This window comes from Erythranthe guttata, chromosome 10 (assembly GCF_056151865.1).
Source record: "Erythranthe guttata isolate IM_541 chromosome 10, IM_541, whole genome shotgun sequence".
Lineage (NCBI taxonomy): Eukaryota > Viridiplantae > Streptophyta > Magnoliopsida > Lamiales > Phrymaceae > Erythranthe > Erythranthe guttata.
In genome coordinates, this window is record NC_142542.1 from 19,896,390 (window position 1) to 20,162,641 (window position 266,252).

At 34.9% G+C, this 266,252-nt stretch overlaps 54 protein-coding genes, 4 long non-coding RNA genes and 1 other non-coding gene across 88 annotated transcripts in view; 27 read left to right on the forward strand and 32 right to left on the reverse strand.

Moving 5' to 3' along the window:
* Positions 1-6,698: 6,698 nt before the first annotated feature.
* On the forward strand, positions 6,699-8,812 carry LOC148767782 (uncharacterized). Its single transcript, XR_016034101.1, has 2 exons — positions 6,699-6,759; positions 8,540-8,812. It is a non-coding gene; the product is annotated as an uncharacterized LOC148767782 (long non-coding RNA).
* A 1,942-nt stretch (positions 8,813-10,754) lies between these two features.
* Positions 10,755-13,070, reverse strand: LOC105955227 (transcription termination factor MTEF18, mitochondrial). 2 transcript variants are annotated; one of them, XM_012978935.2, is made up of 2 exons: positions 12,945-13,070; positions 10,755-12,714 (listed from the first exon to the last, which is right to left on the reverse strand). In XM_012978935.2, the coding sequence occupies exon 2, from the start codon at positions 12,596-12,598 to the stop codon at positions 11,090-11,092; it is 1,509 nt and encodes a 502-aa protein (XP_012834389.1). In that variant the 5' UTR covers positions 12,599-12,714; positions 12,945-13,070; the 3' UTR covers positions 10,755-11,089. The 2 variants fall into 2 exon arrangements, with proteins under 2 accessions (XP_012834389.1, XP_012834387.1); XM_012978933.2 differs by having other exon boundaries at positions 10,755-13,001.
* A 932-nt stretch (positions 13,071-14,002) lies between these two features.
* Positions 14,003-16,269, reverse strand: LOC105955228 (myb-like HTH transcriptional regulator family protein). Its single transcript, XM_012978936.2, has 6 exons — positions 15,528-16,269; positions 15,260-15,425; positions 15,080-15,156; positions 14,880-14,977; positions 14,708-14,777; positions 14,003-14,628 (listed from the first exon to the last, which is right to left on the reverse strand). Exons 1-6 carry the CDS (start codon positions 15,972-15,974, stop codon positions 14,398-14,400), a joined length of 1,089 nt encoding a protein of 362 aa, XP_012834390.1. The 5' UTR covers positions 15,975-16,269; the 3' UTR covers positions 14,003-14,397.
* A 6,010-nt stretch (positions 16,270-22,279) lies between these two features.
* LOC105955179 (uncharacterized) lies at positions 22,280-23,405 on the forward strand. Its single transcript, XM_012978881.2, has one exon. The coding sequence runs from the start codon at positions 22,365-22,367 to the stop codon at positions 22,887-22,889; it is 525 nt and encodes a 174-aa protein (XP_012834335.2). The 5' UTR covers positions 22,280-22,364; the 3' UTR covers positions 22,890-23,405.
* A 21-nt stretch (positions 23,406-23,426) lies between these two features.
* On the reverse strand, positions 23,427-24,105 carry LOC148767783 (uncharacterized). The gene is made up of 3 exons (XR_016033989.1): positions 23,974-24,105; positions 23,635-23,733; positions 23,427-23,490 (listed from the first exon to the last, which is right to left on the reverse strand). It is a non-coding gene; the product is annotated as an uncharacterized LOC148767783 (long non-coding RNA).
* PIE1 (SNF2 domain-containing protein / helicase domain-containing protein) lies at positions 23,907-38,680 on the forward strand. Of its 3 annotated transcripts, none has more exons than XM_088824490.1 (21): positions 23,907-24,255; positions 26,269-26,361; positions 26,952-27,032; positions 27,127-27,234; positions 27,395-27,475; positions 27,561-27,649; positions 27,777-27,916; positions 28,002-28,063; positions 28,352-28,487; positions 29,000-29,068; positions 29,146-29,216; positions 29,305-29,439; positions 29,758-29,808; positions 30,140-30,208; positions 30,315-30,377; positions 30,451-33,514; positions 34,016-34,080; positions 34,213-34,283; positions 35,218-35,986; positions 36,973-37,460; positions 37,778-38,680. In XM_088824490.1, the coding sequence occupies exons 2-21, from the start codon at positions 26,302-26,304 to the stop codon at positions 38,184-38,186; spliced, it is 6,081 nt and encodes a 2,026-aa protein (XP_088680616.1). In that variant the 5' UTR covers positions 23,907-24,255; positions 26,269-26,301; the 3' UTR covers positions 38,187-38,680. The 3 variants fall into 3 exon arrangements, with proteins under 3 accessions (XP_088680616.1, XP_088680615.1, XP_088680617.1); XM_088824489.1 differs by having other exon boundaries at positions 23,929-24,255; positions 35,215-35,986; XM_088824491.1 differs by lacking the exons at positions 23,907-24,255; positions 26,269-26,361; positions 26,952-27,032; ... (5 more) ...; positions 28,352-28,487; positions 29,000-29,068 and having other exon boundaries at positions 29,146-29,223; positions 35,215-35,986.
* A 758-nt stretch (positions 38,681-39,438) lies between these two features.
* On the forward strand, positions 39,439-42,499 carry LOC105955180 (non-structural maintenance of chromosomes element 4 homolog A). The gene is made up of 7 exons (XM_012978882.2): positions 39,439-39,899; positions 40,228-40,308; positions 40,719-40,971; positions 41,073-41,163; positions 41,427-41,649; positions 41,744-41,835; positions 42,010-42,499. Exons 1-7 carry the CDS (start codon positions 39,734-39,736, stop codon positions 42,277-42,279), a joined length of 1,176 nt encoding a protein of 391 aa, XP_012834336.2. The 5' UTR covers positions 39,439-39,733; the 3' UTR covers positions 42,280-42,499.
* A 402-nt stretch (positions 42,500-42,901) lies between these two features.
* LOC105955181 (late embryogenesis abundant protein 46) lies at positions 42,902-43,753 on the reverse strand. The gene is made up of 2 exons (XM_012978883.2): positions 43,587-43,753; positions 42,902-43,470 (listed from the first exon to the last, which is right to left on the reverse strand). The coding sequence occupies exons 1-2, from the start codon at positions 43,671-43,673 to the stop codon at positions 43,117-43,119; spliced, it is 441 nt and encodes a 146-aa protein (XP_012834337.2). The 5' UTR covers positions 43,674-43,753; the 3' UTR covers positions 42,902-43,116.
* An 876-nt stretch (positions 43,754-44,629) lies between these two features.
* On the reverse strand, positions 44,630-45,206 carry LOC105955183 (18 kDa seed maturation protein). The gene is made up of 2 exons (XM_012978884.2): positions 45,080-45,206; positions 44,630-45,008 (listed from the first exon to the last, which is right to left on the reverse strand). The coding sequence occupies exons 1-2, from the start codon at positions 45,164-45,166 to the stop codon at positions 44,793-44,795; spliced, it is 303 nt and encodes a 100-aa protein (XP_012834338.2). The 5' UTR covers positions 45,167-45,206; the 3' UTR covers positions 44,630-44,792.
* A 3,563-nt stretch (positions 45,207-48,769) lies between these two features.
* Positions 48,770-52,233, forward strand: FAD2 (fatty acid desaturase 2). The gene is made up of 2 exons (XM_012978937.2): positions 48,770-49,085; positions 50,811-52,233. The coding sequence occupies exon 2, from the start codon at positions 50,825-50,827 to the stop codon at positions 51,974-51,976; it is 1,152 nt and encodes a 383-aa protein (XP_012834391.1). The 5' UTR covers positions 48,770-49,085; positions 50,811-50,824; the 3' UTR covers positions 51,977-52,233.
* A 3,946-nt stretch (positions 52,234-56,179) lies between these two features.
* LOC105955164 (VQ motif-containing protein) lies at positions 56,180-57,033 on the forward strand. The gene has a single exon (XM_012978865.2). It carries the CDS (start codon positions 56,258-56,260, stop codon positions 56,795-56,797), a length of 540 nt encoding a protein of 179 aa, XP_012834319.2. The 5' UTR covers positions 56,180-56,257; the 3' UTR covers positions 56,798-57,033.
* Positions 57,034-64,771: 7,738 nt separating this feature from the next.
* LOC105955230 (Plastid-lipid associated protein PAP / fibrillin family protein) lies at positions 64,772-67,768 on the reverse strand. The gene is made up of 8 exons (XM_088824504.1): positions 67,316-67,768; positions 66,551-66,672; positions 66,384-66,467; positions 66,216-66,312; positions 65,888-66,104; positions 65,662-65,714; positions 65,153-65,312; positions 64,772-65,042 (listed from the first exon to the last, which is right to left on the reverse strand). Exons 1-7 carry the CDS (start codon positions 67,568-67,570, stop codon positions 65,217-65,219), a joined length of 924 nt encoding a protein of 307 aa, XP_088680630.1. The 5' UTR covers positions 67,571-67,768; the 3' UTR covers positions 64,772-65,042; positions 65,153-65,216.
* Positions 67,769-69,165: 1,397 nt separating this feature from the next.
* Positions 69,166-70,463, reverse strand: LOC105955165 (uncharacterized). The gene is made up of 6 exons (XM_012978866.2): positions 70,328-70,463; positions 70,113-70,148; positions 69,946-70,000; positions 69,636-69,864; positions 69,487-69,541; positions 69,166-69,390 (listed from the first exon to the last, which is right to left on the reverse strand). Exons 1-6 carry the CDS (start codon positions 70,421-70,423, stop codon positions 69,316-69,318), a joined length of 546 nt encoding a protein of 181 aa, XP_012834320.1. The 5' UTR covers positions 70,424-70,463; the 3' UTR covers positions 69,166-69,315.
* Positions 70,464-71,054: 591 nt separating this feature from the next.
* LOC105955231 (Chaperone DnaJ-domain superfamily protein) lies at positions 71,055-74,399 on the reverse strand. Of its 2 annotated transcripts, XM_012978939.2 has the most exons (7): positions 74,068-74,399; positions 73,601-73,627; positions 72,323-72,403; positions 71,981-72,110; positions 71,582-71,894; positions 71,445-71,499; positions 71,055-71,339 (listed from the first exon to the last, which is right to left on the reverse strand). In XM_012978939.2, exons 1-7 carry the CDS (start codon positions 74,188-74,190, stop codon positions 71,265-71,267), a joined length of 804 nt encoding a protein of 267 aa, XP_012834393.2. In that variant the 5' UTR covers positions 74,191-74,399; the 3' UTR covers positions 71,055-71,264. The 2 variants fall into 2 exon arrangements, with proteins under 2 accessions (XP_012834393.2, XP_012834394.2); XM_012978940.2 differs by lacking the exon at positions 72,323-72,403 and having other exon boundaries at positions 74,068-74,378.
* Positions 74,400-76,311: 1,912 nt separating this feature from the next.
* Positions 76,312-79,109, forward strand: LOC148767784 (actin-like). Of its 2 annotated transcripts, none has more exons than XM_088824497.1 (5): positions 76,312-76,430; positions 77,332-77,409; positions 77,515-77,908; positions 78,023-78,636; positions 78,775-79,109. In XM_088824497.1, exons 2-5 carry the CDS (start codon positions 77,350-77,352, stop codon positions 78,838-78,840), a joined length of 1,134 nt encoding a protein of 377 aa, XP_088680623.1. In that variant the 5' UTR covers positions 76,312-76,430; positions 77,332-77,349; the 3' UTR covers positions 78,841-79,109. The 2 variants fall into 2 exon arrangements, with proteins under 2 accessions (XP_088680623.1, XP_088680624.1); XM_088824498.1 differs by having other exon boundaries at positions 76,347-76,534; positions 76,633-77,409.
* A 1,310-nt stretch (positions 79,110-80,419) lies between these two features.
* Positions 80,420-82,932, forward strand: LOC105955232 (actin). The gene is made up of 5 exons (XM_088824496.1): positions 80,420-80,575; positions 81,147-81,220; positions 81,307-81,700; positions 81,897-82,510; positions 82,680-82,932. Exons 2-5 carry the CDS (start codon positions 81,161-81,163, stop codon positions 82,743-82,745), a joined length of 1,134 nt encoding a protein of 377 aa, XP_088680622.1. The 5' UTR covers positions 80,420-80,575; positions 81,147-81,160; the 3' UTR covers positions 82,746-82,932.
* Positions 82,933-83,019: 87 nt separating this feature from the next.
* Positions 83,020-83,972, reverse strand: LOC105955233 (uncharacterized). Its single transcript, XM_012978943.2, has 2 exons — positions 83,500-83,972; positions 83,020-83,359 (listed from the first exon to the last, which is right to left on the reverse strand). Exons 1-2 carry the CDS (start codon positions 83,851-83,853, stop codon positions 83,273-83,275), a joined length of 441 nt encoding a protein of 146 aa, XP_012834397.2. The 5' UTR covers positions 83,854-83,972; the 3' UTR covers positions 83,020-83,272.
* A 497-nt stretch (positions 83,973-84,469) lies between these two features.
* LOC105955234 (putative germin-like protein 2-1) lies at positions 84,470-85,318 on the reverse strand. Its single transcript, XM_012978944.2, has 2 exons — positions 85,186-85,318; positions 84,470-85,107 (listed from the first exon to the last, which is right to left on the reverse strand). The coding sequence occupies exons 1-2, from the start codon at positions 85,298-85,300 to the stop codon at positions 84,572-84,574; spliced, it is 651 nt and encodes a 216-aa protein (XP_012834398.1). The 5' UTR covers positions 85,301-85,318; the 3' UTR covers positions 84,470-84,571.
* A 680-nt stretch (positions 85,319-85,998) lies between these two features.
* On the forward strand, positions 85,999-86,889 carry LOC105955184 (putative germin-like protein 2-1). Its single transcript, XM_012978885.2, has 2 exons — positions 85,999-86,123; positions 86,246-86,889. Exons 1-2 carry the CDS (start codon positions 86,006-86,008, stop codon positions 86,779-86,781), a joined length of 654 nt encoding a protein of 217 aa, XP_012834339.1. The 5' UTR covers positions 85,999-86,005; the 3' UTR covers positions 86,782-86,889.
* Positions 86,890-87,029: 140 nt separating this feature from the next.
* POLD2 (DNA polymerase delta small subunit) lies at positions 87,030-90,443 on the reverse strand. Its single transcript, XM_012978945.2, has 13 exons — positions 90,321-90,443; positions 90,079-90,208; positions 89,195-89,301; positions 88,953-89,079; positions 88,765-88,875; positions 88,556-88,671; positions 88,375-88,458; positions 88,134-88,274; positions 87,960-88,051; positions 87,746-87,873; positions 87,538-87,639; positions 87,387-87,454; positions 87,030-87,284 (listed from the first exon to the last, which is right to left on the reverse strand). Exons 1-13 carry the CDS (start codon positions 90,393-90,395, stop codon positions 87,228-87,230), a joined length of 1,338 nt encoding a protein of 445 aa, XP_012834399.1. The 5' UTR covers positions 90,396-90,443; the 3' UTR covers positions 87,030-87,227.
* Positions 90,444-90,464: 21 nt separating this feature from the next.
* Positions 90,465-93,603, forward strand: LOC105955236 (Cation efflux family protein). The gene is made up of 10 exons (XM_012978946.2): positions 90,465-91,084; positions 91,452-91,560; positions 91,752-91,791; positions 92,000-92,076; positions 92,301-92,389; positions 92,513-92,582; positions 92,692-92,730; positions 92,841-92,991; positions 93,101-93,190; positions 93,299-93,603. The coding sequence occupies exons 1-10, from the start codon at positions 90,652-90,654 to the stop codon at positions 93,398-93,400; spliced, it is 1,200 nt and encodes a 399-aa protein (XP_012834400.1). The 5' UTR covers positions 90,465-90,651; the 3' UTR covers positions 93,401-93,603.
* Positions 93,604-93,688: 85 nt separating this feature from the next.
* On the reverse strand, positions 93,689-97,055 carry LOC105955237 (zinc ion binding protein). Its single transcript, XM_012978947.2, has 8 exons — positions 96,808-97,055; positions 95,828-96,093; positions 95,512-95,734; positions 95,137-95,282; positions 94,954-95,041; positions 94,706-94,852; positions 94,185-94,334; positions 93,689-94,079 (listed from the first exon to the last, which is right to left on the reverse strand). Exons 2-8 carry the CDS (start codon positions 96,076-96,078, stop codon positions 94,032-94,034), a joined length of 1,053 nt encoding a protein of 350 aa, XP_012834401.2. The 5' UTR covers positions 96,079-96,093; positions 96,808-97,055; the 3' UTR covers positions 93,689-94,031.
* Positions 97,056-97,527: 472 nt separating this feature from the next.
* Positions 97,528-98,383, reverse strand: LOC105955166 (protein VACUOLELESS GAMETOPHYTES). The gene has a single exon (XM_012978868.2). It carries the CDS (start codon positions 98,375-98,377, stop codon positions 97,667-97,669), a length of 711 nt encoding a protein of 236 aa, XP_012834322.2. The 5' UTR covers positions 98,378-98,383; the 3' UTR covers positions 97,528-97,666.
* On the forward strand, positions 97,691-101,209 carry LOC105955238 (protein VACUOLELESS GAMETOPHYTES). 2 transcript variants are annotated; one of them, XM_012978950.2, is made up of 5 exons: positions 97,691-98,261; positions 98,545-98,853; positions 98,929-99,522; positions 99,628-100,873; positions 100,993-101,209. In XM_012978950.2, exons 4-5 carry the CDS (start codon positions 99,998-100,000, stop codon positions 101,038-101,040), a joined length of 924 nt encoding a protein of 307 aa, XP_012834404.2. In that variant the 5' UTR covers positions 97,691-98,261; positions 98,545-98,853; positions 98,929-99,522; positions 99,628-99,997; the 3' UTR covers positions 101,041-101,209. The 2 variants fall into 2 exon arrangements, with proteins under 2 accessions (XP_012834404.2, XP_012834402.2); XM_012978948.2 differs by lacking the exons at positions 97,691-98,261; positions 98,545-98,853 and having other exon boundaries at positions 99,411-99,550.
* Positions 98,433-99,353, reverse strand: LOC148767785 (protein VACUOLELESS GAMETOPHYTES-like). The gene has a single exon (XM_088824499.1). The coding sequence runs from the start codon at positions 99,351-99,353 to the stop codon at positions 98,667-98,669; it is 687 nt and encodes a 228-aa protein (XP_088680625.1). The 3' UTR covers positions 98,433-98,666.
* Positions 101,210-104,830: 3,621 nt separating the features above from the next.
* On the forward strand, positions 104,831-106,991 carry LOC148767786 (WRC protein). Of its 3 annotated transcripts, none has more exons than XM_088824500.1 (4): positions 104,831-105,449; positions 105,731-105,798; positions 106,135-106,208; positions 106,331-106,991. In XM_088824500.1, the coding sequence occupies exons 1-4, from the start codon at positions 105,255-105,257 to the stop codon at positions 106,867-106,869; spliced, it is 876 nt and encodes a 291-aa protein (XP_088680626.1). In that variant the 5' UTR covers positions 104,831-105,254; the 3' UTR covers positions 106,870-106,991. The 3 variants fall into 3 exon arrangements, with proteins under 3 accessions (XP_088680626.1, XP_088680627.1, XP_088680628.1); XM_088824501.1 differs by having other exon boundaries at positions 104,944-105,449; positions 105,734-105,798; XM_088824502.1 differs by having other exon boundaries at positions 105,056-105,449; positions 106,334-106,991.
* Positions 106,992-114,410: 7,419 nt separating this feature from the next.
* Positions 114,411-116,234, forward strand: LOC105955167 (homeobox-leucine zipper protein HAT14). Its single transcript, XM_012978869.2, has 4 exons — positions 114,411-114,839; positions 114,943-115,343; positions 115,473-115,552; positions 115,786-116,234. The coding sequence occupies exons 1-4, from the start codon at positions 114,539-114,541 to the stop codon at positions 116,084-116,086; spliced, it is 1,083 nt and encodes a 360-aa protein (XP_012834323.2). The 5' UTR covers positions 114,411-114,538; the 3' UTR covers positions 116,087-116,234.
* A 4,089-nt stretch (positions 116,235-120,323) lies between these two features.
* TBL1 (trichome birefringence-like protein (DUF828)) lies at positions 120,324-123,080 on the reverse strand. Its single transcript, XM_012978951.2, has 5 exons — positions 121,999-123,080; positions 121,550-121,742; positions 121,257-121,450; positions 121,017-121,175; positions 120,324-120,906 (listed from the first exon to the last, which is right to left on the reverse strand). Exons 1-5 carry the CDS (start codon positions 122,988-122,990, stop codon positions 120,573-120,575), a joined length of 1,872 nt encoding a protein of 623 aa, XP_012834405.2. The 5' UTR covers positions 122,991-123,080; the 3' UTR covers positions 120,324-120,572.
* Positions 123,081-126,899: 3,819 nt separating this feature from the next.
* Positions 126,900-128,318, forward strand: WCRKC1 (WCRKC thioredoxin 1). 2 transcript variants are annotated; one of them, XM_012978956.2, is made up of 5 exons: positions 126,900-127,323; positions 127,549-127,623; positions 127,765-127,831; positions 127,936-127,953; positions 128,046-128,318. In XM_012978956.2, exons 1-5 carry the CDS (start codon positions 127,010-127,012, stop codon positions 128,142-128,144), a joined length of 573 nt encoding a protein of 190 aa, XP_012834410.2. In that variant the 5' UTR covers positions 126,900-127,009; the 3' UTR covers positions 128,145-128,318. The 2 variants fall into 2 exon arrangements, with proteins under 2 accessions (XP_012834410.2, XP_088680631.1); XM_088824505.1 differs by lacking the exon at positions 127,936-127,953.
* Positions 128,319-128,411: 93 nt separating this feature from the next.
* On the forward strand, positions 128,412-128,493 carry TRNAS-GCU (transfer RNA serine (anticodon GCU)). Its single transcript has one exon. It is a non-coding gene; the product is annotated as a tRNA-Ser (tRNA).
* Positions 128,494-128,835: 342 nt separating this feature from the next.
* LOC105955242 (Aha1 domain-containing protein) lies at positions 128,836-131,783 on the reverse strand. Its single transcript, XM_012978954.2, has 3 exons — positions 130,012-131,783; positions 129,270-129,349; positions 128,836-129,160 (listed from the first exon to the last, which is right to left on the reverse strand). Exons 1-3 carry the CDS (start codon positions 130,906-130,908, stop codon positions 129,067-129,069), a joined length of 1,071 nt encoding a protein of 356 aa, XP_012834408.1. The 5' UTR covers positions 130,909-131,783; the 3' UTR covers positions 128,836-129,066.
* Positions 131,199-132,783, forward strand: LOC105955243 (DNA-3-methyladenine glycosylase (MAG)). Its single transcript, XM_012978955.2, has 6 exons — positions 131,199-131,582; positions 131,686-131,757; positions 131,897-132,020; positions 132,174-132,244; positions 132,354-132,411; positions 132,497-132,783. The coding sequence occupies exons 1-6, from the start codon at positions 131,199-131,201 to the stop codon at positions 132,658-132,660; spliced, it is 873 nt and encodes a 290-aa protein (XP_012834409.1). The 3' UTR covers positions 132,661-132,783.
* On the reverse strand, positions 132,733-136,329 carry SPC98 (spindle pole body component 98). The gene is made up of 3 exons (XM_012978952.2): positions 133,610-136,329; positions 133,110-133,520; positions 132,733-133,018 (listed from the first exon to the last, which is right to left on the reverse strand). Exons 1-2 carry the CDS (start codon positions 136,093-136,095, stop codon positions 133,217-133,219), a joined length of 2,790 nt encoding a protein of 929 aa, XP_012834406.1. The 5' UTR covers positions 136,096-136,329; the 3' UTR covers positions 132,733-133,018; positions 133,110-133,216.
* A 2,102-nt stretch (positions 136,330-138,431) lies between these two features.
* LOC105955245 (Protein with RING/U-box and TRAF-like domain) lies at positions 138,432-141,786 on the forward strand. 2 transcript variants are annotated; one of them, XM_012978957.2, is made up of 4 exons: positions 138,432-138,703; positions 139,960-140,208; positions 140,679-141,062; positions 141,186-141,786. In XM_012978957.2, the coding sequence occupies exons 2-4, from the start codon at positions 140,008-140,010 to the stop codon at positions 141,504-141,506; spliced, it is 906 nt and encodes a 301-aa protein (XP_012834411.2). In that variant the 5' UTR covers positions 138,432-138,703; positions 139,960-140,007; the 3' UTR covers positions 141,507-141,786. The 2 variants fall into 2 exon arrangements, with proteins under 2 accessions (XP_012834411.2, XP_088680633.1); XM_088824507.1 differs by lacking the exon at positions 138,432-138,703 and adding an exon at positions 138,712-138,801.
* Positions 141,787-142,462: 676 nt separating this feature from the next.
* On the forward strand, positions 142,463-144,867 carry LOC105955247 (Protein kinase superfamily protein). Its single transcript, XM_088824508.1, has 8 exons — positions 142,463-142,582; positions 142,808-143,029; positions 143,176-143,426; positions 143,506-143,632; positions 143,734-144,007; positions 144,086-144,218; positions 144,313-144,399; positions 144,505-144,867. Exons 2-8 carry the CDS (start codon positions 142,921-142,923, stop codon positions 144,631-144,633), a joined length of 1,110 nt encoding a protein of 369 aa, XP_088680634.1. The 5' UTR covers positions 142,463-142,582; positions 142,808-142,920; the 3' UTR covers positions 144,634-144,867.
* Positions 144,853-148,242, reverse strand: LOC105955246 (carbon catabolite repressor protein 4 homolog 1-like). The gene is made up of 10 exons (XM_012978959.2): positions 147,777-148,242; positions 146,818-147,445; positions 146,426-146,683; positions 146,266-146,352; positions 146,127-146,180; positions 145,943-146,025; positions 145,722-145,836; positions 145,489-145,627; positions 145,212-145,364; positions 144,853-145,070 (listed from the first exon to the last, which is right to left on the reverse strand). Exons 1-9 carry the CDS (start codon positions 147,935-147,937, stop codon positions 145,225-145,227), a joined length of 1,665 nt encoding a protein of 554 aa, XP_012834413.2. The 5' UTR covers positions 147,938-148,242; the 3' UTR covers positions 144,853-145,070; positions 145,212-145,224.
* A 1,355-nt stretch (positions 148,243-149,597) lies between these two features.
* LOC148767788 (uncharacterized) lies at positions 149,598-149,981 on the forward strand. Its single transcript, XR_016034106.1, has 2 exons — positions 149,598-149,658; positions 149,766-149,981. It is a non-coding gene; the product is annotated as an uncharacterized LOC148767788 (long non-coding RNA).
* A 911-nt stretch (positions 149,982-150,892) lies between these two features.
* Positions 150,893-152,442, reverse strand: LOC105955248 (large ribosomal subunit protein eL21z/eL21y). The gene is made up of 2 exons (XM_012978961.2): positions 152,117-152,442; positions 150,893-151,381 (listed from the first exon to the last, which is right to left on the reverse strand). Exons 1-2 carry the CDS (start codon positions 152,351-152,353, stop codon positions 151,124-151,126), a joined length of 495 nt encoding a protein of 164 aa, XP_012834415.1. The 5' UTR covers positions 152,354-152,442; the 3' UTR covers positions 150,893-151,123.
* Positions 152,443-152,549: 107 nt separating this feature from the next.
* LOC105955185 (uncharacterized) lies at positions 152,550-155,234 on the forward strand. Of its 2 annotated transcripts, none has more exons than XM_012978887.2 (6): positions 152,550-152,837; positions 153,010-153,060; positions 153,974-154,025; positions 154,112-154,170; positions 154,329-154,374; positions 154,859-155,234. In XM_012978887.2, exons 1-6 carry the CDS (start codon positions 152,712-152,714, stop codon positions 154,999-155,001), a joined length of 477 nt encoding a protein of 158 aa, XP_012834341.2. In that variant the 5' UTR covers positions 152,550-152,711; the 3' UTR covers positions 155,002-155,234. The 2 variants fall into 2 exon arrangements, with proteins under 2 accessions (XP_012834341.2, XP_088680638.1); XM_088824512.1 differs by having other exon boundaries at positions 152,623-152,843.
* Positions 155,235-155,272: 38 nt separating this feature from the next.
* Positions 155,273-156,989, reverse strand: LOC105955186 (BTB/POZ and MATH domain-containing protein 6). Of its 2 annotated transcripts, none has more exons than XM_088824511.1 (6): positions 156,783-156,989; positions 156,555-156,684; positions 156,203-156,375; positions 155,848-156,121; positions 155,576-155,742; positions 155,273-155,498 (listed from the first exon to the last, which is right to left on the reverse strand). In XM_088824511.1, the coding sequence occupies exons 1-6, from the start codon at positions 156,892-156,894 to the stop codon at positions 155,350-155,352; spliced, it is 1,005 nt and encodes a 334-aa protein (XP_088680637.1). In that variant the 5' UTR covers positions 156,895-156,989; the 3' UTR covers positions 155,273-155,349. The 2 variants fall into 2 exon arrangements, with proteins under 2 accessions (XP_088680637.1, XP_088680636.1); XM_088824510.1 differs by having other exon boundaries at positions 155,848-156,124.
* A 5,752-nt stretch (positions 156,990-162,741) lies between these two features.
* LOC148767789 (zinc finger protein GIS-like) lies at positions 162,742-164,099 on the reverse strand. The gene is made up of 2 exons (XM_088824789.1): positions 163,953-164,099; positions 162,742-163,494 (listed from the first exon to the last, which is right to left on the reverse strand). Exons 1-2 carry the CDS (start codon positions 164,039-164,041, stop codon positions 162,915-162,917), a joined length of 669 nt encoding a protein of 222 aa, XP_088680915.1. The 5' UTR covers positions 164,042-164,099; the 3' UTR covers positions 162,742-162,914.
* Positions 164,100-171,866: 7,767 nt separating this feature from the next.
* Positions 171,867-172,895, reverse strand: LOC105955169 (zinc finger protein GIS). Its single transcript, XM_012978871.2, has one exon. It carries the CDS (start codon positions 172,729-172,731, stop codon positions 172,042-172,044), a length of 690 nt encoding a protein of 229 aa, XP_012834325.2. The 5' UTR covers positions 172,732-172,895; the 3' UTR covers positions 171,867-172,041.
* Positions 172,896-176,386: 3,491 nt separating this feature from the next.
* LOC105955250 (C18orf8) lies at positions 176,387-183,575 on the forward strand. Of its 9 annotated transcripts, none has more exons than XR_016033992.1 (17): positions 176,387-176,674; positions 176,760-176,843; positions 177,924-178,025; positions 178,170-178,231; positions 178,313-178,577; positions 178,661-178,920; positions 179,314-179,467; positions 179,831-179,940; positions 180,030-180,117; positions 180,738-181,070; positions 181,148-181,222; positions 181,412-181,589; positions 181,769-182,015; positions 182,319-182,427; positions 182,532-182,711; positions 183,100-183,455; positions 183,548-183,575. XR_016033992.1 is itself a non-coding variant. In XM_088824522.1 (16 exons), exons 5-16 carry the CDS (start codon positions 178,413-178,415, stop codon positions 183,262-183,264), a joined length of 2,064 nt encoding a protein of 687 aa, XP_088680648.1. In that variant the 5' UTR covers positions 176,387-176,674; positions 176,760-176,843; positions 177,924-178,025; positions 178,170-178,231; positions 178,313-178,412; the 3' UTR covers positions 183,265-183,509. The 9 variants fall into 9 exon arrangements, 7 of the variants coding, with proteins under 7 accessions (XP_088680648.1, XP_088680650.1, XP_088680649.1 ...); XR_016033993.1 differs by having other exon boundaries at positions 178,336-178,577; XM_088824522.1 differs by lacking the exon at positions 183,548-183,575 and having other exon boundaries at positions 183,100-183,509.
* Positions 183,326-195,619, forward strand: LOC105955252 (P-loop containing nucleoside triphosphate hydrolases superfamily protein). 3 transcript variants are annotated; one of them, XM_088824521.1, is made up of 25 exons: positions 183,326-183,455; positions 183,555-183,674; positions 186,108-186,363; positions 186,458-186,555; positions 186,899-186,988; positions 187,538-187,590; positions 188,128-188,193; positions 188,282-188,335; positions 188,938-188,997; positions 189,261-189,339; positions 189,666-189,733; positions 189,825-189,887; positions 190,023-190,127; positions 190,672-190,776; positions 190,930-191,037; positions 191,114-191,260; positions 192,091-192,273; positions 192,462-192,620; positions 192,760-192,993; positions 193,346-193,483; positions 193,571-193,693; positions 193,775-193,825; positions 194,153-194,200; positions 194,286-194,489; positions 194,786-195,619. In XM_088824521.1, the coding sequence occupies exons 3-25, from the start codon at positions 186,116-186,118 to the stop codon at positions 195,320-195,322; spliced, it is 3,021 nt and encodes a 1,006-aa protein (XP_088680647.1). In that variant the 5' UTR covers positions 183,326-183,455; positions 183,555-183,674; positions 186,108-186,115; the 3' UTR covers positions 195,323-195,619. The 3 variants fall into 3 exon arrangements, with proteins under 3 accessions (XP_088680647.1, XP_088680646.1, XP_012834422.2); XM_088824520.1 differs by lacking the exons at positions 183,326-183,455; positions 183,555-183,674 and adding exons at positions 185,298-185,562; positions 185,839-185,873; XM_012978968.2 differs by lacking the exons at positions 183,326-183,455; positions 183,555-183,674 and adding an exon at positions 185,298-185,562.
* Positions 195,620-199,246: 3,627 nt separating this feature from the next.
* Positions 199,247-201,008, reverse strand: LOC105955187 (uncharacterized). Its single transcript, XM_088824577.1, has 5 exons — positions 200,717-201,008; positions 200,508-200,631; positions 200,002-200,439; positions 199,762-199,922; positions 199,247-199,607 (listed from the first exon to the last, which is right to left on the reverse strand). The coding sequence occupies exons 1-5, from the start codon at positions 200,898-200,900 to the stop codon at positions 199,483-199,485; spliced, it is 1,032 nt and encodes a 343-aa protein (XP_088680703.1). The 5' UTR covers positions 200,901-201,008; the 3' UTR covers positions 199,247-199,482.
* Positions 201,009-209,769: 8,761 nt separating this feature from the next.
* On the reverse strand, positions 209,770-210,618 carry LOC105955188 (uncharacterized). Its single transcript, XM_012978890.2, has one exon. It carries the CDS (start codon positions 210,542-210,544, stop codon positions 209,954-209,956), a length of 591 nt encoding a protein of 196 aa, XP_012834344.1. The 5' UTR covers positions 210,545-210,618; the 3' UTR covers positions 209,770-209,953.
* Positions 210,619-212,065: 1,447 nt separating this feature from the next.
* LOC105955253 (uncharacterized) lies at positions 212,066-219,137 on the forward strand. Its single transcript, XM_012978969.2, has 8 exons — positions 212,066-212,809; positions 213,465-213,824; positions 213,908-214,167; positions 214,973-215,114; positions 215,258-215,629; positions 215,767-215,898; positions 216,436-216,564; positions 216,665-219,137. Exons 1-8 carry the CDS (start codon positions 212,621-212,623, stop codon positions 218,870-218,872), a joined length of 3,792 nt encoding a protein of 1,263 aa, XP_012834423.2. The 5' UTR covers positions 212,066-212,620; the 3' UTR covers positions 218,873-219,137.
* Positions 219,138-219,435: 298 nt separating this feature from the next.
* Positions 219,436-221,300, reverse strand: LOC105955254 (DNA-directed RNA polymerase subunit beta). The gene is made up of 3 exons (XM_012978970.2): positions 221,203-221,300; positions 220,001-220,721; positions 219,436-219,888 (listed from the first exon to the last, which is right to left on the reverse strand). The coding sequence occupies exons 2-3, from the start codon at positions 220,581-220,583 to the stop codon at positions 219,677-219,679; spliced, it is 795 nt and encodes a 264-aa protein (XP_012834424.2). The 5' UTR covers positions 220,584-220,721; positions 221,203-221,300; the 3' UTR covers positions 219,436-219,676.
* A 339-nt stretch (positions 221,301-221,639) lies between these two features.
* Positions 221,640-225,117, reverse strand: LOC105955255 (Cation efflux family protein). 2 transcript variants are annotated; one of them, XM_012978971.2, is made up of 7 exons: positions 224,770-225,117; positions 223,219-223,391; positions 222,938-223,136; positions 222,668-222,846; positions 222,431-222,581; positions 222,163-222,296; positions 221,640-222,047 (listed from the first exon to the last, which is right to left on the reverse strand). In XM_012978971.2, the coding sequence occupies exons 1-7, from the start codon at positions 224,981-224,983 to the stop codon at positions 221,868-221,870; spliced, it is 1,230 nt and encodes a 409-aa protein (XP_012834425.2). In that variant the 5' UTR covers positions 224,984-225,117; the 3' UTR covers positions 221,640-221,867. The 2 variants fall into 2 exon arrangements, with proteins under 2 accessions (XP_012834425.2, XP_012834426.2); XM_012978972.2 differs by lacking the exon at positions 224,770-225,117 and adding an exon at positions 223,476-223,700.
* A 565-nt stretch (positions 225,118-225,682) lies between these two features.
* LOC105955256 (DEAD-box ATP-dependent RNA helicase 37) lies at positions 225,683-229,659 on the reverse strand. 4 transcript variants are annotated; one of them, XM_088824531.1, is made up of 7 exons: positions 229,609-229,659; positions 228,050-228,853; positions 227,884-227,967; positions 227,198-227,440; positions 226,677-226,844; positions 226,452-226,565; positions 225,683-226,353 (listed from the first exon to the last, which is right to left on the reverse strand). In XM_088824531.1, exons 2-7 carry the CDS (start codon positions 228,752-228,754, stop codon positions 225,853-225,855), a joined length of 1,815 nt encoding a protein of 604 aa, XP_088680657.1. In that variant the 5' UTR covers positions 228,755-228,853; positions 229,609-229,659; the 3' UTR covers positions 225,683-225,852. The 4 variants fall into 4 exon arrangements, with proteins under 4 accessions (XP_088680657.1, XP_012834427.2, XP_088680656.1 ...); XM_012978973.2 differs by lacking the exon at positions 229,609-229,659 and adding an exon at positions 229,098-229,413; XM_088824530.1 differs by lacking the exon at positions 229,609-229,659 and adding an exon at positions 229,315-229,389.
* On the forward strand, positions 229,535-232,028 carry SPP1 (Phosphatidic acid phosphatase (PAP2) family protein). The gene is made up of 8 exons (XM_012978977.2): positions 229,535-230,046; positions 230,118-230,213; positions 230,325-230,399; positions 230,508-230,638; positions 230,825-230,928; positions 231,012-231,140; positions 231,263-231,378; positions 231,461-232,028. The coding sequence occupies exons 1-8, from the start codon at positions 229,885-229,887 to the stop codon at positions 231,869-231,871; spliced, it is 1,224 nt and encodes a 407-aa protein (XP_012834431.2). The 5' UTR covers positions 229,535-229,884; the 3' UTR covers positions 231,872-232,028.
* LOC105955257 (fatty acyl-CoA reductase 2, chloroplastic) lies at positions 232,014-234,514 on the reverse strand. The gene is made up of 9 exons (XM_012978975.2): positions 234,235-234,514; positions 234,049-234,152; positions 233,753-233,955; positions 233,559-233,659; positions 233,314-233,476; positions 233,055-233,216; positions 232,882-232,963; positions 232,395-232,792; positions 232,014-232,326 (listed from the first exon to the last, which is right to left on the reverse strand). The coding sequence occupies exons 1-9, from the start codon at positions 234,512-234,514 to the stop codon at positions 232,164-232,166; spliced, it is 1,656 nt and encodes a 551-aa protein (XP_012834429.2). The 3' UTR covers positions 232,014-232,163.
* Positions 232,141-234,607, forward strand: LOC148767790 (uncharacterized). Its single transcript, XR_016033994.1, has 4 exons — positions 232,141-232,266; positions 232,467-232,811; positions 234,075-234,360; positions 234,479-234,607. It is a non-coding gene; the product is annotated as an uncharacterized LOC148767790 (long non-coding RNA).
* A 517-nt stretch (positions 234,608-235,124) lies between these two features.
* Positions 235,125-237,205, reverse strand: LOC105955258 (acyltransferase GLAUCE). The gene is made up of 2 exons (XM_012978976.2): positions 236,573-237,205; positions 235,125-236,323 (listed from the first exon to the last, which is right to left on the reverse strand). The coding sequence occupies exons 1-2, from the start codon at positions 237,032-237,034 to the stop codon at positions 235,346-235,348; spliced, it is 1,440 nt and encodes a 479-aa protein (XP_012834430.2). The 5' UTR covers positions 237,035-237,205; the 3' UTR covers positions 235,125-235,345.
* Positions 237,206-238,587: 1,382 nt separating this feature from the next.
* Positions 238,588-241,290, reverse strand: LOC105955260 (lipase (DUF620)). Its single transcript, XM_012978978.2, has 3 exons — positions 240,699-241,290; positions 239,830-240,174; positions 238,588-239,353 (listed from the first exon to the last, which is right to left on the reverse strand). Exons 1-3 carry the CDS (start codon positions 240,918-240,920, stop codon positions 238,826-238,828), a joined length of 1,095 nt encoding a protein of 364 aa, XP_012834432.2. The 5' UTR covers positions 240,921-241,290; the 3' UTR covers positions 238,588-238,825.
* Positions 241,291-251,489: 10,199 nt separating this feature from the next.
* Positions 251,490-252,758, forward strand: LOC105955262 (F-box/kelch-repeat protein At2g44130). Its single transcript, XM_012978979.2, has one exon. The coding sequence runs from the start codon at positions 251,490-251,492 to the stop codon at positions 252,507-252,509; it is 1,020 nt and encodes a 339-aa protein (XP_012834433.2). The 3' UTR covers positions 252,510-252,758.
* A 267-nt stretch (positions 252,759-253,025) lies between these two features.
* Positions 253,026-254,955, reverse strand: LOC105955189 (serine/arginine-rich SC35-like splicing factor SCL30A). 2 transcript variants are annotated; one of them, XM_012978892.2, is made up of 5 exons: positions 254,816-254,955; positions 254,456-254,572; positions 254,081-254,158; positions 253,453-253,617; positions 253,026-253,373 (listed from the first exon to the last, which is right to left on the reverse strand). In XM_012978892.2, exons 2-5 carry the CDS (start codon positions 254,563-254,565, stop codon positions 253,172-253,174), a joined length of 555 nt encoding a protein of 184 aa, XP_012834346.2. In that variant the 5' UTR covers positions 254,566-254,572; positions 254,816-254,955; the 3' UTR covers positions 253,026-253,171. The 2 variants fall into 2 exon arrangements, with proteins under 2 accessions (XP_012834346.2, XP_012834345.2); XM_012978891.2 differs by having other exon boundaries at positions 253,026-253,376.
* Positions 254,956-255,271: 316 nt separating this feature from the next.
* Positions 255,272-263,204, reverse strand: LOC105955263 (Cleavage and polyadenylation specificity factor (CPSF) A subunit protein). 3 transcript variants are annotated; one of them, XR_016033995.1, is made up of 15 exons: positions 262,750-263,200; positions 262,531-262,665; positions 262,360-262,439; positions 262,170-262,253; positions 261,953-262,040; positions 261,660-261,817; positions 259,501-261,505; positions 259,076-259,386; positions 258,643-258,922; positions 258,395-258,550; positions 258,023-258,195; positions 257,073-257,605; positions 256,350-256,489; positions 255,844-255,952; positions 255,272-255,701 (listed from the first exon to the last, which is right to left on the reverse strand). XR_016033995.1 is itself a non-coding variant. In XM_012978980.2 (15 exons), the coding sequence occupies exons 1-15, from the start codon at positions 262,939-262,941 to the stop codon at positions 255,504-255,506; spliced, it is 4,155 nt and encodes a 1,384-aa protein (XP_012834434.2). In that variant the 5' UTR covers positions 262,942-263,204; the 3' UTR covers positions 255,272-255,503. The 3 variants fall into 3 exon arrangements, 2 of the variants coding, with proteins under 2 accessions (XP_012834434.2, XP_088680659.1); XM_012978980.2 differs by having other exon boundaries at positions 257,073-257,149; positions 258,054-258,195; positions 262,750-263,204; XM_088824533.1 differs by having other exon boundaries at positions 257,073-257,149; positions 258,054-258,195; positions 262,350-262,433; positions 262,532-262,665; positions 262,750-263,090.
* Positions 263,205-265,116: 1,912 nt separating this feature from the next.
* The window catches only part of LOC105955265 (calmodulin-binding family protein), a 3,423-nt gene continuing 2,287 nt past the window's right edge, over positions 265,117-266,252 (forward strand). Inside the window, exons 1-2 of the mRNA XM_088824534.1 lie at positions 265,117-265,539; positions 266,019-266,252. The exon at positions 266,019-266,252 is cut by the window's right edge and continues 272 nt beyond it. Of these exons, the coding sequence (XP_088680660.1) occupies positions 266,055-266,252 (198 nt within the window). The 5' untranslated portion in view covers positions 265,117-265,539; positions 266,019-266,054. The remainder of the gene's footprint in view (positions 265,540-266,018) is intronic.

Here is a 266,252-nt window from a genome sequence, read left to right on the forward strand (position 1 = left end):
TTTCGAATTTTAAAGGTTTAGGTGCTAATTATGAAGTTCTCGTGCTTTAAGTGCTATGTCTTGGAATTGTGTGATTTAAATTGTAAAGCATGGGATTATGAACATGGATTTGTGGCAGAAACATATTTATGAGGCTGCTGGAATTTATTAAGATGAAATTAATGAGTGAAAGTGGTGAGAAACCAATTAAATGATGGAATAAAAGTGTCTTTACTTTAAAGACATGATTGTGCTATTTATTATGCATGTTTATGGTTGCATGGCATATGCATGTATGTGATTGTGTGTGTGTACGTGTGTATATGTGGGCAGAATGTGTGTGTATGTGGTAATGATATATGTGTTGGTTAAATGTGCAATTAAGTGGTTGATAATTGTATTTGATTGGGGTGGTTATTCACTTGATTGATATTTGTGATGTTTTAATGACTTGCACATAATTTGTAGTTATTCCACGACATGCATTTGCTTTTGATAAAATTGAAAGATTAATGGAATGTTTGGGTAATAAACGAATCGGATACGGTGGGCCGGTATCCAACTAGGGTTGAGAGGAGTGATACGAGTGATATGAGTGATATTGGATCCATAGACGGGCTCGAAACGGTTTATTATCCGAATATAGAAATTAATCTTTCACGGATCCGATAAATGAAAAAAAAATATTTTTACACGGATTGCATTCATGAGCATGTTTGTGACTTATATGCTCTCGTACCTTTTGACTCGATTCTTGTTTGATGTTGTATGACTCGGTGAAGGTGATCGGAATGTTATATATACTATATATATGTATAACCTATTTTCAACCCTCGGTAATCCCTCGAGTTTCTTACTGAGCTTAATAGCTCATATAGATATTTTCTAATTGCAGGTAGTGCTAGTGGTAACCCTCCCCCGGAATGGACCGAGTAGTGGATCGAAGTCTTGCCCGGAGTTTTTGGAAGTTCGAACGAGGGTTCTATAAGTGTGGCTAAGTACTATTTTGGTGATGTAATATAAAGTAACTTCCGTTTCGTTTACTATATATCGTACTCGTTTTTAAAGTACAGGACTTTAATCGTTAACGGATCCTCTTTTGGAACTTTATAATATATTGATCCGTTTATATTTATGAATAGTTCGTTTATTTCGTGCTTTTATCGTTCGTCGCCAAAATATTTCTAAACTCTGATTTTTATTTCGAACCTACGTTTTATGATAGTGTAGCACTCGAATAAACTCCTTCTCAAAAAAAAAAAAAAAAAAATATAATCGTCTCAAGCTTTTCAAAACAATGTTGCAAAAATTACTAGAATTCTAAATATTCAAGTATGGTTTTTAAAATCGAAAGTGTTGATTTTCTTGGAGATCCTATAAATTGCTTCCGCTAAACAACTTAATTCCGATAAACCGGTTCGATTTATCGCCTATAATAGAGGGGGTGCTACAAGGTGGTATCAGAGCACGGCTTATAGAAACTCGTACGAACTTCACGGGCTTAAAAGACTATTCGAAACACGGGAACTCGATCCATCCGGTAATATTATGTGATTTTCATTACTTTGTGTTTTATATGTTTTACTTATTATTTGCGCAATAATATTTAGAAATAATGGCAAGACGTCTAACACGCGGTAACCAAGGCGTACCCGACAATGAACCACAAGACCTCGGCCAAACCGTTCGTGATCTTTCAAACCTCATTCGAGAACAAGCCCAAACCCACCACCAACAAATCGAACGACTTCTCCAACGCAACCAACCACCACCTCAAAATCACGCACCTCAAGCCATATATGAACGATTCCTTAGAATGAACCCCTCCGAGTTCCATGGCGGCATCGACCCAACCGTAGCCGAAGAATGGATCAAGTCGCTCGAAGTGATTTACGACTATATGAAAATGACCGACCAGGACCGAGTTCATTGTGCCATATTCCTTCTACGGAACGAGGCTCGTCATTGGTGGGAAGGAATTAAAGAAGGGGTGAACCTCGAGAACCTGTCGTGGGACAATTTCAAGATCCAATTTTTCGAAAAATACTTCTCGAAAGACGTACGAGCTCACAAACTCAGAGAATTCCTCGAACTCCGTCAAGGCGACTTATCAATGATCGAATACATCCGACGTTTCGAACGGGGCTGCCTCTACGCCCCATTCATTGCTCGAGACAGTGAGGAAAAGAAGAACCATTTCATTCGCGGCCTCCAACCCGAAATACGTAGAGACATTCGTATGTCCGACGCCTCGACCTTCCGACAATTAGTGGATAAGGCCCTTATGGCTGCCCAAGACGAGAAGGAGATTCAGCAAAGCCGTCGACCCCAAGGAATTACTCAACGCCCATGGAAGAAGATCAACCTTGGCAACCGCCAATTCCGAGGAAAGGAGACCCAGCCCGTGCGACGACCAGCCGGACCACCACCTCCACCGCCGCCACCTAGAAATGCGTGCCCAAAATGTGGAAAAGGACATTTCGGAGAATGCATACCAGGGACGAGGACCTGTTTCCGATGCCGACAGCCCGGACATATCGCACGAGACTGCCCAACTGCTCCGAAACAAGTTCCCGGACGTGTGTTTGCTATGACCGAAGATCAGATCGAACAAGACCCCTCAATGATCGCAGGTACCATATTTGTCCTCGATAAACCCACGTATGCTCTAATTGATTCCGGTTCCACTCACTCCTTTATATCCGATAAAATAATTACATATCTGAATCTCACCCCTAGTCGAACAATCTACGAATATCGCATTCTCATTCCCTCTGGTGAAGAAATGTGTTCGAATCAAATAATACTCGATTGTCCGATCCGAATTCAAGCCCAACCCTTGAATTTTGATCTAATTGTTCTACCGATCAAAAACTTCAATATTATCCTAGGCATGGATTGGTTAACTAAATTCAAAGCCAAAATTGATTGTGCTCCGAAAACCGTCATTTTCCCTCTTCCAAACGGCGAAACCTTAAAATTCCAAAGTCAACCCAAAACATCGATTCCAATCATCTCCGCCGTCAAAGCTGTCAAACTTATTCACAAGGGTCATTTCGGCTACTTAGTGGATATTTTGAAATCCGAACCCAACGACAAACCTCAAATATCCGATATACCGGCGGTGCAAGAATTCCCCGACGTGTTTCCCGACGACATCCCTGGACTTCCACCCGATCGAGAAATCGAGTTTGAGATCAACTTGATTCCCGGAGCTGCTCCCATTTCCAAAGCACCGTATCGGATGGCTCCGACAGAATTAAAGGAGCTGAAAGATCAGATTCAGGAATTGCTCGATAAAGGCTACGTCCGACCCAGCCATTCTCCGTGGGGCGCACCGGTTCTCTTCGTCAAAAAGAAAGACGGATCCCTTCGCTTATGCATTGATTATCGTGAACTTAATAAAATCACAATCAAGAATAAATACCCCCCTTCCTCGTATTGACGATTTGTTCGACCAACTCCAAGGCTCCTCCGTCTTTTCCAAAATCGATCTCCGATCCGGATACCACCAACTCAAAATCAAAGACTCAGATATTCCCAAAACCGCTTTCCGAACCCGATATGGCCATTATGAATTCGTAGTCATGCCCTTCGGTCTAACCAATGCCCCCGCAGCTTTCATGGACCTCATGAATCGAGTCTTTCATCAATACTTGGACCAATTCGTAATTGTCTTCATTGACGATATTTTGATCTACTCTAAAAACCAAGAAGAGCATATGTCCCACCTCCGCACCGTACTTCAGATTCTCCGATCTCATCAGCTTTACGCCAAATTCAGCAAATGTGAATTCTGGTTATCAAGTGTGGCTTTCCTTGGTCACATTGTATCGGCAAAAGGAATCTCTGTCGATCCTAGCAAGATAGAGGCGGTGTCAAATTGGTCGACTCCAAAGAATGCAAAAGAAATCAGAAGCTTCCTCGGGCTAGCTGGCTACTACCGCAAGTTTGTGAAGGACTTCTCAAAGCTTGCCTCTCCGCTCACCCGACTGACCCGAAAAGACGTTAAGTACCAATGGACCCCAGAATGCGAGGCCAGCTTCACCGAATTGAAGAATCGACTCACATCAGCACCAATCCTCACGTTGCCGGAGAAAACGGGAGAATTCATAGTTTACAGTGATGCATCTAAACTCGGGTTGGGAGTAGTACTTATGCAAAATGGGAAAGTCATAGCTTACGCCTCACGCCAACTCAAGGAGTACGAACGGAATTATCCAACGCACGACCTCGAATTAGCCGCCGTCGTATTCGCGCTCAAGATCTGGCGACACTACCTCTATGGTGAAAAATGTACCATCTACACCGATCACAAGAGCCTGAAATACTTTTTCACTCAGAAGGATTTGAACATGAGGCAAAGGAGATGGCTTGAACTAGTCAAGGACTACGATTGTGAGATACTCTACCACCCCGGTAAAGCTAACGTTGTTGCCGACGCCCTCAGCCGCAAGTCAATAAACGCCCTCACTGTTCAGCCCACTTTAAGGGAATCGATAAAAACAGCTCAACAACACGACCCGCAAATTCTCAAAATTCGTGACAACCTCGAGTCCCATCCAAACTTTCGAATCTCCGAAGAAGGACTTGTTCGATTCCAAAATCGAATCTACATTCCTGACGACCCAAATGTTCGCCGACTAATCCTAACCGAGGCTCATCAAACTACGTACACTTGCCATCCCGGTGAAACCAAGATGTATCACGACCTCAAAAAGTTATACTGGTGGCCCGGAATGAAGAAAGACGTGGCTCGATTCGTCGCGGAATGCTTAATATGCCAACAAGTCAAGGCGGAACATCAGCGGCCCGGCGGCTTACTTCAATCAAACTTAATTCCAGAATGGAAATGGGAAGCCGTTACGATGGATTTTGTGCAAGGGTTTCCAAAGACCCAAAGGGGATCTGATGCCATTTGGGTGATTGTTGACCGACTGACCAAATCGGCTCATTTTCTCCCAATCCGGATGACTTTCAGCCTAGACAAACTAGCCGAAATATACGTCCGAGAGATCGTCCGACTTCACGGCGTTCCCGTCACCATTATCTCCGATCGAGACCCTCGATTCACGTCCAAATTCTGGAAAAGCTTACACGAAACCCTTGGCACACGATTAAATTTCAGCACAGCCTATCACCCGCAAACCGATGGTCAATCCGAGCGAACCATCAAAACCCTAGAAGATCTGCTACGCGCTTGCATTCTCGACTTTGGAGGAAATTGGGAATCCCGTCTCCCATTAATCGAATTCGCGTACAACAATAGCTTCCACTCATCGATTGGAATGGCACCATACGAAGCTCTATATGGCCGTAAATGTCGATCACCACTCCATTGGGACGAAATTGGCGAAAGAAAATATCTCGGCCCTGATTTAGTACAACAAACCGTCGAGATAATCCAAAATATTCGGGAAAAGATGCGTGCCGCCCAAGATCGACAACAGAACTATGCCAATTCCCGTAGGAGAGACTTAGAATTTGAAGTCGGTGACTCCGTGTTTCTTAAAGTGGCACCTTTCAAAGGGATTATGCGATTTGGGAAAAAGGGAAAGTTAGCACCACGATTTATCGGCCCATTCGAAATTCTCGATAAAATTGGCACCCGAGCCTACAGACTAGCCTTACCACCCAACTTGTCCAATATTCACAACGTATTCCACGTTTCGATGCTCCGCAAATATATCCGAAGTCCGGACCACGTCTTGAAAACCGAACCGATCGAATTATCTCCCAACTTAGCTTACGAGGAAAAACCCTCCCAAATACTTGATTCCAAATCTAAGACCCTTCGAAACCGAGAAATCCAATTTGTTAAGATTCTTTGGCAAAATCATACACCCGAAGAAGCCACGTGGGAAAGGGAAGAGGAAATGCGTAAACGTTACCCGGAATTGTTCGGGTCAGGTAACAATTTTGGGGACAAAATTTCTTTAAGGGGGGGAGATTGTAATACCCCATACTTTCAAAACCCCAAACTACGAACTTAAATTTTCCTCGAAAATTTTTACGTGAATTAAATTGATAACTTGCATAAATATTTTAGGTGCTTTGACGTGCTAGATTTGGTACCTTTATTATGTGTTTAACGAATATGTGATTTTGTGATTTCGTGAAATATATGATTTAGGTATTTGATAGTTTAATTAAAGTAATAATCAAAATTTGCATTTTCTACTATATGTGCATGCATATACATATATCATGCATACATATATACGTACTATACATATATTTATATATATATGATTATATTTTTATGTGTGTGCTTTATATATACATACATACACATATATATGGCTCGGATGATATGTGTGAGTAAAAAGAGGTGTTTAAAATAAATAAATAAAATTAGTAATATTTTGCATGACTTAACACTTGGCATTTTCTAATCATTTCTCTTAATCCACACTCAAGAGATTTGAAGAGACACTCTTCTACCTTTTCCTTACAACACCTAACCTCTCTACTTGGCTTCCTCCCCTCATTTCCACCGAGACATCACCACCACCATTGTTGTTCGGCTTCTTCCACATCACCACTCATTTTACAAGAAAAATCAAAAACCACCATGAAAATCCCCTATTTAACCATGGCTCTAGAGTATGCAAAAAACACCATAAAAACTACTTGTCCATTCACCGGAGAAAACAACACATCCATTTTGGAAGCACACACTATATCTTTCACCATAAAAGTGGCTTGGTTCGAAGTTGGGCATCAACCCTTGAAGTTTCTCTATTTTGCTTGTTCTTCATTTTCCTTTTGGTGATTTAGGTAAGAAATTTCGAGTTTCTTGCTGCAATTAGAAGATATCATATTATTTTAAAAGAGTTTTCAAGATTACCTAAAAGACTTTTAAGTATTTCGAAATTTAGGGCTTTTTGGGGAAAAATGGAAAAGAGGTGTTTAGTGTTAATTTCTTGTTCTTGCATGCATCATCTATGTTGGTAGTGGGTAGATACAAGTTTTATTGGCCAAAAACATCAACAATTTCAGATTTCAAAAAGGGGATTTCAAGAAAATGAATTTTGAACTTTTATGGGGTTGCATGTCTAGATCTTAATAAGTTTTGGGCCAAATCTGTAATTTTTGAGAAGTCCGGCCTAAATGTGTTTTCAAAACTGTTTTCCAGCATTTATTGAACAACAATTTCGGATTTAAAGAAGTTTTGCAAGAAAAAGTGGTTTTTGAACTCTTAGTGGTATTGCATGTGAAGATCTAGAGATTTTGGGGTAAATTATGTAATTTTCGAAATTTCTGCATAAAGTGACTTTTCAACTTCGATTTCTGCATCTAATAAAATAGAATTTCAGATTTGTTAAGGGTTTTTCATGAAAAAGTGGATTTTGAACTTCTAGTGTGGTTGCATGTGTAAATTTTGAAACTTTGGGGTCAAAACTGCAATTTCTGAAAAATCTCTCATTTCTTGATTTTGAATCTGTTTTCCAGCAAGTATTAAATACGAAAAAGTTTTCTTTACAAAAGTTTTCAAAATATTAAAGTCATATTGGAGTTTTGGATTTTTTTAAAATTACAAAGGGTTTTATATTTCCTTTAGTTTTTAATTTCTAGAAAATTCGAAACTTTGTGAAAACTTGAATAAATTTCAGAATCTGAAATTTGGATTAGTTAGGAGTTCTAGGATTTAATTTGAGAATTTTTGAAGATCTTTTACTATTATTTCGAATTTTAAAGGTTTAGGTGCTAATTATGAAGTTCTCGTGCTTTAAGTGCTATGTCTTGGAATTGTGTGATTTAAATTGTAAAGCATGGGATTATGAACATGGATTTGTGGCAGAAACATATTTATGAGGCTGCTGGAATTTATTAAGATGAAATTAATGAGTGAAAGTGGTGAGAAACCAATTAAATGATGGAATAAAAGTGTCTTTACTTTAAAGACATGATTGTGCTATTTATTATGCATGTTTATGGTTGCATGGCATATGCATGTATGTGATTGTGTGTGTGTACGTGTGTATATGTGGGCAGAATGTGTGTGTATGTGGTAATGATATATGTGTTGGTTAAATGTGCAATTAAGTGGTTGATAATTGTATTTGATTGGGGTGGTTATTCACTTGATTGATATTTGTGATGTTTTAATGACTTGCACATAATTTGTAGTTATTCCACGACATGCATTTGCTTTTGATAAAATTGAAAGATTAATGGAATGTTTGGGTAATAAACGAATCGGATACGGTGGGCCGGTATCCAACTAGGGTTGAGAGGAGTGATACGAGTGATATGAGTGATATTGGATCCATAGACGGGCTCGAAACGGTTTATTATCCGAATATAGAAATTAATCTTTCACGGATCCGATAAATGAAAAAAAAATATTTTTACACGGATTGCATTCATGAGCATGTTTGTGACTTATATGCTCTCGTACCTTTTGACTCGATTCTTGTTTGATGTTGTATGACTCGGTGAAGGTGATCGGAATGTTATATATACTATATATATGTATAACCTATTTTCAACCCTCGGTAATCCCTCGAGTTTCTTACTGAGCTTAATAGCTCATATAGATATTTTCTAATTGCAGGTAGTGCTAGTGGTAACCCTCCCCCGGAATGGACCGAGTAGTGGATCGAAGTCTTGCCCGGAGTTTTTGGAAGTTCGAACGAGGGTTCTATAAGTGTGGCTAAGTACTATTTTGGTGATGTAATATAAAGTAACTTCCGTTTCGTTTACTATATATCGTACTCGTTTTTAAAGTACAGGACTTTAATCGGTAACGGATCCTCTTTTGGAACTTTATAATATATTGATCCGTTTATATTTATGAATAGTTCGTTTATTTCGTGCTTTTATCGTTCGTCGCCAAAATATTTCTAAACTCTGATTTTTATTTCGAACCTACGTTTTATGATAGTGTAGCACTCGAATAAACTCCTTCTCAAAAAAAAAAAAAAAAAAAATATAATCGTCTCAAGCTTTTCAAAACAATGTTGCAAAAATTACTAGAATTCTAAATATTCAAGTATGGTTTTTAAAATCGAAAGTGTTGATTTTCTTGGAGATCCTATAAATTGCTTCCGCTAAACAACTTAATTCCGATAAACCGGTTCGATTTATCGCCTATAATAGAGGGGGTGCTACAGCTGCTAAATTATTGTCTCCAACAGTTATTTAACTGTCGGAGACAGTAATTTAACTGTTATTTGACTTTTTTTTTCTTCAAAAATATTTTAATTAATATTACTGTCTTGGTTGCTAATTACTGTCTTCAGCAGTTGGATAACTGCTGGAGACAGTAATTTAATGTTAATTGACTTTTTCTTAATATTTAAATTAATATTATTGTACTCGTTGCTAAATTACTGTCTCCAGCAGTTATTTAACTGTCGGAGACAGTAATTTAACTGTTAATTGAATTTTTTTATCTTAAATTTATTTTTCATTAATATTATTGTCTTGGCTGCTAAATTACGTCTCCGACAGTTATTTAACTGTCGGAGACAGTAATGTAACTGTTAATTGATTTTTTTTTTTGAATTTTTTTTCTTAAAAAAGGTTATTTTAATTAATATTACTGGTCTTGACAGCTAAATTACCGTCTCCAACAGTAATTTAACCGTCTCAGACAGTAATATTAATAATATTACTGTTCGGGAAGATAATATTCATAATATTACTGTCACAAGCAGTAATATTACTGTGTGAGACAGTAATTTAGTAGTCAAGACAGTAATTTTAATTAAAATATTTTTTTCTAAGAAAAAAAAAATCGAAAAAAGAAAAAAAAAAGATTCAAAAAAATAAAAAGTCAACGTCGGAATCTGACCGGAAAAAAAAATCAGAAAAAAAAAATATTTTTTCAAAAATTATTATTTTGGGGGTTAATGTGATATTTGTTTAAATCCGGGGTCACTGTGTAATACTAAGGAAGTTATAGAGCATAATGGATGGAACTTATAAGAATTATATTATGGATGGTATTTTAAGCTAAAGACATGTGGATGAATTTATTTGAAGGACTATTTTTTTTGTTAACCAATATTTATTTAAGTCTCATTTAATGGATTTATTTGGCATTCGCCCTAGAAAATAAGAATGTTACATAATTTTTTGAATATAAATTTCATTAGGGCCCTAAAAGCCCTAAGGCCCGCCTGAGAGGCACCAATCATTGAATCATTATGTATACGAGAAAGAGCAAATGCAGAACAAATGCATACTATTGTTAATAAAACAAAATCATACTAGAGAAAGAGCGAATGCAGAATAAATATTTTGTCAATAAAACAAAAATTATATTCGAGCAAAGATCAAATGCAAAATAAGCAATATCCGCAGGATTTATATGAAGATGTAAACCAATGAGAAACTGCAACACCGAAAACACAATATTATAACTTCTTAAATGGTATTTTTTAACATATTTAAGAACATAGATGGTTATAAAATTGTCGTTGAAGTAAAATGATCTACTTTTAGATTTAATTATGTTTAAAATTTGTCTTTCATTTACAAATAAATGGAAGTGTTTGTAATTTATGAACTTTAGTAGGATTTTCTATGATGTCAATTTTAAAATTAGATCTTAAAAAAGAAAAGTTTAAAATAGATTAAATGTAAATTCTTATTTAAAAAAATCAACAGACAATTTACGTTTACCCGATAATTCCATTGATAATTCACGACCCTTTGAATTGGAATTACCAGTTGAATATAACTTCATTTTATTGAATTTATGAATAAAGATATTTAAAAATAGTTTCAATCCAAAAGGAGAAAGAGAAATTAGACATAAGAAATAATGGAAGAAAACATATAATTTATTCAAATAAATACAATTTTGAACACAGTTTTTTTCATGTTTATTTATGCAGACAATCTAGAGAGCATGCTTCTTCTTCTTTATGTCTTAATATAGGACTTGTGTACTAATAAATTGGAACAAAACAGAGTACAGTTATAACGAAATAATAACTCGAAATGTGTGTTATCAAATCCCAAAAATAACTAATGGCGAAATAAATCCCACGAACGAACAAACATCCATTTCTTCGTTGTGTACCTGATTTTCTGTATAGTTCGTCTAATCCAAGATTATGCTGGTTGAACTCAAACCGAATAAAAAAGTAATTAATTATATATTCTCGTCCGAATTAATTTCTTTCTTCAGTCTCTCCCAAAACTCAGGCCCTTCGGTATGAGAATTTACGTAACGTGTCACAAATTTATCGTCCGAGCTCGACAAAAGAGTGCTTAAAGCCAACTTCGGATGCACCGCTCCTTCTTCTTTAAGCCACTTATACATCAAAAGCCGAAGCTTCAACCTAGGAATTGTGTACGAGATAATCTTCGGATGAACTCTCAAATCGGACAAACTGTACCCCAAATCCTTCACAAAAAACCCGACTTTCTTCTCGATGACATCACTCGACTGGTTGAGAATCTGCGGAGATGCTTTCAGCATCTCCACAACTTCCTCGCGGCTAAAACCGATGTTCACTAAGCAATCGAATCTTTCTTGAAGTTCAACTCCTTTGCCTCGACAGATTTTGAGAGCCTTCTCGAAATCATTCGTTTTCTCCTCAAACCCTAAGCTCGAAAGGAACTCCGTTTTCATCATTCGTACTTTGAGAACCCTCTTTTGCTCTTGTAACGGGTCGACTCTTTTCCCGAGTGCCCATTTCTTTAACAAGCGTGGATCTTCCTTCACCATTTGGCATAGCCTGTTTTTTCCGCAATTCAACGCACTCATTAAACTCTTCACACTTTTGAGCTCGCACGAGCCCAATAAAGACGAGTGCGAACCGACAATCTTACCGATTTCTTCGACGGGCATGTTGATTTCCACAAGAAAATCGTAACAATTGCACAAATTTTCGGTGAATTTCAAAACTGATATCGGCGGGAATTGAAGAAATACTGTCTGCACATCACTAATTTTCGAGCCGAATTTCAATAATAACCCGAATAAGCAAAATGTGACACGACCAGATGACTCGAGCAATAGAGGAGGGTGTTGTGCGAAAAGTTCGCCTAATTGTTCATCACTCAAGCCCAAATCACTTAGCAAGAAAACGAGCTCAAGCATACATTTCCAATCGTAAGAATCCTCGATCGAAATATGCTCCTCGAGCCAATCATACGTTATACCTATCTTCTTGAATTTTTCAAGAACAATAACAAATTCCTTATCAACATCTCCCCATAAAAGACGAGGGCTCGAAGCAATCACCTTAGCAACAAGAGATTGTTTCAACCCCAAATCTTGAAAAGATTGAAGCTTCGACTTCAAAACACCGTAATCGTAGCCAAAAACGGCTCTAGCTTCCTTGTAAATCTTCCCTATTCTATTTCTTGCAACGCCGTAGTTACACAAGACATAGTAATTCTCCAACAACAAGTGATCATCGTTTAAAAACATCAAATTACGGGGCAGAAAAGACGAGTACTCACTCGGGCTCAAACCTATGCTCTCGAAAAACGGCTCGAACTCGTTCACGGGATTGTACCTTAAGAATCGAGAAACTGATTTCCCAACTTCGGCACCACCACCACCACCGCCGCCGCCGCCGCGTATATCCACTCTCCTCAACAGCCTGTCGAAAAAATCGGGGGTGTTTTTGCTCATATTTTCAGCATCCATAATCTGAAAACTCCTAGTGAAATGGAAGTACTCCAACAGAGCTGCTTGTGCTTCTCGTTTCACCACACGTGATTTCTTAGCAAGTTCGCCGAGATTTCCGCCATTTTTCAAACTCTCTGTTCCACAAAACCTAAGATGCTGTAAGAGATGGTGGGACCCACTAACATAAAGATTGGATTTTGATGATGTGGAGTTGCTTTCTGGGCATAATAATGGAACCCATTTGAGAGAACTGAGTGTTCTAAGTTTCTGTAATCTGCTCATCGACAACTTTTTTTTTCTTTTTTGATAAAATTTGGGGATAAATAAAAAAATCGAAAATTAAAAGCTTAATAATTCATTTCACCTTGATGAGAGAGAAAATTTCTTGAAGGGGAAGATTGAAGACGAGCTGAAAAGGGGCATTTCTGATTTTTCCGTTCATCGCGCTGAGGGTTTTATAAAACCCTCGGGAAGAAATTTCAACGGGAATATGTTTTCGATCCATTTCCGTATCAGAAAATATGTATTTTAGTGTTTTTTACCCTTTAGGTAAGGTAAATTACGAAAGTACCCTCATGTTTGGGTAATTACCGACTTCCACCAACTATTAATTTTTTCTAGCACGTCGACCCTTATGGTGTCAAATTCAATAGAATCTTCTAGATTCCGTGAAATGTTTTCTAGTTTATAATTGTTTTGCCAAAAATACATTTTTGGATGTACTACAATCTGATGATCATCTTGCTTCAAAAAGTGGAGCTCGAATGGGATAAAACGAGTACAAATGGGGAATATTCCACATAATCTAGAAGATTCCACCGACTATAGTTGATGGGTGGTTATAAATTATAATTACTTAAATAGAAAGGGGTTTTCCGCAATTACACAATACTTAAATTCAAAGTTGCGTGCAATTCTATTTTCAAGCCGAAAATTAAGCCCGTATAGAATTTGGGCCTGGCCGATGATTAAAAGTTGGGCCGATCTAAATTAAGGTTGATTCCGGTTTGCCCTGTTTTTTTTTTCTTTTTTCCTTTTTACATTTTCAGTCACAGACATATATGGTTTCACCCCTCAAGTTTGCACCTATATCACATGTGGTCCCCTATGTTCACAAAAAATATATTTGGTCCCCCATATTTCGATAATTTAACGCTTTTGGTCATTTCCGGCAATTTACCGTTAGTATGTCAGTTAAGTTATTGATGGGCACACGCATGATTCCATTAGTTTTAACGTAAAATTGACGGAAAGGACTAAAAATATTGAATTTTTGAAACATGAGGAGCCAAATGTGTTTTTTGTGAACATATGGGACCAAATATGAAATCGATACAAACTCGAGGGACGAAAACTGTACTTTTTCCCGACATATATGCATGTCTTAAAAAAATTTGAGTACTAACAGAAGCTAAAGTATAGTTTGGGACTAAAACCAATCAATTAATTATTCTTCAATCCTGATACTTAAATAGTATCCCTTTAAGAATCCACACTCTAAAAGAAACTCGGAATCCTGTTCGACACCGACCGATTAACCACACAGAAAACGTAACCGCAAAAATAGAAACCCCGAGTTTACGAGTTGTGTGCTCGAGTCGAATGACAAAAACCTTTCTATTGTCAAATATACAATATGCCCACAAGAATATTATGTATGATTCACTAGGACGACGGAACAAATTTGCTTCGAAAGAAAGCTATCGATCTCTCATTACATCATTCCTCGATTACCGGACAGCTTTTTTCGACCTTACCCGAATGCATGCATGACTGCTAATGGTGTTTTTTTGTTTTCGGAGGAAAATCGAGAAATTCTAGCTTATCTTGTACGGGAAGAGAATTTCATCGTCACTACCATCGAAAACAAGAACCTCCGTATCTTCTTCGAGTGTGGTGCTGGATAGGTTATTATTATAAGGACCCGGTTTCTTGTCCGTATTTCTTGCTTCGGTCGTCGGATTTCGTTTTGTCTTTTGTTGCTTGTCGAACATCATTTTAAGCTGTTTCCCCTGTTCTTCAATCCTCAATTGCAAGTTCCTTTGTATCTGCATCGTTGTCGTTTTTGTTTATTTATCGCCGAACACGAAGTTCAAAAAAAATTAGTACTAGTAAAATTAGAACTACCTCTAATTGCTCGTGGAGACGCCGTTGAACGTCTAGTTGCAGCTGAAGTGCCTCCTTAAGTTGCGTACCCCTGCAAAAAAAAACGACCGTATATATTTTTTAAATGAAATTATTGAAAAAAAGAAAGTGCTCGTTTTTTAACGTAAGATGTTATTTTAAGAAATTTTGTTACGTTTTAATGTCGATCTGTGCTGCATTGTTCGAACTAGTCTTCTTCTCGGATTTTCCCGGTGCGTCAGATTCCGGTACGTATTTTGCATTTCGATATTTCTACAAATTAAAATCAAATTACAAAATTAAAGAACTGATTCTTATTATTATTTTTTTTTTTCAGACAAAAAAAAATTAATAAAATTATTATTTATTGCACACCTGCAAATGGCTTTTAACATGAAAGATAGTAAGTCCCTCAGTTTCCATCAACTTGAGTATTGCCTTTGGAGTTGCCTCTGTTTTTTTTATTTATTAATTCATAAAATTATTCGTACATTTCTGAATATAAATACATTAAATTAAATAAAAAATAAAAAATAAAAATTTATCATGACTTACTTTCTGGCCCACCGAGTCGATTCACGCACTCAACGAATCGATCGTGAAGATCTTGCGTCCATCTAATCCTCGTCTTACTCGAAGAAACTGATGCATGGGATTGGAAGCTATTATTCGTTGTAGTAGTAGTAGTAGTCGAAAAAGATCCATATATATTTTGTGGCACCTATTAAAATACACATATATAAGTAATTAAAAAAAGATTATATTAATGAACAAAGCAAAGTTCGAAATTATTAAAAAAAAAAAAATTAAAAAGGGTACTTACTTCAAGATCAAGATTTGCATCGAAAGGCAGAGAAGGGCTAATCGTATTGGAATCGTCGATATCAGATAGGAGTTTGTTTTCAATGTGGATTAACTGCTCACTCTCTGCAAGATTTCGATATCTTTGATTGTTTTTGGACAAGAAATCCGGTTCATGAGTAATTCTTGTCTGAGAATTATTACCGAAGAAGATATTCGATCCGGATTGGAAATTGGAATTCGATAAGCCCATAAGAAGCTCGGTTGCGTAAAAAGCAGAAGAAGCTGGTGTCGATCCAATTCTGCTTATGATTGTGCTCGATGAATTCGGATGCCATGATTGGTTTTCGAGCTGAGTATTATTAATGTTATTATTATTATAATTTCCGGAGAAATTATTATTATCGGGAAATTCGGAGGGGAAATCACCCGGAAATCCATAGCTCTGCTGTTGTTGTATTCCCTTCATTTTCAAAATCCTTGCTTTTTTTTTTTAATCGAAAATCTCGAGCATTTCGGGGAAGATCGATGATCGGAAAGATGAACAGTAGGAAATGGTTATGTATTTATTTGATGAAATTAATGAAATAAATATAAAGTGGTGAATATATGTGGACAATTCAATGGGAAAGAATTTAATTTATTCCTTAACTGGATAGGAATGAACAATAATCTCTTGACAAAACCAAAGCCAAACTAAGTACAAAAAAGCATATTTATTATTTATATATATATATATCATAACAGCAAACAACTGCTGTATTAAGCACTTCTTCAGAACCATTAATTTATTTATTTGTAAAAAAAAATTAATAATAATATCCTGCCTGCACTAAACTATGTGATTCTCATTTTATTTTTTATTTTTTAATACTTAGAAGATAATTAAAGAATATTGTTTATTGGCATCTTTATAACTAATTTTATGAGTATATGGAGGGTATATATTCAACATTAAGAGGGACTTTGCATTATATTCTTGTTTTATTGAAAAAAAAAGATGCAAAAGCTTAAAAATTAAAGTTTCGATCTTTGCAAGTTGCACTATTAGTCGAGCGCAAAACTCGAGTATCTGAATTAAAAGTTAGGAGAAATATAGTTAATGAATCCGAAAACTGATCATCGTAACATCCGACGATGCAAGCTGACAAGAAAACCAAGAAACACTTATTAATTAGAAAAGAAATTAAATTAGATCTGCAGATGACATAAGTTGAACAAGAAAAATGACATACTAAAAGGAACCATTCAAGATTTTGCTGTCAAACTATATACTAAATATAAATAATTAATAAAATCGTGTCGTTCGATCTGAATACGCAACGCCTTGATGCCGTCGTCTTAATAATATTATATATATAAATCAATAAAAAAATAAATAGAAAAATACGTATATGTTGTACTTTCCCTGTAGGCAAAATGGAGTTGACATCCTAATTAATGCATGAAAATTCAAGCTTGTGCAAATATATATTTATACATAAGGTTATGAATTTATGATCTAAATTTGATATAACTAATTAATTAAATGTATTTAATAATTAAATGCAGAGAGAAGACACATAATGGGACGTGATGGACATGCATATGGGGTTTTAACTAATATATATATATATATATATATATATATATATATATATATATATATATATATATATATATATATATATATATATATATATATATATATATATATATATATATATATATATGATAGTTTATTCAAATAAAAAAATGAAAGCAATACATCTACTGATTCTTCCACACGTTGAAAATAAAATAAAATAATAAACTATCATAATTAATTAATTAATTAATTAATTAATAGGTTTGCCACGAATATATTATTATGAACTTTTCCTGTCTTTTTTTCTCATATATGAAAATGGTGATTCATGAATAAGAAAAGACATTTTGCCTGTTATTTATAATTAGGTCACATTTACAAACTTTATATATGTTATTTGGCCCTTAGAATTGTCAAAGGACAATAACCCAAAAAGGAATGTACTAATTATATTGCATATATATCCCAAAATGGACAATTAATTTACTAATTAGCCCACGAATTAATATATTGATGACATTAACATAGATAGATAATTAATCACAAGGACTTTTAATTAGTTGTGTCTCAAAAGAATAATTATTATTGACTATTGTACTTTCATTGCATAATATGACAAAATATGCACATTAACTAATGGGTGGTAGTTACATAATTTGTTCACGGACTTAGTTATTTAGTTGTTCGAGTTGCCTCTAATATTCATAATATGCACAAACGGATTGAAAATTTGAATTGTAAGCGAAAAACTAAGTAAGAATGACCTTGACTAAAAAAAATTAACGGTCAAAGTCAACTTGATGCGTGTGGAAGCGCTGCGCATGAGAGACTTATGCCTGCAAGGCAGCCTTGGGTGGCGTGTGTGTGCCGATGAGCTAGTTGTTTCCGATACATCAAATAGATTGGCTAACAACGATTTTATGCATGACTACATGTGACATATATTCACTAGTATTTATTAGTTAATAAAAAAAAAAGTAATTACTAATTATATATACTATTCGTTTATCCGCATTTACGAGTGACATTGCACTTAGATGGTGTTTGGCTAAACTTATAAGATGTTAAAAAGAGCTTATAAGATGTTTTAGAGCTTATAAGCTCTTCCAAAGTGTTTGTTTTTTTGAAATAGATCTTAATTTTTTTTAAAATAAGCTGTTGGAGAGCAAATAAGATCTTTTTAAATAAGTACCTCTAGCCCACCTTTTTATTTAAGATCTTTTAATGAGTAAAAATAGGAAATAAGCCCATTATCCAAACACTCTAAAAATTAATCCTAAAAATAAGATGTAACAGCTTATCAGCTCTTAAAACATCTTATCAGACGTAAAAGTTTATCAACTGTTTAAAAAAAGCTTAGCCAAACACCCTCTTAATTGGAAATTAGAATCAGATCGGAATCTAGTCATTTACACTTGTTGAAAAAAAATCTCAAAAGTGAAAATTGAATTCAAATTTTGTTCCGATTTTTTTTTTTTTTTTTTCTGGAAATTCAAATGAAAATGTTTCGAAATACGAATTTGAAATCCAAAATCTTTTGTTTTAATTCACTTAAATATAATATAAAATACATAATAATAATAGAAGCATATCGATCAATGTCTTTCTCGCCCACCCATTTCAAGATTCAAACTTCAAAAGCTTCATTTCTTTTTATTTGATTTGATTTTATGAGAACAAAATTCACAAGAGGGGTCAAGAATTAGATGCTTTTTTATTTATTTTCGAAAATTCGATGGTACAATATATATTACAAAATTGCTTTTAAATCCATAGGAATTTGACTTAACAGTTCAATTTGTGTGTGTTTAGATTCGTCTGGATTTCGGACAAGAAGAATAATTGATGCAATTAAAATTCGACCCGTAATCCACATAGATAATGCATACCACGTTACCACGTTGACGAGTGATTCATCAACTAAAAACGAACCTCAAATTGTGCCCACTTTTTGTTTTCCTCCCGAATTACGGTCACCCTTCTGAAATAAGGTTAAATTACGAACATACCCTTATAGTTTGGGTAATTAAAACCACCCTCTAAAGTATAAGGGTGAAAGTTAAGACACTACATAGTTGAAAGGTGGGTGACTGTAATTATCCAAACATGAGGGAATATTTGTAATTTGGTATTACTTTAGGGGGTTGGCAGTAAAAATTCACATGATTATAGCATGGAATAAATCTTGAAAAATAGTACGATATATTCTTTAAATGTGTTTTCCATGGCATTTCCATGGTTCATGGAAGAACAATTCCATTAAAAGGTACTTATAATTAGGAAGAATATTACAATTTTCGATTGTTGGTACAAATTTAAAGACAAAATACTATTCTTTATTCGGATCAATTTAAGATGAAAACCAAATGTATTAATTTCGAGGATGATTTGCGTTTTGCACCCCAAGATTAACACTGGTTGGCGTTTTGCATCCTATCATTTGAAAATTGGCAAAGTCCACCCATACAAAATATATCTTATGGCAAAATTTACCCTACCTCAATTTCTTGAGATATTTTAGCCAAAACTCAATAATACATCGTGATATTATACACATCCGAAGAATTTTTAACTTTTCTAAATGTGTAGTTAAATAGATTAATTAAAATAAGGCTTTACAAATATTTTTTTTAACTAAAGTATAGAAACTATAATATACCATCAAGCATGAAAATCCCTTCAAATGTTAATATATCATGATATATTGATTTTTGGGTTAAAATCTCAAAAGGAATCAGTGTAGGCCTGTAGGGTATATTGTGCCATGAGAAATATAATTTTAGGGTGGACTTTACTAATTTTGAAATATTGGGGTGCAAAGAGCCAATTAGTATTAAGTATGGGGTGCAAAATGCAATTCACCCGAATTTCGGCATCCTAATGGTTTTAAATTCTGGTTTATGGTTTCCTTTGATGGGCTTTTTACTTAGAAAAGGCCTACTTGTAATGTTAAGTGTTTGATTTTTGGGCTTACGTGGTCCACATATTGCTTCCAAAACACAATAAATATTAGGGTAAATTACGGTCAGCTCTGAGGTAAAGTTAAATTAATAAAAAATGTTTCTTGTTTTGATAATTACGATCATTTTCTCAATTATGTATTGTCTTATACGTTCACCCTTACGAATTCAAATTTACCTATTGAAGGAGTTCGCATAAGTCGTTTTAAGTTGTTTTTGCGCATAATAAAAAAAAATTAATAAGTGTACAAGGATTATAGCATAATACATACAAAGTGACCAAAATACAATGTTTCTCATTAAAATATTTTTAAACTAGTTAAGATTGATAAATAGCAAAATTTATAAATATACAATTTATACATCATTAAATTCTAGAGTGACAAATAAGTTGGATTTTTTCTTTTCTCTAAAACAATAAATATTTGATCTCGAACGAGATATGAGATGATTAGAGCTCTAATAACTTCGGAAAAAAAAAAAAGTACTTTGAGCACGAGCTTGGGCTCGTTTTGGACTCGAGAAAGTTGGTCAATATATCGAGTAATTTTCACATCTGATTTACACACAATCGCACGCGCACACATACATGTATTATGGAGTATGAATTATTATATATGAATATTATCTCCAAAAATGTAATTATATAAATGCAATTAATAATTGAAAGGGGGGTGTATTCGATGAAGAGGAAGAATCTTGTAGCTGCTTCTTGGAGTAATCTCTGCAAACCTGTGTCAGCTTAGATTGTGTTCTACGTTGTCTTTAGATTAATCACTGTTTTATTTTATTTTTTAATTAATCCTTCAATTAATAATATTTTAATCGAAGTTTCCAACAAATCTTAGTCATGTTTGCTTATACATCAAACTTGAGCCATGAAATTAAAGACGTAGATTTATTATTGGAATTTGAACCCTTTTTTAAAACATATATGTAATATATTTATGTGACAACAACTGCATTTGTGATGGATCGGTACTGATTATTAAATTTTACACCTGGTCGAATACACCATGTGTTTTAAATCGTAAATCTACATAAATAATATTTTTATGTTAATTAAATAGCTAATCGTGATTAGAAACAAGCAAGTCATTACAAAAGATTGAAATTAGATTTAGATGACTAATGGTTTAACAACCTAAGACCTAACTAAAGGTGATTCGTTTGACTAAGAAAATAAACCAAAGTAGATAAATACAAAAAAATAAGGTTTTATTTTCACAAGAGTAAAATTGCAGAAAACATGGGGATTAAGAGGTAGGTAAGATCATGGAAGAATTATATTTTAGTATTAATACGCAGAAAGTGTATGTTTAATTAATAATCCAAACTTTTCTAAATAAAAAAAAAATAAAAAAAATAATTAATAATAATAATATTAACCCAGTGCGTGGCTCGTTTTAATTGGACTAATGTCCTGAATTAGCTAGTAATTTATCAATTAGTTATTTTTTTAATAGTGGAGAGGATCATTAATTTGTACTTATTTATTTTTTATTGTTAAATTAAACAATCAAATTGAGGTAAAGGGATCTTGATCTTTAGCTGTTTGTCAGATTATTACAACATTTTACACACACTCACACACACTTTTAATACACAGTGGCAATATATATAGTAAATTACTAAAATCCCCTGAACTTAGGCTAAATAATGAAAAACACCCCCTATCTATAATAACCAAAACACCCATCTGATTAACTGTTGATCGAGTTTTTTTAACAGAAAATACGTACAATCTATTATACCTTATGTTAAATAGGTGAAAAATAAAAGAAAATATCTGAAATTGTGTAAAGTCTATCCCCTAGAATTAAAAAAAAATCCATGAAAAGTCACAACGTAAGGGAATTGGTGTAAGACGAAAACGAACCTCATGGGGTTTTTGGTAATTACAAATAGATGGGGTGTTTTTCGTTATTTAATCTAAGTTTAGGGGGTTTTCGTAATTTATCCATATATATAATATAAAATTGTCACTTGGATTTGCGAAATCAGCGAAGAATCGGGCTTGTTTATCTCTTCGAGTTTCTCAACACTCTCGCTTTGATTCCTAAAGCCCAGCCGCAATACTTGGGCTGGGCCCACTCCCCAAATATTTTATTATTACATATATTTTATATCTTTAAATTTATTAATTTCTTCTTAATTAATTTTTAATTAAAAAAATCACCTACTAACTAGTAGCAATTTATAAGCCAAAGATCCTCTATAAAATCTACTCCAACAAAACAAGTTGTCACACAAAACACACACACACACACACACACACACACACACACACAAAAAAAAACACACACACAAAAAAAAACACACACACACACACATGGCTAATTGCCCTTCATCCAATCACATTTTCTCCATTAAACCTTCTTCTTGTTCATTAAGTTCCATGAAGCTCAAAACCCTACTTCAAACCTTCATTTTCTCCCACATGTATCGAATTATCGCACGTGCTCTCGCTAAAGCAAAATCGATTATAATCCAACTCCTCAACAAGCACAACTACTACAAGCAAAAGAAGAAGAACAAGCTCTTCTTCGACTCGTTTAGGATGCACTACAACTGGTGTTCGTCTCGTACTTTTCCCGTAGGATTGGAGACCTACTCCGACTCCGGTTGGAATTCCGTCATTCCGATCCCGTTCGAGTTTAGTGGAATGCAAGAATACTCCAACGAGCTCTCAAAGTACTTGCAGTGGCTTGAGGAGAAAGGTGGCGAAGAAGAATATTCGAGTAACGAAATCGATAAGCTCGCCGATTTGTTCATCGCAAATTGCCACGAGAAGTTCTTGTTGGAGAAGCAAGAGTCTTATAGAATTTTTCAAGAAATGATGGCTAGAAGTGTATGAATGAATGTTCACATAAAATTAATTAAAGGGATTTTGATTTAGAACTTTAAACTTTATTTGGTTATTTAATTTAATTTGTTGTTTCTTTTGATTTTCGTGCCATATATATTTGACTAAGAGAGTAGGATTTTTTTATTTTATTTTTGCCCCTAGTATTTTTTTTTAATATTATTTTTGAGTAAGAAATAATGGGCTCTAGCCGAATTATTATTAGATAAGGCCCAAATCAAACTCAATAATTTAATGGAAGCCCAATTTAATATAATATAAGCCCATATATAAGATCGAACCTAATCAGTTCAGTTAAATGACATATAAGGCCCAAATCAAAAAGTTGTTTTGATAATAAATCTTATAAGTTAGTTTTTAGATTTTTTTTAAAAAGTTGGAAATGCTTTATTTTTTTGAACCATTAATTTGTTTATAACTAATTATTTAAAATTAGAGTTATGCATTATTTGTTGAAATATAAGCTAAATTTTTATCTAAACACCAGTTTAAATAAGTGAATTCTTGATGACGATGCCCGCGAACCGATTTCCCGTTATTTTTTAGCTCACCCTCGTTTTCAGTACCGGCCTCGTTATTGCCCGTATCCACACTACGCAATCGGAATTTTATAGTAAAATTATCAATGCTACAATTATTTATTCAACACTTTGTATTTATATACATATACATATATATACTTCATTAAATAAACGGTGGACAAAATCTAAATATCTAATATTTGGTAACTCCTCACAAGTGATGTTGCATAGTATCTTTTCCCTTGCCCAAAAAGGCGAACACGCAACCCCCAAGAATCAATCTCAGCCGTTCATCACCGCCAACACAATGAAACCTATAGCCCCCCCAGGCGCAGTAAATACATACAGTAAAGTCTCCATATATACATACATACATACATGATACATATATATATATACGGTAACCCCTCTTCAATTCATTGGCTTTTTTTTTTTCCTCAAAAAATATTTTCTCATATATTTATTTTTAAAAAACCCTACAAAAATCAAATTTATATATATTTAAAAATATATAATTTATTTTCACCGGATATATATATATATTTTTTTTTTACCTACACGGAGAGATCGATACATACACATTTCTGTACGTATTTTCCCCGGATCTGTCGCTCGTCGGAGCCGGCCGGCGCTTAAACCCGAGCCTATTCGTGTTTTCCCTTTCCGAGAACCCTAGAACCACGCGAAGAGTCCTTTTTTCACTCTATCCTTTCGCTTTCTAGATCTTTCAGCCTGTGTATGCGCGCAGTTCGTTTTTCATTTCCGCAATAGAGGCCGGAATTCGTGTTTCGCCGGTGATTTTTGACGCCTGGAGTTTAGAAGAGCTTTTTTTGTTGGTGAGTTTTTGGCGATTTTTTTAATTTATTTATTTATTGTGGTGGTCTGTATGTATGTGTGAGTATATATGTGGTTTTTGGTTTTCCTGTTTTATTTTGAAATTAGAGATGAAGTTTCTTTTTTTTTTACCTCCGTGAAAAAGCGAAACTGTTCATGGGTGTCATGCTTTCAGTTTTGTTTGTTTTGGTATTCTTCCATTTTTGTTAACAATGTGTGCATGCAATGTTGAAGTTGTGTTTTTGGCTTAAGGGCAGTTTGACTTTTATTGGGCTGGAATGGGAAGTTTAGCTGTACTGGTTGGGTAATATTTTGCTTGTACTAGAGAGGAATTTAGATTAGTTATATTAGGTTATATTTTGGTGGCGATGCTATGAAAACAGTGAAGAATTGGGTGAGTTATGTAGGCTTACATGATAAAATTGGAGGGCTTGTCTTGCACCTGGGGTTGTATTATTTTCTTTGACCGAGAAATGCCGGCTAAATAGAATAACCAGTTGTATGGTGATAAAGTGGAGAGACGTTAGTTAAGAAAAGATTAAGGTTAGGTCCCTGCACTTGTGTGAACTTAGCTGTAACTAAATGGAGAGACATTATGCAAGAATGGTTCGGTGATGGCGTACGAGAGAGAGAGATATTGATTTGCAATCATATGTTAAGGAGTAAGATTTAATTCAAATAATAGTTACGTTGCAACTGAGATCCATGTAGTTATAATGTGAACTTACATAGTCGAAACCAACTTCTTTAGTGATAAGTTTCATTATGCTTCTTGAAGGTGGTAGTGCTCTGTTTTGTAGAGAAAAATAGTCAATCTGAAGGTTAAAAAGAATGGTGGCTCGTAGAATGTCATGTGGAGCTTATGGCCACAGATTTGTGATGTAGTGATTGGCTATCTTTATAGTTTTGGACTGGTGAGTGCTAGTTGAGATTGCTAAAGGATAAACTTGCATTTTAGAGTATGAATAATTTATGGAAGAATTTGAAAGTCACAGTGGTTGTTATAGTATGTGAGAAAGCTACATTAGAGCTTTGAGGAGGTAATGGAGTGCCTCTAGAAATTGACAACTCAAAAGAGAAATAAGATTTACTATTGAAAGTGAAAATGACTAGTTTTTACCAGTAACAGTGGAACAAAAGCTTTTAGAGATGTTTTAGTGAATGTTTTGCTTTATCAGTTATGTAATGGTAGAACTTTGTTTTCATTTTTACCATGTTATTTTAGTATTTTTACCCTCTACTTTATGTTATCATATATGAATGCTCCCATCAAAATGAAATGCCTTAGTGGCCTATATTAAAATTCTGGCTATAGAAGAAAACGTTCTGGTGACCTCTATTTGTTCTTCTCTTGCCTGGGGCACCTTGTCTGTGGTCATTTGCGAGAGTCCTTAATACTTCGGTCTCTTTGAATAATGCTCTTTTGATAATGTTTGGACTAGTACTTGTTTGGTTTTGGTGTTGATATTTATAATTTTATTTTCTTGGATAAGGGATGCAATTAGATACACATAGTTGGGGTTAAGCTATATTTTACCTTTTTCTGTGGCATTCAGCTACCAAGTTGCTTTACGATTTGCATTAAAATAGCCATGAATTTTATTTGGTCTTGTAAACAGGTGTGTAGCTCTTGCTTTTGCTTGATCACTATTTTGCAGAGCTATACCCTGTTCATTCATCTACTTAAAAGTGACCTGATGATAGACAATGTTGAAACTCATTTCATATGATAACAGTTTAGGGATTTGTGTGCGTACCATTTCCCATTTTGAATTTCCCAGTTTATGCCTGTTTTTCTTCCTTTTGAATTTCCCGTTTAGACTTATAAGATATAATCATTTCCACCAACTATAATACCCGCTTTTCCTGTTATCTTTCAACATTTCCTATTTTGCAAGCTGTTTCTTTATGTTAAGTTGAAACTGACATGGTTTATATTGACTCTTCGGATGTTTATATGCAATTGGTTTAAACACAAGTGTGCAGCTTCTTATTATTTTTCGTTTTCCTTGTAGCTTTAATAATGAGATAGGCATCTTGGTATAATCATGGCCTCCAAGGGTCCAAGGTCTAAACTTGACCATGAATCACGGGCAAAGCGGCAAAAGGTGATACTGTTTACTTTATTTTTGTTGGTGTTGTCATCTTCTATACCTCTAAAGTATTGGTACCTTTTGAAGTTTCACAGTTTGATACTTTTCGTGATTATATAGCATTAAAAAATTGGAGAGTTGCTTTGCGGAAATTCAATTGTTATGTAACCATGTACCCGTTTACTAGTTACCCGATATATAGGATTGAATAGCTACCCTTAACCCACTTGCACGTATTCTATCATCCAACAGTAAATAACAGCATTTTAAAGTTGTATACTAGTTTAACCGCAAAGGCCTTGCCTGAGTGGTATTTAGGTGGGGTTGGTAGTATTAGGTCAAGAGTTCATTTTCCTTAGGGGTTGGGTTGTAGGCGATTTTTTTAAAACTTGTATACTAGTGTAACTGGAACTTAATGTTAAAAGATACGAGAAATGAATCCTCTTACTTCTTTTTTCTGGATCAAGTAGTTGCTGAATGATAAGAGAAGTTGGAGCATATAGTTACTGAATGTCCTCCTATTATGCATCCGACTATTGGATACGATGGAATCTTCTGCCTTGTAGTTTAACTAGTTATGCTGACATTTTCCCTTTGAATCCTAGGCGCTTGAAGCTCCAAAAGAACCTCCGCGTCCTAAAACACATTGGGATCATGTTTTGGAGGAGATGGTCTGGTTGTCAAAGGTAATTAAGTATATTTTTATCCAACATTATACATCATTCTTATCATAGTCTGAACTTCCTGAATTTTTCTCTGCCAACCATCATATCAATGTAGGATTTTGAGTCAGAGAGGAAATGGAAACTGGTTCAGGCAAAGAAAGTTGCAATAAGAGCCAGCAAGGGCATGCTGGATCAGGCTACAAGGGGGGAGAAAAGAGTAAAGGTACAGTATCTTCTTACTTAAATTGCGAAGGTGCATGTAGTTTCAGAGTTTTTTGTTAAAGGAAGATGTGAGATTTAGTTTATCCTTTTGCATTTATGTATCATATATTTCATTAAATTTTTTGATTAGTTTTTTAATTCTGAGTTACAAAACTGATCAGGAAGAGGAACAGAAGTTGAGGAAAACGGCTCTCAATATTTCCAAGGATGTAAAGAAATTTTGGACCAAAATAGAAAAGCTTGTAAGTCAGTTCTAATAATTTCTGTTTAATAGCTTGACATCTCCACCTGCTGTCCCTAAAGATCCAGTTATCCTGGTTGATACAGGTGTTATACAAACATCAATTAGAGGTTGATGAGAAGAAGAAGAAAGCACTTGATAAACAGCTTGAATTCCTTCTTGGCCAAACTGAAAGGTATAATATTCTTTGGTTATTGTTTGGCTATATGTCTAGTGATGTTATGTTGAAAATTTACATTCCCTCCTTCAGAACTAAGTTGTATTCTCCTTCATCTACGATGCTTCATGTTCTCTTCTCTTAGGTACTCATCTATGCTGGCAGAAAACCTCGTCAGTACACCGACTCTTTGCAAATCATCAAACTTGTGCAGCACGCAAGACCATCGCAACATTCATCAACGAAGTGATCAACTTGATCAAAAAGCATCTGCATCAGATACTGGTAAGTGGTCAATTTTTTCTACCAACTGGTTTATTCTGCTATGTTGGTACCTTTTACTGATTCTTGATTATACCGATAATGCTAGGATCCCCATCTAATCTCCCAGCTGCAGATGAAGACTATGATTTGCAGTCTGGTGATGAATCAGTAAGTTTTTTTACTCTCAGATCTATATTATCTAGTAGTTTTATAGGTGCTTCCAGTGGTGCAATCATGCTGCATTTTTGTGGCTACTATTTTGTGTGTAGTATGTGGATATTTATAATCGTGTTGACTGTTTAGGTTGTATTTTGTAGCATATTTATAATCGTCTGAGCTCATCTGCAATAATCTTTATGCATCATTTTAAATCTACAATCACTTTTTGATACTAACACCTTCTATACTTTAGAATTGTACTTGTACTTACACAGCATCTCCTTCTGTTGGCTTTAGGAAGATGATGAGCGTACTATTGAAGAAGATGAGGCTCTAATCACTAAAGAAGAGAGGGAAGAAGAACTGGCAGCATTACAAAATGAAGTTGATTTACCTATCGAAGAGATACTCAAACGCTATGCTGAACGGGAAGGTATCTCAGTAGTTTGTCAATATTTTGTTCAAAATGTCATATGGTGAACTGTGAAGTTGTCCCAAATCATTGTAGACTGCCAATTTAAAAAGTTGGTACTGAATTCCTTTGGGCTTGAAAGGAAAGCACCCTTTGATCACACTCTTGATTACTTATTTTACCGTTTTTGGAAATTCAATAAACTATTGTGGGTATCATTCATTGCGTGAAAGGCGTACTAGGATCAACCAACTGTCTGAGCAGCATCTTTTCATTGGCCCACGACCTGTTTTTTCTTACACAATCCAAAAACTGCAATGCACATGCATTAGTCAATCTAGGTGTTGTTTCTTTTCTTCTTGGAAACTCCAAGAAGTCTTTGCATCAATAATATAGTTCCGGAAATAAATAAAAAGATAAGAGGGTAACAGTAGTTTGGATCAGGTGAAGTTTAGTTGTGGAATGAATTGATTTCTTCTCTTCTATAATGGTAATTTGTCAAACTATTGCTGATTAATGTGTTTCTTTTTCAGTTATCAAAGAAAAGAGTCCCATCAAGGACGATTATATACCTGAAGGAACCAAGCTTCAAGAGTGTAATGGTAAGTGCTTAACAGTTTTCTTTATATCTAGTTGCTAAAGCTCAGCTCCCTTCTAACTTTTATTCAATCTCATTCAGGAAGAGAAGATACTGGATGTGCCAATGAGGTAGAGAAAGAGGGCCCACCTGCAAAACCTGGTCGTCGTTGTGTAAGTTGTATGTGTTTTATGTCTACTCTCGACAATTGTGAAATAGTGTCTAATACTCAACTTAATATTCCTTGATTGGTTCACGCAGGTTGAGAGTAATGGTGTTTTATCTGTGTCAGAAAACCATTGTGCTGAGGTTGATAAACTGGAAAAGAGAATTTCTTTGAAGAAGCTTCTTGAGTCAGAGAATAAAAATATGTTGCATGAGATCAATGATGAACAAGTAAGAACATGTATTTGAAATATGAATATAAGTTTCAATTTGATGTGCTCATTCAATTAAAGTTTGCATTTAGTATCTTACCTAGATATAGGTAGATGTCTTCTCTTGATACTCTAATTCTGTCAACTTTATCGGTTTGTTTATTTTAAACTCTCAGCTTTACTTAATCCTAAGCTTTTAAAAGTTGTTACTCAAATCTCTTATATTAAGATTATTTTTAAGTTTTCAACTTTTCCTGGCTATTGCATGTTCTATTATATGCGTTTGTCAAATTTAGATTAGATGAATACTTATAAGAAATTGCTTCAATCTTTATAGGAAGATGCTGACTTTGTACTCTCTGCCGGAGAAGAAAAGGAATACGACATGGTAAGCATTTTATTGTTGTTTGATGGTTAGGATATTTTCATGGTGTTGTCAAAGAACTCCCTTTTTTTCTTTTCTTAAAGCATATAGAATCTCTGTACTTTTACATTGCGTTCCTGTAAACATTTTTTGTATTCCATGCTATTCTCTTACCTTCAAATAAACTGGCAAACACGTTTAGTGATTCTGTATACCTCCCACCTTTAGCTGCAAGTATCAGTATTTACATTATCTTCTCAGGAGTATTTGGATGGATTCGTTAATCAATATGTTGAATTCAATCTATGATTTGTTTGAATCTCTCTTTTTATTGACACCTGCGTTTGGTAACCAGGATGATGAGACAACTCTTTTAGAGGAGGAAGAATTAGCAAATGCAGAGTCAAATAATTCCTTGGATGAGGTTATATAATGAATTAATAACTTGGTCCTGATCTTTTACGCTCTTTAATTGTTCTGATCAACATGATATTGAATTCATTTTAGATGACAATCATAAACTGTTGCAGATTGCACTTCTGCAGAAGGAAAGTGAAGTTCCAATAGAGGAGCTGCTTGCAAGGTATCAAAAGGTAGGTTGACCAGTGCTTTAACTTGTTTCCATACAGTTTACATTAGATACTGATTCTCTTGCCTACTAATCAGGGTTGTGACAGTGATCAAGATGTTGAAGATGACTCTGAATCCTCGTCTGCTTCTGAAACTCAGGATGTTGTGGATTCAGCAGAACAGGGGAACTCTGAACATAAGCAGCCTGATGATGAATCTAATGGATTCCACCTGGACATATGCCTCCACCCGGAAGAAGATGAAGCTGAGTGTGTACGATCACCTGGAAAAGATTTGCAAAGTGAAGATATTATTGCTGATGCAGCAGCTGCAGCCAGATTGGCACAACCGACTGGTAATACATTCTCAACAACCAAAGTACGAACAAAGTTTCCCTTTCTTCTAAAGTATCCTCTGCGTGAGTATCAACACATTGGCTTGGATTGGCTTGTGACCATGTATGAGAACAGACTTAACGGAATCCTTGCTGATGAGATGGGGTTGGGGAAGACAATTATGACAATTGCTCTTCTTGCACATCTCGCTTGTGAAAGAGGGATATGGGGTCCACATCTTATCGTTGTCCCAACTAGTGTCATGCTCAATTGGGAAACTGAGTTTCTTAAATGGTGTCCTGCCTTCAAAATACTGACTTACTTTGGGAGTGCAAAAGAGCGGAAAATAAAGAGGCAAGGATGGTTGAAACCTAATTCATTTCATGTTTGCATAACAACCTATAGACTTGTTATCCAGGATTCTAAAGTTTTCAAGCGGAAGAAGTGGAAGTACTTGATTCTGGATGAAGCTCATCTGATAAAGAATTGGAAGTCTCAAAGGTGGCAAACACTGCTTAATTTTAACTCCAAAAGGCGTATTCTCCTAACTGGTACACCACTGCAGAATGATCTAATGGAACTTTGGTCCCTGATGCATTTTTTGATGCCACATATTTTTCAGTCTCACCAAGAATTTAAGGACTGGTTCAGTAATCCTATATCTGGGATGGTAGAGGGACAGGAGAAAGTGAACAAAGAAGTAGTTGATCGGCTGCATAATGTTCTCCGTCCTTTCTTACTCCGCCGACTTAAAAGAGATGTCGAGAAGCAGCTTCCATTGAAGCATGAACATGTTATCTACTGTAGGCTCTCAAGGAGGCAGCGCAATTTATATGAGGACTTCATTGCTAGCTCTGAGACTCAAGCTACTCTAGCTAGTTCTAATTTTTTTGGAATGATTAGTGTCATTATGCAACTTCGCAAAGTCTGCAATCATCCTGATTTATTTGAAGGCCGGCCAATTGTTAGTTCACTTGATATGAGTGGTATGAACATGCAATTGAGTTCTTCTGTTTGCTCAATGCTTGCAGCTGGGCCATTTTCATCTGTTGACCTTAGTGGCTTGGGCTTAGTGTTCACCCATCTGGATTTCTCCATGACATCTTGGGAGAGTGAAGAAACTCAAGCTATTGCTACATCTTCAAGTTTAATTGAACAGCGAGTAAACCTGGTTAATTTGGAGGCAAATTGTTTTGGACTCAAACATAAGAAAAAGATGCATTCGACAAGTATCTTCGAAGAGATCCAAAAGGCACTAATGGATGAGAGATTGAAAGAAGCGAAGGAGCGGGCATCAGCTTTTGCATGGTGGAATTCCTTAAGGTGCAAGAGAAAACCCATGTACGCGACTGGCCTTCGTGAGCTCGTCAGTATCAAACATCCGGTCGATGATATTTTTGGTTACAAAAATAATCCTTCGTCTTATCAGTACTCATCCAAGCTTGCTGAGATTGTGCTGTCACCGGTTGAAAGATTCAGAAAGATGGTTGATCAGGTAGAAAGTTTCATGTTTGCGATACCCGCAGCACGTGCACCTCCCCCAGTTTGCTGGTGCAGTAAAGGTGGATCATCTGTGTTTATTCACCAGACATCTACAGACAGATGGTCTCAAGTTTTCTCCCCTTTTCTTACTCCATTTCGCCCTGCTATTGTTCGAAGGCAAGTTTACTTTCCAGATAGGAGACTTATTCAGTTTGACTGTGGTAAGCTGCAGGAGCTTGCCATTTTGCTCAGGCGGCTGAAGTCAGAGGGTCACAGAGCTCTAATATTCACCCAAATGACAAAGATGCTTGATATTTTGGAGGCATTTATTAATTTGTACGGTTACACTTACATGCGCCTGGATGGTTCCACTCAGCCCGAAGAGAGGCAAACGCTAATGCAGCGGTTTAATACCAATCCAAAAATATTTCTTTTTATTTTGTCAACACGCAGTGGAGGTGTTGGTGTCAATCTAGTTGGGGCAGATACTGTAATCTTCTATGATAGTGACTGGAATCCAGCCATGGATCAACAGGCACAAGATAGGTGTCACAGGATAGGTCAGACACGTGAAGTGAACATATATCGGTTGATCAGTGATAGCACAATTGAAGAGAATATTTTGAAGAAGGCTAACCAGAAGCGAGCTCTTGATGATTTGGTTATACAGGGTGGCAGCTACAACACCGAATTCTTTAAGAAACTGGATCCAATGGAATTATTTTCAGGCCAGAGAAGAGTTTCTCAAAAAGATGCACAAACAGAGAAAGCATCCAACAACAGTGGTGATGTCACTTTGTCTAGTGTGGATCTGGATGCAGCTTTAAAGAATGCTGAAGATGAGGCAGACTACATGGCATTGAAGAAAGTTGAAGAGGAAGAGGCTGTGGATAATCAAGAGTTCACTGAAGAAGCAGTTGGAAAGTTGGAGGATGATGAGCTTGCCAATGAAGAGGAAATGAAGCCTGATGGTTCTGCTGAACACACTGTATTGAACGCAAAGTCAGATCAAGGCAATGTGGTGAGTGGAAGTCATACAGTTGAGGAAAGATCCCTTGCTGTTCATAGTCAAGAGGATGATGTTGATATGGCTGACGTCAAACAGATGGCTGCAGCTGCAGCTGCAGCAGGACAAGCAATCTTGTCTTTCGAGAATCAACTACGTCCAATAGATCGATATGCAATACGTTTTCTCGAGTTATGGGACCCAATTATAGACAAGGCTGCAGTTGAATCCCAAGCTCAGATTGAGGAAACTGAATGGGAACTGGAGCGGATCGAGCAGTTAAAGGATGATATGGAAGCAGAGATCGATGATGATGAAGAACCTTTGGTGTATGAAAGTATGTACTTTCTTGATAAACACTTCTCTGTTTTTTTGTGTTTTCTTTTGCAAAATTTGGCTGATTGCACTGATACTATCGAACATCTTCCTTCCATTTACAAAGTGTCATTTACATAAGAAATCAGTCAATATTTTATTTCCTTTGGGTATTACACATTTAAAAAAAGTTGTTTTGTGCGCCTTTTGAATTAGGCCCTTCCTATTCCTGTTATGGATTTTTGACTATGTTTCTTGGGTTTTACATGAACCGTCTTATGTAACTTGATAAGCCCAGCTTGTTAACTATCTTTCGTTTTCTTCCTCTTTTTTTTCTCTTTTTTTTTGGGAGGGGGTGGGTGGGGGGGTGGGGGGGGGGGGGGTGGTGTTGTGGGAGGGTTGAAACTTGCACTGTAAAGCGACATTATTATGTTCTGTGGGATAAAAGTTCACATCTAAAAGTTGGAAAAGTTCAAAATCCATTACCTTGATGTTTTATCCCAACTTTATGTTTATTGTTCAGGTTGGGATGCTGATTTTGCAACTGAAGCATATAAACAGCAAGTCGAAGTACTAGCTCAACATCAGGTATCAGATGCTGAATTTAGAGTATATTTAAGATTGAAAAGGAATAAAATGTTTTACTTTATATCCATTCCGCAAATTAGAGAAAAAATGCTTAGAGAACTTTTGCTGAATTAATACCTCACTGTTTGATAGTTGATGGAAGATCTGGAACGTGAAGCCCGGGAGAAGGAGGCTTTAGAATATGCAAATTCTGATTCTCCAAGGTGTGTATACTTTACACAACTCATGACTTATGTCTTATTAAGTAATCTTGTTGGCCGAAATGATTTGGGTATTGGTAGTGATGACTGATGCGGTTGACGCATGCTTATTTTGGACCGTAAGTCACACTTAATAGTTCAAGTAGTTTGTAAATTAAGTTATGTTACATCAGCAGTGTGTGATTTAAATTCAGTGAAATGTTTAGAATGTAAGGAAGATATAGTCAGTTATCTGTCTCTAATCTTTGAGAACTTGCAGAAAACACGGGCCTAAATTAGCTAGTAAACTTTGATGTACTTGTTGTTTGATTTATTTACAGGTTGGGGCCTTAGCCTAACCCACACTCCTTTATGTATTTTCGCTTTAAAAAATTAAATTAAATCCCTTTGTGTAATTCAATTACAAGGTTGAGTGAGTTATTATAATGGAAATTTAGAAAACATGGTCTGTAGCTGGTAGGAGAGATTTGACAGCAACTGAGTTGCAGTTCATTGGATAATGACAACATTTTAAATTAGTTGGTGGTCTAAATCATAAATATCGATTTCAATGCATATAGTGAATTACTGTAATAATGCAACTGTAAGATAAATGAACGCCCATGTAGTTTTGGAAATTATCATTTTGGCGATCCTTACGTATTTAGAATGCTATCAATGTTACTACTGCTAAATATGGGATGTAAGATTGTTGATTTCTTGTGAATAATTCCAACTTTCTTGGATCTTCTATTTATCAACTGAAATAGCATCCTAATTTACCCAGATGGAAATTATTTTTTTACAAAGACAGTATTGGGTGATGCAGCATTATTAATGAATTATCAAGATGGAAATTGTAAATCTCCTCTTTACAGAAAATATTGGTTATGGTCTCTCCTTTCGGTAGTCGTCTCGTGCTGCTTTGACACCTACAATTATTTGTTTGTTAAAGCAGGAATGAAGTTTTGGTGGCTCCTAAACCCAAGTCGAAGAAGAAAACCAAAAAGGCCAAGTTCAAATCTTTGAAGAAAGAAGCTCTAGTTCCTAGATCCATGTCTGTGAAAGAAGAGTCATCAGTAGAACTAATGTCCATAGATGATGATTTAATCTATGATGAGGTGATCACATCCCCAGACGCTTTATCTCCATGTTCAACTCAAGACAAGAAACGTAAACCTGCTTCGGATGATGACGAGCCGAAGATAAAAAAGAAGTCAAAGAAAACTAAGGCTGCTGAAGTAGGACAAGTGATTCTGTACCCCAAACCTGCAAGCAAGCCTCAAAATGAACTCAAAGAAATTTGTGATAACGGTGTTGTGGATCTTGAATCTAAGCAGATAAGTAGGAGCAAGAGTCGAGTAAAACTTTCTATTCCCATCGTGCCTCTGAAACAAGTTTTCATAATAAAACCAGAGAAATTAAAAAAGAAAGGGAGCATCTGGTCCAAGGATTTTTCCCCTTCTCCCGATCCTTGGTCACCAAGGGAAGATGCTGTACTGTGTGCTGTTGTTCAGGAGTATGGCCCAAATTGGAACTTGGCAAGTGAAATCTTGTATGGAATGATTGCTGGGGGATCTTACAGGGGCAGATTTCGTCATCCTATCCATTGCACTGAGAGGTTTAGGGAGCTAATCCAAAGATATGTTTTATCTGTTAGTGATGCTTCAAATAATGACAAATCTGTTGGTGTTAGTTCTGGGAAAGCTCTGCTTAGAGTAACTGAGGTATGTTTTGCTTCAAGTAATTTTTTGGCTAGCTATTGAATCCAAAACAAATTAATTATCTACTGTAGAGCCGTTGACTTAGTTCTAACTGATTTGGATTACTTAACGTTATTGCTTTAACAATGGTATTAAGTATGTGTCAAGGTTAAGGCAATGTTTGGAAGCGTTTTGGATCTTATTTTGATTTCATTTTGAGGAAATATGTTTTGGGAGAATAATTTGAGAATGAAAATAATGTTTGTTTGTATTTTGGAAGGAGACAAAATACACTGTAGCAGTCAAATCATGTTTAAAGGTGTTAGAAAAAAGTATTTTTGAAGAAAAAAATTGAAAGATGAAGTGATGTTTATTTGTTTTTTAGTGAAGACATTTTTTACTGTAGCAGTCAAATCATTTTACTGTAGCAGTCACATCATGTCTGAAGGAGGGAGAAACTTTTGAAATTGTTTTGAGAAAATAATTTGAAAAGTGTAATAAATCCCATTTTGTTTTGGGGAAACAATGAAAACAAAACAAAAATGCATCGAAACATAGCCTAAGAGTTTTGAGTCTTAAACAGTCTACTATTCTCGAGTAAATTGATATTCTCTTGGTCAGTTTTGCTTGGTTGTAAATTCTTTCTTCCACGATGATTGTTGTCGTTATATCATTTATGGATAGGGTTTTAATATCATTACTTCTGGCTTTATGCAAATAGCTTAACAAAGACTCTTAACTTCTGGTTCTCCTTGAAGCTATCTCTGTTTTAGTGTCCGAAAAAATTTGGCTTTTTTCTATTAACATATAATAGATTTACGTAACTTCTGAGTCGCAATGATGAGCCTATAATTATGTCTGGCTCAACATATCTAAGCAGTTGAATCTTTTATTCTTGTTCCATCTGATTTTATTCCCGTGTTCTATTAATTGTACCTTGACTTTATAGTAAATGCTTGGTTCCACATTTCATATCTTTCAATTGGCTTATGACTTGTTTCATGCATTAGGATAACATCCGGGTGTTGCTTAGTATTGCTTCTGAAATACCTGATCACGAACCACTTCTCCAAAAGCATTTCTTGGCTGTGCTTTCTGCTTCTTGGAGCTCCAGTCATAAGAAGAGCAACGCACTATCTTTTCAAAATGGATTTTATAAGCTTACTTCAGAAACGAACCATCAGTGCTCGAAAACACCACAGCGCCTCGAATTTACTACTTTGCATCAGTGTGGGAAATTAGTAGCATCCGCCCTGAGCAGTGACTCAACACGCCAAACCGATATCGGATCATCTATCTTCAACCAGAGGGAGGAATTTTTGGTGCCACAAGAACGGTTGGATTTAACCCTTGAAATTCAAGGACAAATAAACGACGATCCACCCCTTCCCCCTGTCATTAATCTTTCAATTCCTGGCCTAGACCCTTCCCCATCTTTGAAGATGTATGCTGGAGAGACGCGCCATATAAAATCTTCACACACAGAGAACCAATTCAGGTATGACCTTACATATTTAGATTTTCAATTTTTTTCTTTCAAGAAAACACCCAGCAAGGGTGGAGGTTTATGCTAGGTACCCCTACCTGTCCATAAATCGAAAATCATTAAGTACATCGTAGTTTCATGCAAATTGCTAAATAGCCCAAAATATTCAGATTCTCAAAATTGTGCAGTGTACATTGGTCATTGTTGAATTCAAATACATCAACTCTCTCATTTCTCATGCATTTTTCTTACAAAATTTGCAGTATTTGTGTTTATGCTGCCCAATAAACATCCTTACATGTGATGCTTTTTTCTTACAAAATCTGCAGACATGTTGAGGGTTATCTTGGTGGGGAATCACAGAGTTTTACGATGGGTGGAACTTCACAATTACAGCATCTGGGGAAGCACAAGCTCCCATTTGCTGAGTCAGGAAAGCCTTCGAAATCGAAACAGAGAAAAACAAGTAAAGATCAAAATAGTACCGATCAGCATTCTGTAACCGCTAATGAGGTATTTAGAGATATGCCAGCTGTTCAAGCGGACCCCGGTACGAGGTTTGATGAGTTCTTGACCTGCTTTTCTGATGCTGAATTTGTTGGTAATTTCCTCCTTGATGTTGATGGTGAAGTTGCTTCGGTGGGCAATTTAGAAACGGCCCCGTTTGACTTGGGAACAGATTTGACATCTGAACTAGATGATTTTTCTATGTTACCTGAATTTACGGATATTGGATAAAAAAAAAAAATAGCAAACGAAAAGGCACTTCATAGTTTGATCAGGTCAGAAAGGACCATGGCCATGTTTTTTGAATGGCTAAAATCTCAGGAATGAGAGAATCTCCCGGTCGATGATTGTATATTCATTACTCGAGGCTTGGGAATGATTGCTGTGCTGTCGGGGGATTAATCAAAGAGAGAGTAGCCTTTTTAGATGTTGGAAAAAAATTGCCGTTACGAAAAAGGTGAAGTCTAATATAATACCTGAGGGGGGTATAACAAAAGTATCAAATCTAGGGTTTAGAAGTTCGAGAAGGGATGATATAATGTCATGTGTAGAGAAGGATGCAACATAGTGTTTTCGTAAGTGGTCAGTTTCGTAAGTGGTCTTTAGTTTTTGCTGCTTTACTAATTTTTACGGCGATGGTAAAAATGTGCACGCAATTTTGGAAGAATATTTTTGAAGTTCTATTCATTAATCAATGCCATGCTGGCGAATTATCTGCCTGGAAATGCATCTAACAAAGTTTGGTAACCATTTACAGTTCGATTTTTGAATATTGCACCACCAAACATGAATTTATGATTTTTGTAGATTGTCCGATTATAGAACAAAATATGAACGAACATGTCTCTCTTTATAAATCTTTCATTACTTTTTAGTTTTTACAAATCTTTCAATCCTAAAAACAAAATACAAGTTAATATTATGAAGAAAATATACGGGACGAAGAATACAGACTTTGGAATTCTTGAGAAATTGTTAGGAAATCAGCTAGATAATCTAATCTTCACATAAGAAATAAAAATGGCAATCATACCTAAACCTAGTTTGCAGACTCAATGAACAAGATAGAAAATAAACACAACGCGAAGGATGTTCAGATTCGATGTGAATCCTACATCCTCGGGAGCAGAGACAGAATTAAGGAAGAAATAGATAGGAACTAATTACAAAGACAACTGATAAGAGAGACAAAAGTTAAGTGTATAACTGGAAAATATGTAGTTAATGCACCATTGAAATTGTAAAACGATAAATAATTTGAAATCGTAGAGAGTATTATTATATAAGGGTATTTTGGAAGTGTATAACTGGAAAATATGTAATTAATGCACCATTGAAATTCTTTTTTTTTTTTTTTTGAGAAACACCATTGAAATTCTAAAAGATAGATAATTTAAAATCGTAGAGAGTATTATATAAAGGGTATTTTGGACATTTATGGTAAGATTATTATAAAAGAAAATATATTGCGGTGCTGTGAGATGAGATAAAAGGGGGGAAAATAGCGCGTGTCCGTATAAAAGGAAAAAAACAATTTTGGGAAGCGCGTTCCGAAATATTTCAAACGAGGGGGAAAAATCGGAAAGGAAAACCCTTTTCCCACTTTTCGTTCCTCTAAACCCTTATTTTTTCTGATTTTTCACCATTACCCTATTCAAATTCCCCTCCAAAACTTGTCATCGATTTAGGGTTTTAATTATTTTTTCACCGATTCCTTATACTTTTTTTTCTCAATCAATTTTGAAGCCCTAATTTTATGTTTAGTGGAAGGTTGAGCGATGGCGCAAACGGTAAAGAAGGATATGATTGGTCGGGTTACTCGAAGCAGTTCGCAGAACATCAATGAATCACAAGATACGACAAATCACGGCAGAGCTGAAGATGGTGTTGTTGCACGCAGGATTCTTCGCTCCAAATACCTCAAATTTAAGAACCGGATTAAAGGTAATTTAAACCTCCCCTTAATTTAATTTTTTTGAAATTTTTAGACTGTAGTTACAATTTGGTCAGATGGTGATGCCAGATTTGGTTGGGTTTTTGTGTTCATACGAGGAGATTTCTGCTTTGCAGGAGTTGAATTCGCTTAATTTTTTTAGATTTACTAAACTACTAGCTTTTTTAGATTTTATTGACTTACTATCGAAATAGTTTCTTACAGGAAGGTTGTGTATTAGTCATTGATAAGTTCAGTGCAAATTGAAGTTGTCAATTCAATGCAAAGTTTATCTGTATGGGTAAAAAAGGTTATAATCAATTATATTTTCTTATGCAGATGAAAGAGATGATATATCAAAGGTTGATTCAGATAAGTTCAAATCAATTCTTGAAGAAGTCGATGGCTTGCATCGGCAAGGTATCGGTTGGCAAATAGCTATTTTATTGCCTGTTTCCTTTTATATACTTCTTTCCGTAAGTAGCTTATTGTTGTTGTATATATAAATGTACTCTGCAGTTTTCCATGTAAAAGGGGTTTACAATGTATTTATTAAGTTGTATTCTTGGCATAATTGTTAAATTTGCTGCCATTTAAAGTAGAAGAATAGTTAGGACTGGCCAAATTTGTGAATTCTTTTCAATTATCGTCAAATTGGTGATTCGATAAACGAATGATATAAATAATACTGGTTTGCGGTTATCAACTATTATATGCTGTTCATCTTTTAGTGTTGTAAAACGATTGTTGGTTGCTTTACTAGACTAACATTGTCCCATTGCCTTTTCTTAATCTACTTTTAGTTCTGACTTTTGTATATTTTTGTTCAGTACAAAAACCCAGGGAACAAGTAGCAGATGCTGAAGCCTTGTTCGACATTACAAACACATTGGTTACCTCTGTTAAGGCATTTAACAGTGAGGGCGTCACACCTGCAGATTTTGTTAGCTGTCTTCTTAAGGATTTTGGTCAAGAAGGTGGACAAAGCAGCAGCCAAGACGAGATTAGGAGTTTGATACGCTGGAAAGACATCGGTGAAATGGTCTCTCATGTTTTCAGAAGCACTCCTAGTTGTTGCACAATGTAATAATCTGTTTTACTCCTTCCACACTTAAATTGTTTTTTTTCTTTTTTATTGAATAAACATGATCCAAAATTTATTGAATCTTCATTCTATCTGACAGGATTGGGCCTATGAACACTGAACTGAAGCAGCGGAAGATGGCTGTTCATAGAAAGCGTGCAAAACCAACCGAAAATGCCCGGCCTGAAGAGGTAATGTCTTTCTCCGTATTCTTGATAAACTTGTAGTAAAATCATATTTGAACTTGAGGGGAATTGATTTACGTGTTTTTTAATTCCGTTAGTAACTGTAAATCGCTTGAGCATATTCCAACTTCTTAGTGCATTCAAGTAGAGTGTTCCCTATTTTTGTTCCTACATAGATATTGTTTAATAGTGTTGTGTGGAAAGTTTCATGTCCTAAAAGACGAGGCTGTGTGATGATATTTGAAACTGACCTGTTATTTTATTCGCAGATAGATGAAACTGGTAATAAGGAAAAGACCGATACGGATAAGAACATGGCCACTATGTTTAATATTCTAAGGAGGGACAAGGACATCAAGGTCAATCTTGAGAATCTGATATTGAATCGGAAGTCCTTTGCACAGACTGTTGAAAATTTATTTGCTCTATCTTTTTTGATTAAAGACGGGCGTGCCGAGATATCAGTGGATGAAGCTGGGCGCCATCTAGTTTGTAAGCATCTTTTTCTCATGCTCATATAACGTATAACAATCTTGTTTCCTGTTTTTTTTTTTTTCCTCGTACCTTAAATCGCTACTCGTTTCAGATCCAAAGAATGCACCTAGAGCCAATGCAATTCTATCTGGAGACGTCACTTACAGCCATTTCGTATTCAGATTTGACTTTCGAGATTGGAAGGTACACTTGAGTAATAAATAATAAATCAACTTCTTTTACAACTGATTCTGTAACCATATTCAGTCTTTTGCAATCTAATCATATCGTATTCATTAGTGGTGAAATTTGTTTGAACATACATATGATAGGATTCTTAAGTGATGTAATCATAACCAATTCCTTGTTGACTTGCAGTTGATGTTGACTTCTGTTGTGGCTGGAGAGGAACTAATGCCACATAGAAGAGAGTTGAGCGAAGAAGAACGTAATGTTCGACGAAACTCAGAATCCGAAGACGAAGAAGAAGGTCAAGCAACAATGGCTACAACACCAATAAGGAAATTGTGCAGGAACAGAGGATTGGTAATGCAAGAGCAGTCTGTGGTCGAAGATTCTCCCGAAAGTAACGATACGGCTGCTGGTAGGGCTGCTGCGATTCGGAAAGGTAAGAGAAAACTAATGTGAAGAATCTTTAATTAATTAAATCATTGAATTTTGGATTTTGTTTTGTTCTTCTAGTTTTAGTCTATTTTATGCACTACATTAGTTTAGGCCAATCTCTCCTTGGTTTCATTGTATAGATTTAAGAGCTGTTTCTTGACTAGTTATTAATAGACATGTTTTATACTAATTATTATATTCAGTGTTCAAAAATATTTAAATGTTTTAATGCTTGTGTAGGAAATAATTAAATAACGATTTTTTGTTATTTTGTTGGACTATTATAAAATTAACGAAATAATTTTGGAATGAGCTATTTGTTGACTACTTATTAATAGACATCTTCTATATATAGTACACTTCTTTTTGTGGTATATAGTACAATTTTGTAACGATTTTTAGCAAAATATGCTTACTATACTATACGGTCTTTTGAGATTTTGATAAACGAATTAAAAATTAAAGAAATAATTTGTAAATGAGCGAATTTTTGACTGCTTATTTTACCTCAAAATCCTAAATTCACCAATCATGGAACAATCATTATTCTCATTAATTCTGTTTTGCGTTACTCATTTGGCCTCACAATCCTGACTTCGCCATTGTGTATATTTATATATATTTTTTGAATATCATTAAGGTTAAATTAACGATCAATTTGTGACGCTATTTCAATTCAAAATTCAGTCTAAAACAACCAACACAGTGTACATAAAAAGATACTTCAACTACAAATAAAAAACAACAGAAAATACAGAAAACAAATTAAATATGCTAATCAAAATCTAAACAAGGCCATTGGCTATTACTTTTATTCCATAACAATTAAAAAGAAAAAAAAAAAAAAAAATTAATTAATCTCTATCCAGTATAACCACCGCCGGTTCCGTAGCCAGTATTAGCACCGCCACCCACATGAGTGTTGTGTGCGGTGGTCCCTCCGGTGCCGGTGGCCGTGCCGATGGGGTGAGACTTCATCATCCCTTCGGTCACGTGCCCCATGGGCTGCCCGGTCCCATGTCCGGGCAGTGCCGACATCTGGTGGGCGCCGGTGGTGGAGTGTGTGTACGATCCGCCGGTTTGGGCAGCCTGTTTGGCGGCGGCGTTGTGCTCACGCGCCTCCTGCTTGTTCATCTCCGCGTTGTGGATCTTCTCTTGCTTTCTCGCCGTCGCAATGTCCTTCTCCGTCGGATTGTGGGCCGTCATCTTCTCCATCTGTACTAATTCAAGTTTTATATATATATACATAATATTATTATATATTGTTAAATTAATAAAAAAAAACAATAGAGAAAATGTTATTATATTAATTAATGAATGAATTAGGGAACCTTTTCTTGAACGGTGGCTTTGGTCTTTTCCATGCCGGATTTGGCCGAGGCGGCCACGTTGGCGGCGGATTCCTTCAATGATTGCATTTTTTTCAAATCTTTTCTTTCTTCGGTAAATTCAGCGCTGTTTAGTGTGTGTGTTTGTGTGTGTGTGTGAAATATAGGAGAGAGAGAGAGGAGGAAAAATATATGGCAATAAATAGATATTGGACGTGCATGGGGAAAGGTGACACGTGGGAGATGAAGAACACGTGTGCTTCTAACATAAGCTACTCTATACTCGGTAAGGGACACGTGTCCTAGGAGTATGGGTTTCGGTTACACGTGGGAGTAACGACCTTTGTTAATTCGTTTTATGTTCATGGATGAGGACGACTGGAGATCGGACTTCTTTGTTCACTAATTAAATATAGTGTTGAAGATTGGATGGCTGCAAATGTAATTTGACATTTTAGATATATTTTCTTACGCAAGTGGAAAAGACTAATTTTGATTCTGAAATTTCAAAAATTAATTAAACAAAAAAAAATTCAAAATCATTTTTTTAATATAATCCATTACATTCATCTATACATAATTATATTATTAATATCACAAGTATCTTATATATATAAAAGTAATAATCATTAGAGTAACTTAAAAATCATATGACATTTTCAGAATTTACTATATAAGATTCTTTTCAAAGAAAATTAATAGATTATTTTTTTCGTAGCAAATCTAGTGGATTGTTTTCAATCCCCTAATTCACTATTAAATCAACAAATGAATTTTAGCCCTCCCAACAAATTTAATTACTCTTAATATTATTTCATATTTTTACTATATATTAATAATAAATAAATAAATAAATTCCAGGAGCCAACAAGCACAATTTTTTCTGCCATATATTTAAATAATTCATTTTGAAATAGTGTCACTTATTCGGTATAACTTGAATAAGATTGGACATTATCTGTTTTTTTTCTTAAAATTTTAACATTTTTTGTATAAACTGATCAATGATATCTAAGTCGAATTAAATTCGCGTCGTGCTTAATTGATGGCAAGAAATTTTATTTTATATACACACCACATTTTATTTCACATGCATTAAAAAACACGTGGACTTAAAAAAAAAAAAAAGAAAAAATCACAACCCATCACTAATAACAAATGCAGTTAACCAAACTTAATTAATTATTATAACATCACATAAACCCTAATTTAGAAAGTGCTTCCCGCGCCGTGCCCGGTCCTAGCACCACCAGCAGCGTTCGGATCCTCCAACCCGACTCCACCACCGGACGCCGCCTGCTTGGCGGCGGCGGCGTTATGCTCACGCGCCTCCTGCTTCTCGAGCTCGGCCCCGTACTTCCTCTCGTCCTTCTTTTCCGTTGCCAGTTCCTTCTGGAGCGGGTCGCGCGTGGTCATCCTCTCCCCCTGTTGAATTATTTTATAATTAGTTATTTAATTAATTAAAATATTGAAAAAAATGAGGTCAACGGTCAAACCTTCTCCTGCATGGTGGCCTTTGTTTTCTCCATACCGGCCTTGGCCGAAGCTGCTACGTTACTCGCTGTTTCTTTAGCTGACTGCATTTTCACCAAATAATACCGAATATGCCCTTCTTTTTCTTTTTCTTTTGAGAATATATAATTACCAAAATTTAAACTTCTATACACAATAGTGATGGGCTTCGCTAGGGTATATATGGAAGAAATACAGGTGGGTGCACCGTGCACCGAATGAACACGTGGCGGCATAATAGGACATCTTTGGTCGATTCTTGACACGTGTCGAACAGCTGTCTTTTGTTTTATTTATTTTACCATATAAAAATAGAAATTAGAAAGAAAAACGACAATTGACTTCTACTACCAATTTTTTTCTTGGCAAATAAAACGAAGCCCACAATTATTTAACTGGGCCATATTTTTTTAAGAATGCATTCACAAGAAATGTTTTAAATCACACGGCCCAAATATTAGTGCACATATTAAATTATTCCTTGATTACTAGTGGACCTTTTTTTAATTGCAAACATAATTAAATATAATTTATGTGATCTCAACTTTTATATGAAATTATTAGTGCACATGTGACAACAATTTCGCACGTGGGGAGGTACGGGTACGGGCGGTTCACAATCGAGTATTGTTGGTGTTTGTGTGTGTTCAATGCACTATAAGTTTAGGATTTGCCCATTTTCTAATATCAATTAAATTTAAGACAACTATTAGCGCATGAGTTCGTACATGTTGATCAGAACCAAGGTCACAGGTTTCATTCTCAAACTCGAGCAATTGTAGCCAAGGTCAGGGGTTCGATTCTCAAATCGAGCAAATTGTTGAAGGATAGATTGTTAGCTATAGCTTGGCAACAATTGTCAACATGGAGGAGACCTGGGTATGAAGTCCCGACAATCGAATGCCTACTTAAATACCACCATAATTAAAACGAGAAACTACTTTTTCATGCTTTAGAATTTATGAGATGATTATTGTGTTCATATGTGAACATAAATTCTATTTATAAACGCAACAAACTCTCATTACTCAAAATTAGAAGCAACAAACAAATGAATCAGATGCATTTGCATCTTTCTTGCATTCTAAAATTAATAAAGGCAGATTAGCTTAAGGTTTATCTTAATTTTAGCATTATTAGTAGTTTGACTAGTCAAATTTTTTTTTTAATTAAAAGAGGGACATCCACCTTTTTTGTGTTTCAAATAAATTCAGTCCATTCAAACTTCTTTGCAAATAAGGAAAATCCTTTTATATATATCAAAATTACCCATAATTCATTGAAACTCAATTTAACTCCAATTTCATGATTTACACCCCAATTTAGCCCAATTTCATCAATTAACCAAGTTTAACCCTAATCTCAATTTTGACCCGCCACCACCGGAGACCATCGGTCACCGTCGTTGAATCTTTTTTTTTTCAACGCCGGAGACCGGCGGTCAACGCCAGAATCTGGCCGGAAAAAAAAATTCAGAAAAAAATTATTTTCTGAAAAAAATATATTTTTGAGGTTAATGTGATATATTTATTTAAATCCGAGGTCAATATGTAATATTGAGGAAGTTAGAGCATAATGGATGGAATTAATAAGAATTATATTATGAAAGGTATTTTAGACTAAATATATGGACATGAGTTTAATTGAGAGACTGTATTTTTTTGGACCATGTGATGGGCCTTTTTGCCATTCGCCTATAATAATAATAATAATAATAATGAATGTAACTATTTTCTTAATAACTTATTACATATCTTCAGAATCATTAGGTGTGATACAAAAAAATATCTTATATAAATAAAATAAACCTAACTAAATTAAACCAAACACCGCCCTTTGGATGATGCTATATTTTGTGGCTGTGCATATAACTCCGTCAGCATGATATTTTAAATTAGGTACATATTAAATTATGTTCTGTATGCATTTACATTATATAATTAATTAACCACTAAAAATAATAACATTGCTTACAAATCTTAATTAAATAAACGATAATGCATATATCATATATGTAAACGGTATACCTACCGACTGCCTCACTAATTAATCACTTAATCTTTTTATTAACTTTCTTTAAATTATTAGTGTTTGCTCTATCAAAGTAATAATATCTTTTGTGGCATTTTTGGGTTAATGATTTTTTTTCCAATTATTACAAAAAGAAAATTGGATGTGCAACTTGGCCACTTTCGAACCATAAAAAAAAAAAAATAGGCCAATTTAATCGACAACTTTAGGTTATGACAATGAACCCTACCCATAAGATTGTGCTTAAATTAATTAGTGATTTGTTAGGACTATATCATGATATTTAAATAGGTTGTGGGCAATTAATAATATATACTTTTCCATTTGTATTAGTTTTGAATAATATATTTATAATAAATATGACACAATTTAAATGATACTCTGCAGAAGAGTGTATGTTGCTATATTGAAATAGAGTTTGGAGTAACAAAACAATTAATGTATTAATTAAAAATTAAAGTAAAGTAGGAAAAGTTTGGTGCTAGTCATAAATCATAATTGAGCCCCAGCCTATTTAATTTTTTATATCAATATTGAGTACCTGATATTCAATTATACTGGATTTCAACATCATAAAAAAGAATATAATTAAAATATTATATAATACATGATCATTAAGTGTAACCTTTTTTAATTTCATTAAGTGTAACGATTATAAATTATAAACATTTAAACATATTTATAACTTGAAAAAAAATCAATTAAAAAAATTATATAGGAAAAATTAGGCTGAGTTAAAACAAAATAAAATAAAACTAAACGTTGCGGCGCAGCATCAATTTAAAAATAAAAATTACAACCCACTTTCAATATTAATAAGGTAAATTACATTCATCTTCTATGAAGTAAAGTGTATATATAAAAAAGTCCCTTCTTTTTAAAAAATTGCATCCATACCCCTCCATTTTATAAATTTCTTACGTCCAACGCCAACCATTATAAAAGAGTGTTAATGTAAGAAATTTACTAATTACATGGATTGAATGTAGTTATAAAACAATAATTGTGATGATGCTAGAAACAAATCACCTTAAGTAGTTGAGGTAGAAGGAGCTGGAAGAACAAAGTGGATCACTGCTTACGTGCAAGATGATCCTGAGATACCTGCGAACATAGAACACGTGAACTAGACCGGAGTTTATCCGGCGAAAACTCCTCCGACGCTCAAGTCAGACGTACGGGTAGTAGAAATAGTTGAGAGGATACAAATTGTAGAATTATCCAGATAATATGGCGTACATTTAACATAATCATCTAGAATCCGTGGAATGTGCTCTAGTTTGTACTCGTTTTGTGTAAAAATACAGTTTCCGATGCACCACAAACTGATATATACAAGCTAAAAATCACATATTATGAACATCTTGATTCATAATGTAGAGTTTGAATGGGATAAAACGGGTACAAAAGTGATAATATTTCATATAATCTCGAAGGTTCCACTAAATTTGAGGAGTTGAGGGGGTGGTTGTAATTATCCAAACAAGATGGGTGTTTTTGTAATTTGACCATACCTCAGGGGGTTGTTTGTAATATACCCTAATATACCCATATTAATAATAATATAATATAAAAAAACGGAAGTTGAATTGAACATTGAAAATCGAAATTAAATATTAAAATTGAGCTGTCAGTTTTGTTTTGCTCAAAGACTCAAACTAAACTGAAGAGCCCAGTTACTGGCTGCAACAGGCGCGTGGGCCCCAAACAAAAGGAAGGCGCATGGTCTAATTTTACGTGAAAGTGGGCCCTCTCCTTTCGGACGAGGGAAAAACTTAAAAAAAAAAAAAAAAAAAAAAAGCTTAAATAGGGATTGATGGTCATTGCTTTATTCACCCGTGAATAGAGCAGCAATAACTCAGGTGCCGGCGGCGAAGCAGAACCACCTCTTCTTTCCGCCCATTACACAAGGGTCGAAAGAAAAACAAATAAAAATCAAATCTTTTTCTTCCTAATCAGGTAACTCCATTGTTCTTCGTTAATGGGAATGTGTGTTTTTTGGGTGTTAGAAAAGTTTGAATAGATCTATGTTCTTCTGTTCTTATTTGATGTGGTCTCTGTTTTTTTTTTTTTTCAATGTCTTAAATCTCGGAGTTTCTGTTATTCAGTAATGCATGTGATTAGATCTTGATTTGGATTTGATGATTTGTTTTTTTTTTTTTTTTTTAATCCCAGATTGATTAATTGAAAATTGATCTGATGATTTTTACATGCAGAGCCAGAAACTTTGTTTCATTGTTGGATCTAAAGTTTGTGTTTTTATAGCTTTTCCTGATTTCAAGAATTGATTTTTATCACGGGATTCTTTTGATTTTTTAATATTGATTTAAATTTTAATTATTATTAAATTTGTTTATGGAGCAGATGAAAGGTTACATGTGTTTGAGAAATATCTGAGATATTTTTTTCCACTTTTCACAAAGAAAAGACCATTCTTTTGTGTCTGCCATACCAGCAGAATCTATCATTCAATAACTTTGGTTCATCTGAGTTTAATTGCATTCAATATATATTAATATTATAAATATATATAATATTAAATTGAAAAAAAAAGTCATTCACAAATCACAACCCTCTTGTGATTTGCATTATTAAATTTCAATCAGATCCAGATTTTCTCAAGATCTCCTTTTTATCGGAACTTCTGCTTCGATTTCTTTTCGTCTCGCCAATTTGCATCGAACAATTTGTCCGAATAGAAAATATGTGTGATAATCTTTCATAAAAAAGAGTGTTTAATGCTGTACAAATTTGTTTGGTATTGAAAATGATTTTTTTAATTCGAGCATCGAACGTGTCACATGGTTGGTATCAAATCAGACAAGAGTTTGGTGAATTGTTTCTAAGAATCGAGGTCCATTACACAACACCTTGGTTTTGGTGCTAGTGTTTTTCACGTGGTCCTTCGCCATTCAATAATATTCTCGATGTTTTATTTGGTCCCATTCCTACATTTCTTGTATGAACTCACTATACTATAATACTCTTAATATTATTTAATTTGTATGCTATGCAAGCTTGTTTTTTTCTCTTAATGTGGGGTTTCTTCTTCGAATAATGACGGTTAGGTGAGATTTGTAGTATAGGTAATAATAAATAGTGGGTAGTTAATGGAAGATTCAATGCCTAATTAGGTCGAATACTCGATAATTCTATAAATAATGCTCACTCAGCCTATTAGTCGGTCCACAGTTTCAAGATTAGCCATATGATGGACTTGGATCGGCCGTATATTGACTGTTGACTAATACTCAATTATGTATGTTGTTTTAGCCGCCCTTCCTATTCGGTTACATGGTTACATACAGAGATGTATTATTGATTGAAATATAATAAAAGAAGCAACTTTATTTTTCTCAATATAAATATCTTGCATGAACAAGAATATTATAATGCCTGATGTGTCACTTAGCTGGCTGCTAATTGTATTTTTTCGTTATAGTCAAGGTGTCCAACATGGAATAGAATCAACTTGTCCGATTCTTGTGCGAATGTGCTTTAGATTATTCTTCTTCAATTTGTCTCCACTAGTTCGATTTTACTATTTTTTCTTTTCTTTTTTGAAATTTGAATATTCAAAAGTGATCAATTTGTCGAAAAGACTTGGAAATAGAATTCGTTTACCTTTTTGGTGCAATGGGTTACTAATAAAAATCAAATCTTTATTTTTTAAACCCTCTGCAGATTGTTGAACAACAATGGGTGCAGGAGGCAGAATGTCCGTACCAACCGAGGGCAAAAAGTCAAAACCCGAACCCCACCAACGGGTCCCGCACTCAAAGCCCCCGTTCACAGTCGGCACGCTAAAGAAAGCAATCCCACCCCACTGCTTCAAGCGTTCAATCCCCCGTTCATTCTCCTACGTTTTTTTGGACCTCGCCATCGCCTCGTTTTTCTACTACATCGCCACAAATTACATCCCCGCCCTCCCCCACCCCCTCCCCTACCTCGCATGGACCCTCTACACCATCGTCCAAGGCTGTGTCCTAACCGGAGTTTGGGTCATTGCCCACGAGTGTGGTCACCACGCGTTCTCTGACCACCAATGGTTAGACGACACAGTTGGCCTAGTCCTCCACTCTGCCTTACTCGTACCCTATTTCTCATGGAAGTACAGTCATCGGAGGCACCATTCAAACACAGGCTCGCTCGAGCGAGACGAGGTTTTCGTGCCTAAACAAAAAACGGGTCTTTCTCCATGGGCCAAGTACTTGAATAACCCACCAGGTCGGATCCTAATGCTAACTGTCCAGTTCACTCTCGGCTGGCCCTTGTACCTCCTCTTCAACGTATCGGGCCGACCCTACAACCGCTTCGCGTGCCACTTCGACCCGAATAGCCCCATATACTCGGACCGCGAGCGGGCCCAGATCCTTATTTCTGACGCGGGTGTTCTTGCTATTGTCTACGGGCTATACCGCCTCGTTTTAGCAAAAGGGCTTTCTTGGGCTTTTTGCGTCTACGGGGGCCCGCTTCTCGTGGTGAACGGGTTCCTTGTTTTGATCACGTATCTGCAGCACACTCACCCGGCTTTGCCGCACTACGACTCGTCGGAGTGGGATTGGCTTAGGGGGGCTCTGGCCACCGTCGACAGGGATTACGGTATTTTAAATAAGGTGTTCCATAATATCACGGACACTCACGTAGCGCATCATTTGTTCTCGACTATGCCGCACTATCACGCGATGGAGGCTACCAAGGCGATCAAGCCGATTCTTGGAGATTACTATCAGTTCGACGGGACCCCGTTTTATAAGGCGGCTTGGAGAGAGGCGAAGGAGTGTATCTACGTGGAGGCGGACGGAAACGAGAAGGACAAAGGTGTGTTTTGGTATAATAATAAGATTTAAGATTGTTATATTGGTGAAGGAGTAGGGTTTCTTTTTGGTTGCCTATGAGAGCAAACATGGGGGGGTGTTGTATTTTTCTCTTTTATTTTTTCTTCTTTTAAAAAAAAAAATTATTAGGTTGGTATTATGGTCTGAAACCCTCTGAATTCATGTCTGTTGAATAAGAGTCTTCTGGGCTTTGTTCTTGAATTGTATGGTTCAGTGTTGTACCTTGAACAAGTCCAACGTTAATCTATGTATGCCATCTTTTTCTTTCATTTTCCTCTGTTTTATTGTCCATATATATATATGTAATTAAGTTATTACAATAATTAAATATGAAATAAGTTAGAATCATTATTGTTTAATTAATTATGAATTATTTTAGTGCAACTTTGATTGTTAGGCTTAAGAGTCTATATACTACAGAGAGCAGGGAGTTACACTATTTGTTCCCTAATCGGCTAATTATTTGTTTCAAAATTAATACACTATACTTATTTCTAGTCCAATAATGTGATGAGTTGGGCCCCCAATGATTCATCCATTTTGAAAATGAGCCCCATTTCCAATTCATTTGAGACGGCTCGATCCTGGTTCACTCAAGTTCGGTTTAAATGGAAAAGTTTCTGGACTTTTATCTTGACCGTCCATCTTGGGTAGTCGATCATGCCCGTCCATCTCATCTCTTGAATTAGGTCTGTCTTCTTCATGTATTTTAAACTTAGTTGACTTTCGTCGCTCTATATTTTCTCTCTCCGTACATTCTTCATTCCTTTTCTCTCTTGTCTTGTGCCGGTGACTTCTGAGTCACACGTCGCCTACTATAGCTGACCTTGACTCTGAGGTGGATATTCACTGATGACCGTTGTTTGTACCTCTATAAACACAGCTTGTAGAGAGAGTGGGGTTAACACACACATTAGTTCGTTTCCTATGTTTTATGAGTGAAAGATACACTCTTGCTCGATTTAAACCCGAAGCCTTAAAAATTACATGAGTCGATGATAATAAAGTACGATCGTATATGAGCTCTAGCCAACCCAAGCTCGACTCATATGGCCCGATTGTTAGCCATAACTAGGAGATTCGACTTTGTTGGGCCGGGCCGGCGCAGCCCATTATGCAACAATTTGTCTTGTTGATATTGGACTTTATCGAATTTGATTGTTGAGCTGTAATATTTATTAATTGGTACTGGATAAAAAAAAAAAAAAAGGGAGTCATAATAAAAAGAAAATATGATAAATTCGAGAAGAAAAAGGAGCCATCACCAAATAAATCGAATATATTTATATGGATATAATTCCCAACATAATTGACATGATCATATAAAATCATAAATAAATATGTAGAATATTGATTGAAGCATGCACGTTAGCAAAAAGCTAAGTAAATGGGAGCCACGTTGAAACGGTCCACGGACAAGCTAAGAAGCCCGCCACGTGGCAGCATCTTATTATCCTCCAAAGAAAAAGAAACAGCAGTTTACAACGAAAAAAAAAAAGAAAAAAGAAAAAAGAAAAAAAAATCAAATAAATGATTCAGTGGGGCCGTACGTGGGCCGGCCCAGCCGGCACACGAGGCTCGTGCATGGAATGACGTCATTCAAGATCCGGTTTAATGGGCCTTAAAGATTGGGCCTTTTACATCCCGATCATCTGACACCCACGTGCAGATCCAACGGTCCTGATACGGCTAAATCTCTTATACTCGATTCAGTACGTGGGATCATATTAGTACCTCAATAAAATAAATTAAAAAATAAATAAAAGAAAATATAATGGAGAAAAAGACAGTTAAATGGCCGGCTGCAAAATATTATGCTCTCCACACCTTTTTCACTAATTTGAGCTCAATATTTCAATAATTTTTTTTTATTAAATTATATTATAATAAATTAACCTCATTCTTTGTTCACAAGGATAAAAGCCAAACAAAACATACAAGATTCATATTCGGCATGTCTGAAAAATAGGAATACGAAAACTTGGGGAAAATGTATAAATATCAAAAGTATAGGGGTATATTTATAAATATGTTATATGTATTTTAATTGGCTAAGCGTTGAAAATGCAAGCCATAACATATTTGATGTGGATTCCAAATAGGTCATGAAATCACGTAGCCCTTTTTTTGTAATTTAATTTGCTGTTAATATTTAAATTGTACCACCATTAACTGTGGACTGAACTCAGTTTATTGGAATTGCAGTTTAATTGTATATAAAAGAAATTTATTTATTTATGAACCGAAGTCATATACACGGTAAACTTCACTTTCGTGCAATAGCGTGTAAAATAAACCAGATCAATCTTTACACATAGCTTTCCTCTAAATAGATATCTGAAAACACACACACACACACATACATACATATATATATATATATATTGGAAAAATGGTGTTTAATTTTTTACCCTCTAACTTGGGTAAAAAATGCAATAGAGGGAAATAGTTGTTGCAATGATGCTCCATGCATGTGGGTAAATCAACAGGACTTATTTTCCTGACACCCACTGAAATTATTTCAGTACAACCTTAATATATATCAACACACACACACGCGCGCATATATATATATATATATATATATATATATATATATATATATATATATATATATATATATATATATATATATATATATATATATATATATATATATAGATGCACAGTGAATTAAGTTTAAATGTAGTTTAAGCTATGTTACATAGACACGGGTACGGGGACACGGCGATACCCGGATACGAACACCGGGAAACATTTTATCAAAAAAGCAGGACACGGGAACGTGGGGGATACGTGTAAATATTAACAAATATAGGGGTACATTTCATAATTTTTAAAAATTATTTTTATTATTAATATTACAGTTTACTTATAATTTTTATTAAGTTATTCAAATAAATACAACCTGTGAACTTCTGGCTTAGAATAATAAGATGTGAGAAAAAGAATAAAAGTGGGGTTTTTTAGTTGGGTTTAGGCTTTTCTTGGTAAAAAAAAGGGTCGTTTTTTTTACCGATACGCGTGTCCAATTCAGATACGCGTGTCCAACTTTTGGGAAATTACAGACATGGCCCAGTGAAGTATCTGAAGGGTGTCCGCGCGTTTCGTGTCCGAAACGTTTCCGACACGCGGATACTCCACCAAATTGCCGTGTCTATGTAACAGAGAGTTTAAGTACTCCATCGAAACTGAGAGAAATTGTTGCAATTAATTATAGGGTAAATTACAAACACCCCCTAAGGTATGGTCAAATTACAAAAACCCCCCTCATGTTTGGATAACTACATCTACCCCCTCAACTATAATTTTTTCTTACACCTCCACCCTTATGGTGCCAAATTCAACATAATCATCTAGATTCCGTGGAATGTGCTCTAGTTTGTACTCGTTTTGTGTAAAAATACAGTTTCCGATGCACCACAAACTGATATATACAAGCCAAAAATCACATATTATGATCATCTTGCTTCATAATGTAGAGTTTGAATGGGATAAAACGGGTACAAAAGTGATAATATTTCATATAATCTCGAAGATTCCACTAAATTTGAGGAGTTAAGGGGGTGGTTGTAATTATCCAAACAAGAGGGGTGTTTTTGTAATTTGACCATACCTCAGGGGGGTGTTTGTAATTTACCCTTAATTATATAATAATTAAACATAAAAATGTCTCCTTTAATTTCAATCAAGTAAAAAAAAAAAACAAAGAATAAGGAACCAACTATATATAAAAACAATTAATGACAGCAAATATTTAAGAAGAAATAAAAGAATACTCTAATAGGCAATTAGTTGTTTAATTAGGGTTTAATTTTAATTAAAGATAACATTTTTATTGCCATAAATATCCTTCTGTAATTCAAGCACAATACCCTTGATATGCATGGATACTTAGAATATATATATATATATATATATATATATATATATATATATATATATATATATATGACTATGATATTATTATAAATTGGGGACCATTTATTATTTAATTTAATTTATTTATTTATTAAAGTGCAATACTTTATTGACTCTCTCTCTTCTCCAATATGTCATTCTAAGGTTCATACAATCCTCGCCTCAACATACATTATTATTTTATTTTATATTATTTTTTTCTCTATGTTCCCAATGATTAAACAACAAAATTAATTTCCTTTCCCACCACCTATATATATATATATATATATATATATAAACATCTCCCACTTCTTCTCCTTTCAAACCATCACACCAACTCTGCATCAAATATATATTTCCCCATCTCTCAAATATTTTGTCCATTTGACAATGGAAGATTTGATGATGGAAGAAAACCAAATTATTTATTCGAAAAAAAACACGACAACACACACGATGAACAAGAACTCGCAAACGATATCGAAGTCGAAGCCGAAGATTCGTATAATCCACATATTCGCGCCGGAGATCATCAAAACGGACGCCGCGAACTTCAGGGAGCTCGTGCAGAGGCTCACCGGAAAGCCGCCGCCGGAGGACGAAGATCGGAATATTCTTCGAGGCGGCCAGAAAAAGACGACGACGACGACGACGACCGTGAGGAAGAAAGAGACGAGAATATTTGCGTCGTCGAACAAGAAAATGGAGAATATGGCTATGATGAGGGCTGGGTTTGATCATCACCATGCAGAGTTTAGAGAGAGGATAAAGGGGGAGGAGGAGATTTGGAGCGGTGCGAACTCCGGCGGGGGTTTCTTGGGCGGTTTCGCGGCGGAGTTTGATGGTTTCATGCAGGAGCTAAACCAGTTTCCGTTCTTGGAAGGTACAGCAGCTCAGGTGGATGTTTATGGAGAACCACAACTTGCTTAAATTTTAGTCATCAAGCATTAATTAATTATGTTGATTAGCGTTGGATTTATCTTCATAATTTGTTTTATTAATTTTTAATTATTCTTTTTTTTTTTTTAGTTCTCGATTATTAGCTAGGTGTCTCTAATTATGGTGATCAAGGATTTTGCTTTGGGTTTCTAATTTATGATGTAATTAAATGAATATTAAGTTGATATAATTAATGTGCCCTTTTTTTCGCATTTTAATAGTTGTTTGATTAGAAAATGAATTTAATTTCCATGCTCCATTTGGATGTTTTTCAAGCAACTGATTTTTTTTTTTTTTTTTAAATTAATATCATAACTTTGACTCATTTGGATGGATTTCTTGGATTTTTGTTTTTTGGTTTCTTCTTTTAAAATACGGACAAGAAAATAAACTTTGGTAAACCAATTTAGGAAGTTGCAAATCCTACATTAGTTTATGTTCTTTAAGATTAACGTTGTGTATTGGTTTAAGCTTAGCTCAAAGATAATGTAATCTACTAAAACTAATATTATTTAGAATTTTTTAAATCGAAGTTTAATTATTTATTTGTTGGGGAAGAAAAGAGGGTGGTGTAGTGGCGGAGCCAGAATTTTAAGTTCGGAAGAGCCGAATGCATTAGAGTATTTTAACAGGGGCCGTTAATGCAAGTGTACACTAACAAAAAATTATATTTCTATGTAAATTAATAGAGATTTGATAAATGTCACGACCCCCTTCGCCCTATGCTGGCTTTCGTTGCTGGAGTGGTGGGTGGAGTGTTCATGGGACATGAAAAATAAAATTTATCTCTCTCTCTATATATATATAAAATGTGAATCCAAGATCCAAAATAAACACATAGATGACGTTAGTATAAGTAGATGCATTCCCCTAATGAACAATAATGGGGTGTTGGGTTGTATATATGCAATAAATATTGACTTAGAAACATCAAAGTCTACTTTAATTTTATTCACCATTTGCAATTAATTAAATATTATTGCGTTAGCTATTATATCCAAAGTCCAATTTGATGAACTAATCAACAAAGTCTAAAGATAATAATGTTGATCATTGTCACAAAACACACATAGATTTACAAATCAATGTCATACTTGTTTCTTTTACTCCATTAATGCGTGCTATATTACTTAATTTGTCCAATTTTATTTCTCTTATTTATTTACCAATATATCCCAATTTTCAATACACATAAAAATAAAATAAATATCAATTACCAAGAGCACATTTCAGTTTTCACTATTAAACTAGTAATTCACCCGTGCGATGCACGGGATCAATAGTTTAAAAAGAAATATTTTGGATAAAATAAAACGAAAAAAAACTTTGAACAATTGACATACATATAAATAATACCAAAAAAAATTATTGAATTAAAATATACATTTGTTTGTGATTTACCTTCATATTTGCTGAAAATCTTTTGTGCACACAACATTGCTCGTAATTTTAGTTATATCCCCGATTTTGAGTTGATAAATATCTTTATCTCAAATCTACTTTTAACTTTGGACATTGCGGCGTACAGTTTCCTATGCAACTCTAATATTAACACTAATATTACACTAACAACAACTACTACTACTAATACTAAAACCAACATTAATAATACTAATACAAATACTAATATTAATACTAAAACCAACACTAATAATACTAATATTAATATTAATCCTAATATTAATACGATGATTAATTCTAATAAGTTAATACTAATATTAATATCAACACTTCTATTAATAATAATACACCAATTATAATACAAATATTTAATGTTTAAACTAATACGCCAATATTAATAGGAACACTAATACAAATACTAATACTAATACTAATATGAATACGAAGAATAATGCTACTACTAATGTTAATGTTAATGTTAATACGTCAAGACTAATATGAATTCGAATACTAATAATAATATCAATAATGATAATAATAATGATAATAATATTGATATTGATACTGATACTGATACTGCTACTGTTACTGCTACTGATATTAATATTGATACTAATATTAATTCACATACTGATACATATACACATACTGATACTGATACCGATACTGATATTAATACTCATACTAATACTATTATTAATATTAATATTAATACTAATACCAATATTAATATTCATACCAATAGTCATACCAATACTCATACATATATTGATACATATATTGATACTGATACTCATACTCATATTCATACTCATACAGATACTGATGTTGTTATTGATAGTGATACTGATACTAATATTGATACTGATACTAATACTAATACTAATACTAATACTAATACTAATACTAATACTAATACTAATACTAATACTAATACTAATACTTATACTAATACTAATACTAATACTAATACTAATACTAATACTAATACTAATACTAATACTAATACTAATACTAATACTAATACTAATACTAATACTAATACTAATACTAATACTAATACTAATACTATTACTAATACTAATACTAAAACTAATACTAATACTAAAACTAATATTAATACTAATACTGATACTAATAATGATACTAATATTAATACTAATACTAATACTTATACTAATACTAATACTAATACTAATACTAATACTAATACTAATACTAATACTAATACTAATACTAATACTAATACTAATACTAACATTAATTCTAACACTAATACTAACACTAACACTAATACTAATACTAATACTAATACTAATACTAATACTAATACTAATACTAATACTAATATTAATTCTAATACTAATACTAATACTAATACTAATACTGATACTGATATTGATACTGATACTGATACTGATACTGATAACTGATACTGATACTGATACTGATACTGATACTGATACTGATACTGATACTGATACTGATACTGATACTGATGCTAATATTGATGCTCATACTAATATTAATATTGATATTAATACTGCTATTGATACTAATACTAATACTAATACTAATACTAATACTAATACTAATAATAATACTAATACTAATACTAATAATAATATTAATACTAATACTAATACTAATACTAATACTAATACCAATACCAATACCAATACCAATACCAATACCAATACCAATACCAATACTAATACGAATACTAATACTAATACTAATACTAATACTAATACTAATACTAATACTAATACTAATACTAATACTAATACTAATACTAATACTAATACTAATACTAATACTAATACTAATACTAATACTAATATTGATACTGATACTAATACTATTAATGATACAGAAAAATTAATAATACTAAAAAAAAAGAATCAAAATATTATATTTTTCGGAAAATTAAAATTATAAATAAGATAATAGCTTCGAATCTATAGAATATAAAATTTTGAAATAATATATATACATGTGGTAAATATTTAAATGAGTGTAGAAATGTTAAATATGTAATAACTTAAATACGTACCAAAATCAAAATAAACTAATCAATTGAGAAATACACATCATCAATTGAACTCTAACTAAGCAATTTGGAGATATGACATAGACATTTGCCACACGTTTTTCATAGAGGACATATATCCTCTTTTTATATTATGTATAGATGGTAAATACAATTTTATTTACAATATAATAAAAATAAACAAATAAATATGGTCCAAAATTTATTGAAATAAAATCATAGAAACTAATATGAACGTACAAATTAATAATAATGTATGTACATATGAACAAAATAGATGAAAATAAGCATTATTAATGGACACAAAATTAATATTGTTACAAAAATATGTAAACGCTAAATAATCTATTACATGTTCAATCAAGTTCATTACAATTTCTTTTTCATCGAAACCAAGCTTACAATCATCTCACGTATAATCAAAAGATGGAAATGCATAACTATTTTTTTCTAAATTATACTTACAATATACGCGGATCATATTTTATTAAATTGTAAAAAAGAAATCCTAAGCAGAATTTTAAATAAAAACCTCCTAATGGGGTGAAAAAACAAAACTATAAAATATGTAAAACATACACATTATTAGAAACGAAGAAGGTGATTCCATGCAATTTTCGGTATAAGAACTATTCATGTCTCCGTGTAATACAACAACTGGCATTCCTTCATAAATTTCGTCACATAAATATTTCCACTAACGACATGATTCGAACATTTGGTAAAAAATAAAACCCAAAATATTAACAGAATCATCAAATGTAAAGGAAATTTGTAAAGTTTAAACAGAAAACCATAGAAAAATCAAAATATTTTTAGGATATAGACAATAATATATAAATAACGCAGGAAAAAATAAATAAATAAATGAAAAAACGGCATTATAGTATAGACCCTTGTTTGTTTTTGTGTGCTTCTTAATATTTGGATGGAGAATATGAATGGGTACGAACGGATTTGAAGTGTGGTATTTATACTTGTGTTTTATGTAATAAAAGGTAAGTAATATATATCTCTAAGGAAACACACCTTTAAAGAACTAAATTGATACAATTATTGAGAAAATCCGGATAAGATTGGAGCTAATTGAGAAAATTATTGATTACAATTGAATCATTGATCACATCCATTATTAATTTTCAAATATCATACGTTATTCCAATTCAATATTTTATTAATATATTTTTGCATAATGTTGAATTGGTGTTTTTTTATATGTTGATGCATGGGGATGAATTAGTAGACTAAAATATTGTTAATCCGGTTCATATTAAAATAGTTTTCCATAATCATTGTCTTTCATTTTCATATTAAAAACGGAAAATATTGATTATTATTACTAAAATCGTGTGTATTTACAAAATTTCTATAACTAAAATAATATGATTATTTGATTACCATAAACTCGCTACTACAATCCATTTTTTCATATTGAATGAAATAAAAAAATAATAAAGAATTTTTTTTTTTTTGAAATAAGTTAAATAACAAATAAGACAAAATGTAATAAGGACTAATTAAGAAAAGAAGTCCACAAATAAAGAGATGAAAAGATTTGGGATCAAAATTGAAGATGTCAAAACTTCAATTGTGTATTCTCCATTTATATATTATATAAATATAAATAGATTTATTGTACCTAATGTTCGTCTAAATAAAAAAGAAACATGTTCCTTCATTACAAAAAATAAAAATAAAAAATAAAAATAGAAAAGAAACATGAGAAAAAAGGGAGTAGTTAATGATATAATGTAAAAAAATAAAAGAAAAAACTGATAGTCATCCGAAAATAAGAAAATAATTAGAGACATGTAAGGAAATTTATAATATAGCAGCAAATGTGATAGAATGTATAAATTTTAATTATTAAACAAATAAATTGAATTATATACGTATACAGACGATTAGGATAGATTGACACATGGCAATGAGACTGTTAGCCTCTGTACATTATATAGTTATGCATTATAGATATATATATATCAACTCAATTTTTTTGTTCTGATGAATATATAAATTGACTGTCAAAATAAAATTATAAGTTAAAATATTAAAACAAATAGAATAAAAAACAAAAAATACAAAAGATTGATAGTTTGGACTTTGGATCTAGATGTCTTCATATTGTCCAGTTATTCACCATTCTTGTCACATTCAATACAAACATTGGTGAGGTTCTACAAAAAAAAAACGGAAATGAAAAAAAAACCCATAGCAAACTATAACAATGAACAATGAACTGGATAACATAAAAACAAAAAATAAGAACAAATAATAGTGAATAACAATATAAAAAAAATGGGATAACAAAAAACTAAAAACCACATTAAATAAAAAAAATGTCCCAATGAAAATAAAAAAAATCAAGCAAATGAAAAAAAAGAACTAATAAGAATGAAACATCAATAATATAATAAAAAATAACAAAAAAATGAAAAACAGAATATACCAATAATAACATAAAAAATAAAAAGCAAAACATTAACAGTGAATACCAATGAAGAGAAAAAATGGAATATCAAAATATTAACTAACCACGTTACATTGATAAAGAAAAAAAAAATACGGTAAAGTGAAAAATAAAATGCATGGAATAATAAATGAAATCCAACAACGAATAGTAATGAAAGAAATAATCTCAATTCTCAACCATGAATTTTAACCAAAAAATAATCTAAAAAAAACAATAATAGAACAACAAAATCCAATTCGTAGAAGATTATCAAAATCAACTAAACATTCAATTTTTGTTTTTTAAAAGATGGAATAAGCAATGAAAACAAAACAAACCAAATTATTTCTTTGAGGTATAGGTCGACCGTGTGAAAAAAAATAATGAAAGTAATGAAGTATTTATAGGGTGTTGTGGTTGATGTAAGATTTTCTTTTAGGTTATTCTAAATTAAGAAATTATATTATTGTTGAAATTAATATAAATATTTAATTAATGTTGACATATGAGGGACTTAATTGATTGGCTAGTCATCCGCAATATATAGATATTAAGATCACGTATATATTAACCAATATTATATATAGAAATATTAATTAAATACACGGATTTTGAGGATCATATATTGAAATGGTAATATATTAAATTTCGATCATAAATAAGTAAATAATTTACCCGATTTTTAATTTGAAATTATTGAATGCAAATTGAAATTGTAAATATATTAATTATGAAGCATAATAATTGTATTTTCGATTTTATGTTTAATAATTTAAAATAAAGTTTAATGACTTTCTATATATTAAAACAATGTTTTGTGGTGATAATTTAGTAATTAACGAAATAAGACAAAAAATGAAAGAAATAAAAATAATGTGGGTCAAAATTGAAGATGTCAAAACATTGATTGTGGTTGGCAAAAAATACAAAAAACATGAAATTCCTAAAGTGGACAAATTGTTTCATAATTTGAAATACAGTTTAATGACATTATATATATTAAAACAATGTTTTATAGTGATAAATTGGAATGTAATAATAATTATAGAAATAAGTCCAGAAATTAAATAAATGAAAAAATGTTGGATCAAAATTGAAGATACAAAAACTTTGATTGTGTGTTCTCCCTTTATATATTATATAGATTAAAAAAACAATTGTATTCCTTTATTTTAATATTTTAATATTAAAAAATGTTTTTTTTCTTCTGAAAATTATTTGAATATTCGGGAAAAAATTGAGTATCATGAATTTATTCAATAAATGTATTTTGAAATACTGAAAATATAAATATGATTTTTTTTTTTTTTGAATTTATATAATATTAACTTTGGAAATAATATATATACATGTGGTAATTGTTTAAATGAGTGTATAAATGTTAAATAGGAAATAACTTAAATACATACCAAAATAAAATTGACAACTCACCAATTAAAGGATCCACCTCATCAATTGAACTTCAACTAAGCAATTTTGATAAATGACATCATCATTTGCCACATGTCAATCATTGAGGGCATAGATCCTCTTTTTATATTATATATAGATTGAGCCACAACTTGTCCAACTTAGACTTGATTTTTTCGTATATACAAATAACACAAAGTTGAAGGTGTAATTTCTATAATTTAACCTTAAAAATTATTTGTTAATCCGGGATTGGCAACAAATGGTCCACGTGTGAAGACCCGGGTATGAACGGCTCACAATCAAATGTCGTGGGCGCTTGTGTGTGTTGAATGTACTATAAGACCAGTGTTTGCGTCGTTTATAACACCAATTGATATTATGACAACTGATAGATCCTGAAGTCCTACAAGTGGTATCATACGGGTTCGATCTCCGACTGAAGCAATTGCTGAAGGGATCATCTTTCATTGAATAATCGAATCTTATGTAATATTTGATTTCATATAAAATGAAATAATCTTATCTCGACTAATTGTATATTTGTCAAAGTATTCGGTAAATTTGAAGTCAAGATTTTAGCCAAACAAAAAAAAAAAAAAAAAAAAAAAAGAAAAATCAAGTCAAGTTGAGATGTCAACAGCCAAAGTCAAATGAAGTAAAACACGTTTCATTCTAGTAGCGTTTTTTCGTGTTCACATTCAACAGAGTCTGAACTTCAAATATATTAAATTACGAAAATGCAATCTAGTCAATAAATAATGTTTCGAATTTCGGTTTTCTTTTTTCTTGTTTTTTTTTTCACTTAAATATGCAGAAACAAATGTGAACAAAGAGATTTGAAAAGAGAAAGCCTTCGAAACCAACTTCGAAAACAACCCTTTACTACTTGCATCAACCACTCCTCGGTTTGCTCTTCACTTGCACCCACAAAACAAGAACACGTTTATTTACCGATTACCAAACAAATTGCAATAAATATATAAAAAATGTGACGAGAAAATAAAGAGACGGGTTTTTTATTTCTTACGGCAATATAAGTCGGGAGCTTCCTTGTTTCGTACTTTATTTTTACCGTTGTTTTTCTTCGGTATTCAACTTTCGTATTCGGTGATTGGTTCTGCCAGTGGTGATGGTCCTGGATCTAATCTTGTAAGAACTTCAGGTACTCCAGAACTATCTCTTATAATCTGCATTAATTTAGACCATATAATTAAATCAAACACTAGCCGACTGAGTTGTGACAACCACAAAGGTCGTTTCGTTCAGACAGGAATTCTAAAATTATGACCAAAAATAAATAAATAAATGAAATAACTAGCGAAAAGCTGCAATGGGTTCCGATTACCGTAAAACATGGGACGCTGGCTAGAAAATGGAATTAAATAAAGGAAAACTCGATAGGAATTATTTTCAAAAAACGTGAAGATGGACAAACTAGCTTCGTCTGATTTAGTGAAACGTGAATCATTTTTCAATAACGAGATTTCGTATTAGTTTTTTATTTCGAAAAGAAGAAGATTACAAAAAAAAACTTACTAGGATTTCTTCGTCGAGATAAGAAATCATAAACAGCCTCGATACGGACCCACCTGTGGTGGTAACGCAACAAAACAACTAGGGTGAATAAAACTTCGAACAGTCATTCAAAAGCAAGTGAATTGGGAAAACTTCGAGTTTTTATTAATAAAAGGTGGTGCTGCGAAATCGGCACTAGTGAAGTAAAATGTAACGACGAGCAGAAACAAAAAGACGAACTTCTTACCGAGAGGAACCTTAAGTCCACCGGCCACAGCATCCTTAATCGGAACGGGGAGCTGCTGCATTGTACTAACAGCTTGACCAAAAGTACCTCTCAGCTGTTCAGGTATCGATTCCTCGTTGACTTTTGGGGATTCGAATAATCCTTCGATGTATTCTTCTTTCATACGAAGTGGGCCCTCCACAGATAGCTTCGTCGACACAATAAAACTGCTTTCTATCTGCACCTTGACCAGTAATATCGTTAAAATGGACATCAACAAATTGAATAAAAATTAAAAAGTCTATTAAATCCCCGCCCGTAAAAAAAGAAGAGGTGCAAGTGCGTTTACCGAATTGAACAATTTCACATTTGCGGATATCTTTGCGTATCCATCCTTGATCACCACATCCAGTTTCGATAAATTTGCAATTGCCGGAGGAAACCTCCTGCAAAACATTGTCAAAAGAAACTACTCGAACAAATTTTTTTTTTCCGACACTAGAAAAAACGAACTTACTCGAACAAAAATTTAGCAGCAGCTAATCCGGGGCTTCCAGAACCGAACCACTCGAAATTCCAACGACCTTCTAGATAAGGAGACCTGAATAGCTGAGAATATAAATTGAGCATCTCATCGAGAAATTATTACACATTAATGTGTTTTGACGGAAATAAATAAATTACGTTGTTGGTCGAGGAGTTGGATTCAGCTTCTCAAGGCCGACTATTCTCTCGTTCACGTCAATTTGCTGCATATCTGTTGTTTTTCCGGTGATCAAACCCTCAAATCCTCCGGCATCTTTGAACTGAAACAAACACAATCATTAATCATGTAATAAACATAGCTTCCTCCGGCGAAGAATTAATTTACCATAAATACTTAATTAGGCCTAATTTTAGGTCAAACTATTGCATTACCTAAAAATTGAACATAAATACATGCCGAAAATCAAGCTTCGAAGCAAATTAGAGCCAATTAAGGGTAATAAAACAACCTGAAATGTTAAATGCCGTTTCAATTTTATACTAATACCGTTTTCGAACATGACTTTGACATATTTCTAGGTCAATTTCGGCAAATTTCGAATCACAAAAACTGTAGTCCTTTGAGTTAGCTTTCTAATCCAACATAAGTCAGCTCGATTGGATGTTGTGTGACAAAGTTTCGTATGAACAAGTCACATTTTAAATTTCAGATAACTCAATACATCAAAGTTAGTTGTGGGCAGTATTCGTTGATTAACGTACATCTTTCTCATCCGACATCCAATTTTAGTGATTCAAGTTGGATAAGAAAGATCCACAAAATTCGGAGTAAAAAAATGATCAAAACCGCATTTGAAGTCGAAACGGTATTACTAAACCTCGACATTTACCGCATCCCTAAAACAACTAACTTAAACCAAACATATAATTTCTTTTTCCAAAAAACAAAAAATGAAAACTCACAGCGAGAAGAAGAGATTCCTTAGCGGAGAGTCTTTCCATTTCTTTGGCGTACGCGGCGGAGGGGCCTTGTACAGTTTGCTGCACCATAGCTCTGCATTTTCTGTTTATTTTTCTAACCCCAGTTGGGAATTTGGTCTGATTATTACACTTTCTCTTTGAATTTTGGAGGAAAAATATTGGGGAAGAAGGTGGATACGACGACGTACGAGATGAACGAACTACCAATAGGCTCTGGGTTGAAATTGAGGAGGCCATTGGAGAAAGGAATTTGAAGCCTAACGGAAAATGATTTGACAGAAGAAAAGAATTTGAAGCTTCACGAGTTCTTTCTCCTGTGCGTAAAATGCGTGCACTGTGTGTGTGTGTTTATATTTTGTGGTCAGTGGTTGGTTTGGTAGGAGAAACTGGTAGGGGTACTTTCGTCTACTTCTTCATTATTTCCATCGTTATGGTAGGGGTACTTTCGTCTACTCATGTGTTTTAGTTAATTTTTTTGGGGTAAATTACGGTCACCTCTTGAGATGAGGTCAAATTATGAAAATACCCTTCATGTTTAGGTAATTTATAATTACAATCATCTTTCAACTATAAATCTTCTTACATGTCCATTCTGCGGTGTCAAATTTAGTGAAATATTCTAGATTATGTGGAATATTCTCCAGTTTGTACCCGTTTTACCTCATTTGAGCTTCACATTTTAAAATAAGATGCGTATCTTAGGCTTGTAAATATCATATTATTGTGCCTCAGAAACTACATTTTGCACAAAATGAGTACAAATTAGAGAACATTTCACGAAATTTAGAAGATTGTGATGAATTTGATATCATAAAGATGGATTTTTTTGTAATTTAACTTTACCTCATGAGCGTAATTTGCCCTTTTCGTTAGTCTTTTTAATACATGTCAAACAAATCAAACCGACATATAAATGTAAATATAATTAAATGAAAAATGAAATATAATATTCAAAACTTTTATTATGTATGGTATATAGGGTTGGGTTTTTTAAGGTTGGATGAATTGAAGGCTTTTTTATCACGTGCTATTTAATGGTACCAAAATGAAGTAGTTTGACATATTAGGAGATGTTATAAACTAAACTTTACTAGTCAGTCTCATTGTCTGCTCTTTTTCAGTTGTTTATATACTTTATATTCATTATATCTTTTTACCCGGATTTGTGGCAATTTGTTTTTCTTGTTTTTTTTTTTTTTTTTTTTTTTTTTTGTGTTCCAATATAATATAATATGCATTAATTTCAATTGCTAGTGGGTTTTTTTTTTTTTTTTTTAAATTATTAGATTGGAAAGGGAAAAACAAAAGGAGTGAATTTAAATGTAACTTTTTGAAAATCAATCTTTTAAATTAGTTTTTAAGATAAAATCAGATCGAAAATCAAAAATCTCGTTATGTGAATTTTGAAGATCTAAGCTACAAATTATTGTACAAAGCCCAATCCCGTATTGGTAATCCAGGCCCAACCCAAAGTTGTGGGCATCAGATGCCCATAATTAAAATTACTCCCACTAAAATTAAAACAATGAAAATTACAATCAACATCCTTCGAGTTTGTACTGATTTTATATTTTGTCACTCATGTTAACAAAAAGACACATTTATTCCCTTGTGTTTTAATAATTTAACATTGTTGGTTATTTTCTATAGTATTCCACTTGACGAATAATAATGCTTATTAGAAAGATGAAATTATTGAAAGTACGAGGAAATTGTGTTATATTAAAGTTAAAGGGGGTAATATGCAATAATTTAACATTGTTGGTTATTTTCTATAGTATTCCACTTGACGAATAATAATGCTTATTAGAAAGATGAAATTATTGAAAGTACGAGGAAATTGTGTTATATTAAAGTTAAAGGGGGTAATATGCTTATACTGAACGTACAAAGGTATCATGTGCACAAAGTTCAAACCACATGGAGTTATGTGCTATTTACCCCTATTATTATTATAAGCCTCGAAAAAAAAATATTTATCTTTAGCTTGAGGACAACTTATCACATAAAGATTGATAAGCAGCATTGCATATCTTGAACTTTTCCTCTGCAAATGCCTGTTATTATTGCACATCAATAGTATTTATCAATCTGTTAATCATACAAATTAAAATCTTTTAAACATAACTAAAAACATATTCAATTTATCGTACCTTAGAAAAGCCCCGATGGTGATCGGGGTGCCATTTCAACGCACAAGATCGATATCTGTTGAAACGAACAAAAAAAAATCATTGCAGAGTATGTACATTATAATAAAACTACCAGATTCATCAAAAAAAAAATTAATAATTCAACTTACGCGGTTTTAACATCTTCGAGATTTAAAGGTCCATTAGCACTTAATCCAAGGGCTGATCGGTCACAAGTCTTTATGTTTGAGGATGCATTCTCGTTATTTTTCGAGTAATCTTGACTTCTTTCTTTGAATGAGGATTTATTCTCGTACTTTTTCGAGTGATCTTGACTTTGACTTTTTCGATCCTCAGCTCTCCAATGCCATGCTGTTTGCTTATCATCATTCAACTTTCCTGTGACAGAGTTTGGAAATTATATATTTCAGATTTTTTTTTTTATTTGCTAGTACATAATTCCTGGAGCTATATACTTACCGACGATAAGTCCCGGAGAAATTTCGGATATTTTGCAAACCGGTTTAAATGTCGGCTGCAGAAAAAACAGACACATAAATATAGTTTTTTCAGTTAAGCTCATTAATTAAATCAAATAAGAACAAAATAATTCTGAAGAGGAAAACATGAATATTTATATAACTCACCCTTCGAGCCCACCTATGATTTTGATTTACTTTATCCTGCAAAAAAAAGAATTAAAAATACATATATATATACATACAATAAGCTGGAAGAAGAAGAAGAAGAAGAAGAAGAAGAAGAAGAAGAATTAATGGAGAAAAGGGGATATATATATATATATATATATATATATATATATATATATATATATATATATATATATATATATTATACATACAGGCCAGCTGACGCGCTTCTTGAAGGTGAGAAAAGGAGTGGAGTGAAAAAGAGCAGCCATTGTTGGGAAATTAGGGTTAACCAGAGATTTCATCATCTTCACAAATTCCGCACCCTAAATTAATTTTGTCTTTAATATTTAAAATAATAAATTGTACGTGTGTTAAAATATATATAGTGAGAAATGTTTTATTTTGAGAAGTAATCAATTTCAATCCAAATTAGGTTGCCCCTTCCCCAAGTTTTCGTACTATAGGGACTAGGGAAGAGTAAAATGAAATTTTCTAGGTACTAGATTGTGAAACTTCATATTTCTTAAGGGTAGGTGGCCATAATTACAAAAAAAAAAACCCTCATTTTTTGGTAATTAGAATTAACCCCTCAACGTTGAGTTTTCTTACACGTCCACCATTATGGTGTCAAATTCAATAGAATCTTCTAAATTTTGTGGAATGTTCTGTAGTTTGTGATCGTTTTAATGCAAAATTGCAGTTTCTGTAATATTTACAAACCAAGAGACACTTCTTATAATCTTATTTCAAAATGTAGAGCTCGAATAAGGTAAAACGGGTACAAACAGGAGAATATTTCACATAATCTAGAAGATTCCACTATATATGACACCGCAAGAGTAGACGTGTAAGAAGATTCGTAATTAAGGAGGTGGTTGTAATTACCCAAGCATAAGGGGTTTTTCGTAATTTAACATTACCTCGGGGTGGCCGTAATTTGCCCATAAGTTAATTGATGATATCACTTATTTTACCTTTGTAATACATTCCAAGACAATATAAAGCAACACCCATTACAGATCATCTATGTAACTTAAAAAAAAAAAGCTGCAATAGCACAAGTTGCAAACTGATGGCTTATAAGTTGAAAAATAAATTAAAATGTATTAAGTTAATCTAATCACTAATCAGTTACAATAAATCCCTCTAATGCATAGCCAGATTATCGCATATAGACTGGTACGCTGCACTGCAAACCTTGAATTTCTCTTCAGCAGCAACCTGCACAAATACAAATTAAACCGATTCTTGAAAAAAAATAAAAAATAAATCGTTTCGTGTTTAAATTGCTCGTCACTTGAAAAAATTATAATGGAGAAAATATACCTTGGACGAACCCTGGTGTCGATCTGGATGCCATTTTAACGCGCATGCTCGATATCTGATAACGAAGTAAATGCCAATTAGAATGATAGAATCCCGGGAAAAAAATTAGGATAGTAAAATTTTGATCAAGATCTTACGCGTTTTTAACATCTGTGACATTCAAAGGGCCAGAAGCACTGAGTCCCAAAGCAAGCCTATCAGATTTTTTTATGTCGGTAGTAGGTTTATGATAGTGATCGGATGAAGAATAATCGTATTCCGATTCATCGTTAAATGAATATTTCGAGCCATTAGAAGAAGTTCTTGAATAGTTGGTGTAGTAGCTCGAAGAGTTCCTAAATCTCGGTTCGTAGTCTATTGTGAATGACCAATGGTAGTCTCTGTTTCCACCAAATCCCGATCGGAACATCGTCTCGAATTCATCATCATCGTCTTCACAGAACTCAAATCCTTAAAAAAAAAAAAGAAAAAAGATGACTTGATGAAATTCCGACAGTGAAGCGAGAGTTTACGAGGATAAAGAGTGACGAACATACTTCTAGAAGCTCTTGATGATTTATTTTTTGGCTTCCCTCTTATATATTCGTCGTCGCTGAAAGTTGGTCTGGACCAAGAACTACCTCGACCACGGGGTTCGCTGTACTCGTCTCTATCTGACTGCCAGCTCTGGCCCACCAAAAATCGCAGAAAAGGGGCATGAGAAATCACAATGGAAACTTCTTTTACAAGAAACAGATAATCGGGTATTTTTATTTAGCTTTTTTTTTTCAGTTAAATCAGATGGTCTAGAATGACGGATAAAACGATAGTTTATTGATCTGCTAAATCAAATACACATCTAATTTATATGTATATATATATATATATATATATAGAACCTGAAATAGGTGCTCCGCAAATTCACTGACATTGCGCAACAAACTCTGTTTCTTGAGCCTTTTGTGATACTGGTTAAATTTCTACACAAAATAGTTTCAAGAAAGACGAGATTTTGGTCCATCAAGCATAACTCAAGAAAACGTAGCAAACATGCACTAGTTGTTCGTTTCTGCTCAACAGAACCAGCTTAAGTGACGTGTATAAAGCTTATTGGCAAAGAGTCTATAGCATGATGAAATAAAATTATTATAAATATTTCGAGGTAATTAACAGAAATTCAGCCTCACTACTAGCTTACGGAAATTAGTCTCGTCGACTATGCACCCCCATTAATTTAAGGGTAAATTACAACCACCCCCTGAGGTATGGTCAAATTACAAAACCCCCCCTCTTGTTTGGGTAATTACAACCACCCCTCAACTATAAAACTTCTTACATGTCCACCCTTGCGGTTTCAAATTTAGTGGAATCTTCAAGATTATATGGAATATTATCAATTTTGTACCCGTTTTATCCCATTCGAACTCCACATTTTGAAGCAAGATGATAATAATATGTGTTTTTTGGCTTGTATATATCAGATTGTGGTGCATCATAAACTGTATTTTTTAAACAAAACGAGTACAAACTAGAGCACATTCCATGAAATCTAGATGATTATGTTGAATTTGACACCATAAGGGTGGAAGTGTAAGAAAAAATCATAGTTGAGGGGTAGATGTAATTATCCAAACAAGAGGGTTTTTTCCGTAAATTGACCATACCTCAGGGGGGTGGTTGTATTTTATCATTAATTTAAAAATAATTCAACTCATGAAGAAAATCTGTTTTAGGGGGCATACGGGAACAATGAATTTGCTACTTTACTGATGAATCAAAATAATTCCGGACAAATCCAAGAAGCAGATAACTAGGATGTATGCGAAATTTGTCGAAACATCTAGAGCATAGAAGACAAATAATAAAAGATGGGACCCTATACAAGCTAGAAGAGTAAATAAAATTATTTTCAGTCGAAGGCAATCCCAGCAAACTAACGAGAGTTTATAAATGTCATTTTACGAGATTTCTTCCTTTTGTTCAATGCGATCGTTTTCCATTTACAAGTTAGTTCAATCATCCAAGTGAATTTCTTGATGTCAACATCAAAGCTACTCTTAATAAAACAACGACAATTTCAATGCTCGAACATGTTTTTTAATTTGACGGCATAACATAACAACTAAAACTTTTCTCAAACGCACGTAGTCGCATAAGATCAAGAAAATGGAACTCACCTTTGGGGGACTCCTAAAAGGAATTTCCTGCACGAGAAAGACGAGTAAAGTCAATACAGCTACGTAGCATATCAAAGAACAATTCATTTTACAGCTTAAACACAATATTCCATCCGATCAATTTCTTTATTATCTAATAGCTAATATAGATAAGTCTCATTAGCTACAGAACAAATATCAACGAGCTTACATAACTAAGCAATTAAACCAATTGAGCATACACAAATCCACATCAATGGTGAATTAATTATTTGAAGAAAAAAAACCCGAATTCAATTAATAAATCTTCTTTTCTCCGTCCGAATATTAACAAAATGAAAATTTAATTGAGTTACAGAATTGCAAAGGGCAGAGGTTTGATAGTAAAGTTCACTTTTTTTTTTTTTTAATTTACCATAATTCAATAAATCTTCAACAATTTAAACTAAATAAAATAACCATCTCCAACAAAATTAAATCGGGCTTACAGAATCCCAATGGTTGCGTCTTCTGCGCTCGGAAACAGGGGTGCAATGAAAAAGAGAAACCCTAATCTGAAAAGGGCTGGATTGGGGATTGATTGCTGCCGCTAATCTGCTGGCTTTATTCATTTTCGCAAAATCATTCTAATGAAAATGTGAAACGAAGCATTCTTTTTGCTTTTGCTTCTCTCTTAATTTTGCTATTATAATATTGGGGGGAGTGTCAACCCTGAAATGAAGGGCGATCAGGAAAACCAGTGAGTCAACTCGGAGAGACTCGGAAGTGTGGAAGAAAATGGGATGGGCTTTTTGGAAGTGGTGAAGCCCATTGTTTATGTGGGTAATTTATTTTGGATATTGGTGCAATATAACGGGCCTTCCGTATTTGTTATTTGAGGCCCGAAATAAAAATACAAATAAGGAAAATAACAAATATTTTTTTATTTTTTTTTTGTGGATTTTTTAGGTACCCTATATAATTTTTCATTTTTCTTTTAATAATATTTAATTATTAAAAGTTTAATTATTTTATGAAATAAATTTAATGTGTCTTAGTGTATTGTGTTCTGGACTCGTTTTGTTTCTGACATTCGAGGACACATGTCGGGACACCTTATGGGCTATTTTGTTCTAAAAAGTTAGAAACTTGTTTGAATGGTAAATTTTCAAATATTTTTTGTTGTTTTCCTAATTATTTGCATGATTTAATGACCAGTTGTAAATTGATAGTTGATAATAATATTTATTTTTGAATAAATTTGTATGAGAATGTTTTACAAAATTACATATAAAAAAAAAAACTTTTATATATTTATATAGCATGTTTCCAAATATACTCCTATACTTTTAATATTTATACGTTTCCTCAAGTTTCAGTATCCCATTTTTCAGGCATGTCATTTCCCCGTTTCCACGATCGTGCTACATAAATTAACATAAATAATTGGACCACATCAATATTATCGTATGTAATTATATGTGTATTATATAGTATTTGGATGGTATGCAATTATGCACATACAAAAATATTAAAATTTTGTTTCAAAAAAGAATTAAAAAAAAATATTAAAATGTGAATTTCTGAATATAACCATTATTTTTTTCTAGCATACAATCTCTTATCTATATATCTATCTCTTCTCATTTTTTATTATGGACACAATCTTTTTCATCTTGATTTTCATAAATCGGCAACCTGAATATTCTCTAGACCTCTCATTTTCCGATGTGTCAACATCGGAAAGTTGACCTGATCCGCCGGTCAACACAGGTTCAGACAGTGGTAGAGGATAACGGACACGTGTCGGTTGAGTGGAACTCCACATGGCACGTGGGGGGGACATGGTCTTTCCAGAGAGGTAACACTATCATTGCCCACACGGAGAAAAAAGGAAAAAAGAGAGGGAAAAAAAAGTGGTGCACAAAAAAGTAGAGAAAATTTGATTCTTTTTATGGGGGGCTTTTTGTGAAGTGACGAATATGCCCTTGAGGTGAACAATAGGTGTGTTTAGGGTCACTTTGGGGATTTCATTTTTATTTCTCACAAGAATCTTTTCATCCCAATTACTAAAATTTTGAAAAATAATTACAATTTATATTTAACTAATAGTTTTCCTTGTTGGAGACGTTCTTAGTAGGTCGTAAACAATAACGTATTTCACCAAATGACACGAAGTCGAATACATGTTACACTCATTCGAATATATATCTAGGTATATAATTATTATTTACTTATGCATGTCGATATAGATGCGTGGATAAATGGGAATAATATAAACCAATGTGAATTTGTAATCGCAAAACGAATATAAGCCACGAACAGTTTATAAACATTTCAAACTTCGAAAGACGGTAACTTTTTATATGAAACGATATAGATTCTCGTTTATCAATTTATTTTTTCTCGACCGTATTTTTTTCGAAATTTATGGCATCTTATTTATTCTATGCATAGCATTAAACACATTTTTAAATTATCATTTTCTTTATGGTTTATGTTCCAATATTGATTGTCCTAAAAAGCTAAAAAGGTAGAAATGAGGAATAACCACCAAAAGTGAAGGGCATATCCGTCTTTACATGCACTGCAGGCAAAAAGCCATCCAGCTATATCCACCATTAATGTGATCTTGTCATGGGTACCCACAGCCCATAGATTCAAATCATATCAATCCAACGGCTCTGATCTTCGGAAACATGAATTTGGGGTTCATTTCATCTGAATTTCATCAGAGTTTGATTTTCATTTCTCGTTTTTAAAACAAGAGGGCGGGTACCAACCTCACACTATAATTGATAGAGAGAGAGAGGAGTTACAGACAGTGTGACAAAGGTGAAAGAAATATTTCATCACTAGAGCTGCAAAAAAGGTACAATCTTTGCCTTGAATTATAGTTTCTCATTACAAAGATTCAATCTTTGCCTAGAATTATAGTTTCTCATTACAAAGATTCAATCTTTGCCTTGAATTATAGTTTCTCATTACAAAGATTTCAATCTTTGCCTTGAATTGTAGTTGCCTTGAATTGTAGTTTCTCATTACAAAGATTCAATTTTTGCCTTGAATTGTAGTTTCTCATTACAAAGATTCAATCTTTTTTCTTCACTTTACTGAAATATTCAGTTTTTATTTCATTGTAGAAAAGGTTGAATTTGGATGTGCTGTCTTTTTTTTTTTTTTTTTTTTTTATTTTAAATATGAGCTTCTCTTGATCTATGCAAAGATTTAATTTTTTGGTTTGGTGTTAATATTAAGATCTAGGTATTTATGCTTCGTCGTGAGTCTTGATTCGTTGATCTGCAAATGGGTATTTTTAGTTTTGCTCTTATTTAAGAAGTTTAATGAGAATCTCTAGTTTGGTGAGTGTTGATTAATCATGGTCATAAATCTCAATTAAATCAGTGTAATTGCTATTTTTCAAGAAATCATTGGAGCTAAGAGATGAGCTATGCACACACTGATTCGTTTTTCGGTTAATATATATACGGTTCTTCGTATCGTGTAATCGGGTATTTGCTTTTCAAGAATGTAGTATTGAATCAATTCCCATATGCTACACTAGAACCTCGATAAATTAATATCCTCGCTTAAATAATAGTTTCTTTTGGTCCCGACTCGGTAAAAACCTACTAAATTATTAGGTCGCTAAATTAATAGAATTTTTCTAGTCCCGACTATATTAATTTTAGAGGTTTAATTGTATTAGAAATGAATGAACTGCTATTAGAAATGAATGTACTAGTGACTTAAGAAGGTTATTTTTCCCTCAGACAACATTTCATTGAGACATGGCAGAAGCAGAGGATATTCAGCCTCTTGTCTGCGACAATGGCACCGGAATGGTCAAGGTAACGACTTTCGACTCACTACTAATCAAGATTTTTTTTTTCCGCTTCAAATGCTAATTTCACTAATGAAATTAAAATCAAGAATTTTTATCTGAAAATTATTAGGCTGGATTTGCTGGAGACGATGCTCCAAGAGCGGTATTCCCGAGCATAGTGGGGCGACCTCGTCACACGGGTGTAATGGTCGGTATGGGACAAAAAGATGCTTATGTGGGCGACGAGGCTCAATCGAAGAGAGGTATTTTGACACTAAAATATCCGATCGAGCATGGTATTGTCAATAATTGGGATGATATGGAGAAGATTTGGCATCATACTTTCTACAACGAGCTTCGTGTGGCACCTGAAGAACACCCGATTCTTTTGACCGAAGCTCCTCTTAACCCTAAGGCAAATCGTGAAAAGATGACTCAGATTATGTTCGAGACGTTTAATGCCCCTGCTATGTATGTTGCTATTCAGGCTGTTCTCTCCCTTTACGCCAGCGGTCGTACAACCGGTAAAGATTCTTTTTTTAAATCTATGTTAATGTAGTTTCGATTTACTTATGCATGTTTAAAAAATGCTATCTACAATACCGTAAATTAAACCTCCCCGTTTTTCTTTGGCAAAGGTATTGTTCTCGACTCGGGTGACGGTGTGAGCCACACAGTCCCAATCTACGAGGGCTACGCTCTCCCGCACGCAATTCTCCGTCTCGACCTCGCGGGCCGTGACCTAACAGACCACCTCATGAAGATTCTGACAGAGAGAGGCTACTCTTTCACCACGACAGCCGAACGAGAAATCGTGAGAGACATCAAGGAGAAGCTAGCCTACATTGCCCTAGACTACGACCAAGAAGCCGAGACAGCGAAAACGAGCTCCTCCGTCGAGAAAAACTACGAACTCCCCGACGGACAGGTCATCACTATCGGAGCGGAAAGATTCCGCTGCCCCGAGGTTCTTTTCCAGCCTTCGATGGTCGGCATGGAAGCTGCCGGGATACACGAGACCACGTATAACTCGATCATGAAGTGTGATGTTGATATTAGGAAGGACTTGTACGGGAATATCGTACTCAGCGGTGGGTCCACTATGTTTGCGGGTATTGCGGATCGAATGAGTAAGGAAATTACGGCTTTAGCCCCGAGTAGTATGAAGATTAAGGTGGTGGCTCCGCCTGAGAGGAAGTACAGTGTTTGGATTGGAGGCTCTATTTTGGCTTCTCTCAGCACATTCCAGCAGGTATTTATATACATACATAGTTACATATATATATATATATATATATATATATATATATATATATATATATGATCAAGAAACAATTTTTGAGAATAAAAAGTTAATGAATTCAACTAATCTTTATTGTTGTGATTGCAGATGTGGATAGCTAAAGCAGAGTATGATGAATCTGGACCGTCAATTGTTCATAGAAAGTGCTTTTAAGAGAAGCACGCTTCTTGCTTCTAAGAGATTTTTATAAATCGTGTTTTCTGTTGCTGCTTCTCTTTTTTCTTTTTTTTTTTCTTTTTTTTTTCTCCTTCTTGAGTCTTTATTTTTTTAAGAATTTTTATATTTATTATATTAATTTGTAGAAGAGTTCTTTCTTTTTATTTTTTTCTATTTCTTATTTTTTTGGGAATTTGTATTATGATAATTATTTGATGTAATTTAACATATGAGTTTGTAATGATGGATTGAATATTTGATTCTTACTATTCATCTTTAAGCAACAAAAATAAATAAAATAATTAAGTGTATAAAATAGGAATTACATGTATGGTTACAATGTAATTCCAATAATAAAATAATTATAAATATATTTAATAATATATTTTCACATGACTAGCAATATATTTGCACTAAACCACCTCAAAATTTTCAATTTTAGCAATAAACCCCCTCTAAACATAAGAAAGTGATTATATCCCCTCAAATTATGAAGTTCAAATTGAATGGCGAACGTGAATTTTACCCCCTCAAACTTCTTAATTCTTACACTAAGCACCCTACACAGAAAATGAGATCAGAAGAGCCCCAAAATATAAAATTGTTTTTACACTACCCCATTTTTATAATATTGTCAAAATGGAGTAATTATAAGCATGTAAGTAGAGATTATTATTTTTAACTTGCATGTTTAGTTAAATATAATTAATAACATATTAATTAAAAAAAAATCATATTTAATAAAAAAAAATATATACCATTTAATTTAGGTCGTATACATCCAATATATTTAGTGATATGTGAATTATAGATTTATAGGTGTCATTGCACATGTTCTGAAACCACGATCATAATTAGTTTGCTAATTATAAGTAAATGTTACAAAAGTAATCATTAATATTTAAATATTCATAATAATATAATTTAATATACTGCATAAAAGTAAGAGAGAATGTAATTAATCCTAAACATGTTCAGGATTCCATCTGTAAATCATATGCCTCTTATGATAAATTGATGTATTAATTAATAATTATCCCACTAAAATATTTTAATTCTCTTTACAGTCTGGGGTTCCATCCCCTTTTTAATATTTAATAAATATATTAACCAATTAATTTTTATTATATTGTGATTGTGTTTATTTTCATATTCATTTATGATTATTAAAAAAAAAACCGTACTTCACTCTTTATCCATTTTTTGGATTTTTTTTCGAGCAAACGTTTTTATTTTTATTTCACTTAAAATTATTTTTAATAATAATAAGAAATAAAAATTATTCTTAAAAAAATATAATGAAATTGAAAATATTTATGCTAATAAAGTGTCTATAAAATATTTAAATAAACTTTTTACAAAAAAATCAAATAAAGGGGGGAAACACATGGGAATGAGCTGAAAAAGTCAAGGGTATATTTGTCCTCACAATGCAAAAAGCTAGCCAGCTTACATTCACATATCAACGTGATGCTGTCGTGGGTGCCACCACAAACCGTAGATCAAAATCACATCGATCCAACGGCTCAGATCTAAAAAGCCCGAATTTTGGGTGAATTTGAGGTGAATTTCATTTGTGGCTGAGTTTCATTTCTGAGTTTTTAAAACAAGAGAGCCGGCACCTCAGACAAAGCGAAAATCAACAGACACACGGTCCACATTATTTGGGGAAGAGAGAGAAACAAGGAGAGAGAGAGAGAGACTGAGAAATCGTTTCAGCTAGGCCTCACAGGTATAATGCTTTCTCATTAATAAATTTGGATTATTTAATCTTCATTTTGGAGGAATTATTTAATTTTTGTTAATCAATTTTGAAGAAAGGTTGAATCCCTTTTCACCATTTCCAATTTTATTGATGTTCTATTTTATAAATGAATTCTTGTTAATGGATCTGCATATGGGTGTTTTGGATTACGGCGAATTAGTGTATATATATATATGTATGGTTTGTCGGAATATGTTTTTTGAGTTCATGCTGATTGGTTGAAGCTTCGTGTTTTTGCACTTGCCATTTTTTATGGGATCTCGTTTGATGTGATAAAAAAATTGGAAAAATACTAATTGTGAAATTTGAAATTGAAAATGATGTGAATTCGAACACATTTTGCATAGTTCGAATCGACTCGTTCGATTCTACCCACAGGATGCATCTTGCATTGTCATGTGATTTTGAGATACTAAATGTGAAGTTTAGAATTCGGAATATTAATAGTCGTGATTGTCGTTTATGTTTGACGGTATTGCGGTTTATATTGAAGAGTGAAAGATTACGGCTTTTTTCGTTTTTGTTTTTCTTTATCCAGATTGTTGTTGAAAGATGGCAGAAGCCGATGATATTCAGCCCCTCGTTTGCGACAATGGTACCGGAATGGTCAAGGTAAATCCACCGCCTATCACGTTTTTTTACTTCCAATTGCGACTTTCACAAATATTATTCTTATCGATTAATTTCGAAATTGCCAGGCTGGATTTGCTGGAGACGATGCTCCAAGGGCGGTATTCCCGAGCATAGTGGGGCGGCCTCGTCACACGGGTGTAATGGTAGGCATGGGACAAAAGGATGCTTATGTGGGCGACGAGGCTCAATCGAAGAGGGGTATTTTGACACTGAAATATCCGATCGAGCATGGAATTGTCAATAATTGGGATGATATGGAGAAGATTTGGCATCACACTTTCTACAACGAGCTTCGTGTGGCACCTGAAGAACACCCGATTCTTTTGACCGAAGCTCCTCTTAACCCTAAGGCAAATCGAGAAAAGATGACTCAGATTATGTTCGAGACGTTTAACGCCCCTGCTATGTATGTTGCGATTCAGGCTGTTCTCTCCCTTTACGCCAGCGGTCGTACAACCGGTAAGGAAAAAACAATTAGTTTGGTTTTAATTATGAACATATTTATTTTAATTATTTCGGCTTTTTAAAACGTATTTTTGAGTGTTCTGAATACGCACGCATATACAGTCACTAAATTATCAGTTACGAATCAATTTTAGACACGGAATACAGAACATTTAATACGTCGTATATGCTTATTCGATTCCTTTGGCAGGTATTGTTCTCGATTCGGGTGATGGTGTGAGCCACACAGTCCCGATATACGAGGGCTATTCTCTACCACACGCGATTCTCCGTCTCGATCTTGCGGGCCGTGACCTAACAGACGGCCTGATGAAGATACTCACAGAGAGAGGCTACTCTTTCACCACCACAGCCGAACGAGAAATCGTGAGAGACATCAAGGAGAAGCTAGCCTACATTGCCCTAGACTACGAGCAAGAGCTCGAAACAGCAAAAACAAGCTCGTCCGTGGAGAAGAACTACGAGCTGCCCGACGGGCAGGTCATCACTATCGGTGCGGAAAGATTCCGTTGCCCTGAGGTTCTTTTCCAGCCTTCCATGATCGGAATGGAAGCTGCCGGAATTCACGAGACCACGTATAACTCGATCATGAAGTGTGATGTTGATATTAGGAAGGACTTGTACGGAAACATTGTACTTAGTGGTGGGTCCACTATGTTCCCTGGTATTGCTGACCGAATGAGTAAGGAAATTACGGCTTTAGCCCCGAGTAGTATGAAGATTAAGGTGGTGGCCCCACCTGAGAGGAAGTACAGTGTCTGGATTGGTGGCTCTATTTTGGCCTCCCTCAGCACATTCCAGCAGGTGTATATATATATATATATATATATATATATATATATATATATATATATATATATATATATATATATATATATATATATATATATATATATATATATTATGATTAACATTTAACTGATCAAGAAACCATTTTTAAGGAAAAAAAACTGAAATATTCTTGTGATTGTAGATGTGGATAGCGAAAGCAGAGTACGACGAATCCGGGCCGTCGATTGTTCACAGGAAGTGCTTCTAAGATGAATGATGAAGAGAGTGAATTATACAAACTATTTATGCTATTTCAGTTGCTTTTTGAATTTTTGAATTTTTTTTAAAGATGTGAAGAATGGATCTTTTTCATTTTCTTTTTCTTATTTATATTTTGTCTTCTAGAAAACCTGTTTTTTGTATTTCTATTATGGTGATTTGAGTTTTTGGTTGAAGGTGACTTGTTGGATTTAATAATCAGCATATTAACTTAGACTGATTTACTGGTTCGATTATTGTAGTAAATGAGACGATACTCTGTATTTGCTTCGAATGTTATAGAAAACGGCATATCGAAAGTTTATATACGACTCTATCAAGACAACCGAGTATGACCTTACAAACGATAATGTGACAGTTAATATCACTAATTTCTTTCGTGCACAACCAATTTGTCGAAAAGGGATTATCAAACTATTAAAACAAGCCTAGTTTTACAAAGAACCAACAAATAAACCAAGAATCGTGACATTGGTTAAAGGAAGCCGATCGATGCAATAACATTATTACCGTTAACTATGAGTCGTCTATTAGTCGTTTATGGCGGTTATAGTGCTTCTCCATCAAAACCCTCGAAGCCCCTTCCACGGTTCTTCGCCACGTCTGCTCAAAAATATATAAGTTCAATGTCACAAGTCATAATAAAAAGATTGAATTTTTATTTCTATAAATGCAATAAATATGATTTGATAGATTAGAGATTATCTAAGTATGAAAGATTAATGAATGAATTAATTAATTACCTTCCCAAGTGCAGTGATGATGGATTTGTTCTTGATATCCCTGGCTCTGATCTTGGCCCTACAAATCCCGAGCTTCCGAATCAAAGCCGTCGATTTGCGGGGAGCTGCCAGTTGAGGTGGAAGAAGTGATTTTCTCTCTCCTAAAATCTTGTTGTTACCACGTTTTGATTCTTTCCTAATTTCTTGGCTTGTTTTAGCTCGTTTAGCCGATCTCAAATCTTTAGCTGATGAAGATTTGTCGTTCGAATCGGTACCCACCTCGGCGAACTTCCGCAGCAGCTGGTCGGAGGATGATTTTGCCACGTGCTGAACTCTGCTTGCCGTACTATTATTATTAGGATTAGTATTTTCCATGGATCGATGTATATCTTAGAGAGAGAAACTGTAGAGAGAGATGAAATTGGGGAAGTATGAAATTGTAGAGAGAGAGAGAGATGAAAGTGAGTGGGATTATTAAGGGAGGGAAAAGAAAAGGACCGTTAAATGGGCGGTGGGGGGTTTTGATTTGATTATTAGAAGCACTGGAAATATAGCCGTTACCACATGAAATTCTATGCATAAATTATTGTGTATGGAGTGTTTATTATGGACCCATGTTCTTTGCTGACAGCGTTTCAACTAATTAATAAACATTTACTACAATATTTGCCAACTTAAATATAATACAAATATTTGCATGAAAATTACATTTTGGTCCTTATATTATACACAAAAATCGATTTTAGTCCCTAAAATGTTTTTTGCCATGAAATTAGTCCTCAAATAAATTATTTTTCTACACTTTTAGTCCGGCGTTTGATTTAGGAATTAGTTTGGACGGAAACGCACGTGACCGAACCGTGCACTTCAACCCCCTCGTTTTACGTATATTGTTTATTTAGCCTCGATATCACTTTATTTTTTACAATTTCGTTAAATGAAAATCAAACCACCTTCTCCTAGGGTATTTTAGTCATTTCGCATTTTCGGATTTTATTTTCTTCGGGCAAAATTTTATTTATGTATGTAGGAAATACATAATCATGATAATCTCCAATCATCAATTGACCAAGCTACAAACAATACTAACATTCTAGAACTTGGCTTGGAGACCTTGCACAATCTTCTTATCCAACTGAAAAGCCCTTGACAAATAATCGGTATTAATAGCGGGCTTCGCACCGAAAACGGCATTCGAAATTACGGTTATACCCGCATTCTGGCTATTCACGATACCAAACGCGACCGTTTTACCCTTGCCCACATTTCGCTGGTAGTGAACAAGTCCAACGGGGACGACAAAGGCGTCGCCCTTTTCGAGAACCTTGCTGTAATGCTTGTAGTTAGGGTACGAGGTAACGAAGCCTACTTCTAGAGAACCTTCTAGAACAGTCAAGATCTCGGTACCCCTAGGGTGGAGATGAGGTGGCACGAAGCCACCTGGCGAGAAGTCGAGCCGAGCCACTGTCAAGCCGAGTGTGTTGAGCCCCGGAACTCGAGCCACGTTCATGGGGATCACGGACGAGCCGTAAGCGTTGGATGTGTTTCCGGCTGAATTGAACCCTCTAAAGAAGAAATCATCCGCTACAACGGTTGCAGGATCCTTGCATGGTAGACCGTTGATTCTCACTGATCCAAAAACAAAATATAATTAATAATTAAGTAAAAATTAAAAATCATATATAAAAATTAATTAATAATTATTACCGGTGCTACGGAGGTCTGCGACGCAGAAATCTTGGAGTGGACTAGTATCGAAGGCGTAAGAGATACCGACGAAACCGAGGGCTAAAATGCAAAAGAAGATTGAATTTTGTGCCATTTTGTAATTAATTAAAGTGGAGTTGATGAAAATTTGTGGTGATGAGCTATTTATATATAGGTTCTCTCGAGCGATAATATAATATGCGTTTATTCTTGCCTTGATTTTCTCTTTTATTTATGGAATTATTTTTATGTGTGTTAATTACATTGCTAAAATTCTGAGATTACCATCTAAATAATTAATCAAGTCGGTTTAATTACAATTAGATAATTTTTTTCATTTTCTTTTTTCAAGATCCAATTCTCTTAATTACCAGCAGCATAATAAATATATATAACTGTCATTTAAGTTTTGTTTAGCAATTGGTTAATATTTTTTGTTAATGTGCAATTAATATAATTAATCACCAAACAGATAATTTCAAACAGTATACTCATGGTGCATGCATGAAATTCAGATTAAAATTAAATTAGCATTTATTGACCATTTCTTAGCAAAATATTTAATCATGAGTCACATTCTGCAGTCCTCAATTGCAAATTCTTTACTATTGTTTGGAAGTTTCTTGCAAACATTTCCCCAAGTGCCAGGCCGGCTTTTCCGAGTATCGTTCGTAAGAAGAGATAGCTGAAAGATAATCGATTTTTCGTCTATAAATACTGAATTTTGCTAGCTACAAATGTACTTCATCACTAAAAAAAAAACATTCATTCTTAGTTGTTTTTTTTCGCAAAATTAATTAATTCATAAATCAGATTAATCATGGCGAATCAGATTATCTTATTGATCAGCGTTATAGCCCTTTCGTTTGCGTTGGTCGCATTCGCATTTGAGCCGAGTCCGTTGCAAGATTTCTGTGTCGCAGATTCACTTAGCTCGGGTAAAACTACTCATTTTCTACTACTTTCTAGAAATTTTCGACTGGTTTTCGATTAGTACTAAACATACATTATATACAATATATACATATATATATGAAATTGTGTGTGTTTAATTTTTCAGCAAGAGTGAATGGGCAAGCATGTAAGAACCCTGCATCAGTTGGAGCAAGCGATTTCTCCTTCAGCGGGCTCCACTTACCCGGAAACACATCAAACCCTAACGGCTCGAAAGTGACACCTGTCACAGTATCGCAACTGCCAGGCCTCAACACGCTCGGAATCTCCATGGTCCGTATCGACTACGCACCGTGGGGTACTAATCCTCCGCACACTCACCCAAGAGCCACTGAGATCCTGACAGTTGTTGAAGGCTCGATCCAGGTCGGGTTCGTGACGTCAAATCCCGGAAATGCCCTTATTACAAAGACCCTCCAGAAGGGTGATGTGTTCGTTTTTCCGGTGGGGCTCGTGCATTTTCAGAGAAACGTCGGGAACGGAAACGCCGTTGCTATAGCGGCGTTGAGCAGTCAGAATCCTGGAGTGATTACTGTCGCTAATGCTGTTTTCGGATCTAATCCCGCTATTAGTGCTGATATTCTTGCTAAGGCGTTTCAGGTTGATACGAGTGTTGTCGATCAACTACAAGCAAAGTTCTAGAAATGGCATCAACTGGGAATATTCCGTCGCTTCTGATCAAGTTTCCATGCTTTGTTTATTGTTGTTGAATTTTTTTATTTTTTTTTCGTGTGTGACATAATTTGTAAGTTTCAGTTGTTTGGTTTTCGAATTTGACAATTTTTATTGAGTAGCGTACTAGCGATTCTTCGTCGTAATTTTGTTTAAGTTCTTTTCGATCTATATAATGCAAGAATCTTCAGTTGCTGTAATAAAAACACAAAAAGAGCTAAAGAAAAACAATTATAAAAAAAAAAAGAAAATCAAAATGTAATTACAGAATTTGTATGTCTAAAAATCAATTTTTCTAGAATAAAGTTTCAGCAAAAAGGAAATTTAGGAAGATCTGTTATGTGAAATGTACAGTGATTAGTACAATAAGAAATCTAGAGAAAAACTGCGGTAAGTGGGACCCGTATTTTCGCTTACTAATCGAACTGAGTCCCGAAACTGAGAGCATGGCACTCGAGATTCTTCAAGTTCATCTGCACAGTCAGGAAAATATGAAATAAATTAAGTTTCATATTCATCAGATTTCTTGCAATGTGTTTTTTTATTATTTAATAATATTTTTTTCCGGAACTTACCACCACGGCGGTTCCTGTTTCAGCGAATCTAGGAATTGAAATGAGCCTCACCACCTGGTTGTCCGATCCTGCAGTTTAATTTAACGCAGCCAATTATATTTATATCCTTTCAATAGTTTCAACGACGAATAATAAAATAAAGAAATCTTACCCTGGATCAAGCTAGTCACGTATTTATCTTGATTACCGATAAAATATACATGAGGACACGCCTCAACGAAAAATGGATCTCTATCGGTAAAAGGATAACACCCTGCATAAACAAAACGCTGAGTTCGAACATACGAAATTACGGAATGAATATAAAAAAAAAATTTAGAAAGATAACATTTTTATTTTAGAAACGACAAAAGCCTTACCTAGCGTATTTGGCGATGTTGGAGCCATGTGCCTCCATTTCAATGTCCTTTCCAAGAAGTCAATTCTACTCGAGGCATCAGAATATATTGCAAGATTATCGATGTTTTGTCCTGATGTACCAAGAAACCTACGGAAAGCAACTAGAATTAGAAACTTATTTATTATTTTTTATTTAAAAAAAACGAGAAGAAGAAGAAAGAGAGCGTATCTTACCTGACATTGTCCAGCTCAAAGGAATGAGGGTTAGTGCAAGATCTGAAAGTGTTATAAGCGGCCGATCCAGGAAAAAGGCATTTGTGCAGAGGCTTACGAGTAATAAAAAAAATAAAAAATGAAGTTAGTAATTATTAATACAGTCAGCAAAATTCGATAAATTGAAAAAGATACCTGTTGCGGCAAAGCGAAATTTGCAGGGTCACTTGTTCCTGGCATTATATCTAAAGGTATGCCTGCAGCAATCTGAGTCAGAAGGATATCGAGTTCTTTTGTGGGTTCTGATAGTTTAGACTGTTCTTTCGAACCCAAGTTCTGCAATAATACAGATAATATAAAGATTAGTACCTACAAAATACGTTGACGGCAGGAAATTTCTTCTTACGATAAACTTTTTGAGGATCGAAGAAATTACCTGACCGTTGAAAAGCCCACGAGGAAACTCGACAGAATTACCAGCTATGACAACTTGAACGATTTTAGCTGCAATGCCTTGTTCCTGTTGCAACGGGAAATTATAACTTGTGCAATATTAGATAGATTATTAAATTATTAGAATTTATGAAGGGCAAAACACTTTAACCAAAAAATGAAACCTTTTCATCCCCTAAATGTCCAGTTATATGGTCGACAAAAAGCTGAAACTGGAGAGGATTTGCAGAGCTGCTGCCCACACTCAACCCCGATACAAAAACAACATATTTATCGTCACCTGTTACAAAAATAACATATTTACCCCAGGAAAATTTATAATCCCAAATCTCGAGACCTCAAAATAAAAATGCTTAAATAAGTTAAAACTCACCATTTGGATTAAGTGGACGATCTATTTGGGGAGGAAGGCCAGCTTCTAATATATCTTCAACCATAAAATCTCCTGCCCCGGTTTCTTTTCCATGCAACGCAACCACTAGACCTATAAAAGATCGTACAAAATTTATTAAATCAAACGTTCACCTAATTTCCTCTATAATAGCAAGTAGTCGGCTTTACCTGTTACATATACAGAAGGTACAAGAATTGTGCCACGGAGTTTAACTCTTCCACTCTCGTCTTCAAGTATTAGATAATCGTCTGAGTGCATGAAGTTATGTGGTTTCACAAGTGGGCTCGCTGACCTCTGAATTCAATACAGATAGTTGACTCAATATGGAGAATTTGAGCTTAAAATGGTCAAAAACAGAAAAAAGAGAGAGAGAGAAATTACAGACAGTTGACTAATAATATTTCCGTACCTCCTTTGAATACTCATCGAGTATGGTAGGTTTAAGCTTCATGTGCTTGAAAAGGGTTCCGACAATAATGCACTCTTTTCCTTGTTCCAGTCCTAACACAGTACAAACTGCAGCATATAAAAGTGTAAGGTTTACTGAATACTGCTACATACAAGTTGAAATTTTTGTGAAGTGCTACGATAAAACGCACAGACCAACATATTCAAGAACAGAGATTCATAACTAAGTTTGGGAATTCTAGAACAAGGAAAATCAAATTTATTTTGTCCCTCAAAATTTACCAAGAATCGGGGACCACTATTATGTTCATCCCTCTGCAAATAACCGATTGAAAGAAACTTTTAAGTGAATCTAAAAACCAAAACATAACAAAGATTAAGACGCAAGAAGCTTTCAGTTACTATCTACCATAGCTGAACCAGCAAATCGTTCAATATGATTTCACTAGAAAAAGTCACACCAAAACAGGACAAAGAAGCAGGAAAGATGGCTACTCATCTCCCCGTTTTTTTCCCCTCGTGTTCCATCCTTCGTGTTACCAATATATACAGTAAAAAATAGTATCCAAACTGATCTTAGATGAAATATAGCAGTTCCAAGTACATTTGACCAAAATTTCGCAAAAAAAAAAAAAAAAAACAGATTGCAAAATCTATTAATTAATCGAAAGCTTAATCAACTTGAACCCAAGAAAACCACAATAAATTTGCTTCAATAAAATTCTAACTATTTCAGACAAATTATTAACTCACTACAAAAAAAAGAAAAAAGGAAAAAAAGGAAAATCACTAGTAAGGAAATGCAAGGTAATTGTATGAAAATAATAAATTCAGAAACTTGAGATGAAAATGACCTAGAATTTATAAATAAAGAAGGATACCTACCTGGCAAATGAGGTTTCCAGGTGGGGATGAGAGAGTAAAGGAGAGTTCTCATAAGATGAAGTCTTGCAAAGTATATTTGACTGTACTGTTGCCCTCTGTACATCTCCTTCTGTATCTCAAAGCTCTCATCCTGCAAATCAATTATGTAAAATTATCCCCAAAAAAAAAAGAGGGGAAAAATTTGCAGAAGTGGAAATCGAGAAAAAATGGCAGAAAATGGAGAATTGTTTCTGGTTTTTTACCAGAGATTTGTAGATGGATTGTTTTCTCTCGACGACGCCGTTTCCTGAGTCGACTTCCATCGGTGCTGCTCCCATGGCGGATGGCGGGAAAATTCGCTGTACTGTGACGAATAATTAATTTGGCCCTAGATTATAAAGAGGTCGAGTTAGGCAGGGGTAGCAATTACAAAAATGGAAAAGAAAAGGGACTAAAGTGTAAATAGTATGTTTATTCATTAATTACAGTTTGACCAAGCAGCCTTCCATGAAATTTCTTCGACTGTATAACCAAAATTCGTGAAGAAACCCCAAAAAGCAAAAAACTTGGTGGTGGGGTTTTTCAAGTAAGGAGATGGACACTCACTCGCGCTTCCCACGCGCCGATAATCGGAACGATGCGTTTGACCACCGTACGCCCGCCGCCGATTCTCCGAGATCGTACACCGGCGATATCAATTTCGGGGAAAGCACGGATCGCCGATTCGCATTCTCCCGTCAATCTTCGTTGCACCAAAAGGCCGCCGCGGAGCCTCACACGCCGCGGCCTTTCCTCTCGCGCAGCGTCTCCTGCATAGATATTCCGCCGGGCAGTTACCCGCCGGACTCTGGGGTTTCGTACCTGAAGGAGATTGATGATAGGTTCTCGGCGTTTTCGTTTGTTTCGTTGATTTTGGGCGGATTGAGGTCTGGAAACAAGCAGATGAGGCGATTGTTCGTGTTGATCTCGCTTAATGTTGCTTATTCGACTGCTGAATTGTTTATTGGCCTATTTTCGGGACGAATTGGTATGAATGAATGAATGATTAGCTTTGTTTTGGTACTTTTGTTTCACTGTCAAATTTTCATGATGTTTGGGTAGCAATAATTGATTTATTAAAGGAGTAATGAGCTTCGATTCTTTCTCCAAATTCGTTTAGAAGGATACGATCTTCGAAGATTTATGGTTCCGAATTGCATTGCATGTAGAACAAGTAAAATGAATTCTGATTATTGCATTTGCACTTTATCTTTGTTTGTAGAGTTTTATAAATCCTTTGTCAAATCAACTATCAAATGACTTGTCGAGTAAATGACAAGAGATAAATTTCTTTGTTGAATTTTTCAGAGATTTATATGTTCTTAAATCTACATTTTATATTGATGTGATTTCAGGGTTGGTATCGGATGCATTTCATTTGACATTTGGGTGTGGTCTCTTGTCATTTTCGTTGTTCGCAATGGCTGCTTCTGGACAACGGCCTGATCGCACATACACATATGGGTAAGATTTGTTCCGTCAATGTTTTATCCTCCTTAACAGAATTAGTGAACCTTTACACGGAGTGTGTTTTGATGCAGTTTTATGTGATTACAGAGGCGTTAATTGTTTTCAAAAAGAATTATTTATTAAGTTGAGTAACGTCACGTTTATATGCACAAAATCCATTTATTTCCTCTTGTTTTACTCAACAGGTATAAAAGGCTAGAAGTTTTATCTGCGTTTACCAATGCTGTAAGTACTCTGTGTCTGTACCTATCTGTTGATTGTGAATTCTTAGTGTTGTGTCTTGTTGAAAAAATGTTAGAATTCGCAATAATTTTTACAGTTTGTTGTCTTTGAGTTTTGTGTAACGAGTTCGTATAATATTGTGCATAATAAACCCGTTTCTGCCTCTCTCCCTCGCCCTCACTCACTCACTGTGTGGTGCTTGTGTAGACAGCTATTTCTTTTGTTTATGTCATTCTCCTTAGCTGTGGAAGCACTTCACGCGTTCATACAAGATGAATCTGAGCACAAGTAAGTTTTCATTTTATTTTGTTGCTATATATTCGAAAATGTATACAAAATATGAAATGAAGAAAAATATAGTGCACATGCCAATTCTTTACAGGTTGCTCTACCACATGTTCGAGTGAAAGCTCTGTTGTATTTAATTATGTTATCATTATCTGCATTCTCTTTTTTATATTCAGATAGTTAGTTTATCTATATGTTAATATTGGTTTCTGATCTGTTTTTAGGCATTACTTGATCGTCTCAGCTGTCACAAATTTGCTGGTAAATCTTATCGGCATTTGGTTCTTCAGGAACTACGCCCGAGTTAATCTTGGTGCGCTAAATTTCATGTTTTTCGTGTTTTACTTTTCAAATTTTCTGTGAAATTCTCGTTTTATTGTTTACATTTCTGTATTACTTAATTATGTAACATGGGTGTTTCTATTTTCTCCTGCAGCGTACAGAAAAGCCGAAGATATGAACTATCACTCTGTTTGCTTACATGTTATAGCTGATTCCATTCGCAGGTATGAGAAAAATCGGATACGTAATTGTTTTCATTATTTTCTGGAAAAAATAATTCTGTGTTGGTAACTGTACTTTTAGTATATTAAGCTGCTGTGATTGTTTTCTCAGTGCAGGGCTAATTCTCGCATCGTGGATGCTTAGCCTTGGGTAATTTGATTCAATCGATCACAAGATATGTTTTAATTACAGTTCTATTCACTAATCGCAACAATGCAGAACTATTTTATTAATTGTTTTACCTTATTATTGATGTGTAGGGTTAAAAATGCTGAAGTATTGTGTTTGGGACTAGTTTCATTCACAGTTTTCATGATTGTGATGCCACTTTTTAAAGCATCGGGTGGTGTTTTGCTACAGATGGCACCCCCTAGTGTTCCCTCTTCGGCTTTGAGCAAATGCCGCAGACAGGTAAATGTCAGTCACACACACACACACACACACACACACACACACACACATATAGTGTTAAGTCATATTCGAGAATGTGGGTTCATGCGAATGTGTTATAATTTATTAGGTTAGTTCGCGGGAAGACGTTGAAGAGGTTTCTCAGGCTCGTTTCTGGGAAGTAGTGCCAGGTCATGTTGTTGGATCTATTTCACTACAGGTATTAATGGAACATCGATCTTCTGATTATTATTACGTAAAACTTTTGATGAAAAATTGAACTTGTTTTTATTTAGTTACATTGATCTCGATTTTTGGACACATACAGGTGAAATCGGGAATGGATGATCAGCCGATACTCCAATATGTTCATGGTGTGTACCATGAACTCGGTGTACAGGATTTGACTGTACAAACTGAATATGCTTGACTCACCTTTACAAACTCTAACCCTTGCTCAGTTTAAAGAATATGATACAGCTGTAAGAACTTGTAGTAACGAGTAGATTCTTGATCTCGTTTTAATTTTTATCTTGTAATTATTTGACAATTTTGTAGATTTCATAATATTTGGTTGTGTTGCACAGCAGCACTGCTTTATTAATAGGTGTAATAAAACATAATTGAATTTTAGATGTTTTAAGTATAGAACTCCATAATTGGAATTAAAATTGATTTTTTTTATTCCATAATTGCAATAGATTTTAAGAAATTTGAATTAAACAAAAAACAAAAGCCAATGTGCAGCATAGAATATAAATCATTTTTCATCATCATCAGCATCATTTCCAGCATTGTCGTGTCCGAGTTTTCGAACTATTTGAGCTTTTTCAACCCTCGACTTCAAGAATCACGATTTTGCCATGCTACAAACCACACAGACACAGTTATGCTTGTTACAGAAATATTATCGCGTGTTAATAGTGCATTCCTATTACTTATTTCTAAGACATTTATACAACACAAAAACTAGTCACCATGCACTAAACTTTTATTGCACATAACACTCAAAAAATACCAACAGCAAGAAGCGGAAGTTCTCCAGTAGAGCAACAACGCTGCTACTTCTTCCCGAGTTGACTGTTGAGAAACTCCAGTACCGAAAGGCGCTGCAACCAATAAGACCTCTAATCAAATTCAAATTTAAAAGAAATTCGATCTGCTATATTTTACATGATTATTCGAATATTGAAAAAAAAACTACTAATTCATACCCGTTGTTCGAGGCTAACATCTTCAGCATTTATCGTTAACGATTCCAACAATTTAATAGCCTCTTGAAAATTAGCTGTTGCTTTATCCTCATTCTCCAGATTTTTATCCACGTCAGCGACTTTAGCAAGAGATATAGCCACATCTATGACCTAGATTTACGAGAAATGTCGAAAGTCAGTAACTACAAGGAAAAAGCAGAGTTATGATTTCAATTTTCAACAAAAAAAATAAAAAATAAAAAGCCCCATGATTATAACTGTTGCATCACTATACTAATACCGAGTTAGTACTTAAATCAAGAAGGCACATGTAAATACATATAAGCAAGAATTTAGTGTATAGGCAAAGAGCCCCTAATTAGAAGATGCTGTTTATTTACCTATTCTCCCAAGATTCAATCCATCGATCCAGTTCTAAAATTATTCCATTTTATCGAGTGATAAATACGCCAAAAGATTCCATTTTAATACTATATATACCACAGAAAAAATAGCGTAAAAGGTTTTTGAAGTTTGCTCACTTGAGAAGGAACGGCTGAATGATGGTTGATAGCATTTCGGCGAACATCCAAAGCCTGGAAATAATACGACCGTGCAGCACTTAAATCCCCCTCATAGTATTTCAGGTCTCCAATTTTATTCAACGAAACCGAAAGTGTATGTGTTATCTGCACATATTAAAAAAAAAAAACAGACATTACATCGAGCCGAGTTTTTTAAAGAAAGTAATGTTGATAATTTCGAAGCTGAAAAAGTCATAAGCACCTACCTCCAAATCATCCTTGGGCAATTTCATAAGGAAATTGACACTTTCTTCAAAGTAGGAAATTGCGGAACTAGCATCCCCGGTACTTCGACTGTTATAACCAGAAAACCCAATATAACGATTTTCAATTCAATAGAGTTTCCCGTAACACTAATATTGAATAACAAATAAATTGGGATGACATACCAGCAGTCACCAAGCATACCAAAAACGGCACCAAGCTGAGAGCATAACTCAGGGGTATTTCCCGTCATTTCCAATTGTTCTCTAACATCTTCGGCACACACACTAAGTCTTGATTTTGCACTTTCTATGTTATTAGCACGAAGTGCCTATACATAAAACATAAGAAACAATAATTAATCGCAAGTGGGGCAAGACACAAAAGCTAATTGAGCAATTTTATGTGGAAGAAGAAGATAGTAAGAGTCTAAAATTTGTGTTTAATTATGCTTCATTCGGTTGGTAAAATAAGTCATGATTAATTTAATGAGCTTTATCTATTCCAATTATACAATTGGATTATCTTGGCTAATTTTATCTTTGAAACCAAACACTCACCCTCATTGCCTGCTGCATCAAGAAAGAGCCTCGTTCGACTGAAACATCCTCGTATATTATTCGTTTCTTATCACCTTCCTTGTCACTATCAACTTGTGACCTCTTAATCCTTGCATGACCTTCGATGAAACGATCGACAACACTCTGAAGATCCAAATCATCCTCAATTTTCTCAATGTCGGCACCGCATAAAGGACAATCTTTAAACCTCGATATGCATGCTCTGTTTTTTTTAATTTCAATAAAAAGGGACTCGTCAAAAAGAAAGCAACGTTGGTATATAAAATGCTCAAAAGAGAGAAGACATTTCACTTACTTGCAATATACATGGGAACAAGGCACGCATTTGCTGCACTGAAAAAGAAGTGCTTGGCATATCATGCAGCTGAGAGGGCCTAATTTAAATGTCTGAGAATCGTATCCGAAAGGGCATTTTGGGGAAATTGCACCGTCTTGTTGAGACTTGCTTTCGTTGACTGTCTGCTGTTTATTTTGGTTTTCACCGGGTCTCTTGCACGATGCATCGTCGGGGCGAGAAGCCTTCGTAAAAGGACAAACAGGTGTCATCTTTGATATTTTAACCTGCAGCAAGAAAATCATTATACATTCTGAATTACAAGTGATGATTCCGATATAAAAATATCTTTTTCAATCAACTAACACTAAAGCCTGATGTAATTGTTTTTAGATAACCATGATCGCTTCGGAATTAAGATAAAAGAAGCTCGTGTCGAAACTTATACACAATTTTCCACCGGTAATAAAAGCTAGGAATAACCCAATCTCTCGTTTTACCAGAAGATGCACCGCAACCCAAATATAAGTTCGAAAAGATTCACAATATCGGACAAATACAAAATTAGCATGCCGCGCAGCTTCTTTTGCAGTCAATCAACAAAATGTCTGCATACAATACAGCCAATTATCTAAATATCTACCAAATGTATGCCTAATCTTTGTTTCAGGTATGCTATCTTGATTATATTGCTCAACAACCGGTAATCAAAAGTAACTGTAGCACTTGCAGAAGTCTCCAATTTAGGTTAAGATAAATCCTGATTAAATTTATAACTTTTGAGCTAAGAAAACTCTTTCTTAATCACAAACGAATGAAAACGACAATAAATGCGGAGGCCCAATTCAATAAATTCTGCAATCCCGATTCGAAATTGAGAAAAAATAACGCCAGCACTCAATCAAACAAGAATCGGATATCGAAATCAAAGAAATGAGAAAGTCAGATACAAAAATAAATAATTATTGCGCACGAATAGGGTAATCGCCACCGCCACATACCTGGATTTTTCACCTTTAATTGGATTTTTGTTTTCCGTTTTGTTTCAGATTGTTTGATTAGCAGAGTAGAACAACACTAAATTTGTGTGGCCTAAATGGAGAAATATTCTCAAGTATCAGAGCCTGGAAGAGAGAGAAATGGAATGGGTTGAGCCTCGAGGAGAAATATGTGATGAGAGAGAAACTCTTCTTTTTAAAATATTTATTTATTATTATTATTATTATTATTATTATTATTTCTTGTTGTGATAAATTTTGATTTTATCCATAAATAATTAAATATAAAGACTATTTCCCATTGGGCCTAAAATCCAATGGCCCAATTATTTATATCCACTTGTCAATGGGCCATCCATTCAAACTATAATATTTTGTCCAAACTCCGGCCCAATTAATAAAATGAAGAAAGCAAACTAAATAAAATGTATTTTAATATTAACAGGGTCGTAAACGAATCGAATCGAGCCGAACGTTTGTTTTAGTTTATTTGAATTTTTATCGAGTTTTTTAAAATTGAGTTTAAGTTTGTTTTGATAAGCAATCGATTCGAGCTGAAACAAGCTGAACGCGAATCAAGGTCGAATAGTATGATTTTATTTATATTTTTTTTTAATTGATGAGCTCGAGTTTGAGTCGAGCTTAACAACTTATCAAATTAAATAAATACAATATGATTTTCATTTAAGAAAAAATGCAACAGAACAAAAATCCACTTTGAGGTTTGGCATTATTGAAAATAAAATAACATTTAATCAAGGGATATAATACATGAAAAATATAAAAATACATACGTAATTAGAATGCTAAGTTGTTTATTAATCCACCACTAATCTGGGTTTAAACATGGAGTAATTAATGATTAATAAGGATTGTAAGCAATCATGTTGGCCAATGCGTGAGCCATGTTATACTCCATCCTCATCTGAGCAATTCCAAGCATGATTTCCTCCGGCGTAAGCTCCGCCTCCTGCGGTGGTGTCTGATTCGCCGCCGGACGAGCGACGGCCGGAGTTTGATTCTCCGGCTGATTATCCCGATAAAACCCCGGTTTCACCTCGCTCGTAGCGCAAAAAGTATGAACCCTAAAATCGCACTCTGGCTTCTCGCACGCGTAAGACCAATTCTTACAGCTCAATTCCTTCCGGCACAGTTTGCAGCAATCCGGACTGTGTGGCTTCTCAGGTGTCGATCCGAGATGCACTTCGTGGTGGTGTGCGTTGTGGATCACCGCCGGCGGCAAAAACGCGCAGTTGATGTGTAGATCTACCTCGCAGAGCGGGCACGAGTATGAGAAGGCGGTTCCCGGCGAGCCGCAGGCGTCGCAGATGAACGCGCCGCTGCAGTAGGTTGGGCTCGGGACGAGGACGAGTGGGTGGGTGGGGTGAGATGGGTGCTTCACATACCGATTCGCGTTTCCGCAGTGCTCGTGGAGGAAGAATTTGCAGCTCCAGCAGGTAAAAATCGAGTCTTTTACGCATGGTAAATTGCAGCCGTTGCACTGAAATTGCTCCCCTGGTTGAATTTTGTGGAGAATCAAAGGGTGCTGGTGGCTAAAATGCTTGTACTCCATTTTTTTTCTCTTTTTTTCCCCTTTCCTTCAATTTGTGATGGTTTTAGTTTCATTCTTGGAGGAATAAGTGAATTTAACAAGCTATTACATGTTTTAACGAGTCAATTCTTGTGTAACAAGTCATGAGATTTGGTGAAAAACTGATGACAAATTGTAATTTTTTGCAGAAAAAAATTAGGCATTGACTTGAGAGATCATTACATACCAACCACTACATTTTGTAGAAGGATTCTTTATTAATCCACCATCAGCAAAGAATTGACTTCCAAGATTTGAAAAAAGAACGGGACTAATTTTTCGGCGGAGCAAACATCTGATTCAATTGCTGAGCCATTTGCATCTGCATCTGAATTTTAAACATCTCAGCAAGAACATCCTCAGCTGTCGGGGCACTGTCCGAAGCCGGGGCCTGCACCTCGCTGTCCGGTTCATCGTCCACATACTGACTCGGGTTCACCTCAGTAGTACCACAAAACGTATGAACTCTAAAATCGCACTCTTCTTTATCGCAAATGTATCTCCAGTACTTACAACCAACCTCATTCGAGCAGATCTTGCAGTACTGTGTGGGGGCCTCGGTGATCTGCGATCCAAGTCTGAGAAACAGCTCGTGCGGGTGGTTGACGTGGCTCACTTTCAGAGGCAAGTACGCGCACGGCACGTGGAGGTCGATTTCGCAGAGTGGGCAGCAGTAGGATAGGGCGGTGCCGGGCCTACCGCAGCAGTTGCAGATGAAGGAGGCGCTGCAGTAGGTGGGGGCCACCATGAGGACGAGTGGGTGCGGCGCGTGTGCTGGGTGTTTGACGTACCTGTTGGCATTGCCACAGTGCTCGTGGAGGAAGAAGCTGCACATCCAGCACGCGAAAATGGAGTCCTTCTGGCAGGGTAAATGGCAGCCGTTGCATTGGAATTGCTGACCTGGCTCTACTCTGTAGAGGGTTAAGTTGTGCTGGTGGCTGAAATGTTTGTACTCCATTCTTTTTCTGGTTCTTCTGATTGAGAAAATATGTATTTATATATAATGGAAAGTCAAAGAGAAGACCATTTCAGTTTGGTGGGGATAAAAATGGTGGCCTGGTTAATCTTATTACAGAATATTAGGGAGTTGACTTGGACGGAAACTTCACAGAAGTACAGGCTTGCATGTAAGTTGACTTTAAAGCGGCATCTCAGGTCAACCATCTCTATTTGCTTGGTTGTTGTCATATGTATTCTACACGTTTTGTCAACTGTTATATTCTTGATTCTAGGCAATAACATGTGCAAATGAAGACTGAATATCTATGGCTAATAAATCGTGGACGAATTGAGGTATATTAAAGAAAAATCGATTTTGGTACGAGAATTGATAAATCGGCCTGCTGAAAATCAAGACTTGGTCATCTATAGCTGGTTTTTGGTATATATTTAATTGCAGAAGCTTACATTTGGTTGTTTCTTGTGATTCTCTTGGTTCTATCACTACATGCTTGACAAATGGATAACAGTGAACCGCAAAACGAAATGAATGATCACAACATAAATATTCGCCTAAATTTAGTCTTAAATCTCACACGAAAAAGACGAACTTATATTTCTTTTTGATTGATTTGTTTGCTGGCTTGAGGATTGAAAAAGAAGATGGAAGAGCAATTGACGTACTTGAAACATTTTAGCCATGAGCATTCACTAGAGTACGTCAAATCGAGTTGTGATGGAGATTGTATTTGTTCGGGATGTGAAATTACTATTACGCCCAACAAATTCTTCTATCACTGCAGAGATTGCAAATTCTCCCTCCACAGGGTATGTTACGGTATGCCTAAAAAGGTCATGCACCCCTCGGACCCGCACCATCACCTCACCCTGTTGTCACCCTCATCGCTCATAGACCAATCAAATGAATGCGGAGCTTGTGGAAGGTGCATTAATGGCGGCTTCTATTACACCTGCCGAAAATGCTGTATCTACTTTCACATGTTGTGTGTAGCAATGCCTCTTTCGGTGAAAATTCCGATTTCGCACCCTCATGTACTCAAGCTGGAGATGAAGAAACCACCGTATGGTTTCAAGTGTGGTTTGTGTGACAGAGGTAGCTGTAGCGGGTGGCTTTATCGTTGTCGGTTATGTGAGTTTGACGCACATGTTTCATGTGCTTTCACTTACAATAAGGATGACAGCATGGGGGATGATAAATATTCTCACCAATATGAATTGATGGAGCTGCTTTCGCAGGGAATGAAGGGCATTGTCGTCAACGAGGAAAAAGTTCTCAATCAGGAACAGATTCAACAGTCGGATCAGTCGATCTTGATTTCTGAAAACTTCACTTTGCCAAGTTATAATTTCAGCGATGCGTGTTTTTCTATCGATATTGTGAAGCCTATTGCTATAGAGGGAAAGACAAACGAGTCTTTTAATCATCGAGTTAAGCAATATATTAATGAAAAATTTGATGCATTGGATGCAACTAATGACGGGATGAAGTCGAAAGATCAGACAGCCGAAATAGAGAATGTAAGAATTCGTTTATCTTTGTTTTAGCACACTGATTTGCTCAACCATTGACAAGAAAAATTGCAGCAGCTCGATTATTTACAGACAATTCGCATTTTTTTTCGGGTTTTTTTTTCCAGGTGAATTCGAGACGTCCGTTCTGGTTTAAACTTTTTGTCTGCTCGTGATATGTCCAAGAGGTCGGAAGCTGCTTGGATCTTTATAGGCCAGAAAATGAAATTGAATTAAAGAAACAGTTTTTAGTTATCACTGTAACATGCAATTTTAATGTGCTTTGGTTAATGTAAGACAATTGTTTTATATAAGAAGAATAAAAAAGATATATTGAATTGAGAAGTGGATATGGAGCAAATGGCTGGCAATTCTTGTTTACTACTAATTTTGATACTAATCATTTTTTTTTCTAGCTAAAGATAGTTCCAAAGAAAAAATGCCCACATTAGATTCATAGTAAATACATTAAGCTAACTGTCGAAAAGATCACATCGAATCATCCGATTGATTTTCATGTTTTATGGAAAATTTATTCATGTGTCACGAGAACGAGACAAGAATAAGTTTTTCGACTTTTCGGAATATCAGTTGATCCAAAATTGAAAAGTCGTGCACTCACATTCGAATCGTGTGAATTTGATGTACAATATGCACGGAAACAAACCCCGTGCTTGGTTTACACGTGCGGATCTAATCGTGCAGCTACTATCTTCAAAAACCTTGTTCCAAGATACCTCGTACCTTATAAAACCACCAAGCCGACAAAACCACGCGCTGACTTTTCTCCATAAGACCATCCTACGAAGGCGAGCAGTTCCAGTGCAATGCGTGTGGCGCTATCGGAACCGGATTCTGCTACAACTGCGCAGAGTGCGAGCTCGATTTACACGTTGATATCTTTTCTTCTTGTATTTTATTTATAACCTGTGTTTTTATTTTGAAGTATTTCCAAAAATGCAGCAACATGTATCTCATTTTATTATTTTCATTTTCTTAGAAAATAATTTTATTTAAATTTATTGGCGAAATTCCTTTCAATTTATTGGGATATAAAATAATAAATATTAATGTGCAGTGGGACCTCGTGTCTAAGACTAAGCCCACTCTTGTCTGATATTGTTGGGCCTAATTAATATATAATGGGCCGAACTACCTTCAACAGATATCCAAATTAATGCATTATGTGACAAATTTTATTTTATTTTATTTTTATTTTTTATCTTATTTTTGTTGCCGATTAATTTTAAAAATATTACTATAATGACACACTGAATAATGTGAATAGAGAAACATTTGAATGCCATAATTTATTTAATCCATCAAGTATGAGGAAATATCTTGGTCATTGAGAAAGTCAACCACCAAATAGCTAATATTGGAATTATTTGAATTCTCTATAAATGTAGTAAATTGCAACAAGTTTTACAATATTTTTATAAACTTGCTACAAACCTCTCCATCCTCTATTGTACTAAAAAATATTAGAAGTACCTAGAATATTTATGCATTGCTCTACAAAGTCACCCTAAAAGCATATTTTAATCGATCACTACCGTCTTCAATATCTTTCGAAGTTATTAAATATAGGATTTAATATCGTTCGATAACTAATTTAAAACTAGTACGGGGTGTACTCGTCTTAGTCGTTGAACATGGGAATCCATAATCACGAATCTCTTCGGGCGACATATCCAATCCAACAATCACTAATGACTAAGGTTCGATTTTGGTTGGAAAGGCACACTCAGTTTGACCTTTGACGAAAGCTTTCTCCAATCAACATCTTAACTCATTATGTGTACTACCATAATCTTTCGGTTGCCTGCAACTCTTTTTTGGATGAGCCACGTCGTTAATCTCAAAATTTAGTTCCACTGCATTTATTATTCTACATGCCGGAATGGTTCCTAGAACCAACTTTGTGTCAACTAGAAACTAAGTATTTTTATATCCCATACAATCCCAACAAATGAGAACACCCAATCACTACTGATTCTAGAACTAACTTTGTGTCACCTAGAAACAAGTATTTTTATATCCTGCACAAAATTAAATGTAAAAAGGTAAATTAGTCAATTTAATATTTTTTTACAGAGGTTTAATAATTATTTTTTAGTCGAAAAGTACTTCGATAATTGATAAGTTAAGTGAGTTTTCATCCATATTATTTTTTAACACGGGTAGGTATCTCATTAGGAGGATCCGACATAGCTATAGAAAAATGATGTTTTTCATCATTTCCATCAAATAAAAAAGGTAAATTACGGTCATCCCTAAATTAAGGTTAAATTACGAAACTTTCTTCATGTTTCGGTAATTACAACCACCCTTCAACTATGAATCTTCTTATTCATCAACCCATGCGATATCAAATTTAGTGGCACCTTTTGGATTATATGGAATATTCTAAAGTTTGTACACATTTTATCTCATTTGAGCTTTACATTTTGAAGCAAGATGGTCATAAGATATGTCTTTTGTCTTGTATATACCAGATTGTTGTGCACTAGTACTTCAGAAACTGTATTTTTGCACAAAACGAGTACAAAATAGAGAACATTTCACGGAATCTAGAAAATTATATTGAATTTGATACCATAACGGTGGACGTGTAAGAAGACTCAAAGTTGAGAGATAGTTACAATTATCCAAACATCAGGGGTTTTTTTCATAGAGTAAAAAGCAGTTTGCCCCCTAAACTATGACTCATTTTGCGCTTTGCCCCCCAAACAATTTTTTTTTGCACGTTTTTACCTAAACTCGAGTTTTTGTTGCACGGTGCCCAAAAAGTGGTATATTCCGGCAAAATTCACCGGAAATCTGTGCACGCGCGCCACATGTGAAATTGATAGGGTTAAATTTGTCTATTCACTCGCATCTTGACTAAAAGTTTAATTTTTCCTTTTTCTTTTTTATCTCTTCTTTTCATTTTTCATTTTTCATTTTTTTAATCTGCCAAATCTCTCTCTCTCTCTCTCTCTCTCTCTCTCTAATTCTCAACTTCTGTAAAAAAAAATTATTCTTGTTCTCATCTTGCTTAGCCCAAATTCCTCCTCTGCGCCGCCTCCAATTCCCACTCCTTCCGCCGTCGGAATTTCCCTAATCAATTCTACCAAAGCAACCCAGGACCCAACTCCGACAACGAGACCTATCGCCCAAACCCCAGCCCACAACCTCCCACCATCCCGTTGCGAAACGACTCCATTTCGGCGCCGGCAGACGAGGCTAATGGGGATGTGAAGCCGGGGAAGGAGCCCGTCAAAACGGCGGCGGCGGAATCGAAGAAGGAATGAGTAAAATTTGGAGTCTAGATTATTTTGATTGACGAGATGTTCGAAGACACCCTCGGCGGAATCGAAGAAGGAATAAGTAAATTAGGAATGATAATCAATTTCTGTAAAAAAATTTATTCTATGTAGAATTGATTGAAAATATTTTTATGGATGGAGATGAGGTTTAATTGCTCCGTTCGTTGCTCTCTGTTCTTTTGGCATGGAAATGGGTCTGGGAGGTTGTTGGGGAAGAAGATCACAATTTTCTTTTTCTTTTCTTTCTTTTTTTTTTTTTGTTTTTTTTTTGTTTTTTAATGATTAATTTATATTTAATATATAGAATTTTAGTGAATAGACAAATTTACCCCCGCAAATCACACGTGCATCGCACATGATATAACATTCCGGTCAAAATTGCCGGAAAATTGAGTTTAGGGGGCACCGTGCAACGAATTAACGAGTTTAGGTAAAAACGTGCAAATTTTTTTTGTTTGGGGGGTAAAGTGCAAATCGGCCCATAGTTTAGGGGGCAAACTGCTTTTTACTCTTTTTCATAATTTGACATTACCTCAGCCCTGTTTAGCAATGTACCCAATAAAAAAACCAATCTTGAATCTTATCTCTCTTCCCAACTCACCCGGTAGCCGGTGATTCCCCCGGACCACCTCCCCCTCTCTTCTCTCTCTCTCTCACACGGGCCTCACCAGCTCCCACACGTGCCATATATCTCCAAGAAAATCCTTTCTATTTCCTTTGTGTTTCAAATTTTAATATTTCCTCTCTCTCTCTCTCTCTCTCTCTCACATACGCATATATCCTCATGCGTGTTGTGTGTGGTGCGGTGTGTGTGACTGTGTGTGTGTGTGTGGTGCAACAAATAAAAGTTAGAGAGAGAGAGATGAGTGGAGGATTATCCATACCAAAAATTATTTCATGGGGCATGTTTTCTTTGTGATCTATCTCTAGAAAACACCAGCTATTAATAATACTCTTCTTTCTTAATTCCCATTATTTTTCTTGCACACACTATAACACACACACACACACACAATTATATATGTATGTATATCAATATTCATCAGTATATATGCGTGCAGAGTTTTAATCAGTAAGCTATGAGGATCAGAAGGCGTTTGCCACCATGTTCTTCAATCCCTACAGCAGCACCTCTTTCTTCAGATCTCCACCTCCAACCATCACTGGCGGCGCCGCCATCCGATCTGCAGCCGTCCGATGAAAGCATGCCAATCCCAAGCAGAAACAACAGATGGGTTTTCCCTCAAACTGAAGATGAGAAGATGAACCAAAAGGTAAATTAAAATCAATAATTAATAATGGGTTTCGAAAAAAATAAAAATCGCATCTTTACTACTATGCTTTTTCAATGTGGCATAAACTGCACTTGTTTTTTGGTGTTAAAAGTTGCACCAACTGCACATATATCACCAAGCACGCCTACAAAATATCTGGATTTAATTTAATTTAAAATTTCTTCTGTATTTATTAATTTCTTCATTTAATTATCTAGTTTCCTCTTTTTTTCTTTTTTTTTTTCTTTTTTTTTTTTGTGTGTTTTTTTTGGTTTTGTCAGAAGTTTGGAGATGATGAGACATATTGGAGTGTGGAAGCAAAGAAGATTAGCAATAATAATGATATACGGTAAGTATGTCAAGAAAGTGTGTGTGTGTGTGTGTGATATTTTCTTGATATATATATACTGAAAGTGGAAAAAAGAAGAATTATGTGGTGTTTTTACAATATCAACTTTGGCTAACTTCCACGCCATTATTACATTCCATCCCCATCTTATATTAATTAATGCACCTATTAAATTTCTCCTTTAATATTTATATCATAATTTTGTTTACTATTATTGTTCGAGAGAAAAAAACAATACCCCCCATGTGGTGCATGTTAGCATGGGGATATATATATACATAAATATCTCGGTGATATATTATTGAAATTATTACAAACGTGTTTAATTATCTTCAGCAAAATTGTTAACATGTGCGTTGGAGAAGAAAGTTGTAACAAACTTGTGCAGCCATCTTCATCTTCTGCTCAAGGTAATTAAGTAGCTATTATATATTTATCATTAATCATATCGATATTATTAATTATATATATGTTGAGTGTTTGAACTAATGAAAGTATATGCATACAACATTTAATTGTGGTGTTAATTAAGGAGACTACGAGGTGGTTCCATTGAAGAAAAGAAGAGGTGGTTTCGATAGAAATATTGCCGACGAAGATAAAGTAATGATTGGGGCAGAAATGAAGTCGAAAACGAACAAGAAATGTGTTGATAAAAAACCAGTCGTAGTGGCTCATGAGGGTATAATTGGAATAAATAACTACGGCGAAAAGATGAAGAGCTGCAAGATCGTGAGAGGGAGCGTGATAATGGAAGGCTCTCGATGCAGCCGCGTAAACGGGCGGGGGTGGCGGTGCTGCCACCCTACCCTCGTCGGATATTCTCTTTGCCAGCATCATTTGGCAAAAGGGAGGCTGAGATCAAGTAGTATTAGTAGTAGTACTGGAGTTGTACGACGACGTGGCAAGGTGGTGGCTCTTCACGGTGGTGCAGAGCCACCGGAGCTAAGTGGCGGAGACTTGGCGGTGGCGGCGGTGCAGCAGCAGCCGTTGGTGGTGGTTACTAAGAAGAGGACGAAGGTGGGTGTGGTGAAAGCTAGATCTATGAGCAGTTTGCTTAGCCAAATTTGATCTTATGACAGCTGGCAATATTAATGCAGCATTTTCATTGGTCAAGTTATAGCTAGTGGTGGCCACGTATGTTTCAGATGACGTGGCAAAAAAAAGAATAAATGATAATTAATATTCTTAAATTATTATTCTTATATGGTGTGTGTGTGTTTACATGATTTCATGGCCATGCCAGTGAGGTATACACATTTTGACAACTTGGGTAGCAATCATTATATATATTACAACTAAAATCTGGTTGAAATTAAATTTAATTTAAATGAATTATTTAATTCGAATAATAAATTATTAAATGATTTTTTTATGTAATTTAATTGTGATGATGTATATATTAATAAAAATAAATAGGAATCCCCAGGCAGAAGCAAACAAAACAAAGGTGGGTAAACGGCAGGTCATGCGGTGGACGAATGTGTACCAATTTATGGAGGAAACCGGCTACCTGGAATCTACTTTGCTTACGTGGAAATTACAAAATAACAAAAAACAAATCCATAATTATGTGAATTGTGAATATTGTGTATTGTATTACGATTTACGTGTGAAACAATGTATATATATTTGCCTGAGCCCAACTAAAGCCCACTTACGAATTTAAATTTAATAAAAAGCCCTATCTATGTATTATAGTTCATAAACCCTAACCAAAGAATATTCGCAGCAGAAACACTATTTCTCTACGGTACAATTTCTCTCTCTAGTTTAGTATTTTGTTAATGTTTTAAGTTGTTTGAATCTTTGTAGATTTTGTTTAATAATTTAATATTAACGCAGGGAGTTGTGATTAATTATACGTGTTTTGTGTTTGATTTGATGCTTTTAATTACAATCGGAACCAAAACCCTAATACCTTTCGAATTTATTAATAATTAAAGTTTGGATTTCTTTGTGTTTTTTCCTGGTAATTAATACGTAATAAGGCTTCCTGCAGATATTATCGGATTCGAATTTACCGATTTTTTGGCAATATGGCGAACGAAAACCCTAGTAGAACAAACATTGATCTCAACTTTTCACCTGGTCATACGTCCTCGGCCGGACTGTCTGATCTTCGGTGGGGAGCTTATCGTAGAAATCGAAAAACATGCGAAAATTGCGATGCTAAAAAAAACAACCTAGTACAACAACAAAGTAGCTTCTTCGACTGCAGTATTTGCTTGGATTCGGCTAAGGATCCTGTAGTAACTTGTTGCGGCCATTTATTTTGCTGGCCATGTATTTACCGTTGGTTGAATCATCAATCGAGTGCCAATCAATGCCCTGTTTGCAAAGGAGAAGTTACCGTTTCGAATGTGACTCCGATTTACGGCCAAGTCGGTAGCAGTAGTAATAATAATAACAATACTAAAGTGGACAACAGCGGTTCGACAAATATTCCTCTCAGGCCACAAGCCCGTAGGATCGACATGAATATTCCTCTCAGGATCGACATGAATATACCTCTCAGGCCACAAGCTCGTAGGATCGACATTGCCACGCGGGATTCTGCGATTGACTGGATTGGATTTGGTGAGGGTTTTGAATATTCTACACATGAATTGTCATATGGTTCCAATACCATAAGTCCTTATAACTATTGGGATCTACCCCTTGATGATTTTACTTATAACGGTTCGGATTCAGATTCAGATTCAGGCATCGATATCTTTAGTGACGGAGGTTAAATATAATTAATTATTGTTAACCTATTATTATTATTACCTGGTTAATTTTGTTCATAACATTTGCTATACTTAGTTATGTTATGTGAACACTTCAAATTTTGTTCACTAGCTAAGTGAGTTATTTAAATTACCTTATTTACCTTTCTTTAAACAATTTTCAGTTATATACTTTGTTAATTATATTTATTTTTATTATCTAAAATAAAAATAAAACTCAAGAGGTATTTTGTACAAGGTATGCAGGTGCTTGTGAATTAATTTGCAAATTGGTTCTGGCTTTTTTTTTCTTCCCCCATTATATTTTTTTCCTAAACGTCCTTTATTTAGATCCACTATAACTCTTTTTAGCCCAAAAAATAATTTTGGACAGTTAAGCCCAATTGGGAATTTACAGCTAGCAGCAGTGGTGGCATTATTACTATATTATTAAATTAATGCAATGTTTATTAATGCTGAATTGATGTAATTATGATGTAATAGGGTTTTAGATAATGTCATGATTAGTGAAGTTTAGATGCCGTATAATGCATGCATAATTCACTAATTCATTGTTGTTAAGTGGCTGCTTAATAATTGTGTGTGGGGGGTTTAATTAATTAGTGCTACCTAGTCATCAATATACTTTTCATTTGTTTCTTATTTTTAATTAGGGGTGTAAACGAGCCGAGCTCGCCTCTTTTGGCTGGCTCGAGCTCGAGCTCGAGTTTATTTTGTCGAGCTCGAGCTCGAGCTCGAGCCCATTGTCTTTTTTTTTTTTTTTTTTTTTAAATATTTTTTTAATTATTATTTTATTATTAAAAATTATTTAAAAAAATAAAAAAAAAAAAACAAAATTGTAATTATATATATTTTTAATATTTGTATTTATTTCTATAATATTTTACATTATTGTACATTATTAAAATAAAAATAACATATAAAAAATAAAAATAAAAATAATAAAATAATAGTAAATCCGGCTCGCGAGCTCATGAACAACTGAAAACCGGCTCGAGCTGGGCTCGTCAGAAAGCTCGAGCTCGCGAGCTCGAGCTCGCGAGCTCGAGCTCGAGCTCGAAAATCTCGAGTCCGAGTTCGAGCTTTTTACGAGCCGGCTCTTCGAGCTCACGAGTCGGCTCGGCTCGTTTACACCCCTATTTTTAATGATGGAAATTGTACTAAAATATTTAAAATCTCTCTCTCTCTCTCTCTCTGTGTATGAACATGAAAACATAATGCAATATTTCTAGGGTTTTGGTCTCTTGCACCGGCAGCAGCAAATAGCATCCCAGGTTGATTATCAATGGTTAAAAGAGCATGCATGTGAAATATGTGATGATGATAATCATGATTGTAATCTTAATAATCATTACTGCATTGTTGTTTATTGTAATAATATAATTAATTTAAAAAAAAGCATGACAAAATACCTAATCATTTTGTCTCTATATATATTGCATAAGAAGCATCTCTTTTTCTTCATTTAATTTCAATTAACCATCATCTTTTAAAATAAAATAAAAAAATAATTGCTAATGAGTACTGTTGTTTACTTTTATATCGTGTGATTTTATAAAATTAATTTAAATAATGATTTAAAAGTTGCAATCTAGCTCCCCCTTGTGAAAGATACTATCTAAAAAATCAAATCTTTGAAATGCTGACAAAAGATTGGAGATCAGTCATCATTACAGATGTTGACTAAGCCTTTTTTAAAAAATTAGCAGTCCCTATAGCAATATGACAGATATCTAGGGCCTATTCTGCAAATAATAAAAAATGAATCTCTTCAATAAAGTCAGCTCGAGATTCAGTTTTTATTGAACTTAATTAATATATTTATTCAACTTTCAGTCCCCAAAGTCCAATCAGAAAATCTTGGTAAATCCCTAAAAATAAATACTAGTAATATTGATTCTGATTTGATGTGACTCTGTTGCCTTGTTTTTGCTTTCTTCTTCAATGTATATTAAAAAAAAATTAAAGATAAAAAAAATGTGTAAATGTAATTTTGACCAAGTGAAATATTAAATTTGATATTAATTGCAATTTATTAAAATTTGCAGTAAGAAAACAGAGATACATTGATGACACAAAGGATAGATTCAGTAAGTCGAAAAGGACAACTCCATGGCATAAAACGACCTCTCAATCACTTGCCAATTATTATTGTTTTTTTATTATTTATTTATTATTATTATTATTATTATTTATTTATTTATTATTATTATATCGAAAAATTGAAACGGTAGATAAAATAAGACGAACGAATTAAATGATGAAATTCGCGCTGGTTTTATGATTTATGAAATTATTAAATTTGCAGAAATAAATAACTAAATTAATTCAATTTGGAATGAATAAAATGATTACTGGCGGGAATTTGTCTGCTGCTATCCTCAAGGCACATCCTTAACCCAACCAATGGCCGCCATGTGGCATTTATCATTTTCTTTTTCCTTTTTATACAACCAAATATTGACAAAATTCACAATAATGCTTTTTGAAATATATTTTAATTAATTTTGTGTCTTGCTTCTTATTTCCAATTACATTAATTCTTTTGACACAAATTTATATTAATTAGCTTTTCAAGTTGGTACAATTAATATATCTTCTCAAAAAAATATATATATACTAATTGGCATCCAATAAATAGATTGACAGCACTAATTAATTGGAAAATCTCTACATATAAATATTAGTAATATTGATTCTGATTTGATGTGACCCTGCATTGTTTTGCTATGGGGGCACAAACCCCTGATACCAAGAAATCATCTCATTATGATCAGATCTTTCTAAGTAAATGGCCTATGAAATTTATAACAACTTTCTTTTTTTCTTTTTTAATATCGAATTTTGGATTTTAAAACTTATATAAAAATAATTATTGAAAAATAAATATAAATAGCTTTGTTTTGTGACACTTCACATGATTTCAGGCTTGAAAGCTATCAATCAATTAATGAGTCATAATTAGTGTGGGTACACTTCCAATCAATCAAACCAAGATAAATTAGTTTGAAAAGAAAAAAATAAAGAAAATAAAACATGAAAAACAAACAATTATTGTAAAATGAATAGATACAATATATATAATGTTGAAAATGTATAATGATTTCATCTCAAAATGCTTGAGCAAATAAAAGGCCAACATTCTTTATTTAGGAATCTAATGATTATGAAAAGAATTTAATTGACGAAGAAGTGATAGATAAGCTCGACCATTTAAATTTTTAAAAATAATTAAAATAATTACAAAAAAACACCATGATTGGGTACTAATAATGGTATTATTCTTCAAAAAAAACTTCTGACAAAATATTGAAATTATCTTCTACATAATTTAATTTGTATAATTTAGTTGTTCTTTAGGTCTAAGTCATATAAAATTAATATAGTTACATTTATTTATAATATATGTCTTTATTGATTATGAATTATTCAATAAACTGAAATTGAATGTACAAAGTAATTGAAATTATATTTTTTATTATACAAATTAAATAGTATGTGTTTTTAGTTCTAGGTTATGATTGTGGTATGTTATGATTAAAGACTGCATGAATTCAATAATTGCAATGATCCCAAAAGCATGACATATCTGACCGGGTCGGGTCACCTCCTCTAGATGATTGTATTTTTATTTTTTGGAATTTTAATTAAATATTTATTTATCTTGAAGAAAAGCCACCCCACGCGTGTGAGAGTGAGACCACCCCACTCATTATTATTTTTTTATTTATTCAATTACCCCCACCTACAAATATCTTTTTTTTTTTTTCCATTTTTATTTTGTACTTATTTTCCCTTTTGATTTTCAATTTTAATTATTAAATTAAGGAGGTAAATTGTCTGCTTAAGTAAAAACATATGGTTGGGTTCTTTATGGTCAAAATTTCATGTTAATCCGACCGAACTTTCCAGAAGTTCTTATAATGTTTTGATTTATTCTTTTTATGATATTATTTAATATTTTACAAATATTGTAATTACATTATCATCACAATTGAGATTCATCACCACTTTCTATTATAGACCTAAAAATAAACGATTCAATTATAAAACAAAATGAAATACACACACACATACACGCGTATATCTGTGTGTGTTGTATTTCATGTGTTCTTTATGATCGTAATTTGTTAAGGTGGCTTTTGGGGTGAGTTTTAGGACAGCGAAAAATATTTGCAGGTAACTATAAATTATGAAGTTTGACCTTATAAATATTTTGTTTTCAACTGAAATTATTTCATATACAAAATAAATTCAAGTAAATTTGAAATTCAAAATATTAGCAGCTAGCTAACAGGTGTATTATTGATATTGGTTTATTTTCTAATTCTATATATCAAAACTCACTCTATGGATATAATTACATACATATCACCAAAATTTGCCAATTATTAAAATGTGCATGTTTGAGATATAGCTAGAGTCGATTATTATATTGTTGACTTTTGTTTTTTAATTTGAGATAATGTTTTATTGTAATTTAATTTTACATAATACTTGTGACATGATAAGATTGACTACACTTATGTGCATATATAAATACCTGATTTTCATGTTTTAATATTATTAATTCTTATCACATCATTAAAGATATATTTATAAAAGCATGACAGTATGTTATGATTATTTTAGTTTTTTAATATATATTTTTTTTCTTCTAAAATTAAGATATATTTATTTACATTTTTATACTCTACTAAAGCTTTAAAAAATGACAATTAATTAGGAATTAAGGGGAGCGTGTAACAATTTGGTTTATGGAAATAATATACCACAATTCATAATTATGATGAGTTGGGTGGCCCTAAAGCATATAGTATTTACATTATGATTTGCAATAATAAAATGAAATCTTGAAAATGATCTTTTTTATTTCCTTCTTATTAAGTTGTTGATTGTGTTGAAGATGTGGTTTGGCATCAATTGATTTGCAACCATTATTTGAACACTGCAATGATCCTATACACAGGGGAATTATCAATTATGTTACCATTAAGCAAACCCAAGTTAATTAGCATTAATGACACTATTATCTCTCTAATTAATAATTAATTAGAGTAGACGACTTAATTATTTTCTTTATTTATTTTCACCTAATGCTGGATAAACTCTTAATTATTGTACACTTATTAATATACAAATCATTTATTACTTCAACTTTATATATCCTGAGCCCCAAAGCTTGAAGTCTAGATCTGCCAAACCTAGAAGAAACGTTAACGTTTTTCATCACAATTATTTCACTAATTGTTAAAAAATTATTAGCACTTAATTCTCATTAATCCAATTAGTTTACACGATTAATAGTTAATTAAAATCCAAAATAAATAATACACCAAATTTAAACCTAATTGAGAGCAATATCCGGTGGCAATGTATATTATTGGCTACATTTACACTCTCGTACAATAGTTTGTAAATTGTACGATCGATGTGTGACAAATTCTACCCAACAGTCGATGAAAAGGGAATTCGAATTTGGGTTAATTGAATGAAATAAGAAAACATATTTTTTGCTAAATTAAAAAAAAAATAAAAAAAATTAAACAATTAGATTTTCTAATTTGGAGTGCATTTCATGACCTTTTAGATTTACCTAAAAAAAAGGTATCAAGAACTTGTCGAATGTTTGTCTCCAATGCTTATCATTATGCACACTCAAATAATAATCATAAAACATTATTATAATAACAAATATATATAATATATATGGTTTAATAATAACAATTTGTACATATAAAAAATAACATATATGATTACACTTCTCGTTCTGTGACAAAATCAACCCCTTCTCTCTCTCTCTCTCTCACACACACACACACACAGAGTGTATATGTATATATGAATAAGGGTTTGTCGAGTAGCTATATAATTTATATGGATTCACGTGCGTTGTTGTCAACCCCATTAATTCAAATTTCCCTTTACTCTCTTTTCACTTTCCTCCATTTCCATTTTATTTTTCCTGTCTGAATTAATAATATTTCTTGTGTGTTCGTCTTAATTCAATGGAGTTAGCTTTGAGCTTAGGTCATCAAACCCCAAAACCCAATATTTCGTTTCTTGAAAAGAAATCCCAGAAGATCGTCGGCGATGATTTAGGGTTCTGCATGGCGGTCGGTACTACTACTGGTAACGACGGCGCCGGAAGACGTAAGCAAACCGGGTTTTCCGATGGTCAAATAAGAAGAAGAACAAGTTCGTCAGATTCGCCGCCGGTTCAACTCGATCTTCTCCCTTTCTCTCCGGTTAATTACAGAACCCAACCTTCTTCTAACAAGTTATCTTTCCCTTGGCTTAATCAAAACTGTAAGTACCGTTGAAACTGATTCACCATACATATTATATATTATATATATAAATATTTTTTATTTTTGTTCTGAAAATGAAGTTGTTTGATATATTCCGACAGTGGGTGCTGAAGTTGTAGGAAGAGGGATGGAAATTAACCTTAAAAGAAACGAAGAAGCAATATTATTACAAGGGGCGTCAAATAATTCATCATCGTCTCCAAATAGCAGCACAGTTTCTTCGTTTCAGATGAATTTCTCAGTATTCAGACCAAACTCAGCAATCAGCCGAAAGAGAGGTTTTGAAAAAATCGCAGAAAATAATAATAATATTAACAGCTGTGAATTATTAGGTGAAGCAGATCGTATTAGAGGAAGCGACGACGACAACGACAACGACAACGACGAAGATGAAATCAATGGCAATAATAATAATAATATGTCAAGAAAAAAACTGAGGCTCACGAAAGAACAGTCTGCCTTTCTTGAAGACAGCTTCAAAGAACACAACACCCTCAATCCTGTAAGAACTTGTCCTAGCTAGTGTGTGTACTGTGTGAAATCTTCTTGAATTCGTTACTTAATTAATTAAAAATATATTTTTCAATTTTAGTAGAAGTAATTTTATAAATTGGTAATATTGTAAATGCAGAAACAGAAGGTAGCTCTTGCAAAGCAGTTGAATCTTCGTCCTAGGCAAGTTGAAGTATGGTTCCAAAACAGAAGAGCAAGGTACATACATATTTTTATTTAATTTAATTTAATTTAATTTTATATTTTTCCTATATAACAAAAAAAAAAAAAATTGGCACTGTATATATGTATAGTTGTCTCTTGAATCTCGTGACAATAATATATAGTAAATAATAAATGAGACAATTATTCGGTATACATTTATGATGGGATGTGATATATGAATGTGTGTGTAATGTAATAACTAATAAATATGAAATGAATAATGGCAGGACGAAATTGAAGCAGACAGAGGTAGATTGTGAGTATTTAAAAAGGTGGTGTGAGACACTGACACAAGAGAACAAAAAATTACACAAAGAGTTGTCTGAATTGAAAGCACTTAATTCTCACCCCAACAGCTTCTTCATGCAACTTCCCCCTACTACCCTCACTATGTGCCCTTCTTGTGAAAGGGTGGCCCCCACCACCGCCACCGCCGCCGCCGCCCAATCTCCGCCCACCACCGCCGCCGCTTCTAAACATTTTTCACTTTCACCTTCTCATATTGCTCATGCCCAGCATGCTTCTTGATTGATTATTACTAGGTTTAATGTTAATTTCAAACATTATTAGCTAGACACTGCATTGATCAGACAATTAAACAGATTTTTTTTTTAAGTTATTTAAATTTGTATATATATTAGTTGGGATTTTACAATATATCCCTTGTTTTTTTTTTCTTCCTGATTTTTGATTGGTAATGGGATATATATATATATATATATATGTGTGTGTGAATGTGATGCTGTCCTAGTGAATTTTGTTTGTGGAAGAGCACTAATAGTTTTGACTAATTAAGATTATATTGTTGAGATTCTTTTGGCCAAATTAATTATCTACATTCTTACTACTAGTAGTATAATGTTGTAATGAATTGAAATTTCAAGAATGAAATTAAATACCCACTTTATATTATAGAAAATGATTACTAATTAAATTAAATGGGTAATGATTGTTAAATTTTCAATGGTTTTAGAACTACATCACAATGTGATGATGATGTGAACAGAATATTGATTGATCAATTTATTAGGGTTTTTTGAACTTTTTTTGGCTGCCAATATAGACCAATGCAATTTTCACATGCATGATTGATCTGGATATTATTATTTAATTTAATGGAATTTTACCATTTATATTCTAGTCAATTATGATTGTTGAATAGCAATTTTAGGCAAATATATATAGAAGAAAGTGCTTTTATCTTGACCAGAAATTAAAATAGATAGTAATTAATTAAGGACCAAAATATTATATTCAGAATCATTAATCTTCAGTATGTATCTATCATTTGCTTACATGTTAATGTTGTAAGAAACAAAGAATAATTGCGTTTGGATATGATTAAAATAAAAGAATTAAAACGTAGATCTTGTCAACTAAAAAATACTAATTATATTTCAGTATTGACTTCAATTTTTGTGGCACGTGACACTGTGTTGAGGCGCGCGTGCTGATGATGTAATCTTGTGAACATTCAACATGCTCTCCTTCAATCATTATGCTTTCGTGACTTGTTTGTGAAGAAATTATTGACATAATATATATATATGTTATTTTATTTTATTTTTTTTAATTAGTAAACTTAGTAACATCCACACTTGTATCATTTTTATTTGTTTATGCCGCCAACTCGAACGTCAAATATTTTTCTATGTACAATTTTTAATTGGTCAAATTAATTAATTTATTTATTTTTTTGTCCGAAAAAATTGCCTCTTCATATTAGGGATATTGTAAAATTAACAGGAGATAAGGATATTGTAATTAATCTCAAGGCCGGAGAAAATATTTTGTCTCCCCAAAAAACAAAAGGCCACGTAAACTATAATATGACTCAATGATTTATAGTACGAGGATTTGAAATAAACATTGATCACTATATATATATATGATGAAGCCTGCTAAATGATCTTAGCTAACAATAATAATAAAATGGAAAATGAGCTAGACTTGTGAAGGAACAAAGAGAAGTCTAAGATGAAGGAAAGTCCGATCGAAAATGAATTCAACTGTCTTAGGAGACCTACAAAAATATAAAGGATTGCCGGTGATAGTTTTTCCGGTTCTTGTACTTTAACGAATAAGTCAGTCGAGTGGAGTAGAAAACGATATATATCTATTAGAGAGGTAAACAATGGTGTATTGAAATTGAACGCAATATATGGGTCAAGTAGGAACCATGTCTTATCAAGCCACGATGCATGTGCATAGAAACAAGGCTTGCTGCAGCGAGCTCATTTTACCTATTGAACATGATGTACTTCCCGATCTCTCCGCGACCTAGGTAGCTCCTATTTGTGGTTTGCTCTAACTGCCCTAAGCAAGTTCGCTGTTAGTTGGTGTGATCTCTTTTCAGTCTACGTCACGCTGCAGGCTTTCCGTCATTGTTTACAACATTTATCAGTTGAAGTCTGCGCGGCCTTTGTACTTTGTGTAAGGCTTTTAATTCAATATGTGTATCTGTGCAATTGAACTCGTATCAATATACGTATATGGCATGCTTATAAAACGAAATTCATTATAAGTATTTGCCAAAAATCGTTAAATGTCGATAAATCATAACTCAAACGACCATGGGTCGTCGTATCTTATATTATTAGTAATTTACTTTTAATATTTCATAATAGTACATACATCATTGTTCTTATGCAGCAGAAGGTTTCCATGAAAGCATAAATTAATTTTAAATATTTGTAATTGGTGTTAATATAATTAATTATCCCAAAACATGTTGTGGGTTTTACTTACATGATTGCTTATAGGAATGAATAATGATTGTGTCTTAGATTTATGTTATTCCCATTTGGGTTTGAATAATTTGGGATTATGATTGAGTCAAGCTGACCATGCATTCATTTATAATTAATTAACTATTCAACTCATTAAATAATTATTCATGCATATTACTTTTTTAATGATATATGTCGGTGGGTCTTTTTTCCTTCTAAAACGGATAATGGATCTAATTGGAATATACCATTAACTAATGGGCCTATATTAATCCTATATATTAATATAGGCCCCTTCTTAAACAGTTGCATTTCTACCCAATGGGCTTTAATATTAGTTTAGGCCTGTTTATTATTTTCGTCACAATATTATGTTGCAATAGCAAGTTTATCCCTGAGGTAAAGAGTCTAGGGATGGCAATTTGACCCGCCCCGATGGATTCCCGCCCCGCCCCACCCCGAAATTTTCGGGTATTACCCGCCCCGAAAAAAAATGGGGTGGGTATGGGGATTGAATTTTTTTTTTGACCGGGGATGGGTTTGTCTCTACCCGCCCCGTACCCGTCCCCGTACCCGCCCCGCATTATTTATATATATAATATATATATTTTAATTATTATATTAAATATAAATAATTAAATAGTAGTAATATATTAAATATAGTTAAAAATGAGGATTTTTAGGTTTCCATTATATAATTAAATATTAGTATTATAATTAAATATTGATTTATTTGTTGAAATAAATCTTTAAATTATAAGTAAATTGCATATTTATTTATTAAAAAAAAAAGAAAAAAAAATAAACGGGGATTTTTACCCGCCCCGATACCCGTGGGGATTTTATGGGGCGGGTATGGGGATTCTTTTAATACCCGTGGGGATTTTTGACGGGGATGGGGATGGGGATTTCCATAGCGGGGCGGGGATGGGGATTGCAAAACCCGCCCCATACCCGCCCCATTGCCATCCCTAGGTAAAGTCAAATTATGAAAAGGGCCCCTTATGTTTAAATAATTATAATTACGCCTCAACTATGAATTTTATTACACGTCAACCCTTGCAGTGTTAAATTTTGTGAAATCTTCTCGATTATATGAAATATTCTCCAGTTTGTAACCGTTTAACCTCATTCGAACTCCACACACGATGATCAAAAGAGGTGTTCTTGGCCTTGTAAATATCAGATTTTTGTGCATCATAAACTGCATTTTTGCAAAAAACGAATACAAACTAGAGAATATTCCTTACACGGAATCAAGAAGGTTGTGTTGAATTTTACATCATAATGATGAACGTGTATGGAGTTTCATAGTTGATGAGTGATTGTAATTACTCGATGGTGAGTGGTTTTTCGTAATTTGACCTTACACGGATAACCGTTATTTACCCAAAATTTAAATTATTATGAAACCAGCCGACAGTTTTGGCGTGATGGCAGTTAAATTATTGAAAATAAATCCAAATAATTGTCAAAGCATCCCATGTGAAAAAAGGGATTAAAAGTGCCAAACTGCGTATTAAATAACATATTATATTCATTAATAGCTCAAAAACAGCTTACTGTAAGTTCCAAAATTAAAGTCTTTGTCCAGACCAAATCTGCACCGTTGGATCTGATCTTAGGCATTTAAAAATAGTAGTTTCTAAGGAACATCAATCATAGATAATGTGATAGAATGATAGAACCATCCTACTCTTATCAAATTCTTCAATCAAAATCCGACAAAGATGTAATTAAAATAAGAGAAAGAATATTTACCATACATTAATTTAATTTATTATTCTCGAAAACCGAAAAAAAATAATTTAAACATTTTACATATATATATTTCTAAATAAACATTCTTGTACCAAGAAAGAGACAGAATAACTATGTCCCCCTCTCTCTCTCCTCATCATCACTAATCTCTCTCTCTCTCTCTCTCTCTCTCTCTCTCTCTCTCTCTCTCTCTCTCTCTCTCTCTCTCTCTCTCTCTCTCTCTCTCTCTCTCTCTCATAATTATATATATATAATAATAATATATACCTTTATATAAATAAAAAACACTATTTCTTGGATCTTCTCCAAGGTTGTTCTATATGTGTCTATATTCTCATCAAAGTGAGGTAATTTAAAAAAAAAGTGTAATGCACATTTCTTTAGGCTCATTTGACTGTTTAATTACCATATAGCCTTCTCTTGTGTGAGTATTTATTTACTCGGGAGCGTTCGATCACGACCACACACACTCACGGTGAGAATGTGTGTGATGATCCAACGGCTGTAAACAATGTTCGTTTAATTTACCTCCGATTTTGCTGCTTTTGATGATGCAGTTTCACCAAAAGTTCTGCGTAGAGAATCTCGTTCCACGTATCGGGCACGCCAGGTAAGCACCAATGGCTACAATCTTGGAAACTCAAATCAGCAGAATGTTGCTTTCGGAAGATTGACGGATGCCCGTCTTTTCGATAATCCGTCATTCTTGTCACGTTTAAATAAGTCACCTTGGTTTTCATTCCTTTCAAAACTTTCTCCAAAATTTGCATTTTTGAAGGGTAGTGTGAGAGATATGTGTCGTTTTTTATTGGCTCCGTTTCGTGGTCACATTGCCCACCGGAATTCCACTGCCCGCCACTGCACCAAAATTAATTAAAAATAAATAAACATATTAATAACAGTATAGCAATTATGCGGGGAAAAAAAAATCGAATCTTTTTCTTTTTTCTTGACATCGAATTTATTACCTAAAATGAGAGGCTGAATAGCCTCTGAAGAAAACATGGGATTTCATCGGATTGACGTTTGCATCGATCCATCTTCCCCATGTTGTTAAAGCTTTACGAAAAGCTTCTAGAACGTTCAAATCACTATACACATGGCTGCCTTCTTGATAATAGTCCTTCCTGCAATAATTACATACTTATTCAGCACTAATTATTAAACTAATTTATCGATTACTTTCGGACTTGTACTAATCTTTTTACCCCGTGGAGGTCTTCTCGTGAGTCCACCAATGTCCAGTATTGAAAACGATGACATCAGCATTCTTATATTTATCGGCAAATCCGTTGACTAAATCGAGCCGAAGTGTTTCCTTTTTCGTTCCGTTTTTTCCCTTTGATTCCCATTCTTCGACTAGGAAGGGAGATACAAAGAACTCCACCCTGCATTTATACTCCTGTATATATATACGTAGAAGATTATACGAAGTTTAGAAGACGAAATGCAAATCGACTAGGGATTAATAATTAACACCGATGAAGACACGGAAATTTACTTCAAAGACGAAGGAATAAGAAGCCTCCGCTCGAAAATGGTGCCTCCCAAATTCCTCGTAGACTTTCTTCTTATCTTTAACAGAGTTCCTCAGTATGCAAATAAGAGATTCCCACATATTTCTGTTGAGAGAATCCCCGACGAAAACGAGTCGTTTCTCTCTCAACAATTCCAACATATGACCTCCATCCAACCTGAATATTCAAGATTATAAGTTTGATAATAATAATATGCCACAAATTTATCTGTTTAGAAAGACTACTAACTCAAAATTGACTAATCTAACCCTTGTTGCTACAAGATTATTAATAACATTAAAAATTTGAAACAAGTCAAATTAAAGAACTAAATTCTTGAAAATTGCCAGTAAGTATCAAACTTATGGACCAGTTCAACTCACGATAAAATATTTAAAATATACATACGTAAATATGTATGTATATAAATTACCTTGGGAGAGTGCAGGCCTTTGGCTTCCATTTGAGTTTGTGGTAGCCATTATCAAGGCGGCCATTGGCAAAGCAGTTGAATTGATCATCAATCAAAGAACAAGAACCTGGCTTGTACAGTGGATAAGATTCATCCTTCACCCAATTCCCATCAAACAAATCACAATTCAAAAGTGATTTCACCAGTTCATCAATCCCTTGTTTCGCAGTAGCATTACTCTGTTTCTTCATCAGTGAGGAAGTTAAATTCTTCACAGTAATACCCTTCTCTCCAATTCCCTTCCCTCCAATTCCAGCAGTTGTATTCTTCTCTGCAGTTGGTGTAGTACTCTGATTTCCCTTCATTAAACCTTCACTGTGAGTGTGGTTTTGCTTCTCAAAGACTCCATTTTTATCATTCAACTGCTGATTTTGAGTCTGGTTCTTGGAATCTGGGGACCCTTTGCTCAATTCAGAAGAGGGTTTTGGTGGAGCAGCAGTAATATTATTCACAAAAGGTAAAACAGTGGAATTGGGTGGTTTCAAGACTTGATTTTTATTTGTCTGGTTTCCGACAAAGGAATTGTTCAGAGATCCAGGATTGTGGGATTGAGGAGATGAAGCAGATGAGTCGTCTGGGAAGAAGTAGTAATAGATTGAGGAGAAATGGGATCTGTAAGAATAATCAGATGATGAATTAAGGTTTGTAAACCATGGGGAAGAAGGGTTTGAAGAAGGGCTGAAGGCGAGAAAAACGGAGAAGGCAATGAAGAAAAAGATGAAGGCGTAAGCAAAAGCAATGGTTCTTCTTGGTCTGAAGATTGAGAAGTGGGTGTTGAAGTCTGAGATCAAAGTGCCGCCATTAATGGGTGCATACTTTGTTATTCCTGCCATGTGGCACTGTGTGTTTTTTGTGGCAAATTCCCAGAAATATATGAGTGAGAGAGAGAAACTTGTTTCTTTAGAGAGAGAAACTGGGAGGAGCAATTTTGAGTTTTTGTTGAAAACTTTCATTTGTGAAAGACTTCTGTTAAGAGTGCTGTCTGTGTGTTAGAGAGAGAAAGAAGAGAGAGAGAGGGAGATACAGTTTGTGCATGTGACTTATCATTAAAGGGAAAAGATAAATTAACGGATGACAATTAAGTATTTACACTTTCGTAAAAAAATAATTTAATTTAATGCCGGAAGAATCAAAATTTCGAATTTTTGGAATGAGAAAGTTTGTTCCTGAAATTGGAATTATTCCGATAAGATCTAAGAAAAAGAAATAAAATAATTATTTATTTACTTATAAGTTACTATAGTAATAAAAATGATATTATATTTGTGTTGGGATATTTGGGGAAAGGCCAATTGGGAAATGTGTCGGTGTGCTATAATTGGTATTTGTATATTTTTTAATTTGTGAAAAAACAATATTTGATTAAATTAAATTAAATGTAAAAATACAAAAAACAAAAGAAAACATTCCATGATACAGTCCCTGCTTTCATGCGTTTACCGGCCCAAAGCGGAAGTTAAGTTCACCGCGGCCTTTTTCCTTTTTTTCTTTTTCCCAGAAACGCCCCTACAAATTGCAGTTAATAGCGAAATTGCCACCACCGTCACAGACCAGGGATATGGTGCCACGTGTACACGCCTCAATTTCCGTGTGGCTCACCTATTACATACTGGGAATTCCACTTGCTCATTCCCAAACGGCCCACCGTTCATAAATTCCTTCCAATTATGCATTTAAGGTAAATTACGAAAAATCTTTATTTTTCAGTTATAAATTTTCTTACAATTTTATCAATCAGGTTTAAAAGAATTAGTATAATATTTCTAGATTATGTGAAAAAATCTTCAGTTTGTACGTGTTTTATCTCATTCTAGCTCAATATTTTTAGACAAGATGATCATAAATATTATATTGTACTGCATCGAAAACAGTTTTTTTGCACGAAACGAGTATAAACTAGAGAACATTTCACAAAATTTAGAAGATTCTACCAAATTTGACACAGTGAGGGTGGACATGTAAAAAAATTCTTCATTGATGGATGTGGTTGTTATTATCCAAACAAGAGAGGAGCTTTCGTAATTTAACCTTATATCAGGGATAGTGAAAAATGTTTGTAACAATTGCATTTAAGATGTATTAAGTGGAGAAATAAGTTTATTGGTGCAATTATAAGGAAGAACTAAAAGATAATTAAAGTGAAATTAGGTGGTGATGTGTCACACACTATGGTGTGTGGTGTGTGATAAGTAGTTTCCTTTGTTATTTTTTGGGTGGGTCGCATGTGTTGGACGAACATATTATCTCATTTAGCAGGACCATTAAATAAATAAATAGTTAAAAAGGGTAAAAACAAAATAAAAAAAATAGAATAAAAGTGGTTCAAAAAGGCATAAAATTTCCGTGTGGACCTTACTATTATTGACCCAATTACATTTCAGATCCGTACACCCGGAATTAGTTATCGACCTAAGTCGTGTCAACGTTACCGTAGACGCATTTCTCTTCCCTCTTTTTAATTCATAATTAATTAAATAATTAATAAATCTAACCCCATATTAGAGAACCCAATTAATTTTTTAGAATACATAATTTATTATAAAAAAAAACAGAGAACAAAAAAAGGGGGAAATTACAACGTTGGTGTAATGTACCTTTCTTAATAAATTTACAGATAATACCACATTAATTGAAGGGCCCAATTGCAATAAAAACAAAAACAGTCATTGGTGCAAAATAATTGATTATAAATTTGAAAACATAGAAAAGATGGAATAATTGCAGACCGTGGCCGGCCGGTTTAATGAATTTGCTGTTTCGGTAACAAGAACAATATATATTCATTTTCGGCCTATTTTCTCTTTGCTGTTGCGTGGACCGCACGCGATTATGAATTATGAATTATGAGAAAATATAATATTGAATTTCATTTATTAAAATTGGGACCTATTTATTTAATTAAAAGTCGTATCCACTTCCCAACAACTTTTTCTCCACCGACTGCGTATTAGTGTGTGTGTGTGTGTGACCATACGAATGACACTTGTGGTTTTGTTTTGTTAGACCAATGACACCTATTTCTTTTTTTTTTTTATTAATAAGTTTTGTATGCACAGAATTATAAAAAAAAATGATTTTAGGAGAAAACGTTACTATTTAAGAATTACTATTAAATCAAAAAAAGAAACAAAATAATAAATGAAAATTTAGAATGAGGCCCAAATTCATAAAATGGGCCTAAGGAATATAAGTAGTATTGGACCGGGCCCTAACATTTTTCCAGCCGGATTTGATTAAGGCCCAAATCGGATGGATAAGGTTTTCTTCTTCTTCTAATAATAATACTTGTCTGGATCAGCATGCCTTCATCTTATCTACTTCACTGCATACATTTTTGGGTAAATTACGGCCACACCCTAGGGTAATGTCAAATTACAAACACATCCCTCGTGTTTGGATATTTACAATAACCCCCTCAACTATGAATTTTTTAAACGTCCACCATTGCAGTGTTAAATTCAGTGAAATCTTCTAAATTATGTGAAATAAATATTCTTCAGTTTGTACCCGTTTTACGCCATTTAAGATCCACATTTTGAAGACGATGATCATAAGGTATGTCACTTGGCTTGTAAATATCAGACTCTGGTGCATCTGAATGTGCATTTTGCACAAAATGAGTATAAAGTAGATAACATTTCACGGAATATAGTTAAGAATGTGGTTGTAATTACTAAACGAGAGAAATGTTTTCATAATTTAATCATATATGAGGGTTGCCCGTAATTTACCCTAATTAAAACTTTAACATTTTATATTGATACATGAATAATAAATATTTATACAATGTATACTTTAATAAAGAAAAAACCTCAACTTGGATATTTATATAGGGTTTTTTGCAAAAACTACCCCTGTATAATCTCGAATTGCCGAAAAAACACCCGTGTTAAAAAAATTAGCACATAACCCCCTGTGAAAATTAGTCAAAGCCAAAAAGGACCCTTCGAGCTCAATGTGTGATACACTCGCGGTTTGTGCGACTGGGAGTCTGATTTTTGACCTAAAAAGACCAAAATACCCCTAACTCATCATTTTCGAAAATTACAAATTTATCCCGGATTTTTCACATGCCTGAAATGAAGTTTTTAGAATTTTCGATTCAGTCCCTAATAATTTCAAAAAAGCCCTCTCTCCAAATTGAATAGGACCAAATTGCAATTTTCATAATTTCTTAAAACCTAATCAGCTTCCTCTCCCTCTCCTACTTCAGATCTTGCTCATTTGCTAAAAAAGAAAGGGGACAAAAAATTCCAGCCCCCCACCCTCTCTCCAGAATTCCAGCCCGTTTGCAAAAGAAGGAAAAACAAAAAAAAAATTATTTTCTCCATCGAAACCCAGCGGAAAACGAAGGCACTTCACATTGAAGAATTGACAGATGAGAATTGGAAGAATTGCCCGTCCCTTCTCCGTTTCTCTAATGGTGGATTTGAATTAAAAACGTTTTGAAGTAATTATTTGAAGTGGGGCGGCGGGTGTGTTGGCAGTGGTGGTGCGGCGGTGGAGGGTTGGGGGAGCAAGATGATGCCATGAGTTGACTGCCCTGTGCGTGATAAATTTTTTGTTCTTCTTTCTTTCTTTTTTTTCATTTTTTTTAATTATTTTATTTTATGCATTTTATTTATTTAAAATTGAAATAGTATTAAATATTATCAGGGTTAGTTTAGTAATTTCATATAACTTAGCAGCTAATTTCAGAAAAAGGGGCGAAGTTCTTTGTCAAACAAAACATAGGGGGGTATTTGCTAATTTTTATAACACAAGGACTTTTTTGGCTATTCAAGATTACACAGGGGGTTATGTGCAATTAGCTCTATTTATATATATATAAACTTGAAAATATTAATATTTTCCCATGCTGACACATTTCTTTGTCCAAACGAAAAAGAATAAAAATCTTATCTTTATAAATTGGTCTTCTTTTTGTGTCAACAGAAACAAAGAAAAAAAAGAAAGAGATATTATTATAGAGATGTCAATACTATCACCGAATCCACACATTCTGTACAGAGAAATCTATCAACAGCAAAAGCAGACCCGGAGATCATACGGGTCGGGTTCAATCCTAGCCCCCAGACAAAACGGGTACGGGTTTGATGATCGGAGCAGAAAGGAGTTGTTGTTAAGAAGAAGAAAGAGAGATATAATAAGGGCATCTGCATTCTGGTCATCATCAGAAATATCGAAGCCATCATCAATGGAGATGGAGAATATTCTAGATTCCCAACAACTTGATCAGATTCTTGACACTGCTAAAGACATCTCTCAACCCATCCTTATTGATTGGTCAGTCACTCACTCATTCTTTTCATTCTTGAAAGAATTCTATGATGAATTTCGGAGGCAAAATGTAGTTATGCACTACTATTACATCCTTTGTGTATGTATGTATATATGTCTGAATAATATAGTTCCAGCATTTAATTATGAAATTTTAATTGAGATGAAATTAAATAAAACCCAATAATCCAAAAATTAAAATTACTTATTCTATTTAATGTATTTGGACAGGATGGCAGCCTGGTGTAGAAAATGCATATATCTGAAGCCAAAAGTGGAGAAATTGGCTGCTGAATATGATACCAAGTAATTAATTAGTCATCTATATATGATTATAATTATAATGCACATTGTTCTAATTATATGTTGATTGTAAATTAATATTTGTATGTGGACTTGTATGTATATATATTTGTTTGGGATCATACGTGTGTGTATTATATATAGGCTGAAATTTTATTGCGTGGATGTGAATAGCGTGCCGCAAGCATTAGTAAAGCGTGGAAACATCTCGGTATGTGTACATGTATCGCTTCAAATTCGTTTATATGCAGTTATTTTAACTACATAAGTTACTAACGAGCTGGATTGATTTTCGTTGTGACGACACTTGTGAAGAAAATGCCAACAATTCAGGTCAGAGGCTCGTATCAAATACAGTACAGGATTTGGTGGTTTTTTTTTTTTGTTTTTAATGAGATGATGTATATATTGGCAATATAATGCAGATATGGAAAGATGGAGAAATGAAAGCAGAAGTGATTGGAGGGCACAAAGCATGGCTTGTTATTGAAGAAATCAGAGAAATGATCCAGCAATTCTTGTAATTAATTATTCACTTCAAAAAACAAAAAAAGAAAAAGAAAAGACAAGCTTTTTCCATTGTATGATTTTTCCCTTTGTATTATATGGCATTTGCCTGCAAAATTATGAAAAGTTATATGTATAATGTGTAAATGTAGGACAGAGGCTTGTAAATACATACAAGTTCGATTTGGTAATATTGCAACCTGTCTACAATCTACAAGTAGAAACATTCACAGTTTTTGTGTCATATCGATTATTTATGGTACGAACAAAATGGTATTCAAACAGTCGCTTTGGCCGAGTGGTTAAGGCGTGTGCCTGCTAAGTACATGGGGTTTCCCCGCGAGAGTTCGAATCTCTCAGGCGACGATCATTTTTTTTTTCAGTTTTTCTTGTTTTTTTTTCTTCTTAATCTTGTCCATTCTTACATACTGGTCATAGTTTGAATAGAACCAATTCTGCACATATCAAAACCTTTTCTTTTGCAATTCTATCTGGGAATTGTACATCGATGATAGTTATCTCCTGTATCATTCAAAATCGAGATTTATAGCTGGCATTAAAGAAGCTGGTAATCTCAAATTAACATACGTATAGAGTAGCAAGTTGTTAGCAAGTCGAACAACTAGTACAAAGACGAGAGCACCACCATTCAATCAAATTCACAAAACACAATCAAACCTTAATCGGTAAAATCGAAAACCAAACATATAACAAAAATAAAATTTCCAATCCTCATCGAATATAATGTTCAAACATAAAGATGAATGAATGACGAGCGAGTTTTGCTGAAGTTTCATCAGTCTTTAAATCGACTCAACAGCACCCACATAACTAGGGGCTTGGTGACCGACCAAATACTTCAAATTATATCCCATGATACTTGCAGTAGAATGAAACATAACAAAGTTCTACAAATTAGATTAAAAACGAGTAATTAATTCATATTCCAAAACCGAAAACTCCGCGAATTCTGTGGAATATAAGATCTCTCCATCCCCTCTCCGTGTTTTCCACCACTGTCGCATTCCCGTATCTGCATCATTGTCACACACAATCACATTTCATTTCACTGCCTAAAACTTACATTAGTTACATATGGACAAGAAAAAATTAAAATACGGTATTGATGAAGAGAAACGAACCTGTCTTCCTCAGGTACATCAGTGTGTGTAAGCTTGACAACTGTCGTCCCGGAATTGGGCTCCTCGAAAGTTAGCCGAACCTACATTATTATCATATTGATATTTCCCATGAACAAATTGCTTCTAGAACAACTTACAGAATCAAATAAACTATTCCACCAAAGATTATAACAGATTCACAAATTGCAACCAACTTTTTCATTAACCAACGATTTCCCACACGCACTACCATTCGTAGAACTAATTCGAACACCCAATTCCCCATTTAGGTTAGCTAAATCTTCGTTCTTCCTTTCTTTTATTATTTTTATTATCTTTTATTGATTTCCAGCTATAATTCCAAACACATTAAATGATTTCAAGAACCTTGAATTAGAACTAAACCAGCAAATTACGTTCCACGGCAATGTCCCGTATGCACTAACATCTACACTGAAAAATCAGCCGTATATTAGTCCGCATTGCAACGACAACTTACATCCAAATTCTTCTAGAAAAGCACAATCCAATCACATTTTCAATATCTAACCACAAGAAATATCGACAATATAAAGGTTATATCCAAACATAATCAAACGCATCCGATTTGTTAGGCCTAATATGCAAATTTGTACCCATCCAACTGAACTACATCAACAAATCAAACACATATGCATATAATAAATCACATGTATTCACATCCCTAAAGCAATACACAAACCATGTTTAATCATAAATCGATTGATTAAAAAAATTATCGTACCGTGGACACAATGCCGTCGGGCCAGCTTCCGAATCTCCATTGCTGAACAATCAACTTCCCCTCCTGCAACTCCATGTTCTTCCCTGTCACAGAGCCGTCGAAAATACTGAACTCGCCGCCAACCTCCTTAACTATCTTCGCATTGCTCTGAGTGAAACCCTTCCACCGATTTTCATCGAGCAGAATCTCGTACAGATCTTTTGCCCTACAGCTAAACTTCTCCGTCATTGTTATAGTCTTGAACCCTTCCTTTTTCTTCTCTTTCTTCTTACCCTCCTTCTCACTCGAACCTCCAGCCTTAGGCGGCGGCGCCGCCGCCGCCGCAGCGGCGGCAGATCCAGAAACTGGTTTCTTCACGGAGACTTTCTTGACTTCCAAATCGTCCTTAGCAGGCCCACCTTTCGACATTACATCGACGTATTCCCTAATTTTTTCGAACACAAAAGGCTTCCCCTTGGCGATAAACGCATCCTTCAACCTCTTCCCCACCGGCCCATCGTCTTTGATAGTGATTCTAATCTCGGGATCCTCGCCGGCGTTCTCGTCGGAGATGTAGGGCACTTCGACAGAACCCTCGGTGGTCAAAAGAACGGATTTTCCGTCGGAATCTTTGGCCTCCGCCTCGTACGATAGAACCAAATTCAACTCGTACCCGGGTATGATTTTCCCCTTGCGAACGTTAACGTAAGCCTCGCCCTCAAGCTTGTCGAGCTTTTTGGTCTTGATGAAGAGATTCCCTTCGCCGGAGAGAAGGGTTTTGTTGCCCAGAAGGTTACTGAGGAAATTCCTAGACCAATCGAGACAATCGGTCTCCGACCAGTGCCAGTTGTGGACGTTGGTCCCATCGGGACGATCTTCCACGATCCAACGTTTATCTCCTTCGCCAAGTTTCGCCATTGTTGATTCTCGAGCTGTTCGTTGTGTGTGTGTGTGTGTGTGTGGAGGCAGAAGAATAATAAGAGTATTTAAGGTGTGGAGGGTTCGAAGAAGAGAAGGGTCTAGATTTATTATATATAATATTTGGAGTTGCCTTTTCTTTTGGAAGAGTCTAGAAGACTGAGTTGACCCGGTCCGGGAACCCAATTCAGTTCCCTAATTAACCTAAGAATCTTGTTGCCAAGTTTTAAGAACATATAAACAACCCGCCAGAAACCTCTGCCCAAAGGGTCAACCATATATATGTATATATGCTTGCACCAAAGATCAAAACTTTGATCCCCAAATTCTGTTCATTTTCTTCACCTGTCAAACAAATGAACAAGAAGAAGAAAATCCAACATCCCGGCAAAGCAGCAATCAAAATCACGAAATCCCCGACAAAAACCTTAAAAAGATGTACAACCTCGGCAGCCATTGTAGTAGACCAGCAAAAACCAAAGTCAAGAGCAAAACCCAACTCCCATTTTCAAGAAAACCACGAATTAGTGCTCGAATCATCAATATCTTTGAATTTCCTCGAAAAATATCCAATCTTGGGTCCTGATTTCTACCAAATTGATGCCCTTGATCTTGCCCCACGTTTGCTGGGAAAGCATCTCAGGAAAGATGATGTCATTCTCCGAATTACTGAGGTAATCGTCTCGCCTTCATTGTTTTCGTATAATCAAGCTAGCACAAGACTGCACTGTTGTGATCTTCTTTGTTTGTCTGTGTTTTGAATACAAAAAAAAAAAGGTCGAAGCTTATAGACCGGATGACTCAGCTTGCCACGGTCGATTCGGTATTACTGCAAGGACTGCCCCTGTTGTAAGATATATTATCGACTTCCCCAATTACATATGACATCTATACTTTATATTTCCTGTCTTTTATTGGGGAATGAGCTTATTTAGATACATCTGGTCGACAAAAATACTAAACGTCCTGTCAATATTTGGCTCAACAGTTTGGCCCCGGGGGGCATGCTTATGTGTATCTTTGTTATGGTCTCCATAACATGCTCAATGTGGTGGCGGATAAGGAAGGAAACGGAGCAGCTGTTCTCATTCGTGCCTGTGCTCCTGTTGCTGGTAAGTTTGCTCGATGAAGACAATGTTGTAGCTATAAAATTTTTGAGAAGCATTGAAAATTTTGATCTTTGTTTTTTCATAGAATGTTCAGTGTTCATTTCCGTTTTATCATCTCTATTACACGGTTACGGATTTATTTAATGTTATTTGAAGGATTGGACACCATTCAGCAGCGCCGGGGTTTAACGTCTGAGAAGCCGGTTCTTCTTGCAGGACCTGGAAAGGTTACTGTTTTTTTTTCTTTTCTCGAATCATCGAGGAAAGCTAGGGCGAAATTTATACAAACATTTGGAAAATCAATGATTTTTACTTACATTTATCTTGTTTAACTAGGTTGGTCAAGCATTGGGGATTTCGACAGAGTGGTCAAACCATCCTCTTTTCACTCCTGGTATGCTATATATTAACTGTCTAAAGAAGTCGAAAAAAACAGTTAACGTACAAATCATGGCTCACATTACATATCATGGATGCAGGTGGTTTGGAACTTTTAGATGGACCCGAACCAGAAAAGATACTCGTTGGTCCAAGAATTGGTATCGACTATGCTTTGCCTGAGCATGTTAATGCACTATGGAGATTTGCAGTAGCTGATTCTCCATGGATAAGTGCACCTAAAAATACTCTCAGGCCACCGTAATTTGTATACAAACGACAAAGGTTTGAATCGAACCGGATTATTTTTTTAGTACGTGTAATATATAAAGGCAGATGAGAAACTGATATAATAATATAAATAAATCATTCATCACTTATAAGTCAATACAAGAATCGGTTGGATCGTTTCTTACTAGAATAAATGAGAAATCAACAGAGCAAACACCTACTATAACTTCTCTTAGGACCGCTATAAAACATAAGCAAAACAAGCATCAAGACAAACACAATAAAATACACACTAACTAAAATACGGCACAATAACTTGGCAATAGGATCATACCTTCAGCTCCCTCGTTTTTAAAACTCAAGCAGAGTGCGTTTTCAAAATAAAAGCCTTCCTGATAAAGAAAGAAAGAAACGATACAGGTCAAAAAATCATCGACATAAAATGCGAAAAACCGTAAATATGAAGCTATATATATTACCCACCTGAAAAAGAAAAAGAAAAAAACACTATACAAGAAAGGCCAATGCAAGCTAGCACAAGACACATTATTGGTTCACACGCGTGCACCATAGACAGACTGAAACATCTTCTACAAGAAAAGCTTCCCACCAGTGCTGGGTCTCAATTGGGTGTAGAACTCGGTGAAATCCAGTCGAAACATTAGGAACTTCAAATCAACATGCTGCTGTATGGGGAGTTGCGAAATAAAACCCTCGAAAATAGAGGAATATTCCTTTCCAATTGCTTCTATATCTTGTCCCATATTTCGAAGAAATTCCCCTGCGCGTCTTGTTAGGTCTTTTCTGCCTTCACCAAGCCACGACCCGGATTCTGATGATGTCTTACTTGGCCTCTGCACTCTGGCTTTATCTCGAGAAGAAGAGTCCGTAGTTCTGCAATTTATTACAAATACACTACACATGAATAAGAGTTTTTTTTTTGTTTTTTTTAATAAAATTGGTGTTGTGGTAAAAACTCATACCTCGATTGCAACTCATATATGCCTTCATATAGTCGATCTGCATGACTTCGAAAGCGCAATATGACATCGAATAAAGTAAAGAGTGTCTTATTGAGATTTTGGGACCGCTCCCCAAGGAGAGACTTTTCAAGAATTGAATGTAGGTACTTCTCGTGTGCTCCTAGTAGGTCATCAAGATCTTTAGCTGCTTCCAATTCCTTGGATAAATTAGACCACGACACCTCCAAGACTTCAAACATGATATAGTACTGCAGATTCGAAACAAAATGATTCATCTCATCCCAAAGAACTTGACATTTCCTTGATGTCAATATCAACTGCAATTTCACAGCTTGCGGCAACTTAGCGAAAAAACGAGAAGTGACACAGTTCGGTTTCATGGTTTTCCAAACACCAATTAGTCCGTGCTCCACCCTTCTAAGCTTCCACAAAAAATTAAAGATTCTCAAATACCTAGACATAACAGATTCAGTAAAAACAGTATTTAGTGGAACTCTAGCATCGTAATCCAAGGAAAACACATCCCACCCTCTATCCCCTGTATTATGTGGCATCATTTTCACCCTCAGCCTATCAAGTATATCAGGATCATCGTACTGTGCGTTCGATGATCTAATTGCACTTTCCAATAAACCAGCAAGCTTGAATGTGCTTATAGTGTTGGCAGCTTCGGACAGCTCCGGGCCCACAATATCCATTAAGTATTGAACGAAATCACCCTGCCCGAGTAGTAAATATCTCTTGATTGCAAGGCAATGCTCCTTAAACTTGTACTGTTTGTAAACTACTTCCAGTAAATGCTTATCTATCCTTTTTGCGGCTTCTGCAACTAAAGATTCAAGCGCGTCAGTCTCACCATATCCGAGACCACCTCTCCCAGTACTGGTCCCAGCTGCAGCAGCTGCTTCTGTTGCAGCATCTGCCCAACCTCGATCCTCGCAACAAACACGAAGGAAATTAATTGACTTCCCAGTCCTTAAAATGCGTTGAGCCAGAGATTGAGAGATGAAAGAGGGAAGCATCGCTGAATGGAGCCGATAGCCTTCTCTCCAAAGAGACTCTGCTTTCACAGGTTGACTCAATACAAAGAACTCCGAAAATAAATCATCGAGCTCACCTTCCAAAACCCAACTCCTCACCATTTCGAAAAGCGGGGAACAAACTCTACGAAGTAGCTTATTCATAAAATCGTGCACGAGGGGGTCACCATGTTGTGCGTGCATGTGAATTGCCCCCGCCATGGCCCCACCTTTCAAGACCTTACAGCTGTCAACCAAGACAGCCATAAGCCTCATCTTCACCATAGGTTCGGAAAACCAAACGGACAGTCGCCTTAATGACAAATAATTACTCGAGCTTGCGTGTTCCGAAACTAAAGGAATTGGATTCATGGCTTGGGCTTCGAGCACAGCTAGTAGCTTGTAATAATCCGAAAATTCGTCTTGTAATGCAGCACAAAATGCCTGCCCAACAGTCCCTACATCCTCAGCTGATAACTGATCCATACTTTCGGTTATATAACCCTTCACTTTCCTAAACAGCCAGCCAAGCTCGCAGAGCTTACGGATCATAATCTTAGTAGCTCTTGGCACCTTAGTCAATTCGGGAAGCGCATACGCATCTGCCATTACATCGAACTTGACATACTTGCCATCAATCCCTTGACAGGCATACAGCACATCTCTCACCAAAACCACCTCCGAAACCTCGTTTTCTTCTTTTATCAAGTCTGCAAATTCCCTATATGCGATATCACGAATATTTTCAGGGTCCTTTGATACCATCAATATGCCTCCGTTGTAACGATTCTCGACATGCTCCCTTGCCCTCAAGCTTCTTGAACTGTCCCCTAAACCCTTCAATTTCTTCATATTTTCACTCAAACTATCTGAACCACTGACTAAATTCCAGTCGCCTCGATTTTTCTCTAATTTCTCCAAATTACTAAAACCCCTTGAATTCCCCACATCTTCAGATTTAAAACCTCCAACATTGGAATTCCTACTAGAATTCCCAAAACCCCCGTTAATCCCATCACTCTCAAACAGTGTGGGCAACCCTCCAGACAAAGCAGAATCCAGAAACCCATTAGAGATAACATTGGGCGACTGATTTTTCCTTACTTTCCGATCCTCGGATATAGTCTTCAGCAAATAAAGCACAGCCCACTTGTTTTTCACGCTTCCGGGTCCATCTTTAAGCGAGAATTTAGCGTAGAGATCCGCAAAAGTTAGGGCTTCGGAGGACTTACCAGCGGTGGCGAGACGCCGTTTGATAGACTCCGCCATAGCAGAGTCATCCGCCGCAATTGATGGCGTCATGCGGCTGGATAATATCCGGAGGGAGTATTTGAGGGATTGATTGTACTCTTGCTGGGTGAAGGAGGAGGCGCTAGGGTTTTGAGGGTTGGGGTGTGGGGAGGTGTACAGTAAGCGATGCACTAGCTCTTTGACTAGATCTACCACTCTCTGGTCATCGTCTTCCATGGTGGTGACTGAGGCGGCGACGGCGGCGCGTTAGTGCGGCGGTCCGGCGGAATCGCGGCGGCGATGGTCGTGTTAGTTTTTGAGTTTTAATATTGGGCGGGGAAATGAAAATGTTTTTATGGAAGTATATGCAAATGATAATAGTCTTATTTGTATTTTAATTTTTTTATATTTTAATGTATTTTCAGCAATTAAATTAATCGAAAATAAGTTGACTAATTAATAATATGTCTCTTTTGAATGTTAACCAAACCAAGCTTTTATATAAACAAATATTTAATTTTCAATCTGTAGTTTTGTTTTTCAAATATTAAGCTCTCGATATTTTATTCATGTGGAGGTGGTTGTCGAAAAAAAAAAAAAAAGAATCCTCGAGACATAGTGTAAGTATCTTCGAGGGTGGAAGTAGAAGTGAATCTCGAAAGGCGGTAAATAAATTTTCGTAAGGCGATGATCCAAGCTATACCAATCTATGCCATATACTGCTTTAAACTTCATAAGTATTTTACGAAAGATATTCAAACCATTCGTAGACGCGGTGTAGCATTTGAAGTGCGATTGAGCTAGTGGCAAAGGTACTCAATCGAGAACTTAAATACTAACTGCACTGAGCTTATATTTAGAATTTGCTTGGGATTATCAGTTCAATTTTTTCTCCTCTAGAAAGCGATTTAAGTATCATTGTTACATCTATGGAAGAAGAACGAAGCTCCCTCCGAAAATGCTGAGTCGAGAACATCATTGCTGATGGTAAACAATTTCACTATCAATTATGAAACTTTTAATGTTGACCATGTACAGTAGAACCTCGATAATTAATACACGATAAATTAATAACCTCGTTTAAATAATAAATTTTTCCGGTCTCGACTCAGGGACAACATGCTTAATCTATAAGATAATACATATTCGAAAATAAGAAGCCCCATATAATATATAAATTAATAATGCATAAAAATAATTCTTAAATTACATGGTACAATATATATCTTATAGATCTATGAAGGCTTAATACAATATAATTTAATTGTCGTTTGTTTCTTGTTGAAGCTCACACTACCATCATTCTCTTCCCTGACTTTTCTTGACATGGTTAGAACTTTCGATATAGTTTTCTCATAACTCAATAGAAAATTGTTTTATACAATTGCTTCTTTAAGAGCTTCTGTTTAGAACTTTCGATATAGTTTTCTCATAACTCAATAGAAAATTATTTTATACAATTGCTTCTTTAAGAGCTTCTGTTCGTGAAACGGGCTCCATAGTGCATTGAACTAATGGTACAATGAATAATATACACGTAAAAAACTTTAAAAAATATGTATTTATTGAAAATAATAATAAAAATAATTTCATAAATTAATAAATTATTAATTAATGTATAAATTAATAATTATTAATTTATTGATAAGTTAATATTTCGCTAAATTAATGGAATTTTGATGGTCCCAACTATATTAATTTATAGAGGTTTAAGTGTATTACGAGAAGGTAATCGGTCAATTCATGAAATGGCAAAGTTATCGAGCTGTTGTACAACTAGCTCCGGAATTCTCAATCAACTTTTCAATTCGAGCATCTAAAAAACCACATTTTAAGTGACACTACATTTTTTTTAATTTTTTTTTAAAGTAAGGTATATTACAACTATTGTTTTGGAAATATTGTATATTGGTGCGCTGTAGATGTTGGATAAATTAATAATCTCGACTAAATAATAGTTTTTCTCAGTCCCGATTCGGTGATAACGTGTAAATTATTAACTCGATAATTTAATAATTCGCTAAATTAATAGAATGTCCGTAATCCCGACTGTATTAATTTATAAAGGTTTAAATCGTTTGAGAAGTAATTATTGCACGTGAATTGGACACAAATGGATAATGTAAATCCAGGCTGTATTATCTGTACGAGGCCCAAAATTATAGCCCAATCATAATTTGAGTTACAGGGCCCATCTACAACCCATATCCATTCAATTTGATCAAGTACCAGGTCATTTCATTTTGTTTGTCATATGATTGCCATGTGATTTGTTTTTACTTCTCTCCTTTTAAAAAAAAAAAAAAGAAAAAGGAAAAAAAAAAAAAAAGAGTCTTGAAAATGATTAAAATTGATTTAACAGTGTTGCAAATTTGCAATTGTCTTAATCTGAGAAATTGGTTCTGACACAGCTTATGTCTATTCTCAGCTTATAAAAACTTTTTCTTTTCTCTTGAATGGGAGATGTCTGTTCCAAATATACACAAAATCAGCATTAAATTAAATATAGTATTAAAAAAATAGAAAAAAATAGAAAAATAGAAAGCCAATACAGTGAAATGTGGACTATACTTCAACTGTTCAACTGACAATACTGACCCAAAATTAAAATTCAAAAAACAGTGAAACGGTGCAAGTTAGCAACAATTAAAATTTCACAACTACATTCCCTTCTCCCCATACCCAAATCCAATAACAAAATCAAAACTTTTTTCTTTCTCTTGTTCTTTTGTACTAAAAGGAAAAGACAAGAACAGTGTAAAAGGGTAATTTTTTAGAAGACAAAGTATAAGACAGACACAATTGCTTATTTGCTGCATGGCCATTTCAATCTCTTTGAGCCCAGGTAAAGAACGTAGATTCTTGCAACAAATAAAAAAACTTGTCTTTTTTTGTTTTGTATAAAGCTCCCATCTTGAGGGTTTCTTGATTTTCAGCATAAAGGTTTGACCTTTATTGTTTTTTTAATAAATAAGACACTGTTTGTTTAAGATCTCGAGCTTGTCTGTTTGTTTTGTTCTTGACTAGGATGTAAAGATTCAAACTTTTTTTTGATCTTTTTCCCCTTTTCTCTGTTTCTTGGCCTTGTAATTTTTTTCTTTTTCTTTTGCAGCATTTTTGGGATTGTGAGATGGGCTTGTTTTTATTGTTGTTGGTTTTCTCTCTTCTTAGGTTTTCATTGCTTGAACTGTTGCTATACATGTTTTTTATTTTTCTTTTGAATTTTGAATTTTTGTCTCAGTTAACTTCCTGTAGGATATCTTTTTGAGATTAAGGATATTTGGTTGCTTATGACCAAGTACTTTTGTTCTTTTCTATTCGTAGTTAGTTCATAGGTTTGTGTCTTTGTGACAATGTATAGTGAAGAGGTTTGATTTTCAGTTTTAATATTTCTTGTTAGAGATTCCTTTGTCACTTTATTAATATTGGATGGTGATCAACAACCAATCATTTCCATTTGAAATATGCAATTCCTCAATCTTTAAATTATCGGAGAACATAGAATATTCGGTTGGGATGGATGGTGTAGGAATAGTCCTGAAAATGGTTGTTCAGCTATCACTTCTTTCGTATTCGGTTACTAGTAGCTCGATTTTTCGAGTTGGTTGCTCTGATTATTCTTCTCTTTGTGCCGATGCTTAGTGTCGTTTCTAACTTTTTTTCGTGTTTATTGAAAATTCTAGCAGTTCGTATATTTATATTTTTTCTTAAAAATCCTTAGTGAAGAAAAAGAAAGTCGAAATTCATCGTAATAACTTCGAGCATCGCTTTCGTTACATACATGTCATGAAAGCAACAAATCTATATTCCTGAAAAGGAAAGCTTTATCGTTTTTTCCTGATTTTGTATTGAGGGTTGGTGGCGGAATCTTATCTGATTTAAATTAGTTTTATCATCTACCAAACAGAAATACAGATGTGCCTTAAGTTTTGGTCAGGGGCTGTTTAAATTAATAGCATACTTAGACTTCCAATCGTAGTTTTTGTCCGTTTCGTCAAAAGCTTACCAATAAAACAATTTAGCTAATAAAACCGAATTCGTCGATTACTTTATTCTTAATAATATACTTATATAGTTTCATTTTGTATCCTTGTTTGACAGGCTCTAAATACTGTGGAGTAGAATACACATTGGATCTCTAGTTCAATAATGGCTCAAGGGGGTGGTGGTTCTTGCAAAGTGGCCGTTAAATCACATTCGAAATACGCAAATTATGATACATCAACTATGAAGGCAGAAATCGGTAGTGCTCCTATAGTAAAACGAGCGGAAAAACACAGCATAGATGATGTTCACGAGCTTCTTCGGTGCCCTACTTGTGCAGATTCAATGTTTCCTCCCATTCACCAGGTTTATATATACTCTCAACTCTTACACTGAAATAGATATCGAGTATTCCGTACGATGTCTACTCGTGAAAGTTCTTTAGATTTTATTGCATTTAATACCCTTGTGTTGTACTAAAAAATCCCCGTGTTATAAATATTAGCAAGAAAACCCCCTATGCTGCATTTTTTAGCATTCAATGTAACCCCCAAATACAGTGAGTTTTTAGGGGTAGTTTATTTAAAAAAATTGCATTGTAGGGGTTTTTTTGCTAATATTTATAATACGGTGAGCTTTTTAGCAATTAGAGTAAAAACAGGGGTGCTGAATGCAATAAACCTAACTTCTTTGCCGATCCTACAGTGGATAGTAGATGTGATATTGCGAAAGTTGTTTCTTTTCGTGTATAGTTCCTTTATATTTAGATTAAGGTCAAAAAAATGTAATCTAGTTAAAATCGCGTATTTACTAAACTGTTAATTCTTTTCATGCAGTGTCCGAATGGACACACGATGTGTACAAACTGCAGAAGAGTGCACAACTGCTGCCCGACTTGTCGAATTGAACTCGGGAATATTAGGTGTTTAGCTTTGGAAAAAGTCGCGGAATCTTTGGAGCTACCCTGCAGATACCAAAATCTTGGATGTAATGAATTGCTTCCTTATTACAGCAAGATCAAGCACGAGAAGCAGTGTTCATCTCGGCCGTACACCTGTCCGTATGCCAGCTCAGAGTGCTGTGTGACCGGTGATATCCCGTTTCTCATGGCCCACCTCAAGGAGGAGCACTCTGTCGATATGCACGATGGATGCACTTTCAACCACAGATACGTTAAATCGAATCCGCATGAAGTCGAAAACGCCACGTGGATGCTAACCGTGAGTCGGTTTAATTTAATAATTTGCTTATATATCTCTATATATAAAATACGAAGATTTTTAGATATATATAGTGGGCCCCGCATCCAAATTAAATTGTACGAAAACTTTATTTCGATGCAGGTATTCAATTGTTTCGGGAGACAGTTTTGTTTGCACTTTGAAGCATTCTTGCTAGGAGCATCGTCCCCCGTGTACATGGCGTTTGTGCGATTCATGGGTGAGGAAAAAGACGCCAAGAAATTCGGCTACACATTGGAAGTGGGGTCGTTTGGGCGTAAGTTGATGTGGCAAGGGGTCCCGCGAAGTATACGTGACTGTCACAAGAAGGTTCGTGACAGTCAAGACGGACTTATCATTCCCAGGAGCTTGGCTCTCTACTTCTCTGCTGGCGACAATCGAGAGCTTAAGCTGAGAGTTACGGGACGAATATGGAAAGTGTAGTAACTTCATTATGCGATCGGAATATGTACAGCTTGTCGAAAGCCGTAGGTTTAATGTTATTACCATATGCTTGATTTTGTTGCATTATTAATTAAATGGTACTTTTTGAAGAAGGTTCACAATGTATTATTAAATGGATATTTCTAATTTCTACTTTTTTTTTGCTCGAGCTCAAGCTCAAGCTCATTTTTGGGTTTTTGTTTTACTTAATTATTATTAATTTTTATTTGTAAAAATTATTTGGATTATAATAAAATAATTAGAAAATAAATTACTTATATATTTTTTAATAATTATATATTCTTTCTATAACATTTTGTATTATTATACACTTTAAATAAAAAATAGAAAAATAAATTAGGCTCGCGAGCCAGCTCATGAGCTCACGAACAACTTAAAAAAAAAATCGAACTCGAAAAACTCGAGTTCGAGCTGGTTCATGGAGCTCGCTAGTCTGCCAAGCTAGTTTACCACCCCTATTCTTGACTGACCTTGAAATCCGTTATTTTAATATGTGTATTTCACCATATGTAACATATATGAGATGGCCTTCGTCAGAATCTTTCTTCGTCCGAATCCAACGATTGCGTCCAATCGGGATCCGCATAATTTTGGGTGAAAAGAAAATCACAAATTCTACATAAAATAGTTGTCAATTTGACCAGTTAAAGATGCCAAATGAATTAAGTGTCTACCTAGACCAATCATATATGTAACAAGTCATATGCTAACAAAAAATAAAAAATAAAAAAGTTACAACGTTATATCATATATGCATGTTGACATCAGACATCGTGTCATAGACAATAGTGAATTATGGGCCGTCCAAGAAAAGATTATATATAGTAATATAATAAAGTTATTACAAATTTGTTTTTGTTGAATGATTGCTAAATCAGACGTGCAAGATTAAGGCAGGCACGTATGTTATAATTTTGTTTTAGCGGTTTAAAAGGGTTGCATGCGACTTTCCCGCTATTCAAAACTAACACAATTTTTCTTTTGCTTTTTTTCCCCCAAACAAACAATTACCAGAAAAATTTCCTCCTCCCACAATTTTTCCGCTCATCTTACAGGTAAATTGTTTTTTTTTTCTTTTTTTTTTCAGTTTTTCGTTTTGTTTTGTTCGATCGATGATTCGTGGGATTTTGGGTTTAATGTTCATGCTATATATGTTTTATCCATTTAATCTTGGTTTTGAATGTTCATGGATTTTTGTGATGATTTATTTGTCTATTATACGCAATTGACGTACACTTTTTAATCCTCTTATTTACACATATTTGATGATGTATACATAGGAATTGGAATCGGAATCGGGAACGCTTCTTAAACAATCTGCAAATGTGATCGTTTCTCGTATGAAGTTTTCCCTTCGAGATTAGATTTTTACCTTTAGAAAAAAAATCGAACAATGATGTGTTGTGGAGGTGCAGAAGAGGAGCCCTATAGTGGTCCTCCGGCCAATAATTATAACTCCGCCCCGCCAAAGACTGGCAACAATTACGGCGGCGCCGGTGGAGGTAATTACTTATTGTTCTTTAAATCATTCCAACATTAATTTGTGCTTGTTGATGAATGATGATCAATGATCATAATTCAAGATTCTGTCTTGATTTTTTTTCTTTTTTTTTGGTGATTTTGCTGCAATGGATATTTGAATTGACAGGCGACAGAGGAGAGCCAAGAAGTGGTGCTGCAAGAAATGGACAAGCTCAGAAAGTTCTGCCTATTGAACTCCCATCACTTCCACTTAGTGAGCTAAATCGACTTACTAGTAATTTCGGAACTAAAGCTCTAATTGGAGAGGGCTCTTACGGTCGAGTTTTCTACGCCAAATTATCGGATGGTCAACCAGCAGCTATCAAGAAGCTCGATTCTAGTTCTTCCCCCGAACCAGATAACGATTTTACAGCTCAGGTGATTCTTCTTGTTTTTTTGTTAATGTAAGATGATCATTTGTTGTAATAAAGATTGGTTTTTTATACTGTTTGTACAGTTATCCACAGTTTCGAGGCTTAAGAATGAGCATTTCGTGGGGTTGCTAGGGTACTGTCTTGAATCAGACAACCGAATTTTGGTCTACGAATTCGCCACCATGGGTTCTTTACACGATGTTTTACATGGTACGAGAAAAAGGGTTTTTTTTTTTTTTTTTTTTATATCGAAATTCAAGATTAGGGTTGAGGTGAAGATAATGTGAATGTATATTGTTGTCTGTTCTTAGGTAGGAAAGGGGTGCAAGGGGCAGAACCAGGTCCGGTTCTTACATGGGGTCAAAGGGTGAAGGTTGCTTTAGGAGCTGCAAAAGGGCTCGAATTTCTTCACGAGAAATGTCAGCCGTCGATCGTACATCGAGATGTAAGATCAAGCAATGTGCTTCTCTTCGATGATTTTGTGGCCAAGATTGCAGATTTTAGTTTGACCAATCAGTCTTCTGATACTGCGGCTCGTCTTCATTCCACCAGAGTACTCGGAACATTCGGCTACCATGCACCAGAGTCAGTTGTTAATTTCCCCTTCATTTATATTTTTTTTCTTTTTCGATTGAGAAACATTATACATCGTTTTTTTTTTAGGTACGCGATGACAGGGCAGATAACTCAGAAGAGTGATGTTTACAGTTTCGGAGTTGTTCTTTTAGAGCTTCTTACAGGGAGAAAGCCAGTAGATCACACTATGCCTAAAGGGCAACAGAGTTTAGTCACATGGGTAATTTTTTATTTTTTTTAAATAGTTCATATGCTGTCTTGTTTTATTTACTAATCATAATTCATAATACTTCAAATATTTCAAATTTATTCAGGCAACTCCAAGATTGAGTGAAGATAAAGTGAAGCAATGTGTGGATCCCAAGCTAAATGATGATTATCCACCAAAGGCTATTGCAAAGGTCTAAAAACAAAACAAAAAAACCTTAATAATCACAAATTTTGTTTGTTTTTATTAGTCGGTGCATTGAGATTTTGAATCTTTTTTTGCTGCTTAAATATTGCAGATGGCTGCTGTAGCAGCACTTTGTGTACAATACGAAGCGGATTTTCGACCGAACATGACAATAGTGGTGAAGGCTTTGCAGCCATTACTGAACTCAACAAAACCAGCTGGACCTGATTCTAATGCATAATAAATATTACTTACTGCATATGTTCAAACATGTTATGCTAATCTTCTTGAAAGAAAACCTATGCAATTTAGGAATGCCCTCAAGTTGTTGTCTGAACAATGGTATAATGGTGATTTTCACAAAGCTCAGCAACCATATTTTTGGAAGCTTAGAATATAATTTTATTTTATTTTTCATTTTACTTGATTTTTGTTTGGCTAGTTGGGATCCATCTATTCATTTTCTTTTATTTTATTTTATTCCCCTTTCTCTCAAAATCACTTCTATATAACTGGAATTAATTGTATACTACAACAGATGTCACTCTACTCGTATTTCTAATTCAGCTAATCGTAAAGGAGGAAAAACAAATAATGCATTTAGTTTTTCTGATTTACGATTATGATCGTATGTCCTATTGCCACTTTCTTTGAGATTCTTCTTCAACGCAAACATACCTGCACAGAACAAAGTTATGTAAAACTTAAAGCTGACTAACAGCATAATAATGATAATTTTTTAAATTAAATTTATCCCGGTGCAGATATTTACAGCTGATCAATAGTCTTGGTAAGAAAAACATTTTCATCGAGACATACCTATAGTTAACGTCTAGTTTTTCGTTATCCAACGGAATTCAGCTGCGAGTGCTATATGATCTGATGACCATTCGACACAAGGGAGAGCAGTATTTCTTCGCAGGATCCTCTCATCCAATAGCTCCAACAGAGACTCCAGCATTAACGAGTCAGCTACATATATATATTGAGAGAGAGAGAGAGAGAGAGGGCGTGAGCACTGATAACTGATGTAAATAAGAAGATTATTACAAGCTAATGGATAGTGGTGCAATAAAAAAAATTATAGAGAATGTACCTGAATAGAATATGTAATCACAAGTACCGACAAATTCTTCAGTGTAACTTGTAACACGGGGTTCATTTGTTACAGGATGTATTCTCCTTCTATGCTCTAAACCGAGACCAGCTCTTCCAAAGGATGTGTAAGCACTAACCTAGGAATTAAATGCCACAATTTATTAAAATTAAGACTTACATATATACACGAGTTTCAGACAAAACCTTCCAAAGAGATTAACTGTTTTATACCAATGGCAAATCATGATTTAATTTGGAAGTGGGCTGAAGGATCCCGAGCGGGTCTACAGCTAAATCTGGATGTCCTGGATCAACTTTCCCGTAAGCAAGGAGGCTATGAAGAGCACTGTATTTATAAAATTAAAAAATATTTTGTTTTTAAGGAGAACGGAAACTATTAAGAGAAAATTTGAAACCACATATATATATTAATAAGAGAAAAGCCAAATCACCTTCCAGGAATTGAATTGAAATCGCCGCATACCAACATTGGGATTTTGACAAATGCTTTAAGGACTGCCAACAGTTTGTGGACCTGATATGGAAAATCAAAAATAACAATTAGTAATTAGTAACTTTAACAAATGGACTTCAAATAGAGCAAACAAGTTAAGAATGAATAAATAGATAAATAACCTGAAAGAGCTTCACATCCGTCAAGTCTTGATGCACGTTTATATGTGTGTTTGTCTGTGTCATAGAAACATACAGATACGGAAACCTTAATAGAGAATAACATAAAAGTTGCAGTTGTCAATCTCTTGTGAAATCTTACCACACAAACTGACAGTTGTTTCCCAGAGTTACCGATGCCCTGGTTACTGAACTTTGCTGCTAGAACTACAATTTGCGCAATATTATCCTGTGTATGCATTAATAAGATATTAATGAGTCTACCAGATAAAAGTGACGAAATAATAAAAATTTACAAATACCTTAACTAATCGGTTGAAGGCATTGTTCTTCTGTGCACTGGAAACCAGAGGCTCTATCAGAGAATGTGCAGGTTCATTAAACTCAAACCCGAAATCTCGCACATGTTCAAATTTATCACGACGAAAGAAAGTAGCACAACCATCAATGGTTTTCATGTTCCCACCAAAAGCCTTCATTGTTTTCTTTTTAAAAATTGCTTGATAGCCATGTTTTTCCATCTCAGGTGAAAAAAAATCATCAAAATGATCAGATTGAACCTGATCAAAAAAGAAAAACAATAAAATATGCTGAAATAACATCGGAACTCGAACGGGCTTCCACAAATCATTGCTAACAATTAAAGAAGAGCGGATTCTCGAATGTTTAAAAGACATAAAGTTAGGTTGTGTACCTCTTGAAGACAAACAATGTCTGCATGATAGCCAACTATTTCTCGTAAAAGGTTTTGCTTACGGTAGGCCCACGAAAGAGCCCAAGAGGGGCAATAACCGTAAATTTCGGCCTTAGCATATGCATCCGATAAAATATTGTACGAGAGCACACTAAAAGTCACTCCAGAAGAAATCCGACTTTCCAAACCAGTTCCGCTCACAGAAATCATTCGTCGTGGAGTAGGCGAGGGAGCTGGAACAACGGAGGAAGTTGATGAAGTATAGATTTTCCCGACATAGGATCTTGTTTCAAGATCCACCACAACACACTCGCATGTTAGGACATGGCCGATATCATTTGGTGTCGGTGTATATGTCTTGGATCGGCCAACCTCAAACCATGTTTCGCCGTCTCTCTTCCGAGTTGTTCCATCGGGAATATTTGTACTGCCGCCACTAGTATTGAATCTCTTGGCACAGTCGTGCAGAGCACGGTGGTGCCGCCATTCTTTAGCGAAACACTTTGCAGAGCAATGGTAACTCTTGGCAACAGGTAATCTGTGTTCGACGCAACGGACGCATTGTATTGTAGCTTGTTCGTCTTGGTGAAAACTACAAACAGTATCCTTATCACTTTCTATACGAAACCTGCAAAGAAAACCAACTAACTATTAACAGATGCAAAGCTAACAACTATCTTCTAGCCATTAGCACCGAAGAAAGGGAAAAAACGAGAAAATGAGATTTTCAGAAATTAGTGAACAATTTCTTATTACATCATACCCTGAATTCAATTCAATTCAATTCAATTCAATTCAATTCAAAGGCTGTATTTCATGAACCCATCCAAAAAACCGCATCATGTATTCCCCCAATCCATTGCTTAAAACCAATCAACATTCAAAGGAAACAAAACACATTCAAAGCAAAGAAAACACCAAGAAAAATCAAAATTCAAATTCAAATTCAAGAAGCTCACCAATTATATCTTATGAAACGACCATGAACAGGCTTCGACTCAGTAATATCACCACCGTTGATAATAGGTCCACCAGAGAGCATCACATCCACGGACAGCTTCAACTCGAACCCTACAAGCGGTATCTCAGATGATAGGCGCACTTTTGTAATAATCAGCATTTTAATATAATTTTTTATTCCTCTATCGTTTCAGCCGCGGAGGAAATCTGTCGGCGGACTTGTGGCGGTTCCACCACCACCGGCTTCACGCGCCAATCGCCAGCTCTCAATTACAGAAATCTAAGATCAATTCTTTATTACGAAAATCCAGGATCGATTATACAAACTTATGATTGAGATTTTTGAAATGCGATTTTCAAAATGAGATTTCTACAGAAAATCGGTTGAAGTTTTAGGGTTTTAAGAAAGTGGAAGAAGAGAGTGGGAGAGGGAATGGTCGTTTCTGAAATTCAAAAGAGCGCAGCTTCTATATACTTTTATTTAGGATAAATTACAATCGTCTCCCTGACGTAAAGTCTATGTACGAAAAAACCCCTCGTTTTTCAATAATTACATCCATGCCCAGAAACTTGTAGATTTATTACATTTACACCCTTTTGTAGGGGCGCGGATGTAAGACATTTACAAACTGCAGGTGTCTATGTAATTCCTCAACAATAAGGGGCATTTTTATAACTATACTTTACCTTAGGGATGTGGTTGTAATTTATATAAAATGTTTCTTTAATGTTATTTCCCAAATTTAACACTAGGATTTCCATGTTATGTAGTTTCTAGTAAAACTGAAAATTATATATATATATATATATATATATATATATATATATATATATATTTGTACTCCTTGGTATATATGGGAAGCTTATTGATTATTGAGAGATTTTCATTCATGCCTTTTGTTATACACATGATTATTCTTAGATTTATAAACATATATTTCATATAAATGTGGTAAATATAAACCTAAACTATTCAATATTTATCCAAATCTAGTTATAGGTATCACAAATGAATTTGCTAAATTGTACTTTATAACTAGTATAAATTGTAGGGGTATCCCAGCCAATTTTATAATCAGCACTGTTAAATAATAATAAAATAAATAAATTTAAAACAAAGAAAGCCAAAAATGAAGATGGCAAAATTGTTTATAATTCTAGGGGTTGTTATTCTCATGTTGTCAGGTAGATTATTCTTTTTAACTTTCATTCATCCTTAATAAATAATTAATAAGAAATAATATTTTATAACAAAGTCATTTTATTTTTTTAAATTTATTTATTTATTTGTTGGTTCAGGTGGTAAATTGATAGATGCAGAGCGGAAAGATTGCTCTCAGGCAATAATTCCGAATGGTTGCAAAGGAGACTGCAGTGAACAATGTAGGAAGATATTTGGTGGGATTGGAGTTTGCATACCTCAAGAACCACCCAATTTCCCAAACTGTGGCTGCATATATGACTGCCATTGATCATCATTTTTTTATTTATTTCTAAATAAGACGGAGATTATATACGATTATAGTTGAAAAAAATGAAAGTGTAAAATCTCCAAAATCGAGATATAATTCAGTCAAAATACATTTATTGATCGATTACAGTTTTTTTCTCGAGTTTTACGTAGATATTTTGGGTTTTTTTGTTACTATATATACAGACAATCAGTGCTTAAATTTATATAGATTTTATCACATATATGTGGTGAATATAATCCTAAAGTAATTAATTTTTTATCCAAATCTTGTTATATGTATCATAAAAGAATTTGCTTGATTGGATTTTATAACTACTATAAATTGTATTGCAGCACAGTTTATGACACACAAATGAAGATGGCAAAGTTGTTTTCAATTCTATGGTTTGTTATTCTCTTGTTGTCAGGTACATTCTTTTTTTTTTTTTTCGATTTTTTGAATCGTGATCGAGTAGCTTAATAATATACGAGAAATAATATTTTATAACAAAATAATTTTTATTTGTTGGTTCAGCTGGTGATGTGGCAGATTCGGATGGGGAAGATTGCAGTCAGACGATAATTCCGAATGGTTGCGGCAAACGGAACTGTAACCAACAATGTCAAAAGTTGTTTGGCGGGGTTGGAATATGCGTGCCTCGACGACCCAGCTCATCTGACTGTGTCTGCTCGTATGACTGCCATTGATTTTTCGTTCGAACTCTACCAATAAAATTTTATACAATCTTTTTGTTCGAACTCTACCAATAAAATTTTGGGTAAATTCCACTTTACCCCCTTGTACTCTGCCCAAGAACCACTTTACCCCCTCGTACTCTTAATTTCGTCGATTTACCCCCTTGTACTTGTATAATTTCCCAATACAACCCTCTTCATCAACTTTTTTCGATTTTGACTCTGACGCCATTTGGTCAAGAGTCAAAATATTGACGTAAATATTGATTTTTTTCGATTTTGACTCTCGAGATTAGAAAAGAGAAAGTTTCACACATTCATATATGTTTTTCTTTGCACTTGGTGGAATCGATCAATTTTTGGGTCTTGATTTTTACTAAGTTAGGGGTTCAATTTGGGGATATCTTGGAAGGAGAACTTGTGGGAGAAGAAGAAATGACAATATTGACGGAGGAGAAACGACGCGTTATAGGCAGTGGCAATTTTGTAATTTACAGAGTTGACCACATGGCGTTAGTGTCAAAATTGACAAAAATTAAGAAAATGGGTTGTATTGGGAAATCGTACAAGTACAAGGGGGTAAATCGATAAAATTGAGAGTACGAGGGGGTAAAGTGTCTCTCAGGCAGAGTACGAGGGGGTAAAGTGGAATTTACCCTAAAATTTTATACAATCTTTTCGATTAAAATTGATTATTATTATTATTATTGGCTGCTTTGTTTCAACCTATCATGTGGGATTAAAGTTTATTAGTTATAAAAGTGCAAAAGACGAATTACAGATGCAGCAAAACGAGCAGCATTATCGGAGCAATTGAACCTGAAATCGACAATTACAAACACGTAATAAAAGCTACCAAACAATCCAAATTATCTCAGCATTGCTTTCAGCTATCCAATCATTAAAGACTTATTACAACACCAATTATTAGAGAATACGACCCTTTCGGATGGTACGAAACAAACATAAAAATAATCAATCTATTAATTGATAAACCAAACAAAATATCGTAGCAACTCATTACAAGGTTTCTTCTATCATGTAACAAAACCAGGTGAATTGTACTAAGTAAATATATATCATTTTAAAATCAAAAATGGTCTCGAGTTATCAATCAATTGCCCAAAACGATCACACAAGCAACAAAGAAGAAAACAAGACAAGTCTAAAAGAAAACACTCGGTTTGTAGTGAAGACTTAATAACCACCCTTGAGATCGTTGACCACATCGTACGGTATGGGAGTGACGGTTTCTAGTGTTGCACCTCCGACCAAAAAGCCAGGCTTGGGTCCAGCTGGCTGCCTCTTGGTGCTGATGATCTTACCTTGTGCCTTTGCTTCTGCCTTCAACTGGTCGTTCTTTATTATCCTGTGACGAATCTCCTCGTGACACCTGGACGGCTGAACGTGTTCGATTCTGACATGAATCCTCTTCCTTATGATTCTGTTACTGACCTGAATTTCACAAACACCAAGAACATGCATTGGTCAAACTGTCGTTTTGAGGATCAAATACAACCGCAAGTTAAAGAATTAACATTCATAAAAGCAATACTAGTTCTATTAACATAAATCAAAATTTAGATCGTAATTAAGTCTCATTAGGCATTCTAATTTTCTTTTTTCGTTTTCTTTTCTAGGGTTTAACAGTGGAGGACATCTCGATTAACAAGTAAAGATCATGACACCATGTTCGATTTGGACAAACCTTAATTCAACAAAACTAAGCACCGTGTATTTGTCAAACTGTCTCTTCGAGTATCAAAATTCAAATACATCAACAACTTCAAGAATTAACCGACATAAAAACAGTACTAGGTACTACTAAATCTTATCAAGACAAAAATTAACTCAAAATTGTGAAATGTCAACACAGGCGTGTATATGTATGTCGATTTTCATACATACACGTAAAATTACAATACGCGCAAACCCTAATTCTACCATCAATCCAACATTTTAAGATGTAGAAAATACTAAGACATTTGAATTATACAACTGTGATTTCTAGAGTGATAATAACAGAATTGCCATTTACAACAGATTAATCTCATTTTTCAATTTCACGTACAATTACATTCAATAATCTAAGCTACAGTAATGCATCAGAAAAAGACATGAGTACCATAAAATTGAATAGAAGAAAAAATGCAATTGAAGAAATGTAGGAGGGGGGAACAAGTGTTGTACCTGCTTGTTGACCTCGACGCCGATGGCGCGTTTGGTAACGTTCCAGACCCGACCCGTGCGGCCGTGGTAGAACTTGTGGGGCATGCCTTTGTGGATTGACCCGTTAACCTTGACATCGACGTAATCACCAGTTTTGTAGGTCCGAAGATAGGTTGATAGATGGGTCGGGCCCTTCTTCCTGAAAGCCCTAGCGAAGAGATCTCTGGTGCGCGACCTCAGACCGTGACCCGCCGGCATTTTCTAGGGTTTTCAGCTGCTGAACTGTGTTAACTGCGTGGGGAAGAAAAATGTTACGCACAGAGCGATCGGGGAAGAGATACAGTGTATATATATGTGTGGAGATAATAGGGTTTTTCTGATTACCCATTTGGGCCCGAAAGAGATTCTTAAATGGGCCGAAAGAGAAACAGAATATAATAAAATTGCATGGTTCATAAATTAAAACCTGATTTATAAATCACAGCCCAACCCAAAGTGACGGTTTAAATTTCCTTTTTCTAATTTTGTTTTTGCTTAAAATTCGTTTGCATGAAAATTGAGAGCAATTCCCGAAATTAATTGAAGGAAAAAAAAAAAAAAAAGTAAATCTGGAAAAATGGGGACTCGAGAAGTGTACGAAGAGAAGCTTCGGAGAGGAAATCTGCACCATGATCCAACCATGAAACCCGGCCTCGGCACCGCCCGCTGCCCCCGATGTCTATCTCTCTTAAACCCTAACAACGTACGACTATATCTGTGTCTGTATATATATATATATATATATATATATATATATATATATATATATATATTGATGTTATGCACACCAGCTGTTTGATTTTATGTTTATGTGGTCAGCTGAATTGATTTCCTTTTTGTAATTATGTTTCTGTGTTGAAATTTTTGCCAAACAGGGGAATTCAGAATGGAAAGTCACCCCAGTTCTACACGATGCCACAGCTGTGGTATGTACATATATGATTTTTTGATCTTTAATTTTTTTTTTTTTTTGAGCTGTGTTGATACACCTGTGAAGGGCTGCCCTATTTGGTTTCTGATTGTGTGTATTGTGTTTTTTAATTTTTTTGTCTATGGATTTTCTTCTGTTAAATTTCACTTCGTGGAGTTGGTTAAACCAATCCATGTTCTGTTGTGGAGAAAGAATTTCGATTTGAAAAAAAAAGCTTTACAATTGAATGAGATGAAGGTCTTCTCACTCACTAAGTTGCTTTATCGGCTTGCATTACGTGTCACCTCTCGGTTTCGTCTGAACTAGTTCAACTATATCTAAGCTCATCGTCAAACACTATATGGGGTTTCATGTTTGCTCTATCTTTGCATTGGTATGATATCTGTTTCCGAATTCGTATTCCCCTGTAAATGGTTTAGGATCAGATTTTGAAGAAAATAATGTTTCTTGCTTAAACCGGGATGTGAACGACAATGGCAATTCTGAAGCAACAGAATACAAACGTCAATTATAACTCCCCCTCATTAAGGAAACTCTTTCCCCGCTAGCACTGTTATGTCGTTTATCCACCCATTGTTAAATTAAACTATTAGAATCTCGTTACCACCATTAACATCGAAAGCTGGATTGATGCTGAAGGCATGATTCTATTGCCACATTAACATACTATGAGTGCATACAGTTTGCTTCACCTTTTATTAATCGCCGTTTCCTTCTAAAAGTAACCACCCAAATTCTATCCTCGTTTCTTGTTAACCTTTTCTCTCTTTTCTTCTCCAACTGTCGGAAACTCGAACTTTTTTTATGACTATTTTACTTTAACTTTCTTTACTTTTGGCTTTACGTTTTTTACTTGGTGGTAAACAGTTTTTGTGATACCTGTTCTACAATTACTTCTTGATATTTAGGCCGGCTCTGGAATTGGTGGGATGCTTAGTGCAGTTCATGGTTTCAACACAGGTAAAGCAACGAAGTAGTTACCTTGTTTCGTTCTTGTGCATTTATTGGTTCTTGTCTAATGTTGTTCACCTGCATGTAAATATCAGGAATTCCGTATGTCCAAAAGTACGTGAAGGGGCCAAAGTGGCTTCCATTTGTTATTGGGGTACGACTGCGCTACAGAGTTTTTCTTCTTCATCCTTCTCAGTATCTCTAAAACGTCTAATCCCTTCGATCTCGACTTGTTTAGACTTCATTACCATGCTTTTTCGTTTTTGCCTTTTTAATTATGTTTCTAATCATGTTCCTATTTAACTTTGGCAGCTTCCCCCCCTGCTAATGTTTTCCGCTGCTAGTGCTGCTTTTGGAGGTATGCATCATCTGATTTGGAATTTTTTATTATTATATTATTGAAATTTTAGTATCGAAAAATATAGACGTCTCCAAGATGACATGAAATCAAGTAGTCAAATCTTTCGGACTATAAAATACAAATGTTTAACATAAACCTGTATCGACAAATAAATTAATTAACCACTGTGAACGTATAACTACTACTATGTAGAAAGGAGCAAACGAAAGTGACGAAGAAAGGATCTAATATGACATTTTCTTCATGAAATTTCACCTTTCACTGTTTGAATCGAATTGCCGACTCATTTAGATGTGACGTCTTTTGATTTTGTTTTAGTCATCTATTAGCTATTATGGATCCAATGTACTTCGATTTTTCTTCCCTTTCGTTACTTATTTATATTTTTCAGGCGGAAAAATTGAGTAGAATTTGTATGCCTAACAACTTGAGCTATCTTGATAATATATGTGCAAGTGAATCTATGATGTGTAATTTACAGGTTACGCACTTCCAGAGTTCACTCAACTCACGGTGACATCATATTATGCTGCTTCGAGTGCATCTCATTATGGAATTTCGTTGCTCACTAGACATATTGAAGACGACCATATCTCTAGGGTTCATCGTAAGGAGCTATCTTAAATGATTAGCTACAGGTGTACGGAAATACTTCACTTGTCTCGGTTTTGTAATCAGCTCTACCTGTGTAAGGAACTAATATGTAAATCTAGAAAATGTGTTCCTTATTTCTTTTTTGAAAAGATAAAATAAATTATATATGCTTCCCTTTTTAAAGTTTGTTATACTAATATTGGAGGCATACATATGCTGGTGTGCAATCATCACTTTGAAATATTGGAAGTTTCACTGTGTAATTTTGACTTGTGTTGACTTTGAGTGTACGTACAAATGCTGAATCTAAATATTGTTATTTATTAAAATTTAAAATAGAGTTGCAAAGTAACTCTATTAAGAGATGTTGCATCATATTCACTTAGCAACAAGTTGCACATAAATCTCAACTTCTACAGTGCAACAATCTTTAACGAGGATACAACTTTTGGGATCACGTAGCCAATCGAGACTAACGAATTCATACAATGGTTGAGATCTAGTCGAAGATGTAAACCAGTGAGAAACTGCAATATGAGAAAACTTTATCAGTTCAAAACTTTATTTTAGAATATAAAATATCATTTGAAGCATACTAACTCACTTTTTCCAGAGTCGAGGATGGATGACGGCCAACCTTTTAGGCGAATATTAAAGTCAGCCTTTACTTTCTGATGAGGAGCAAAGCTATCGGCACTAACACATATCAAAAATATCGACACATAACGGCCGTTTACACTGGGGTGTCCATTTGGATATACCTGCACTTGCCTATAACATAACAAATTTAATTTCGATTACTTACAACAAGAGAGATTGATAATAAATAAATAAATAAATAAAGACAATTACACGATGAATTAGAGATGAAGATACCAATTGACATCAGTAACAGTGAATTCTTCTGAAAACCAAACATCGTCATCCAATTTAGAGAATCCTCGAATCTTCCAAACACGTTTTTGTGTCGTTGGTTTGAATAGAGTCAACCGCTCGGAGACCCTTTGTCTTTTTAGTACAAAAACTTCAGCTCCAACCACAAAATTATCTTCAACAAGGTAGCTACTTGATTCATCTCTCAAACTTTTCTTGGATATAAATTTGGGGAATCCCCACATTGACTTTGCTTCACTAAACCGTCGCACCCCATCTACTGAAAAACCAACTTAATTTTAGTGTCGAGAACAAGTAATCGGTTTGTTCTTATTTAGTTTTATATTGTTTAAATTACCTCGAACGCAGAGATAATTGTCTAAAATCTGATTATACAAAAAGATGTTAAAAATGACATTTAACTCCCAGTCCTCGGGCAAATAATTAGTTTCAGACATCGCCAGGTATACCGAAACATGATTGCCTTTTTTTTCTTTACTTGGGTGCCCGTTGGGATAGATAATGAGTCTCCTGTCGAAAAAGCAAGAGTAAAAAAGTGCAACAAACATTACATGTTAGTTGATTGAACTTTATTATTATGTGTTTAGTAGACCATGATATTGCGGAATGAAATCTGAACTAGCAAGACTCATAAAAAAAATTCAAAACTAGCAACAAGTCAACAACAAAATGAAAAATTATATATATACCAATTGTAACCTCCGGCTTCAAATTCCCTGCATTCATAACTTTCAATCCCACTGTTGGAAAATAAGGAGAAAGATTCGATCTTGGTGAAAAAGTGTGCAGGTGAAACGTCTCTTATTTCCACAATCGATTCTAAAAAACAAGTCAAACACACAAGAATTATTTGCTTAAATGATTCTTGTAAACTAAATAAAGAAGAAGAAAAAAATGCAGAAATAATGGTCACAAACCCTCTTCACCCGCGGGAAGCGCGGGCGTTGTTCCTGTAACGGGATTTTGTGAATGACAGCTGAGTATCTTAGTACAAAACCAACCTATCACCATTCCCAGCAATAACATCATTTTTGCACGCGAGCAAATAAGCAAAACCCATAATACAAGCACAAAATATATATATCAAGAAGTAAGATAAGTTCGATATGTATTTTTATTTTATTTTTGGTATAATATCTAAAACGAATATGCAAATGATGGTATTTTATAGAGAAAATGAATCCTCTATGAAAGTAAATAGTATTTGTTTCCTTTTTTTTTTCCTTGATATATTTGATTATTTGGTACAAAATCTTCGGTTATTAATAATAATCTCTTAATGATTATTTTGCTCATTCATTAAATATATTGGTCATTAATTAAGTGCGTTTGATCGCAATATTTGTTAATAAATTCAGCAATTTATTCCAGACTTGCGTGTTTATTCAATAGGGGGTTAATTAATTGTTATTTACCCAATAATTGTTATATTTGTTAATATATGATAAATTAATAAAACTTGAGAAAAATAATGTGCATATATGAAGGTAAAATAAATATAAAGATTTTTTTTTTTAAATAAATAATTTTAATATTAAAATATATTAAGTCCTTTTTTTTTAATTCAAATTAAAATAAGGAAAACTTCAATATTTAGATTTGTATTTAAAATTTTCTTGGAATTCATAATATATATATATGGGGCAATATGCCAAACACCCTTCATTGGGTTTTTTATCTTGATAAATCCATAATTTATTAATGGTATTTGAGATAAATTCAATGGGCTTAAAAACCCATATATGCCCCCACTTATTACTATAATTAATATAATTATTCAAATTAAAAACAAAAATTATGTACATAATCTACAACCAAATCTTTTCCATAATTTATATCCCCAAATCACACTTCACATTTATGCCCAAAATAATGCTCTCAAATCAATTCTAAAAATCTCATTTTTATTTCTTTTCTTATTTTCGTTTTCGTCATAAAAAAAATTCGATTTTGTTTCTAAAAAAGTTTATTTTTCATTTTCTTAATTTTGGTTACTTATTTTTTATATTGCTGTTTTCCAATTAAATTTAAAAAAAATATTTTTAACAAATTGAAATCCACTATAAACTTACAAAAAACCATTATAATATTCCGTTACGAAAATACATGATAAACTTATCGAAAATCTCTATGTAATTAATAAAAACCACTATCTAATTAATGAAAATCACTCTGTAAATTAACGAAAATCACTATGTAATTAGCAAATTCTATTATAAACATTCATTAAAAACTTATCAATAAACAAAAACCACTCTATAATTAATGAAAACAACTCTGTAATTAACGAAAATCACTATGTAATTAACAAATTCCATTACAAAAATACACTGAAAACTTATCATTTAACGAAAACGACTAGATAATTAATGAAAACCACTCTGCGTGCAAAAACCACTTTGCGTGCTAAAACCACTCTTTCTTTTAACTTTGAAATCCGGCATCGTGTCAAATCCACTTTGTAATTTGAAAGTATCGATCGATTAGATGCTAAAAACCACATAACAATGGGGGAGAAAAACCATGTGCATTCATATTAACATTATTTCGAACGGTGTTAAAACCACGACTATTATGCATTTACACAGTTAGCGTAAAAAGTACGAAAACCACTCTGTAATTTCTTGAGACGAACTTCCTTCTTTCTCACATATGACACCTCTTGATCTCTATACTAATGATTCACAAAACAACACTTGAATGCCCCTGTCCTTAACATCTAAATCACGAATAATCAACACTCATGAAACATTCCACTATTACCGATAAACAAACAAGAATGGAACATATGATTGCTAATAGCATCTAATTGAGGAGGCTGCACGGCGACGGAGAGAGAGCAAATAAGGCCGCGACGGTGGAGAGGGAAGAAAAAGGGGCCGACGACGCGAGAGTGGTGCAGGGCCAATTCCATCTGTGGTGGAGTGGGAGATCTCGCCAGGAGGAGTTGGGCGGAGAAGGCTTCGTCGTTTGGTGGGGCAGCGGTGCTTTGGGTGTAGAGAGAAGATAGAAGGAACCATCGTGATGCAAATATATAAGATCCAGAGTTTGGGAAATAACTCAATATAAAATAAAAAGAAAATTGATATTACAAAGGGTATAATCGTGAAACTATATTTATTTGTATTAATTAAAATTATTTTGAATTTATCATAAAAATGTAATTTTTTTTTGGACTCATTGTAATTGAAGGAGTCTAATGAGGGTTGTTTGTCAAATTATGCCTATATATATATATATATATATATATATATATATATATATATATATATATATATATATATATATATATATATATATAGATGCTCTACAATAATTAAGGGTAAAAACACTTAACCCCTCTGATTTGATCTCTTTACACATGATTTTTTTGTACTTTCAATATAAGCATATAACCCTCTTATACATTTAATATAAGCACATAACCCATTTTGCTAATTCTTTTGACAAATAATTATGTTTATTAGAGAAAAATAATTTTTTTGAAATTAGAAGGATGTCATGTGTTTATATTGAAAGTACAAGGGTCCTTATGCAAAAAGAAAAAACAATAGGGGGTTAATTGTGATTTACACAATAATTAAGTGGAAAATAATCAAATATAACAACTGCGTTTTTCTAACATGCCACATCGATCATTTTTCATATCCGAAATTCTAAATCTGATCGATCAGCTTCCCGCTTAAAATTTTCAGACAGAGAAACCCGCGATTTGCCTTCATTCAAACCCCATGGATATCGTGGTGAAAATTCTCGGAGGAGTCGGAAATTTGCTTGGAAACTTTGCTGTGAATACTACCTCGAAATTGGTCGACAAACTGGTGGAGGCAAAAGTCGAATTGGAGGTCCAGAAGAGAAATGGCGGATTGGAGGTCCAGAAGAGGAAAGGCGAAAATTCTAGCGATCAAACTTTTGTGATGGTGCTCGTAGGGGTTTCCATCAGTTTCTCAGCCGCCAATGCCGTCTGGAATTTTGTATTTGGTCGTCAAAGTCCCGGCGTCGCACCACTGCCGGAGGAAACTCGTAACGTGAATATTCAGATCACTCTACCTCGTCCGCCACCGCCGCCGCCGCCTCCGACTCAGGAGGAAACTCGTAACGTGAAGAAGCTAAAAATCAGAGAGATAGGAGGAGCGAATGCAGATGATGAGATCTACCAGACCATAGCGATCACAAATCCAGAGCTCCTACGTGTGTTCATGGAGAATGTGATGGCCGTTGTGACAACCTCTCGGGATGCAGCTTCCGGTGAAATTACCGTCGCAGATGAGGTAATTGATGCTACTATGATTCAAATTTTGAATGAATTCCTGACGATTCTTCAAAATGGAGGAGACGATGCCTAGGGCTAGGGTTCCGAACTCCGATTACTGATTTTGGTATGATTTTGGAATTGAATGCTGAGAGAGATCTATCTAGGATGTTGATAAATAATGAGTAAATGTTGTTCTGTTACTATGAGCTTGCTGCAGTTATGAATATTGACAAGTATATTGAGATATAGGGATAATCGATAGGTACTACTAGTAATCCGATTGTATAAATGTTTTCTTCTCACCATAGTTTGCTACGTTGAGATTTAGTGATCTGATTGACAAAATTTGTTCGGTTTGTATCTAGACTGAAAATCGAGCAATGTATCTTCACGCTTCTGTTAATACAATTTCTATAAGATTTGCTGTTTGATTTTTAGCAGTATATACATATATCGGCCTTTCTCGAAAGGATACATACAACCTGAAAGTTACTGAAATGTGCGGATATTTGCTGAAAACTCCCTTACAGAGATTGGACACACTTAGTGAAGAAGTTTCCTAACTCACATGTATTGGGGCTTCATTTGGTCGGTTTTGCTTGGTTTCCGTTTTTCGTTGGTTGTAAACATTGTGTTACGAGATCAAAGAATGGTTTTGAGATGTTCAACAAGGATAAAATTTTCCGCGAGGGGAAAAGGCAAATAATTATGTCGAGCATTGAGTTTCCTCTTCGGCTGTGTTCGTTCCTTTTCTTTATGTTCGTCCTGGTTTATTCTGCTTTAATCTTTAATTTGTAGGAGCTTCTTTGGTTAATCTCTCAGTGTGTAACCTAGGATGGAGCCAACAATTGAGATTCTGCGTAGAAACGTTATTTTGCAGTGGTGATAGTAGTGACAATTTGTTAGCCTGTAGAGCCCTCGTTATACTAGAAATCACGATCTAGTATAGTTTAAGGCAGAGCTTATTCACGACATCTACTAGAAGTTAGTTACTGGTATTGACATGACTTGCATGAACCGTCGTATAACTTGTAACTTATATATATATAGTTCTCGTCTGATAGATGTATTTTTTGACTGTAGAAACGAAGAAAAATGAGACGAAGATAAAACTAATCACATCTTAGTTTGACTTCTATTTGCACCCTTCTTTGCATACAGAATCAGTGTCTAGAATATATGTGGCTATTTTACGATTTTTAATCCATTATTCAATATGATTACCTTGGTTATTGCTGGTATATGAATTTTAAGTGTATGTACGTTTCATCCTCCGGTCAAATGACTTCAGAACTAATGAATAAGTTCATCTGATTAGTCACCCTTAATCTCGAACTCTGTTTTAAAGACTATCGAATTTTCGAGGAATGTGTGACGTGCACGTGCAGTATTGTAAGCTTTTGATTAGTCTTATCACTTTTTCTTCAGGTCGAACGTCAACCTAGTTTATTATTTCTAATCTTGCTGCTTAAGTATTATAAGCTTTTTGAAGGTTGATAATCCATGCAATAACTGCCGTGACCAAACTATGTTGAGCTTTTGGTATTAAGAAATCTTTTTAATTCTTACATTTCTATTGAATTATTTTCCCCATGCCTTATTCTACGCTTGTTCGGCATCAATTTAGTCTTTGGGTGGAAAGTTAGGTTGACTATTAATTTCGATTATTGATGTGCAATACACGTAGTTTTTGGCTTTCGTAAGTGGTAAACGATTACTACTTTACATTTGTGATACCTGTTCTACTATTACTATTTTGATATATAATATATATATATATATATATATATATATATATATATATATATATATATATATATATATATATATATATATATATATATATATATATATATATATATATATATATATATATATATATATTTAGGCCGTTGGCTCTGGAATTGGTGGGATTCTTAGTGCAGTTAATTTCATGGTTTCAGACAGGTATTTCTTTATATATCAGTTGTTCGATATTCAAATGAATCCGATGCTTTTATGTATAGAAGCCTAATAGATCACACTCGTAAATACATACACAACGCATTCATTATTTCAAAAGCACGTGAGTTTATTTTCAACTATATATGAAGCATATGTAGGGAACCCCTAAAACTATTAGAACATGAAATATCAATACAAGCAAGTGGACTTCGTGGTCGTCGTCTGTATGACATTTAATTGTCTTTATAAATCGCAGTTTTTTAATTTATGATTTTTTTTTAGTTCCGATAGATATTAATGGTATTCAATACTAAAATCCATGGAGATAAAAAAAAAAGAAAAATCTAGTATTGCTATGTTTAAAGGTGATGATGACCCCACGCAGAGGAAAATGTGAAGAGTGTTTATTGAAGATCGACAAGCTTTTAAATTACCTGCAACCACCACGTACAGAAATCGAAAATTCTTAAACTGTAATTTCATACCGATTGCAGATTAACCATAATTGCTGCTTCATTCTTTTATGTACGTATAGCTGCATAACATACATATATAGAGCACCTAGAATCTTGATTACTATTAATGTTTACGCGAGTCTACATATATGTAAAAATATATAGATACATAAAAATAACTGAAGCAATTACTCATAGGTGAAATATGATTAAGTGGAGAGATGAGGTAAAATTGGAAGTGGACTAATAAATTCATGTTACATATACTATAGCAAAGTGTTTATTCCTCAAATTATCTCATTTAACAAATAAAGTACTAATAACTAGCGTACATATAAATAAAATACTCGAGTTTCGAGAATGAAATAATGTTACCGAATGATTGATTTAATGAATCAAAGATGTAAATCCAAACTCACATGATGATGGTCTTGCATGCTAGGGTTTGGCTGGTTGTGCCCAATTAACTGGCTCTGAGTATTATTACCAATACTTCTTACTGCTGACAATGGCTTCTTCTTCATCATCATCATCATCATCATCATCATCATCATCATCATCATCATCATCATCATCATCATCATCATCATCATCATCATCATCATCATCATCATCATCATCATCATCATCAAGTTATCATTGTCCTTCTTGGAATTAATTAAAAATGGATTAATCCGAGCCATAGACGAATTATGAGCTGCCAGGATTCGCCACATAGACAAGGGGCTTCCGTTGATTGGTTGTTGCTGTTGGTACGCATAATTAGTCGAGCTGTATTTTCTCCAAGAATGATAGTTAGCTAACCGACTGTAGTTAGTGGGGCTATCGGTGGACTGAAAGTGGGCCCGCTTAGCGTGCTGGCGTTCTCTCTTGTGTGCGTTTTGATGGCCGCCCATTGCTTGAGACGTTGGGAAGTTTCTGCAGCAGTAATGGCATTCGAATTTCCTGTTGTTGTTATTATTAATATTATCGAGACTTCAGACTTGTGATCGTAATATCTTTATTCGCCTCTACTTCATGAGTGTGATCAGCAATTTTGGCGGTGTGATTAGTACTGTTGGTGCCGAATACTTCGCCGAAAAGTCTAATGGCACCGCTGCCGCTGCCGTCGCCGCCCTTTTCTTTGAGTGGCGGCGGTGGTGTGTTAGCTTTCAGATCGTAAAACTGGAATTGTATTGATGATGTGAATTACAATTGAAAATTACAGGATTTAACCCCCAAAATATCTAACGTGAGCCACATGAATGCAGCTCCAGTTCTATTTATAGATTTTCAGCTGAATCTAACAACTAACGGCCGTGCCACGTGTCCTTCTCGGATTGGTGAGTTTTAACAGCCCTAGCCTCCAAAAGCGCGTTTCTCTCTTCAGCGTTTCTTTAAGTGAATATCCGTTTTCCTCCCTACGGCGTCGTTTTGCTCTCTATTCCTCATGCACGTAACATGGTGGTGGGCGGATGAACGGGAGCTGAGAGAAAGACTCTACGCTCATGAAGTCTCGAGTCTCTCTATCGGGATTGTTCATTGAAGAAGAATTATGTTATTAACCTAGCTCTCTTTCTTTCTATATGATATTGAAAAAGAAAAAAATGGGAGATTGTTTTTTATTTTATTTTTAATTTTTTTATTTTTATGATGAGGAGAGAAAGGAGAATATATGAATTTAAGGAGGTGAGAAAATCTGAAAGAAAGGAGAGGAATCTTAGTTGTGTTATATGGGGGTGTTGGAACAAGGGTTGTGGTGGGGGCCTATATATTAATGGGAATTTTCTTGATTAATGGTGTTATTACATGATTATATTTAGTTTATGCTTTATTATAAGCTTAATTTAGTTTGTAATTAATTTGATAAAGACTGGAGCATATATACAAAGACTACTTGATCAACAGTACGTACTACTGCCCACTTGTTCGACGTCTCTGGGCATATATATATATATATATATATATATATATATATATATATATATATATATATATATATATATATATATCTGTAACTGGCATTTATTATAATATATGGATTGATGATTAGTGGAAGCATTGATATTAATGTGGGTTTAATCATGAGTTAATGGATTAATGTGTGTGTGTGTGTGAGTGAGAGAGAGAGAGAGAGAGAGAGAGAGAGAGATGTCTGCGCAGGTACAAGTATTGGTGCTAGTGTAATTAATAGGCTGTTTGGCTGTTATGTAAGCAAACTGTCGGAGCACATTATATATGCAATATATAGATTGATTGATATGCAATATACCTCATTTCATAACTCTATTAGAATTAAAAATTACTATTTTGGAGTATAAAAATGGTGGTTAAATATTTTGATAGCTCATTTAAAATCCCACTCAAAGTGCTCTTGCCGTAAATAGTTTATATTAATAATTCCTCTAATGTTTATTTCCGTCTTACATCGACCCTCTTATGGTATGATTTTTCAAGAATTTTTTTTATTACGTGGAATATTCCAATAATGCTTACTATACCATGCACACACGACATTTCTTTATGGTATTTTTTAAAGACAAAAAAAACCCTCAGGTGAACTTTACACGAAATCTTTATTTTTCTTAAATAACACTTTCACAGTTTTTATTATTACCATGACCACCCTGAGGGTAATTTTTTAGTTTAAAAAGTACGATAAAAGAAATGTCACATTTGCAAGGCTAGACTCCATACTTTTTGGGACATTACATGAAATAAAAAAGATTCGGTAAAAAAAACATACCATAAGGGGGTCGTGTAAGACAGAAACAAACATCAGAGGGATTTTGGTATAATCACCGATAAGTGGGGGTGTTTTCTGTAATTCAGCCTAAGTTCAGGAGGATTTTCATAATTTATCTTATTAGCAATGATTATTGTTCTTTTACGTCTTAACGTTTGCTTATACCCTTATAATATTTTAATTAATCTTAATGTCAGTTTGATAATATAATTAAATATTAATTTCTAATATATTTAATATGTGTTTTTTTATGCTTCAGCTACCACACATAAAAAAATTGATATAAAGGTTCGAGATTGAATATAATTATTATTTTTATATTAAACAATAGATCATTGCAAAAAAAAAATTATTGCAAAATCAGAATTTGTGATTAATATTAGTATTAGAATTAGAATTATAATTAAGATTCTTTGAATTAGTATTAGTATTAATACTAGAAATAGGATTCAGATTGTAATTAGGATTAATATATATACTATTAGGATTATGATTAATATTAGTATTAGAATTATAATTAAGATTATGATTATGCTTAGTACGATAATTAGTGACATGCATTAGTATTAGGATTATGATTAGCATTAGGATTGAAATTATAATTAGAATTAACATTAGCATTAGCATTAGCATTATTAGTATTAAAATTATTAGACTTATGATTAGTGTTAGGAATAGGATTATCATTAAGATTACGATTAGAACTATTATTAGTGTTATGAATAGAATTAGGAATACGATAAGGATTTGGTTAATATTAGAATTGCAATCATAATTAGCATTAGCACAATAATTAGCATATCTAGATTATATTAGCATTAGCATCAAAATTAGTATTAGTATTAGCATTAACATTAACAATATTAGCATATTAGTATTAGTAATAGTATTAATAGTATTAGTATTAATATTAGTATTAATAATAGTATTAGTATTGGTATTAGTATTAGTGTTAGTATTAGTATTAGTATTATTATTAATATTAGTATAATATTAGTATTAGTATTAGTATTAGTATTAGTATTAGTATTAGAATTAGTATTAGTATTAATATTAGTATTCGTATCAGTATTAGAATTAGTATTAGTATTAGTATTAATATTAGTATTAGTATCAGTATTAGTATTAGTACAAATATTAGTATTAACATAAGTATAAGTATTTGTATCAATATTATTATCGGTATCAGTATAAGTATCAGTATCAGTATCAGTACCACAATATGTATCAGTACCAATATCGCTACCAGTATATGTATCATTATTAGTATCGGTATCAATATCGGTATCGATATCAGTATCAGTATCAATATCAGTATCAATATCGGTATCGGTATCAGTATCGGTATCAGTATCAGTATCAGTATATGTATATGTAACATTAGCATTAGATCATTAGCATTAAAATTAGTTTTAGCATTTATATTAGTATTAGTAATAGTATTAGTATCAACATTAGTATTAATATTACTATTAGTAATAGTATTAGTATTTTTACTAATATTAGTATTAATATCAATATAGGTATCCGTATCAGTATTAATATCGATATTAGTACCAGCATCATTATCGGTATCGGTATCAGTATCAGTATCAGTATATGTAACAATATCGGTACTAGTTTCAATATCAAAATCAGTATAAGTATCAATATTAGTATGAATTTCAGTATCAGTATCGGTATCAATATTAATATTAGTATCAGTACTATTTGTATAATATTAGTATTAGTATTAGTATTTTTATCAGCATCAGTATCAGTACGAGCAACAATATTAGTATCAGTATTAGTATGAGTATCACTATTAGTAATAGTATTAGTATTAATATTAATATTACTATGAATATCAATATGACTATCAACATCAGTATCACTATCAACATCAGTATCATTATTAACATCAATATAGTATCATTATTAACATCAATATCAGTATCAGTGTCAGTATCAGTATCACTATCAACATCAGTATCATTATTAACATCAATATCAGTATCAGTGTCAGTATCAGTATCACTATCACTATCAGTATCAATATCAGTATCAGTATCAGTATCAGTATCAATATCAGTATCAGTATCAGTATTTGTATCAATATCAGTAAGTATCAGTATTAGTATTAGTATTAGTATTAGTATTAGTATTAGTATTAGTATAGTATTAGTATTAGTATTAGTATTAGTATTAGTATTAGTATTAGTATCAATATTAATATCAGTATTACTATTGTTATTACTATCAATATTAGTATTATTATTAGTATTAATATTAGTACTAATATTGATATTAGTATTAGCATTAGTATTAGTATTAGTATTAATATTAGTATTAGTATTAGTATTAGTATTAGTATTAGTATTAGTATTAGTATTAGTATTAATATTAGTATTAGTATTAGTATTAGTATTAGTATTAGTATTAGTATTAGTATTAGTATTAGTATGAATATTAGTATCAAAATATTGATATTAACATTGGTATTATTATTGGTATTGGCGTATACATCTTATCTAGTTATTTTGTAATATTTATAAGTTGTGTTGTTGTTTGAGAAATGTGCATCACTAATTGAATGTTGTTAGTGATAAACTTGCAGGTTATTTGAATATCTATTGTGTTACCTCTATGCTACTTTGTTTGTTGTTAAGTTAGTTATTTTGCAGATGATTCACATGATATAGTAGATTGCATTTCATGAAATAGAATTATACCATATGTTTTAAATTATTTCACTTAATATTCATATCGTGCTTTGCGCCATTCGCATATTTTTCTTACTAATATTTAATTGAATTTCATATGTTACAGCTCATAATTAAAAGATAATTTTTTTTTATTTCCTTCCATTTTGTTTTACTTAAATTGGCGTTGTTATAAAGAGGTAATCATTTAAATATTATTATTTTTCTCATTTTAAAACTGATATCCATGCATCGCACATGTGAAGTACTAGTAATTGTTATATTTGGTAATATATGATAATTAATAAAACTTGAGAAAAATAATGTTCATATATGAAAGTAAACTAAATATAAAGAAAAAATAATTTTAAATAAATAGTTTTAATATTAAAATATATTAGGTCTTTTTTTTTAATTCAAATTAAAATAAGGAAAACTTCAATATTTAGATTTGTATTTAAAATTTTCTTGGAATTCATAATATATATACTTAACCCTCTGGTTTGACCTCTTTACACATGATTCTCTTGTACTTTCAATATAAGCATATAACCCTCTTATATATTTAATATAAGCACATAACCCCTTTTACTATTTCTTTTGACAAATAATTATGTTTATTAGAGAAAAATAATTATTTTAAAAGTAGAAGGTTGTCATGTGTTATATTGAAAGTACAAGGGTCCTTATGCAAAAAGAAAAAACAATAGGGGGTTAATTGTGATTTACACAATAATTAAGTGGAAAATAATCAAATATAACAACTGCGTTTTTCTAACATGCCACATCGATCATTTTTCATATCCGAAATTCTAAATCTGATCGATCAGCTTCCCGCTTAAAATTTTCAGACAGAGAAACCCGCGATTTGCCTTCATTCAAACCCCATGGATATCGTGGTGAAAATTCTCGGAGGAGTCGGAAATTTGCTTGGAAACTTTGCTGTGAATACTACCTCGAAATTGGTCGACAAACTGGTGGAGGCAAAAGTCGAATTGGAGGTCCAGAAGAGAAATGGCGGATTGGAGGTCCAGAAGAGGAAAGGCGAAAATTCTAGCGATCAAACTTTTGTGATGGTGCTCGTAGGGGTTTCCATCAGTTTCTCAGCCGCCAATGCCGTCTGGAATTTTGTATTTGGTCGTCAAAGTCCCGGCGTCGCACCACTGCCGGAGGAAACTCGTAACGTGAATATTCAGATCACTCTACCTCGTCCGCCACCGCCGCCGCCGCCTCCGACTCAGGAGGAAACTCGTAACGTGAAGAAGCTAAAAATCAGAGAGATAGGAGGAGCGAATGCAGATGATGAGATCTACCAGACCATAGCGATCACAAATCCAGAGCTCCTACGTGTGTTCATGGAGAATGTGATGGCCGTTGTGACAACCTCTCGGGATGCAGCTTCCGGTGAAATTACCGTCGCAGATGAGGTAATCGATGCTAGAATGATTCAAATTTTGAATGAATTCCTGACGATTCTTCAAAATGGAGGAGACGATGCCTAGGGCTAGGGTTCCGGATTCCGATTACTGATTTTGGTATGATTTTGGTATTAAATGCTGAGAGAGATCTATCTAGGATGCTGATAAATAAATAATGAGTAAATGTTGTTCTGTTACTATGAGTTTGCTGCAGTTATGAATATTGACAAGTATATTGAGATCTAGGGATAATCGATAGGTACTACTAGTAATCCGATTGTATAAATGTTTTCTTCTCACCATAGTTTGCTACGTTGAATATTGACAACTGTTGAGATTTAGTGATCTGATTGACGAAATTTGTTCGGTTTGTATCTGGATTGAAAATCGAGCAATATATCTTCACGTTTCTATTAATGCAATTGTTATAAGAATTGCTGTTTCATTTTTAGCAATGAACAAGTAGCAAAATATACATATATCGGCCTTTCTCGAAAGGATATATACAACCTGGAAGTTACAGAAATGTGCAGAAACAATGTTTGCTGAAAATTCCCTTAGTGAAGAAGTTTCTTAACTCACATGTATCGGGGCTTCATTTGGTCAGCTTCGCTTGGTTTCCGTTTTTCTATGGTTGTAAACATTGTGTTATGAGACCAAAGTTCTTCGAGGGGAAAAGGCAAATGATTATGTCGAGCATTCAGTTTCCTCTTCGGTTGTGTGTGTTTATTCCTTTTTTTTTATGTTAGTCCTGGTTTATTCTGCTTTAATCTTGAAATTTTAGGAGCTTCTTTGGTTAATCTCTCAGTGTGTAACGTATGATGGAGCCAACGATTGAGATTCTGCGTAGAAACGTTATTTTGCAATGGTGATAGTAGTGACAATTTGTTAGCCTGTAGAGCCCTCGTTATACTAGAAATCACGAACTAGTATAGTTTAAGGCAGAGCTTATTCACGACATCTTCTAGAAGTTTTTTACTGGTATTGACATTACATTGCATGAACCGTCTTATAACTTGCAACTTATATATATAGTTGTAGTCTGATAGATGTATTTTTTGACCGTAGAAACGAAGAAAAATGAGACGAAGATAAAACTAGTTACATCTTAGTTTGACTTCTATTTGCACCCTTCTTTGCATACAGAATCAGTGTCTAGAATATATGTGGCTATTCACGATTTTTAATCCATTATTCAATATGATTACCTTGATTGTTGCTGGTATATGAATTTCAAGTGTATGGACGTTTCATCCTCCAGTCAAATGACTTAAGAACTAATGAACAAGTTCATCTGATTAGTCACTCTTAATCTCAAACTCTGTTTTAAGGACTATCGAATTTTCAACGAATGTGTGACGTGCAGTATTGTAAGCTTTATGAATAAGCCTTTGATTAGTCTTATCACTTTTTCTTAATGTCGAACCTAGTTTATTATTTCTAATCTTGCTGCGTAAGCATTATAAGCTTTTTGAAGGTTGATATTCCACGGAATAACTGCAGTGACCAAAATATGTTGAGCTTTTGCTATTATCAGAAATCTTTTTAATTCTTACATTTCTACTGAATTATTTTCCCCATGTCTTATTCTGCGCTTCTTCGGCATCAATTTAGTCTTTGGGTGGAAAGTTAGGTTGACTATTAATTTCGATTGTTGATGTGCAATACACGTAGTTTTTGGCTTTGCTTAAAGCCGTGAACGAGCTTGAATTTTTCCTAAGTGGTAAACGGTTTACTATTACTGTGATAACTGTTCTACTATTACTATTTTGATATATATATTTAGGTTGTTGGCTCTGGAATTGGTGGGATTCTTAGTGCAGTTAATTTCATGGTTTCATTACAGACATTTATTTATATATCAGTTGTTCGATATTCAAATGAATCCCATGCTTTTATGTATAGAAAGCCTATAGATCACACTCGTAAATATACACACAACGCATTCATTATTTCAAAAGCACGTGAGTGTATTTTCAACTATATTTGAAGCATAGGTAGGGGACCCCTAAAACTATTAGAACATGAAATATCAATACAAGCAAGTGGACTTCGTGGTCGTCTGTACGACATTTAATTGTTGAGAAAAATCACTCCTTTATAAATCGCAGTTTTTTTAATTTATGATCTTTTTTTTAGTTCCGATAGATATTAATGGTATTCAATACTAAAATCCATGGAGATAAAAGAAAATCTAGTATTGATATGTTTAAAGGTGATGATGACCCCACGCAGAGGAAAATGTGAAGAGTGTTTATTAAAGATCGATAAGCTTTTAAATTACCTGCAACCACCACGTACAGAAATCGAAAATTCTTAAACTGTAATTTCATACCGATTGCAGATTAACCATAAGCTGCTTCATTCTTTTATGTACGTATAGCTGCATTCATTCATATATAGAGCACCTAGAATCTTGATTACTATTAATGTTTACGCGAGTCTGATATATATAAATATATATAGATACATAAAAATAACTGAAGCAATTACTCATAGTTGAAATATGATTAAGTGGAGAGATGAGGTAAAATTGGAAGTGGACTAATAAATTCATATTACATATACTATAGCAAAGTACGTTTATTCCTCAAATTATCTCATTTAACAAATAAAGTACTAATAACTAGCGTATATATAAATAAAATACTCGAGTTTCGAGAATGAAATAATGTTACCGAATGATTGATTTAATGAATCAAAGATGTAAATCCAAACTCACATGATGATGGTCTTGCATGCTAGGGTTTGGCTGGTTGTGCCCAATCAACTGGCTCTGAGTGTTAATGGCAACACTTCTTACTGCTGACAATGGCTTCTTCATCATCATCATCAAGTTATCATTGTCCTTCTTGGAATTAATTAAAAATGGATTAATCTGAGCCGTAGACGAATTATGAGCTGTTGGGGTTCGCCACATAGACAAGGGGCTCCCGTTGATTGGTTGTTGCTGTTGGTTCGAATAGTTAGTCGAGCTGTATTTGCTCCAAGAATGATAGTTTGCAAACCGACTGTAGTTAGTGGGGCCATCGGCCGACTGAAAGTGGGCCTGCTTAGCGTGCTGGCGTTCTCTCTTGTGTGCGTTTTGATGGCCGCCCAGTGCTTGAGATGTTGGGAAGTTTCTGCAGCAGTAATGGCATTCGAATTTCCTGTTGTTATTATTATTGATGTTATCGAGACTTGTGATCGTAATATCTTTATTCGCCTCTCCTTCTTGAGTGTGATTAGTAGTATTGACGCCGAATTCTTTGCCGAAAAGTCTAATGGCACCGCCTCCGCCGCCGCCCTTTTCTTTGAGTGGAGGCGGTGGAGGTGGGCGGATGAACGGGAGCTGAGAGAAAGACTCTACGCTCATGAAGTCTCGAGTCTGTCTATCGAGATTGTTCATGGAAGAAGAATTATATTATATTATTAACCTAGCTGTCTTTCTTTCTATATGATATTGAAGAAGAAAAAATGGGAGATTTTTTTTTTTTTTTTTTTTTTTAATTTTATGATGAAGAGAGAGAGGAGAATATATATATTGTATTTAGAAGGAGGTGAGAAAATGTGAAAGAAAGGAGAGGAATTTTATATGGGGGTGTTGGAACAAGGGTTGTGGTGGGGGCCTGTAAATATGGGAATTTTCTTGATTAATGGTTTAATTACATGATTATATTTAGTTTAATTATACATTTATAAGCTTAATTTAGTTTGTAATTAATTTGATAAAGACTGGAGCATATATACAAAGACTTGATCAACAGTACTTCTGCCCACTTGTTGTACGTCTCTGGGCATATTTATATATATATATGGATTGATGATCATTGATATAAATTTGGATTTAATTAATCATGGGTTAATGGATTAATGTGTGTGTGTGTGTGTGTGTGTGTGAGAGAGAGAGAGAGAGAGAGAGAGAGAGAGAGAGAGAGAGAGAGAGAGAGAGAGAGAGAGAGAGAGAGAGAGGTGTGTCTGTGCAGGTACAAGTATTTGGTGCTAGTTGTAATTAATAGGCTGTTTGGCTGTTATGTAAGCAAACTGTCGGAGCACATTATATATATAATATATAGATTGATAATTGATTGATGTGCAATATAATGTGGTCCTGAAAAATATGAGTATATAGTTACATACATGTAAGAAAGAGATGCTGCCCTAATTCATCATCATCATCTCTCTCACACACCCACAGAGCTAAAAAAAATTCTACTGTAAATGTGTGTGTGTGTGTGTGTGTGTGTGTGAGAGAGAGAGAGAGAGAGATAAAATGGGGATAGTTGTAATTTACCCTTATTTATATATATCATTCTCTATTTAGAAAGTGATGAATAATGATATGCATATATTCCTGGATTTTTTCCTGTTTAAGTGACACTCTTTTTTAGGGCTACATGCATTAATTCTTACACACACACACACACATATATATGTATATAGCTGTCCTAATTATTACTGTATAAATGCGACAGTGTGATCTAATCCAAAATTTCCTTATAGGTCTCTTGTCGATCAGAAGAATTATTTCTCTAGCTAGTTAATTAGTTATATATATACACACATAATTATAAATGTTTGGAGTGAATATTGAAAAACACAAAAACAGAAAAAAATAAAAAAAAAAATTGTTTTAGTGGTTTGCCTATAATGTTGGATATATAGTCCATATGCAGACAAATTAAACAGTGATCTTTTGAATTCATGCAGCAGCATTGACCAATTCCAATTAATTATTCTCCTTAAATTACAACTGCACACCTTAAATTATACATTGCATGCATTTGTTAATAAATTCTAATTATATTCCTACCTATTTCTTTTCCTATTCTCAGGACATGTCTCTGTCTTATATTTACTTTCTTTCCTCTTTTCATGCCATCATTAATTATATATATATTTTCCATGCATATATATATATATATATATAGTTTCTACCATCATTTCTATATATCAAAGTGGAACCCTAATTCTCTTTAATTAAGTATGGCCGGTCAAAAGGGGAGTTTTGACTTTGGTTTTACTACTTCACAAACGGCAAACCCATATATATATGCATATAATTTAACTAATTATATTATACACACACACAAACATATGTTTGGACCACTTCATCAATCAACAATATAAATATATATGCATGCAAGAAAATGTTGATCAGTACTGAATCGAAGGAAGGAGAAAGACAACACACACACACACACACACACACACTAACATATATATATATATATATATATATATATATATATATATATATATATATATATATATATATATATATATATATAGGAGCCCCCCATGCCATATATAATATAATATATATATTGCATGCCAAGAAAACATGACGACCATTTAATTTGAACTCTCATTTAAAAGCTTGATAGCCACTGATCTAACAGTATTCTTTGTCTGAACTGACTTATTTTTGGACCACCTGAACAAGGCCCAGATGTTACTTATCTTGCTAATTAATTAATTAATTAACTGTGATTAGAATATCATTTGTATTATAACATTAATTATCAGTTAGATCGAATCCAGTACACGTGGCTTGAAATCGACCATATACATGCATGGCAATGAAGAATTATATTATTGACACTGCAAGTACATATATATATATATATAATTCATTGGATGCTATATAGCTATAGCGAATTGAAGATGCGGGTGAAATATCATTGTCGTCCACATATACATATAGAGATCTTCAAAGGATCTTGATATTGACTCTCGAACATTTTACATATATACTTCCGTCACATATATATACAACAATCTATATATTCATAAACAACCACATAACTGTCATTGTATGTTTTCGTTTAATTTATTATACTTACTTCATCACACAAACTCCAAACTCATCCATATATAATTAAAGAACCTTTTTTGGAACCCTAGCTAATTTAATTTGCAATAACTTGAAAGTTTTTACGATTTTTACTGCATTATATATAATGTCTCGTATGATTAATTCAATCTGTCTGATTTAATATAGTTACTCCAAAAGAAGAATGAAATTTCTAACCGATATATCACTTCTTCTACTCAAGATTTTTACTGCTTATATATATATATATATATATATATATATATATATATATATATATATATATATATATTCATGTTAATTAATTTGAAGAGGGTTTTGGTAGTTGAAGGGCACGCAATGGGGTTCACATGAGTAATTACTACATATATAAACTATGTACAAATTAAAGAAATTAAATGGTCCACACATTCTTGGTTTCAGATTTGACTCCACATTGCAGCTAGCACGCAGATCTAGTACAACTTAGTTGTTGTAAATATTAATTGTTTTAATTTTACCCAGCTTGTACACAATTAATTGTAATGTAAACATACAATTGTATATATCCGGCAACACCCCGGGAATATCGGGATCGGGGCCGCCCGCGGGGCAAATTACCATCCCTAGCTAATAGATCGATTTCGATTCTACACGCGTTAGTTACCTTTTTTACTACCCCGGCCAAGTGGCATGTAAGGAAGCCCTTTTTTTTCGGCAATCATTTATGCCCACTCCTTATCAGATATACAGTGACTAACATTTCCAACATGTTTTGCAGATTGCAATTAAAATAATTAATATGATGCACTTATAAATTCGACTTTAACTGGTACTATTTTAAGTGGTCCTATTCTTACTTCCTCCGATCCACAAAAAATACTCCATATATAACTTTATTTTTATTGTTTATTTATATATGTATAGGGGTACTGTAATGAAAAATGGCAATTGCAAACACTGGATTATGTAATATTACCAAAGTACATATATTAGAGACAAGTATTGACTAATGATGGTAATGTAGGAACACATATTATGAGTGTTCTATACGAGAAGTTTCTAGGGAGAATTACCCTTTTTGTCCCTGGTGGTTGGCCCGATTCGACTTTTGGTCCATGTTGTTCCGAAGTGAACAAAATTCACATCAAAAGTTCAATTTCTAACACTATTCATTTGTAATACTTTTTGGATCCAAATGGATATTATTGTAAATAATTACTTTTATACATTTTATTTTAAATATTGTATTATATGTATTATTAGAAAGGGCTAATTTAGTTAGAGAAGAAGCCCAATTCAGTATTAGCGGAGTATAACAGAAGCCTTTATTACAGTCTCACAAGTGGCTCGGGCCCATGTAGCCCGGCCCATATACTATTTCTCGCTGAAACCATGCAATACGGCGTCGTTTCAGATGGTTAGGTGAATTGGTGAAAAAACCCCCAATAGTTATTTACAAACCATCACGGATTCCGACTTTCTATGTTGAGCAGAGAAGACCGCATTTTCCTTGTTGGATGATCAGAATTTCAACGTATGTTGTTGCTTCTTTGTTTTATTTTTTGTTTTTTTGATCGATTCGTTGCGTTGGATTATTGGTATTATTGATTGTTGTTTAGGTGTTCGAATTTGGAGTGATGAAGGATAAGAGTTCTGCTACAACGTCTTTTCTCAAGCGAATTCTCGTCAATTGTTCAGCTCAGGTTTTTTTTTTGGTTTACTTTTCTGTATTCACCGGTTTATTAAATATTTTTTCTGGGTTCAATTCATATGAGAAAATAGAGATGTGGACTGAGATTCATGTAGTGGTTTATTGAGAATTTCCAATTTGCTATGCTTGAATGAGGAAAAATATCAGATAATATGTTTTGAGCAACTGTTATAACAATCTGGTTTTGAATAAAAGTCAAACTCTAAAGTAATACAGATCAAATTAAATATTAAGCATGTCATATATTTCGTACCGGCCTACATTTTTCGTCTGTTTTTATTTATTCAATGCCCCTATGCTGTACCTGGAAATCAAGAATTTTGTATTAGAGTCTAAGTATTATCCTTCGATTTTAATTCGGTGATAATGAAGTAGTTAAAGAAATCCCTAAATTTGTCTGATTGGATTTCAATTCATAAAAACTCTTCCCTGCCCAACAATACAATTGCATGTTTGTTCTAGTTTAGGGAGTTCATCATATGGTAATAGCTATTAAGGATTCACTAAATCGGAAGTCTTCAGAGTTTAGACAAATTTATTTATTTACTTCGGAGAGTAACTTAAGAAAAGGTAATTTTGGAACGAATAAGTAATCCTTGCGTTATTGAGAGAATATGTTCTTGCATAATCTAGTAAGTTGTTAATAGGAAAATGGTTGGGGTTTGATTTAGTAACTGTCAGAGCAGAAAGGAAGAAATTACTTTTTAGAGTTTCAAATGTTTCTTAATGTGAAAATAATATTAACTGCTATTGTAATCCTCATTGTTCGTTTTACTTAACAAGAACAATTAAGACTAATGTACTATCAAGTGTAGGACTGAGTAGATGGAGTGCCAACCACTTGCTTGGCAAACTTTTCCTATTAAAAAGAAGCAATTAGTGCTATTATGAAAACTAATTCTTACCAGCTTCTATATATCGTGCATGTTCTCTATTTCGCCACAAAAGTTATATTCTACTCAATCTATCTGGGATTAGAATAAATATATGATATTCTCTTTATGTTACTTATATTCTCTCCTACATGCAACATATTTCTGAAGATATTGATATATATGATTGTTTTTTGAAGGCCAAACAATATGGTACATGTGTTTCCTCAAGGGTCCCAGAAGTTGAAAAAGACATGTGTTTAAAAGAATTCCTTGTGTTAAAAAGTTGCATGCAGAATGTGGTATGGCACATTTAAATATTCATGTTTTGTGAGACGGGAACTGTATCTAAATTTCCTTGTCTCTAGTCCTTTTATCTTTAAACCTTAAACTGTATCGCACTTTTCTTGTATGACTTATGGTAATCAATTCTTTTTGCTATCCAGCTACGAAGAAAGTTCTGAGTTAAAGAAAATACAACTGAGCAGTAAAGACTTCAATTGCCTTGGTAAAGCTTAGTTCTGTATTTGCTAAATAATGAGAATCGAGACCTTATCTCAATTGATATCCATGTTTTTTTTTCTTTCAGTCTGACTCACCGATCCCTCCCAGCTTTATTTATTACCGCTTATCTAGGTTACAACGTGCCGACTGTATAGTTTCATAATCAAGGAAGAGAAGACGATAACATGATTGGAGAGACATCTTCTTCGAGTCATTCTGGCTTCAGTGGATCTAATGCACTGTCACATGTTTATATTCAATACCCACCTCTAAGATGCAATGTTCCTGAATCAAGGAAATTATTTTATGACGATGGGAATAAAATTATTCTTTCAGTGACATCTAATCAGGTAATTATTTATATTTTACAGATCCGGCTTACCGAATACATATTAAAAAAACTGTGTTCAACTAATTATTATGCATTTTATAGGTTTTTTCATGGAAAACTGCTCCATACAACCCTTATGTTACTCCTTCATCTGATCCAATAAGCGAAGGACCTGTACTTTCTATTCGATATTCATTAGATCTCAAGCTTTTGGGTGTCCAGCGATCTAGTCATGAGATCCAGATCTTTAACAAACAGACTGGAGATACATTTAGCCAAAAGTGCAGGATTGAGTCAGAAAGCATTCTGGGATTCTTTTGGACGGATTGTCCGAACTACGATATTGTGTTTGTGAAAACCAGGTAACCATTTAAATTCCGTGTTGAGAATTCTGTACAACTGCAAGTGTGTTCAGCCATATTATAGAGCATAGATCATGACTCATATGCATTTAAATATTCCCTTGTACCTGAACGATGCTAGTGGTGCTAATTTGATCTTCTCAGCAGCTCAATGCAATATTGCTGTTATAACTTATAACTTAACACCTTGAGACTTCACTAGGTCAATATTACGTTGACCTCGCCTACTTGGATGATTCCATTTTAATTCAGTTCTGTTGGCTATACCCCTCCCAAAATAAAAATAAAAAAATGCAAAGATTATCACCAGGTTTCTGATCCATCATAAAATGTGTATGATGGCTAATTTCTTTTATTGGGGTATACTCATAATAACGCCCTATATTATTGCAGTGGGTTGGAGTTTTACTCATACAATACCGAGTCCAAGTTTCTCCATTTAGTGGAGACAAAGAAAATGAACATTAGCTGGTATATATACACTCATGAAAGCAGACTGGTGCTTCTTGCTTCAGGAATGCAGTGCAAGAGTTTTACAGGTTATCAGGTAGGACATGCTCACCTATTTCTGGATCCAAAACTTGCATGTCTTCCTTTCATGGCTTTCATCATATTATAGAGTGAATAGTATGCAGAGTCATGTTAATGATGACGGTCTCAGTGATGTAATTGATAATATAATCTATGCATTTATCCTGATATCACTTTCCGTGCTGGAATTGTTCTTTAGCTGATCACAAAATTAATAATATGTACACAGAAAAGAATGCCACATCTCTAGTTGATTTCCTAATATTCGTTGGCTCACATAAAAGCTATTTCAACTTTTATAACCTCATTGTTGTTTTGAGTCACTTGGTATTGACTGGACTAATCTTGGTTACGACTAATCTGCAATTTTTCCTTTTAGCTGTCTTCTGCTGGAATAATTAAGCTGCCTAGGTTTGAGATGGCAATGGTGAAACCAGAGGCAAATAATAAGCCCATTCTTGCTGCTGAAGATGTCCATATTATCACTGTGTATGTTTTTTCCCCTTTTGATTTGATTAACTCGTGGACGGTGTTCAAGTTGTTTCTATATTGTCTTAATATGCTTCAACCATTTACAGGTATGGCAGGATTTATTGTCTACAGTTTGATAGAATTGGGATGCTACTTCACTCATACAGGTTTTATCGAGATGCTGTAGTACAGCAGGCAAGTTTTCTGCTGATACCGTGTTATTTAAGTAATCTATGACTATTCTCTTACAACTTAACTGAAGAAAGGCAGGACTTTGGTTTAGCATCAAGTACTTGTCTCCCCTTGCAAATATGATTTTCTATAGGAAAGAAAATTATGCAAAAAAACAGTTCCCTTTGCATTTATCGTTTTTTTTCAAAGAAACAAAGAGACTCCACATAAATTTGTTAGTTGGCAATGATTCTTTTGAATACTTAAGTGTAATTACGTCTTTTAATCCCTTAAATCAAACATAGGATATAGTTTTTTTTCCCTTTTAATAAAATATGACATAAATTAACTGAAGATTTCCTTTCAATTTGTTTCTCTATTTGAAGTGTATATCTACATTGTCATTCTCAACAATCCACCAGAGTGTTTTGTTCGCTTGGGACTCGTAACATTGGAAAACATATGGAGAATCAAACTCAATCTTCAAGTTGAAAATCTTTCAATATGATACTTGTTATTCTTTTGGCATCTACATGTTGATATTGATACATCTGAATGCATGTTCAGGCTTGCAATTTTCCTCAACCCACTGCTATATTCTTGACGTTTTGCTATACTGTTCTTTATTCTTTTTCGTATTTCAGGGTTCTCTGCCAGTTTACTCCAATCGAATTGCTGTGAGTGTGGTTGACAATGTTTTGCTAGTTCATCAAGTGGAAGCAAAGGTTGTCATTATATATGATTTGTTCGCAGATTCACAGTCACCTATTTCTGCTCCACTTCCTCTATTCGTGAGAGGATTCTCTAGAGCTACTGCATCCTCTCAAACTGCTTTTACAGCCTCTGGAGCTTCAGAGTCAAAGAATCTGGGTGATACCGAACTAACAATCTATGGAGATCAATGGAAGTTTCTTGTCCCTGATCTCGTGTGTGATTTTGCTAATGGATTTTTGTGGAAAATTAACGTGGATTTGGAGGCAAGTTTTGACAGCTGAGAGAATCGTTTAAATTGATAATTTGTGGTACTTTGTCTTATTTCAGCCATTTTGTGCAGGCAATTTCAGCCAGTAGCTCAGAAGTTCAACTAATCCTTGAATTCTTGCAAAGAAGGAAATTGGAAGCAGACAAGGTAAGAGTCTTTGTGGTTGAAGGAGATGAAGTCGACTAACACCATATTCGTTTTCTTGTTAAGTATAGAACTCAGTAACTAAAATCTGATTATTATTTTGTTTTTAGTCGATCTAACAACATTCTTCTGGTTATTAGTATTATTGTGATTTCCGTTGTAATATAAGCATCTGCATCTTGGTTGTTTCAGGCTAAACAGCTCTGCTTGGCTATTGTTCGCACTAATATTTTGGAAAGAAAGCCCATCCCTGTAGTTTCCAGGGCTGTAGACGTTTTACTCACAGCATATTCGCAGGCGATCAAAACAGGCAGTTACTATAAGAAAATCACAGTAGAAGAAACTTCACCATCTGGACCTGCCAATCTAAGTAAGTCAATTGTATTTGTCAATGAGTCCATGATTATAACAGATACATTTAGAAAGTTGATCGAGTAAGAGCCTGCAATTGGCTGTGAAAATGGATCTTGTAATAGATTTAATTTAATATTACCAACTTCAGTCTTAAATCAAACTCCCATAACCTCGACCGGTTAATTGGTGAAACAGATATGGGGAGCTTGTTGGAACCTGGTACATCAGGTGGTGAAGTTCCTCCAAACGACCAATCACAAATTGTTAGGCCTGGTAATGATCAGTTAAATTCTAATGGTTCTGAGCGGCACCAGTCCGAAGTTACTTCTTCAGCCGCAACTTCACCGGAGGATTTGTACAGCTATGTGTTTGCTCCAATTGAGGAAGAGATGACAGGAGATGTATCTTACTTTATTGCCATCATTGTTGAGTTTCTACGGAGGTATTCTTCACAAACACTACCCCCTCCGATCATTTAAATTCTAAGCTAGTGTAACATAGATTTGGACTTTTTTAAAGACGACGGACTGAGTCAAATTACAGAAATGACTTTTTTAAAAGTCATTTATTAAACCAATTCTTGTCAGTTTGCAGACTGAATCTTCTTTTGAAACTCTTTCTTTTAGTTACTTTTCGGGATGTTGGCTCAACCAGTTGAGCCTTCTTGTCTTCCATTTGATAGCCTACGATGGTGGTTTTTCCTGCTCTAGTCTAATAAATCTGTCTTTTGTCTCCGCATTTGCAGTACTAGCTTGGAAAAATTAAAGGTGCATCCTAATACCTACATCTTGATGGTACAAGTACTTGCCAGGGATGAGCGTTTTACCGAACTTGAATTATTTATCATGAATAAGGTTACATTTTTCCTACTTTTTTATTTAAGAAGAGACCAAACCTTACTAGTTGTACAAACGAATTTTGACTAAGGCACATAACAAAACTGAGCTATATGATGCAGATTATTGAGCCTTCAAAAGAAGTAGCTATGCAACTACTGGAATCTGGCCGTCGGAACCTTCAAATAAGGAAGTTGGGCCTGGATATGTTAAGACAGCTCTCGTTGAATCATGACTATGTTTTGCTGCTTGTACAAGATGGATACTATCTTGAAGCTCTACGCTATGCACGGAAGACTAAGGTAATATTTTGTTACCTCAATCATTTTTATATGAGAACTTACCTCAGTAATTTCCATCAGCATGTTCACGTGCTCATGAAATACGTACATTTTTTGTTAACCTGTTTGTTCCACCAGGAATTTTCTTCCTGCTATATTTTTTTTAATCTTCTTAGATCCTTAATTATTTCTAAATTTGTTGTGTTACTTTTAGATATATTCATTCGTTTTAACATATAAAAGCTCATGTATTTAGACTTTCTTCTTTATATAACCTTTATCCATAGTCGAATCTATTTTTTTTTTTTTTTGGAAAATAAGGAAATCAACTTTTAATTGACACATAGATAGAAATTTCTGGTTTCTCCACACAACTTGCCTTGATATATAAATTCGGGGTTGATTTCAGGTCAACACGGTCCGGCCCTCGTTGTTTCTAGAAGCAGCTTACGCTTCTAAGGATCCCCAGCACCTTGCTTCGGTTTTAAGATTCTTTTCTGATTTCATACCTGGCTTTAAGAACACCTCCGATCACCAAACATACCACCGCATAGTTTCTGAGATGCAATCATAAATTGAGGGGCCGTTTTTGTCGAATACGTGAAAGTTTTTGGTTCCTTGTTCTAAATTTGATTTCTTTTTCCTGTTCCTTAATTTTCACCTCTGCTTTTCAGTGACAAAGCATCTGCCGTAGTAAAAGAGACACCTCCGTCTGCTTTCCGTTTATTATTGTCTACTATTTCATATCTGGATTTTTGGATTTTGGTAAGAAAATATTTATTTTGTTATGTTGCTATATATTTTCAGTTTCTTGCACAATTCGCAGTTATATTACAAAGTTGTTGAATTTTGGCAAGTGGACAGTAAATGTTGCTTGGCATCTAACTACAGTTGTGGATAACGTGCCTATGGTCCTATCCTATACTTCCGATTTGTCCTTGGAACTTAACGTACACCGAACTTGAACTCTTTCGGGCTGAAAAGGTTCGTAATAACCGCATTAATATATTATGTAATTACGATTTCCCTATCGAACGAGACCTCAATTAAATTTATCAGTTGGACACTGAAGAAATTAAAATTAATCAAAAAAATATTGAATTAAGAAATATAGTAGGTCCACCAGCCATATTGGAAAATCTATTAACCCTTCAGTTTTGCAGGTGTGTGAGTGTGCAAATAAATTATTCTTTCGGACAAAAAAAAATTATTATGAATATAGAACCTTAGTCAATATTTTATACATACAGAATCTTTGTTTGTTGAATAAAATTTGGCACATTATATTAGATAATTCAATTATTAACTTTGTCACATTTGCTTTAAAAGAATAATTTAAAATTGTATATTAATCTTTGTAATGATTAATTATGTCTTAATCATTACATATTATTTTCAGTTCACGGGGTTGGTTGGTACTAATTTTAGTGGTTGTTCAAAAAGCAACTCGACTTGTCATTCATTATATATCAATATTTTGTACTACTTGTTGCTTCAAGATAACATTCTATATATATAAACATCTTTAATTTGTTGTCTCATATTTTGCAGTATACTAATTTTATTTGATCATATAACAATAAATAAATAAATTATTTCAATTAACCATTTAATTGTACTTGTTCCAATATGGCACAATTTCACTAGTTGTATTGCATATTTGCACAAGTATAGTGTCATTTCAGCAAACTTCATTTGATGCATAGCTGATAAGCAGAATTAAAATGTGAGTACCTGATAATATTTTTGTCATATTAGATCATTGATAGAGATAGACTTTGTACATATTGACAAAGATAGTTAGGTGATCATACCCTACTCACTATACACACACACACACACACACTTACACATGTGTGTGTGTGTGTGTAAATTTTTTAGTTCATGCCTATGGGTATTATTATGCCAGGTTGTGATTTGCAGTTGTTCAATCATTTTCTTGCTTTTTTTTTTTTTTTTTTTTTATTTAGAGTTAGTAAAATGAACCCATTGGTAGTTAAGCCATCTAATTCTTATTATTATGATTTTCTCAATACCTTACTAACTTATTTATTAGTAATTTTATACACATATATACATAATCAAAATCATAGAGTATGATTACAATCTGATGGGCCAAAATCGAATTGGCAAGGGCTAGGTTCAGTCAGGCCCAAATAACCGAATCAAAACACGGGTCATTGTACACGTGTGTAATTCTTATTGGCTGAGGCCATTTTTCCTTTTTTGGCCCATGGGGCATGCGGCACAAGATTCTTGTGATCCTGAATGTAGAAGATTACGTACACTACAGATTATGTAGTTAGTAATACATAAATATTATTATATTACAGATATGCCCAGTTGACCATGCAACTTTTTTTTAATTCATCTTTTGGTCCCAAATCACTTTCTCCTTTTCTTTTCTTCTCCCTTTACTTTTTTCTTCCCTTTTCACACTCCACAATTTTTTTATTGGAAAATCTGGATTTTAATTCTCATGCTTATAAACTAATTAGTATAAATAACCATTGGTATTTTCTGTGTAAATAAATGGTACATTTATACACATAATAAATACGTGACATAAATACGAATACAAATACATCGGCAGTTTAGTCACGCACTAGTGGTGTCCACTTTCTGTCCCCTCTTTTTCCGGTAAAAATAAATATATTCTTTTTTCTCTCTCTAAACTCTTTCTCTCTCTCTCTCTAAATTTCATTTTTATGCACACAAAACAAATCTCTCTTTCTGCTGCTAACTTCATTTTTCTTTAATTCTTCTCTAATTTAATTTTCTGTAATAAAAGAATTGACCAATGGGAGTGAATAGAGGTTCAACTGCTTCAGCACTAGATGACTGCCTTTCATAAAAGGGCATCGCTTCCAAGGCAAGCAATTAATCAAAATCCCCATTTAATTAATTAATTTATTTATTTATCTCACCTTTTTGTTTTTTCCCTTTCCTCACACACGGAGGAGGAGAGAGAGAGAGAGAGATAAAAATGTGAATATTCATCATTGATTATAATTGTAATGATGATGTTTTCGCAGCAACTCAATCGATCTTTTTCGAAGATCTGGATATTTTTATTTTAATCATTTTTTAAAAATGAATTGACACTTGTTTTTGTTTTGGGGGTTTTCTGTGTATGAATGTTTGGTAGTGTGTACTGAGCTGAAGCGAAGTCCTTAAATTGAGGTATTTTCAATTTTTGTAATCTTCAGGTGAAATGTGTGTACTTCTCTAGGTGTGATTATTGTTTTCGCTTCTGTCTACTAATTTTTAGGAGCTGCATTGTTTTTTTTTTCTCCTGCCATGGATAATCTTCTTCCTCAAATATTCAGAGGGATTTTCGTCGCTATCCTTTGGTTTTAATTTTCTCTGGTCTGGAATAATTTTGTGGTTTTTAATTTTTTTTTGTTTGTGTTAAAGGTAAATTAATGGCTTCTAGACAAGGATTGCAGCCGAAAAAACCTAATTCAAGAGCAGCAGCGAGTAACAATTCGCCGGCGTCGTCTACAACGTCATCATCTCGTCAATTTCTAGGGCCTTCTATAGACGGCCAGAGTTCCCCAGCTTCGTCATCTGCTCGAAGTAAACCTCAGTACTTTCACTCAGAAAGTGTATCTTTGGATGTTGAGAGATCTACAGAAAATGTTACCGTCACAGCTCGGTTTCGTCCACTCAGGTAAAACATAAACAAAATTGTAATGTTTGCCCCTCTTCTGTTTTTTTTTCTCTCTCCTAACTTCTATTGTGATTTCTTGCTATTTCGTATGCAGTCCGAGGGAAATTCGGCGAGGAGAGGAAATTGCGTGGTATGCGGATGGGGATACTATTGTGAGGAATGAGCATAATCCGTCAATTGCTTACGCCTATGGTATAGTTCTAGAAGTGGATTATTTAATCATTATTTGATGCTATGTTATGTTCTAATTGGTAGAGAGTATACGTAAGGAAACAAGTACATGGATGGAGGATAGAATGATAGCCTGTGTGTAGAGATTTTCCTCCATCATTTTGAAAAAAATCTTTCTCGTTTTATACCTGCTGATGCTTCCATTGTGTTCTCTGTTCTGTGAATGTGAATAAAATCTATTATTTATGGCTGTTAAGTCACTCTGACTGGACCCAAACAATGGCGCTTGCTGCTTATCTTCAGTATGTCTGGCTTACAAATTAGATTGTTTCAATGATACTTATATATGCATAACATTTTCCAGATCGAGTATTTGGCCCTACGACGACAACAAGGCATGTCTATGACGTTGCTGCACAGCACGTCGTTGGTGGTGCAATGGATGGTGTCAACGGTATGTAGTTGTCTGTTGATTTTGAAACATATATGTATATATTACATCATAATGCGATTTAAATATACTTGTAAAAGCTACTAGTTTATTAACAGTGAGCTAACATTGGATGAAAGAACGACCATGAAACTTAGAACAGTACAACAGAACAAAGTTGTATCCGTTCGTTGATAGTTTGACTAAAGTACTGCAACTATACATATTGATAGCTTTATTGAGCTTCCAACCAATAAATGAATATAGTGTAAGTTTCAAAACTGGAACTAGTGTAGTTTTCCATTATTTATCGAACATAGTTCAGGATTTGTTATATAAGATAGCGGAGAGTTGAAATTCAAATTTAGTTAGTTTTTTATGTGTTACATTGTCTCTACAAACGTATTGTAATACTGAGTTTCATATTTTGCATCAAGAAATAATGAATCACTTCCTCTGATTCTTCTTCTTCCTTTTTTTTTGCTCTGGTCTTCTTAGAGTAGCATATTAATTTTCTTTTGGCCATTTTCATTTGGCCATTTTCATTTTTTTCCTTTCCTTTCTCAATTACAGGTACAATTTTTGCATATGGGGTTACTAGCAGTGGGAAGACTCATACCATGCATGTAAGGGAACTATCTTCGTGTTCTCTCTTTTTGTATTTCAACTTATGTGATATGTGATTAAGCTTGAAAGTTTTGTACCATTTTTTTTGTTTTGTCCCAATAACAAGATCAATATTCATAACCTTTTAACCTCTCGAGTTGATAATCTTGCATATCTGTTATAAGTGTTCAGAATGAAATCCATCAGTCTGCTTTCTATTGCAAAGAAACAAGCCCAATACACGCTGTAACCATTAGCAAAATTAACTTGATATATTTAACCATAGTATTTCATGACAAGCCAAATGTAACAGTAGCAACTTGAGTACCGAAAGAGGATTCAAAACAGCTCTAATTATTCGAGAAGGGATTTTCAGCCTTGTGACTGTTGTGTTAGACATTATGGCTTATGCTAACCCATGTGTTTTAGAGCTCACCACATGCATCTCATGCGCTTATTTGCTTAAGATGCTCTCATGTTAGAATTCCACAATATCTTGCTCATTATTATTTTGCTGACACCAAGGAATGTAACACGGTTTCCTTTTTTAATAATAGGGTGATCAGAGGTCTCCTGGTATCATTCCATTAGCTGTAAAAGATGCTTTCAGTATTATTCAAGAGGTACTTGAAATGACTTGGCTGATATCTATCTTTTAAATATTATGTCCTATAATCTAAATGGTTGTTGTATGTTTTATGACTGCTTTAGACTCCAAGTCGGGAATTTCTCCTCCGTGTCTCTTATTTGGAAATCTACAATGAGGTCAGACTCTACCCATATCTCCATCTCTTTTGAATTTTGATTGATGAATATGGTGTTTGTGCTCAGTTTTTCGCTATCATGCACGAATGTTTGTTAAGAAGCATATCTTACTTAAAAAGATTTTACTCATAGAAGATAAGAATGTTTCTGAAGTGGCTGAATGCCAAACCACCCATCTTCAATCAACAATCATATGAAGGAATGGGTTTTCATGGTCTCACTTTTGTAGCACACCTGCTTATTCTTTTATATTTTTCCCGGATGTGCAGTAGCCACTGGCTTCCCACCCCACCATTCCAACTTATTAGTTTTTAAACAGCATTCCCATCAGGTTCCAACTGCTTTTCTCCTGTCAACTTTTTCGTTGATGTGTGAGTCTTACTCCATTCTAGAAAACATTCCTCCTTGCAATCTGTCTTCCACTTATATCTTTGGTTCCTGAGATTTATTTACTTGCTGTTCTCTTTTATATTCTTTTCCTGCAAAGATAGTTACCGATTGTGATGCTAGTTTCCTCTTTTTTTTCTCCTTCTTATGTTAAGGCTTGTCTTGCAAAGTGAAGAATTTTCTTAATTGCTCTTTACACGTATATCTGCTTTCAGGTTGTCAATGATTTGCTAAATCCAGCTGGACAAAATTTGAGGATTAGAGAAGACAGTCAGGTAAAAATTTCATTGACCTCAACAAGTTGTCTTAAAGAACCCAATTGCAAATGCTAGCCATAAAAATGTTCTTATCCTTATAAGAGTTTCTATATTTTCAAAGCTCGTTGTAAGAACTAAGAACTCATGAGCAGTTTAGCATCAGTTCGTTGATAGCTTGTTGAACTTCAAAACATAATATAAATATCAGTTTATATAGTATTGTTGACATATTTTTGTTAGCACGTGTTATTATTAATTTCAATTTACCTGAATGGTTTCAGGGAACTTTTGTTGAAGGAGTCAAGGAGGAAGTTGTATTATCCCCAGCCCATGCCCTTTCCCTTATTGCAGCAGGAGAAGGTAAAACTTGGTCATCTTTGATGTTGTGCTGCAAATACTGTATTTAACCAAAAACCCTTCATCAAATTGTTTTCATTTGTGCCCAAATGACAATTCTGTTCTTTTTCAACCGTTAAGAAATCTATGCATTGAAAGATTAAATCCGTACTTTATGGTACTGAATGCAAGATTGTGAAACTGACCTCCGTTATCATATGTTATCTTTGCTTACTACTGCTGTAGTTGTTCAGTACTATTATCATAATTTTGACTGCTGATATTAAAAGAATTATGCATGTCACTATTTCTTTTGCCCGAGTATTTATGGTCTACTTTTCATACTGCAGAGCACAGACATGTGGGTTCAACCAACTTCAATTTACAGAGCAGTAGAAGTCATACGATCTTCACACTGGTAGTGTATATATGATGAGTTAAAAATTGTCAAGTGCAAATTTTAGTTTTAAAAATTCACTGACAGCGTTTAAAATATGGTTCCTCTGCAGATCATAGAGAGTAGCCCTTGTGGTGATTACTGCGAAGGCCAAGCTGTTACCTTGTCGCAGCTGGTATGTTTTACCCTCATATATATGCTTTCTTTAATTAAGCATGACTGTTCACGATTTTAGATATTTGATCTTTGATCGGATTATGTTGATTGCTTCGATAAATCTTAACTTTCATGTTTTGAATCATACTTGCAGAACCTAATTGACTTGGCAGGATCTGAGAGCTCAAAGGCTGAAACAACTGGCTTGCGCAGAAAAGAGGGTTCCTATATCAATAAGAGCTTGTTAACTCTTGGAACTGTAGGGCCCAAATCATTGTGACCGTGTTTTTCCTTTAATAGTTATACTGAACAAACTTTCTGTGCAGTGGACAATCTTCCCCTTCCCAGCCCCACACAGCCCACACACACGCACACAGCCCGCACACACACACGCAAAGACATGAGGGCAAACACATATATGCTCAGTCATTAGTGTACACTTGCACAAGCAGTGTGTAAAGAGTTGTACGAATGTTTCATACTTGTTTTAATTGTTCTGGAACTCGATGTTGCTGGAATACGTAGAGTATGTCAGATTTGTGTCTTTTGGGTTCTAGGAGAATGTGATCTGGAAGAATGTGTATATGGGCGGGTGGGTGTGTTTGTGTGTATTGGGGGGGGTTGCATGGTTCTCAACATTTTTCTTTCTAGTGATTATTCATGTGGGTTTTTCTTCTTAATGGGGTTATATATGTGGTTATTGATCAGTCAACACCATCTTAGGATTTACCGTCTCTAACATTTCCTTGTCCGTAATCAATCTAGTGTTTGCTAATAATCATTGTAATTCGTGGTATTAATAGGTTATTTCAAAATTAACGGACGGGAAATCCACTCACGTACCATTTAGAGACTCCAAATTGACGAGGCTTCTCCAGCCCTCACTTGGTGGCAATGGACGCGTATCTGTAAGAGTTCAATTCTTAATTTTTGTTGTAATATGGATGTGTTTATTGTCCATTTTTAGCAGTGAAAGTTGTATTTATGTACTAGTTTCTAAAGCATGGATGTCGGACATTTTCTGAACTTTATATGAAGTTATACATGCCTGTTTGAATCAGCTGATTTGCACTGTTACACCCTCATCAAGCAATTCTGAGGAGACTCACAACACTTTGAAATTCGCCCATCGAGCAAAACATATTGAAATTCAAGCAGCACAAAATAAGGTATGGTCAGATGAGATATCAATCTTGACAAGCCGTCCTTTGATCATTGTATTTAAGCAATCCTGTTAACATGCAGATAATTGACGAGAAATCAATAATAAAAAAGTACCAAAATGAAATTCGATGTTTGAAGGAAGAATTGGAACAAGTTAGAAGAGGCATGCTTACAGTTACACCATTGAAAGACAGTGGAGCTGGTGATATTCTGCTTCTAAAGCAAAAGGTGATTTTTTTACCTTCAAAGTATTTCTTTTAACTGCATATCTTTTATGATAAGTTTAAAATGATTTACATATTATCACTGCATTGCTTGCTTAGAAGGATACATTTGTTGTTGTAATTGTAGGCTTTTGTATTCTACCTTCTTTGTACAAATCTTGGATCAATAGTTAACCCCACAATCTATTTTGTAGCCTGTGCCGGGATATATATTATGGACTTGATAAGGAACTAAGTATCTTCTTTGCATTGATAAAAAAAGTCTGATTTAGTTTCTGAGGGAAAATAAACTATCAACATCATTTTCTTCTTTCCTTTCCATTTTCTCATCACCAACTCATCTATCCTACTCACAATTCATGCATTTAATACATTATACGATTTAACAGTTTAAATATTATTTTACCTGACTAACCATAATGAAACTTCATATATTAACTTTGTGATAGGGGTATAATAGGTAGCACAAAAAAGTTAAGAAACATAAATTCATACTCCTAAATGTAAAAAACAAATATAAAAGGATAGGGATAGATGTGTAGGTTACTTCACTTTGGTGGTTTTAGAAACTATGGCTTTGTAGGGGGTTCCTCCTCTAGGTGAGAATGACATTATTATCTCAGTTTACTGACATTTTGATCTTGAACTTTAATTCCGACTACTTCTCTCGTATTTGAAGAAAATATTCTCATGCTTGGCCCTCTTCAGTATAATCCATCCTTACTAATTATCATTTATGAAACAAGTCACAGAAATATATGTGCCCTCGTGTCCTAATAAAAACGTTATTATGTATAAACTTGTTATAACACTGTGGTGGTCTGACTCCTAAAGCTAGAAGATGGTCAAGTACGACTACAGTCAAGATTGGAAGAAGAAGAAGAAGCCAAAGCTGCTTTAATGGGCAGAATACAGAGGCTGACAAAATTAATTCTTGTATCTACAAAGGCTTCACCAACATCACGGTTTTCTCAACGGTCAGCAGTAAGGAGAAGGCATTCTTTTGGAGAAGAAGAGGTTTTGTCCCATTTCATTCCCCCCCCCACACACACACACACACACACACACACAAACTCACACACAACAGTAACGCCACCACACCAAGAAATAAAGTTTCACTGGATGGACTCTTAATCCTCTGTCTGACAAGGCATTCTCTAATCTCTAAAGGTTAATTTTTTTTTCTTCTATTTGATGTATGACAGCTTGCGTATCTTCCACATAGGAGACGTGATGTTGTCCTGGATGATGAAAACATAGAGCTGTATGTTTCTCTCGATGGCAGCGTTGGAACTATAGATGAAAAATTGAGAGAAGAAAAAAGAACAAAAAAGAATGGATTGCTGAGTTGGTTAAAGTTAAAGGTGGGTAATATATCATTCACTTCTAATAGTTCTAGTATTTTTTAAGTGAGTGATTTCTTTCTTCTTTTCTCATTCAATTTTCTGTTCTTGGTTAACTGTATACAGTTTGAAACTCACCTTAGTTTTTGTGGGTTGCTAGAAACGAGATAGTGCCATAGGGACCTTCGCAAGTTCTAGTGATAAATCGAGTGGAATCAAATCAACAAGTAGTCCTTCAACTCCTCAAGCTGATAGCAATATTCACATGGAAGCAAGACATTCACATTCTTTACTCACAGAAAGTACTCATTCTGCCGACCGCCTATCTGATACAAAACATAATAAAGAAGTTTTCGAGCCTGAGGATAATTATTTGGGTGAAGAGACTCAACTGGTATGACATTAGAATTTCCCATGTATTTTTATGAATTACCATGCATTTATTTGCCTTGTAATGAAGACTGCAACTCTTTTATGGTAATTATGAGAACAGCTTGCTGCTATACTTGTTACTTATATGGCTTATGAGTTTCTTCCATCTATGTAAAATTAAAAGTATTGTTGAGATTTGGTTTATTTGAGGTTCGTCTCCAATGATGAGACAAAGGTAACATGGATCATTTTGTCAATAAATCAAACCTCGAGTATAAATTTTATGATTCACTTCTTTTTGTTAGAAGCGCCTCCATTTTGGTGCATAGTTGACTAACATTATTATTTTCTTTCGCAATTGTATTACTTATCAGGCTAGCATGACTATGGATGAAATTGACCTTTTAAGGGAGCAGCAAAAGATTTTGTCTGGTGAAGTGGCATTTCACATGAGTGTCTTGAAACGATTATCTGAGGAGGCTACAAGAAATCCTAATAAGCAGCATATCCATGTAACTTTTTCTATCCACTATCCAGTATTATCCATGTTTCAAATTTCTCCTAAGATTTACTAAAGTGTGTCTTTGAAACTTCCGTAGGTGGAGATCAGAAATTTGAAAGAAGAAATTCACAAAAAAAACAATCAAATTGCTTCACTTGGAAAACAAATTGCAGATTCCATCAATCCGCATGGTGAAAATGGCAAAGTGGAGGAATCACAAGTAACTTAAGATTTATCTCTTTCAGTCAAGTGACTTCAGCATTGAGGCTCATCTATCTGTAGTAACTGTTTCACATTTCAGGTCGTAGCTGAACTAATGGAGCAGTTAAATGAGAAGTCTTTTGAACTCGAGGTAACAAACCTGTATTTCTGGACCCTTGATTTTATGATACTACGAACTTTAGGGTGTTTGAAGTCATTTCACAAAGTTGAAATCAGGAATCTATTCTTTTCTATTTTAACTTTGGAGCCACAAGATTAAATAGTATGAATTTCTTTGTTGAGGGGTCTATCCTCATTTAGTCCTCACTGCCTGAGCTTTAGTCATCCTTTATCATGACCCTACATTTACTGTGTTGATTCTGTTGAAATAGTTAATATTAGGACGGGGGAGCATACATGAAACTAATCTTGTTATGTTTTTTCCTAAGAAATTCTGCATGGTTTATCATGTTTCCAGGTCAAAGCTGCAGATAATCGGATAATTCAGGAGCAGCTGAACCAAAAGGTTCCCACTATTCCAGCTATATTTACTAACCACATAGCATTTCATCCTTTTGATTGGAGATGCATTGACAATATTTGTTCATCAGATTTCGGAATGTGACGAATTGCAACAAACGATTGCCACATTAAGGCTAGAGCTCTCCGATGCTGTTGAACAGAGAGACTTCATGCCTTTCAACAGTCATTTGCAAGGATTTCCTGAAACTAGGAGTGTGCACATGGAACATCAAATCGGCAAAGACAATTCAGTGCTAAAGGATTCAAATGATATGTTGCTACTACAAGCTCAGGTTTCAATCGTTGTCTCCCTTTTCCTGATATTTAGCTCTTTCTTGAAATTTATGAAGTTGCAATGCACTGCTACGCTGACATGGTATTGGTACTCTGAAGTCTGAACAATGGAGTCTGAAAAATGAAATTATGAACCAATCGGAATAATGAAACAGATCTTTACAAACAGATTTTTGTTTTCTATTCTATTTACACTTTGTGGAGTGTAGTATTAAAAGTAAACGAACAATTTTAAGATCCTGATGCATTAGGAAAGCCGATCAACAAGCTAATCTTATGTTTTTACACCTCTCAGGCAAATGATGTTGAAGAACTAAGAAAAAAATTAGATGAAGTAACAGAGTCAAAAGAGGAGCTAGAGCTGCGCAACAAAAAACTCGCGGAGGAAAGTTCATACGCAAAGGGGTTAGCATCAGCTGCAGCAGTTGAACTGAAAGCTATGTCTGAAGAAGTTATGAAGCTAATGAACCACAACGAGAGATTAGCTGCTGAGCTGGAAGCACAAAAAAAATCGCCAACTCAGCGGCGCGCCTCCATCCCAAACAGGAACGGGCGAAAAGAAAGTTATCCCAAAAGGCACGATCCAGCTGCCGTAGCCTCGGATATGAAGAGAGAACTGGCTATGAGTCGTGAAAGAGAGAATTCATTTGAAGGTGTGCTGGCAGAAAAGGATCAAATCGAAGCTGAATTGCAGAGGAAAGTCGAAGAATCCAAACAGAGAGAAGCCTACCTTGAGAACGAACTTGCAAATATGTGGATACTTGTGGCTAAGCTTAAAAAGTCTCATGGAGTTGATAACGATGAATCTACGAAGGAGAATAATGACTTCTGATTTTTGGTATAATTATCATCTTCAAATTAAAGATTTCGAATAGGTAGTAGGAGAGTAATATTTCGGTTTGTTGGCTTAGTTCTTATGTTTGATTTTCTGGAATTATTTGTAAAAAAAAAATGAAGTTGTTCGTAACACACATTAATCATAGTTCGAAGTGTACGTTAACTGGTGACGATGTAGATATGTGTAGCGTAGCATTAGTTTTTTTTTTTCCAACTTCATCTTTTCTATGTGCTCTGTAAAAGAAGTCTTTGCTGTTATTTATATAATATGGTAGTAGTTATTTATACAAAAGGGTGCCGGTTGTCTTGAATGCTGGGCACTGGAGGTTGAGCACTGTGGTGGCGGTGGTTGGAGGGGGTTATTAGCAAGGGATCACCATGTGTGATAAACTCGATCCGGAAAATATAGACACAAAGGAATTTGAAGTCGGGTCAAATAATATCGAACTTTCTTACTCGGCCAACTAAATGATGGGTCGTATTTAATTGAGCGTTACGTTGCAATAGATATGACCGTCTTTAATCCAATGGTTGGAGTTGGATCTTTAATATGGCCACGTCATGTATAGAATTTAACGCCAAAGGTGTATTGAAGGTGGGTCCCATAATGTAGTTGCTAGTTAAGTAGAGTGAGTGAGTGAGTGACGACACCAAGTTATTACAATGCAACAATAATCATAAGTTCGTACGGGAAAAGTTGGTACGTACTACCAATTTTGAGGTCTCTATTTTTGGGTTTTTTTTGAAATTTGCATGCAACTATTTTTTATGATTTAATTTTCTTTCCCAATTCCATTAATTAAATTAGATCGATCTCTTATTAGCTATCATACATATAACTGCAAATTATATACAATCATATGTACACATTATCTACATATGAATGTGTCACGACTCACGATAAAGTTCACTCGATGTAACATAATTAAGCAAATTCATATCGAAAATAAAGATTAATTAACTTTTTATTTTTCAAAAGAAAATCTATACATTATCATTATCTTCGTCCTTAAGTTTAAACCCGTTACACTTTAACGTTTGCATTAAATACAACAATAAATATCGAAAAAGTCTACGTACGACTTAGATATTTCGATAAATGCTTCGATAATCCAATTCATAAAATCTAATACGAAATCGCCAATAATATCACGTCTTCCCCACCAACAACTCATTTATCTCTTCCAACGATTGTAATAATTATTTCGAAAGTAATTTGCTTTTTCAAAATCGACGAAATAAATTTCTTATTCATCCAATTGCGCGTGCTCGGGAAGGCGTGCGTTGGGCGTCACCGTGACGCAACAATTCCGTTTTCAAACGAGCACCGGATTGGCCGTCTCAACATAGTTATGAATGAATACCGGACTAACCGCCAACCCCATTCTACCCCCAAGCATCCGACCATTAGCAGTGTTTTAACATTTCTCATATAAAAATTATATATGAACATTTTACATGAGTAAATATTTGAGTACATATATATAAAATACTAAGAAATTAAACCAAGAACTCTCATATAAATAAAAAGATGGTTTTTATTTTATTACATGAATTAAACATTCTTACAACAACTAGTTTACTTAAGCAAATACAATCCAATTTCTTGATAGATTTGCTAGAAAACGATACATAAAGTTTTATTCAGAAATTATTAAATAACATGCATATTGATAACTATATATTATTAAAGAAATCTAGAGTTTGAGAGTCAAATCCAGGTCATGCTCCAAATTGATTCCATATCCACCATTAATAATGTTGAACTCGCAAACGCACGCTTTCCCCTTTGCATTAACCCCAACGCTCTCCGCCAGATTCAGTTCCTTTGGTGGGAAGAAGTTCATCACCACGAAAGAAGGCGCCACATCACTTTTCACATTCTCACGATCACCATTAACATTAACCTTCTTATTATTATTTTCATTAATTTTGTTATTAATATTGTTAACCACATGAGGAGGAGGAGGAGGATTCTTGCTGGTGGAACCCTTGAAAAAGTGTTTCTTTCCAGCATTAAATTCTCCGAAAGCACCCTCTTCAATGATAATAGCCTTGTTTGGGAGGGCTTTTGTTGGGGAGTTAACTGATGCAACAAACTCATTTTTCACAGCGGCCGTTTTTGGCGGTGCATGCAGATTGTTCCGGCTAGGGTTTCTTTCTTCGGCGGCTGCGGCTGGCTGGCGATCTTTCATGGCTCTGAGATAAGCGCGCTTGCGATAGCCAATGGGGTCCCGGACAAAGAGCCTCTTCTCCTCCAAACGCTCGCTCCGGTGGGCGTTCTGATGACCGCCCATGGCTTGAGCAGAAGCGAACTTTTTGAAGCAGAAAGAGCAAGTGAATTCCCATGACTTTGCCACCTTTGTTAGCTGCATTATCTCGCTTCGGTCCACATATCGCATCGGATCTTCACTCATGTTAGAGATCTCGAGAGCAAATCGTCTTTTCGCCATTCGGACGGATGACTTTTTTTTTCCGATGAAACTAAAGAGGTGGTGTGTTTTTAATTTTTTTGTTTCTATTATGAAGAGCACTCTCTCTCTCTCTCTATATATGTTTATTTTCACATAGAGGAGTGAGAGAGAGAAAGAGAGAAAAAACAAGAAGGTGGTTGAGAGGCAGGCAGGTGAAAAATGTTGTGGGGGCGAGGGGGTTTTTATAGCAATTTTTGGTTTCTTCGTAGCTAATATGTGTTTCTTTAATTTCTGGTGGAAGGTTACAATAATATTATGTCATTGGGGAAATTTATTTTATTATTTTATTATTTTATTATTTTTATTTCCCCAGAAGAAAAAGCAATAAATAAAGAGATTACTTGCATTTGAGTTACATAAATTTCCTTTAATGAATGAAATGAGATTTTGTGATATCTGCATGCAGCTTAGGGTTTCCTTCATGGGACACGTAAGTAATGAAGAGTTATTGAGCAAAGAAAAAAGTTGTACCTTTTTCTTTTTTTTAATTTATTTTTTCTTTCCCAGTGTGGAAATTCAAAATGTGGATCAAATCAAACATCACTTGCTGATTGCTCACTTTTATTTCAGTTATGTGAAACCCTTTTTTTTTTTACTTTATATTTTCTTGAATTATTGTGGGGAAGTGTTGTGAATTGTGATCATAATAAATGCTGATGACTCTTCTCTATTTTGATCGTGTTAATTCGATTCAGCAAATAAAATAATATTTTTTGTTATATCTTCTAAATATATAGAATGTAATTTTATAGTATGTGATTTGTGGAATTCGTGATTAGATGAATCTTGGTCAGAAATTTTTGAAATCATTTGCTAATAATCTTGTATCAGATCTCATATATTATTACAGTGATATTTAAATATGAAAAAATCAATTTATTTCTAATTTATCGTTCTAATTTATCGCGGATTAATCGTGAGAACTGATGTACTTATGTTACTTTACTCTTTCTTGGTAATGTGTTAATTACATCCATTGTTTGCCATTTCTTTTGGTTGATACTAATGCAATTCTCAAAATTTTCAGATTAATAATCCTTTTACTTTTTCTGTGATTAATATGTTGAACTTATTTTACTGCCTAATGTTTTTGTTTCAATTTTAAATGTAACAGTACACCTTATTCTGAAAGAGGATAAATTCTATGTGTGTGTCCTTCAATGAGATAATCACAATTTAGAATACCATTTGTTAGTTATATTCTATGAGATAATCATAATTTAGAATGCTATTTGTTGTTTCTATGTGATAATCATATCTAGTACTTAAAAACTTTAATTGTTTTTTTAGCCTAAAACAATATTAAATTTCAATTTTAGCCCCAAAATAATGTTTCCGTTAGACGCATGTAATGGAGGCAACCAAATATGTTTAAAATTGAACTTTGAGGTGTATTTTGTTCACTTTGGAACAATGGGATCAAAAGTGGATCGAGTGAAACATGATGGACGAAAAAGTGAAATTCTCCCATTATTTGTTGAATAACTATCAAAACCTTAAACTAAACATTATTTGAAGAACAACAAGGACTTACCTGACAAATTTCCAAGCAGACAATGACTAAAAAACACACACACAAAAAAAAAAAAAACACTACTCAAAGTTCAAATTTGAAACTAAAACTAAACTAACAATTAATTCAAATATTTTATCAAAGGAATATGAATAAGAAAATGACCGTCTAGACAATGACTTGTACACAGATATCGACTCCCAGTGTGCAACGACCATCAACAAGAAAATCCTTGGCAATATTCATGAATGAAAACCCCCATGTTGTATTCGAAGATGTATACCAGTGAGAAACTGCAATTACAAATAAAAAATTAATCGAAGATGTAAAACCAGTGAGAAACTGTAATTACGAACAAAAAAAAGAAGAAAAAGAGAGCAAAATCTGTAATTTTCAATATATTCAAGAGGCAAATGATAAGAAAAACTCGAAAGTACTACTACTTACGTTGTCCAGAGTCTGCATTCGACCTGCCTTTTAGGTGCATACAAAACTCCACCTTAACTTTTCGATGAATATCAAAGGTATCGGCACTAACACAAACCAAATATACTGGCACTATGCTGTATTTTGAACCTAAAGCTCCCTTTGGATATAGCCTTATCTTCCTGCATTTACAAATGTAAATTTGAAAACTTACCAATTGGCCTATGAGAATGAATGGAAGATAAGAAAGTAAGAAAATACCAATTGAAACCCCTTGTGTGAAATTCTTCAGAAGTCCAAACATCTTCTAACATAGTAAAGTCTAAATTCCAAATGTGCTTATACGCTGACTGTGGATTGAGCAGAGCCACAATCTCATCAACTGGTTTTTTGTGCACGACAAATACATTAGCTCCGAACACTAAATTGTCATCAACAAGATATCCATTTGATTTTTGTCTCAAACTTTTTTCAGAGATATATTTCGAAAATCCCCACTCGGACTTTGTTTTGTTAAAACAACGCGCTCGCTTTACCCGAACACAATGATACTTATCCAGCATCTGATTATAGAGGAAGATGGTGAAGATGACATTGACCTCCCAACCCACGGGCAACGAATTAGTCTCGGCCATGGCCAAGTATATGGAAACATGACCGTTGTCCTTTTCTTTACCATAAGGATAAAGTATGAGCCTCCTGTCGAGCAAATCATAAGTTTGGTACATTATAAGCTAGGAAAATAAATAGAATCGAGAAACAATTACCATTTGTAGTCTCCGGATGTAAATTCTTTGGTTTCGTATCGATCAATACCATAATAGGAAAATAAGGAGAAAGATTGAATCTTAGTAAGGAAGTGTGGTTCAAGACTTGTTTCCACAATCGTTTCTAAACAAAAAAAAAAACACAAAAATAGTTAATGATATTGAATTAAAAACTAAAAATTAAAAAATAAAAAATATTGATGACAAACCCTTGTCATCATCTTCCATGGGAATCACATCCGAAATTACTCTTGGGACAGAGGTTCTTAGAACATTCCAAAATTCGTTTGGGACAGAGGTTGTTAGAACATCCCGAAATTCGTCGAATAACTTAGAACAAATCCAACTGCCTACCCCTATTCCCAGCAAAGAACTAGCAATAAGAAGCTTCATTTTTTCACACAAGATAAAAAGCCAATTGGAAACGTATTGGTGTTTTTTATTTTATCTTTTCGCTCAAGAAAAGAATTTAGTCCAAAGGCTTAAATATATAGAGTTACAGACACATGAGATACCAATACCAAGTTTACTTGAGATTAGGGTAATTTTTGTAGGTAAATCAAATAAAATTATTAAAAAAAAAAAGAAAAAAAAAAAGGAAGAAGTTGAGATCAACAATAATCAAGTCGAGATTAGAGTAATTTTTGTAGGTAAATCAAATAAAATTATTTAAAAAAAAAAAAAAAAAAAAAGGAAGAAGTTGAGATCAACAATAATCAGACTTGTCAAGTAAACACTGTATCTTTGGTAGTCTGATTATGGTGAATCTCAATTGGCAAACCTTCTGTCCCAAGAAATCGAAACACCAACAGGCTTAATTTCTTTGGGGGTTATGTGCAGGGCCGGCTCTTATAGGAAACAATTTTTTTGGGCCCCCAATTCCCAATATATATATATATATATATATATATATATATATATATATATATATATATATATATATATATATATATATATATATATATATATATATAAAAGTAAAAGCAAAAATTAAATTTACAAAATCAAATTCCAAACAGAAACGAGCTTATAATCTATTTTAAAAAGTTTTGCAAATGTGATGGTTTTGCAATTATCATGAATCACAGGTAACTATCATTGATGATGCTAAAATATAGCTCACCTAGGGTGGTGTAGAAAATGAACTGGGAGAGCAAAGCAGATCAGTAGCTTGACAACTTGATGATCCTGAGGTACCTGCGATCATAGAACACATGAACTAAGCCGGGGGTTGATCCGGCGGAAACCCCTCCGACGCTCAAGTCAGACGTGCTGATCATAGAAATAGTCCAGAGAATACGCGTTTTTGTATTGCTCAGTTAATAGGACGTACCTTAATAAAATGAGGAAAACCTCTATTTATATGTCGTTTATTGGGTTGGGTTTGCTTTGTTGGGCCCAAGCCTTACTTGAAGGTGTTTGGGCCTCGGTGATATTAGTCTTCGATATTGGGCTCGTAGCCCAGTAGGTAAAGTAATTGTAGGCCCATTGGGTTGGCCCAATTAGGCATATCATTAAGCCCCCCACTCTCGAGTCGATGTGGGGGCCATGTTGTGATGGGTCTCAAATCGTGTCGAGAGTAAAAATTGTAGAAGTCGATCATTGGCGTATGGCCTAATAGTATGCGAAAACGCGTTGGAGCGTATGTCGGAGGGGCGTGAATGCGCGTTGGCGCATAACGCGACAAGGTTGTCGCGATGTAAGTTAATTGAATCGTCGGTTTTGTCCCGCAACGATGTAGTAGAGAATTATCTCCTCGTGGGAGTTGTCTTGTCGCGGGGTAATAGTGTTGATCGAGTTATCTCCTCGTGGGAGTTGTCTCGCGATAATGTAGTAGCACGGATCATGTAATCTCCTCGTGGGAGTTGTCTTTTGGGTAATCGAGTTGATCGAGTTACGTCCTCGTGGATGTTGTCTCACGATAATGTAGTAGCACGGAGCTAGTATTCTCCTCATGGGAGTTGTTATTTTTCGACATTGTCAATGTTTTGACGCGTTGCTTATATGTGTTTACATATAGCCTTGTGCGTGATGTACTTGAGGAGGGGATCAGACTCTCAAGATTTTTTTTTTTTTTTTTTTATGGGGGTCGTGCCCCTTGTTAGACCTCGTGGGTCTTAAGTATGTTTGGACCGTGGCCACGTTTTAATGAATGACCCATCGAAAACAAGTAGATATTTTTGAGTAATCAAGCTGGCCAGGCTATATAGATTCTCATAATGTCTCTAAGTGTTTCTAGGGTTGTAATCGTGCTAACTTGAGCTTGTGATTATATAGTGAATTTCGGGCGAGTTGTCTCCTCATGGGAGTTGTCTCGCGGTGAGTAATATTTATCGAGTGAGGTGGTTGCACGTGGGAGTTGTCACGCTGTGGTGTTGAGATCCGAGGGAGTTGGCTCCTCGTGGGAGTTGTCTCGCAACGGGTTGTAGGATTGAGCGAGTGGACTCCTCGTGGGAGTTATCTCGGTGTAGTTTTGAGACTAGAGGGGGTTAGCTCCTCGTGGGAATTGTCCCAACGGGTTATAGGACGGAGCGAATGGTCTCCTCGTGGGAGTTATCTCGCTGTGGTTTTGAGACCCGAGGGGGTTGGCTCCTCGTGGGAGTTTCCTTGTAAGAGGTTGTAGGACCGAGCGAGTTGTCTCCTCGTGGGAGTTGTCTCGCTGCGGGTTGTATTACTGCACGAGTTGGCTCCTCGTGGGAGTTGTCTCGCAGGGGAGTTGTAAAAGCATCGGATGGCGCACGACTGATGAGCGCGCGGACTGAGGTCGCTCTGAGCGAATTGTCTCCTCGTGGGAGTTATCTCGAAACGGGTTGTATGGCCGAGCGAGTTGTCTCCTCGTGGGAGTTGTCTCGCTGCGGGTTGTATTACTGAGCGAGTTGGCTCCTCGTGGGACTTGTCTCGCTGCGGGTTGCAGTACCGAGCGAGTTGGCTCCTCGTGGGAGTTGTCTCGCTGTGAATTGTGGGACGGAGCGAGTGGTCTCCTCGTGGGAGTTATCTCGCTGTGGTTATGAGACCCGAGGTAGTTGACTCCTCGTGGGAATTACCTCGCAACGGGTTATAGGATGGAGCGAGTGGTCTCCTCGTAGGAATTATCTCGCTGTGGGTTCGTAGGACCGAGCGAGTTGGCTCCTCGTGGGAGTTTCCTCGCTGTGGGTCGTAGGATGGAGCGAGTGGTCTCCTCGTAGGAGTTATCTCGCTGTTCGTAGGACCGAGCGAGTTGGCTCCTCGTGGGAGTTTCCTCGCTGCGGGTCGTAGGATGGAGCGAGTGGTCTCCTCGTAGGAGTTATCTCGTTGTGGGTTCGTGGACCCGAGGGAGTTGACTCCTCGTGGGAGTTGCCTCACAACGGGTGATAGGATGGAGCGAGTGGTCTCCTCGTGGGAGTTATCTCGCTATGGTTTCGTAGACCCGAGGGAGTTGGCTCCTCGTGGGAGTTATCTCGCAACGGGTGGTAGTACTGAGCGAGTTGGCTCCTCTTGGAAGTTGTCTCGCAAGCCCCCCACTCTCGAGACGATGTGGGAGCCAAGTTGAAAGGGGTACCGGATCGTATTGAGAGTAGATCGGTGTTGTAGTCTTGCGTTAATCGTTGGCATGGCGTGGAGAAATAATTTTTTTTTTATTTTTATTTTCCATTTGATAGCGAACGCCATTTGGTAGGTGCGTTAAAGAGCTCGCGGAATGTGGTGGAGCGTGTTGAAATTCTCGAGCGATTTGGAGAAGCGAGTCAAAATCTACGCGCAATTTGGTGGAGGACGGTGAAAGTTGAGCGCGATTTGATGGGAGCACGCAGTCCAAGGCTCCTTGGAAAGCGCGCGCGCGCGCTCCAATAATTTTTTTTTTTTTTTTTTTTTTTTTTTTTTTTTTTTTTTTTGACGCTGACGCAGGCGCGCGTCAGGCGCGTGTCGTCCACGCGCGCGTGCGGTGCACGCGCGCCTCTTCTCCCTTTTTTTTTTTTTTTTGCTGAAGCGCGCGTGCTGTGCACGCGCGCGCGTCACGCGTGTTTGCCACGCGCTCCTCTTGCCTTTTTTTTTTTTTTTTTGTTTTTTTTCTGACGCTGACGCAGGCGCGCGTCAGCTAGCGCGCGTCAGGCGCGTGTGTTCCACCCGCGCGTGCGGTGCACGCGCGCCTCTTCTCCCTTTTTTTTTTTTTTTTTTTTTTTTTTTTTTTTTTTTTTTGTGCTTTTGCTGACGCGCGCCTCCTTTCCTCTCTCTTTTTTTGTTGTTTTTCTTTTTTTTTCTAATTCTTCTTCTTTCTTATTTCTTTCTTCTTCTAATTCTTCTTCTTTTACTCTCTTTTTTTCTTGTTCTTGTATTTTTTCAGCTTCTTCTTTTTTCTTCTTTTTTTTTTTTTTTTTTTTTTTTTTTTCTCTTTTTTCATCTTATTCTGGGGTCTCGCGTGCGCGATTTTACCCCCCCCTTTTTTTTATTTGGTTGATATTCACCCCCTTGGGGATGTTCTATTTTTTGAGTAGGGAGATTATCCTCGTTCCTTGAGATGAGATGTGCACCCCCTTGGGGATGTTCTATTTTTTTGAGTAGGGAGATTGTCCTCGTTCCTTGAGATGGGATGTGCGCCCCCTTGGGGATGTTCTATTTTTTGAGTAGGGAGATTCTACTCGTCTCTTGAGATGTGATGTGAACCCACTTAGGGTTGAAAGGTAAGGGTCATGCCCAACCTTAGGATGGGGATAACTGCCCACTGTAGGATGAGACGCTCGAGACCTATGGTCTGAGGTGGATGCGCACGGTTGTGCCATTGGTTCGCGCGTGCGCGTCAGACCATTTTTCTGTTTTTTAAGTAGGAACGTGAAACACTTGATGGGATGTGAAACCCCTTGGGGTTGAAAGGTAAGTGGATGTACCACCCTTGAGATGAGATGCCCAACTTTAGGATGGGATAGCCCCCCATTTAGGATGAGGCGATCACGAACCACTGGGGTGAGATGCCCAACCTTGGCGATATATGGTGCCACTGATTCAGTGGCAGCACGAGTTGAATCTTCCGTGATCATACGCTTAAGGTCTTCTTCGGTTATCTGAACCGTTCGAGAAGTAAGTAGAAATTGATCATGTTGAGGACCCAGTGGGGCCTCACGAGGAGGAGCGTTGGCTCCTGCTATGACGATGTATGGTGCCACTGCTTCAGTGGTAGCACAAGTTGAAGCTTCCGCGATTATACGGTCCTTATCGGTTATCTGAACTGTTAGAGGAGCAAGTAAAAGTTGATCTTGTTGAAGGTTCGGCGATCATATGCTGAAGGTCCTCTTCGGTTATCTGAACTGTTCGAGGGGGGCGGGAATAGACCCCCAGAGAGTCGATGACCCATGGCGAATGAAATTTTTGGGGGCACTGTGAACCCCCAGGGAGTCGATAACCCTTGGCGAACGAAATATTTGGGGGCAGATGTAAGCCCCCAGGGAGTCGATAACCCTTGGCGAAAGAAATATTTTGGGGGCGATGTAAGCCCCAGGGAGTCGATAACCCTTGGCGAGCGAAATATTTTGGGGGCAGATGTAAGCCCCCAGGGAGTCGATAACCCTTGGCGAGCGAAATATTTTGGGGGCAGATGTAAGCCCCCAGGGAGTCGATAACCCTTGGCAAGCGAAATGTTTTGGGGGCATTGTATACCCCCAGGGAGTCGATAACCCTTGGCGAGCTCAATATTTTGGGGGCAGATGTAAGCCCCAGGGAGTCGATGACGGTGGTGCCATAGGTGGCTCCACATGTGGAGCAGATGCTGGTATCGCGTTGGGAGCATTTGCTCCCATCGTGGCGATATATTGGGTCACGACCTCTGTGGCAGCGCGAGTTGAAGCTTCTGTTATCATGCGTTGAAGCGCATCATCGGTTATTTGAACCATTCGAGGAGCAGGGAGTGGTGGATCGGCGAGTGGTGGGTCCCGAGGGGGGATCACCTGAACCTCGCGAGGCGGATCCATGGGATGTGGAGGAGGTGGCAAGCCAGAGCCTCCACGAGGTGGGAGGTCGTTAGCTGTGTCATTTTCTCTCCGAGCAGACGCCTCAAGAGGATCTTGTTGGCTACGTGACCTGGTTTGCATCGTTCCCACAGACGGCGCCAATATGATGATGCTAAAATATAGCTCACCTAGGGTGGTGTAGAAAATGAACTGGGAGAGCAAAGCAGATCAGTAGCTTGACAACTTGATGATCCTGAGGTACCTGCGATCATAGAACACATGAACTAAGCCGGGGGTTGATCCGGCGGAAACCCCTCCGACGCTCAAGTCAGACGTGCTGATCATAGAAATAGTCCAGAGAATACGCGTTTTTGTATTGCTCAGTTAATAGGACGTACCTTAATAAAATGAGGAAAACCTCTATTTATATGTCGTTTATTGGGTTGGGTTTGCTTTGTTGGGCCCAAGCCTTACTTGAAGGTGTTTGGGCCTCGGTGATATTAGTCTTCGATATTGGGCTCGTAGCCCAGTAGGTAAAGTAATTGTAGGCCCATTGGGTTGGCCCAATTAGGCATATCAATCATTCAAGTGCGGTGGTTGGCAATCGGCAATCACACACATCCTATTAGACGGCCTAAGCACCAAAACGCCAAAATCTTGCCTCCCAAGCTTTCGAGGGCGACAAGCCATTGGCCGCCATTCGGTTCTCGACCGCTGCCTCATGTCCGCCAGGTCGCCACCCCTTATTGCTTTCACACATGCACCCGGAGTTTTTCAAACCAGACCTCCCCACGGGCGGCAGCGGCGGCCCTCAGGTCTTCGGCTGCAAAAAAGAAGAACTAGAGTTGAAAGGCCTGAAACAAGAATCGGCAGCTTCAACGCAGCGACAACACTCATCTGGCGGTGCAAAGCCCTATCCTCCCGTGAAGATCAGAACAGATAAGAAACAAGAACACTTCTTAACGTTGTTGATTTAAGGTCAAGGCTGAGTCCTCCACTGCCGGATTCCTATTGTGGAAACGCAATTCTAGTTGCTTACACGTTGGAGAACCGCTGATGAAAATCAGCGACAAGTACGCGAGATCTGTGATGGATTTACAAGAAGAGAATGTTTTGTATTTGTCGAAGTGAAAAGTGTGCAATAAGGTGTAGTGGGGTTTCACCTGTTTTCAGAGACACGACAGCTAGCAAACGTGTGGAAATGTGCACTTGTGATGGTATTGGCATTGTCGAGTTTCTTACAGGAAAAGCCTTTCTTATTACTGGTGGAACAGGCTTTCTACGAAAAGGTATATATTTATACATGTGTGTGTCGGTCCATGCATGAAGCCTAGCTTGCACTTAATCTACTGTTTGTTCTGTAAATTTCAGTTCTGATAGAGAAAATAATGCGAACAGCTCCTGATGTCAGCAAGATACTTGTCTTGATCAAGGCTAAGAATAAAGAAGCTGCAGCAGAAAGATTGAAAAACGAAGTTTGATAAATTTCTCTTTTCATTTTATCCCTTATTTCTCTAGCTAATAGAACACTTCATTATTATTTTGTATGTTGTATCATAAATGGTAGATAGGCAAAACCACCGAAAATCTTATCAAGCTTTCATGTTAAGCAAGTTGATACGCGTGGTCGTAAACATGAGTGACGTAAACATGAGTGAATCCAAGGATACTACTGTACAGAAAGGGGCACCAAACAGGATCTAGGAGATGACAATGGAGTTCTTGATGTAGTAAGTAGCTATATATAATATATCCTCAATTTCATAGTATATATATTTGTTCCAATATAATTCAAATAATATATAAGGACTTACAAGTAATGGCTTGATTTACGTTCCAGCAGATATCGTTGTCAACGCCACCTTGGCAGCCATGGCAAAACACCGGACATCTGCAAAACCAGAATCAAGGAAGATTTCTCCATTCACCTATTGAGGCACACGAACAGTCGAACTGGACTAGGAAATTTGTTCGAAACTGAAGAAAGGAAGAGGTCTCAATTGAAGAAAGAAACGGCATAGCATTTTCATTTTTTTATTCCGACTTGTGTACTTCCCTGCAAGAACAGATAAAACGAAAAACTTCCTGTTTGTGGTTTGATGCAATAAATTAGCCGAAATATTTAACAAGATCAATATTTTCGAACGGCAAATGGCATCCATTCTAATCTCATATATATATATATATATATATATATATATATATATATGTCACAAAAAATGTGGATACATCCCTATTCTATACAATAAGCATCTATAACCAGACTAGCAGCACAATCATGAGAAAAAATAAGATGCTTCGATAATTGAAAAATACAAAAAGCATCACAAGCCTAGGTGAGAGTACATAGAAGGAACAAGGTCAACAACGGACCAACCAAGGCCAGCGTACTGTATTAGCCTTATGCCACTATCAACATCGAATGAGGTCTGTTTGGACGAAAACAACAGTCTCTGTATATAACCAGATTGCTTTATTTCGTCCGATTTCTTGTCTGTTTAAGGGAGTTACATAGCTCGTTGATCTTACTGGCATTCCCAAAGTATTTTCAAGAATCCATTTGGTTACAGCTTTGCTGCAAAATTTCACACTGAGGATTGTTGGATTTCCGATTAGTAATCTATCAGCCAAGATATTATCAGTTGAGGAGAAAATAAGCGTGCAACGTTTTCGTGGTGGACCTGATGAAATGCAAGGCCAGCGTACTGAATCAACCTTATGCCACTATTAATATCACATTATAAATTGAATTACAAACAATTGAGATGGCAAATATAATCTCCTCCAATCCAGCCATGCAACCTTGTTCTTCCATTACAAAAAACTGAGAAAATATATTTTTTCTTGTCCAACATAGATCAGATTCTAACTACAGATTCCCAACAGCACCTTTCTTCTCAGCCAGTCCAGATTATCCACCACAACTTGTCTCCGAAAGTCTCAGAGTCGCACTCCAGAAAGTGGGAGACTACGGAATCGAGGGATTTTGTTTGTGCTTGGAGGAAGCTAACAAGGAATCTGGTATAACTGTCCACAAGTTACCATTTGATTTTATTTTTGATGTGTTTTGATTACTTCTAATTGTTAGGATTTTACCGCAATATGTGAAATAGATTTTTCGTGATTTTTCATAATTCCTCCTCTCTCAGTCGGAGAGATCATTCCTTCTGATTACTTTGACACTCTTTGAGTATGAATTCTTCATGCATACAAATTACAATTTGTATGATTATCTCATGAACTCTAAAGGTACAATCTATTTTGAGTCGCAACAATCTATTTTGAGTCGCAAGATTTCACTCCACTGGTGATCAATGGATGCATGAAAAAAATAACAAATTCATAAATTGAAATTAAAGGGCTTTATTAAAATTTTAAAAAATTAACAATTAAAAGAGGCTGAATATAAATATTCTTCTTAAAATCGTTCCTTCCTTCTACGATTTCATTGACGACCATTAAAAAAAAAAAAAAGCAATAAAGAACCCGTCAATGCCGAAATCATCCAGGTGGATCAGCACTCTCCATTCTTCAACTGGACTTGGGATCGGGCATCGGGAACAATCCGGCACCAGCAGCTCCACGTGGCGGCGAGAATCCCAAAAACTTCTGCAAATTGGTCCTAATACTAATCGAGCACAGCAAGTACAAAAACGCCATCGAACAATCCGTCATGTCATCGCCGGTCAATCCCCTGTGGCTCATCTTCTGCACCAATCTAATCGGAACGAACGGAATTTTCGCGACAGCTTTCCCCTCGAACAAACTGTTGAGCAATCCAAACACCATGAACAGAACTAGGGCAACAACGCCGCCCGATTTGAACTTGAAAATCGACAGGTCGCGGCTCGATTCCTTCAGGGACGATTCGACCCGGTCCATCTTTTTGATTTTGGATGATTTTTTGAGGAGGTTTGAGGAGGCCGGACTGGCGTCTGTTGTTTTCATAGTCTCGAGCTTTTTGGAAGCTTTGTCGATTGTGGATTTGAGGGATTTGTAGGAGGCGGTGCGGTAGATCAGAATCCATGAGATGGCTTCGCAGACAACGGCGGTGCAGAGTGATATTCCGACGACGGTGAGTCCGTCGGAGTATTTGGATCCGGAGAGTAGGGCTGACGCCATCTGAGGGATCTGAGAATATGTTGACGGTAATTCTGATGAGCTGGTGGTGGGTGTGGTGAGCTCACTTTATTTTCTTATATACATATATATATTCCCTTTTTCGTTTTTGGGTGGGAGTCAAATTCTGTAGAGTCGTGACATTCTTAGAAACGTGTCTGTTTGTAACAGCGACTTTTAGTTGAATTATTCTAATTTATTTTTGTTGGATTAACAAGAAATTCTAAAATTAATCGGTATCAAATAGCCCATTAATAATGTGCGCAGAGTCCATGGGCCGATTCAAATTGAGTATAAATTAAATACAATCTAAGCCCTTTTTGCGTCAAATTCCCCGCTACTAAATCTCGTGCCAACAATAACTATAATATGATATTTGGTTTGCTTGATTCGGATATATAGCTTTTGGAACGATTGAAAAATTATCCAAAATTACTTTACGAGATCGGGCAATACACAACAATTTTAAAATTTTGGGTACCTAAAGATTATATTTATTTAGGTCTCAAGACGCAAGACTCGTCGTCCTTACCCATTGAACATATATTGAATAAATGTCGGTTATAATTGCAATTGAGCCCTATAACTTTTCGTTTTTTGTATTTTATACGTAATATCTGATTTAAGCGTTAAACATAACCACGGAGTTGACCCTAAAATATTACATCGTGGTAATATATAGTAATTGAGAATAATAATTATAGTAGATTGCTCATTGAATACTCTAGTTACTCCATTTAGCTTTACAAAAGATATACGACACACGCGTTAATACAATTTCATTGATCCAAAAAGTAAAATTATGACCGTGTAATATAATTTATATGATTACAAAATTCGAACCCAAGATTTTCTATTTCATCAGAGTATACTTACAAAATTTACTCTAAAAATGGTTGACAAAAGCTTGATTGTATTATTTTATTAAATTTGAGACCTGATATTTTTTTTGGCCATTTATTGTGTTTGAGGGGATAAAATATAAAGGCATATTATTATCTCACAAAGGTAGAAGTGTGCATAATGTGAGCTCATAGTTTGACAAAATGACAACACCGGAATAAATGACAACATTGTCTGCATCATTATTTTTTTAAATTAATAAATATTTTAAAAATAAATTGAATTACCACAACAAAATTCGACTTCAAATTGGGCTTGCACATACGTTGGGGCTTGGGCTAAGTAAAACCATTGCCCATTGTCCATAGAATTCTCTAGACATATATTTCAGTCAACCAACATTTGCATATGTGCATTTATAATATCTCTTATATTTTTATAATCAATAATTGTAATCTATAATTATAAATTGATTTTATAATTGGCTTTTATTGCCCTTTTTTATTTGAATAACTAAATCTACAAAATCTCTATGATGAGATTTGTAAAAAATTAATATAAAATGGATAAATATGTTCTATGATGGATTTTTATCTAAAGATATTTACAATAAAATTAAATTGTATAAATGTTAAATAAAAAATTACAAAATATATATATTGTGTATGTGTGTTATATAATATATATGCGTGTGACCTGTAAATTTGTAAACAGTAAAATGTAATAACAGCATTACTTATATTTCTGTTTTTTAACCTTTCGTCGATTTTCATCTCTGTCGCTACGCCTCATTTCTTCTCTATACGTATATATATCGATATATATATATATATATATACACACACAGTGCCAAATCTCATCAGCGAAAACCCCCATCTCCAACACGGCCCCCTCTCTAAATTCTCGATCTCTTCCAATAGAATTCATTTCCAGATTCTCAATCTCATTTCATCCACTGAATCGACACACACACACACGCTCTCGCTCACATCGATTTTATTTATTTTTAATTTTTTTTAATTAAAAATTGGTTAGATTGGAGATTTTCGTTAATTTGTTTCATTGATCTGGAATTCATTTTTTATCCCGATCTGTGAGTTACGTTTTCGTACGTTGTGTTATGGGAATTGACTGCTAGTCGGATATTTGTGAATCGGATGGCCGGGATTGGACGGGAGATTTTTGTTTTTTGCGGATGAGGATTGAATTATAGGAAGCATAAAATTAGGGGGAAAAATGCCAGGGATTGCGCAGGGGATTAACAGTAATAGCAGTGGTGATAATAGTGATGCTAATAATAATTACCAGAATCCATTGGCAACGAATGGAACGCTGCCGTTTCGTTCCTTTAATGGTTCATCTGTTTCCAGTAATGGGTTCTGGTCTCAGCACAACGATGATATGAGCGACAATCAGCTGCAGAAGGTATACGCTTGTGAATGTATTTTGCATTTTAATGGCAATTGCTTGTATCCCAAAGATGACAGCTGTTGAATGGGTGTGTCTTAATTGGATGGCTAGGGGTTAATTTGGATCTTACAGTTAAATGGTTCTAGAGTTGAGCTCTTGTGAATTGGCGATTGTAACTTGACTGGAAATGTTTTCTTTTTTCCATAACATCTTTCAAGAACCAAATTAGTTCATGTGGGAATTAGTTATAATTTGTTTTTGTTCTAATAAAATCAATGCATATTTGCACATGTGTTATAGTAGTAATTTGCTATGTAGAAGGTATACGCTCGAGCAACCTGATTAAACTGGTATCTGAACATGTTTTCTGTAGCAATGTGCATATTAGGAAATTTCCTGTTGTATGCAATATCATTTCATAATCTTTCAGTTTAATCTCGTTTGGATTTTTCATTCATACAATTACATGGTTTTGTGGTAGTGAGCTAAGCATGTCCTTGACCTGGTGACAGTATTCTGATGTTATTTTCATTGATATGACAAGAGTTGTTGAACCAGAGATCTTATAGGCCTTGTTAACGCTTGATTGATGGCAAATTTGTTTTATGCTGCCAAGCTAGTTCCACTGGATTTGTTATGGAAAGTTACACTGGTTCTTGTTTTGTTGCAGTTTTGGTGTGAATTGACGCCACGAGCTCGACAGAATCTTCTTCGGATTGATAAGCAGACACTCTTTGAGCACGCTCGTAAGAACATGTATTGTTCTAGGTGCAACGGTTTGTTGCTTGAAGGGTTTTTGCAGATTGTTATGTATACAAAGTCTCCACCACAGGATGTAGCAGGGGGGATTGACAGTGTGAGAGAAACGGAAAATCTAAATCACGAACACTTGTGTAAGGACAATGGGTGCCAAAATGATGCCCAAGAACCATCCCTCCATCCATGGGGTGGATTGACCACATCAAAGGATGGAACACTCACGCTTTTGGACTGTTATATTTATTCAAAGTCTTTAGCTGGACTCCAAAATGTAAATTTCTTCTGATGTTACTGATTCTATGCGCTTCTGTTTTATCAAAGGCAGACAATTGGTTAACCTACGGTCTTAATCAGGTATTTGACAGTGCACGTTCGAGGGAAAGGGAACGTGAATTGCTCTATCCTGATGCATGTGGAGGAGGTGGGCGTGGATGGATAAGCCAAGGAATTGCGGGATACGGTAGAGGGCATGGAACAAGAGAAACATGCGCCCTTCATACTGCCAGATTGTCTGTGGAGACTTTGGTCGACTTTTGGTCTGCTCTTGGAGACGAGACTCGGCAATCTCTTCTGAGGATGAAAGAAGAAGATTTTATTGAAAGACTCATGTATAGGTGTGCCATCGTGTTCTCTGCCTTTGTTCTTTTGTATTTCGATTTGCCTATTCTCACAAATAAATAGTTAACAGTTTCAAATAGTATAAACATGCCTATTACTGTCATGTGTTTGCTAATTTGTTTGAACACAAAGAATCAAATTTACCTGCTTAGCCTTATCAAGGATTGGGGTACGTGCGTCCTTAATGTTTTAACCTTTTTTATTTATGAACTGTATAGTTAACAGCAAGGGGACATTGATTCTCTAAGGCAACGGTATTTTCGGCCACTTGAGGAAAAGTGTGTAAACATTGTTTTGTTTCCATTTCTCTGTTACAGACATTAGTAATTGAGGCTAATTTAGACTTTTCAATGTGCCAAATTCTTCATTTGTTTGGGTGAAAGACTTTAACCCCTAGATCACTAGAGAAAATATGTCCCACATTGATAATTTGGTATCCACGACTGTTTTAAGGGTTATCTTACCCTCTCTTTACAGACGAGTACGAGCTCGGTGGTATTTGAATTGATTTATTTTTTAGTCACCACTAAGACTACTTTTGTCACATAGAAGGCACATTTTATCTTTTCATTTTACTCGTAAAGGAATAAAATATTTGTATAGCTCAAGGGATATCTACCCTGTTCATGTTTTTATAGACTTCATATGTTGCCGAAGTGGTTTGTTGACATATTAATTTTAACCGATATTTGGAGTATTCTGCCATCTTTGATCATCTTGACTACACATCTCTTTGCTGTTAAGATGTAGAGCATATGATAGTGCAATATGTACTTCTGGTAATGGTTATCTTATTTTCAGGTTTGACAGCAAAAGGTTTTGTAGAGACTGCAGAAGAAATGTTATACGTGAATTTAAGGAGCTAAAGGAACTCAAGCGCATGCGAAAAGAAACTCGCTGCACAAGTTGGTTTTGTGGGGCAGACACTGCATTTCAATATGAGGTGTCTAATTTGGACTATGTTGCTATTGGGTTTTCCTTTCATAAGAGTTTCTGGTCCTATATCACGGACAAGTTATCTCAGTTATGTGATAGATCGTGCCAATGTTTCTGGAATCATGACTCATTTTTTGTCTTAATTATCAGGTTTCTCGCGATACTGTTCAGGCTGATTGGCATCATGCATTTTCAGATTCTTTTGGAACATATGATTACTTTGAATGGGGTATTGGAACTGGAGAAGGAAAATGTGATATCTTGGAGTTTGAAAATGTTGGCTTGAGTGGAAGAGTTCGCGTAAACGGTCTGGACTTAGGTGGGCTGAGTGCCTGCTATATAACTTTACGGGCTTGGAAAATGGATGGGCGATGCAGTGAGCTCTGTGTGAAAGCTCATGCTTTGCGAGGCCAACAATGCGTCCATTGCAGGCTTGTCGTTGGTGATGGATTTGTAACTATTACACGAGGAGATAATATCACAAGGTTTTTTGAACATGCAGAGGAGGCTGAGGAAGAAGAGGTGGTTAACTTGTGATTACACTGTCAGAAATCAAGAGTTTCTTTCATTTTTTAAATGCTGCATCTATTTTTCTCCGGAGTCATGTTATTTATTTCTTTCCTTTATTTTTCTCATTATAATTCTGTTTCTATTTTTAGGATGATGATTCCATGGACAAGGAGGGAAATGAGATTGACGGTGAATGCTCCCGTCCACAGAAACATGCGAAGAGTCCTGAACTTGCTCGAGAATTTCTCCTAGATGCTGCAACTGTCATTTTCAAGGAACAGGCATGTGAATTTTATCTCTTTAAATCTCTAAATTTGCAGGATCAACTGTGCGTACATCCAAATGTGGTTTATTAGGCGTAGCTTTATATCTTCTTGTTTTCTTAGTGCCATGGAATGGAATCATGAGGTTTTAGTATTCATGTTTTTATCAGATATTAATTTGACAAATTTGCTTTCCATTTATGACAATAGTTTCTTTTTCCAAAATGCACGTGGCATCCAAAATTAAACCTCATATAGGAAGAGAGATGCATTTCCTTAAGTTAGAATTTAGAAAATAAATTAAATTGATGCATAACTCCTTGCTTCCTGTACATGAATGAGTAGACTGAACTGTAGATTGCAAGCATCTCTGCGGAACTAATTTTATTTGTCTCAGTACTCTAGTGAATTTTGATTGTTTTATATTAAATATAGAGTGAGGATTTTTTTCTTTCTTCATCTTGAAGAGTACTTCTGATATGCTTGTTTTCGTCAGTGCTACCGTTAGCAGTTGTTAGTTGCTAACTAGGAAGCCCTTTTCTGTTTTTAATGCAGGTTGAGAAAGCTTTTAGAGAAGGAACAGCACGGCAAAATGCGCACAGCATTTTCGTGTGTCTTGCTTTAAAGTTACTAGAAGAACGTATACACGTCGCATGCAAGGAAATTATTACTTTAGAAAAGCAGGTTGTTTATTCTGAAGTTTCCAATCGGCTATTGGTCTGCATGGATTCAACTTTTAAATACGATGCATCTTTTAATTGCCAATTCAATTTCGATTCTGCAGATGAAACTTCTCGAAGAAGAAGAAAAGGAAAAGCGTGAAGAAGAAGAACGCAAGGAGCGGAGGAAAACAAAAGAAAGGGAAAAAAAACTCAGGAGGAAGGAAAGATTGAGGGAAAAAGAAAACCGGGATAAGAAGTGTGATGAATCAAATTTGGACCCTCTTGTTGCTGATGTTTTGGAGGAGTCAACGCCCTCCGTTGATGGTGACAATACTGTCAGCAGCAGAGAGTCCGTCGCTGAAAGAGGTGACCTTACTCTATCCAGTCCGTTGTCCCCTGATATTCAAGAAGATGACCAGTTTTTGACTGAGTATACTTATTCAAACATGGAGAATCCATCTGAAGATTTTTTGGATGGCGAATTTGGCAACACGAGAGATTGGAACACCTCTTTCCCATATGATCACTTACAGTACTCTCGCAGAAAGCCGAAGTTTCGCAAAGATTTGCCAAAGGAATCGAACTTAAAATGGTCTGATAGGAGAAAAGCTGCAGCGTTATCGGAGAATGCAGTTACTGTTAGCAAATATGAATCAAGATATCATGGTGATGGTTTTGAATCTACAAGGAACATTAATGGCTTTAATAAGCAATTAAGAACTAATGCTGCAAAGTCCAACATTAGAAACGGAAGCACGTTGTGTGAAAAATGTCACTGCACCAATAATGGAATAGGTGACAGATATGATTCCCATCTTTGCAGCTGTAACTATCATATGGAGTATAGATCTAGGCCGGAGCCTCATATTACGAGAGTAGGGCGAGATCCTAAATATGTTAGTAGGTTTGAGCCTGCATCTGATTTATCAAAACCATATTATCGTGGCAAAAAGTATACTCCGGTTATCAAGGGCATTGCTGGCAACCCTCCTAATACCAAGAAAGTTTGGGAACCGTTAGATTCGCAAAAGAAGTGCGTCCGAAGCAACTCAGATCCTGATATTACATTGAGATCCGCACCCAAAGTTGTAGCTTCGGAATCCGATCAACTCCCTGAATGTTGCTCCACTAGTTCCGATGAAGTGACAGATATTTCAGTCCAGGCCAACCACGAGGACAACAATATGAGAGATTTAGCAAGGTCTAAAGCTGAGAATTGTAGAGATATTGGTAGCGGGTTGCAAACAAAGGAAACACCTGGAAACTATTCAAAGGAAGCAGTGGCAGAGGAGGGTGAGTTATGTTCAATGACAAGATCGCCCCTCAGAACATCAGATTCGTCAATGAACAGCTCGTCTAACTCCGATAACTGCTCATCCTGCCTCAGTGAGGGTGAGAACAACAATTATTCGAACCCTCAAAACCTGGAATCAACATCAACATCAGATTCAGAAGAATCCAGCCATAATTCAGAGGGAATAGAAACTTCATGCTGCGTTGAAAATGGGGTCACTGGATCTCACGGAACTGTAGAGAACCAGAGTACATCGAGAGGGCAGGATGCTAAGAGCCAGGCACCACCTACCTCTACAGGAACAAATTCGGTTGGCAGTTTGGTTAAGGAAGCAGCTCCATATTGCGAGAACACGAAAGCAAATGTCAGTATAGGTGTTCAGCCTCAAAGTGTGCTTCCTCAAATGCATAACAAAAACATAAACTTCCCCGTCTTTCAGGCTCCTACAATGGGTTATTACCATCAGAATCCAGTTTCTTGGGCGGGCCCCACAAATGGGTTGATGTCCTTCCCACACTCCAACCACTATTTATTTGCCAACACATACGGATATGGTCTGAACGGAAACGCACGGTTCATGCAGTATGGAGCCTTACAGCATATGCCCCCACAATTAATTAATCATGTCCATGTGCCTGTTTACCAACCGGTTTCTCAGGTTAATGGGGTTAACTTAAACGAGCCTGCCAAGGTTGCCCATCTGCCTGGGCTTAAAGAAGGACAACCTAGGATAAAGAAGGTGGAACATCCTGCGGAAGTACCGACAGTTTTGGATGCTGTGCAAAATGGGAAGCCTGATAAAATGGATATGGGGAATAATGGTTTCTCTTTATTCCATTTTGGAGGGCCTGTAGCTCTTTCAACGGGATTTAAAGCCGACCCTATTCCTTTAAAAGAAGGATTTATGGGCAATGCTTCTCCGAATTCGTCAATAAACTGTACTGATGGTGATCATACCTGTGATAAGAAAGATTCTATTGAGGAATACAACTTGTTCGCTGCAACGAATGGCGGCATCAAGTTTTCAATCTACTGAAGGAGTTATATAAGCAAAAAAGATTGTTTCGGTTTTTTTCTTTTTATTCCTTATTTTCATGGAGCTTTGAGGAGTTCTAAAACATTCTTAAAACTGAGTGCTGAGTGATGCAAGCTTTGAATAATCTTCGTCAGAAAAAAAAAATAGTGTTTTTTGTGTTTGTGATTGTTTTGCTTTTGTTGATTTTTATTCTTTTCCTTGCGCAGAGAATGTCGAGAAATTTAATTATGTTTGATTTATACGAGTCGTTTGGAATTTGGCATGATATATGACTTTGTGCTTTTCTTTACACCTACAACGTGCCTTCCATTTTCCAGTACTTGTTTCATTTGATCGAAAAATGGTCGAGAGACTGAAATGCATATGAGTAATCAAAGTCCGAAGATCATTACTTCCATACGATCATGTTCTGCTTTCTTCTCTTGTAACTTTTTTGTAAAACAGGAATTTATTTTCTTTTCATACATGTTATTTTCCTTTAATTTTGTGTTAAAAAAGTACATGTAGCTTAGGTTACATTACGATATTTTTTTTTTCATAATTTGTTAAAGCTATAACTTCGATGATTTGAACGATAAGATGTTTTTGCATCAAAAGAGTCTTCAGAATTACCATTCAAGAGTATATATATTACGTCTTTTTTGGCTTTTGGACCATGACTAGAAAACACAGAAATCTCTATAGTTATAGGACAACCATTTGGTAATATTGAAAGTTTTAAAACAAACCAAAAACTTCCTAAGGTGAACGAATTTGATTAACACTACTCCGTGATGCACGATACATCTATACCTAGCCGATTATCTATTGGTTCGACTCAGCTGCATTGAGTCTCAAAACAGCAAGGTAAAATCCAGGTTCGTCCATGAATTCCACCACTTCAAACGAATGGTCAGCTGCACATTTCTGTAACACCGTTTTATCTGGCAAACTGGAGACTACCATATCTGGATATTGCTGTTGTTGCTCTTCAACCACTTGCCTCCCTTGTGGATGACTGATCACTAGTCTTGCTCCTATGTAACCATTGCAAATAATATTTTTATCAAGATAATACAACGAAATTAACCATGAATAATAAAATTGAAAAAGGGAATAAAGAAGAATAAGTAGTATATTCTATATTACCTGGCAGGCTTCGGTTAGCAAGAGCAGCAAGAACCTGATCAAGTTGATAGGGCAAAGCAGGGAGGAAATAGAGAAACACAACATCAAAATCTGTCCATTTCTCCGATACATCTAACAATTCTCCTTGCCAACATTTGACCTTATCATATTTTTCTTTGATGCACGCCAAAACCAAAAGAGAGCTGTGAACGATAAGTAGCTGCTGACAAGGCGATGACTCAACCAATCTATCGACAAATGACTCGGAGCCAATAGAAACCAGCACTTTTGATGTTTCTTCTATGTTTCCTGCAGAAATGATTCGGCCAATCTTCTGCATATGCTCTGCATTGTTATTCGTGTCCTCATTGTCAAGAAATGACCAATCCTTCTCCACAAAATCTTCGAAGTGAAATGCCGAAGTTGTCCCTTGATCTGAGGGAGCTGTAGCACAAACCGAAAATCGTGCGTGATTGGATAGAGTAACTGCGAATTCACTCGAATGAGAAGTGCGGAGATGAATTTTAGGGTAAAAAGGTGGCGGCGGTAGGAGGGAGGATGGCTTAAGTGGGATGAAAGATGAAGTTGAATGCAAAATATTCATCAGAAAATTTGTATAACGCACCGATTAGGAATCTAGGGTTTCGGTTTTTAAGGTGGTATATCAATCCACAAGTGGAGAAATTTAGTGTTCCACAGTAAATATCGAAATTAATAGCGTTCCACCATTTAGCCCGTTTCCCTGCAAATTAATATAAGACGATGCTCAGACAACTATATTCAGTGTATGTTAAGCAGTAATATAAGGCAAAAAAGCTATGTGCTTATGAAATACATCACATTGCCATTTCATGATTTTCATAAACACTCAATTTAGCTAAACAAATTAGGGATTTATACTCCAATGCTGATTTCCAAAATTGAATTTGCTTATTTACACACACACAGTGACACAGAGAGAGAAAAATGTGAGAAGAAAAAACAACTAATAACCAAAAACGAAATCCACCATTATTACTGTGATAGAAAGCTGAGAAAATATGCACAAAGATCAGAACTTGTACACACAAGAAAGCAAGAGATATTCACATATATATATTTCGAATTGCGTATTCAAAAAAAATTAGAATATGTGCGCGCAAAAAAGTTAATCTTAAACTGGGAGATAGTTTCAGTAACAAAATATAGTAAATATAAACGAGGAAATGAAGAATGGAGTTTACCTCTGCGCGAGAAAAACACAACCTAGTTATCCTCAGGTTTTAGGGAAGAAGAAGAAGAAAGAGAAATGGTGGGGTATTAAGTATTAACATTACATTAAAGTAAATATCACTTGACACCTCAATCTATAGTATATACCATTTTGCACCCCTCAACTATTTATTATCTCAATTAGACCCGTCAAGTATCGGAAATTTAATAATCAGCTATTTCTAGCAAACATTGTATGCTATAGTATATGATTTTTTCTGATTTACCTTCATTGTTAAAAAAATCATTGAAATAATTTGTGGATGAACTAATTCTTGACTGCATATAGATAAACATCTTAAATACTATATATTTGAGTATTAAAAAACGTTTTTTTTTTTTTTGAAAATTTCAGCTATTTCGAGCAAAAAGGGCGTGATATTCGATTTTTTGTAATTTTGCTCGACCGTTTACAAATCAATGAAACGATATTTATATAAATAGCTATAGTACAAGTAAGTAAACTCATAATATATTTCCCAAAACTTATACAAAGACTACCCAAGTCATTTTTCAAATTTCAGACATCTACATGATGTCATTAAGTTTGTTCAACTCCAATTGCATGCTATTAACCTCCTTCAAATTTCTGAATCATAGTATTATAAGTTATCATCATAACAAGTAACTTAATTAGTTAGGGGTCACTATTTGGAAGTTTATTGAGGACCGTATGCTCGGGCTTGTGATCGCACTCGTAATCAAGATGAACAAATGCCCTTTCAACTTCCGGAAGTTCCTCAATCTTTATCTGCAGTGATTCTCCGATTGCATGCGCTTCTATCAACCGCAAATCTTCCGGGAGCTCTATATCAACCTACATCGATCAATCCAAAGCCAATTTTATATATCATTTACGCCACGTATTGAAAAAGAAAGTTGAGGTGTGATTTTTGATGACACAAATAGACGTTAATTAACGAGGTTAATACCTCAACGAAGTAAAGAACACCAAAGGTGTAAGCACGAACTGTATCAACGCGCTTGATCTTCGAGTCGTGCCTCAGAACAAGATATGTAAGTTTCTGCAGTACTTCTGGTGGAGCCGATTGTCCAACTAGTGAAACTACAAAAACGAATAACAATTAGGGAACTAACTAAACTAAACTAAATAATAATACATGCATGCTACACAAACCTTAGCTACTTATTTTCTTCATTTTTAATTAATAGATCTAAGAGTAAGAAGATGAAGTAAACCTGCATTCTCAAGCACTGTTCCGGACCAATTAGTGATAGTGTAGACAGCTAAGGCAATAGCGCCAACTGGATCGATCCACCAGTAAAATCTATCACCGAGAACAGCAGCGACCAATCCCACGACATTTGTCACCACATCGAAATAATGGTCCTATATGATTAGATCATTATAATGTGTAGTTCACTAAGTGTCGAAAAAAAACTTGAAATCGTTAAATTCTTGAAATGGGATTTTACCTTAGCGTAGGCACGGACGATCTTGTTACCGGAGCTTCTGCAATAAATCCAAAGAACAAGTTTCACTCCGGTTGCAGTGAGCATGATGATGTACAACCACATCAATTGACTGGAATTCATCTTTTCCGAAGGGTTGTCTTTAATCAGCTGTTCTACAGCTTGTACCAGCACTTGAAACCCTAAACAATAACTCCATTTATATATATTCATCTTTTGAAAAGCCACTTTTCTTTTATCGGTTAATAATTGAATATTGCAAATAAAACTCACCAAGAGTGGCCATTATTGCAGCGAAGATGATGATGCCTACCGGTTGAACACGCAGTTTTCCAATAGGATATTTGTAAATATTTATGCTTTTCATCGATAAATGAGTAAACCATAGTATCCCACCCGCCATGAGATCGAGCAAAGAGTCGAGAGTAGACGCTGCAATGGCCAATGAGCCACTTTGAACTGTGGCGTAAATCTGAAGTTTGTCGAAGTTGGATCAATTTAGTGACAGATAATAATCATATCTCAATTAAAAGATTAGTAAATGTTAATCAAACCTTAAACGCGAGGAGGAAGACATTAGCCCAATTGGAAATGTTCATTGCTCTTTCATTTTGTGATAGTTCTTGACGATCAAGTTCTTCGTCAATTACATTGGACGAAACAAGCGAGTCGACTTCCTCAAACGACTTCAATGTGGCAAATTGTCTTTCGTAGTAATCTTTCTCACCTAAAACATGATAATTAAAGACAATGTCAATAATATTTATAAAAAAAAAATAAAAAATCGAGGAAACTCAAATGAAGTTGTTACCTTGAGTTAAGGTACTAGTGGTTTTAGAAAAATCAAGAAGAAAAGGGGACTCGGGATCAAGCGCGGTCTTAATCTTGGGAGGCAACTTAGACAAGAAATCATTTTTCAAAGTATTGACAGAATACCAATTTATTTGGTTTATGGGATTTGGTTTTTCACTTGTACTTAACAACAATGGCGATTCTGCATCCATTGATTATATTCTTACTAATTAGTTATTCATCACACCTCATTCCTTTTTATACACAAAGATTTGCATGTAAAAGAAACGTGCTTTAAAGATAGCAACTAAATCACACTCTAATAGGAAACCTTTTGAAGCAAAATGACAAACAAATATCTGATATGTTTGTTTTAAATGAACACAATCTGAAGATAATTCAATATCTATAATTTCTAGATCTACATCTCAGCCAATCAGCCAGGTGACTTAAAAATCGAAAAAAATACAAATTAGTGAATAAAATAAGGTCAAAAGTCAACCTTTTAGTTAAATAAATTGAAGACAAAATCTCATGGTCACTTTCTTAAACTGTATTTTATGTTTTTAAACATTGTTTTTGTTGTGTACTCGATTATTAATTAGTAATAATTAAGCATATAATAATATGGGCTGCTGTTGAAGAATCGACATGTTCGACTATTTATAGATAATGAATAATTTAATTTAATTTTCCATCTAAAGCTTGTTCATCGATCATCTCTACTATATATATAAACACAAGTGCATGCATCAGTGATTTCGTCATCGTCAATTATTTTGTGTTATTATTTGCAATTAATATTAATTGGCTAATGAAGGCGATGCGGTCTCCAACACACACCAACCCACCTACACACACACACACACACACTATATATATATATATATATATCTTCATATATGTATGATTAGTCAAGTTTTATCTAGGGACGTCATGATTTTCAAGACCTTTTTGTAGTTTACTTTAGCTGGGATATAAATAAAGAAAATAAAAAAATATCTTGGTAAATTTTGATTTTCATGAATTAGGTTTATAAGTTGCAGGCACAGTTGCAACTGTATATATATATATATATATATATATAGATACAACATAGTAGAAAGTTTAAAGTCTCCAGCTTTATAAACAGCCTTGATTAATGATAAAGTTGACGATTCAAATTGATTATCTATGCATTATGATGAAGTGGGCATGTATACATATAAATTTCTGAAACAAGTTTCAATATTTTTTAAAGGCAACCATTTTATAACCATTAATCCAAGAAACTAGATCTAACTTGGTAGCTGAGAGAGAGAGAGAGAGATGACCTTGATTAATGAATCCTTTGGCAGCTGAAAGATCAAGATTGACAAGATTTTCAGGATCAATAATCCCACATGATTTAACTTTGTCAGGCAACCGTTGAATGAAATCTGCTCTCATTCTGCTCATCCAGTTCATATTATAATCTGTACTCCCTCCATTTTTCAACTGATCTCCTCCTTCATTCAAGGGTTTCATCAAATCTTTCTCAGACTCCATTCCTTCTCTCAAATCACTACTCTTTTTATTTCTAGCTGATATATAGAGAGAGCTCTGTAATTAGGAGAAAAGTCCCCAGCTTTTTATATATATATACAAAATAAGGAGCTAAATCTTTTACAATTGGAAACTTCTTGTACCTTGTATATATATATTATAGGTAAGTTGTATATATCTACATGTATAGATAGATATATACAAATTGTAAACAAGAATTAGGTCCAAGGAACCAATACAACGTGACATAGTTGGTGGAGTAAAATTGGGGTAATTTGTAACAAATCGATGCACATAGATATATTGTTGGGGCCTGGGGGTTTCTATGTGAGGAAAAGAAATAATAAATAATTGGTTGAGCAGCATTTATATTTATTTTATGGAATCTGAGACGCTTAGCTGGTATAGCAGATGTGCACTGCCTTACATTTAATGCAAAATTGACTACACCACAATCATCAAAACCCAAACGGACAATTTAATTTACTATTATGCTAATTAATTAATTAATTAATTGTTTGTTGGCCAACTCAAATTGACATTCTTATAGAATATATTTTAGTTGCATTTTCAGTCTTATTATTAAACTAGTTGTTACAAAAAAAACAACAAATAATTGACAGATTAAACGTTGATTTTATTTTTGTTAATATATATAATGTGTGTGTTGGAGGGGAGAAAAAGGGGGCCCCTTGGAAGTACTGTAGAGACAATGAATCTTTACATAACAATGAATCCAAGAGAATCCTAATAAGTGCAAACCTTTTGACAAAAAAATTGATTTAAGGCAAACAGTTCCTAATAACTTGAAATAAAATTTATACATATTCTGCAAAATAAAAAAAGAAATAAAAAAAGTTAACTTAGAAACTCTAATCCCAAGCGCTGCTAAACTCAGGGCCATTTCCTCCACTATAACTTCCATAACCGCCGCCGCCGGTGGTCCTGCTACCTCCTCCATTGGTATTGGTATTGGTATTTCCGGTCCTATTATTATTATTATTATTATAAGAGGAATCTCTTCTAAAATCACGGCCACCAAAACGGCCCTTACTCTTACCTCCATATGAAGAAGCTCGATTTGCAAACCGAGTCAACCAGTCAGGAACCTCTTGATTTGCTTCCTTCATCAACTCAGCTAGTGGCTTTGCCATCGACATGTTATTCTCATTAAAAAACGCTGTAGCCAATCCCATCTTGCCAGCACGCCCTGTACGCCCTATTCGGTGAACATAGTCATCAATGTCGTTCGGAAGGTCAAAGTTGATTACGTGTGCGACATGTGGAATATCGAGACCACGAGCTGCCACATCTGTTGCCACTAGCATAGGTGTTCTTCCACTCTTGAATGATTTTAATGCATACTCTCTTTCCTGGAATTATATATGAATCGAGATCGAGTGCGTTATAAATTACAAATAAAAAAAAATTGGTAAAACGTATCGACAAAGGCATTAGTATCTGATATTACCTGTTGAGTTCTATCACCATGAATAGTAGTTGCAGGAAAGTCATTAAGACACAACCAATGTTCCAATGCGTCGGCTCCCTTCTTCGTTTCCACAAACACTAATGTAAGAGCTTGCTGCCCAATTCATATAATAGAAACAAAAAAAATATTAGAAATTTACATTTTGGAAAGAAAAAAATATTTAGAAAATGACATTTTTTTGTCATAAGACATTGAATTAATTACCTTTCCGTGAACTCCATTTGCTCTCTGTGCATGAATAAGATCCATCAAATGGCTCCTTTTGTCGCACTCCTGAACAAATTCAACTCTTTGAACGATTAAGTCTGTACTAGAACCAACTCTCCCAACTGCCAAGAAAATGTAATTCGAAAGAAAATCCGATGCCAGTCTCTGCATGTCAAAAATATAGAATTTCAGAAGATTCATTTGCAAACAATGTATCTGTCTTCACAGCACAACAGAATAAGATCCAATTCTAGTTTAGTAACAGGCCACATAAAATCTGAAGCAAAATGACGAAACAATTCATATTCAACGACATAACATCTTGCATAAAAATCCATTTGTCCATCAAATTATGTTCTAAAAGTTACTTACTATACATCCTAAATTACCATCAAACAGTAGCTCATAATTATTATCCAAGAACGGCAGTCACTAAGCACTAAATATTAAATTAGAAAAAGCTTCAAGTTAAAAACAAGTGAAGATGAAGAAAACGGGAAAATATGTAGAGTGATGACCTGGATTTCTTTTGGAAAGGTGGCGCTAAATAGCAATGTCTGTCTTATACCACGAGGAGGCATATCCATTTGTTCGACTATCTTTCTGATTTGAGGCTCAAAACCCATATCAAGCATTCTATCTGCCTCGTCAAGAGCCAAATATCTTATCATTTGTAATGAAACTTTGGCTCTCTCAAGCAAATCAACCAATCTTCCAGGAGTCGCCACCAGAATATCAACCCCTTTATCAAGTTCACGCAGCTGCACAAATATTCAAATCAACATTAGCACAATTCCAGGATCCTCTGCCAACTAAATAAGACCGACAAATCAAGAAATAAGCATGATTCTCCTGACATTACTACTAAGACAAATAACACTAGCATGGGTTTCAATAAGATCTTATAGCAGCAAGTTTATAAATTCATTAAAAACCTAATCAAATACTGAACAATATAAGATATAAATATACTAGTTTGAGTGTGTCGACATTCTGCAAATTGTGCTAGTTTACTTATTCATACTCCAAATGATCTAATTTTGAATTGAACTACACATTTTTCACGGTTAAATAGATGTCGTTCATACAAGACAAAAAATATGCAGCTCAGATAGGTCAAGTTGCTGATGTTGACGTCAAGAAGTGCGCCAAATAATCTTTTCCACATAACAAAATGTATCAAAAAATAAATAAAAGGATTAACCTGGCCATGTATCGGTGCCCCTCCATATGCAACAACAACTCTGACACCAGTTTGGAAGGCAAACTTTGCAGCTTCCCCCTGTATCTGCAAATCAAAAGCAACACACGCGTCAGAAGTTACAGTTCTCAAAAGCACAAGTATTTAATTTTCACTACAGCAAGCTCACCTGTACTGTGAGTTCTCTCGTCGGTGAGAGAATAAGAGCAAGTGGAAAAACGGTGCGAGTTCCACGTTGCTTATTCAGAGGATGATTTCCATTGATAATTCCACTAATAATAGGGAAGCAAAAGGCGGCAGTCTTTCCGGAACCTGTCTGAGCACAAGCCATCAAATCCCTCCCTGCTAGAGAAATAGGTATCGCATGCCGCTGAACAGGAGTCGGTTTCACATACTTACACCTCTTAATATTCATATTGATTGCATCACCCCATTCTATATCAGCAAACGTGTTTACTGGTGGTGGAACATTATCACCACTCGTCTCTACAGGGATATCCTCGTACGCATCAAAGTTGATACCCGTATTGTCCTGTTGTTCATTAGTCAAAGACCCCGTGTCAGCATCTGCATCGTCTTTTCCAAAAGGGTTGGCCTCTCTCACCCTACCCCTATATGCCTGGCGTCCATAACCGGGCCTAGGACCAGCCCATTCCGAGCCATTTGTGGGTCCACTCTGCCTAAATCTATCATTACTTGACGGTGGGCCGTTAAGTGACGAAGCAGGTGGCTCGGATGCAGGTGGTGGTCTGTTTCTGAGGTGTGGTGGAACATATGATACCTTGGTGGGAGCCGACTTGCGTTCATTCCCACCGTTAGTTCGGACAATATCAATAGATCCATTCTCAACAGCATCAGCCCATGAAGAACTCATATTCGAAACAAAAACAGTTATCAAAACCTCCTTCTAGAACTGGTGTACCGGTTCACTAATGCGAATGTAGTTCGATTCAAGTATTCACAAATCAACAGTCTGCAACAAATCAAAGAGTAGACAATTTAAATTTTGTTAATTTATGAACCAATGCCTAACAATCAGAATTAAAAACACAAAATCAGGGCAGCAGGCAGCAATGTAAGCAAAAAAAACAAACAGATATACATGGTCTTCAACTAGATAGATAAATATCAAAACACCAATAAAATAAAATAAAAGACACCAATAAAATAAATTATTAAACACCGGCAAAAAAGGCAAAAGCGATAAATATCAAAACCTGAGTATTCAATTGCGTCTTCACAATGTATACCGGTGCGTTTTCAAGTATGTTTGATGTTCTTCAAAAAAAGGTGAATTTTTTTTCTAACCCTAACCGGAGAGAAGAAAAAGAAGAAATATAGGCGTATTTTAAGTGATTCTTAGATTTTATTGTTTGGATACTTTCAATCTTTTTCAAATTTTGTTTACTATTTATTTAAGAAAAAAAAAAACACCTTTTCGAATTTGAGTAGAACTCTATAACTTCAAATACTAGAGTGGAAAACGTTCTCTAACTCTAGTCAATGTGTGCTTCTACAATCCAATTATAACTCAATCCTAAGAAATAAGAATTAGGTCTTATTATTAATAACTTATGTGCAATAGTATTATTTTCTTATTTTCATGTGTTTCTTGTTTATAAATATTTTTGGAATTTTTCAGTTTTCAGTGGTATTTTTTATTTTGTTATCAACAATTCAATACATTAAAAAGAAAAAAAAAAAGGAGGGCCATACATATATATATACCATAATCATTAGCTGTCTTGTTAGCTGAATGACCTCCGAAGCTTCTATGGCCTGTCATGAGTCCACAAGAACATTCAATATTATTATTATTAGCACCCAAATCTTGAATTTTAAAAAAACAAACTTTTAGGCACTTGTGAATTTTGTGACACCCACCTTTGAAAAGTTCATTAATTTCTCATTCTTCTCTTTCATCCTCTCTCTCTCCTTTTCCCCTTGTTTTTTTTTCCAGGAGGGAGAGGGTGTGAATTTATTCTAGAGAGAGAAAATAAATAAATGGAAAGCATAATCGGTTGGCAAGTAATTTTTCTATGTGGAATAGGATTGTGGATTCTGATTTCTTCCTTTTTTAATGTTACTCGAAAGCTCAGATCTCTCACACAGCCATGGGTATCGGGACGCGTGATTTCTGGCATCCCCATTATTCTCAAGATCCAGGTTTGTTATCCCAGATTTATAAAATTAAGTTTAAAGATTGGATTTTTAATTTTTTTGGGGTTGTTTTGCAGAAGTACCAGCATAGATATTTGGATGCCTTGTTTTCTGTGTTGTCATGTATTGTTTCTGTGCCTTTCTACACTGCTTTTCTTCCATTGCTTTTCTGGGTATGTTTCTGCAACACACCCTTTTGGTTGAATGCACTTAAATGGCAATTTAATTAAAAAAAAAAAATTCCTCTTTTACTTAATTTATATGTTGTGGGTTTTGTGTGTTAGACTGGGCATTGCAAATTGGCTAGACAAATGACCCTCTTGATGGCCTTTTGTGACTATATTGGAAACTGTATAAAGGTAACTTCTTTCTTCATTGTTCTACAAATTATGTCAATCTTTGCAAATACAGATGCTCAATCTCAATCAGTCAGTTTTGTTGATCCCGTTAATGATTATGTCTCGTAGGATGTGGTGTCAGCACCTAGACCTAGCTCTCCACCCGTGAGAAGAGTAACAGCCACTAAAGACGAGGAGGAAAATGCCATGGAATACGGATTACCGTCTTCACACACTCTTAATACTGTTTGCTTGTCCGGGTATGAAAATCTGCTCGCTTCAATTTGATTCACATCTTTTTCATTTGCTCACTTCAATTTTTCCCTGAGATGACTCAGAAGCAAAGACTTCATATTTTTTTTTATCTATTTGCACCAGTTTTAGTGAAAATATATTCCGTATTTCCTTTTTTTTGTAAAAAAGTAGTGTTTTTTTGGCAACTTCAGGTATTTGTTGCACTACATTCTTGCCTATAATGGAAGCAGTGACGCCTTTACACAAATATTTGGTTTCACAATGGTTTGTTTGGTTGTGGGTCTCACTGGATTCGGTAAGTTTCAGTTTGTTACATAGTATTCCTAGTTGCATGCTATTAGTTCTCTTACTGTGGTAATAATTTTGTTTTATTTGTAGGGAGGATATACCTTGGAATGCACAGCCTGATCGACATTATTGCCGGTCTCGCTTTTGGATTGGGTATATTGGCAATATGGCTCTGTGTTTCCGAAGACATTGATAATTTCATAGTTTCTGGTCAAAACGGTACTATACTAATCCCTATCAGCAATTTCGTAATTTCCAACAACATTTATCTTTATTTAATTTGTTCGCCGTTGTTGGTTAAAATCTTGAAACTTAGAGATTTTTTTTTTCCTGTGCTGCAGTTGTGTCATTCTGGTCTACCCTTAGCTTCATGTTACTCTTTGCTTATCCAACGCCTGAATTTCCAACGCCAAGCTTCGAGTTTCACACAGCTTTTGATGGTGTTGCCCTGGGAATTGTAAGTTCCGTTTTTTTTTTCCTACTAAATAAGTTCATATTTTTCTGTCAAGATTTTCATTACGAATAATCATATCATCCAGGTGATCGGGGTCCACCAAACATATCACCAGTTCCACCACGAAAACGTAGCACGTGTATTTTCTCCTCAACTCACAATATCTGCATTGGCTGGCCGATTACTACTCGGAATTCCAACAATTCTCATTGTGAAATTTTGTAGCAAAGCTCTAGCCAAATGGATTCTTCCCATTCTTGCAAATGCTTTGGGAATCCCAGTAAGATCAACGACCTACGTACCTGCCTTAAACAGCATTGCTTCAGACAAGAAATCGGACGAAATAAAGCAATCTGGTTATATACAGAGACTATTATTTTCATCCAAACAGACCTCATTCGATGTTGATAGTGGCATAAGGCTAATTCAGTACGCTGGCCTTGCTTGGTCTGTTGTTGACCTTGTCCCTTCTATGTTCTCTCACCTAGGCTTGTGATGCTTTTTGTTTTTTCAATTATCGAAGCATCTTATTTTTCTCGTGATTGTGCTGCTAGTCTGGTTATAGATGCTTATTGTATAGAATAGGGGTGTATCCACATTTTTTGTGACATATATATATGAGATTAGAATGGATGCCATTTGCCGTTCGTAAATATTGATCTTGTTAAATATTTCGGCTAATTTATTGCATCAAACCGCAAACAGGAAGTTTTTCGTTTTATCTGTTCTTGCAGGGAAGTACACAAGTCGGAATAAAAAAAATTGAAAATGCTATGCGATTCGTTTCTTCAATTGAGACCTCTTCCTTTCATTACATGCCTCCTCAGACCTGGAATGTGGATATTCGTGATGTAATCTTTCCAATCGATACTCTCAACATCAAATCCGAACGTTTGTATTTCTTCCTTCGACATGCATTCCATTAACCTCTTGGTGTTGCTGTTGTCGAACCTGTTATTACTATTACACATTAACTGTCTGAAAATTTACGAAAAGCATATATCCTAGATACTTATTACCTTCCACCGTAGAAAGTGTAGGGTCCATATACATCTGCTAAATAATTTGCTTGCTCGACTAATTTTTTGCAGATGATATTGAGCTTACGAGACAACTTCTCGTCAGTTTTGGACAAATTTCCTAGTCCAGTTCGATTCTTCGTATGCCTCAAAAGGTGAGCGGAGAAATCTTCCTTGGACATGTGGAGCTGTAGAGGTGGCACACGAACTGGAATCCCTTTTGAGTCGATAAACGGTGATGAAGAGAAATGTTGGCTGACAAATTTGGCCAAGTCCTTTAATAACAAGGGGTTTGCAACAGATGAAGCAACCTGGTAAATATTACATCCTGGTTTTTCAGATGTCCCGTGTTTCGCCATGGCTGCCAAGATTGCATTGACAACCATATCTGCTGGAACCTAAATCAAGACATTATTTGTAAGTCTTTATTTATAAGTTGGATTATATGTACTATGAAATTGAGGGTATATTATATATAGCTACATACTACATCAAGGACTCCATTGTCATCTCCTGGAAATCCCGTTATGTGCCCCTTTCCATACAATAGTATCAATGGATCCATCACCCTGAAAATATTGCAAAATAAATAAATAAATGAAGATAATGCAATAATATATATATATATATATATATATATATATATATGATTTAAATTACTTGTTTCCTTCGATCCATCCAGGGAAAGGTTCTGTGTACGTGCTCTCGATAATACTTGGTCTAGTTATGACGACTGGTATATCGCCTCTTAGACTATCTATCATCATTTCCCCCATAGCCTTTGTGAATACGTATGTATCTTGCCAACCGAATGAGTTTGCCCTGAGATATATATAATAAATAGTATAGTACTTGGATTTAATTCTGCAAAATCGATACTTTTATCAGTACATGGAAACTAGCGAATTGAATACTTCACCTATGTATCCCCAGCTCTTTCATTTTCCGAGATTCATTTGATTGTGAGACTAGTTTTATTTCATCTTCAATACTCAATTTGGGAAGTGATGATGCGTGTATGCTTTGACCGAAGCAGAAAGGCTTTTCCATGATTTTTCCTTGTCTTTGTCCATTCACATAAGCTGATGCAAATAGAACTCTGGTTAAACATCTTCTGCTAAGCATTTTACATACACATACATACATGCATGCATGCATACTTGCCTGTTGATACTTGTAGGAAGAGCTTCAGTTTGTCGCATTTTTTGGCGAAACCTATTGTACGCTTAGGTCCAAGAGTGTTTATATCAAGAGCTGTATCATACCTGATAAATTTAATTTCGATATTTTACTGATAGATTGAAATGAAATTGTGTATCTTTTTAATTAAATATAAAATGCCCGTTTATATATATGACCTTTCGTCAAAAGTGGTATTAGCTGCAGAATTGATGATTACATCAACCTCTTTGGCTATGAAATTTGCTTCATCTTCATCTACACCTAGGTCGGATTCGCACACGTTTCCGACCACAGGAACCAACTTGCTCAGCATGAAAGCTTGATAAGATTTTCCATGGATTTGCCTGAGCCCCTTGAATAGTCCTTCTTCATCAATTATCTACCGTATACGAAACACCATACAAAATCATAAGAAACTGTTTTATTAGCTAGATAAATAAGAGATAAAATGAAAATGAGAAATTTATCGAACTTCATTTTTCAATCTTTGTGCTGCAGCTTCTTTGCTCTTAGCCTTGATCAAGACAAATATTTTGCTGACGTCAGGAGCTGTTCGTAGTATTTTCTCTATCAGAACTGAAATTCACACAACAAACAGTAGATTGAGTGCAAGCTAGGCTTCATGCATGCATGCGCATGTGTGTATATATATGTATACCTTTTCCTAGAAAGCCTGTTCCACCAGTAATAAGAAAGGATTTTCCTGTAAGAAACTGGACAATACCAATACCATCACGAGTGCACATCTCCACACCTTGGCTAGCGGTCGTGTCTTGGAAAACAGGTGAAATCCCACTACACTTTATTACAGGATTTCTGCTTTGACAAATATACAGCATTCTCTTTTCAGTATGTTTGCTATAGTTTGAGTACAATTTGACATTAGTTTTTGATGCAAGGAGTGAGGTGGATGAACTCAGATTAAAGAAAGCTGCCATTATTGTATTGGCAAAAGCAAAGTTATTAGGAAAAGACAGAAGATGGTTTCCTTAAATAGCAGTTTTGAAGTGGAGGAGAAAGTCAAAGGAAGAAGGTATTTTTTTTTTGCCAGCACCTCAATTCACACACTTACCTAACAGTAGTTAGTGCTACAAAATTGAAATTAGCCCACCCTACCCTAAGTAAGCATATAATTTACAACATTTGAATTTCGATGAAGATTAGCAGCATATAGGAATCAGTCTATCATAATTCATAGGTACGTTACACCAACTCTCGTTAGGAGATAATTAATTCTGCTACTAGCTAGGTAAGGTACGTAATTAGTTTTAAATCTTAACTTCCGGCCACCAGTACTCTGTATAAGTTAATTGTAGACGGAGGAAACAAAGGAGAGAATTTTACGTTAATTAGTATGTGCAACTATGTTTTTCAAGATTTGGGGCAACTAAAGGAAGAACTTTACACATTCTTCTATCATGTTTTAACATTCTCCTTTGTTCAAAATTGGCTTCTGCTCACTTCCAAATGCACACTATTATATTATTGGTTTTCGTTCTGAAAGAAAAACGAGTTTCAAGATTATCAAAACTATTTAACCACAAGAACTTAAAAAGAGAATAACCAACAATCTTTCATATCCAACTACCAACAGTTATACAGCATGTTGATCAGATCAACAACCCACAAACACAACTTACTACAAATTATAGCATAGAATGTCAACTTGTCCAAAGATCATTCTAACAATGATTTTTTATTGATTTATTTTTAATTTAAGCTCGAAACTCTCGCAGATATAATCATAGTGACCGCTGCCCGCAAATAAATTAAACCGCAGTCGTCAAACCTTGTGCAACGAGCTCATCAGGCGATATAGTAGTGGTTGTTGGCTCAGCAGACACAGAAGAAGAATTATTAGTGGAGGTGAAGAAGTTGCAGAAATGGGATTCAAATCGCTCCATTTCCTTAGCAGGCAGTGAAACCAACGCATTAATTGCTCCATCATTGTTACTACTTGGAAATATCCAACAGATGTCTTTCCTATGGTTGACCACAGGCCCACTGTGCTGTGGCTTACCCCATGGGAACACCACCTCCTCAAACCCCAATCTCAGCCACGAACTCACCATGTACTCTCCACACGGCAGCCCTCTGTTAATCTCCAGCCAATCTATTACAGATCTCGCGTACTCGTCGCTGACTCTCGCCGGCGACTCCGCCACGATTTTCACCAGTTCGGAAAACAGCATCTTTTCCAGATTCCGGCATTTCTCCGACGTGTAAGCAACTAGAATTGCGTTTCCGCAGTAGGGATCCGGCAACGGAGGACTCAGCCTTGACCGTAAGTCGACAACGTTAAGAAAAGTGGAAACTCTTTCTTCGTCTTTCTGATTTTCGCCGTAGGATAGGGCCTTGCACCGCCAGATGAGTGTTGCCGCAGCGTTGAAGCTGCTGATTCTTGTTTCGGGCCTTTTCGCCTTTTCCTTGAGAAAATTGATGTCGGTTGGGGTTAGTTTGAAGACTTTGAACTCTAGTTCTTCTTTCTTGCAGTCGAAGACCGGAGGGCCGCTGGTTCCCGTTGGGAGGTCTGGTTTGAAAAACTCCGGGTGTGTGAAAGCAACGAGCGGCGGCGACCTGGCGGACATGAGGCGGCGGTCAAAGAACGGAATGACAGCAAATGGCTTGTCGCCCTCGAAGGCTTGTGAGGCGAGATTCTGGCTGAATGCTTTGGCGCTTAGGCCGTCTAATAGGATGTGATTAACTGACATGCCGATTGCAAAACCACCACATTTGAATGATGTTACCTGTGATTCATGACAATTAATATTCACAATTTTTATGTCCGCAAAACTTTTTAAAATAGATTATGAATTTCTTTTTCATTGTAAATATAATTTTTTATTTTACTTGTCGAGAAATAAATTATTTTAGACTGTTAATTTGTGTATGTTGACTGAAGCACATGTTTTAAAAGCTTCAGATGTTAGTGAGGTGAATCATTTGATATTTATATGTCCGATATACTCTCAAACGAAGTTGCACTTAGTACAAACCTGAAGAATTAAAGGCGGGTTAGCATGGTCGTTTGGTGCGAGGTTATCCGTTAACGTATGGACAGCAAGCTGTTGGAATCCGAGGTTGGGAGAAAGCAAGTCACCAATCTCAGCGAGAGAAAACTCAGAGGAAGCCACTACGAAGCCAACCCCAGCCGAGTTGCAGTCGATCTCAAGGCGGCCTGTTTCTTGGTTCAGCTTAAATCTTCCAGCAATAAAGTCGTAAGGTACAAGAACTTTCTGGAGTGCCAATTTGAGCCTCTCGGACACAAGTTGTGGTGGATAATCTGGATTGGCCGAGAAGAAAGAGACCGTTGGGATTCTGTAGTTAAGAATCTGGTCTATGTTGGACAAGAAAAAAGATTTTATCTCGGTTTGTTGTAATGGAAGAACAAGGCTGGATTCTTGGAATGTGATCTTGAGATCTTGCATGGCTGGATTGGAGGAGATTATATTTGCCATCTCAATTCAATTATCTGAAATCTGATAATTTTGGTGTTGTTGAATAATTTGTAGCTACATAATGTGATGTTTTATAGTGCCTGCTGCATGCAGGTTATCATTGATTGCAGATGCAGACCTTTTTTTTTTTAGGATTAAGAAAAAGTCCATACTTTGACATCAACTTGTGTTGAGATATAAGATTATTTCTCGTCGTAGTTATTGGAAAAAATATTCAAATACTTACAACTTAATTAATTATTAATATTTTTCCCGGTCGGTCGTCGATACATGTATATAACTTGAAAATACTGGTGAGAAAGATGGATAAAAATATCTGTTTTGGAGCTAACAAATGTTGATTATCAACTTAATATAGGGCCCATCATTATTTTGAAGAATCTAGATACAAATCTGTAATGAAAAGGTCCACTCTGCACCACTTGCACAATTAACATGCATTTTTGCTGCAGGAAATTAAAAGGAGTGGGACCATGCATGCTGATTTTAATTCTCATCACCTACCTTGTGTAAGACAGCATTCATATTTTTGTTCCATGATTAATTGCCTTCATTTCTATCTGACTTGTTCACAATTTGCGATATTAAAATGCTATTCATAGTGCGGGTTTTACTAGTTCTCGGTGCAATTTTAATTCATTTGCAACTTTTTTGTTAACTTTTTAGCATTTCGTGTTATTTTACTACTATATTGTAGATGGCTTCAACAAAAATATTACTATTATTTCAAGCATGCAATAATAAAGACTGCAATTCAAAAATATATTTGGCAATTAAACAACAAATCCACCATTATATTGACACGAATGACTTGGCCCTTTATGTACCCACTGGCCAGCATCACTAACCAAAAACCCAACAGTCTTTTTTTTTTTTGATAATTAAAAAAAAAAAAACCCAACAGTCTGTGCCACGTCATTGGGCTCACCCAATCGGCCCATTGTCCACCAATCTCTGCACCGTTTCTTCACTTTTACCCCCCGCATAAATAAAATAACTCCGTCGCCACGCAGTTAGAGTTGGTCAGAAACCAGGAGATCGGCTTGGTTAGAGTTGCAGCGTAGTTGATTACAAGTTTCGCGCCGGTGGATTGCAATTGCTCTGCCGATTCCGCGGGATGCTCCTGTTACAATGGCTACACGGCCGTTGAGGGGCAAAGTGTTCGCTGCTGCTTCCATGGAAGCAATTGAAGGGTTTGAGTAAGTGATTTTTTTTATTCCTAGTCAAAATCGGCCCTCCTCTATTAATGCTTAGTAAGAAATACAAATTGAGGAGAGCATATATATATATATATATATATCTTTGAATCCAATAAAGAATTGTAATTTGTTACTATTCTTGCTGCCACAGATCATAATATATGATTGAATAATGTTAGCTGATGTAAGCAATTACGTTGCCTAGCAGAACAACTTCTGCTGTGTAAAGTATTTCTAAACATATTAGCTTAAGGCAATAAGATTGTGCAATTATCGTCTTTGAAGTGACATTGAACTGCATAATTATATGTATCATCGTCTTCCTTTTAAGAGAGAGATATATCTGAACTATAATTGCGAAAACTAGTCTTTTTTTATGCAAAATTCCAGAAGATGTACAAAATGGGGAGAATTTTAATATGCTGTTCTGCTCTTTGCAGATTACAATTAGTTACACACAAAGGAAAATTGGCTGCTCCTGCATTAACCAATACAATGCATGCACCAAAGGAAGAGTCAAATGTTGAAGACCAAAAGCTCATTAGCAGTTTGAAATCATAAAGGACAACATGTAACAGGCAAAAAAGTGTTTTTATCGATGTAAAGGCGATCTCCAATCAAGACTTTCCTCCGGAAAATCCTTTTGTATCTCATCGGGAGGGATGAAGTAATCTAGAGAAAGACCAGGTACATTAAAAGCCAGGTCATCAATTACGTAAGTCTCTTCCATCCTAGTCACCTCAGCTCCAGCCTTCATATTGTCACCGAATCTTGTAATGATGACGCTCGATTGGCCCGAATGAGCAATCATCATACCCTCCACAGACCGATAGTCCTCCACTTTGGTGGACATGGTGGTCTCCCAGTAGGTGGGGCGGGAACCAGGGGTCTGTATTCTGGTTAAGTAGGAGTCTTCTAAGTAGACAAGCAAGCCACTCCTCTGGCTAAAGTAACCAAGGGTTACGTGCTTGATCATCTCTGCTGAGCTGTCACTCCTCTCGGCTAGGTCTGAATGCTCGGCTGATAGTTTCAGCACGAAGCAGTCGATGCTTGACATGTGCTTTTCTCCCATGTACTGCGCTGTGGAGAAAACTGTTGATATGGCCACTGGATCGAGTCCCTGGAATAGCGGTTAGTCATTATTATTATTCAATTAAATTGTTTTGTGGGGCTGAAAAATTCATTATTAATTTTTTTTTTTTTATAGGTGAGTATTTAAAGCATTGGTATTCATAGGAGTGAATTCTAGCTGTGGAGGTAGTACTAGTGGTTGGTGAAGTATACCAGTAGTGCAAGTTAAGGGTAAAAAAATTACAGAAGATAAAATAGCTGTCATAGGGAAAAAGAGGTAGACTGCAGTTGAAGTAATAATTCTTGTTTGGGGAAAATATTTTCTAAAAATAAAGGTTACCCTTTCTGACCAAAAAAGAAATGAAGTCATGGAAGGTTGTATGTATACCATCAATGAAAAAGATACTATAGGGGAAAGTTGCTCTGCCCTTACTCTTCCTACATACAGTGCATGAAACTTGGGAAGGGAATATCCCGCCGGAATATTCCACCTCTATTTTTGTGTAATGATATATAGTTACTTGCCTGAAGAGCTCGTCGGAGAGGCCGAACACCTCCTTTAGCGGCGTGAGCACCGAGCCAAGGGGTGTGCCGCCAAGCCACGCTTCCGTCACTGCCAGCCACTACCTTGTGACCACCGACAACTAGCTCCACCAACCATCGGTCAGGCACCATTTGCCAAATGACAAAGCAGCCCTTCTGTGAGTTGCTGCTGCTTGGAGTGGCGGGTGAGCTTTTCGAGCTGGGGTCATCCACCAGCCCCATCACCACCTTCCCGGTAGCATACATGTTCTTGACAACTCCGGACAGTTTCCGGCAGCCGGTTGCGGCCGTGAAGTGCTGTATAATGTATTGGGCCGACGAAGATACCTATGAGGCATTAAATTCTGAATTAAATGGGAGCAGTAAATGCTGGAATACAATTTTCAACATAGTGCATTAAATGGAAATAAAGAAGTTTGTAGGGACTGGCCCCAATCATGATTCTATTGCTTGGATTCAACATGATGAAAGCAAATCTCGTCCAAGAACAATATAATATACCGGGAAAAAAAATGAGATCAAATATAATATTTTCTTTAAAAATCAATGGGAATGGTACGTGAAGCATTAGCATGGCGTAAAAGCTTAAATTTGTGTTGGGGGAAAACAAATTAACAATGGGAATGGGACAATGGTACGTGAAGTAACCAAGATAGTGTAGTGGGAGTATTAAACAACTGATCCTATAGAGGAATGAATGGTGCAGAAAGTAAAAGCAAACCTAGAAAACTACACTCTATTTGTTTGACTTTTTCAAACTATACTTTATATCATCGGAAAAGCAAAATATACATCTGTACAATTTTAGAATAAAATATCTAATAGAAATATGTAGTGAAGGAACAGCTTACTTGAGAAATAATAATGGGGTTTTTGGGATGAAGAGAGACAGGGAAGAGGGGGCAGCCAAGAACACTTAGAAGAATCTTGAGGTCAGATTTCTTGTTCATGAAAATATGTGGGAAATGGTTTCTGATCCATTTTTTCCATGTTTGTCCCACTTTCTTACTTCTGCTACTGTTTGTATTTTCTTCGTTTATGGGCTCTTCTGCTACTGTTGCTAGACGATTCATCTGATCATTAATTGCTATGTTTGCTTCTCTCTCTCTCTCTCTCTCTCTCTCTATCTCTCTCTCTCTCTCTCTCTCTCTTCGGTTTTGGTTTTGGAGAGACTGAATGAATGTATGCAGAATGGGGAAGTGAGCTGAAGAAGAAGAAGAAGAAGAAGAAGAAGAAGAGTGGGTTAGTTGTTGTTGTTAAAAGAGGAGAGGAGAGAAGAGCACCTGGACCTGGACCTGGAGTTTTTGGCTCTTGGCTTTGTGCACGTGCATCTCATGCGCGTGTGCCTAACTTCATTACTTATACTCTAACTGTACTAGGAAGAATGATCCGAAATTCTCGACCCATATTATTATTAATGAGTCCATCTTCACCATTAATTTTACTCCTAATTTTAGGAAGGAAATATATTTGCCTACAAAAGGGGGGTGGATCCATTCCCCTCAATAAAGATTCATTATTTTTATTTTTGGTGGTGCCAATTTTAATTGTATCACATTTCATCTAAGTTTTTATACAAATTAAAAAAAAAAAAAAAAAAAAAAAAAAAAGAGGATCGGAAGAGGGTAAAAAAAAGCAAGCTTTATAATGAATGAATGTCCCTCCTTTCTATTCTAAGCATTCAGGGAAACATAAGACTCTAATGATTACTACAATACTACTCTCTTTCTTCTTTTACCAGAGAGAGAGAGAGAGAGACCCATAATATAATATGAAAACTTAACTGAAATCAAATAATTACGTCTTGAGGCTCTTACTATTTCATTTAACTTACTAATTAATCACATTACATCAACTACTGTTTAAAGATGGTTCAACTTTTCACTTTTAATTAACAAACACATAGTACATAGGCGCGTGGGATGAACACCCCATATGATATTCTTTTGTTGAGGTATTTTATTTTAATATTAGTTGTAATAAAGGGAGAGCTTTTAAGGAAGGCAAAGGCAAAGGCAGCCAACCAGTCTCCATCTCTCACTCTCTCTGTAAAATGGAAATTGTAAAATGTAAATTGCAAATTGTAAATTGTTGTAATTATTCCATTTCTGGTGAGTTTGGTAGTAACACTTATTACATTTACTACTTTCGGATTTTATGTATTTCCTTTTTCTTTACCAATTACTCCACTAGAGTATCTTTTTTCTTCAACTTCTCCCATTAATCCATCACAATTTGTTCTATATATCTGTTCGTTGGCCATACATACATACTCATTCATTTTTTCACTTGAACTGAAAAACGAAATAACTTTGACTCGGATTAAATTCATCTTTCTTTTTCATAGTAATTAAATAGTGGGTTTTTGTAGTTGGCAGTAAAAGATGTCATTTCAAGAATATTATTTACAATAAGTTGCCTCAGTTACAGTTGGAGCAGCAGTTCGTTTTTGTGTGGAGTTAGGAACACAGTCAATATCTTGTTCCAAACAACATTCATTACCAGGGAATCATTTTACTATTATTTTTAATTCTAACTAATTAAATGAAGTACACATATAAATTTGAGAGCTCATACACATTTTTAATTATAAGAAAGAAATCAGATTGTTGATTTATATAGATTTATTAATATTAAAATATTAAAAATACTCGAACGTCTTGTTTCTTCACGCAACTCTTGTATTCGCACTTTCTTGGACTATCTCTAAGATACAACTCCCTTTAGATGCCTAAGGCAGATAATTCTTGTATGGCCCAAACCATATTTATTTTTAGCTCAACTCCAAATATGATGTTGATATGCGTTTTTCTTTATTTTCATCTAAAGCCCAACAGAATAATAATAATAATTCGCTATTGGCCCAATGGACTGAGAACACATAATATATATATTTATTCTGATGGGCTAAAGTTTCAGACTTTTATTGTCACATTTGATATAGTCATTGTTGATATGATTCAAATAATTCAAAGCTTTATTTATTGTCACAGTCTAATGCATAACTAAAAGTCCTATTAATTAGGATAAAACTAGTGTTTATGTCACGATCATTATTTATGTACAATTAGAAAACATTATTAGAGAAAAGTCAAATACGTTGTCTCAATTATTCTTTTTATGTTCTTGTAATCTAATTCATTTTGTCAAATGACAACATCATCTATACGTATGGATAACTCAGAACGTATTTTCGAAAATTTGCAACCCAAAATAAATAATTGATGTCTTGATTGTGACAGGGGAATCAATACACAAATTTCTTAAACTAATCTTTGTTTAATTTAATTTGTTCTCGAGCATTAAAAATATTGGAGGGGGTAAGGTCGAAGATATTTTAATTTTAAATAAATAAAAAAGGTTAATTAGGGGTATATGAATGACTTATTCTGGGGCTAAACTAAATGCAGCCCCATGTGAAACTTAATCAACACGATAATCAACTCTTTGATCATGCTACTTGCTAGCTAATTCTCGTTAGCACATAAGAAGAAGATTACAATTAATCACTAGGTGGGTACATATTTAGGATGATAGTTGTAAAATTTGGAATTAAAATTTGTTAATTAGTTCCAGTCGTTCCAGTCTGAAAAAGAAAAAAAAAATAAGGTGGATTGGCTAAAAAATAAATAGAATCAAATATATGTATACTATGTGAGTAGACAAAAAAGAAAAAGGGGAAGAAAAATGTTGTAGCATGCATGTGTATTTTTAGGGCCACCATTAATTCCAAAGATGCTGCTATATATAGCTAAATATTGACAAATCAACAAATCACCAACTGGCACACTATGAACTTGCACTTTCATTCAACTTGTTATACTCACAACTTACAGCCCATCCCCAAAGGCCATATTATCCATTCATAATTCATAAAGCTGCTGCTTTTATATAATTATCTGATTTTATAAGTAATGGCGGGTAATTAATAGTATTCACTATTCATATATATACTAGTACTTCACCCGTGCGTTGCACGGATATCAGTTTCAAAATGAGAAAAATAATATTTAAGTTATTATTTCTTTATAACAACACCAATTCAAGTAAAACAAAATGGAAAGGAAAAAAAATATATATCTTAATTGAGAGTTGTAACATATGAAGTTCAATTAAATATTAGTAAGAAAAATACGCGAATGGCGCAAAGCACGATATGAAGATTAAGTGAAATAATTTAAAATATATGGTATAACTCTATTTCATGAAATGAAATTTACTATACTATGTAAACTCTCTGCAAAATAACTAACTTAACAACAAACACAATAATATAGAGGTAGCACAATAGATATTCAAATAACCTGCAAGTTTATCACTAACAACATTCAATTAGTGATGCACATTACTCAAACAACAACACAACTTATAAATATTACAAAAGAGCCAGATAAGATGTATACGTCAATACCAATAATAATACCAATACTGATACCAATATTGATAATAATACTTATACTAATACTAATACTAATACTAATACTAATACTAATACTAATACTAATACTAATACTAATACTAATACTAATAATAATACTAATATTGATAGTAATAATAATAGTAATACTGATATTAATATGTATACTAATACTAATACTGATACTCGTATTAATACGGGTACTCATACTGATACTAATTATAATCCTAATACTAACCTTAATACTAATAATAATACTAATACTACTAATACTAATATTATACTAATACTAATACTAATACTAATACTAATACTGATACTGATACGGATTGGGATACTGATATTAACACTGATACTGATGTTAATACTGATACTGATGTTGATAGTCATATTGATATTCATAGTAATATTAATATTAATATTAATACTATTACTATATTCATATTAATATTAGTACTAATACTAATACCATTACTAATAATAATATTAATTCTAATATTGATACTAATACTATTACTAATACTGATATAAATGCTAAAACTAATTGTAATGCTAATGTTACATATACATATACTGATACTGATACCGGTACCGATACCGATACCGATACCGATACCGATACCGATACCGATACTGATACTGATACTGATACTGATACTGATACTGATATTGATACTGATACTGATACTGATACCGATATTGATACCGATACTAATAATGATACAGATACTGATACCGATATTGGTATTGATATACATATTGTGGTACGGATACTGATAGTCTGATACTGATACTTATACTGATACCGATAACAATATTGATACGGATACTTATACTTATGTTAATACTAATATTTGTACTAATACTAATAATGATACTAGTACTAATACTAATACTAATACTAATACTAATACTAATACTAATACTAATACTAATACTAATACTAATACTAATACTAATACTAATACTAATACTAATACTAATACTAATACTAATACCAATACCAATACTATTACTAATACTAATACTAATATTAATACTAATACTATTATTAATCCTATTACTATTATTAATATGTTAATATTGTTAAAGTTAATGCTAATACTGACTTTGATGCTAATGCTAATCTAGATATGCTAATTATTGTGCTAATGTTAATTATGATTGTAATTCTAATATTATCTAAATCCTTATCGTATTCCTAATTCTATTCATAACACTAAAAATAGTTCTAATCGTAATCCTAATCATAATCCTATTCCTAACACTAATCATAAGCCTAATAATTTTAATACTAATAATGCTAATGCTAATGCTAATGTTAATTCTAATTCTAATCTTAATTATAATTCTAATCCCAATTCTAATGCTAATCATAATCTTAATACTAATTATGTCACTAATTATCGTACTAAGCATAATCATAATCTTAATTATAATTCTAATACTAATATTAATCATAATCCTAATAGTATATTAATCCTAATTACAATCTGAATCATATTTCTAGTATTAATACTAATACTAATTCAAAGAATCTTAATTATAATTAATTATAATTCTAATACTAATATTAATCACAAATTCTGATTTTGCAACAAAGTTTTTTGCAATGATCTATTATTTAATAATAAAAAAAAAACAATTATATTCAATCTCGAACCTTTATATCAAATTTCTTATGTGTGGTAGCTGAAGCATAGAAAAAACACATATTAAATACATTAGAAATTAATATTTAATTATATTATCAAACTGACATTAAGATTAATTAAAATATTATAAGGGTATAAGCAAACGTTAAGACGTAAAAGAACAATAATCATTGTTAATAAGATAAATTATGAAAATCCTCCTGAACTTAGGCTAAATTACAGAAAACACCCTACTTATCGGTGATTATACCCAAATCCCCCTAATGTTTGTTTTTGTCTTACACGACCCCCTTTGGTGTGTTTTCTTTTTTTATGGAATCTTTTTTATTCCATGTAATGTCCCAAAAAGTATGGAGTCTACCAGTGCAAATGTGACATTTCTTTTATCGTACTTTTTAAACTAAAAAATTACCCTCAGGGTGGTCATGGTAATAATAAAAATCTGTGAAAGTGTTTCTTTGTGTTATTTAAGAAGAATAAAGATTTCGTGTAAAGTTCACGTGAGGGTAATTTTTGTCTTTAAAAAATACCATAAAGAAATGTCGTGTGTGCAGGGCATAATAAGCAGTATTGGAATATTCCACGTAATAAAAAAATTCCTTGAAAAATGATACCATAAGGGGGTCGATGTAAGACGGAAACAAACATTAGGGGAATTATTAATATAAATTATTTACGGCAAGAACACTTCGAGTGGGATTATTAAATGATCTATCAAAATATTTAACCACCATTTTTATACTCCAAAATAGTAATTTTTAATTCTAATAGAGTTATGAAATGAGGTATTTTGATCTTTCGTCTTTTAGAATGTAAAAATACATTATGCAATCATGCAGAATAAAATATCAAACATGAGTTATGAATTAACTACCTCAGTGTTCATTTAGAAAATAACACGTGGCAATTAGATATATTTAATTAACAACTATTTAATACCTATGGTTGGAGCAAATACATTTAGATAAGTATCAAAATAAAATATTAAATTCCACATAAGTATTTGCAAACTCATTTTAATACTTTTGGGTTGGAGTTGCTGTAGATATTTACTTAATTATATTTATTCGAGTTATAATGAAATACTTATTACTGGAATACAATATATAGTATATACGATAATTATACATTTTAAACAAAACAATTGATATTCTTAATGTTAGCCATTAAATAAAGTGGATAGACGAACTTAATTTCAAAGATTTAGAATTATTATAGTTTGAAATATATAAAATCAATTCATTTTTTTATGTTTTGATTAAACTTAACTTAGATTATTCAATTTATTAGTATAAATAAAATTCAAAAATAAATTTATTTAGGGTTTCCAAGAAAGTTGATATATTTAGAACATTTTATAAACGGTAGGATATAAATATATTAATAAAATAATTAAATATATTTAATTACCTTTAATTTTGGGAAATGATGACATGTTTTTTGATGATTTATTTCCACCAATCAATTCGCCACTTGGGATGAAATTGATGACATGTCATCAATTAAAATTGCCAAATGTCAATCAATTAGTTCTGGAATTCAACTTTTATATATATATATATATATATATATATATATATATATATATATATATATATATATATATAAATTAGTAGCTCTTACTATATATAAATTACTTATCCTGTAGTTGACGGTCATGGCATGATCGAATTAATAATAACTCGATCTACTACGTCATCTATAAGAGAATATGCATGCCAATTAAACGGCGCGCGAGGCTAAGCAACACCATATAAATAAATACATGAGATTATGTTTTCTACTTAATTATAAATAATAATTATGATTAATAATAATAATAGTGGACCTTCGGAAATTTAAGACGATGGTTTCAGTTCAGGTGGCTCAAGTTGGAAATTAAAGATGGCCTTGATTGGAAGTTATTAACTCAATCACTATTTATTAGCGTATATTATTATTAGGGATTATTAGCAATACCCCTCATCTAGGAAATTTTATTAAGGAAATCCTCCTCCCAAAAATAATTAGAGAAAACCCCTTTAGTTAGTATTCCACCAAATGTTATTTTTATAATTTCAAATCTACCCTTATTTGTCAATGTATTATTTTAAAACCCTAATTTCTCTCATATTTTCTTTTCAGCATCTCTGCCCCTTACCACCACCGTTACCTCTCCCTTGCTGTCAATCATCTCTGCCCATCACCACCACCACTATCTCTCATCCGCCGTCCACTGCTACTGCTGCCGGATTGATGAAAGGTGCCTCCGTTGACCAACGCCGCCTGCCCAAGGATTACGACTCCGTCAAGGCCTCTCTGACTACTGTTCCGACAAGAAACCTGCTGCGGTGAACTGGATTAAAGGGAGAAAAAAATCGGTTTGTGTGCGAAGCCATCGTCAAGGAGGAGATTGTGAAGAAGATGCTCAAGACTGATGTTGCTTCATTGGTGGAGCTGAACATGCTCAAAACCTTACGGGTTCGGCCATGGCAGGAGCTCTGGGTGGTGTGGTGACGATGGGGAGGCTGTTTTTGGGTTTTTTTGTGGATAATACGGAGGACGGTGCGTGTAGGGAATTTCGCGCAGGCTGAAACCTTAATCGACTATGTATATGTTCATAGTCGATTAAGCTAATCGACTATGTTCTGGTATTTGATAAAGGTTGATCGACTCCAGTTTTTTTATTTTTTTTTTTGATTTCTTGTTTATTGATTTCAATTGTATAAATCATTTATAACGTTTGTATATTTTTTGTTTTCTGTAAAATATAGTTGATTTTGCATTTTTTCGTAGTTGTAATTTGTTATGTTTAGTAGCAGATTCTTAATCGACTATGCTTCATCATAGTCGATTAATATACCTGATATAGAAGAAAAAAATTAAAAAAACAAAAAAAATAAAAAAATTAAAGAATTTCCTTAATCGACTGTGAAGCATAGTCGATTAAGGCTAATCGACTATGCTTCATAGTCGATTAAGAAAACTGATACAGAAAAGACGGAAAAAATACGGGAAAAAGAAATGCTGAAAGCGTGACCCAATGATGACGTGGCAGGTGGGGGTAAAGCTGGAAAACATAATGGCTGAAAATAGATGTGGACTTATCTCAAATGGACTAAAATATTTTGGGCCTCCCTCAATTAAAAAAAATAGTGAGGGAGTTTTCTCAAAGAACCTCATTATTATTATTACTTATTATAGTCACCTTGTGTAAGGTTACCTCGCGTAATAAGTTAGGATTTCCTACATAAATTGTCATTCAACACTATTTGTGTAACCTCTACTCCCACTCCTCTACAATTAATTACTAGTATAAAAATTAACTTCTGGATATAATTTCTTCTTTAATTAATTATTATTATTATTAATAATGTTATTATTTATTAATAGCAATAGCCAATAGGCATTGAGAATCCAGTTTTGGAGTCTTGTGGCTTTACCTTTTTATCCAAAATCCAATTATTCATTCATATTTTATCTTTTTATGTTAAATAATATAGACAATTTTTGGGGATTCGAAAATGGGCGGCAGAATGGCCCTTTTTTTAAGCCCAAAGGCCAATAGTCGCTGTCGTTTCTGTCCCCACTTTTCTATTTTTCTTTTCGTTCTATCAACATACACCATTCTTCTTCTTCTTATTATTATTATTATGGTTTACATATTTATTTATTATATGTAATATCAACTGTTTCATTTAATTTAAGTACCACAAATTAATATGTACAACTGTTTAAATGAATTATATTGTTTTTACTTGGATATTGGATGTGAGGTTGTCTAGATGATATGAATTGAGTGTAGGAATTTGTATATTGAAATCAAATACTATAATATTATTATTATACCAATATAAAATGAATTGGCAAGACAAAGGATGGGTTTGCTTTGATAAACCTCCTTGACAAAGATGGGTAATACTAAATATACATTGACAATATTCATCAATTAAGTATTTATTATTAAACTCTACTAGTTGACAAAAATAATAATAATAATATTAATTAGTTTATCTATGCAAATTGCAAATAGACAAAATTCAAATATAATAATATCTTTCTTAATTGTTAATTGGAGAGTTCTTCAAGGATAGAATCTAATACATTTAAAAATCAAACAATTACTTGTATTATTGAGAGAACTAATTCCAATTTAGTTTACAAATATATAAAAAATGATGAATCAGAAATTGGAATATAAAAAAATAGAGTAATTTTTTCATATCCGAAATAAGATATTTTATTCGAAAAGGGGTAAATTGAGGGTGCGGGACATATCCAAGTCAGAATGGGGCCCAGAGTTGATGTAGTTTATCCAATACGTGGCATATATCGATAGATTTTTGCGTCTATCACATAACGCCAATTAAATTAAATATTTATGAATTTGACCCCACAGGTAGTTTGCCCTTATCCTCTTTTTATCCAACCATTTCACAGTCAATGCTGCGCCTTTTCTTTTCTATGATTTATTGATTCATTCATTAAACTCTCCCTCAATATATCTATCTATCTAAGTTTCTACAGATTTTTTTCATTAATTAGCTAATATTAATATTCACTCTCACAATACTACTCATTTTCTGCAAACATATTACATATATATATGCTTTCCGACTTGCCTTCAAAGGGAATTATGAATATATAATGGTAATGTAACAAGAAAGAAAGAAGTTCATGACAAAAGATAAAGTGTTCCACATGATCTTCATGTCCAAGCAACCATAACTTGTATCCAGTCACAACTAAATAATTCAATTAAACAAAGATCCTTTAATTTCTTTTAACTTTTCCTTATTTTATAGGAAATATTTAAATTAAAGAAAATAAAAAATAATAGTAGAAAAAAATAAAGAAAGCACCTCGATCATCATATATCATATTGTTATCAACTCACTCAATCCCACATACATACTTTGGTCTCATCCAAGCCAAGCCATAATTAAACTTAAACCCCCTGCACCATCTACAGTTGCAACTTGTCTACATTCATTTCAGGCTCTCATTTATGTATTTACTTCTGCTGATCAAAAACTATATATATTAATAATTAAACTAAATTAAAGACTTTTCGTTTATCTATCTATAGCTATAATTATTGCATTGCATTGCATTTGAGTAGTTATTAATAAAATAGTCATCATCAGAATAAATGTTATGTTGGGGATATAAATTACTCCTATACAACTACAGGTGCAACATGTAAGAAACCTAGAAGAAGAAGTGGCAATGAACCAGAAGTAGGAGTGACACGTGTACTTCCTTGATTAACCAATCCCCAAGTTAGTTTTACTATGTGCTTATTACAACCTAGGTTCTCTTCTTGTACACCAGTCACCCCCCCCCCCCCCCCCCCCCCCTCTTTATATTCTCTCTCTCTCTTCTCTCTCTCTATAAATATTGATTATAAATATTCTGTCCTCCAAATTAGTCCAAACCCATCTTTCAAACAAAAATCTCACGTAGTCATCAGTCACATGTAATCTCCCCCCTATCCTCAATCAACACTACATTTTCTTCTTTTTTTTAAAGTAACGATTTTTACCCAAAAAAACAATAAAAAATCAACCAATCATTTTCACTGATCAGCGATGGATCATCAAGAATTCAGTGAGCTGATACCCGGTTTACCCGAAGAAATCGCCCTCGATTGCCTGACCCGGCTCCACTATTCAGCCCACCGGGTGTCTTCCCGCGTCTGCAAACGATGGCGTCATCTTCTCCAAAGCAAGGATTTTTACTACCACAGAAAGCAGACCGGGTTCACCTACAAAGCCGCTTGTTTTGTTCAAGCTCTTCCGGTCCAATCCGAGCCCAAACCCACGGCTCAGCCCAGGTACGGTATCTCTTTGTTCGACCCTGTTTCACTCGACTGGAACCGAATCGACCCGGTACCCAAGTACCCGGATGGTTTGCCCCTCTTCTGTCAGGTGGTTAGCACGGAGGGGAAGCTTGTTCTGATGGGCGGGTGGGACCCATCGACTTGGGACCCGGTCAGGGACGTCTTCGTTTACGAGTTCACGACTCAGAAGTGGACTCAGTGCGCTGATATGCCCTCGACCCGGTCATTCTTCGCAATCGGCGCGGTGGAGGGGAGAGTGGTGGTGGCCGGAGGGCACGACGAGAGCAAGAATGCTTTGAGCTCGTCGTGGGTGTACGATATCAAGAAGAACGAGTGGTCCGAGTTGGCCAGGATGAGTGAGGAGCGAGACGAGTGCGAGGGTGTGGTTGTCGGGTCGGAGTTCTGGGTGGTGAGCGGGTACGGAACGGAAACACAAGGAGCGTTCAAGAACAGCGCGGAGGTGTACGAATTCGGGTCGGGTGGGTGGAGGGTGGTGGAGGATGCGTGGCGGGTGAGCCGGTGCCCGAGGTCGTGCGTGGGGGGTAAAAATGGGAATACATTGAAGTGCTGGTCGGAGGCGGATACAGCAGTACAAGTGGGGGCTTGTGGGGTGGACCTTGGAGAAAGGACCGTGGTGACCGGGTCGGCATATCAGGGGGCGCCACATGGATTCTATCTAGTTGAGGGGCAAAATGGTAAATTGAGAAAGATAAATGTACCTGATGAGTATTCTGGATTTGTGCAATCCGGCTGTTGTGTGGAGATTTAATCAAGATTTTTATAAAGGTTTAAATCTTTTATTTAACTTTTTCTTTTTCTGTTTGTGCTCACTGTGTTGTGTTACACACAGCTGCATTGTGGTGATGTGGAGTTAGCAGCGTAGTGTTCAATGCAGTTTTGGCATATGTTAAGATTGTTGTTTCTATGCAAAATATAATATAAAATGATGTGTTTGTATATGTATTTTATTGGGCAGAAAGAAATATCTGAAATGATAATAAGAATGTGATAATAGAAAGTTGGGAGTTGAGACAGCTTTCATAATTAATTTGAACAAGGTATTTCCAGTGGGGTTCCATTTTTCACATTTAGCTTTGTTATGATGAAGGAATAAAGTAGATTGTGATTAGAGGGGCATTCACCGACATTCCAATGAATTGTTGTCATAATAGTTATGAATCCTCTCTCTTTCTCTCTAACACCTTTCTTTGTATTTTATCTTAAAAACCAACACAGGCATAACAGACTGTTTTACCATATCATACAGAATTACCTGCCCCAGAGATTAAAACAAACACATCAACCATTTACTGCTTGCTTCATTAAACACAACAATTCCACACACTAATAAGTAGTAGGAGTAATATTCTGAAAACTAGTACTCAGTTACATTAATGGCTGTTCTAATATAATAGATGATTGGACCCACACTCAGTAGGGGCTGCTGCTGCTGCTGCGGCTCCAACTCCCGCTACGAGGAGACCTTGAGTAAGACCTTCCTCTCTTGTACCTCCTGTTTCCAGGAGATACTGATCTCGAGTAATGTCTTCTCCTTGTCGATGGAGAACAATAATCAGGGCTCCTGGAATATGAATGCCGTGATCGATAATCACCAATGGGAGAACTCGTTTCCCTGCTACACCAGTTTACAAAAGTCATAAATATTAATAATATAACGTATCTTGAAAATGAAAAAACCCGTTGATATTCACCTTCTACGCTCTCTTGCCCTCATCTGTGAAGGTTTCTTTCTATTTTCCTCAGCAAATACTACGGTTAACTCCCGACCAAGCAGGATTTGTCCATCCATCTCATACTTTGCTTCAGCAGCATCTTCAGGGTCAACATACTCCACAAAACCAAAACCACGCAGCTCCCTGCAATTATTAAAATACATACTCCAATCAGAATAGTACATAGCTCGACTCATAATGGTATCGGCAAACTCCCTGTGCAGCTTCACATTCACAGCAAAATCAGAATGAACAAGAAATTGGGCCCTTTCGTTATCTTTGCGAATTCGCTTGCTGCTAACCTTGTGAGAATAAAGTTACGACTTGAAGTTGTTCGACGAAAGTGTATTAAAAAAATCAACTTGCTTCAATCTTCATGTTTGTTAAGACGATCTTGATCTCTAATTACTTCATTCTTGTCTTGAATACTTCCATATACAAGGAAAAGAAAAAAAAAAAAAAAAAAGGACTTGCCATAAAATGATGGAAGAAGGTTAAAAGTACACAAATCATCTCTCGCCAATAATCAGAAAAATCATTTTAGTTTTCGTCATGATCAGTTCAAATAAAATCCTAAGATGATAGATAATAAACAAGAATTACTAACCCTGTGTAATAGTCACGGGGCAGGTAGACATCCTTGAGAGGACCAAATTCTCCAAACGGTCCACGGAGATCTTCAGTCCTGTAGAAATTAATTAATTCATTCAAAAGTCTGCCTTTGCATACATTGCAATTGCATTGTTCAGGACATGAAATGAAACATGCATTACACAAGCATGGATGTTGCACAGGTTAACATCAGCTCATCCTAACATTGGTTTGTAACAAATTAACTAAGATAAACAAAAAACAGAATTCTCGACTGCTCTGTTCTGTTAGTTAAAAGATGAATTCCCCGTTGGTTATTCATTACACATTTGATTGACAAGGTAAAAAAGGCAGGGAAGAAACGGTTGAAAAATGAGGATGATGATGATACCTGCAATCATAGCGAAGATTGCGGACAAGAAGGCTGGTGGGAAGATCTCGGTAGTGATGATCCCGATCTCTCCTTCTATAACCAATTGCCGACGGACTTCTGCTACCCATTTTTCACCTAAATACAATTAACCAATAATTATAACAGCCGTTTCAAAACATATTGTTCCATCAGTTTCCAATTTATCCAGCAAATAATTTCACAAAGAAACACTGATAAGGAAATAAAAATAGAAAAAAATCAGGTAACAGAGCCTGAAACTTATCGATCACAACTGTTGTCATTGTTCAGCAAATTAAAACGTGCAAATTTTCAATTGAACTCGGAATTCAAGCATAAAAAGGAAAAATTTAATAGTACCTTAGAGTAGCTTCGATCGATCGAATACACGAAATGGAGTTTCTGCTTTCGGACTCTTTCTCCCGATTTAAGTAGGTTGGTGGTTCGATATCATTCGAGAAGTTTCTACGACCATCTTCTGTTTGGGCTTTACTTCCTTTTAGTTTCTTTAATTATTTACCCCATTTAAATCTCTACTTTATAGTTGGGCCACAAAGTTGAGTCACTAAATTCTACTTTATTTTTCTATTGTGCATATACATATATGATTTAACTAAATAATATATTATTTCCAGGAATTTTCAGAAATAAGTATTGCAGATGTAAATTATGCTGGTCGTTCTAATCGTTACATCTTCTGTTTTGCAAATTTGTAGCATTTTTATTGGGATAGGAGAAAAACAGAAATTATATTTTGATAGGAAATCAGAATTAGTATTAGCAACAAAAGAAATGTTATTGTATTAAGATCGGGAATTGAAACTAAAAGTTAATTACCCATTCTAACAAGATTGTTTTTACAACAAAGGGCTCGTGACGGGCGTATAGGCAGTAGGTGTAGACGGACGAGATGCACAGTCCTCTCTCTACAATAATAATAATATAGTGTTGCCTCCATATCGAAACTTTGATAAAATATGACAAGGGAACAAAATTCCCAATCATTGAAATCTCACACTCATCATAGGGAAATAAATATGATAAAGAATTAGTTAAGGGCATAATGTACACGTTCAAGCAGTCGAACAACCTGATTAACCATAACTGGCATAGGAGGTTTCAAGGTCGACATAACTGTTACGTTTGGTGTGCCACTAGGTAATGCCAACACCGCCTCTTGCTGCATGCTTGTAAGCTCCAAGAATTGACCCAAAATGTCACCATCCAGTATCTTACGTATTCCAGCCTGTCCTCCATTACAAGAACAATCCCAACATAATTCATGTTTTCATAAGGATGATGATATGACAAGTCCATGAATGAAGCAAGGATCGCAACAATCATAGTATTATAAGACTATCCACCAATAAGTAAATCAAAAGGCTCACCCGACTTTCACGGCTTCGAAATTCATTGTGATCGTTTCCCAGAATTGGAGCAGTAAGCGGGTCAACCACAAGCCTAGCCTGAACCTCTTCTAATAGCTCGTATTCCTCCCTGCCCAACAACGAAGGAAATAAATACATAAATAGGATATCTAATCAAGAAAGGCCACCAATCCAGGTTGGAACCCAAATAATTAGGTAAAATACTTGCAGAAACTAATTCATTCTTGCACGATTTCCCAACATGTAATCTAGGATACAACTTTGACAAAATTCAAATAAAAAATATCCCTCTTCCATATTCATAACATACATACAATTCCAGGCCCTGCAACCGTTCAAAGAAGCTCATGCCAGACACAAAGATGTGGAATTGAATAATTAGACAACCACAGATGAACTCAACAAAGCTTCTCTGCTAAGCTTCATTTAAGTGTATTATGTCTCTGGTTCACAGCAAAGAAATTTAAATAACATACAAGAAAACGGATGGGGACACACAAATGTACCTTGTCATCGGAATGAAGATTATTATACTCCCTAATAGCGTAGATGCCATTATACAGTTTCGTGATGAGTTAATATTGTTAGTAGCATCATCGGAGTCCTTCAACATATCATCTGCTGGGAGTTTGTATGAGAATGAACCCTACAGGAAGATTTAAAAAAATCGCAAGTCATACACAGAAAATACTTGACTATAAACATAATGTACTTCCTGTTCCCCAAGAAGCTTTTAAGAATATGATCACAGCTAGCCCAAAGATACAAGAACCTAATTACATTAGCTCGGAACATTCAAAATTGCTTTTTGATTGTGACAATTGACCATTACACACTTAATTCAAAATTTCTTTCGGATTGTGACAATTGAACATGAGACCAGACCAACATCTTATTTTTTTTTTTCCGCTACTAATGTAGGAGTAAATTTGGATATTTCGGAGTCTTGTTAGTTATACATTCTCAGGAAGAAGTTTTATGGTTCTAATCAAGGCTAAAGCTACGCTCCAAGCAGGCCACAGATACCTCCATGTCTAAAATTTAGAGTTTGAAGATATCTTTTCACTTGCAACCAAATCAAATCAATCAGATATAGTTCAATCATTAAAATACAACATCTAAACTAGAAATCAAAATCTGTATTGCCTGAGTCGGGTTTCACGTCCTTTTCATTTAATAAAAATTCTTAAAGCATAGTTTAGTACTGTAGGCTCTTAAGAAAGCATTACCTTCCTCATGCTCATGGCAATCTCACCCATATAGTATGAACAGCTTAGAGTCAAGTTGCGCTCCGGACTCGCATTGTCTGTAAGACGAAGTTAAATCAATCATGTGAATGAGTATTATGGTTTAGGAAATTAATTACTAGAAACAGAAGTCTATGTTGAACTAGATGACAACAGATGCTTCATCTAAGCATACTATAAGAGCATTCTGAAACAACTTACAAAGTTAACATTAACTTGCTTGTGTACATACACAACATTAACTTCGAAACTTAGTTCCTAATGTTGGTATTATCGATTAGAGATTTACAACAATCTCAAGACGCAAGTCTCCATTGGTATTAATTTAGAAGAGTTGGTAATGGCATCATAAGATTTTTTCAGATACAGAGGTACACCTCATGCCATGCGTATAACTGCATTTACATCCCATGAAAACCCTTATGGTTTGATTATATGCTTTATTTACCTTTTGCTAAAACTGAAACCATCTCCTAGGCTTGTCCAATACCAGATTCAAGATAAACATATATAAGGTAAGCTGTGAGAAATCAAATGTCACAATATTTTTTTGAAATATGCCAAAGTGATGGAAAAGGCAGAATCTCTTTTAACTATCCTCCTAGTTTATGCGTTTTTTTGGAAATGATAAAAAGAAAGATATCCCCCCTTACGCTTGAAAAAGATTCATCTAATGAACTATATAACCCTTGGGTTTATACCAATAAACAAAAAAGAAAAAGTTTCAACAACGAGTTTATAAACCGAATTGAAGCTTTAGACAAAGAGTCTATTTCATTGAATATACTCAAAACAAGTACTCAATTATGTAATGATGATTCTACAAAAGAATACTTATTCAAAAGATATGATCCTTTCATCAACGGATCATATCGGAAAACAATTTACAAAAACCCTTCAGCTTCAATCCTAAAAAAAACTTTGATAGAAAGGTAACTGCCTTAGGTTCACACATCAATTTACCTTCTACATGATTTGCGCATGATAAGACAACCAAACTTCCTTTCCTGTCCGAAACAACGGCAGTATCAACATCCATAAGAAGGCAATCAGCAACTAGCCTCTGGACAGGATCACAATAAACTTGCTCTAGTTTTTTGGAATCCTGGTACAAATAGTAAATGGTTGTTTGTAACAACCCCACGCCAAATTTAGAACATATTTCCACAATTAATATTCGATGTTTTTCTTTTCTTTTGTAGTTCAGATTCAATGGATCGGCTCCATCTGGATTTTGCAGAAAGTCACTAGAATAACGGAAAACAAATTAGTCAACCGCAGGGAAAACAAGTGTTATTACTGACCTCATGGTAAGAATAGAAGAGAACACCGTCACGACAATCCCCAACAGCTATTCTAGTGAAATGTGAAGTCAAAGTCATAATAGTAAACCGAGTTCTTGTGGAAGCAAATTTCCTCATCCTTTGACAATTATCATTCACAAAACCACAAACAGAAAACTGAGAAAAACAAAATAGTATCTCTTTAGAAGCTTCCCGACAATAATCCTCAACAATTTCCTATAAGCAGACTTGAAATTTTTATGACTTACAGTAGAACCAGAAGAAAACAAGAAATAACTATCAAGGTACGGGCACACAGCAAGTATCATGCCGCTCACGATGGTTGAGTAAGCCAAGCGCAAGTGCCATGCTTCAGTTTCTTCAAGTTTAATTCCATCGTAGTTATTATCATCCGGGCTGCTACAGAGGCTACTGTTAAAGAGCTGATCAGCAGAATAGCCCCCGATAGGTGAATTTCGTTGTGTTACAGAACCAATGTCTGAAATATGCGCGTATTCAAGGAAGAGAACAAGCAGACGGCCTTTTGTACTGTAAAATGCACACCATACAAATTGAAATACATAGATAAAGACCCAGGAGAGCCGAGAAAATAATTAACAAACCAAAATCAAAACAATGAACTACAAACACTAGGGAGAAGCCCATAGCAATATAGAAAGGGTCGCACATAAGAGATATAACCTTTCAGCTTCACCACTTGGCATCATAGCTGGTCCAGCAGAAAGGCTAGTTCCAACAACCAGCACATGCTCACATCCGACCTTTATGAACTCCATGCATTTTCCAGTCTCCCCAGGTTCAAATTTGAAAGATGATACCACTGAGCCGCTCAAAGGATCCACACAGCAAATATCTGATGAGCATGAATCATTATCTAATTCTGTCCTCATAATGAACAACAACCTGGTAGCATTATGATATAAAATTTTCCTCGGAGTGCCTCCAAGATGAAATGCCTGCACATTAAGCCTTTTACTAGGCACCATTTCCACCTATAACGAGATTAAATGCAAAATCATAATGTATGACTTGTAAAAGGCATCTGAGCATGAAAAAAGAAGAATCAATCTAAATCAAGCCAATACTGAGACATATGTTTTTCTTACCAAATTAAGACTGTTCTCTGCAACAAATAAAATTCCTCTGGGGCATTCAACTGAACACACAGGAGTGACATGAGTAGAAGGTTGGAAGGAGATGGATGTATAAGAAAGACTGTGCCTTGCAGTCTGCAATAACCAAGGCCTATCACTGAGGGCAATCATATCAGCATCAAGGGAATCACTCAACGAAACCAAGAAAACAGGTGTAATACCAATTCGGCGTACAGCAATCAGCAGAAGATTAACTGGCAAATCTCCTTCAGTCTTCCCAGATATATTGGACTTGAATATTTCCGGGACTTCGTTATTCGGAGACAATAAATTTGACGAGATATGGAAATTGATTGTGGAGGACCCAACAACAGATTGCTGACCGGTTGACCCTGTTGAGGAAAGTGTAGAGGCACTAGGCCACTCAAACCTAAGTAGCATTCCATTCCTCAATCCTGAAAGAACATACAGGCGATCAACTAAGACAAGCCTTACATCTTCTGGAACACATCCACTAATAGTAGTCCCCAGTGTGTTCGTTAATGAGATGATCCCTATGGCAAGAACTTGTAGTCCCTTATCACCTGTAAAGGATACGACTTCTACTGAAGGCCTATGAGTACCAATAACGAACAAATTATCAACATGATTTCCAGATGGAAAGGCTGGCGTAGAGTTGTTAGCTGCATAATTTGTCAAAAATCTACTCAGCTCAAGGTGCTTCTGAGGTATGGAGATACAAGATAACTCATTCTGCAATTTTACACAGTACATCTGATAAACTTCGTAATGATACGCCAATGAACATCGAATACCAAGAATGAATAGGAAACATGGACTGGATGTGCCTACCACTATCATGCCGTGCCCAACAGCTCCGAGACTTATACTCATATTATCAGGGAACCACGATGTGCATATTGGAGATGAGAAAGGAATACCTTCGGGATGCACACTTCCAACAGGCAAACAAAGTCTCACTCCACGTTGGTGAATCTGGACCATCACACCATCAGCTACAACACCACAAGCCAAAGTGCAGACATCTGGCTGAAAACCAACAGATTCAGTTACATCAGAAAAGTTGACACCGACTGAAAGAACCCTGGTCTCCTCAACAAATGATAGTACAAGAAAAGAATGATAAGGGTCGGAAACTTTCATTTTGACTGTCCATGTACCAGTGACACCCTGATAAATTGGAGCAGTTTTCAACAATTTCTCCACACTGATACCACTTCGGATGATCCGCAGAGATCCCTCAGATGCCATCCCAGAGCAGGCAAAAAGTTGATCGTGTTTCTCATCAGGATAATCAACAATGCACATATCTAAGATTGGTGCAATGTTTTGAATCGAACTTTTGTATTTTAGAAACCCCTCTTCAAATTTTAAGACCATCCCATCTGCCATGTCAACAACGACTGCTACAAACCCACAGTCAAGCCATAACAGAGCATTGGCTGGTCGACCTTTGTAAAGACAATCAGATAAATTTACTCTAACGCCATCAGACTCAAAAAGGACTTCAAGAACATAAAGATCTCCAGAGTCAGCACTAAATATGATCCTATGACCATTTGTTACACCAGGTTCCCAACTCCATGAGCAGACATAATTGGAACCAGGTTGGACACTACTATAATCATCAATATTCATTGGATCATCGTTTTTATTTATGTCACCAAGCTCCAGCAAAGCAGATGCAGCAACGCTATACATACCTTCTTCATCCATAATATCAGGTATTCTAATACTGTTTTTAAATTTCTTTTCCTCCAATGGTGTGAAATTTAAACTTGTCCTGTGGACACAAGAAGGGCTTTTGACATTCCTGAAATCCATGAGGGCAATATCACCTGCCCTGAACAGGAAGGCAAATCCATGAGCATGAGGCACTTCTACTATATGATATGCTAAAGGTCCGGCTTCTGCAAACTGATACACCACTTGGACTGATTGTTCCTTAATATTCCATTCCAGCAACAAAAGCTCATTTCGATAAAAAGATCCCCATCTGCAGAACCAGACATTGAACTTCTTACGGACAGGAAAAATATTCCAAAGACAAAAGTAATTTTCAAGTAAAAGAAAAGTGCAAAATTAGATCAGTTTGAATAAAGAGCTATCTAAAAATAGGAGGGTAGCCAGTATATATTTCGACAATGTACCTATTCAGAAGAATGGCAAGAACAGGCTTCCTCTCCTTCTCAGGCTGATTGTCATCTTCAGAGATGAAGCACATGCTCCATATTGTACCAGAAATATTGATAATAGAACCTTTTGCAGTTTCCAAACCCCCATCTTTTTCAGGAGGACACAAAATTCTCTAAAATGAAAACATGATAAAACAAATTTAGAAAGTGTATGCAACAATTTAACCACATAGAACTGCAATAAATCTTTCAGAGCAGTACAACAATGCATAAATCTATGGGGAAAAAAGTACTAGCTCAAACTCAACCTTATCAATGATATCACCACTTGAGGACATAGACAGCGAGAAGATAGCCAATTGATCCTCATACGCACTAGCAGCAACAAAACAACCACTGTAGAGAGCAAAGAATAAACAACCTACATGAATAACGATTCTACAAGCTCTGAGTGGCAGCCAAGTGACAAGTTACCGTTTCATTGAAACTCTATTCTGTAAAGGTTTATACATGATGCAAGCTTACCTGGAATCAACAGCTAGCATCCTTCCAACTTGATGCCTTGAGTTGCCAGGATCAGAAAGCTGAATATGGGTCAACGGCAAAAACCTAAAAATAAGCAAACCACCAATTTAGCAAGACTTTTGGCTCAAGGAACCAAACTAGTATGACTAATATGAAGAAGAAGATAATGGCACAAGTCACTGAAACAAACCTGTGCATTTCACTGCAAAAGGTGAGAAATGAAAGCTTTCCTGAATCAGAAATGACAAGTAACATATCCTTCCCCATTACCTAGAAAAAAACCAAGCAGGTAATCCTTATTCCATGGAAGTCCTGTACCATTTCAAATATGAATGTTGTGTAGATAAAAGAGCCGACAAACCTTTGGATTCTGCACTTGAAACCTCTTATTCCATGGAAGGACTGCAATATCTTTTATGGTACCAAATACGGGTTGTTCAGAAATAGACTGAACAACCCCATCTTCATCAACTATCACGAGCTCTATTGATGTCTCCTGGAATAAGCTTATATCGTTATGACAGATGTATGTATATGTAGTGTATCAAAAACATACCAATTCGAGTGACCTAAAACATACCTTGCCGAAGACGACGTCGTAAGAATTGGGGGAGCGGAAGTGGCCGCAAACAGCTTGAAGAACAACGCTGCCTCTGAGGACTGTTTTGGCAAAATAAAAGGCATCGGCGTTAGGTGATCGCAAATTAGTGTTGGATGTATTTGGGCGTGATGAAGACGATGATGAAGATGATTCTTCTTCTGAAACCGCCATTAGTCTGTAGGATTGAGAGGGATTAGGGTTTTAATGAGGAACGAAGTGATTTCGAATTGGGAAGCTTTCTTTTCTTGTGTCAGTTATCGTAGTACTCCATCTCCATGTCTGTGTGTGCTGGTGTCTTCTACTAATTTTTGTTCCAGAAATAATAATATAATATCAAAAAAAGAATTACTCTACTGAGTGAAAGTGGTGATAATGCATTGCCGGAGGCCTTCATATCTCCTTCTTAAACCCTTTTTGCATTTTTTCATTTATTTATTTTTTAGTTTATTAATTATTAATAATAATATATGGGAAATTACCCAAAAAAACCTCAATTACCAAAAAGCCCCTTATGTATTTATAATTAACAAAAAAGTCCCGTGACTAACCGTTGACTACGTGTTTTATAGAAAAATCAAAAATATGTAAAGTCTATAATACCTTTAATTGAAATAATAATAATAGAAAGTAGTAAATGACCAAAACAAATTCGATCATGGGATCATATGGTTAAATTAACAAAAAAGTGAAAAACCACTCACATAATCATAATTAATAAATAAATCAATGAGTTTTGCTTCTATATAACAAGTCACATTGAAGATTATCTTTGAAGTTTTGAACAATATAATCTGATGTCATGTGATTTTTGGCGAACTCTAACGCCATATTGTTTCACTGGGTCTAAAGAATTCAAAAAAAATTATATAAATTTTCAACATGGTGGATTTCGATCCTAAGTTATATTATGCATCATGTATTTAGTATTGCATGTTTCTCTGTATTCCCAAACATGGATCGGAGAAGAATGTATATATCAACACGCACGTACTATATATACGTATGCTTATTTTGTGAATGGAAAATCATATATATTCATCACCATCATCATCCAACTGCATTATTGATTATGTTGTTGTTAATTACCTTTGAATGGTTCACTCTAAATTTTGATCTTTTGATTTAATTTGTGACGACGATGTTTTTTTGGTAATTAAGAGTTCATTTGAACCTGATATATCCGGCTTCCTATATATATATCCACGCATAAAATATAATTGTGGTGGAGTACTAGATTGATCAACATTGTATAATTTGAGCACAAGTGTTCTTCCGGCCAGTTCCACAATAATGCAATAATAATACTATATATATAAGTGTACGTACGACTAGCTACGTACACTAGTGGTACCTGTGTGTCGGTGCAAATTAAAAATTAATTATAAGCACAAATTAAAGTAGCAATATATATTACATTGTGCAGCTGTTCCGTACGTACCTCGACATCCCCCGATCGAAGCTATATATGTTCGTCATCCACTTTCGGTGAATCATCATAGATCATATATAATAATACTATATATATCCCAATTAATTATTAATGCATGCAAGTATCCGATCCTTAATTTTGTTTAAGGCCGTAATTTGTCTAGTATGGATATGTGCTGCGCCTGCCTGTATATATAATATAATTGGCAACCTATAATATTTAAGTGCATGACGGTGCTTCTCTTTAATTCCGACATAATTTTATATAATTTTTTTCCATTTTATCTGCATGCGCTGGAACATACTCCTAAAAGATCAGGAGTCCAGGACCAGTATATATATATATATATATGTAGGAATTTTATTGAAATAAAGTGTGGCTGAGGCTGCAGTGTCATCTGTCAATTAATTAGAGAAATTATGTAGTTATATGGGTTTTCTATGTATTAGTAACTAGTAAGAGAAGCCAACACAGAATTGATCTCTTGATGAACTTGCCTCGAAGCTCCTCCGATCCCTCCTTTAATTTGTCTTCTTTATATCAAAAATAATACACCCCCTTTTTTTGTATTTATTATTTCGTCATGATACTGATCACTGATCCAGCTCACTGAAAATGTTTCCCTTTGGCTTCTTTTTCTTCAATATATTTAGGAAATAATTAATCATGAGATTCATTAAAATTCTGCTCCTTTGGTTTGAGAAAAATCGTGCAAAACGAACATTTATCAATATAAGATCTAGTACTAATAAAAGAATTGAATGTCGTCGTATGTAACGTTGTTGTACGGTAGAAATTAAAGAAGAAAAACGCCCAAATTAATCACAACTCAGGAAAGTTAAGGACATTAAATTATTAGATTAAATAGTGGAATTAATTGGGTTATATATATGGAGTATTTCATGTGAAACTTCCTTATATATGCGTTTGTCAATCACAAGACGTGGTTGGAAAATTGTTGGTGTGATATGTCCACTTTGCATATATTAATCACCTTTCTCTCTCTCTCTCTCTCTCTCTCTCTCTCTCTCTCTCTCTCTCTCCTATTATATATCCACCAGTACCCCACTCTTGTCTTTCTATATATAGATTCGTTTTGAACCACATTAAACATATACTAATACTTTTTTTGCGGGTAAGAGAGATCTAGAGAGAGAGAGGGGCAGAGGCAAATATGTGTTCCTGTTTCATTATTTCAGGAAACGAATAATTCTTTCTACATTTGCCCCGTTACGTTGTTGCTGCTCTTTTCAGCTCATCTTTTTTGTTTTTTTGTTTCTAATAGATTGGTTTTCAATCACATTGCATTTCTCTATCCAACATTCTTGCCTTCAGTCGAGGTAAACTTTCGTAAACATCCAATCCATTTCAGTTTTTCATATTGTTCATCTCTCTCTCTCTCTTTTTTGTTTTTCTTTATCAACGTGTCATTTACATTGCTGTGTGTCATGGAGATCAAATATTGATGAAACCCCTCGCATTGTTGTTTTTATATTATATCGAACCTCGTCCATTTGATAGAACTGTTGAGTTTATTTATTTATTATTTTTAATTTGGATGCTCCATTTGGTCTGCTTATTTATTGTTGAGTTTATTTATTTATTATATTTAATGTGGATATATATGTTAAATGATATTGATAATCTCATTCATCTTGTAGAGTTGATATGTTTTTCTATTTTCTTCTGCCAAATAATGATTCATCAAACATTTGTTCTTCACTGTATTGTTATTTCTCAAACAGGCTAAAACTTGTTGCTTTTTAACAATATGCAATACCTGATTTTCTATTATTCTGACGTTGCTTTTTTACGGCAGGCTGCTGGTAGTAGACCCCGGTGGTTTCGAGGAGGAATGGGAATGACATTTTCCTGTCCACTTGCTAATTTGGATGATTTTGATGCTCAGTTGGAGTCTTATTTAGGCAGATCGGTTAGTTTCGAAGGTGAAAACGAAAAGATTTTACGATCCGTTAGTTTAAGTGACAAAGATTCAGAAACAGGTGCTAGGTTGAAATCTTTAGGTTCTGGAAACATGATTCTTAAAGGGTCC

Excerpts from the sequence above, each read along its gene's own strand:
- LOC148767786 (XM_088824500.1), top strand. The coding sequence starts at position 105,255 with ATGAGGATCAGAAGGCGTTTGCCACCATGTTCTTCAATCCCTACAGCA. Across the intron at positions 105,799-106,134 it reads AGCAATAATAATGATATACG|CAAAATTGTTAACATGTGCG; the intron begins GTAAGTATGTCA and ends AATTATCTTCAG. Across the intron at positions 106,209-106,330 it reads ATCTTCATCTTCTGCTCAAG|GAGACTACGAGGTGGTTCCA; the intron begins GTAATTAAGTAG and ends GTGTTAATTAAG.
- LOC105955243 (XM_012978955.2), top strand. The coding sequence starts at position 131,199 with ATGCTTGCACCAAAGATCAAAACTTTGATCCCCAAATTCTGTTCATTT. Across the intron at positions 132,021-132,173 it reads TGCCTGTGCTCCTGTTGCTG|GATTGGACACCATTCAGCAG; the intron begins GTAAGTTTGCTC and ends TGTTATTTGAAG. Across the intron at positions 132,412-132,496 it reads CCATCCTCTTTTCACTCCTG|GTGGTTTGGAACTTTTAGAT; the intron begins GTATGCTATATA and ends TCATGGATGCAG.
- LOC105955179 (XM_012978881.2), top strand. The coding sequence starts at position 22,365 with ATGGCTAATTGCCCTTCATCCAATCACATTTTCTCCATTAAACCTTCT.
- LOC105955245 (XM_012978957.2), top strand. The coding sequence starts at position 140,008 with ATGGCTCAAGGGGGTGGTGGTTCTTGCAAAGTGGCCGTTAAATCACAT. Across the intron at positions 140,209-140,678 it reads TGTTTCCTCCCATTCACCAG|TGTCCGAATGGACACACGAT; the intron begins GTTTATATATAC and ends CTTTTCATGCAG. Across the intron at positions 141,063-141,185 it reads ACGCCACGTGGATGCTAACC|GTATTCAATTGTTTCGGGAG; the intron begins GTGAGTCGGTTT and ends ATTTCGATGCAG.
- LOC105955186 (XM_088824510.1), bottom strand. The coding sequence starts at position 156,894 with ATGATGTTATTGCTGGGAATGGTGATAGGTTGGTTTTGTACTAAGATA. Across the intron at positions 156,376-156,554 it reads GAAGCCGGAGGTTACAATTG|GAGACTCATTATCTATCCCA; the intron begins GTATATATATAA and ends CTTTTTCGACAG. Across the intron at positions 155,499-155,575 it reads CATCCTCGACTCTGGAAAAA|TTTCTCACTGGTTTACATCT; the intron begins GTGAGTTAGTAT and ends CTCATATTGCAG.
- WCRKC1 (XM_012978956.2), top strand. The coding sequence starts at position 127,010 with ATGTCAATACTATCACCGAATCCACACATTCTGTACAGAGAAATCTAT. Across the intron at positions 127,324-127,548 it reads CAACCCATCCTTATTGATTG|GATGGCAGCCTGGTGTAGAA; the intron begins GTCAGTCACTCA and ends GTATTTGGACAG. Across the intron at positions 127,624-127,764 it reads GCTGCTGAATATGATACCAA|GCTGAAATTTTATTGCGTGG; the intron begins GTAATTAATTAG and ends TATTATATATAG.
- LOC105955255 (XM_012978971.2), bottom strand. The coding sequence starts at position 224,983 with ATGGAGTCTGAGAAAGATTTGATGAAACCCTTGAATGAAGGAGGAGAT. Across the intron at positions 223,137-223,218 it reads TCTTCCTCCTCGCGTTTAAG|ATTTACGCCACAGTTCAAAG; the intron begins GTTTGATTAACA and ends GACAAACTTCAG. Across the intron at positions 222,297-222,430 it reads AACAGTGCTTGAGAATGCAG|TTTCACTAGTTGGACAATCG; the intron begins GTTTACTTCATC and ends TCGTTTTTGTAG.
- LOC105955253 (XM_012978969.2), top strand. The coding sequence starts at position 212,621 with ATGCCAGGGATTGCGCAGGGGATTAACAGTAATAGCAGTGGTGATAAT. Across the intron at positions 215,115-215,257 it reads ACACTGCATTTCAATATGAG|GTTTCTCGCGATACTGTTCA; the intron begins GTGTCTAATTTG and ends CTTAATTATCAG. Across the intron at positions 216,565-216,664 it reads TTATTACTTTAGAAAAGCAG|ATGAAACTTCTCGAAGAAGA; the intron begins GTTGTTTATTCT and ends TCGATTCTGCAG.
- LOC105955230 (XM_088824504.1), bottom strand. The coding sequence starts at position 67,570 with ATGGCCTCCTCAATTTCAACCCAGAGCCTATTGGTAGTTCGTTCATCT. Across the intron at positions 66,313-66,383 it reads GCTGCTAAATTTTTGTTCGA|GAGGTTTCCTCCGGCAATTG; the intron begins GTAAGTTCGTTT and ends AATGTTTTGCAG. Across the intron at positions 65,313-65,661 it reads ATCTCGACGAAGAAATCCTA|ATTATAAGAGATAGTTCTGG; the intron begins GTAAGTTTTTTT and ends AAATTAATGCAG.
- LOC148767789 (XM_088824789.1), bottom strand. The coding sequence starts at position 164,041 with ATGAACAATCCCGATAGAGAGACTCGAGACTTCATGAGCGTAGAGTCT. Across the intron at positions 163,495-163,952 it reads CGCCCACCACCATGTTACGT|TCTCGATAATATTAATAATA; the intron begins GCATGAGGAATA and ends ACAAGTCTGAAG.
- LOC105955165 (XM_012978866.2), bottom strand. The coding sequence starts at position 70,423 with ATGATGAAATCTCTGGTTAACCCTAATTTCCCAACAATGGCTGCTCTT. Across the intron at positions 70,001-70,112 it reads ATCATAGGTGGGCTCGAAGG|CCGACATTTAAACCGGTTTG; the intron begins GTGAGTTATATA and ends TTTTTTCTGCAG. Across the intron at positions 69,542-69,635 it reads CTCGAAGATGTTAAAACCGC|ATATCGATCTTGTGCGTTGA; the intron begins GTAAGTTGAATT and ends TCGTTTCAACAG.
- SPC98 (XM_012978952.2), bottom strand. The coding sequence starts at position 136,095 with ATGGAAGACGATGACCAGAGAGTGGTAGATCTAGTCAAAGAGCTAGTG. Across the intron at positions 133,521-133,609 it reads ATATATGAGTTGCAATCGAG|AACTACGGACTCTTCTTCTC; the intron begins GTATGAGTTTTT and ends AATAAATTGCAG.
- LOC105955232 (XM_088824496.1), top strand. The coding sequence starts at position 81,161 with ATGGCAGAAGCCGATGATATTCAGCCCCTCGTTTGCGACAATGGTACC. Across the intron at positions 81,701-81,896 it reads CGCCAGCGGTCGTACAACCG|GTATTGTTCTCGATTCGGGT; the intron begins GTAAGGAAAAAA and ends TTCCTTTGGCAG. Across the intron at positions 82,511-82,679 it reads CCCTCAGCACATTCCAGCAG|ATGTGGATAGCGAAAGCAGA; the intron begins GTGTATATATAT and ends TTGTGATTGTAG.
- LOC105955231 (XM_012978939.2), bottom strand. The coding sequence starts at position 74,190 with ATGAATAAAGCCAGCAGATTAGCGGCAGCAATCAATCCCCAATCCAGC. Across the intron at positions 72,404-73,600 it reads CTTTTAGGAGTCCCCCAAAG|AAATTTAACCAGTATCACAA; the intron begins GTGAGTTCCATT and ends TATTTTGTGTAG. Across the intron at positions 71,340-71,444 it reads GACACCAGGGTTCGTCCAAG|GTTGCTGCTGAAGAGAAATT; the intron begins GTATATTTTCTC and ends GTATTTGTGCAG.
- LOC105955233 (XM_012978943.2), bottom strand. The coding sequence starts at position 83,853 with ATGGAAAATACTAATCCTAATAATAATAGTACGGCAAGCAGAGTTCAG. Across the intron at positions 83,360-83,499 it reads TCATCACTGCACTTGGGAAG|ACGTGGCGAAGAACCGTGGA; the intron begins GTAATTAATTAA and ends ATTTTTGAGCAG.
- LOC105955185 (XM_088824512.1), top strand. The coding sequence starts at position 152,712 with ATGGGGACTCGAGAAGTGTACGAAGAGAAGCTTCGGAGAGGAAATCTG. Across the intron at positions 153,061-153,973 it reads TACACGATGCCACAGCTGTG|GCCGGCTCTGGAATTGGTGG; the intron begins GTATGTACATAT and ends CTTGATATTTAG. Across the intron at positions 154,026-154,111 it reads AGTTCATGGTTTCAACACAG|GAATTCCGTATGTCCAAAAG; the intron begins GTAAAGCAACGA and ends TGTAAATATCAG.
- LOC105955166 (XM_012978868.2), bottom strand. The coding sequence starts at position 98,377 with ATGGAGTACAAGCATTTTAGCCACCAGCACCCTTTGATTCTCCACAAA.
- LOC105955188 (XM_012978890.2), bottom strand. The coding sequence starts at position 210,544 with ATGGCGTCAGCCCTACTCTCCGGATCCAAATACTCCGACGGACTCACC.
- LOC105955246 (XM_012978959.2), bottom strand. The coding sequence starts at position 147,937 with ATGCTGATTATTACAAAAGTGCGCCTATCATCTGAGATACCGCTTGTA. Across the intron at positions 146,181-146,265 it reads AACAACTGTCAGTTTGTGTG|ACAAACACACATATAAACGT; the intron begins GTAAGATTTCAC and ends TCTATGACACAG. Across the intron at positions 145,365-145,488 it reads TGATTACATATTCTATTCAG|CTGACTCGTTAATGCTGGAG; the intron begins GTACATTCTCTA and ends ATATATATGTAG.
- POLD2 (XM_012978945.2), bottom strand. The coding sequence starts at position 90,395 with ATGGGAGCAGCACCGATGGAAGTCGACTCAGGAAACGGCGTCGTCGAG. Across the intron at positions 87,640-87,745 it reads AACATCGCCAAATACGCTAG|GGTGTTATCCTTTTACCGAT; the intron begins GTAAGGCTTTTG and ends TTGTTTATGCAG. Across the intron at positions 87,455-87,537 it reads CGTGACTAGCTTGATCCAGG|GATCGGACAACCAGGTGGTG; the intron begins GTAAGATTTCTT and ends ATTAAACTGCAG.
- LOC105955169 (XM_012978871.2), bottom strand. The coding sequence starts at position 172,731 with ATGAACAATCTCGATAGACAGACTCGAGACTTCATGAGCGTAGAGTCT.
- LOC148767784 (XM_088824497.1), top strand. The coding sequence starts at position 77,350 with ATGGCAGAAGCAGAGGATATTCAGCCTCTTGTCTGCGACAATGGCACC. Across the intron at positions 77,909-78,022 it reads CGCCAGCGGTCGTACAACCG|GTATTGTTCTCGACTCGGGT; the intron begins GTAAAGATTCTT and ends TCTTTGGCAAAG. Across the intron at positions 78,637-78,774 it reads CTCTCAGCACATTCCAGCAG|ATGTGGATAGCTAAAGCAGA; the intron begins GTATTTATATAC and ends TTGTGATTGCAG.
- LOC148767785 (XM_088824499.1), bottom strand. The coding sequence starts at position 99,353 with ATGGAGTACAAACATTTCAGCCACCAGCACAACTTAACCCTCTACAGA.
- LOC105955189 (XM_012978891.2), bottom strand. The coding sequence starts at position 254,565 with ATGGGTAGCAGAAGTCCGTCGGCAATTGGTTATAGAAGGAGAGATCGG. Across the intron at positions 254,159-254,455 it reads AATCTTCGCTATGATTGCAG|GACTGAAGATCTCCGTGGAC; the intron begins GTATCATCATCA and ends TAATTTCTACAG. Across the intron at positions 253,377-253,452 it reads AGGGCAAGAGAGCGTAGAAG|CAGGGAAACGAGTTCTCCCA; the intron begins GTGAATATCAAC and ends AAACTGGTGTAG.
- LOC105955260 (XM_012978978.2), bottom strand. The coding sequence starts at position 240,920 with ATGAATCGTCTAGCAACAGTAGCAGAAGAGCCCATAAACGAAGAAAAT. Across the intron at positions 240,175-240,698 it reads ACCCCATTATTATTTCTCAA|GTATCTTCGTCGGCCCAATA; the intron begins GTAAGCTGTTCC and ends AATGCCTCATAG. Across the intron at positions 239,354-239,829 it reads CTCTCCGACGAGCTCTTCAG|GGACTCGATCCAGTGGCCAT; the intron begins GCAAGTAACTAT and ends CCGCTATTCCAG.
- LOC105955248 (XM_012978961.2), bottom strand. The coding sequence starts at position 152,353 with ATGCCGGCGGGTCACGGTCTGAGGTCGCGCACCAGAGATCTCTTCGCT. Across the intron at positions 151,382-152,116 it reads GCGTCGAGGTCAACAAGCAG|GTCAGTAACAGAATCATAAG; the intron begins GTACAACACTTG and ends TGTGAAATTCAG.
- LOC105955238 (XM_012978950.2), top strand. The coding sequence starts at position 99,998 with ATGGAAGAGCAATTGACGTACTTGAAACATTTTAGCCATGAGCATTCA. Across the intron at positions 100,874-100,992 it reads AGACAGCCGAAATAGAGAAT|GTGAATTCGAGACGTCCGTT; the intron begins GTAAGAATTCGT and ends TTTTTTTTCCAG.
- LOC105955187 (XM_088824577.1), bottom strand. The coding sequence starts at position 200,900 with ATGAAGCTTCTTATTGCTAGTTCTTTGCTGGGAATAGGGGTAGGCAGT. Across the intron at positions 200,632-200,716 it reads CATGGAAGATGATGACAAGG|AAACGATTGTGGAAACAAGT; the intron begins GTTTGTCATCAA and ends TTTTTTGTTTAG. Across the intron at positions 200,440-200,507 it reads ACATCCGGAGACTACAAATG|GAGGCTCATACTTTATCCTT; the intron begins GTAATTGTTTCT and ends TTTGCTCGACAG.
- LOC105955164 (XM_012978865.2), top strand. The coding sequence starts at position 56,258 with ATGGAAGATTTGATGATGGAAGAAAACCAAATTATTTATTCGAAAAAA.
- LOC105955262 (XM_012978979.2), top strand. The coding sequence starts at position 251,490 with ATGGATCATCAAGAATTCAGTGAGCTGATACCCGGTTTACCCGAAGAA.
- LOC105955254 (XM_012978970.2), bottom strand. The coding sequence starts at position 220,583 with ATGAATATTTTGCATTCAACTTCATCTTTCATCCCACTTAAGCCATCC. Across the intron at positions 219,889-220,000 it reads TGCTAACCGAAGCCTGCCAG|GAGCAAGACTAGTGATCAGT; the intron begins GTAATATAGAAT and ends ATGGTTACATAG.
- SPP1 (XM_012978977.2), top strand. The coding sequence starts at position 229,885 with ATGGAAAGCATAATCGGTTGGCAAGTAATTTTTCTATGTGGAATAGGA. Across the intron at positions 230,214-230,324 it reads TTCTTCCATTGCTTTTCTGG|ACTGGGCATTGCAAATTGGC; the intron begins GTATGTTTCTGC and ends TTTGTGTGTTAG. Across the intron at positions 230,639-230,824 it reads AATACTGTTTGCTTGTCCGG|GTATTTGTTGCACTACATTC; the intron begins GTATGAAAATCT and ends TGGCAACTTCAG.
- LOC105955247 (XM_088824508.1), top strand. The coding sequence starts at position 142,921 with ATGATGTGTTGTGGAGGTGCAGAAGAGGAGCCCTATAGTGGTCCTCCG. Across the intron at positions 143,427-143,505 it reads ATAACGATTTTACAGCTCAG|TTATCCACAGTTTCGAGGCT; the intron begins GTGATTCTTCTT and ends CTGTTTGTACAG. Across the intron at positions 143,633-143,733 it reads TTTACACGATGTTTTACATG|GTAGGAAAGGGGTGCAAGGG; the intron begins GTACGAGAAAAA and ends GTCTGTTCTTAG.
- LOC105955250 (XM_088824522.1), top strand. The coding sequence starts at position 178,413 with ATGATTGGAGAGACATCTTCTTCGAGTCATTCTGGCTTCAGTGGATCT. Across the intron at positions 179,941-180,029 it reads GATGTCCATATTATCACTGT|GTATGGCAGGATTTATTGTC; the intron begins GTATGTTTTTTC and ends AACCATTTACAG. Across the intron at positions 181,223-181,411 it reads GGAAATTGGAAGCAGACAAG|GCTAAACAGCTCTGCTTGGC; the intron begins GTAAGAGTCTTT and ends TGGTTGTTTCAG.
- LOC105955183 (XM_012978884.2), bottom strand. The coding sequence starts at position 45,166 with ATGCAGTCAGCTAAAGAAACAGCGAGTAACGTAGCAGCTTCGGCCAAG. Across the intron at positions 45,009-45,079 it reads AGGCCACCATGCAGGAGAAG|GGGGAGAGGATGACCACGCG; the intron begins GTTTGACCGTTG and ends ATAATTCAACAG.
- PIE1 (XM_088824489.1), top strand. The coding sequence starts at position 26,302 with ATGGCCTCCAAGGGTCCAAGGTCTAAACTTGACCATGAATCACGGGCA. Across the intron at positions 27,235-27,394 it reads GGGGGGAGAAAAGAGTAAAG|GAAGAGGAACAGAAGTTGAG; the intron begins GTACAGTATCTT and ends AAAACTGATCAG. Across the intron at positions 34,284-35,214 it reads GCAAATTCTGATTCTCCAAG|CAGGAATGAAGTTTTGGTGG; the intron begins GTGTGTATACTT and ends TGTTTGTTAAAG.
- LOC105955234 (XM_012978944.2), bottom strand. The coding sequence starts at position 85,300 with ATGGCACAAAATTCAATCTTCTTTTGCATTTTAGCCCTCGGTTTCGTC. Across the intron at positions 85,108-85,185 it reads CGCAGACCTCCGTAGCACCG|TGAGAATCAACGGTCTACCA; the intron begins GTAATAATTATT and ends TTTTTGGATCAG.
- LOC105955180 (XM_012978882.2), top strand. The coding sequence starts at position 39,734 with ATGGCGCAAACGGTAAAGAAGGATATGATTGGTCGGGTTACTCGAAGC. Across the intron at positions 40,309-40,718 it reads CGATGGCTTGCATCGGCAAG|TACAAAAACCCAGGGAACAA; the intron begins GTATCGGTTGGC and ends ATTTTTGTTCAG. Across the intron at positions 41,164-41,426 it reads AAAATGCCCGGCCTGAAGAG|ATAGATGAAACTGGTAATAA; the intron begins GTAATGTCTTTC and ends TTTTATTCGCAG.
- LOC105955252 (XM_088824521.1), top strand. The coding sequence starts at position 186,116 with ATGGCTTCTAGACAAGGATTGCAGCCGAAAAAACCTAATTCAAGAGCA. Across the intron at positions 191,038-191,113 it reads TTCAAGCAGCACAAAATAAG|ATAATTGACGAGAAATCAAT; the intron begins GTATGGTCAGAT and ends GTTAACATGCAG. Across the intron at positions 191,261-192,090 it reads TTCTGCTTCTAAAGCAAAAG|CTAGAAGATGGTCAAGTACG; the intron begins GTGATTTTTTTA and ends TGACTCCTAAAG.
- LOC105955258 (XM_012978976.2), bottom strand. The coding sequence starts at position 237,034 with ATGGCAAATATAATCTCCTCCAATCCAGCCATGCAAGATCTCAAGATC. Across the intron at positions 236,324-236,572 it reads ACCCGCCTTTAATTCTTCAG|GTAACATCATTCAAATGTGG; the intron begins GTTTGTACTAAG and ends CATGAATCACAG.
- FAD2 (XM_012978937.2), top strand. The coding sequence starts at position 50,825 with ATGGGTGCAGGAGGCAGAATGTCCGTACCAACCGAGGGCAAAAAGTCA.
- LOC105955263 (XM_088824533.1), bottom strand. The coding sequence starts at position 262,941 with ATGGCGGTTTCAGAAGAAGAATCATCTTCATCATCGTCTTCATCACGC. Across the intron at positions 262,254-262,349 it reads AAATGCACAGGTTTGTTTCA|GTTTTTGCCGTTGACCCATA; the intron begins GTGACTTGTGCC and ends GCTTATTTTTAG. Across the intron at positions 257,150-258,053 it reads ATGCGCAAATCATGTAGAAG|ACAATGCGAGTCCGGAGCGC; the intron begins GTAAATTGATGT and ends TTCGTCTTACAG.
- LOC105955167 (XM_012978869.2), top strand. The coding sequence starts at position 114,539 with ATGGAGTTAGCTTTGAGCTTAGGTCATCAAACCCCAAAACCCAATATT. Across the intron at positions 114,840-114,942 it reads CCCTTGGCTTAATCAAAACT|TGGGTGCTGAAGTTGTAGGA; the intron begins GTAAGTACCGTT and ends ATATTCCGACAG. Across the intron at positions 115,344-115,472 it reads AACACAACACCCTCAATCCT|AAACAGAAGGTAGCTCTTGC; the intron begins GTAAGAACTTGT and ends TTGTAAATGCAG.
- LOC105955227 (XM_012978933.2), bottom strand. The coding sequence starts at position 12,862 with ATGAGCAGATTACAGAAACTTAGAACACTCAGTTCTCTCAAATGGGTT.
- LOC105955242 (XM_012978954.2), bottom strand. The coding sequence starts at position 130,908 with ATGGCGAAACTTGGCGAAGGAGATAAACGTTGGATCGTGGAAGATCGT. Across the intron at positions 129,350-130,011 it reads CCGACGGCATTGTGTCCACG|GTTCGGCTAACTTTCGAGGA; the intron begins GTACGATAATTT and ends ATAATAATGTAG. Across the intron at positions 129,161-129,269 it reads GATGTACCTGAGGAAGACAG|ATACGGGAATGCGACAGTGG; the intron begins GTTCGTTTCTCT and ends ACAATGATGCAG.
- LOC105955237 (XM_012978947.2), bottom strand. The coding sequence starts at position 96,078 with ATGACACCTGTTTGTCCTTTTACGAAGGCTTCTCGCCCCGACGATGCA. Across the intron at positions 95,283-95,511 it reads TGATGCAGCAGGCAATGAGG|GCACTTCGTGCTAATAACAT; the intron begins GTGAGTGTTTGG and ends TTTTATGTATAG. Across the intron at positions 94,853-94,953 it reads TGCCCAAGGATGATTTGGAG|ATAACACATACACTTTCGGT; the intron begins GTAGGTGCTTAT and ends TAATATGTGCAG.
- LOC105955256 (XM_088824531.1), bottom strand. The coding sequence starts at position 228,754 with ATGAGTTCTTCATGGGCTGATGCTGTTGAGAATGGATCTATTGATATT. Across the intron at positions 227,968-228,049 it reads CGAGAGAACTCACAGTACAG|ATACAGGGGGAAGCTGCAAA; the intron begins GTGAGCTTGCTG and ends TTTGATTTGCAG. Across the intron at positions 226,354-226,451 it reads ATGGTGATAGAACTCAACAG|GAAAGAGAGTATGCATTAAA; the intron begins GTAATATCAGAT and ends ATATAATTCCAG.
- LOC105955181 (XM_012978883.2), bottom strand. The coding sequence starts at position 43,673 with ATGCAATCATTGAAGGAATCCGCCGCCAACGTGGCCGCCTCGGCCAAA. Across the intron at positions 43,471-43,586 it reads AAGCCACCGTTCAAGAAAAG|ATGGAGAAGATGACGGCCCA; the intron begins GTTCCCTAATTC and ends GAATTAGTACAG.
- TBL1 (XM_012978951.2), bottom strand. The coding sequence starts at position 122,990 with ATGAAAGTTTTCAACAAAAACTCAAAATTGCTCCTCCCAGTTTCTCTC. Across the intron at positions 121,743-121,998 it reads AAGGCCTGCACTCTCCCAAG|GTTGGATGGAGGTCATATGT; the intron begins GTAATTTATATA and ends TTGAATATTCAG. Across the intron at positions 121,451-121,549 it reads CTTATTCCTTCGTCTTTGAA|GAGTATAAATGCAGGGTGGA; the intron begins GTAAATTTCCGT and ends ATATATATACAG.
- LOC105955184 (XM_012978885.2), top strand. The coding sequence starts at position 86,006 with ATGGCGAATCAGATTATCTTATTGATCAGCGTTATAGCCCTTTCGTTT. Across the intron at positions 86,124-86,245 it reads CGCAGATTCACTTAGCTCGG|CAAGAGTGAATGGGCAAGCA; the intron begins GTAAAACTACTC and ends TTAATTTTTCAG.
- LOC105955257 (XM_012978975.2), bottom strand. The coding sequence starts at position 234,514 with ATGGCAGCTTTCTTTAATCTGAGTTCATCCACCTCACTCCTTGCATCA. Across the intron at positions 233,660-233,752 it reads AATACCACTTTTGACGAAAG|GTATGATACAGCTCTTGATA; the intron begins GTCATATATATA and ends TAAATTTATCAG. Across the intron at positions 232,327-232,394 it reads TACACTTTCTACGGTGGAAG|GTTCGACAACAGCAACACCA; the intron begins GTAATAAGTATC and ends TAGTAATAACAG.
- LOC105955228 (XM_012978936.2), bottom strand. The coding sequence starts at position 15,974 with ATGAAGGGAATACAACAACAGCAGAGCTATGGATTTCCGGGTGATTTC. Across the intron at positions 14,778-14,879 it reads GCACAGATCGACATTAAAAC|GGGTACGCAACTTAAGGAGG; the intron begins GTAACAAAATTT and ends TTTTTTTTGCAG. Across the intron at positions 14,629-14,707 it reads GTCTCCACGAGCAATTAGAG|ATACAAAGGAACTTGCAATT; the intron begins GTAGTTCTAATT and ends ACAACGATGCAG.
- LOC105955236 (XM_012978946.2), top strand. The coding sequence starts at position 90,652 with ATGGACACTCACTCGCGCTTCCCACGCGCCGATAATCGGAACGATGCG. Across the intron at positions 91,792-91,999 it reads TATCTGCGTTTACCAATGCT|CTATTTCTTTTGTTTATGTC; the intron begins GTAAGTACTCTG and ends TTGTGTAGACAG. Across the intron at positions 93,191-93,298 it reads TTGGATCTATTTCACTACAG|GTGAAATCGGGAATGGATGA; the intron begins GTATTAATGGAA and ends GGACACATACAG.